This window comes from Salminus brasiliensis, chromosome 13, assembly GCF_030463535.1.
Source record: "Salminus brasiliensis chromosome 13, fSalBra1.hap2, whole genome shotgun sequence".
Classification (NCBI taxonomy): domain Eukaryota; kingdom Metazoa; phylum Chordata; class Actinopteri; order Characiformes; family Bryconidae; genus Salminus; species Salminus brasiliensis.
Genome location: NC_132890.1, coordinates 8,391,668 through 8,654,033, shown reverse-complemented (window position 1 = coordinate 8,654,033; position 262,366 = coordinate 8,391,668). Strand labels below are relative to the sequence as shown.

At 41.5% G+C, this 262,366-nt stretch overlaps 14 protein-coding genes across 23 annotated transcripts; 9 read left to right on the top strand and 5 right to left on the bottom strand.

Annotated features, from left to right (window-relative positions):
• Positions 1-129: 129 nt before the first annotated feature.
• On the bottom strand, positions 130-14,118 carry ube2na (ubiquitin-conjugating enzyme E2Na). Its single transcript, XM_072694590.1, has 4 exons — positions 14,000-14,118; positions 4,765-5,011; positions 2,775-2,915; positions 130-1,352 (listed from the first exon to the last, which is right to left on the bottom strand). The coding sequence occupies exons 1-4, from the start codon at positions 14,027-14,029 to the stop codon at positions 1,306-1,308; spliced, it is 465 nt and encodes a 154-aa protein (XP_072550691.1). The 5' UTR covers positions 14,030-14,118; the 3' UTR covers positions 130-1,305.
• c1qtnf13 (C1q and TNF related 13) lies at positions 12,947-21,669 on the top strand. Its single transcript, XM_072694589.1, has 2 exons — positions 12,947-16,291; positions 19,157-21,669. Exons 1-2 carry the CDS (start codon positions 16,255-16,257, stop codon positions 20,230-20,232), a joined length of 1,113 nt encoding a protein of 370 aa, XP_072550690.1. The 5' UTR covers positions 12,947-16,254; the 3' UTR covers positions 20,233-21,669.
• Positions 21,670-22,233: 564 nt separating this feature from the next.
• Positions 22,234-34,626, bottom strand: LOC140575290 (chitin synthase chs-1-like). Its single transcript, XM_072695548.1, has 18 exons — positions 34,550-34,626; positions 34,244-34,335; positions 32,369-32,504; positions 32,090-32,278; positions 29,968-30,992; positions 29,347-29,436; positions 29,096-29,254; positions 28,825-28,999; positions 28,625-28,726; positions 27,949-28,090; positions 27,491-27,691; positions 26,494-26,778; positions 25,995-26,174; positions 24,878-25,280; positions 24,061-24,095; positions 23,326-23,390; positions 23,131-23,241; positions 22,234-22,455 (listed from the first exon to the last, which is right to left on the bottom strand). Exons 1-18 carry the CDS (start codon positions 34,550-34,552, stop codon positions 22,234-22,236), a joined length of 3,615 nt encoding a protein of 1,204 aa, XP_072551649.1. The 5' UTR covers positions 34,553-34,626.
• Positions 34,627-37,228: 2,602 nt separating this feature from the next.
• nr1h4 (nuclear receptor subfamily 1, group H, member 4) lies at positions 37,229-53,294 on the bottom strand. The gene is made up of 9 exons (XM_072695259.1): positions 53,133-53,294; positions 50,949-51,326; positions 48,872-49,012; positions 46,465-46,607; positions 45,435-45,533; positions 45,053-45,152; positions 44,572-44,718; positions 39,396-39,509; positions 37,229-37,747 (listed from the first exon to the last, which is right to left on the bottom strand). The coding sequence occupies exons 1-9, from the start codon at positions 53,215-53,217 to the stop codon at positions 37,509-37,511; spliced, it is 1,446 nt and encodes a 481-aa protein (XP_072551360.1). The 5' UTR covers positions 53,218-53,294; the 3' UTR covers positions 37,229-37,508.
• Positions 53,295-63,265: 9,971 nt separating this feature from the next.
• slc17a8 (solute carrier family 17 member 8) lies at positions 63,266-75,823 on the bottom strand. The gene is made up of 12 exons (XM_072695077.1): positions 75,723-75,823; positions 71,918-72,173; positions 70,270-70,388; positions 68,390-68,504; positions 68,155-68,242; positions 66,365-66,451; positions 65,102-65,244; positions 64,662-64,811; positions 64,394-64,526; positions 64,180-64,290; positions 63,946-64,073; positions 63,266-63,616 (listed from the first exon to the last, which is right to left on the bottom strand). The coding sequence occupies exons 1-12, from the start codon at positions 75,821-75,823 to the stop codon at positions 63,266-63,268; spliced, it is 1,782 nt and encodes a 593-aa protein (XP_072551178.1).
• A 6,291-nt stretch (positions 75,824-82,114) lies between these two features.
• On the top strand, positions 82,115-107,680 carry bmal2 (basic helix-loop-helix ARNT like 2). The gene is made up of 17 exons (XM_072694720.1): positions 82,115-82,482; positions 95,130-95,259; positions 95,594-95,647; positions 95,734-95,775; positions 97,023-97,180; positions 97,293-97,372; positions 97,674-97,766; positions 98,623-98,740; positions 98,910-99,056; positions 99,688-99,928; positions 100,524-100,630; positions 101,122-101,272; positions 101,439-101,506; positions 101,738-101,852; positions 101,951-102,041; positions 102,141-102,240; positions 102,392-107,680. The coding sequence occupies exons 1-17, from the start codon at positions 82,425-82,427 to the stop codon at positions 102,544-102,546; spliced, it is 1,908 nt and encodes a 635-aa protein (XP_072550821.1). The 5' UTR covers positions 82,115-82,424; the 3' UTR covers positions 102,547-107,680.
• Positions 107,681-110,961: 3,281 nt separating this feature from the next.
• On the top strand, positions 110,962-114,716 carry LOC140575388 (guanylyl cyclase inhibitory protein). The gene is made up of 5 exons (XM_072695688.1): positions 110,962-111,053; positions 112,112-112,244; positions 112,946-113,095; positions 114,235-114,340; positions 114,549-114,716. The coding sequence occupies exons 1-5, from the start codon at positions 110,983-110,985 to the stop codon at positions 114,653-114,655; spliced, it is 567 nt and encodes a 188-aa protein (XP_072551789.1). The 5' UTR covers positions 110,962-110,982; the 3' UTR covers positions 114,656-114,716.
• Positions 114,717-119,483: 4,767 nt separating this feature from the next.
• Positions 119,484-154,452, top strand: ppfibp1b (PPFIA binding protein 1b). Of its 5 annotated transcripts, XM_072695716.1 has the most exons (29): positions 119,484-119,631; positions 128,623-128,707; positions 130,441-130,646; positions 131,318-131,404; positions 132,064-132,177; positions 133,156-133,290; positions 135,953-136,045; positions 136,314-136,406; positions 138,506-138,623; positions 138,922-138,966; positions 140,802-140,863; positions 141,496-141,580; positions 141,871-142,010; positions 143,616-143,716; positions 144,277-144,336; positions 145,319-145,382; positions 146,100-146,126; positions 146,237-146,408; positions 147,363-147,504; positions 148,461-148,592; positions 148,862-149,012; positions 149,233-149,344; positions 149,485-149,573; positions 150,887-151,009; positions 151,112-151,237; positions 151,342-151,530; positions 152,871-153,038; positions 153,207-153,272; positions 153,392-154,452. In XM_072695716.1, the coding sequence occupies exons 2-29, from the start codon at positions 128,644-128,646 to the stop codon at positions 153,476-153,478; spliced, it is 3,051 nt and encodes a 1,016-aa protein (XP_072551817.1). In that variant the 5' UTR covers positions 119,484-119,631; positions 128,623-128,643; the 3' UTR covers positions 153,479-154,452. The 5 variants fall into 5 exon arrangements, with proteins under 5 accessions (XP_072551817.1, XP_072551820.1, XP_072551818.1 ...); XM_072695719.1 differs by lacking the exon at positions 136,314-136,406; XM_072695717.1 differs by lacking the exon at positions 138,922-138,966.
• Positions 154,453-155,774: 1,322 nt separating this feature from the next.
• endouc (endonuclease, polyU-specific C) lies at positions 155,775-160,738 on the top strand. Its single transcript, XM_072695178.1, has 8 exons — positions 155,775-155,858; positions 156,135-156,206; positions 156,313-156,412; positions 157,274-157,385; positions 158,495-158,616; positions 159,009-159,121; positions 159,787-159,937; positions 160,168-160,738. The coding sequence occupies exons 1-8, from the start codon at positions 155,848-155,850 to the stop codon at positions 160,426-160,428; spliced, it is 942 nt and encodes a 313-aa protein (XP_072551279.1). The 5' UTR covers positions 155,775-155,847; the 3' UTR covers positions 160,429-160,738.
• Positions 160,739-163,910: 3,172 nt separating this feature from the next.
• Positions 163,911-189,221, top strand: polr3b (polymerase (RNA) III (DNA directed) polypeptide B). 2 transcript variants are annotated; one of them, XM_072695714.1, is made up of 28 exons: positions 163,911-164,071; positions 164,245-164,277; positions 164,423-164,479; positions 164,590-164,654; positions 165,056-165,131; positions 165,423-165,523; positions 165,725-165,816; positions 165,923-166,040; positions 166,146-166,254; positions 167,748-167,870; positions 170,988-171,104; positions 171,207-171,341; positions 172,928-173,089; positions 173,533-173,733; positions 173,908-174,070; positions 175,131-175,284; positions 175,532-175,606; positions 175,802-175,900; positions 176,038-176,165; positions 178,772-178,981; positions 179,185-179,343; positions 180,050-180,167; positions 180,405-180,547; positions 185,323-185,426; positions 186,279-186,445; positions 187,429-187,542; positions 187,640-187,813; positions 188,631-189,221. In XM_072695714.1, exons 1-28 carry the CDS (start codon positions 164,000-164,002, stop codon positions 188,758-188,760), a joined length of 3,399 nt encoding a protein of 1,132 aa, XP_072551815.1. In that variant the 5' UTR covers positions 163,911-163,999; the 3' UTR covers positions 188,761-189,221. The 2 variants fall into 2 exon arrangements, with proteins under 2 accessions (XP_072551815.1, XP_072551816.1); XM_072695715.1 differs by lacking the exons at positions 186,279-186,445; positions 187,429-187,542; positions 187,640-187,813; positions 188,631-189,221 and having other exon boundaries at positions 183,515-185,394.
• Positions 189,222-191,121: 1,900 nt separating this feature from the next.
• On the top strand, positions 191,122-208,084 carry rfx4 (regulatory factor X, 4). Of its 3 annotated transcripts, none has more exons than XM_072694980.1 (18): positions 191,122-191,372; positions 193,431-193,517; positions 193,756-193,816; positions 194,983-195,106; positions 196,069-196,130; positions 196,384-196,597; positions 197,058-197,135; positions 197,369-197,532; positions 197,941-198,041; positions 198,144-198,202; positions 198,532-198,676; positions 199,672-199,766; positions 200,427-200,544; positions 201,415-201,534; positions 201,653-201,811; positions 203,468-203,633; positions 203,724-203,862; positions 206,759-208,084. In XM_072694980.1, exons 1-18 carry the CDS (start codon positions 191,330-191,332, stop codon positions 207,029-207,031), a joined length of 2,208 nt encoding a protein of 735 aa, XP_072551081.1. In that variant the 5' UTR covers positions 191,122-191,329; the 3' UTR covers positions 207,032-208,084. The 3 variants fall into 3 exon arrangements, with proteins under 3 accessions (XP_072551081.1, XP_072551082.1, XP_072551079.1); XM_072694981.1 differs by having other exon boundaries at positions 191,123-191,372; positions 201,650-201,811; positions 203,507-203,633; XM_072694978.1 differs by having other exon boundaries at positions 191,123-191,372; positions 201,650-201,811.
• A 4,219-nt stretch (positions 208,085-212,303) lies between these two features.
• On the top strand, positions 212,304-226,856 carry ric8b (RIC8 guanine nucleotide exchange factor B). Its single transcript, XM_072695044.1, has 10 exons — positions 212,304-212,609; positions 214,121-214,168; positions 214,353-214,970; positions 216,107-216,201; positions 217,517-217,667; positions 217,794-217,889; positions 218,004-218,148; positions 218,552-218,696; positions 219,022-219,141; positions 224,575-226,856. Exons 1-10 carry the CDS (start codon positions 212,526-212,528, stop codon positions 224,684-224,686), a joined length of 1,614 nt encoding a protein of 537 aa, XP_072551145.1. The 5' UTR covers positions 212,304-212,525; the 3' UTR covers positions 224,687-226,856.
• An 890-nt stretch (positions 226,857-227,746) lies between these two features.
• On the bottom strand, positions 227,747-254,021 carry LOC140574678 (NAD-dependent protein deacetylase sirtuin-3). Of its 3 annotated transcripts, none has more exons than XM_072694566.1 (8): positions 253,953-254,021; positions 232,439-232,637; positions 231,757-231,984; positions 231,272-231,504; positions 230,823-230,923; positions 230,547-230,708; positions 229,993-230,205; positions 227,747-229,904 (listed from the first exon to the last, which is right to left on the bottom strand). In XM_072694566.1, the coding sequence occupies exons 2-8, from the start codon at positions 232,627-232,629 to the stop codon at positions 229,752-229,754; spliced, it is 1,281 nt and encodes a 426-aa protein (XP_072550667.1). In that variant the 5' UTR covers positions 232,630-232,637; positions 253,953-254,021; the 3' UTR covers positions 227,747-229,751. The 3 variants fall into 3 exon arrangements, with proteins under 3 accessions (XP_072550667.1, XP_072550666.1, XP_072550665.1); XM_072694565.1 differs by lacking the exon at positions 253,953-254,021 and adding an exon at positions 240,010-240,293; XM_072694564.1 differs by lacking the exon at positions 253,953-254,021 and adding an exon at positions 239,868-240,003.
• A 334-nt stretch (positions 254,022-254,355) lies between these two features.
• tmem263 (transmembrane protein 263) lies at positions 254,356-258,366 on the top strand. Its single transcript, XM_072694567.1, has 3 exons — positions 254,356-254,590; positions 256,047-256,117; positions 256,865-258,366. Exons 2-3 carry the CDS (start codon positions 256,054-256,056, stop codon positions 257,161-257,163), a joined length of 363 nt encoding a protein of 120 aa, XP_072550668.1. The 5' UTR covers positions 254,356-254,590; positions 256,047-256,053; the 3' UTR covers positions 257,164-258,366.
• The last annotated feature ends 4,000 nt before the right edge of the window (positions 258,367-262,366 follow it).

Below are 262,366 nucleotides of genomic sequence, written 5' to 3'. Positions count from 1 at the left end.
AACCGAAGACCAATCATGGAAATGGAGATAAAGCATTCATTGATCGCAGTCTGCTCCTGCACCATCCACCCTCCCCCCCACCCCGTCCCTTCGGAAAGGGAAAAAAAAAAAAAAAAAAAAAAAAAAAAAAAAAAAAGACCTTACCGTCTGCACACCACCAGTCCCAACTCAACCCACATTCCGCAAAAAAAATAAAGGCTAAAGGGAAGAGACTCGATGAATCTCGATGCACCCGGACTGTGACAGACACAGGAGAAAGCGCACACCAATGATGGAGTTTAGAGAGTGCAATTAGTACAGCAATGGCAAGAGAGATAAAAATAAAATACTAACACCAAATACAAGAACAGAATCCTTAAACTAAAACTTGTGGTACAGTCTCGCCTCTTGTCTGCGGCCAAAATAGGGAGGGGGGGGGGAAGGCAAGACAGAGAGAGAGAGACAGAAAGAGAGAGAGAGAGAGAGAGAGAGAGAGAGAGAGGGTAAAAAGCCTATGTTAGAGTCTACACGATCAGCGGTCACAACAGTTAAAGTGATTGTGGAAGGCTATTCCATGTTAATTTAGTCTAACCATTGCTGAAGTCAACAATTTTTGCGTCGTGTCATTTAAAAAAAAAAAAAAAAAAAAAATGCAAAGCGATGTCTTTTTTTTTTTGTTGTTTTCCATTTTCTTTCTAGACTGTCTAAAAGGGGAGGAGTTTGTCAGAAAGGTGTGTTTCTAAGTAGGGGCTAATGAGCTGCTTCTCATAGACAAACAGCATCATGAGAAACAACAAAACAAACTAAACAAAACAAAAAAAATTATGTTAAAAGAAAAAAAAAAAAAAGATGTAAAAAGTTACCCGCCACCCCCACCCACCCCCAACCTCCGTATGAAGGGACAAGCGAATGACAGCCAGGCTTTTTTTTTTTCTTCCTCTTTTTCTTTTAGACTACACGTTCTTTACAGCAGAGGTCTCCTACAGCCTCCCGGATCAATGGAAAAAGAAAGCCACGTGAGTAGATCTAAATCCTCTGCCCATGCATCGTAACAGTAGTGAATCTGGACAAAGACATTTTTTTTTCTTTATTCTTTTTTTTTTTTCTTCTGCTAATGTGCCTTTAAATCACAAATTGTATGCAATTACCACTCTTTATTGTTCTCATTAATATATTCTTTGACAGTTGTTTATGATAACATTTGTTTCCCTAAGACTGTGTCCTTTAAATGCAAATGAATAGGTCTTGGCAGAACATGAGGAGTTGTGTTCACACGACTTCCACTTTTTTTTCTTTTCTTCTTTTTCTTCTTCCCCACCTCTTTCTCTAGACTTCAATATTGTTCCCAGCGTAAAGCCTGGTCCATGTCCGGGCTGAAACACACAAACGACAGAAGTGTTAAGTTAAGTTAACGCACCTCGCGCTCAAGACACTGGCCTGCATTTTAGTACGTGAAGGGAACAAGACTCTGCTTTCTGCTGTGGGACGTGTCGTTTGAAAAGTGAGCTTAATTAGGGACTCATGCCTCCAAATCATGTCCCAAACCATCTTGCCAAAAACCTCAACCATGAGCTGAGCTACAGCCTTTAAAAGCTCTGGGAATCAGCAAGGCTAAACTAAAAAAGCACAGAACACAACTGGCCACAGAGCAGAGCAGTTGGGGTGTGGGGCTTCTTCCTTCATGAATCAGAATGACTAACTGACCCAGTAGTGTTTCCCAGAAATGACTGTAGGAATTTAGCAGAAATTCCTCTGACTAGTTAATCAAGACGCTTATAAACGTCTATGTACCCTGAATAAGAAGTCCAAAAAACTACAACAAGCAGTGCTGAACTCATTAATGCAACATGATACTGACGCATGGCTCACTGTACTGTAACAGCCTCAAGACGTTATGAAAGTGAGTTCACCGTGTTTCCTGCATTTAAGCATGAAATGTAGAGGCGGTAATTGAAATTAGGGCTGCGACCAATCCTCAAAAGCAATAAAGTGTGAAATTCAGCATTTAATGCCTTGGAAATAGACTCTTTCCTTGTCTAGCGGGGGGAACAGGGCACAACCTAATACAGGGTGAAAATTAACAAGGATGTTTTAACATAATGTGTGCTTTTTACACTATTTAGACAAAGTATTGGGACACCTGCTCATTCAATGCATTTTCCAAAATCAAGAGTGTACATATATATATATATATATATATATATAAGGTTTATCCTGCCTTTGTAGGAATAACTGTCTGTCTGAAGAAGGCTTTCTACTAGATTTTGGAGGAGCATTGCTGTGAGAATTTGAACGTATACAGCAACAAGAGCGTTAATGAGGTCGGGATGTTGGATGATCACCACCCCACCTTATCATCCCCAACTCATCCCAAAAGTATTGGATGGAGCACCAACCATCATTCCAGAAAACACAGTTCTACTGCTCCACAGCAGGATTTGTACCTCTCTAGCCCATGCCTGGCATTAGGCATGGTGCCAAGACGTTCAGATTGTTTATCTGCTCCAGAGAGTCCTATTCTACTGGGTATACGTCTTTCTCTACAGGGTCAAGACAAGAAGTGTGTCCAACATATGATGTAGTCGACCTCGCCAAAACCTTAATAGCAAGCACACTCCACAGTTGCAGCCATAATTCCAATGAAACTACTCCTCAGTCCAATCGGATATAACGGTCTAGTGAGCCATGCATCCCATTTAATACCTTTTCCCTTGATAATAAACATTAAATTGATGCTACTACGACATTTCTGTAGCTCATAAAATACCTCCCAATAAACCTTTCCCACCACCCACCTGTTTCTATGGCTTGAGCTTCGTTGGTCTTCCACTGCTCTGCAACATCGTTTGCTAGAGGATCATCGGGGTTGGGAGCACTTAGTAATGCCTGGATTGATAGCAGGACTGTGCGGATCTGCAAGGCTGGGGACCACTTATCTGTAAAATGTATTATGGCAGAGGGGAGGAGAAGGGAGAGGGGGGGGGGAGATATGATGAAGGGGAAAAGTAGCAACCAGCTGTTCAGAACAGTATAGTAAGGCATGTTTAAAATATATGGGAGAAGGAAAGAGAGAGAAAGTGCTCTTTGTGGAGGTCTATCGCTCTCAGTGAGGTCAAAGGTGTAATCCGAGCGGCTCGTCATCTTTTGAGAGAGATTACGGAGGCAAATCCCTCACTGCATTCTTAGGTCAAGCATGACAGAAAGGGGGGGAAAATAACATCCCAAAATACAAACACAGTGAGCCTCCGACTCACTTTCCCACCCCCGGGCTCTCGGAGAGCCTGCACTGCGTGAGTCACATCAAATGGAAATCCTAAATCACTCATCTGTGTCAGTATTTTTTTCCCTCCTCAGTAGCAAAGGGGCAGCCTGGGACTTGGGTTTACGTTCTAGTCGTGTTCTGGTGTTGCCTCTCCCAGATTGATGGTGTTGACAGGAGAGATCGATATAGGCTAAAATGAATACAATACTATGTAATAACTAAATAATGATACACAGTAATGGCTCAGTGGCTCGAGCACTGGGTTCTTGATCGCAAGGTTGTGTGTTCGATACCCGGGTCCAATAAGCTGCCACTGTTGGGCCTTCACTTAACCTCTAAGTCCCAGGGGTACCGCAGCATGGCTGGCTCTGCTCTCTGACAAAGTGAAGAACATCACTGTACTGAACAAGTTTAGAGGGCAATGGCTTTCCTTAACAAAATAGAGGTTGCCACATGTACCATGGCCTGAAATGTAGGCCGTTCAATCCCACTGTCTAAGAAAATAAACCAGCAAGGAAACACAGACATACGGTATCAAGGCTGCTCTGGGACCGTGTACAAACATTGGCTGCTGAGCATGCAACCACAGTTGCTATCATTTCAGCACAGATAGAAAGCCAGCTCTGCAATTTCTATACTCTTGACCTGGCAGTTCATTTACGCTGCGGTTAAGGCACATCCATCAGAGCTTTCAGGTACGAAAGGTCACAGCAGTTCCCGCTGCAGTGGCTTCACGGCCATAGCAGTCACTAAGTGTCAAAAATTCAGCCCAGAGAATTGGTGGGGGAGGGCAGAGCGGCAATACCCGTTTATTATACCTGTTGTATACGCTACATGGACAAAAGTAATGGGACACCTGTTCAATCGTTGTTTCTGTTGAAATCAAGGGTAAAAAGTTTATCCTGCTTTTAATGGAGAAACTGTCTCTACAGTCAAAATACGAGATCATGGAGGAGCATTGCTACAGGAATTTGATTGCATTCAGCAACAAATGAGTTAGTGATGTCAGGTTATGTTGGCAATCACCACCCCACCTCATCCCCAAATTCTAAAACTACTGGATGGAGCACCATCCATCATTCCAGAGAACCCAGTTCCACTGCTCCACAGCTCAATGCTGTTGGGGCTTTATAGCCCTCCAGCCCGTGTCTGGCATTAGGCAAGGGGCTAACAGGTTTAAGTTTATCTTCTCCAGGGAGTCCTATTCTACTGGCAGTACTTAGTCTACAGAGACTAGACAAGCTGTGTTTGTGTGTGTGTGTGCGCGTGCGTGCATCTGCACATTTGTCTGAGCGATGAGTGCAACTCAAAATAGCTGAATGCATTCATTAGAAGGGGTGTCCACAAACAATCGGACAGAGTGTGCCTGCCTGCATCACCATTCATCCCTTAGATCAAGTTCAAATAAGTAATGCAGGCCAAAAAGAGCTAAACTGGCTTAAGACTAAGCATCGGTTCACTAACAAAGTGATGGGGCTCCTGTGAACATTATGACTGAATGAAGGCACGTTTCACTTCCTTACCTTTCAAAATGTCTAGACATATTCTTCCCAGCTTGTCTACGTTGGGGTGATATATTTTGGTCATGAAGCGTACTTTAGGAGCTGCCATGGGGTATTCTTCAGGAAGAAAGAGTTCAAGTTTAAAAGTTCCTCCCTCAAAGGGGGAGTCCTGAGGTCCAGCGATGACCACGTGAAAGTAGCGGGCGTTCCCCTCATCTGGCTCTGCTTTAATGCCTGGCACGGGCTCTGCCAACAAGCGCTGGGTTTCCTGCACAAAAAAAACAAAACAAAACAAACACACACACACACACACACACACACAAATGGAAGAGAAGAATAAGAACACTGGATAGAGTAGGAGGTAGCTTAAAGATGCCTTACAAGACATGCCGCCTGGATAGACGCTTTATTTAAAGTAATGGTCTAACACAGTGTACCTCAGTGCCCAAGGCTCACCGTGCTGACTCTACAGATGATAACATTTGCCATGGAAAGCTGAAAGCAAGAACTGAACTGTTCATCGATCCAAGAAATCATCTAGGACTGACGATCCTATGAAGGCAGCTGCGACACAACTTCAGTGATTTGTGTAGGTAGGACAGAAAAGGCCAGCAGGTGTGTTATTAACACCTTATGCTCTGTGACTTATTACACCCTAAGGGTTACTAATCAGTAACTACATGGAAAGCAATGCAAACTGGTAACTGGAGTTCTTTCCAAGTTATGAGAGTGGCGGGTAAGCAAATTCACGTTTCAGTGTATGCAGTCGTATGGAGGATAAATGGAACGACTAGTCTATAGGCACGTGCGAAGACAACCAAATTTCACAAGTGCAGAGTTTCACCCAAAATCCCTTTTTTTTCTTTTTTTTTTTCGCCGCACTAGCAGCAGGCGCCATTTGTGCTTGCCTTAGCAGCATGCATGGTCACACGCAAAAAGTGCATTAAGTATTGCAATGAGCAATGGCCGAATGGACGCACGCGTTGCTGCGCAGTGGAAAACTTGACAGTGTGGGCCCTGGTATAAATCCACTCTCTTACCCCCACTAGAATCTTCTCAGGAAAAGTCCTGTTTGCTACAGGGACTGGTTATTTCCCAGTGATACCATTTAAAAGGCAGTGAAGCATCACAGTGATTTTGAAGCTGCTATTTTAAGGTAAAATGTTACATAATGCTGCTTTAATGTTTTCACACAGAACAATTAAGGATTGTTATTATATAATAATTTATTATTGAGTGAAAGAAGAGTACACAGCTCGGCTTTTAAAGATATGCTTAATGCCATGCTAAGCTGACCGGTGTTTAAAATAGAATAAATGAATGAAAAGCAGATTTATTTTTTGTTACCCCTAACCATGGCTTTCTGTATAGATAATGCATTGGGGAAATTAGATCAATGGTACTGAAACACATCTACACCAGACAACTACCAGAGATATAGAAAGGCGAAGCTGGATTGCAGAACAGCGCTGAACTGAGTGACTCTGTATAATGATGATCCACAGCAAACACATTTGTCTTAACTTGTGTGAAGAAAAATTGTCAATTACGCACATTACTCTGGTATTCCAATTATCATTAACTTTGACTGGCGGTTTTGAGCATCTGTAATAGAAGCTTTGTGCTTATGGTCATTTCACTGGTATGCGCATTCCACATCTGAACAAAGCCCGAGGCTCTACACAGTCTCTGTATGGTGGATGCACAGTTTCGAGAGAGAAGAGAGGCCAAATCAGCGCCCTCTATTGTAATTCAACTAACACATACACAACTGCTCGTCACAGGAAGGAATCTGGGGTGTACTGGCCTCAACTAGGTTACAAGACAGGATGTAATCTTCAATAAACAGGAAAAAAAAAAAAACATGTGCTAAGACTCCCATATATGGCAGACCATTTAACTACTGAACGTGACTACCCCACTGCTACTGCCTGTACAAAAGTGATCTGCTTTATATTTTCCTTGGCTTACATTTAAACTATCAGACACAAAAGATGAATGGTCGAAGACCTGTTAAGCCTTAGAGTAAGCAGAGTCTGGTAATATGAGCAGTGTCAATTTAAGGAATTAACATGATTTTTTTTTCTGCAAATATTAATGTGCAATAACACCCTCTTTGGCAGATATCACAGCCAGCTTGGATTCATTCATCGTTCCTAGCAGAACATTATTACATTTTTATGATATTTTGGGGTAATTTTGCTGCCAAGTAACTGTGCATTGCCATTAAGTTTGCTGCAGAGGTTGTGTTGTCTTCTCACTTGAAAATAAAACTTCATAAATATATGGATATATAGGCCAAGAGTGCCCACACTGTGCGTTCAACATTACATAGAGATAAAAAATAAATAATAAAAAAAAAGACCCGTCAGGTGTTTGCAAAGGTTTATTATAAGGTTTGTTTAAGGCCAAAACTGCCACATTTTATTGTGTTTGGTAGCTGCTGTGAGCCATAATAGCAGTATTATTGTTTACTAATGTTATGGCTGATTTGTCTAATCGGTGCATCACGAGTGTATATCGATTTACAGAAAGGCAGGTACAGCAAAATACAGCTAGAGAAATAGAGATGAACTCAAGATGAAGTAAATGATGAGGAGTGATAAGATACATGTTTTTAGGAATCTAATTAATATGAACTTGATCAGTGATTCAGCTTTGGTTGAAGATGTCTTATCGCTGATGCCATACAGAGTTGGCATTTATTGTGTTCTGTTAATAAATGCTTGACTGTAAAGGGGATTTTGGTGAGTTTTGCAGCGTGGGGAACCCTCTCCCCTTAATAGAGAGGAGTGCGTTACTTTGTCTGTCCAATTCGACATTCTAGTGCATGTAAGAAGTAAGTTTAACGTACTAGTAAACTAGTCATCTTGCTTGTGTTAACAGACATGGCCTGCAGAGTCATCTACCATCACTATCAAAAGTCAGAAAAGGAGTTTCAATTGAGGGTTGCAATTTATATAGGCTGGAAAATCACTAGTTGGAGAAATACCTCAATTAAATGTTAAGGCACATCGTAAGTCTGCAGTGGGGGAACTCATCTGATCACATGCAATGACTAACCATGAAACATCACTGCAGCAGTCCTAAGGAGGGCCTGACGAATTACAGACAGGGACAACAATATTTAACAGTGTCAATCATAGCTTTAATCACCGGGTCAAGACATGCAACACACAGTACTAAACGTCACTTCAGCTGTGTGTCTCCCCAGAACTCAGAACTCTGATAGTGGAGCTTTCTCTCAAGCTCAACGTAACTACATTCAATTTAAAATGACTACAGCTCCTGCTTCGCTCCACGCCTTTTTAGGTTCTACTACCTAATTAACTCGTCAGCCATCACCGGGAAAAAAGTAATAAGCCCTGCGTGGTGAAATCCAGCAGGCGAGGAAATAAAAACACTACCTACTGTAAAGTCTAGCGGTTCTGACTTGCAGCGGAGAGTTCTGCACTACTGTCAGACACCTGCAGAATTTCACACATTAGACCATCCTCACACCTTCTGGAAGGCCATGTGCACAACCGAACTCAGCGCAACATTAAAATTATGTTTTGCAGTAAAAATAAACATCACATTTAACATTGAGTGTCAAATCTAATTCAGTATAACCTGATGTTTAGTTATTTTATATAATATATCGTCCAACATAACTGCTGCCTTTAAAAACCCCGGCCTTTAGAGGGGCAATGCAACTGAAGCACTTTCAAATAACCTTTAAAAAAATAACACTGTCGTCTAGACTGGAGAGACAGCTTGGCAATTACTGTAAAAGTAGCACAAAGTAGTTTGCTCCTTGTCACATAACAGTCTAGATCTTCACAAACGTACACGTGATAATTCAGACAGAGTGCTTTCTGTTTTTCTAGTACACATTCGTTCCCCTTTTTCATTTTGCATCTAGCCTACTTTTTAAAACGTATGCACCACTGAACAGTTTGAAGAAGTGCATTGCATACGGTTACACCATGAAGAATGTATAGAAACTATAAAAGCTTAAATCACCACAAGGCTCGAGACTCTTACACCTTGTGCAATAAGCAACCAACCATTCAGAGGAGAGCGCTCAGGGCTGTCTAGGCCCTTAGAGGAAATCTAATGACTTCTGGGAAGTACAGATCTAGTTCTTTAGTTTTATTTCACAGAATAATTAAACATGTTTTTAAACTCTGGAGGTCAGAGTCTGCAGTAACTCCCTTATTTCACAGTTAAGTTTTGGTTGGAAGCAAAAGGGTTAACATTATTACACTCATTAAATCTGGACCCCCCCCCCTCCCTCTATCCTATGGTGCAAAGTAAGCTCAAGAGCAAGACAGGCCTTTAGGAGCTGGACTGAGGACCTTGCATGTCAGATTAATCAGAAAAAGCTGAGTAATTAAATAAAACATATATTGTAACCCAAACTTAAAACTGCTCATCTACGTAATCTTACATGCTGATTATTTTAATAAAAAAATAAAGTGCTTATGCACTGTACCCTTAAAAACACACTACCACATGACTCTCCACATGACCCCGCCCCATTCAGTCTGCAACTGTCTGGAGGAGCACTCGAGCACTGAGCAACTCCAGAAGCTTATAAACTCGTTCACTAATCCTAATCGAGGTAATTAATCGTAATTAATAATTGATCTGAATATTGAATGAAGTCATACCTCCAGCACTCTGACAACAGAGCAGTCAGCCAATCAGGTTGATTTTCTAATGGGCGGGACCCCATGGGTTTGTATGAAACAAAGTCACCCCAGGTCTCCCGGTAGACTGGATTACTAGGGTCGACATGATCTATCTGAGCACCAATAATGATCCAATCTATGATTCCATATATCTTTATCTCTCTCATTTTTATTTATATATATATATATATATATATATATATATATATATATATATATATATATATATATATATATATATATATATACACACATATATACACACACACACACACACACAATTGAAGTATGATGTGCTGCTAATTAATACTAATAAAGGAATTTTTTGTGGCAGTTTTATATACTTTGGCGTTCTGGACTGGTGTTTATTTATGACCATTAAAAACATACAGCATGTTCAATAGTGAGTTATTCAGCTTCCTGTTACTTTAAAATGATGCAGTGAAATCAATTCACATGTGCTGAGAGTGTATAATGATGCACTATGCATTATGAAATGATCAGTTTTTGGGGTGTTTTTTTTTATTATTATTTTTAATTGTGTCGTAAATGCACCATAAATTAATATTCTATAACCTTGTATTATAGAAACCTACTTCTAATCCTCTCCATTTTAAACTTGAGTTTCCGTGCTGGTTTGTGCACACCAAAGAAAGGCATGCAGTACTCTGGCTGCTAAAACAAAGCCTTTCTGCCATAGTTTTATTCCTAACCAGCCATAAGTCAAGACGTGGCAGGCGTGTATTCCCCCCAGGTGGTTTAGGCAGCATGGGCAAAAATGGCACCATGACAAATGTCTGGAGGAACAGTAGCTTAAACACCATCAAAGCACTAGACCCACAGACCAGGAACGATCCTCACAGTGGTGTGTTGTAAATAACGTCTGCCATTTGCACCTGGAGGATGCCAGAGGGCGCACTGCTGGAACACAGTGGTAAAAATAAAGGATCTGTAAGGAATCACGCTGAATCAGTTACCCCAGACCTAAAATGTGAAGAAACATTACTGTAGCTGTGTTTTCTGACCGCTATAACTTAAAGCCATGGTTCAGCATGGTCATACAATCTAGATTTTAAATGCCCATGATGGTAGAGATGGATACAGTAAAATACTTACTTTGGACAGATCTGCTTGAACAACATGCAACCAAATTATTTACTTACTTTATTTAGAAACAACATCTCAATTCATAACAACTGACATCTGGTTGCCATGTAAGATTTTTCTGGTTCTGATCAAATGTTCTCACATGCAGTGATTTTGAAAGTTTCCACTCAAAAGGCAAAAGAAGAAGAAAAATCAGAAGAAAAGACAAGCCGTGCTTCATGAAGGACAGTTTCCACTTATGCCACTTTTACGCAGCAAAAAAGAAAGACTGATGCATCTGCTGCCAACAGCCCACAGGTGCGAGTCAGCCCACACGTCACTACCTGCGATGATTGTGATCCGGAGTACCGCTACACTACGAGAGGCGGTAGCCATTATTAGGAGAGTGAGATGGAGTAACCTTCAGGGCCTTTGGAACCACACACCCACATGAGTAACGAGAGAGAGTATCTGATATCACCTGTGGAATGCAGGAGTCTGGAGACATGACACATCTGAGAGGTGCATGGCTTGATTAGCCGCTCTCCGATGCGCCATTGTGTAACCTGCCCCCGAACAGGCTCGACACCTCGGCATTCCTCTAAATCATCTGCTATAAAATGACCCTCAGTCGAATTAGACCATTTATATAACGTTGGAGTTATTTTGAGACCTCAACAACTGCGTGCTACACCTGATCGGCATTAAACCTTCAGAGATTAAACAACGACTGCACTAAAGCCAAAGAGGCATATTGACATGGAACCGGCAGAAAAACCGGATTCTGGTCCGCACAGGTCAGCTAGTAATCAGATTTCATACCAACTATGTGACGTATGCTTACTGTAGTTCTGCAGCCCACCAATAAACACACTGCTGTCACCTATATTCTTGATGTATTCATGATTATGAGTACACTGCGCACATTATTAATGATCATTTGTCATCATATAGTGGTTTTAATGTTACATTAAATCTGAAGAGTTCATAAGCAGCTTCTCTGTAACCATATAAGTGCAGACAAAAAAAGAAGCAACAAACCTCACAAAAATGCATAAAACTAGGCTTATTTTGTTTTTAATTGTTAATTTATATAGATATAGCTGTAATTTTTGGTGTAGCATCTCCTAAAGCCCCCCTCCCCCGAGGTAGTTAGCATAGCCTGTAGTGTATTAAGCAATAAAATGTAAATAGTGAACAAACACCCACACATACATACATACATACACACACACATATACATATATATATATATATATATATATAAAAAAGATAATGTGAGGACGAAGAGCATCACTTACGCTATAAAACACAAAATAAATCAAATAATAAAAATCTAAACTGTTAATTTGTTTAGGCTACTTAGGCCCAACCCTCCCAAAGAAAAGACCGGTCTTCTAGCCCCTGCGGTTCATTTGCATGCGCCGTAGTCAGGCGCCAATCAGCTCGAGCTCAGCTTAGCATAGCATGGCATGTTGCGAAGAGCCAATGAAGTCTGGGCCTGTGTTACATTACTCATTTTTAGCACACGGTTAACCACATGTTCTCCATATGGCTGCATGCACCGAACTGTAACGTCCATAACGTGAGGGCTTCTGGACACCAGATTCATGAGTAAACATGCACTGAATAACCTGTTTAGTGAGGCAAACTCCAGGTATCTTCATCAACTTTCTTAAAATCCAGCAGAGCTTATAATAGCTGATAATCGACGTAGGCAAAGAATGACATTTACATGTCTTAGCTAATCTGATCACCGTCAAAATCAGATAAGCATATAAGAAGAGTGCATGTAAACATCCTTGACCTGTGTGTGTGTGTGTGTGTGTGTGTGTGTTAATTTCACATTCTCAAACCACGTATTTTGCATAAATTGAAGAATAAAGGCGATGCATAAGAAAGGGCCTATATCACTACCATACCGCCACGGCAGTGACGGATAAACGAACGTGGTGGTTGGCAGGTTCTGGCGCTCCGTTCTTCAAAATATCATTCAGAGAGAAAAATTCCTGAAATAGTTCAGATAGTCCACGGACAAAACCATGCAGAGAAAACACAGACAAGAGGGGGGCTCCCGATCCCAGTCTCACGCTTAAGGTCTCTATGTTCCCAGCCCTCCCACACCCCAACACACCACACTGATGATGCTCAGCGCATACACAATGTCCCATTACTTCTGCAAGTGTAAGAAAGCATGGGTTTGGGCAATTAATGTACAAACAAGTGTAATATGATTAGCAAGTCATGATAAAGCTTTGGGATTTTTTTTTATTATTTTTTTTATTACTACTGATATGGGTGGGAGGTCAGATCAAATCAAATTATTAATTTTCTGTTATTAAATACGATCAGATTGTGTGAATTTTAAAACGAGGTTTATATATAAATAAATCTGACCATGGGATAACCTGTTTCGGAGGGTTTGTGGAAATGAAGGTGCGGCACAGGAGCATCAGGCCTGCTGATCCGGAGCTCATGGGTGTGAGGACCCGTCTAGCTCCAGCATCAGGATACGCCTTTTCATTACAGGCTTGCAGGCTGCATTAAAATGGTCATTTTTGGGACAAAGTTATGATATGATGAGCTCTAGGCAACAGATCTTAGACGAGGCAGATCTGACGGTTTTCTAAACCAGCCATTAGGGCTGTCTGCATAGGCTCGTAGTGCGGTCAACAGCCACGAGCTAGACCTGGCTACTGATTTAATTTCACCTAATTGATGGTGTGGTGTTTGTCGGATGGCTCTTAATGAAACTACCGCGTTTATTTTCGTTTAGATTCGCTTCACATATCCACACACACATGCATTACAACGCAGGGATGACATTCGGCTAGTTTTGCTCTCTGGTAAGGCCTAGCACGGAAAATAGCTGCAGAGCTGCTGAAACTGGCTAAGCTAGCCGAGCGGGCGAGCGAGCGGGCGGGCGGCGCACGAGCGGGGCTTTACCCCGGCTACCCCCGTTTCTCAGGCCGTGGCTGATTTGCTTCAAGCGCTTTTGCGATTCGTTAAGTATTAAAAAAACCTTTGGGGTTAATCTGATAAACTGGGATTGTGATTAATTCAGCATCTCGCCCTGTTAGCCACACAGCTAGGCTTCAATCGATGAATGGCACTAGGCAGTTAGCCAGCTAGCAGCTAGCAGCTAGCGCGGGTCAGTTAGCTAGCTAGCCCGTCTGCTTTAGCTATACTTCTCTTCCAAACCTGGGCCATCTGCCCGGCACCGTCGCCTTTAGCTGATATTTTAAACCCTAATGCACAAGAGTCGGGCCTCCGCCATTTTTTACTGCTCCTAGCCCGACGTGCATGTATTTTTAACCCACCCATATTCGGGTGAAGAAGCGGAGAGCTGAACGGAAGTGTCTGGCTAACAAACACTAGCAGGCGCAAACAACGCCAGCCGCTTTCAGCCGCTCCGGGGACGTGTCGGACTCGCCCGGCTCCCCAATTCGGGACGCAGGGGCGAGCAACGCGAAGAAAATTCGCCTCACAGTTACCTTGATGATCCTGCGGGGCAATCCTGCCATCTTGTCTTGAATGCGGGTTTTTTAGCTTCGTCTCTCGGTGCCTCTTCCTCTCAGAGACGCAGTGAACACGCCCCCCGGCGCTGCGTCACTCCCCAGCACTCCGCCGCGCACTCAGCTCACCCTGGAACATGTAGTTTTACACTCCGGCGAGCGCCATTTGGCTTCTGTCCTGAACTGCACACGTTTCAGCCCTGCACTGACCAGAAGGCGTTTAATAATGTCCTGTCGTCGTTTTTCTTCTCTGATGTTAATCGTTGTAGCATTTACGTCATTATTTGCGCGAGTGCGTAAGGGGAGGTTGTGTGAATGTCTGCAGGAATGGGATGATGACACCCCAGGCCTTCACTCCCTGTGATTTTCAACAGCTGCATTGCAGGCCTGCTACTCCATAATACGACTTTTTAACCTTCAGCTGATATTGAGGCATGCTCCTCTTATTATTACTATTATTATTATTATTATTATTATTATTATTATTATTATTATTAAGCAGTTATTTTACCATTTATTACAGTGACTCTAAATGATCTGCTTGTGTACAGTCATTTAAGTGGAACTTGCATATCCTCTGTCATGCAAAAACCTATTGTCTATTTTTGTCACCTTTTCTGACATATTGTAAATCTGGTAGTTGTTTAATGTGTAAAATATATAAAAATATGATGAATGGACCTATAGAAATGCTCCAAAATGACTTCTTCCATTGACGAGATTTTTCGTGACAATCACAGGACTAACCTCCCCTGCCCCTTGTCTAGCGAGGCACCGCGGCATGGACCGTATTAGGACCTGGAAGGTGTTTATCATAGAGGTTAATTGGTCCACAGTGGTGGGTCGATTGCTCTGTGCCACTCACCTGGGTCGTCGTTCCCCCCGGCATCAATGGCCCGTGGGGCACCACTGTAATGCCATTGGGAGGTTTCCATTCTTGGTAGATCTTCACTATGGTGGCTCTAGAACATCCAATGAAGTTAGTGGTTTTCATACCTTCCCCTACTATCACAGTCATATCAGAACATTGCTGTGCGTATAAATAAGCAATGCAGAGCACACCAGCCAGCTGTAGTAGTGCGCATTCATGATCATCATGGGCGAAGGATGCAGTTTGACTGATGTCCAATAGGGCATGATAATAGGGTACTGGTGCAGGGTGGTAGCAGGGTGTTTGAGGCATGGACTCATCAAGACCTCTGAAGAAGTCTGGTATCTGTCACCATGACAGTAGCAGCTGGTCCTTTAAGTCTTTAAGTCCTGTAAGTTGTGAGGTGGAACCTCCATGGATCACATCAGTAAGCCTTACATGCTCATTAACCTGTCACCGGTTCACTGATTACCTTTCATTGAGTACTTTTGGTGGGTGCTGGTCACTGCATATCAGAAAAAAAGACCACACAACCTGTCCGAAGTGTTGGAGATGCTCTGACCCTCTGTCGTCTAGCCATCCCAATTTGTCTCTTGTGAAAGTGGCTCAGATTCTTATGCTTGTCCATTTTTTCCTGCTTTTAACACCAACATCACCTTCAAGAACTGACTGTTCGCTTGCTGCCTTCTATATCCTCCACTTCACAGATTTCACTGTCGATCTTTAATGACACTGTAGATTATTAGGGTTTTTCACTTCACCTGTTAGTGGGGTTAATGTTATGGCTTATCAGTGTATACTAATATGCACAGGTGTGTACAGGTGATTTCTGGGAGGAGTTGGAATCAGAATTAAATCATATAATAACTTAATTATATAATATTATATAATAATAATATAATATTTTATATATATATTAACATAACTTAACTTAACTTATTAAACGTGACTATATTCTATAGCTGGGGTCTCTGAGACTCCACCTTCAGGATGTGTATAATAATCTATGGAGAACTTATCAGCAACTATCACTGCAGGCGAAGTTGAAGAGGAGCATGAAAGGCCGGTTAGTCCAGCACCTCTGATAATTGTATAAAACTGTGTTCTGGTTGAAATCGAAAGACTGAGGGTGTGTCTTGGAGACCTTCTGTCTCTCAGTTCCTCTTCTTGTTTGTGTGAGAGAGAGAGAGAGAGAGAGAGAGAGAGGGAATCTGTGAGTGAATGAAAGTGAAATCTTTTGCAGGGGTGGGGGCACTGGTTCTTGGGTGAGCAGGAGGTCCTGCACAGGAGGACTGAAACAGTTGGTCACCAGCGCTGTGGCTGAGTGTTGGAGAGGCTTGTGGGGAAAAAAGCAACACCGCTGATGGGAGACATGAACTCTCTACAACGGCCTAAAACAGGTAGGTAAATCAGGTAGCAACTTTTCTGCTGCTGCAGAGGAAGGGAATATTAGGTAGATTTGAATAATTGTGTTAACTTGATTTCTTCGGGGCCTCAGATTCAGGATTGTAGGATGTAGAGTGATCAGTAGTTGTAGATTGAGTGCCATCAGGGCCATGGTGAATTTACATGATGGTTTTGGTTTTGTTGCTGAGAACATTGTCATTTGCTGCAGAGTAGAACTTCTATTAGATCTGACCTGTCAGAACCGAACTGCTCTGAAAATGTTGAAAAGTGTTGAGTGAGAAGACCCGATGCTGACCTTAGAATAGAAATGTCCTCACAGTTTATTTGTATATGCTAATTCATTTACCATATTTAAACATATGGACATTTGATCTTCATTTGAACAATATTGTGTGGTGGAGGTAAAATAACTAAACACAGATAAAATAAAATAAAAATTATTCAAAATATTCTGAATAAAAAGTCAAATGTAATTATTAGAAATACATTTTTTTTGTGAGGACAACATTCAAACACCACCACCTTTATTACTACTTAAAATGTCTACACTCAGATGATTAGAACATGGTTAAAGGGGAATTTGGAGACGGCTGACTTACCATGGTCAGATCCAAAAAGGTCTCTGAGGCCTCTAGAAAGAGGGTTGTAGATGCAGATGAGTCTGGGATGGGATTTGATTTTTGGGTAATTTACCACAGCATGACTAACATAAAACCTGAGACTATGTGAAAACCCCCAGTCTGACTGAATGACTGTTAAAATGATTGCCATGAATTTAATATTTAGTTTTTTATATAATATTTAAAAGATAATAAAAATATTGTTTTTAATGTTTGAAACTATTATTTTAAATATTTTGAATTATTTCTTTAGTGTTAATGCAAATTAGATTTAGATTAAAAGGATGGAATACACAGCTTCTCATTGGATATATTAAAATGAAAGGTATCTATGATTGGCCTTTCAAACTTATCAAAACACACTAGAACTGAACATTAACCAATAAATAGATCATAGGGGTTGTGTCAAATTAGCATCTTGTTTTTTAGCTTTATGACCGTGAAAGGCTCCAGTCTGGCTCCAGCTCCAACAGCCAGTCCTTGTGCATCATAAAAACATCAACATGAGTCCATTAGCCTTCACATGTAAATATCTTCTGTCTTCGGGCCGGCATGTGATTTTACACCACGTAGAGCAGGCGTGCGGGGGCCATTGCTGGGGAGAGGTTACTAGCACATTACCCTGATAGCTTGTTTTCCCATAGTTCATTTATTTGGCAGAACCGATGTCAGTTCTGCCCAAAGCTGCAAAAATGCACCTTGAAAACGGCCTTCAGCAGAAGATCTCAGTCTCCTGAAAACCATACACACCACCCTTCAAACCATCTCTAAGTCATTAAGAAAGTATATAGACTTGTAAAACAGTCAGCAACAAGAGTGTTTAGGGGGGTTGTCTGCAATCAGCCCCTTAATAATGTTCTCACAATTTATTTAATTAATATGTGGCTAATTAAGACCTTTATTTGAACTTCATCAACATCACATGATGACTGCATCAGTAATGCGCTTAGAACTACGTGGTACAGTCATTCTGACCTTACACTCCGGTCAGAATCCATACATTTTAGTGCCCTTTTATCTTCAGTGGACCCTCAGAACATCTTCTTATGGCCTTCCTGTATTACTTTCAGACAGGTTCTTTACTTAACAGCAATGGGAGGGAAACATGCTCTCTGGCCACATGCTCTTTCATGCCACACCTCATCTGCTCCCAAGTATGCCATTGTTCCAGGACACAGGAGCAGATGAACCAGGGCCTAATCTATTGCCTTCTCCCAGTGCACAGAGTGAACAGACAATACCAGCTGAATTAGAGGGGTTACTGCTTTCACTGAGCACTTGATATGAAAGGCAGAATGTATTCTGACAAGGCTAAACCAGACTTCCTAACCCATTCATATGGCATTTCCACCAGTTCATCAGGCTTTGCCTGGATACAGAGGTTAAGGCCACAGAGAGTTTTTTTCCACTGCTTAGTTTACATAAAAGCCATTTTTATACTGTATAGCGGCTTTGAGAAGGACCATAAGACCCTTCTTGTGCTTCTCGTCCAAAATCCAGCTCATTTTGGAGCATCTCTATTGGTCTATTTATGCCAAAAAGTGAAAAGTGGGAGAGTAAATAGAGTGGGAGAGCGACAATATGTAAATAACAACAGTCTGATGACCGTCTGTTCTGATTGGCTACCCTTGTGCCTTGTTCAAAAACCAGACCCTGATGAATTACTGATGAAATCTGTTTAAAATCCTGAAGTAAGACACACTGTAGGCTCTAAATGATCTTTTAATTACGTCCACTTTTGACATTCAACCACATTCGACCACTTTACACTGTGTCACAATTTCATGATTAATGAACCAATAGAAATATTAAAATAATTAAAATTGGTGAGGTTCAATACAGACCATCTCAACATGCTCAACTTAACTGTATTAGACAAGAATATCATAAGACAACCATATTCATCATTTGTTGGACACAGATGGAATTTGGCCTCTTCCTTTAACCCACCCCTGCAGTGAACACACACACATACTAACCAGAGAGCAAACACACACAGTGGACAGCGAGCAGACATGCCTGGAGCGGTGGGAGCAAAGAGAGGGTTAAGGGCGTTTCTTGGTCTAGGAGGAGGGGTTATGATCAGGCTTTGGGTTGAGGTTAAGGTTAGGATTAAGTCTAGGAGGAAGGGTTATGATCAGGTTTTGGGTTGAGGTTAAAGTTAGGATTAGGGCCAGGAGGAGGGGTTAGGATTAAGTTCTGCAAAATTGTCTTCAGCTATTGTGTCCCCATCCTCAGGTGTGGCCTTCTGGAGCTCATCTGGAAGTGTACTCTGTCTCACAGTTCTGTTATCCTGCCTGGTCAGCATCACCCCTTTCCATATCCCTCCCATGATGCCAGGCTCAGGTTCGGCATTCTCTGCCACGCGGAGCAGCAGCGTGTTGGGCGGCTCTCAGCGAGCCATGACCTTTGACCGCCTCCTTGTCAATGTGGGCAGCGACTTCAATCCAGACACAGGCCGCTTCCGCTGCCGAGTCCCGGGCGCATACTACTTCGCCTTCACAGTGGGCAAGTACCCCAAGAAGCTCCTGTCAATCATGCTGGTGAAGAACGGGCTAGAGGTGCAGGCCATGGCTTACAACGAATTCAGGAAACAAGGTCGAAAGATGCAGAGCCAGAGTGCCATGATCAGCCTGAAGCCCATGGACACAGTATGGCTGCTGGTGCAGGAAAGCCCAGATTATGCACTTTACAGCAATGCTGGACCTTACATCACTTTTAGTGGCTATCTGGTGTATCCAGAGTCTAGGTCTTCCATGGGATACCTCAACAACCATTTGACCCCAGCGGAAATCCACCCAGACTGCCCACCCCCTGCAGACCCCAGTTACAGTTGGAGAAGAAGAGAAGCCTTGGAGGAATCCAGGTCTGCATTTTCGGTAGCTAGGACGTTCTCCACCCTGGGAGAAAGTAGGAGGCACCACAAGAGGGAGGCGCTGACGTTCGACGTGGAGTATGTGAACATTGGTGGCCATTTCAACAAGTCATCGGGCTTCTTTACGTGTCAAGTTCCGGGGGTCTACTTCTTTGCTTTTACGGTGGGGAAGCACCCACGGAGGGCCGTGTCGGTCAAGCTGATGACAGGCAGGGGCGAGGTGCAGGCCATGGTGTTTGACGAGGATATGTCACGCAAAAGGGAGATGCAGAGCCAGAGTCTTCTGCTGCCGCTAAAGAGAGGAGATGTGGTGTGGCTGTACAGCCAGCAAGACGAGCGCTACGCCGTCTACAGCAACCAGGGACGCTACACTACCTTCACCGGCTTCCTTGTCTACCCCGAGTCTGATTTCATGAACCTTGACAGAACTTTTCACTGAAGCCTAAATGCCTCTTGTAGGCCTTTCCACATGGGCCTGCTTTTAAACACTAACACAGTTCCGCTGTATATCTGTTTAATAGTACAGACTAACGTCATATATCTTTTTATATACTGAATATCATTGCTGATGCTCTTTATTCATCAGGGGCTGCATTACAGAACCTTCCCGAGTTTAGTCCTTAGTTAAGATCTGACAAGGTACAGTTTTCCTCAAGTGTCTATCACAGAAGCACAACCTGTCTTAACTAAGGAATTAAGTCTTATTTAACAAGATCTGTTCTCAAGTTCAGAAATCCCAAACTACTCAGCAAAGGTATATAATTAACTGTAATTAAGACAGGCACAGCTAAGATATCTCACTTCATGTGACTAGTATAAAGATTGTATCCTGATAACAGTTTAGAGCCATGCATTTACACTTGGTAGTCCAATGTGTCTCTAGTTGTGTGGGATGGAAAATGCAAATGATCACTAGTGTTTAGGTTGTACTAGGAGGGGTTTTCGTTGTTGAATATGTCTTGAAGAGACGGGTGCTCAAATGCGTCTCAGACCACCTGCTGAAGTAGTTTGAGGGATGGGATTTGTATCTGTATTAAAAAATCCTTATCCTGAGCAACTGTCTCTACTGTCCAGGGAAGAAGGCATTCTACTAGATTTTGGAGCATTGCTGTAATGTTCCCCATGTCTCCTCATTCCCAACTCCCCAACTTATCCCAAAAGTATTAGATGAAACACCCCCCTAGCCCACACCTGGCATTAGGCATGGTGCCAGTATGAGTGCCAGTATGCCAGGCATGGTGCCATTGCTGATATACACACTCACACACACACACACACACACACACACACAAACAGATTGTCTAATTCCTGTAGAGAAGTACTGCTAATAGTAGAATACTCTCTAAAATAATGGACTGGAATAAGACTATCTGGATTCTCTGGAATGATGGATGGTGCTCCATCTAATACTTGGGAATGAGGTGGAGGTGGAGTGATCATCCAACATCCTGACCTCACTAACACTTGTGTGACTGAATGCAATCAATCTAGTCGAGTAAATAAATGAGCAGGTGTCCCAATACTTTTGTCCAATGTAGTTTAGCTACTGTCTTAAATCCAGTGTAACTGATGCTGTCATGATCATTAACCAGGCAAGATTGTTTCTGTAATACAGTCCCATGTTCCCACTTTATTGAAAAAAATGTAAATATTGTAAAATGTATTGTATAATTTTCTGTAGGTGTCTTAGATAGGATGTGGCATTTGTGTTGGAGGTAAAAAGTCACTGAGTTAGCCACTGAGTTTTGTACCCTTGCCTTTTATTTGAAATAGTCGTCTCTTTCAGTAGTTTTATGTGAACAGTAGTGCATTTTAACAGACTGAAGGAAGGACTGGACTGAGGATCAGTAAAGCAGTATGTAACTGATTAAATAAATGCTGTACTTTGGAGTATGATTCATTTGACTGATTCCAGCAGTACCTGGATATGTCTAAAGTTGAAAGTGTCTTCTTAAAAAAAAAAGTTCCAGAGAGATCCAGGTCTACTCACTACAGCACTGATGTAGGCATTGTTTTCGGGCCTTATACTGCAGATGAGACCTCTTGTACAGCAGATGGATTCTGTATGCATAAAGATTTGTCAGTCCCTATCCCGTAGTGGGTGTCACCTTCCAAATCTTCAGGAGCCTATTGAGACAAGACCATACAAAATTCAGTCACTTTAATCCTTACATTTGTAATAACAATAAACCTTTTAATCTAAATGAATACCTTGTGGTCACCTTCAAGACCAAGCTCATGTGACTGTTTTCGGACATATTTCGTCTCAGTGTCAACATAGGCCACAAAATGGATTAGCGTGTAGATTCTGGGGGGGGGGGAGGAGGAGTCAAAACAGGTCAATTTGATGAAGTTCAAATTTAATAATGTTTTGTCTAGATATTCATAGATCGCAAGATCCATATGGCATTCTAGAGGGTGCTCTAGACAATACGCTTAGTTACCTGTGGTAAAGCATTGCAAAGAACTGCATGAACAGCAGCAATGCGAAGCTGAGAAGGAACATCAGCGATATTGGGTCAACAGAAAATGATTTATCTTTTGAAACCGTGCCATTCGGATATATTTTTGGAATAGACAGCGTGACTGCACTTCCAATGGCTTGGAGAAACATGGTGGCCACCAACCAAAGAGCATTGCAGATGAAGAAGACAAATGCAACCTGTGTTAAAAAAACAGAACGATTAGATTTCATTGGAACAGCTTGAGTGATTGAAGCGTCACATTTGGAGAAGTTCAAAGATTACAAACTCTTAAAAATAAAGGTGCTTAAAAGGGTTCTTTGAATGATGCTGTAGAAGAACCCATTTTATGGTTCCATGAAGAACCATGTTTGTAATAGAGGTGTTTTTATTATTTTTTTTATCTGATTTTCCTCCATTTGGACATCCAATTACCCAACCCGTACGTAATTGGAGTAATCCATTTTTTTCACACTCACACATATCCATTACAAACATTGGGCCTCGTTCACCAGTATCCTGTTCTTGAGAAAAGCCCTAACAATAAGTCTTCATTAGAGTCATAATAATATATTTTTTTTTACAGCGCAGAATTGATGACGGCTCTGCTCTTATAATTATGGAGCCCATTGTCCTGGCAAATTGAACAAATCCCAAATAAGAAAACACTGGTGAATGTGAGAATCTTTGTGAAAACTGCCTACATGGATTTTACAAAGAGACTTCTTCCTAAGAACGCTTTGTGAATAAGGCCTATTGTTCTTTCTGAAACCCAGAGTGGTTTTTCTATGGCATCGCTCAAAGCCATTTGAAGCACCTTTATTTTTGAGAGTGTATATAGAGATATTTCCTGCTGTTCTTCCATCCAGACTCACTTTGTTTCTGAGTTCTTTGAGGTCTCTGGCAATTTTTTCCTGCTGTTCTTTATTCTCTTTAATGGGCTCTAAATACCTTTTCTGAAGCTCTTTCCAAAACTCAACTTCATCCTGGAAAATGAGGCAAAAGTTAAAATGACAATAAAAAAGCACAAGATTTAAACATCACTTTTAAGACTTTTAAGAACACCCTACCTCTGAAAGTGTGGCTTTGTATAATGGGAAGTCATATGATTTTGTTTGCAGATCTTCAATCCAGCCTTCAGATGAGATTGATAGATATATGAAAAAATATTATCATTATTGCTTTATATACACTCAAGAAAAACAAGTGCCTAAATTTCTGCATTGATTACTAATCAAATGTGACCTGATTATTATCCCAAGTCCCAATCATGGACAAACACAATCTAACTAAACGAATAACACACCCAGTTGTACTGTTCATGTCTTTTATTGATCACATTGAGCCTCATGCGTCTCTATAACGTGTCTTCTGAGGTTTTCCAGAAGTTGTTTGCATTGAGGCATGGTTCACACACAACAGGGTTGTCAGTAACCAGGATTTGTGCGTCTTTAATTAATGGATGAAGCACATGTGAAACCCACTCTTTCAATCTTCTCTTTTTTTTAACTGGAACACCTTCTGCCCATTAGCTCTTGGAGTCATTAACACAGAGGTTCACTTACTTTTTCTAGCCTGCACTGTGGATGTTTACTCACTGTGCTCAGTACAAGACCAGGGCAGTACTGTTTGTGTGTTATTCGTTTAGTTAGATTGTGTTTGTCTGTAATTGTGACTTGAATAATGATCAGACCACAATTTATTAGTAATCAATGCAAAAATTCAGGTACTTCCAAATGGTCAACATACTTTTTCTCGCAATTGTATATACTGATAGAAACCACTAAGTCATGCATAATACCTACTTTTAGGACTTTGCAGTGTGAGACTTTCACGTGACCTAGAAGAGCAAAGAAATGGGGAGATATTGAAGTCAACGCTGATGGGTTAGAAATTTGAGACTCTAGAAAGATTTAGATCACTCATCTTATGGTAGCAATATATCGTTAGTCAGAGACCACTTTTGGTTCCATAAAGAACCATGTTTTTTATAGAGATGTGTGAGTGTGAAAAGTGTGTTTAAAATACCCCAAAACCTTGATCTTGATGTTAAGGTTCTTCATCAATTTAAAGGTCACATCTTTATAACAAAAAAGGGTTTTTTCGGGCCCCCGTGGTCCAGCGGACTAAGGCGCTGTTACTATTATCAGAGGATGGCTATGACAGCAGCAGCCGAGGCCCAGGGAGAGCACCGCTTCGCTGCGGTGCTGGTCGTGGCTGGTGTCTGCGGATTGGTGCGTCAAAGACTTCAGGCACGGTTGTTTTTTTGGGCCTGACTACACCTGCGTCAGAGGTGGTGTGTGTTGGTCCGCCCTAACTACTGTGAATCTCGTGCAACGGTGGGAAAGAGTACGTATGGGTTGGGTAATTGGCGGTCCAAATTGGTGAGAAACAGGGGAAGAATCAGAAAAAAAAAAGGTTCGTCTATGGCATTGCTCAAAGCAACCCTTTTGTAGCACCTTCATTTTTTAAAGTGTAGATGTTAGCATACATTAATACATCAATGACTGTATTAAACAATTAATATCTAAAAGCCACATGAAAAAAAAAAACTTTGCTACTACTATACTACTACCAAAACAAATAAATATTTTTCTTAAAAATAATTTAAGAAAAAAATACCTTCCCGCATCTTCAGAATCCACTTGAATGTTAAGATCTTGCTCCTCAGGCACCTTCGATTCCAGCAGTTCATTCTCACTTGTAGGCCCATGGTCAGGGCTGCTCCAGCATGGGCACTTACAACATGTAACCTGCATGACCTGCCTCTTGATGGCACTCACTGCTGCAGTCTTGGCCTTGCCACCAGTCTCTCGGGTCCCCCATGTCACATTGTTCATATTGACAATGGAGTAAATCGCAAGCATGAGGTAGCCACTGGGAATACAGAGGAAGTACAAGACCCCATAGATGACCAGGGAGAACTCCTGAGGGTGAAGAGCTGCTGTAATGATGTACATCAGGGTCATGCTAATGAGGAACAGGCCACTGGGGGTCATAAATGTCTGCTGCTTCACTATGTCACCTAAGAGAGAAATGTTAAAGACAAGCTTGGGGTCATTTTCAGTTCAGCTGTTTAATTAAACAGGTAAAATCCCTTCTAACAATGAGAATGTGATGTGAAAATGCCATTCATCATTTATAATATTACAATAACTAGATTTGAAAAGCTGTTTGACTCGGCAGCAGTTATTTATTTCTGCAAACCCTGACTTTAGAATGAAGGCATATATATGTATATTAATCCAGTTGGTATTATATAATGTTAGTGTTGTAGTGTTTTTACAGCAATAACACACTTACTCCACAGATAGATTTTAATATTATTTTTTTCTACACATTTTTACCCAGTGTTTCTCCCCAATTTTAGATCCTTCAATTATTTGATGTATATATATATATATATATATATATATATAATTGTTTTTATTGAATTTGGTACTGCCAGTTACAGAGCTCCCCCAAGCACTAGCAATGCCCCCGACACTGGGAGGGCAAGGACTTGACACGTCTCTTCCGATACATGTGAAGTCACTCACCTCCCCTTACAAGAGAACGGCCAATTGTGCTCTCTCAGATTCCGGCCACTGATGGCAAAGCGGAATGGCTTGGGATTCAAACTTGTGACCCCCGGGCAATAGACCCTCGGAGACACTAGGAGCCCTCTAAATTGACCTTTTCAAACACAAACAAAAGTCAGTGTAGTATGTGGATTGTAAATGAATGAGATGAACTGTACCGATGATGGAGAGAATGGTTCCAGTCATGAGGAATGCATATAGAATGCTCATGACTGCGGCTATCTGGATCTGTGTGTCAGACTTCAGCTTGAAGCACAGAATCAGGTAGATGGTGGGTGGTACTGTGGCTAGAACAAGAGCCAAATTCGGATCCATATTCGCAATGAAGGTGAAGCTTCCTGGAAGAGAGTCAAACATTGCAGAGAATTTCACAGAGTTTCCTAGTAAATAAAACAACTTAGTAAATATGCCTTCATATTTCCAAATAATAAGGAAATACATTGATTATCATTGCATACAATAACTTACAATAACAAAAATGATGTCTATTCTACTGGTAAATTTAGGTATGTCTAATTTTAGTTAACTATTTGAAAAAATATAACATGCAAAATATAAAATAACATATTTTTAAATGATAAAATATAATATGTGGAATTATTAGTTAACAAAATAAAGCAAATCAGCATTTTAAAATGCTATTATTGAGATCTTTACCAGCAATCATCAGGCAGATAGTGGCAGGGCCCAAGATGGAGGCCCCCATGCTGATGACCTGGTAGAGAATGTAGGGTTTAGAGATGGAGCTGTTCCTTTCAGAGGTCAAGCCTCCTGAGCTCAGCAGATCAATGGTGTTGGCCATGGTGGACGGCCCCCAGCGCCGCCGTTGGTTGTAGAATTCTTTGAAGTCCTGTGGGGCGTTGGTATAGGCGTCTGACGCGGCGCTGTACTCCACCCTCCAGCCCTGCTGCAGTAGGAGAGTGCAGAGCCAGCGGTCCTCTCCTGCAGTACACAGCATGCCAAGTGCAATATTTCACCAATGTGCGAAGAGCATTTTAAGAATGACACATAGTATGTCCAAAAGTTTGTAGACACCTGTCGAACAGTTCTTCTGAAAACAAGGGTTACGTTTCCATACTCTTAGTGCACAGTTTGCTTAGACTTAGAAGTCTATTTAATTGGATTTTTTTTAATGATGCTTTTCACAAAATGACCCTTGCTATAGATAATGCAAGGCTGATTTATTTATTTATTTATTAAAGGTGATTGAAGTAGTGTTGTTTTTTTGCTGATGTTTGCTTCAATATTAATTCTAATGCAAAAGTGACGAATGATTTAGCAACAGATTGGAACGTGGATTCAATTAAGTTAATGTTGACAGTTTAACACTGATTTAATATCTATTCAATGACTGGTTGCTATCTGGGGCCGTTATAGCTGCAAAGAGAGGACCCACTCCATATTAACGCTTATGGATTTAGAATGGGGTGTCCTGAAGGGTCCTGTAGGTGATATGTGTAGATGTCCCAATACTTTTGTCCATTTATTGTATCATCATTGTATGAGAAAAGGCATAAATGTAACCAGAAGATGTTATTTTAAGTCAGTATTTATTAAAATCATCACATCACCTTCTAGTTAGTGCTTGGGATTCATACAACTTTTCAGAGCTGTGACATTCTTAAGGTTTGAGAAGATGTGCAGCAGTTAATACCTTGATCGTACTGGACATGGTGGCTAGCTTCCGTTGCTCTGGTGGTGTACCTCTTCATGACATTGTCATCCATGAGGGCTTCGGCTCTGAAGAGACTAAAGCAACCCGGGCTGCAGAGCACACAGCCGAACACGTGCTCCGCTGTCTTCTGCAGCCAGTGGCCTACTGCGTACTCAAACTTCTGATACCACACCATGGGTCCTTTATGTACACAGTTGTACCAAGGCAGAAAAAAAGGTCGGTGAGTTTATCAGCTGCTTTTCCCCCACTTATAGTTCTGCTTCTTTCAGGAACAATCACTCACTGATTTCAACCGTAAAACATTTACTCGTCCTTTATTTAGATTGGGGCATATCTGACTTACAGCCGTTTACACAAGACACTGCTATTTAGGTCAGAGATTAAAATGTAGATTCAAATTAGCACCAGAAACAGGCCACGCAAACAGCCCACCCTACCTGTGCCGGTGGGGTGAATCCTGCCGCATGCGGCGCCCACCTCTGGGTAGAGCTTCAGCCTGTCAATCAGTAACATCACAGCAGAAGGCTGGAAGTCTGTGTCTCCGTCCAGGGCCAGGATATACGTGTTCTCCTTCTCTTTCTGCAGGGGGTTTTGCATGCAGTAATCACTATCATTAACAAAATAACACCATATGGACAAATGTATTGGGACACCTGCTCATTCATTGATTTTTCCGAAAAATCAAGGGAAGGCTTTCTACTAGTTTGTGCAGCATTGCTGTGTGGATCTGATTGCAATCAGCAACAAGACTGTTTGTGAGGTCAGGATGTTGGATGATAACCACCCTACCTCATCATCCCCAACTTATCCCAAAAGTATTGGATGGAGCACCAACCATCATTCCAGATAACACAGTTCCACTGCTCCACAGCTCAATGCTGGGGGACCCCTCTAGTCCACGCTTGGCATTAGGTGTGGTGCCAATAGGTTCATGTTTATCTGCTTCAGAGAGTCCTATACTTCTCTACAGGGACTAGACAAGCGCTTTGTTTGCATTTATGCAACTTATAGTAGCTGAATGCATTTATTAGAAGGGGTGTCCACAAACAATTGGACATAGAGTGTAACTGCATGCTGTGCATGATCAAGATTTGTTTGATGTCAGTTCCTCACCTCCAGCTTCACCCTCAGAGTTTCCTGATCCTCACCCTGCTCAAACATCTTGAAGTACTTTCTGTTGAGTTTCCAGCCAAGGAGGTAGTACAAGTACATGATCTGTTGACCACAACATCAATAGATAGTAAGCAAACGCTGCATGTGGGACATCTTTAAGTGGACTGAATTACAGCTAGATTAGCTCTTTGTTAACCTACCTGGGACCATCTCTTTTTGTGGCGAATCAGTTGTTTATCCTTAAGGTGAACCATCATTGTGTTGCCTTTCGGAAGTGTGTACTCCAGACGGCCTCCATAGGGAGTGCTGATGATCTTCTGCCGAGGGAGACGAGGCTTCTTCTTGAAGATACATGGTCTGTCCTCACTGAAAATTCTAATGCAGGACAAACAAAAGCATGTTCTGGCTTCATTTCTCACCCACTGTCTCTGCATATGGCATTAAAAACCGAAGTCATGTAGGAGAACTTACGTGTACACTTCTCTGATGACTTCCACCAGGATCTCGGCATATTCGTTTACATGCCGCACATCCCCGGTGTGCACGTCTTTAAAGGCATCGTCAAAGTAAATATGGAATTCAAACATGGCATCATTTCGCTTGTTTATTTTGGGCCGATAATTGTCGAGCCTGGACAAAAATACACTGCTGTTACCGGATCTAGTTCAGCGAACACAAGGTCATCTTGCATACTCACACATACAGTTGCTACCTGAACCTACCTGAACATTGAGATGATTATTTTCATCATTTCATCATACGTCTCATGCCACATTGTTGCACACAGGTAGACTGTCACGGTTTCTTTTGATCTGAGGAGGAAAAATTACAGGTTACAGTCATAGGCTTATTGCTCTGTTTCTTATGCAATGCTACCAAGGCTTCCACAGGGCCGTTTAGGCCTTCAGGGAAGGCCTCGTGATTTCTGGGGAGTGCATCATGCAGGTCTGTAATTTTAGCTCCTTTGTATTATGCAGACTGCTTGTGCTTAAACTCTGTGAGTATTACAGCACTGTGTTATGTCATTGTCAAGCTCTCTCATCATTGGGTTGTACTTTAGAAACAAAACTGAAGCTTTAAAAAACTACCAAAATAATTAGGATATGCCTTAATTTTAAAAACGTGGGACCCACTTTGTGAGAAAGAAATGTCACTCTAGGCTTTATGCAATTTAATTAAAAGCTTATAATAAAACATGTGCCTTCAAGCTTGTCTACAAGCTTTAAAATGTCTACAATAGTCAAATCTGAGAGCCTAGCTCTACTAGCCACTGTTCATAAGTGCATAGGTTTCTGTATCATACTGTATTCAGTAATATTCAATGATCAGGATCTGATATTTACCGGGCCTCCTTGACCTTCTTCCTGATCTCGAAACGGGTATTGAGCAACATGGACTGTTCCAGAAATGCTCCCTCATACATCCGCTTCAAAAACAGATCCTGAGTCCTCTCGATGCGCTGGATCTTCAGAAACCAGATGTACACTGTGCCCAGAATGAGTCCTAGCCACCAGCTCAGGGCATATGACGCCTGGAACACCAGTCCTGTGACATTCCTTTCTGCCACAATTTGCCGAGCGCACAGGCTACCCTTGACTTCAGCCATAAAAGACGTAAGAGAAATAGGGCTAGAGATTTGGTCTTGAGCAGGCCAGTTCCCACAAAAAGAACTACTTGAATTAGACTGTTGGGGAATAGTGGCAAGTGGAGTCAAGAACACTACCAGAACTGCCACTGAGGCCATGTACATGGGCACAACAAAACAGCGACGCAGTGCGTGCATCTTGCAAGCCACCACTACGAACCAGCGGCACATTGCAGAGGATGCAATCTGGATGGCTACTAAGCTAAAGACCAGGATTCTCACTTCTGCAGGGACTGATTTTAGGGACAACCACTTTGGAAACGGGACTCTAAGTCCAATCGCAGCTGCAGTGATGAGAACTTTCACCAAAGAAGACAGGATACAGACCACGTTCCGGGTTCTGGCTATGTCTTTAGATATCTCTTCCAGAAAGGAGATTTTGAAGAGGGTGCTGTAGTTCTCCCACCAGTTAAGCGAAACACAGATGGTTCCAAAAATGGCCAGGCCAACAGACATCTCTTCACCTGAGGATTTATCTTCTATCAACAAGTAGCTGAATATGAAGAGGATGTGCCCCAGAAGATTGAAGATGATGGAACTGACTGATAACATTATGACCCTCTTCCTCTCCTTTGCCTGACACTCAGCCACTACCTGTAGCACTGCTGACAGGATGCTCACACTGTTCAGGATCATCACGTTAGTGACAATGTCGAAATGTGGCATGGCCAACACCGTTAGAAGCACCTCTCCAAGCGCCACCACCGACTCAACACTCAGCACCTAGAAAACAAATAAATGGATGAGTTCTGGACACCTACATTTTGTCTACCCCTGTTACAGGTAACAGTCACCTGCAAGTTGAGTCTTAAGCTAACGTTTAGTTACCATTGGCCAGATGACACATTTTGTCATTTTAAGTTGAGGAGAAGTAAACACAGCTTCTGTCGCTAAGAGGGTGGAGCACCGTTCCACAAACCAGCGTTTGAGGAATCTTAGCCCATTCCTTATGGGTAGTGGCCTTGAGTTTACTAATATTCATGGGTTTGCTGCAGCAACCTCCTACTTTAATTCCCACCCAAGATTTTCTATAGGGTTCAAGTCAGGCGACTATAATGGCCATTCCAGAATCTTCCAGGACTTCTTCTGACAAAAAAAAACGCTTTGGATAACTGTTCTGTTCAAAGGTGACACCCATTGACGCCTAAGCTTCAGCTCTTCCTCACAGAAGAAAATTTCAGGGAAAATTTGCATTTCAGGGTTTTTGACCATCTGCTGCCTTGGGAATCTGGTGGCTGCCGATGACAGATTCCTTGTTCTGCCACGTCCAGGTAGTGTAGCCAGTGTTCCCTGAACTTGGAACTTTTTGTAATATTTTCTTGTATGTGATCTCTTATCTCTCTAATTTATTAACCATATTTGCTGAATTAGCCATATTTCCTACAAGTAGTCAAAGTCACAGTCAGCAACCCCTGAGCCAGTCCAGGTATTTATTGTATTTTATCTCAAGCACAAATGAAGACCTTGATGTGCCAACTGATTTGCAAATGTGTGCTCTTATGAGAGATTTTATTCAGAGGGTTAATTATTCTGAGACTGCAGTCATCATTAAAAGTGGCCCTTTTGTGTTAAATGTGGAGAAAGCACTTGTTATATGAGTTGTGTTGAGCTATTTAAATGGATCTTGTTTGATTGGTTTATTGCAAACAGCTGAACGTTTGTCCATTTTGCTAAGAAACATAATTTGCAACGGGGGTAAATTAATCATTTCAATTGCAACTGTAGGTATAAGATATTTGGTCAAGGGTGCCCAATCTTTTGCATAAAACTGTAATTACAGCCCAGAGGTGCTTACAAATCACAGAACTACAAGCACTTACCCACAGAACTGTTTTCTTGGATGGCTTTGCTGCACTTTTGAAAATGAACTTCCATACACTCTTCAGAAGCAGGAGGACGTTCGGTCCAACCAGCACACAGCCGATCCCCAGTAGAGCGATTGGTTTGTGTTGTACCGGGATGCTCGTACTGGAGTTGCTTCCAAGTGTTACCAACATCAGAAAGGACGACTGCACAAACAGAAGGAGGCGTTATACCGTTTCAGCTCTAGGATTTCAACTGATGAAGTTACACCTGAAGAGTGATAAAGAACAGTTTACCTTACTGAACAGTGCAAGAACGAACACAAGCACACCCACGATGGTGCAGCTGAACCAGTTCATAAACCGTAGTCGTTTTTTGGGTTTCTGCTCATCTTGAATGACTGGAACTTGTCTGCAAGCATCCCATGACTTCCTGTTGGATAAGAATTAAAACAAGAATAAAAAAAGAATAACTATAAGACAAATCGTAGCTGACAAAATAACAACAACGTAAAATTCTATATTTGACATAATGTGAGGGAGGCAGTTGATCTTTATGTTCATGGAAATGCTCCAATATATATATATATAATAAAAGAATATTACATTGACTTCCATTAAAAATGAATAAAGATGTTTCCTTCTCCTATAAAATGACTTAGATAAGAGATAAGAGGTTTTCTCTGAGAGTAACAGTATATGACCAAAGAGACTGTTTACGGTCAATTACAAATGACAGCAGTTTACAGCCAGATGGTGTCATGCAAATTTAAACATTTTTGTCTAAACAGAAATCACAGTTAGTTTGTCCTCTATACTAATTTAGAGGTTATTCAAGGATCCTTAAACGTCCCTAAAAGTATCTACAATATTTAGTATAACAGAACCATGATCACTTTAAGGACCATTTCAAATACACCTTTTCAGTACATAGAGCTCTGTTTTGCTTGGTGTATTAAATTTAGTGTCACATTGCTCTTAGCAAATACAGCGCAGCCCCAGAACACCGGGGGGAATGTGACAGAGTGGAATATTTCAAGGTCACTGGCTGCCACACTTTGTCTGTTAAATATCATTAAATAAATGATTTTTCCATGAATACTGTAAAAGTTCATTAAAAATAATTATAAAATAATTCTCTCCAGTTTATGTGAATATAGAAGTTGATTGCAAATGATACAATTGTAAAATGTTGTTGAGAACAAATTCTCTACAGGAAACAAACACACATACAAATTTCTGCACATTTCAAAGCACAATCCCCATTTATTCTAAATTATTATTATTATTACTATTACTATTATGATTAGTAGTAGCCATATATAATTATAATTGTTGTTGCTATTGCTGTTATTATTGTGTTTTACTTTGATTTCATATTTTAATCAAAAAATGCAACATTTAACAATGCATCAACATAATTTTTATTTGATTTGAAAGAAACTAAAGAATAATAAATTGTACCTTTTCTTTAGATACTGTTTTGCCTTATAATGTCCAGCTTGTTCTTTGACTCATAACCAGAGTGGAACACTTTTCGGTGTTAAATAGAAATGCATCATTACTCTCAAGCAAAAACACTCTTTTAATAAAGTGAGAATCTGGCAGTTACTCTTTACATGGCTTCAGAATGTCATAAAGAACGGTCCAATAGAAATGATGCCAAAATGAATTAAGATTTTGCATTGGCTTCCATTGTAAGTTAACCCCTTAACACTCCAGGGCTTGTTACACACTAAGGTGTATTACTCAATAACTACAGGGACTTCTGAACAAGCTGGTGGGGCTGTTCTTTGGGAATAGAAGTTTGTAATAACACCAATACCTTCTCCTGAAAAGTTACCAAGATTTTTTATTGTTAAGTCTTTTTTTCATTATTTCTACAATTGCATTTAATAAATAACCCTTAAGAAACTATTTTTAAGCTTCCATGAAAAGCTCCACTGTCATTAATTTTGATTGGCTGTGTTTCTTTAGAACGACACTGAATGGTTATATTTATATTATATTTACATTTATATTATTATATTATATATTATTAATGACCTTCAACTGTAAGCAGTTAGAGAGTAATTAGACTACACCAAATCTTTCAAAAGTCTTTTCAAATGATGTTTGATGTTAAAAGAAAACGACAGTAATTGGTCCCTAGAAAGCGTCATGATCAGATACCTGAATTCTGTCTCCTTCTGCTCCTCTTCCATGGTGACGCTCCGCTGCGCTGTAAGGACTGATTCTCTGATTATCGGAGGCTCCAGCTGGGGCTTTTAAATGAGGGAGGAGGGCTTCAGTAATTGTAGATAAGGTTGTGGCAGTACATATAAGATTAATAGGATTAGCCTATTGCCCCACCCTGGTATTATATTTGCTGTGGTATGGGGGCCAGTTGCAATGGTCAGCTATTGCTACAGATAAAGAAAGATGAGGAAGAAGGAAAAAGAAATTTAATAGGTAAATCCCCACAAAGCTCATACTCACCATAAACCATCAGTGTGGTCAGTTATATGGAACTCTGGTTCCACTGTAGACCTCAGATCAACCGCAGGAGGAATGTAAGACTTATGCAAAAGTTTGGGTACCATTGGCCAAATGACACATGTTGTAGAGGTAGTAAACATCATCAGTCCGTCAGATCCGATCTTCATGTCTGATTGATTAATACAGCCTTTAGATAAGATGAGCTGCTAATTAATACTGAGGCAAAATCCAAGCTTTTTTAGCAGCAGACATTCAGGACTGATTGATTTAGCTTAGTAGAGGCTTTTTGTAAAATGACTGTTTTATAGTGTGTTTAATATCTTATAATCCAGTCTGACTCACCCGCCTGACCAATCAGCTCCCAGCTCCTTTACAACACTGTAGTCAAGACAAGACAAGACAACCATATTCACCATTAGTGCTGGACACAGATGGGATTTAGCTTCCACCTTTAATTCATTTGTGCAGTAAAAACACACACACACACACCCACACTAGTGATCCAACACACACAGTGACTGTGATCACAAGTGCCCGGAGTGGTGGGCAGTCATCACTGCAGCTCCCAGGAAGCATAGTGAGGTGCAACACAACAAGGCACAACAGTGGCAGCTTGCCAAGCCCAGGTATCAAACCCAAAAGAATGTCATCCTGTGGAGTCCCCACACCCCCACTAATCACTTCTTGTGTGTGTGTGTGTGTGTGTGTGTGTGTGTGTATTAGCAGTAGCGTTCTGAATGTAATCTTCAGTGCTGGTCTATAAACAGAGAAAGGCGTGCGGTTCTCCCGCTGGTGAAACAGAGCGTCTCAGTGATAGTTCTGTACAGTTTCTGATATTATGGTCTGTTTTCATGTTCCACTATAAAACAGCTCCACACTGCAGACTGGATGGTCAGTAAAGTCCGTTAATGGCATCTTGAGGCCACTAGATGTTGCGTTGAACACTGTGGTTAAATGCATGTCTTTCCTAACAACATTTTTTTTTTTTTAATAAAATATGATTTTATTATTCTTCCATGTTGATTATGTTTGTGCAAGCAAGACTACATAGCGAAACAGTATACCATCCCTTTGACCTTCTGGCAGTCTAAAGGGTTTACAGTGAATTTCTGGAGAATGTCTGTAATGAATGCTTCGCTGCTCAGAGAGGGAATGGCCGGCCATTGTAATAAAAAAGCAGACCATTATACCAAAAAGGTATTATGTAGCAGACCTGCTTCCTTCTACAAAATATTTGCAGATTATAAACCCATGTTTACAAAAACCCACAAACTCATATTAGATTTCCGAACTGAATAAAACCAAACTTCTAACAAGTTCATTACTACAAGCAATTCGTGGGAGAGCACAATTACCCCAAAGAGGATCTAGCCTACAGTGCTCTAATTAATAGGTAATACTTCTGTCACTCAAGATACTTTCAATGGAAAAAGGTTTCACACAGAACCGGAGGCGAGGCTGAACACATCACCTGGAACGTGTAACTGTAATTCCTAAGTCCGGTAATGCTTTTTTTCATGGCCTTTATGTCGTGGGAACGTTTCCCAAAGAACAGGCCAACAGAAACGGATTAAAAAGGACTGAGGAATAAAATGTTGATGAAAAAATAAACAAATTAAAGCTAAGAACATTTCCCTCTTCCTCTGCTCTGTTTGTGAGATATAAGTTAGGGAAAACTGTTTTGCTAGGTGGCTGCCATGGTGTTTCTAAGTGGATGCTACGTTATCACAGTTAGTTGCTACGGTGTTGTGGGGAAATTTTTCAAGAATTTCAGTATTGTATGTATAGACTATTTTCATGTCATTTGCTGTTATGTCTGGGGAATAGGAGCAGACAAATGGTGACTTTGATATCTTGAAACAATGGGGTCTATCAACTTCACACCACACAAGGCTGACTGATCGAGTTGACTCTTTAAGAGAGAGAGAAGCAAAAACGACTACCACAGTGTTGCTAAGTGATTACTATGGTATCCCAGGTGGTTGCAGTGGGAATAGCTAAGTAGTTGTTAAGGGTTTTTTGCTGTGTTTTTGCTAGTGTGTTTCAGGTGGTTGCTAAAGTGTTGCTAAGTGGGTGCTATGGTGTTACTAGGATGTTTAAAAAAAAGGTTGCTGTGGTACCCCATGTGCCTGTTGGGTGTTTTAGTATCACACTGTGACAAACCTCTGCATCCCATTCATTCCAAGGCCTGATACAACTGTGTAAGTCCGAAACAGACAGTGGACCCCCGATCTGGAGTTGGAATGGAATGGAATCTTTGAAACTTTTTGATCAAAAATCCGGTGGAAGTATAAGAATGTCTAGGCATGACTTTGTTGTTGCTTGGTGGCTGCCATGGTATGTGGTTGCTAAGTGCTTGCTAGACTGTTGCAAGATGCATGCTAGGCAGTTGCGGTGGTATCCCAGATGGTTGCTATGGTGTATCAGGTGGTTGCTCGGGAATTGCCACACGGTTGCTGTGGTATCCAAGTGAGTGTGTGGGTGTTACTAGTGTATGTGGATCATTGTGCCACAAGAAGTATGCACAAATCTTGCACAAATATTTGCACCCCATTCATCAAAATTTGCACCCCATACATTTGTAAAAATTAAACTAAAAAGAAGTCATACGTCCAATCAAAAAGCTGAAAAAAATAATTTGATATTGATATCTGTACACATATCAATTCAATATGTCTGATCTTTAGAGAATTTGATCTAGGAATAATACATATTCTTCAGTGTGTACAAGTCCACACAAGCATGAATAAAGGCATCTATTTTATGATTATCTCCTATAAATCTCATTCTTCCAAATGTTGTTTGACATCCAGGAATGGACATTCAATCTTTATTACAGTCAGTGCTGAACTGTGTTGTTCAGACTCTGTCTCAGAGCCACATATTAAAGCTGGACATCCCTGTAAAAGCCTTCTCTTTAGCAGCGTTAAATAAGTCTTAGGGATTTCTCGCTGTGGTGTCACTGAACGTCCCAGATTTCACAGAGCAGGGGGTTGAACTTGTGGTCGCTCACGCGCCACGACTCCAGCATCTCGGCGTGGTGATGATTGAGGGTCCGCAGCTCTGTCAGGCGGCCCAGCAGACGGGCAAAGTGCTGGGGCTCCTGAGGATGCTGTAGCTTGCAGAATTTCCTTAACACCTCCAGCATGGGCTCCTGCAGACATTCCACCGCCTGCTGGTCCTTCACATATGGCCGGTCTATCAGAAAAAAACCAACAGTGCGTTAGAAGGCCTACCTGACCTTAAGCCCAGAGAAGCACAGAGAAAAATTTTTAGATTTTGTCTTGTACTTGTCTTGTATTTAAAGAACCCTTTAATCAAGAAAATAATTCTAACTGTTCTTTGAGTTGTTATGGTTCTACGCTATATGGACAAAAGTATTGGGACACCTGCTCATTCATTTTTTTAAAATCAAGAATATTACAAAAGAGGTTATCCTGCTTTTGTTGGAGTAACTGTCTCTACTGTCCAGGGATGATGGCTTCTTACTAAATTTTGGAGAAGCTTTGCTGTGAGGATTTCATTGCATTCAGCAACAATAGCGGTAGTGAGGTCAGAATGTTGGATGATCACCATCCCGCCTCATCCACAACTCCCTAATTTATCCCAGCAGTATTGGATGGAGCACCATCCATCATTCCAGAGGACACAGTTCCACTGCTCCAAAGCTCAATGCCCCTTTAGCCCACGCCTGGCATTAGGCACGGTGCCAATAGGTTCATATTAATCTGCTCCAACAGTGTTTCAGCAATGGGTGTGACTTTGCATTTATTAGAAGGGGTGTCCACAATCATTTGGACATATAGTGTCGGAATTACTGCATTCCCTTTTTTGAAGGGTGTAGAGCAGTATAAATTGGGAGTCATTCTAGGACAGTATGGATGGGGGAAACATCCAGGAGCACTCTATGGGAAGAAGAAAATAATTCAGTGCATAAAGAAAAACAATCTAGAACAGAGTAATTGGAGGAGAACGATCTAGAACAGAGTGCATGAGTAAAACAGAGTGCATGAGTAAAAGTAGAACATCATACATTCTAGTTTATTAGCTGATGTTTGCTGGAGAAAAAAACTTAATAAGATGCATTCCATTACACAGGGTCCCTAAGCAGTCCCGTTGTATTCCCTACACACTAATCATGTGATATTGACTATGGGAACTTTAACGTCATCAGTTAAAAGAAAGCTTGTCGTGTTTTAACCTCCAAGACACGCAATGACTAATAAACGGTTACTCATTATTTCCTACACAGCTTGAAGTTCCCTTTAAACTGAAAGCTTTTACTCCCTATGGTTTGGAATTTCACTAAAATCCAAATTTCCTGTTTAGTCCACTTTACAGGGAACTACCAGGGTTCTACTGGAACTACTGGCATGCCCCTCTAGAGTCACATGCAGTCTTAAAGTAATAAAGGTTCCTAAATGACTTTTCTAGAGCATCTTATAGAGTGTCTATTTACTGAATAGAGTGAATGTCTGCAATCAAGGTCAGTGGAGGCCAATTACCCTTACCAAAACAACATTACTCTGAAAATACTACTGATTACTGATGCTAACATTACATAAGACTACATTAGGTTGAACAAAAGGCAATGAGGAAAAGAAAAGTATCTTGTGGGTTGCCATGTTGACCTATTCCTTCATCTACTATTAACTATTAAAAACATAGCTTGATAATATTTAACGTTTGGGTTTCACTTTAGTGTACTGTATTCAGACAATCAGAAGATGTTAATAGACATACAAAGTCAAAAAATGATATGTTAGCCAGTACTGGCTCCTCAGGTCACAATCAACCAGCAGGTGATGTTACAGAGTGACCTCACAGTGTATCATTTTGTGCTCACCTGGGGACAGGATGGTGATGGCCGTGAGGAGCGCATGTTCCTCTTGCATCATCTGCAGCTCCCCAATACTCTTATAGAAGTTAAACATAGGGGTGATGTACTCTTCTGATATCCCTATGGAGGAAGGAGAAAACACAGTGAAGTTCATTCATGAGCAGCTTTACTATAAACAGGCTATTTGCTTTTCTGACAATGCCCACACTCCCACTTCCTGCTGGTCCAGGGGATTGAATTGGTGACTTTTCAGCCCCTAGCCCACCTCTCTAACCTTTAGGCCATGGCTGGTACCTTACAGGTACATCAGCGCCATACTATACAGTATGTACCACATACTATATTGATATGCTAATGCAAGTCTTTACTGCAGCCGCCTTTAGTTACTGTTTGTGGGTCTTTCTGCCTTCAGGTTTGTCCTTTGGGTTGTTTTTGCAATGTGTTTTGAGCCATTTTCTGTACTATGAAGCGCTGCCCTATCAGGTTTGCAGAATTTGACTGAATAGTGTAGCTCTATACACTTCAGAATTCTGGACAAAATTCTGTCAAGCAGTCCAATCGTCAAAAAACACCAGTGACCCAGTTTCATCGACAGGCATTCATGCCAATGCCATAGCAGTACCTCCACCATGTTTGACAGATGATATGCTATCGCTTTGGATCATGAAGCCTGTCTTTCCTTCTCTATATTCTTGCGAGTTAATCTTGCATTTATCTGTTCAAAGAATCTTATTCCACAACTGGTGCAGGCTTTTTAAATGGGTTTTGGTAGTCTACTCTGGCCTATCTGTTTTTGAGTGTTACCAGTGGTTAGATCTTGAAGAAAACCCTATTTACTTTCATGATGGGCATCTCTTTATTGTAGACTTGTCTTGACTAGATGTTGTGAAGGGAGGGTTCTTCACCAAGGAAAGAATTCTCTTGATGTTGAGGTAAGAGGGCAGATAAGGTAGCACCAAATGTATTGATAAGGATCAAGTTCTGTACCTGTTCTACTTTACCGTCACATAGGACACTTAAAGTAATTAAATTCTATTCAAATAATAAATTAAAATTATTGACAATTATGCTGATCCCATATCAATTACGTTCATTTATTATGTATACTATTCATTAATAGCTCAAACACATCATAGGAAGACCAGGTGTGTGTATATTAAGCTTTAGTAGCAGTAGAAGCCCTGGAAAACTGAACCACTGGGAGGCAGTGTGCTCCAACACATTTAAGCTTACAGCACACTGCTGTTTCTGCAGTAGAGTTATCAGTCAGATTATGGCATAGATTTGCATCATAGTGAGCTTTTGTTTAGGAATTAGGACAAGATTGTAATTGTAAATATTATGTAAATGTATTATGACAATTCTATTCAATTTATTATTAAATAAAAAAGTAGTAACATTAACTTTACAGCAGGAATTCTGCAGTACTGCATCTACTTTAGTCAGTAGGTTCAGCAGATCAGATACAGGTCATTCTTGTTGTCAAAAAGGTTAAAATCCTGGACTGTACAGTAATTAACTGTTCTTTGCAAAGCATGTTGCTTTAAGTGACCAGGTTCTTGTGGAGTCTTGTCATGACAGAGAGGGAGCTTTCCAGCATTCTTTGGCATCTTGTTGCCGTTTCTAATAATGATTAGCCTTTACTTCTGCCTTTAGAATTTTCCAGTTAACCTGCTCATCCCATAGTGTTGCATTAAAGCAAAGACTGCCGGATTACTGCCAGCTTTACAGTCTTATGGTACGCTTCCTCTGCACACGGTGCAAAATTCTCTGTATGCTCCCTTTACCAGCGCAAGTCATGGATTTCAAATAAATTTCAAATAAATGATCTTCTTAAGTAGACTATTCTCAGAATTGTGGTTCCTGACTGAAAGTAGTTAAAATATTACTTATTAATTTTTGCTTATTTACAACAGCATCCAGTGTCACACACTCTAAATGAGCTACATCATGCATTGAAGAAAGAAGAGAGTTAGGCAGCTGTTGTGTTCCCATGCTTTCTAAGTTCACGTCCATGTCGTTTAGACGGAACTGTGTAGACACATACTGGTTGTGCACGGACAAAGACTGTTGTATCTGCCTGATTGGCCACCACAGCACCAACCTTTCTCTCTGAAAGTTATGTTTGCACTACCTGCTATCCCACAGTCCCTCATCCCACATTTTTCTGCAACTACCTGTTGAAAATGAATGGAGGCAAAATTTCGGATGGCAAATCTGCATGCAGTGGATATGGCACAGCTTAGTGCTTAACAATACAATGCTATTGCTATAGTAGTTCTAATGATGTAGTAATTAATGGTGTGTTATAATACTTTTGGCTTTAAAAATATACATTACTATACATTCTAATATACATTAGACTACAGACTACTACTTAGATTATCCCTGTGTGCTCTACTTTTAAACTGAAGTATCAGGACTATGCTGCTTCCAGTACCTGCTGTATTTTTACAGGCATATTTTTTACACTGTAAATTTGTTCATGAACAAGCACATTTTTGCCAATGCTACTGCCAATGGAACAGTATACTACAAAGCTTACTGTGCCATAATATATTTGGGAGCTGTAAAACTAGCCTTGCTGTCCACTATTATTGGGCCAGATATAACTGAATCTAGCATTTAGCTGTTTTCACATTCAGTGTGATTCGGAGGAACACCCATGGGTTTGGAGCATGTCTTTGAAGGGTTTGTGTGCTTTGTCCGAGAGCATTATCATTGATATAATTATTATTCTTTGTTATCTATGAGAGCCCAGGGCTCTTTTCTGATGTTGATGTACAGCATTCAGTGTGAAGAGCCACGAGGTGATCTCGCTTGTTGAAATCAGCCAATCAGGAGACACCCTCAATGAAAGGTCACTAGACACAACCCAGTGAAACTCGTCCCAATTACATTCAGCGGTACTCTTTAAAGAGCGCATATGCAGTGTTTTTCTTATGTTCAGTTTCTGTTCCACCACTTTCCAATCTCTATTTATCCCACTGAACTTAACGAGCTGGTTTTGTTGCTGTGCCTTAATGAGTGATACACTTTGTGGACAAAAGTATTGGGACACCTACACATTCATTGCTACTTCCAAAATCAAGAGAGCTAAAATGAGGTGATCCTGCTTTTGTTGGAGTAACTGTCTCTACTGTCCAGGGCAGGCAGTGCTTTTAACTAGATTTTGGAGCATTCAGTGACAAGAGCATAAGTGCGGTCAGGATGTTGGATGATCAACTCCCCAAGTTATCCCAAAAGTACTGGATGGAGCACCATCTATCATTCCAGAGAACACAGGTTCACTGCTCCACAGCTCAATGCTGGGGGGGGGGGGGAGAGAAGATACCCTTCTACAGCCCACAGCTGGCATTAGTAGGCATGGTGCCAATAGGTTCATATTTATCTGTTCCAGTGAGTCCTAATCTATTGGCAATAGAACAGGATAAACTATTTTTGATTTCCTCTAATTCCCAATATTTCTGTCCATTTTTTAGATATGTTTATAACTGGGGTTTCCATGATATGGGCCATTTAATGCACCTTGCAAGAATTAAAATGAAGATGCTAACAAAATGCTTAGCAAACAGGCCACCTGGTGATGCTGGAGTCTGTATGTAGAAGTGAGGGAAGTTGTTTTTTTGTTTTTTTTTAACCTCAGAGAGATGCAATCAGAAGGGAAGGCAGGCGCCTTTCAGATATTCATTCAAATCCCTTCAGATGGCGGGATAACCTTTCCTCCCATCCAAAAAAAAGATTGAGGGAAAAACCTCACATACACAAGCGCATCTCAGAGCCTTCAAAAAACAGAGAAATGTCAGGAGCGTGGAGAGGCTGAGCGCAAAGGACAATAGGCCTCTCGATGTTTAGATAGAGAACAATGGCCTCTTCAGACAGTGGCTCTCCTTCTCTCCCCGACTGGCCTTTTGCTGTGAATATTTGTGAGTGCTCACAGGGGGGAAGAGAGTGACGCGCTCAGACAGGTCTCCGCCACAGAGCTTTCAGAGGCCTGTGTGGGAATATGAATGGCACTGTGCTGAGCTGACAGCGCTCCATCATCTGTCAGAGGGTGGAGAAAACCACCGGGCTCTGAAGTGGCACTTTCAGGTGAGCTTGAAAACAAGCTGTGCTTTCCTACACAGGGTGTTCTGGACTGCTGGGTGGTGTGCTTCCCAAGCATTGTTTAATCAAACCTCCAACAGATGTGTCTGTAGCATGTGGTTCATTACCGAAGATATGCGAGTGCACCACTGCTGTAAATACAAACCTCCCTAAGCGCTCCCCATCATGGGCAGCTGTACATGTGCATTTGCTGACAAGCTGAGAGATACAGAACCAGCGTGTGGAGTGAAAGAAGAATGTGGACTGAGGTGGTAGGGTGTTAGTACAGGATTTAACACAAATAACAGGATTTTAAAGTGACACAGTTCTGGAGAGAGGTCTCGTGCAGCTACACAAAAGTTTTAGAGTGCAGTGGCAGCGTTCTGTCCTGGAGTGGCAATAGCAGAGATACAATTCTTGCCATTACAGTCAGTGGAGCATCAATTTCTCTCTGCCTCTGATTCCAAATCCTTATTCTCACACTATGTAACTAATACATTTATTTCAGATTAATTGCCAAATAATTCATACTGTATCAGTAACTAAATATTTAGCCCTAATATTATTATGTACTTTTATTGTTATGCTTTGTTCCTTGTACAACTCTTTGCATACCCCAGCTCCGTGAAACTGAAACCAGTGGGATGCCACAGCGTCTTTTTACACTAGTAATCTACACCACTGCATAATCAAAGACAAAGCAAATTTCCTAAGGTTCTTAATTAGGCCAGACTGATGCATTATTTATTTTACCTTTCTAGAGAAGACCTCCTGACAAGGTCAAAGTTATACCTGCTCATGAATCTGGTATATCTTGCACATTAAAGTAAGCATTTCTTATCAAATGTACTGATTAATTGCTAATTAGCAGGCTTTGAACTTTAATGGGACCAGTAATATATGCAAAATGTGCTGACCGGGCCTTAAAATTCTGAACTCAAACTGCTCTGGGATGGGTTTTCCAAAAGCACTGAACTGAGCACTGTCTCTGGCAGTTGTAATAATCCTTAGCTTCATATTTATGAAAATTGGCCCTGTTTGGCTAAATCCTATCAATAATGTCCTGCAGTGTTTTTGTAGGGTAAAGGGAGCCTACCACTCTTTCTTATTCGCTCCTCCAGCACCTCTGTGTGTCCTTGGGGCTGTTTCCTGGTGAAGACCTGAGCAGAGCGCAGGAACATGGCCTCCACTGCTGAACCCTTCAGTAGAGCAATCTGATCCTCATGATCCAGAGACTGGAAACCTGCTCACAGATCACCAACAAGTTACTGCCATTATCACATCAAACATTCAGCACATTCAGTTTTCTTACGTTGTTAATAGACTGACAAAGGTGATGCAATAAATTTACAAAATCCGAATGCATGCATCATTTGTATAACATATATTCAAATTGCATGAATAAGTAGATGTTTCTATTAGTAGATGTACAGATGTTTCTAATAAGGTACAGTATCATTGGGCTCAAATCAGGCATCATGTTCTGGCTAAAGCTGATATGGTAATCTATACCTAAAGGAATTTAGTTCCTTATTCATTTTATAGATGTGCATGACTGCATCCTGCAGTATCCTGACCTGGGATGTTTTTAGTGAACTCCACCAGAACCTGGACATGGCTAGTTGCCATCTCTGTCAACAGTAGGAAATTCTCCTCAGCGTTGAACTGCTCCTGGAGCTGCAGAAACACGAGAGAAGACCTGAAACACTTTGTTCTGATGCAAATCACTGCTGTGGTGGTTTTATGGCGTGCTGGTGCTGATAACAGGATTTTATTTACTGAGCTTAGCAGTAGCAGAGGTTAACAACTATGACTCTTCCATGGATTCAGTCATCAGATTTAGCACTTCTAAGTGTACAGTTACTATCAGATCTTGACTATTATTAAAAGATAATGATGATAATGATGAAAAATAGTGACAATATTTCTAACCCAATATCCACATAAAGCAAAACATACCAGTTTCTTGGCCATATCTGGAGGGACACGATGCTTGTTGTATGCGTCAAGAATATAATTTAGTAAAGCCTGTTGGTCTTGACTCAGCACCACTTTTTCCTAAGATTAAAAAAGAGTATTTATCCTCAAGTACATCAGCAGTGTTTTTTGTATCTGTGCAGTAAAAAAAAACAACAGCAACTAGTTCCTGTTAAGCTCAGTGGTCCATTTCCAAGAATGACTACCTGTTTGGTGGTGTGTGATGCTCATTACTGAACAACTAGCAAACTTTTGACCCTTTCATAACCATTTTATTACACAATTTACTTTATAAAACATTCGCACGAGCAGCGGAGAGACATCATCACTACAGGGAAGGCAACCACCCAAACTGAGCTTGAACCTCTTTTATGACACTACCATAAAATGATCCCATATAACTTTAACTGTGGGTAGTGCTGGGGCTAGTGAAGTTACACTGGAACCACCCCAACAGCAGACTATATGGGCAAAGGTATTGGGACGCATACTCATCACACCTACAAGAGCTTTTATGACATCCCAATCTGAATCCATAGGCATTAATCTGGAGATGCCATATTAATGGCAGGTGTGGAGCTCTGCAGTAATTGAGTCAGCAGAGCATTGGAGACTGTTCTGCACTCTGCTCTGAGCTCTGCACTCGGCTTTGACCCCGCTCTGTAGCTTTACGTGGTCTGACACTTATCACTAACACCACTCACAGCTGATGGTGGCATATCTAGGAGGGAAGAAATTTCACCAACTGACTTGTCATCCTCTGTCTTATGCAAACACTCAGATTACCAACCAAGTCAGATGAATGCAGCAAGGTTTGGGCTATTTTATTGGGGCATTATTAATAGCTACTGATATTTATTATTTATTTCACACCATTTCTGTTAGTCTGCTGATCATGAAATGTTCATACAACACAAAGTGTCCTGTCCTGAAGGCCTGAGGCTTAAATATCTTCACATCGATGAATGCAAATGAATATATAACTACATAAATGCTTAAACGTTGCACTCACTTTAAATGTTCTGGTTGTAGATGTGACCTGTTTAGCATCCCCGCTGTCCCCCACCTCTGTATCGTCTCCTGTGCCGTCTTCTAGTGAGGTCTTGGTGTTTTTCCTCAGCCTTTTGGATTTGCACTGAATTTCTGTTAGCAAACCTGCTTAAACAGATCATGCATTATGAAGAAACGGTTGTTAATATAGAAGTACTGTGAACGATGAAGACGACAGAATAATGTTTTAAACATTTTAGCCACATTTCTGCCACCAAAGACATAGTTCCACAATATGTGCTACAATGTGTGATACAATGGTGATCACTCAGTGGTGCACCGAACACTCAACTAGGGGGTGACAATATGACAATAAGTATCATTATTACAATACATTACAGCACATTATGGCACATATGCTTTTCTGACTATATCATAAATCATGAAGCACAGATCGGCTGCCTGTCTCAAGCACAATTAATCTGGTTTTATTGGATTTATTATTGGTATTTTTAAACACATTAAAATGCACAGTATTTATTCCCTTTTTAATGATAAAAATATAAAATGTTGACATACACTTTTATGAATGAATAAGTTATTACTAATAAGAAGTTCATTCATTCATTTTAGCTAGCTAGTAATTAGCTTTGTTTAGAGCATGTAGTGCTAATGTTAGCTACTGTCGCTAGCCAGCTATATAGCTCACCAATACATGTCATATTTTATCATTTAATAATTAATACATCATAGTATAACAGTGCTTGTCTTATAAGTAGTTTTTGCTCATTTATTCTAATTTCAGTTTCAGCCACAGACTAGTGTAACTTCAAGCGTTTTATTAGCATCATGCTAACGTGTTGCATGTGCTCTTTTTCCACACAAGGGCAGAATCTCAAATGGCTCTGTGCTCCCTATGTAGTGCACAACGTATGTCTTATAGTAACTGATTCTGCACCTAAACAGAGCATAATATGAAAAGCAGAGAGTATTTTAAGATTCAGCCACGTTTAAGAAGTTCCTCACTGGACAGTTAGTGCAGTAATGCTGTTTGGATACATTAATTTATTTCTTAACTTACATAGTGCACTATAGCCTACAGGGGGTACAGAGTCAATTTGAGACGCAGCCCTGCTCAGATTGTAAAGATTGCTCAGATTGTTTTTTTTTTTTTATCGATTTTTATCGTTAATTATATACATTAACAGGTGTGGGTATATATATATTGACAATATATATATTTTTTATATTTCTTGTGATGTTATTTTTGCCATATTACTCCATCCCAGAAAAAACACTTTTCAACCAATCAGATTGTGTGGTTGTGTGCAACTAAGCTGTATAATGAAACAATGCCTACGAGGTTTCAGTTTCACTGTTTTATGTACAGTATGAGTGAACTTCAGGGAAATGCCCCCTCGTTGAAAAGGAAAAGACTCCAGGGCAGACCTTGGAAGATGTCCAAGTCAGCTGAAAGAGTGTGTGAGTGGAAGCAGAGTGGGAACAGGCTGAAGACTGAATGCCTGCTGCCTGCAATATTTATATACACGGTAATGCACTATTCATGAGCAACAGGAGCTGAGTATGAGCACGCTCCTAACTCTACCTGACAGCTCCATGTTTCATCACTGGGAAGCCCATATAAAAAATACATTCATCAAAAACTCTACTGCCAACCCTTACACACTTATTCGGTCATTTCACTCCAATGAAACTCAACAATCAGCCCCATTCTCAACAAACTTTGGCCTCTCCAAGCAACTTCCATTTCACACAGCAGAATCACATGCCCAGTCCGTCCTGCGCCGTCTCACCTGCATTTGAAATATTAGCTCCTGAATCTACAATAAACGCTATCGGTTTGATCTCAGCCAGTGTCCGCAGTCAGACTGCTGGAGAGTGATACGATGGTGTAATATTATGTTATTCCAGGTCAGTGTTATGAGGTAGAAGTGAGCTATGAGTTGAGTGCTGGGACTGAAATATTAGTTTCACAGTGGTTACTGAATAATGCATAGCAATAACTGCATAGAATGGGTCTTGAAGGGCTATATATTCCACACATTGTTATTGTATTTTTTATTTTTCAGTTTTTCTGAGGTCAGAATGTAATATTTATAATGTTTATGCAGTTTACCCCCAAAATTAGACAGTATTTCATTTCATGTGACCGTTTTCCAAACTCACAGGCATGACCACATTTACATGTGACCTTGCATTCAGCTTAGCTTGCCAATCACAGCTTTTACACGTATCAGCCTTGACGTTCTTGAAGTTCTGACACACCCAATATACTCAGAACAGTGGACCGTGATGTAATTCATTATATTAACAGTAGCATATTGTCATATTCACGCCCTCTAAATAGAGTCATCAGGGTGTCTAAGGGATAATAATGGTAGAAAGCTGTGTGATGGACTGTTACTCACACTCTGCCAGCATGCCCATCTCTTTACACTTCCGGAGTCGGCACTCTTGGCACTTCCTGCGCATGTACATGTCCATCTCACAGTTCCCCCCACTCTTACACTTATACACAGCGTTCTTGGTTATACTTCTTCTGAAGAACCCTGCAAGAAACATTGTACATTCTATGAGGTTAGCCGCACAACCTGGTGTAGGTCAGGGATGGACAGATGCTATATGAAGACTAAAGCTTAAGTTTTGTTTAAATTAATATTCTGCTCATTCAGAACAGATTGAAGAGGCTCCGCCTCTTTTAGACCTTGAAATAAATGTACTGTGTCCTTAGATCTTAAATGCGGCACGTCATGGGTTACGCATGACAGTGTAATGCAGATCTCTCCGCTCCATCCCCAGTTCCAGCCTGCAGACACCTGGATGCAGATGCTCCTGGGACAGGTAATTACACATTCTAGCATGAGCCCATGAACACAATGACACGCATTAACATTGCATGGCGGCACAAGGCTCCGGTTCCCTGCATCATTATTCAGCAGAAAGCCGAGAGGGAACCAAACCTAGACTGGGCGTGAGGGAGCGTCGAGCCTGGCCAAGCCTCAGGGACTTACAGCACATGGCCCGGTAGCTGCCCTTTGGGCATTGTCCACGCTCAGGTGGAATTACACTTGCAGTCATTCACCCAATGATTTTCCAAAGAGCTAAAATTGGTCCGTGGGCTTATATGTCATATACTACGTTGAAGATGGAGAGACCAGGTTACTGGGTCGAACACATTGTGCTGACATTGCTGTGCTATTGTATTCAATTTGTGGTATAAATTAGGGAGGGTCTTAGTAAATTGGAATCACTCTTTATTTCTGCTTGCGTGTGCAAATTCTGATCAACCTGGCACGGGCTTGGTTTTATAACAGCAAGAAGACAAAGGCCCACAGACAGAACAATAGGTTAACCCTTTAACACTCCTAGGCTTATTACACGCTATGGTGTATTATTCACTAACTACAGGGACTTCTGTAGAAACCGATGGGCCTCAGGCTGTTTTTAAAGGGTTAAACTAACCAGATAAAGTCCTCTGTTTAAAAATCAATTGTTATCTAAATATTTCATATAGAATAATAAAATTTTTATGCATTCTGATTGTATAGGCCGAGCCTCTTGTTGTAAGGAATGCAGGACTTTATTGTAATTAGCTGTTGTATGAGGAGCATACTGGCAAGCTGACTGGAAATCAACCTGACTCACATGTTTTATTAACCTAAAGGCTCTCAAAGAATGTCTTTACATTTTTTTCTTATTATAGAAATAAAAAATTGATTCGTATTTATTATTCTCAATATGGACAAAAGTATTGGGACACTTGTTTATTCATTGTTTACTGTGAAATCAAGGTTCATAAAAAAGAGTTTATCCTGCTTTTGTTGGAGTAATTCTACTGGAGTCCAGGGATGGCTTTCTACTTGATTCTGGAGCATTGCTTTGAGGACTAATTGCATTCAGGAACAAGAGCGTTAGTAAAGGTCACAATGTTTGCGGATCACCACCCCACCTTATCCCCAAACTCCTCAACTCATCCCAAAAGTATAAAACGGAGCACCATCATTTTAGAGATCACAGTTCTTCCACTGCTCCACAACTCAAATGCAGGGGAGGCTTTATACCCCTCTAGTCCACGCCTGGCATCAGGCAGCATGGTGCCAATAGGTTCATGTTGTTTATCTGCTCCAGAGAGTCCTATTCTATTGGCAATACTTCTCTACAGGGGCTAGACAAGTTGTGTGTACATTTGCATATTTCCATGGATATTTGGACACATAGTGTATTAACCATAGTGGTGTTTTGCCCAACAGTAGCAGCTCGCACATAGTGTGGGTTTTAAACCCACAAACTTGTAATTAATAAGCCAGCGCTCCAACCACCAAGCCAACGTTGTCTCTCTAGGATTGAGAACCCTTGTTTTAGGGAACCAAAAAAGGTTATTTCCTGTGCATCGCTTCAAAGAACCACTTCAGGCACCGTCATACTGAGTCCAAAAGCTGTGACATAAGCCCGTCTCAAACTGATGCAGTAACCCGTGGTCCTCACCTTTACACCCTTCACATGTGAGAGCGTTGTAGTGGTAGCCCGAGGCCTTGTCCCCACACACCACGCACAGTTCTTCCCCTTTGACCCTGCCTGGATGGGCAGTATGTCTGGATCTTTTATACACAGTGGGAACAATAGGGGACGGCTCCTCCATCTCTGCGTCGAAGCCCCCCTCCAGCGGGCCTTTTCTCAGCTCCAGCATGGAGGATGGCGAGTACCACTCCTCCGGGCTATACTGGGGGTAGTAGTTTTGGCAAGAGTAGTATGACGGAGACGGCATGGACGGCTCCACTGTGGAGTACTGCATGCTGGGATAGCTGGCGAAGGGCAGGACCTCCTGGTCCTGAAGCAGAGGGCTGCTGTGCTCTGCCAGAATATCTGAAAGCGGAGGAGAGGATGGCAGGAGTGAGACAAGGCTGTCAGTTTACACGTGTCATGGAGTTAGGAAGCTCATGTTAACTCAATGTTGGAGAGACAGGGAGTTGATGGGCTCTATACCAAAGCAGCTATTAGCCAACCCACAACAAACAGTAATACTATTACCTTCCCATCTGTCAGTCGGACCACTAGCTCTAGAACCCTTTAGTGGCCAATAAATGAAGTGGTACTTTAAAGAATCATGTTTGTAAATGTAAAGAACCTTTTTAAAATTCCAACCATTACCTAGAACCATACACTGAAACCAGAAACCTGTCAGAAAATCTTTATTTATAAGAGTTTAGTGCTAAGATATATTATAGTATTAAAGAACGAGGGTGATCATTAGTCATCTGTCACTGATTTATCTGGCTGTTACATTCAACTGCACAGATACCCACCGATCAGCCACAACATTAGAACAACCTATCTGGCTTTGTGTAGGTCACCCTCATGCCACCAAAACAGCTCTGATCTATCAAGGTATGGACTCCACAAGGCCTCTGAAGGCATCCGAGATATCCAGCACCAGGACATTAGCAGCAGATCCTTCAAGTCCTGTAAGTTTGATTTCTTTGACCAGCACATCCCATCCCACTGCTCCCATCCAACCGGGTAGGTATTAATCACTCCACACCAGGAACACCCCACAAGACTTGCCTGATGTTTTGGAGATGCTCTGACCCAGTCATCTAACCATCACAATTTGGCTTTTGTCGAAGTGGCTAGCTGCAGATGTTGGAGTGTTTACAGCTCCGCTGAAGTTTCGATGGTCAACCAGGTCTGGCATGGTTGTTAGTAGTACCATTTTTCAAAGGGTACTTAGTGGGGTTATGACATGGTCACATTTTGGGAGAAGGATCATGCCCCAAACTCCTCCTCCTGGCCCTCAAGCCCCTTATATACCCCAGAACCTCAGTTTGACTCAGAAACATCGTACCCACCTCCACCTCCACCCCTTCACCTCCCTTTCTTCCATCAATCACCACACCAACACGGGAGTCCAGCCTCTCGCACAGACCACAGGAAATCAGTCCAGACTACAGGCCAAAAACATTCTCAGAAGTCTGCCCTGCTGTTCTACCTCAGGGCACCTCCACCCCACTAGCAAATATTACTTTGACTTCACTCTTCCTTACACAGGTGGATTGTCTTGTATTAAATCTCTTCAAAATATAATCAGATATTTAAGGGACACTTAGACAGAAGGGTCTCTGACTGTAAATTGAGTCGCTCTCCAGTTTACTTTCAGATTACACTGAATCTGTACATACTGTATCCAGGCTGATAGCGCCTGGCCTGAAACCGTCTTCCAGTAAGTTACATTGTGATGCACCTGAAACAGGAGTCCACCACACCCTCAAATAAAGTCAGAAATAATTAACCACACACACTTGGAGCTGATACTTTATCCTTCAGCAACGTCTCACTTTGAGTTATAGGTACGTACAGTACATTATACCAGGGAACAAAGAGCAAAGATCACTTTTGCTCACTGTTGTCATCTCAGCCTCAACACCACACTCATTAAATACTGTATGTTCATTTGATCAACAACTTAACACAGGATCACATCAACAGAATATTCCCAGACAGTAAACCACTCTCTCTAAACCGCTAAAACAGATAAATACTCCATATATATATATATATATATATATATATATATATATATATATATACACCATCACTGGCCGCCCACCTCACATCAATCACTCCAGCATGTAATAGAGATCGCTTTCAGCCCTATAGACAGTTCGCACCAACCTGAAGTCTTCTCCTGCCCCATGGACATTTCAACAGAACCCAAAATGGGTACCGCCGATCTGCCGCTGACCCAAACACTGACCATCCGAGATCATTCTGTCAGTTCATCAGAGGAACTCCCTGTTTGTCGCTGCAGAAAAACACCTGTCTTTTGTAAACCCCGGCCGCTCTATGATACCTTAAATCTAAGCCTTAAGTGTGCCAAGGGGAGCAAAGGTTGCTACGGTTGCTGATTAACCTGACAGCCGCATTGCTGTGTCTCTATTACAGGTAGCTGGATCGTTATGAGCAAAGTCACTTTCACGTTGCCTATCCAGACACGGAGCATGCTGCTATCAAAACTGATATCTAAGGTGATGATAAGTCTGTCCGCTGATGGTCCAGTTTGTATTGAAGTTAAAGAGCTGCTCTAGTGTGTAGGCCCACCAGCTCTGAGCTCAGATTCAAATCTTCAGTGTGTAAACGTGATTATTTTATTACCACAGCAAAATTTCAATGAAGCGAAATGTATCATTGGAGCATGCTCACTTGTGTAGCATAGTGGATAACACTGCTGAGCTCCATGCAGAAAAATGGGGTTTGATTTTGCCCACCCAGGAAAGAAACATACGTACGTACACACTACGTAGCGAGCTTTGTCACAATGGTTCAGTTGTAAATCAAACTGTAAGTCTAAAAGGTGAACATAATTGCTTCACATTTAATAAAATACATTTACAGTGTTTATGAAAGTCCTTTGTTGTAATTAAGGCTATATACTTACCAAAGAAATGGGAGCTCTCTGGCATGGAGAATCCATCGTTGGGTGGGATCTGCAACGGTCCCACCACATTGATATCAGGGCCCACCCAGTCATTCATCCAGAAGCTTCTGTATTGACCCCAGGGCCCAGTTTACAAGTTAGAGTGATTCTTCAGGGCAGAAATAATAAGTCAGCCCTGAAAGGCAAAAAAAAAAGAAAGAATATTGTAATTGTAGACCGTTGATGGGTAATAATTTAGGGTTGTTAATTTCTAATTGCTCATTTCTAGATCTGACTTTGGTAAGTGGAAATACAGCATCTTGTCAGAGGTCACTGCAGGGATGTTCCTTTTATGGCATTTTACATAAAAACCAAACAAAAAGAAATAATTTACAAATTTACATTTTTTAAGTGTATGTGGACTCCACACTCTAATCCACACAGTTTTTAAATTGGCAGTGAGAAAAACACTGAGTGGTACAGCAGAGGCATCAATTATTATCATTATTATTATTATTATTGTTGTTGTTGTTGTTGTTGTTGTTGTTAGTATTATTATACTCCCATTATCTCATAAAAAGATGATGATGTGTTGTGGTCAAATGTTGTCACAGACATTCATGACCGGGTACAAGTAAGCATAATTCACTTTGGGCAGAATGGCCCTCCCTCTCCCCCTAGTCACTTACAGTGTGAGCATATATTAGCTTTAAATGGCTTTTTCTTTTCAATTAAAATTATATATATATATATATATATATATATATATATTATACAATAAAATATTTACTTAATTGTATATATTTATAATATATTATAGTATGTAGTATATAATATATTATAATATATATATATATATTTCTGATTAAATGGAATGTGGTGGGATGGTATGAACAATAGGCTGTTTTTTTTATGTTACCACTTTGGAGACACAATTTGTGTGTGCTTACACTTAACTGCACCCATCAGAATTCTGAAACTACCAACATTTGTTGTCAACTCTGAAGATCATAATAGTGTTTCAAATCTCACCCATTTCCTCCTTTACTGTAATTGGGTTACAACACCACGACCAAATAATGCTGAAACTGCTTGTTGTACAGCTTGTGTGCCATTTTCACACAATCCAAGTCAAGGCCACACATCTTTTGACCTGACCTTCCTGGTCCTGTCCCCAGTTTTTGTTCCTTTTGGAATAGTTCCACTGTCATCGGTACATACACAATAAAACTTTTTTTGGCACGTTGCCAACTTTTTTATCCTTTGTTTCCAAGCAGCAATTTATTTAATTGCTTTCTAATAAACAAATAGCTCATGAAAAGGGTTATTTAGAGCAATGATACACATAGTAAGCAAGAAAAGATACTGTACACGTCTACTTTTGTTTTCTGAGGTACTAATAATAATACACATGTACCCTCAGAAGTACAGCAAGGTTCCTGAGGTCCAACTGTGCACCTTATAAATACTCTATAGTTACTGTCCCAGGAGAAATATTCACATCTGCACTTATTCATAAACTAGCCTACATTAAAATAATAATAAAAAAACAAGTACTTAAGACTTACACCACCTCAGTCACAGTTAGGTACAGAGTGTGTGGAAGGACCACTTTTAATGTTAACTTGAAGAACCATGTCTGGAAATAACCCAGCCAGACATGGTTAGTTAGTGGAACGTTACTTGAACATTTTGAATGTTACAATTTATCTATTAAGTTCCTAAAATATTTTTTATACAGGCTTTCTGTATTTGAAAAAGTATTTCAAAAAGTAATGCAAGTTCATCACATAAACATTTTATTATTATTATATATTTAGCAAATATTAGATTCTATGTTTAAATAGCTGCTCCCGATGAGCAGAAGCTATCAAACTTTGGTTAACTATCTAAACTTTCTTCAGATGTTTGTTCTAACTAGGAATGTTGTGTAAGAAACATGCTGGTAACATTGAGACGCAAACCATTATTACATCACACGAGTTCAGAACATTCCTGGAACATTATTTCTGTAACGTTAAAGGCTTCCCTTCCTGGACTTTTAAGAACATTGATGAATGTTCCTATATTGTTCTCTGCTAGCTGGGGAGCTGTTTGAATGTGAAGAACCTTTTTAAAGTACTGCCCATGGCTATTCAGTCTATGATCTGGTCAGGAGCATGTCCGCATCAGCTGATGATCTGACATGGATCACGTATCATTTTAATAAATTTACCCATTGGCAGATACAATGCCACTACGGCAATTTAAAGGGAAGGCATGGAGCTTACTTCATGAAACTGCACACTTGTTTATCATCTAAGCTAAAAAACTTGCAACACTTGCAGGTCTCACTGTGTAACGGTGGAATTGATCTGGGAATTCATGGAATTTGCAACTCGACACACAGCACAACACATACATTTAAGGGGCTGTGTACTAGGAAATCTATTTTTACATCACTGTGGTTCTAACACACTCATTGAGTTTAAGGCAATTCCCTTTTTACAACATACAAACACTACAAAAACAATCATGAAGTTGCATTTTGTGGGTTTTAATTTGATTTTTGTTCTTGTTTTACTTTTTAATTATAATATTTCTTTTAAAAACTACTTTAAAACTTCGAATGAATGAAAAATGCTACTTTTCTAATATTCCAAACCTGTTTGTCATCAAGCGCCACATCGTCAGCTCTGTAAAATACTCGCCTCCAGGCCCCAAACCTCAACAATACTAAATCACAGTCACGTCATGGCAATGTAGGAAAAATTCCATCATAATTCAACAGCACAAACACACCTATCAACCCCATTTAATTTCCCAAAGGTTCAAAACAGTATTCCCAATACAGGCTGCAAAACTGTCACTTCATTTCAGCCTAGAACCCTTTCATTTACTGGCAATCCACTGTGGCTGACTTTGACTGGCGATTAAACATCCAAAACGTATTAATAATATTTCTTACTTACTTTTTGCTCGTCTGGATGATCTCTCCAGTCTGCTTCATACTCTCGAACACCCTTTGGGTAACGGCGTTTAGCTGGTTCTGTTAGGAGTCTATGCAGGGCTGTGAGCGGATGGGGTCATGGGGAAAGGGGACAGTGGTTATTAATTAAACTCTCTCTCCATGAAGGCTAATAGTCCTCCCCCGTAGCCGCTCTCCTAGCGTCTCCCATCAGAACTAAACTTTGGCTGACAGCAGCGGAGATACAGCAGCACCATTACCTCCCTACTAAAGAGATATCAGCCCAGAGAGGCCTACTGCCAAGCACATGCTCTATCTACACAAAAGCACAAAAGCACATATGCTAAATGTTATCACATGCTAAGTGCTACATGCTAGCTTCTCACCCTGTCTGAAGAATGCTCAAACCTTTGATGCAACTGCATATTCTTAACTTGTTCAATCTCTATTGGAATGTACACTATGTCCAAATATTTGTGGACACCCCTTCTAATGAATAGTTTCAGTTACTTTAAGTTGCATTAAGCTGTGAGTAACTGTGTTCTCTGGAATGATGTTAGTGCTCCATCCAGTACTTTGTGGATGAGTTGGGAAGTTTGGGATGTGATGGGTTGGTGATCATCTAACATCCTGACCTCATTAACCATCTTGTAATCATATCCACACAGCAATGCTTCATAAGCAAGTCCAAAGTCTTCTTCCCTAGACAGTCGAGACAGTTACTCCAAGGTTAAGATTACTTTTTTAATACTTTTAAACAATGCATGAGCAGGTGTCCCAGTACTTTTGTCCATATAGTGTATGTAGTGAAGCACCATTGTTTTCCATCTGGCAGTCTGAGGTTTGATACCTCACCTATAGAAACACACAAATAAGAGTCCCTTGAGCAAGAGTCCTAACAATACATTTACCTCCCACAAATGTTTCAACAAAGTTCTCTGTCTAATCTATGCTGTCTCTATGTCCAGGGAAGAAGATTTTATAATGGCTGTGAGGATGTGATTGCATTTAGCAAGAAAAGCGTCAGGGAGGTCAGGACGTTAAATGATCACCACCCCACCTCATCACCCCCAACTCCCCAACTTTTTATCCCAAAAATACTGAATGGAGCACCAACCATCATTCCAGAGAAGACAGTTCCACTGCTCCACAGCTCAGCGCTGGGGGGCTTTCTTCCCCTCTAGCCCACACCTGGCATTAGGAGGCATGGTGCCAATAGGTTCATGTTTATCTGCTCCAGAGAGCCCTATTCTATTGACAGTACTTCTCTACAGGGACCAGATATCATCTGTGTCAGCAATGGGTGCAACTTCAAGTAGCTTAATGCATTCCTTAGAAGGGCTGTCCAAAAACATTTGGACATAAAGTGCATAAAGAATAATGATAAGACGTTTACATTGTAGTGAAGAATCATGCATGCATTTTCTTTGACATGCTAAAAAACCCTCGAGGAACCTCTTTTTAAAGTTCGATTCATCATGAGTGACCCGACAGAGTTCAATTTAACAACACGCCTTCTATGTGCAGAGAGATTCACCCAAACTTTGATGAAGGCCAGCGTTGTTATAATTGCGATCGAATCTAAAAACAAACTTATAATCATTTACTGGCTGTTGCTCCATCCAGAGTGGCTCTTTCTGAGTCAACACAGAGTTTTCCGAAATAAACAAAACCTTTGCCATTGGCTGCCTGCTGTTTCTGGAGCTCAGAGACAGGGGGGAGGAGAGGGGGATGGGTTAGTGGATGGCCTTGTATGAAGGACACATCCATGGCTCTACTAAAGGTAAGTATAATAGTGCTGGAATGGATTTCACTCACTGTAAACGTAAACCCAACAGTAAAGGTAGGCCCTACTGTCTCTCTCACCATAGCGCAAACCAGCCAGCTATTATCAATGGCCTAATGTGGTGCTGACTAATCGAAGCCAAGCTATCAAACGTGCCAGATCACAGACAGAAGCCATTCCTTTAACAATTCGTCCTCATTCTGTTAAACATTGACAGGGTCTTTTGTGGTACATAAAAGGAACGCAGTTTAATCTACCAGTAATATAATATTCTGAAGGTCACAGGGTTTGATGTTTGATCAGACATTAAAAAGCAGCTTACAGTTTTTGAACCACACCAACTCGTAAAAGGCTGATGGTAAGATAAGACAACCAGCTCTTTAAAGTGAAAACAATACTCATCACTGCCCCCAAACATGAGCCATCAAGGCCTGTGACGAAGATTTGCTTGAATCAACCATAACCATAATGAGGTCCAGGACCTTGAACTTCCATAGAGGTTTATCTAGGAGAAGACTTGTTAACACAGTTGGTAGATAATGGAACCAAGCCTGGGAAGCAATACCGCTCGGATTTGAAAGCAGTACATGGATCACAGTGTTGCAAGGCCCTTGCGTATTATTGCCCCCAGCCAAACTGGCAGAAGCAAGTGAACAGTCACTTTAAATTAAAGTAAAATTAGTTACAAAGTAGGAAAAATGGACAATCCTAAGGATCTGAACCACTTTGAAAAGGGCCTGGTTTGCTGGCTGGACGACTCGGTCAGAGCATCTCCGCGACATTAGGCAGGTCTTGTAGAGTTTTTCTGGTATGCAGTGGTCAGGTACCTACCAAAAGTGGTCCAAGGAAGAACAACCAGTGAACCTGTGACAGGGCCATGGGCACCCAAGGCTTGTTGATGTGATCCATGGAGGCCCCACCTCACAACATACAGAACTTAAAGGATCTGCTGCTAATGTCTTGTGCCAGATACCGCAGGACATATTGAGAGGCTTTGTGGAGTCCATGCCTTAATGAGTCAGAGCTGCTTTGATGGCTCAGGGGAAGTCTTTCTACATTTGAAAATGTGCCTTTTGGACCTGTGGATGGTCTTGCACAGAGCCCCTGGTGTTTAGTGGGCAGCATGTGGGTCAGAGGCCTGAGCACTATTATTTTTTACATCTCTCATCATAATGGCCCCTGACGGTCAGTAACTGAGTACTGAGTAACTCACATTTCTTACTTTTGCATCTCAGTTTGGTCAAGTTTAGCCTTGGGGCTGAAATTGCCCAATATGTTTGTAGGATGTTTAGTTTGTGGCTCCTCCCCCTCACTTTATTTACTGTTAATTCCTATCTGCAGACTAGAACCCACCCCAATCACATGCAATATGGGAGGCCTTCCTATTGGCAGACCCCTGACCATGAAAGGCTGTGGTGCTGATGTGATTCATACTTACGATCTTCTGTCTTTTGACAAGCAGGCAGTTAGACAGTCGCACCACTCCACAGCTGTAAAACCACCTACATTTCTGTGTCCAAGAAAGAACAGAAAAGTACATTCACTCCATTTCAGCTGCAGCTCATTTACTAATGTTTTTGAGACTCAGAATGTATTGTTGATCATGAGATGCAGGACTAAAAAGTATGAGGGTTGGCCTGGCTTCACATTTTTTACACTGTAGGACATATTCATAATCTTCCAGAAGAAAGAATCAGGACTCATCCAGACACTAGACTGATTTAGATGTGTGCGAATATAGAGTTTCTTGCTGTGAACATTCGGGGCAGCTTTGAAGAGCGATAAAGTGAAGGATGTTTACATCTACATGACAGAAAGCAGCAGAGATGTGTCAGCTCTTAACAATGACGAAGTGAGCCAATTTAAGCGAGTCAGCATAAACAGGCGCAGACACTCTCAACCAGAACGGCTTGATAACGTGAACAGCTCGAACAGATAGAGGGTTCCAGTTACTCCAGCATCACTCTTTCCACACTGGGCTCATTAATAGTGTACAACATACTAATAACACCAACGGACCTTCTCTAAATGCTGCCATTGTCAATGATAGTCAGATTGTAGAGCTTTAGGAGAACTACACACACATATAAAGGCATGGATTTGAAATGGCATTTGAAAACATCTACTTTATTCTCCTCAAATGACTTTGATACACACAGTAAAAGTTGCAGTTACAGAAATAAATACCTTTATATCCATTGAAGCAATACAATTTCTTTGATAATTGGTCAAAGCTGCGCTCAAAAAAAAAAAAGAAAGAACAAAAAAGACAAAAAAAAAACAAAACAGAGGCACATTGCTGGTTTTGAACATCGAAACAGGTTTAAGCCACATGTTCAGACCATTTCATTTTCCAGATTTCCACACATGTAATCCATGAACTGAGTTTTAATGCCGTATTTATATGGATTTAGTGTTCCTTGTTCCTTTTTTTCTCGTCCAACCAGTGCCATAAATTCCAGAGTACAACAATAAAACCATTACATGAAGTGATGGTTGAGGAAATAATGCAGGGATTTGGTTCCTTTGCCAGATTTGACGGTCAGCTGAGGTTGCCCAACAACATGCATGCTCAACATGACCCTTCTAATTTTTATAACACATTCAGTATTTGCCTTATATTGCATAGCTTACAACAGTGCTTCCCAACCCTGGTCATGAAGTACTCCTGCCCTTTTCCTGCTCCAACACACCCACTTCCACTCAGGAATGGCTTGCTAATAAGTTGTTATGTTGGAACACACTTTACAAAAACCCTGAACTTAAAGGTGCTGGACTATGTAACCTCAGTACTAGGAACACACAAACACTTCGTTACAAACAAACAGGTTTTGCTATTTACATTAAATTTGTTTGTGTTAACTGAACAAAAAACAAGTTAATAGAAGACAAATCTTGCATTTGGACACATATACCTATTAAATGACATTCAATTACCTTTTTTTACTTAATTTTCCACTTTTTTGCCAATTTGCTAGTACCAACTAACCCACCCGTTCATAGAACTAGCAATGCTCCCGACAATAGGAGGGTAAGGACTTAAGACACAACTGCTCCATCACATCGGCTAACAGAGGCCTGTGCCAGCAAACATCGCTTAAGAGTGATAAGGGGAGAGAGAGAGAGCATCATCCACCCACCCGGAGACAGCACAGCCAATTTTTCTCAGACTCTGGCTGTTGATGGTAAAGTATCACAGTAAATTTGCCAGTGTTAAATCAACACTGGAATTGTTCATTTTTAACATTTACAGTGTTGATCTAACACTGGCAAATTCACTGTGCAGCATGGCTCAGGATTTGAACTCACAACCTCTGGGCCAAAGCAATCTATCCGCAAATGTTACTTACTTTTTAAAGTTAAACAAAAAATCTTTGGGTTTGGGTTAAGTAAGTAGAAGATAAGCTGATCTCCAAATGGCATAAATGAAAATGAAACATTTGTTTCAACATTTTAAGATTTTGAGAATTTAAGAGATTGGTGTATTATTAAAGAGAAAAAGTATCAAAAGGTGCTAAGTTTGTGTGCCATTTGAGCTCCTATAAAGTTTTTAAACCAACGTTTTAGACCTTAGTTAGCTTGTTAGGGTCATGGCATGTAGGACAAGTCCTGTGGATAGGTGGCATTAAAATAGCACTTTCCTTCTGTAGTGAACAAAGAGAAGCAGAATGTCATGAAAAGAATACCTCTCCAACTGTTAAGTGTAGGAGTGGGTCAATCGTGCTTTGGTTTGTGTTGCAGCCAGTGGCACAGGGAACATTTATGTGGCAAAGGGAAGAATGGATTCAATAAAATACCAGAAAATTCAAAGCTTAAGATGAAAAGTGGAGCTTCTGCAGCAGGATAATGATCCTTAACACACCTCAAAATCCACAATGGACTACCTCAAGCTCAAGCTTCTTTTTTGATATTTTGAAACTGTAAAAGATGGGAATGCAAAAGTAATATTGCCTAAATAATAAAGAAATGTCTAGTCTTTAACTTTATGCCTTTTGGAAACCAGGTCATCTTTGACTTGCTTAGCTATTCACAGTAAGGTTTTGCCACACTAATAATAGGGTCATTTTTTACAGTGCAGGTGTGCTGTGGGCAGGGCAGGACAGGGTTACTCCAGAGCCAGGATTGCAAATCACAAGCTTACAACAATAGGCATGAAATTATCTAAATGAAAAAAAAATGCATATCAAGTGGACAGACTCCATTAAGCAATTATGTTTAATTGTGACCTGTGAAGTTATTTCAGGTGTCATTTCTCTTAATTGTAATTTTTCTGTTTTTTTTTATCTTTCATTTAAGCCTTTTCAGTTTCTGAGGAAACAGCCAGGGCATTTGCTACAAATGTAAACCCCCATCATCTCAACGTAAAGTCCATCACACAGCAACAGACCTTTGATATCCTACTTTTACTTCATTGATAGGTTTTACGCAAGACCAGAGAGATGGGGATCAGGATCAGGAGGATCAGGAGGCAAAATGTAATGATTTGCCAAAAAAAAAAAAAAAGGATAAAATCTCTTGATAGATTGCAGTCATGTGGGTAATGTCCCATGGATTGATGGAGGAGAGAGCATATTTGAACAGTTACTCAATGATCTTCACCTCACAGTCACACCAGTGAGGTGAGAGCAGTCCTGGGCTCATGACAAACCCATGAAGTGTCATTGATAATGCTCCTGATAGTCCCCGTTTTCATAAGTGTATGATTCCTTCTCATCATCCTCCTGCATGGTCACCCCCCTTTTCTTTTTCCAGCCCTTCTTGCGGCTGGCTGAGTTTTCTGAGGTGGTTCCGTAGGACTTCATCTTGCTGGTGGCGAGGGCACTGTCACAGCTAGGCTCCGTCTCCAGAGCAAGTTCATCCTCTTCAATTATGCCACACTTCTCATCGCTGGTGCTCTCTGGATCCGCCCAATCCTGCTTCTCCCCGGATGCGAAAATGGCATAAAAGATAACCCCACAGTAATGCACCATGGAGGCAATCACAAAGACGTTCTGCCACTCCAGACGGGTCTGTGGAAGATAATGAAACGGAAGTCTTAATTACAGCAGCAAATAGTGTAATGGTGTAAATATGTAAACATTTTTACATATGACCTCCCACTCAGCCTAAATCAGTTCAGTTCCACATTCATATTGACATGAATAAGTGTCCTTTTATCACAGGCAGTTTGTAGAACAGTAATTGGAGTAGACAATAAGGATGTAGTTTGTCCTCTTTGTCCAGCTTCTTTTCATTATCTAGCCAAAACTCGTTAACAAAACCTAGCAATTCTTACTGAAAACCCTTAACCGTTCTTTGCTATACAGATGCACATATCAAGAATCTAAGCAGCCCTTACTTTGTGTTTTGTCAGCGCTCCCACGATGAGAGGGCACACCATACCCGACAGAGTGCCCACACCATTGGAGATGCCCATCAGGATACTGGCATAGCGCGGAGCAATGTCCAGGTGATTGACATTGAAACCTGGGAAAGGTAACACCAATGCATAGCAATGTAGGATAAACATGAAGAAACTAAAAGGCTAAGAGATGCTGAGTATTGTCTGATAATCCAGAGCTGTCACTCAAACCTGATATGGCAAAACCACTGAAGCCCACTGCCAAGACGAGGAATGAGATAGCTACTCCACGTGTGTGTGAAAATCCCACCACCAGCAGCAATGTGGCCTCCATTCCAAAACCTGAGAGCCACAAATGGAGGAAAAGCCCAGCAGCTCATCTTATTGACATTTCTCTGACGGGTTTCTGTTGTTGTGACTTCATCACATAGTGTGCTGAACAAACCTCCACAGTTCATGATCTTGCGCACAGTCGTGGTTGAGAGGATTTTACGGCTCCTCAAGAAGTCAGCCAGCTGACCCCCAATCGGCACGATAATGGTCATCACCATGTGTGGTACAGCCGACAGGATACCCACCTAAGAGAAATCACATGTTAAAGGTCGTTGCTGCAGTTCGTTTGTTGCTTAAATACACGCTAGTGACAATGCATCATGTACGGTCCACAATAAATGGTGAATGATGGGGTTTTACAGGTAAAGCTCAAGACCCACCTTGCTGATAGGGAAGCCAAAGACCTCTTCGAAGTAGGCAGGCTGGCTGATGAGCAGGAGGTAGAAGGTCCAGCTCCGGCAAAAGTTGGCCACAATGATGGCATAGACTGGCATAGAGGTGAAAAACTGTCGCCACGGAGTCTTGAATTTCTGTAAAGAATTGATGTAATTAACCTCTTGAAAACATTCAAATATCTTAGCATCAGAAAATCAAGGTTAGAAGTAGCAAATATGTTACAAAGCAAGATGTACAGAAATCCCGGTCCAGATGCCTATTAGGCAAGTCAAGGTTGACTTGGCAAAAACTCCCTAAATGCCTGAAGACCCAAGTACTTCTAAAGTAATCGTACTCAGCTGGTCAATTCCAGATTTTAGGATTAAGGTAAGGCTGTGTCTTCACTTTCACAGTAGGTGGTGAGTGGGAGTTCCTGGTGCCATACCTCAGTAGCACTCATTAAGTTGGCCCCTTCTCCAATCGTGGTCTCAATGTATGTTTTCTCCACCTCGCTGATAGTAGGGTGCACAGCAGGGCTTTCATAGGCAAGCAAGAGCCAGAAGGTATACCATATAATTCCAAACACTCCTGAGCACAAACATAGCAAACATGAGTGCAGATCCAAATTTTGGTAGATTCAGTAAATATTAGATACATTTTTGTAATAAATTATTTATTATAAAGTGAGAATTTGTAGAAATGGCACAAAAAGATTGTGCAGAATAGTTTTTTTACCTGTAAAGTTTTCATTCATTTATTTTTGTACACACTGACTATGAATGAAGTGTGATGCACAATGTAAGTCAGGCATTACTTCGGCCTTGTTGAGATGACTATTTTGTATGTATTTTAATCTATGTTCAGAACCATGCATATTAATAACGTATTCATGTAATTTTTTCTACACATCTTAAAACTGTTGGGTGGAGACCTACTTGCCCCAGCTGGGGTCAAGCAATCAATAATTGCTTGGTATCTGAAATGTGCTTGTTTAGTTTCAAAAGGGTAATGCTAGGCTAACATTGCTAACGAAGACAGGACTTGGACTGTCACCAGTCTCGCCTCGGCTAGAAATGTCTCCCAACTTTTAAACTGTTTAAAACACATTCAGTTCTTTATTTGTTTTGGTTTAGAACATGATATGACTTACTTATCTATAATTTTAACTTAATAATCTTAACTTATCTATAATTACAAAAATAAGCTTCTCTGCAAAACTGAGTGTTGGCAGTCATTATGAGCTGCCGAAGCCACTTTTGCCTTTGCACAGTATGAGGTATCATGCCACACTGTGGTCCAGTTTGAAAGCAGACTAGGACATAGATGATGTATGTAGATGATAATGTAGTTCCAAGGTCTAAAGATAACAGTTTATTATTTTAAAACTTGTTTCTGATGTTTTTTAACAGATGTTTAAAGCAAATCAATACAAAGTTGAGTATGTATTTACCACGCTGAGATTGGTGACAGTCTAAGTCCATTCTTTGTTAGCCTAGCCTCTCCCGCTTTAAACTAAAGCAGCGAGCTTCAGATCCCCAAAATTGTTTTGGCTGATCGCCTATATCTTGGTTCAGTGAAAAATCATGTTCATTAGGTTTTTTGGCAAAAATGTTTTTAATACAAACTCAATTAAATGTCAGTATACTCCAGCCAAGCTCTGTTTTTGTAATAAATCCACTCCATGTGGGCTTTAGAGATGTGATCTCACCATAGATATAGAAGACAGAAGGCCAGCCCACATACTGCACCAGAATTCCTGCAAGAGGCATGGCAATCACTGCACCTGCGTAGGACCCTGCCAAGCAGAACACACGTGGGAGTAGTTAGGGTTAGTATATCACAGTTAGAGAAGACGGAGATTAATTAATCTAACTTGTAATTACAGCCTGGCTCCCACACACTCATTTCGAGGCCTCCAGCGGTTACAGAGAGGGATGAAAAATTGCCGGTCGTCCCGTATTATGGTTAAGTCATTTTTTATTTTGATGTGATGTGTCAAAAACCCGTTATTTCATCCTGAAGGTGAGAGAAGAAGCTGTTAAGGAAGGTGTTAAATGGACTGTGGCATGCAAAAGTTTAAAAGCACCCCTGAACAACATTTCTTAATCTTAAGAAATGCATAAAAGATGAAAGATAAAACATTATTTGCATTTTAAGCAAGATCGGTGTATTATTTTTGTTTTGTACAATTTTGAGTATTTGATTTAAGCTCTCAGATCACTTTTACAAAGGTCTCAGACTCTAATTAGCTCAAAGAAACATCTAAACAAGCCCAGATGACTTTTGAAAGCATGTCTGGTAAACTGCTAAAGAACGTTTTGGCCGCAAGCAGCAAAGGTATGTCTGGAGAAAAAAGGTGCAAGATTTCATGCAAAGAACACAACTCCAACTGTTAAGCATGATCATGCTTTGGGGTTGTGTTGCAGCCAGTGGCTCAGGGAATATTTCACCTGCAGAGGGAAAAATGGATTAAAAAGCTGTTAAAAAGCTGAAAATGAAAAGTGCATGGCTTGTACAGCAGGATAATGGTCCTAAATACATAAAATCTATGAGGGGCTACCTCAAGAGGCGCGAGCTAAAGGTTTTGCCATGACTCTCAAGGCCCCCTGACCTAAACATCACCACAAATCTGTGGACAAATCTTAAAGGGACATTGGTAGCTGTTAGGTAGCTACAAAAAGCTAACTTTGGCATGGCACTGTATGGCGGTGACAGCACAGTTAATTACCATGGACAGTAATTTATCTTAAAAAATAAAACCCATTGACTATAAATACATGTATTATAGAAGCCAATGGGTAGATGGTAATCAGAAAGGCTAGTATTCTTTTAATATGTATTCTTATAGCTTATTCATAGACTTCATTAACACAGAACCCATTAAGAGCCCATTTCAGTGATGAAGTATCCAATCCGTCTCTGCTGCTGCTCTGCTATATGCTCAGATATATATTTTAATGAAAAGGAGTTTTCAGATGTTTGTTTTTTATCAGATGAGCTCGCAAACACTTGAGTTAAGAGTGGGACAGCATCTGCCGGAGTGCTTTTGGGTTGAGCAGAGTGTGCTACTTTATTTGTGCCAATAGTGGGGAAGCTCCTTAGCATGCAAAAGGTGACGCTACAGGCACACCATCTCCATTCAGAGACGATGTCAAGAGCAGTTTGAAGAATGGGTTGTCATGGCACCATTTTACTGAGAAAGATGGCTATTTTTAATTCATTTATGAGCGTGTGTGTGTGTGTGTGACAGACAGACGGCATCCGACAAAACAACCTCCCCAGGCATTCAACAACAGGCTTTAGTGGTGGACACTGGCACTTTCTATATATTGCTTAAGGACTATATGAGAAACAGTAGTGGACATTGGTTGCACCAACACTCATACATCATATTGCAGTTTAACACACTGAGTAATCGAAGTCTTTAGTACAAGCTGAGCGACTGATTTAGCTAAATTAGTCCACATACTTTGGTTGAATGTTCTCACAGAAACTCACCACAGAAAGAGGTGGTGGCCAGTCGGCTTCTTTCCAGTGGAGGAGCCCATTTGCTCCACATTCCATGGCAGGCCGGATATGTGACGCCCTGATGTAGGCACACACATAGACACACACACATTTTCTCTTAAAACATTTACACTTTATACTACTTTATAAGACTTTATAACGTTTATAAGAGTTTATATTTTTGGAGGTAGAGTTCCTCAAATGACCAGACATTCCATTCACTGACCTCCACCAGACCCTGGAGGATTCGCACAAACATGACACAGCCATAGTGGACCCTTGCAGCTGACGGGATGAACATGTTTAACATGGATGTCAAGAAAATAGCAGCACCAAAAACCCTGGGAAAAATGTGTGAGAAAAATTAAAATTGAATTAATAGACTTTGAAAAGATTTTGGCCTAGCAACAATAATTAGTGACAGTTATACATGTTTAGTTATAAGCATTCACAATATTCTTATATTCACAATATCAAATGGCCTTTGTCTTAGAAATTATTCTGTTGGTCCACCCAAACAATACAACTTGATGGTGAATAAGTGACACCTACAGTTCAGCGCTGATTCTGTCGGCATATAAAAATGAATGTGCCTAAAATTACAGTTGCATGCAAAAGTATGGTCAAATGAGGCCAAATGAAATGCTAGGATGCCATGGATTTGTTCCGTATTTGTCTTTGATATATACATAATAAGGATGTGACTTTGGTTAGGGCAGAAAATGCCCAGATGTGGATTGTACAGGCCAATTTACCTAAAATGAAACCATGCTTTCATGGAGGGCTTGTAAAAAAAAATGATGAGCTCTGCTTTTTTCAGATCACTGGGACGGCCCATATGAGCCATGTACAATAACGTAGCAGAGCACAGTAGGACCATCGCATAGATTTGTTTTTAGCACTAACCTCAATATTGCAATGATTTTTTGTAATTATTATTCATAAGTATTACTTGATAATGTCCTCTTGGTGTGGTGTGCACTTAGCAAGCTGAAGAGCACATGTTAAGCCTTAGCCCAGCACCTTTTTAGCCTAGCACCTGCCTCACTTCTCTGGGTTTTATTTCTTCGCCCAGCACCCGGGGCTTCTGATTTCTCCTTACAATGTGTTTGTGAGCACTAGTCTGAGGATTTTTGTTTTTGAGGGAATAGACGACGATAAAGAGAAGAGATGGTAAAAGCCAATTAGCTAGGGTTATCCGTCCATTTAGTTAACCTTTGACCGGCACAGGAAAAGCCACAGGTACGAGGCCTGGTTCATGTTTTCCAACAACTAGAGTCTGGTGGTCTGGTGGTGATGGGCTGCTTGTCTCAGAACACTGACTAAAAGCCTAGGGCTAGCAGAGCTTTTACTGGTGGGCTTACATTTGGAATTTGGAACTGCCCTGTTTTACGGCCCTTTTTATTAATGAAGAGACCACAGTGTTTGACCACAATTTCTCACTTCCATGTACTGGACCTTATTCAGCTATGTGAAGGTTAAATCCAGTTCCGTTCTATGGCACCTTCATACATGTAGTCTTTATGCACACAACTTTATGTGAAATATATGACAGTAAATGTCTTCATGAAAAGCTTTTAGCACAAAGGTTCCCACTTAGCACTGGATGACCTAGCAATGGAGACATTAAAGAGGGTCTTGCTCAACATGAGTCATACAGCAGGGAGCCATTTTTAAATTCATTCACCTGGGCTTTATCGCCATTTATTTCATCCCTCCGTTCTCTTTTTTTCTTTCCAAAACAGTGTGTAAGTGACACTTGTAATATTCCAGAGGCTGGTGTTTCAGGGAGAGATCTGCGGCAGGATCTTTCATTATTAACTCTGTCAGCCTCATGTCCTCTTTTCCTGTGAGGCTTTTATTACAGGCGCGCTATCGCACCTCTCATCAACACACCGCCCTTCTTTAACCCTTACAGTCCTGACTGAGGAGCTATGCACCCAATAAGCTGCAGCCAAACAGAATGACACTATATAATACCACATAACTTAGGAATATTTTTGCTTTGAGTGCTTTTAGTTGTTTTACTTTACTTGGTGAAGAAGAGCATGTTTCTTATCTAAATGATGGAAAAGAAACAATGTGTCCAGGGTAGTGTTAACTTACCTGTTAGCTGCTAGCTTGTTGGAGATGAAGCCTCCAGGGATTTGAGTGACAATGTAACCCCAGAAAAAGGAGCCATGTATCAAACCTACTGTCTCAGGGTCCCAGTTAAACTGGGCAGGCTGAAGAACCAGACACAACATAAGAGAACATGTCCAGTTAGTGTTAGTGATTAAGAAATAAGTATCCTGTGTCTTATACACAGAGTGATTCATTCATTCTGCCCCTTGCCTCAGACCACAGGAAATTACAGGAAATTGCAGTTGCTAACTACACTGATTTATGCTAAAATCAAAAACCAGATTATCTTTGGTTTGATCCTCTCCGCTGAACTGGTGAACACTCCGAGGCTTATTACACACTAAGGTGTATTATTCAGTGACTACAGGGACTTCTGTACAAACTGGTGGGGCTATTCTGTGGTAACAGACATCACACTTTCGGCCTGCTGGCGGGCCCTAGGCTTTCTAATGGGTTAATAACTGTGTCCTCTTCATGACAAGAGAAGCCCTTATGTTGCTCTTAAGCTGAGGTAAGGGATGAAAATGTTGGATTAGCAATGGTGCAGAAACACCTAGCTAGTGTAAACCCAGCATGTAGACATCACACATATCGTTCACTCCCCACTTCATATGGTCCTTGTATGAAAACTAAACTACAAGCTGTTACAAGAAACAACACATGTACTTTTTTTCCAGTGTTGCAGCTATCTTCAACAGAAAGTAGCTTAAGTCTGTTCGAAAAGTTGCAAAGTGTCGAAAGCATGTTAATTAGCACATTTGTAAAAGCGTAATCGCATTCAGCCTAATGACAGGTGTTGTCAGCCCTTTACATCTGGTTGCTTCTCTCCTAAAGATGTTTTTGTTTACATGTTTTTCAGACAACATGAAAACCCATTAAACAGCAGTTAACCCTGCACTGCTAAAATTCCCATTTTATAACCATCTGACAAAACACATAAATATATAATTATATTTATATATTCATATATATTTTTATGTATATTTATACAAGTTGAATAAGGTTTATTATGTTTTACTAACTAAACCCCTGTATGGTAGTGAGTAATAAGACAGTGATGACATTCAAAATGATCAAACTTGGATACTTATAAAACATAAGAAAAGCAAACAATACAGAATATGGACTGGTGTGGACATATTTGGCTAGTTATTTTGGCACGAGAAAAATTTTTGCTAGGGAGGTCTGAAAAATCACCAAATTTAGTCACAATTTTGCTAAAAATTGCTAAACTGGCAACATTGGCTTTATCTGCTTATTTACCCTACAGCAGATTAGCCCCGCCCATTCTCACTGAGGGAGTGTACTGTTTTTTGAATGAGGCAAAATACAGGACAGCCAATCAGAACAGATTGAGTTGTAAAAATGTTTGTATAAAAATGAATTAGGATTGTTTTTGTTGCATTTACTGAATATTTCAGTATTAATTTTCAGTATTACTTTGAAATATTAACTTTTGATCCTGAACTTCTAAATGTATTGACTACTCTGTTGTGTAACGATCATTTTTTAGTTTACTAAAGTGAAGCAGTCAGTTTAAACTCAATATTTCCACATTTAAGATCATGCTAACACGTTCACATCAGCACTGTTTATAAATGAATCTGTTCCTTCATGCTCTTTTGTTCACCTGCATGACCGCAGTCCCATTGATGTACACTGTGTTGTTGTTGACCATTTCCACGATGGCCACACCTAGGTTGCAGCGGATGCCAAACGAGATGCAAAAGCCCAGGCCGCTGAGAATAGCGATGATGTAGCGCTTGGGCAGGCCAAAGCAGCCGCAGTCCAGCAAGGGTGGGCTGCGCTGGGGGGCCGCCACTGGCCGGCCATCTTCTGTCAGCTCTATCTGATCCTCTTCATCCACATTAGTGCCATCGATTTTCCTGCAGAGAGGTGGAGGGAGTGGACACGCTTTAGGACAGTGACCCCCATCACTCTGACTGGAGATCTACCTTCCTGCAGGTCAAACCTGAATCTAACACACTTCAGTCAGCTAAGTAGGCTCTTCTGAGGACAGTTACTGACTGGAACTCCTGGCTTGGTGGATTAGGCTTGGAGCAAAACTCCAAAGGTCAATAGATCTTCACAGACAGGGTTAGGAAAATCACTACTGGGCATGAGCATGATGTAGATTCTCATGCCACCAAAGAAGATATGTGTGACCAGGGGTGTCCAGCAGAGTTGCTTGACATTTCCTTGCTCAATCACACCTGATTGAACTGAGTGTACATTGGGTGTGTTTAGGGAGAAAAATCGTTAAACTGTGCTTGACATCTGCTCTCTAGGATTCAGTTTGGACATCCATTGTTTTGAGGCCAATGGACCTTGTTCACCAACGGTTCTTAAGAAGAAACATTTACTAAGGTTTTCTTATTTGGGGGTTAATGTCCAAAAGTATATGGGCTTCATCATTACAACATGTCTGGGAATTGCTAGGAATTGACTGGTGATTCTGGGGAATGAGGTCAATTCTTTCCTGAAAAAAAGCAGAATTTACTTCCTTCCTAAGGTGAATTCTTTGAGGTACAGAATTAAGTGAATCAAGTCTACTGGTTGACCAAAGTTTGTCAGAGAACCTCATTCTCACTGTGTGTGACTTACTCTCAATTTATAGAGAGCTCTGTATTGAGCAGATCCAACAGGCACATCCTCACTTCAGTCAGCAAGGACATTGAGAGGGGGCTCCAGAAAGGTCATGGAGCAGAGTGTTTGTAACTCCCTCCCTCCTCCCTTCCGCCTGCACACACACCTGCTCCATTACGGTATCTCCATCCCTCCTCTTATCCTCCACCTAATGGCAACGACTTTCATCTTGTCTGCTCTCAATCGCACACCTGAGTTTCTGCTTCTCAGAGAATGGAGAGAATCCTCGGAGAGTTGAACACAATACTAAGAATGCTGCAGAAAGAGGTTGCTTTTATGGCGCCCCCATGCTCTTGGTCTTCCACTGATGTTTGTTTGTGAAAAGAACGTATAGTTCTTCTTTCAGGTTCATTTGGGTTATTGCAGTGACTGAAGGATTGAATGCTGTCTCAAGGACTGCTCTCATAAGATGCTCTAGAGTCTAGGCCATTCACATAAAACATACACTAAAGCTGAAACTAGACACAGGCTGCTTTCCTTTTTGCTATTTATTAGTATTTTCCTTTTTGGGATGGTTTCTGGAAGATATGATCTGCACTATAAATAAACACAGTGATTTTTTCATCTCTTTCCTGGATGAACTACATTATTGTAATGTTGTCTTACCTAAAGCTTTTATTTGAAATATCTGATAATATTTATAGAACAGTCAACATTTTGGTTGGTTTACATTCATTTCTATGTGAAAATCATATTGCACTTAAAAAAAAAAATCAACTGGCTGGATGTTGGATTTCTTAATTTCTCACAAGCTGATGTTTCTCAACAAGTATATGAAACTGAGTCAGCTGCACTGTTTAAATAATATAGTGGGTGCAACATTGTAAAATTCTATTGCATATTGGAGATGTCCCCGTCTCCCTTCACTCACTGCACTCGTGTAGTCGTTCCTCACAGGTTACATTCTCTGGGGTGTACATTTATATTTAATAGAATGGTTGACTGAATGGCCTCAGTATTGAAAGCTGTAGGAGAATGTTACCATTTTCTGTGCTGCTGAGTGTGACTCTGGCATTACTTACTTCATTCAATCTGCCCCTGAAATTGACCATTCCTCAGCGTTGCTCTCATAAACAATATGAGAGAAATGTATTTGGAAAGGTCTGAATATCAGTGCAAATTGAATTAATGGGCATCAATGATTTGCAGGTTTCAGTGACAGATTTGCCATCAATACTCAAATGACTCCCAAACCCTATATCTACTATAGCCACAGTCAAAGTGACACTTTTATCCTAGCTCCTCACCCAGACATTAAAATATACTCATCCTAGCAACAATAAGGATCATATCACTAATTAAAAGTGCATAGCAGATGCATTATACCTTTCTTTCTCAGTATGTGGTTAAAGAAAAATTTCACATTTTGACACAATATTCCAGCTAACTGCTGGCTGTGAATGTTACATTTCAGTTCTGAACATTAGACTGCTCAGTTCGCCTATATTCATTATCCTCTGTAACACATTATTCTGTGCAAATACAGGTTCCTACTTCTCTATGTTGCAGTATCACCCAGGCACAGGAAATTATTCGCTTTATCTTCTTTATCAAGCTGCCAAATTCTTTGACAGCGATCTTCCATTCGAATAGGATTTCCAGATTTGTTACACACTTGTGAAAATGTATCAGATAAGATATGTGTGGTAATATCTGAAAGCACTACTCTTTTTAGAAGCTTCCATCATACATTCATCAGTTCATAATTCAGATATTAGGCTGTTTTTGTCAAAGAGTGCCATGATGCACCATACTTCGGCAAGCACTTCATATGAGGAATGCAGGCAAATTTCTGATATGAGTGACATCAAAGATCCAAATCAGTAGAATATGAATCACACATGAATCATGTTATGAAAAAGAGTTCATAAGGACTGTGAAGATTCTCAGTCGGACTCTGAAATGTTCCATCATGACTTCATTAAATAACAATTACTGAACAAATTTTCACTCAGCACTCAGCACTGTCTGACCTGCAGAAGACAGCTCTACTCAACAGCCACTTTTGGTTCCATAAGGAACCATTTTTATCATTGAGATGTGTGAGTGTGAAGAACCCTTAAAAGACCCAAAAACTTTCTCTTGATGTAAAGGTTCTTTATTAATTTAAAGGTCACATCTTTATTACAAAGATGGTTCTTCATGGACCCAAAAGTGGTTCTTCTATGACATAGCTCAAAGACCTTCTGTAGCACCTTTATTTTTTAGAGTGTTGTCTAAAAACACCCTACTAAAAAGCTTTAGCTAGTCAGAAACTCTACTTAACAGCCTGAGATACGTTCATTTCAAAGAGGTTCTTTAGGAAAGGCAATGGTTCTATATAATGCCATGAAAAGTCAAAGAATCATCTGGATGTTTTAGTAGGTCTCTGTCTGGCTTAAGTGTTCTTTGGTGCAAATCCTGGTCAATTGTCAGTTTAGCACCACAAATCAAAGAAATCCTTTTCTGTACTATACAGAACCCTTTTCATAGTCCAGAAATCCACACTGGTCATCCATAGCTAGTCAGCAACTCTACTGAACAGCTTCAGCACGTCCAAAAATCCTACCAAAGGACCTCTGTCCCTTACTGGACAGCCCCACCTAGTCAACAGCTTTAGCTTCTCAAAACCTCACTGAATATCCCTGGCTGGTCAACGACCTTATTCAACAGGTTTAGCTAGTGAACATCCACTTCTGCAGAATAGCCTTAACTAGCCTTAAATATCCTACTGAACAACCGCAGCCAATCAAAAGCTTAACTGAGCAGCTTTGGCTTGTCAAAAACCTAGTGCCTTGTTACACACTTACTTTTGCAGGTTCCCCAGAGAGTCGCCCACTGTGTTCTTCACCTCCTCCTTCCCCGGCTTCAGCACCTTCTCCTTCAGCCCTGCAAGTCCTCCAAACGGCATCGCTCTCCCTCCTTCTGGTTGCTCTTCTACAGACCTGGCTCTTGCCTTGCCAAACAGGTGGGATGTCCACTAGGCATTGATGCTCATCCTCTACTCCTGGCTGTGGGCTGACTGAGGTGCGCTGGAAGGGGAGGTGGGATGCTGACACAGGGGAGAGGAGGGACTTGCTGGAGGCACTGGAGATGGAGATGTAACGGGGCGCCCGTCTATTCTCCTTCGTTTGGCATGGGTGTAAAGACGCACGCCCAAAAGGTCTTGATTTGGCAGCAAGTGCACGCAGAGAGAGCAGGAGATGCTTGATGTCTTCGCTCTCACTGAACTCTCATTGCAGAGTGTGTCCAGACTCAACTGAGGTGGAAAGATGCCGGCGTAGCTTTTCCTTCTCACAGCCCCAACAGAAACTGAGGATACCTGCAAACCTGGATGAACCCCACCCTCCAGAGCCTGTTCCATCTAGAGCAGGGCAGTAAGGCAGGCAGGCTCAGGTCATTAAAGATTGAAGGTGAAGTTAGTTCGGGCAGGCTCAGTGTTGGACAATATGAGCAGGTGTAACCAGAGACAGAGCTTTCGACTCCCAGACTCACTCCTGTCCTGTGTTAGTGTAGCGAGGCCACTGCGGGTCAAAAGTATCGCAATCAACAATCAAACACTGAATCGAGGGTTCGAGCTTTGTGCACAAGCTGCACAAAACCAGTTCTCTTTTGTTTGCAATGATGTTAAGGTGCTTGTGCCCCTTTTCTTATTTGACAGTGATTAAAAATGTAGCATGAGTAAAAAAAGTCAGATATTGAGGCTTAAAAGATTCATTAGTTGTGTGTGTGTGGCAGTGTGCTGATCTCCAAGGGTTTCAGTGCAGGGCTGTTCCAAGAACTGCCTTTGGCCTCAGCGGTGCTTCAGTAGTCAGCTAGAAATGAACTACAGTGTTGATCTCCCCACTGGAGATCTCTCATGCAATAAGCAACCTCTTTCGTTCTTAAAATAACTGCTAGGGAGAATAGAATAAGCCAGAAAAGTGCATTTCCTGCACAGAACGGCACAGTTCTTTAGTGGTTCCTACTTCCAGGCAATGGATAGACTATGTGGCTACTAGGGTGAAATAGATTTTTTGCTATGTGGTTGCTAAGGTATTTAACAATGGTTGCTAGGTTGTTGCTATGAAGTTGTTGTGGTATTCCTGGTGGCTGCTAAGTGTTTGCCATGGAATTGCTAGGTGGTTGCTATGATACGTTGCTAAGTGGTTGCAAAATGGTTACTGTAGTATTGTTAGGTGATTGCTGTGCAATTCTAGGTGGTTGCTATGGTGTCACTATAGTGTTCTTAAGTGGTTGCAAAATGGTTACTGTGGTATTGCTAGGTGATTGTTGTGCAATTCTGGATGGTTGCTATGGTGTCACTAAAGTGTTGCATAGTGGTTTCTATGGAGTTTCATAGTCGTTGCTAGGGTGTTGCTAGGCATTTGCTATCCCAGGTGGTTACCATGGTTGCTAGAAGGTTGCATAGTGGTTGCAAGGGTGTTGCTGTGGTGCTGGTTTGTTGCTAGGCAGTTACTATGGATTTGCTTAGTGGTTGCTAAGGTGTTGAGAAGTGACTGCTGTGGTTGATTGGGTGTTGTTGAGTGTATTTGGTATTTTTCACCCCATTCATTCCTCTGGGGGAAAAATAGTAATAGGTAATGTGGACTGTTCGATGAGACCCAAGGACTGCTTGGAAACCACTAGTTTAAAGAACTTTGAAGAAGGTTGAATTCAATGTTCTAGCTTTGCTTTACATTTTGTTTTCAGCACACCAAACTTTAAAAGATACACTGGAGTAATTTACTTATTGCTCCATGTTTCACAATGCATATTGCTTAGCAGGCTGATTTTGGTGAAAGGGCAGTCTGTGTCAGTACACAATGGACTGAATGTTCATATGGTCCAGTCTGACATCTAGTGGCTTTATGAGGCAAATGTTAGTCAGTAATATCTCTCCAACCTTAATGGACACATTCCTTTTTTCTTAATGTTTCATAATATAGAGCATAAAAGAAAAAAAAACAAAAATAACCATGTTATTAGGTTTGACCATGCACTGTTGAGGCATTGTAGAGGTTTAAAGAACTTTCACTTAATGGAAAGAATCTTTGCCAGTTTGAAGGGTTCTTACGCTCTCACATCTTATACAAACATTGTTCTTCAGAGAATCAAAAGTCGGTCTCCTGTGACATCGCTCAAAAAACCTTTTGTAGAACCTACATTTTTAAGAGTGTGCTCTTTGTAAGAGAATCCTTTGATATTCTTTCATTATTTTGAACTTTATGAAGACCTGTGTGGTTGAACACAAAAGGGGTTCTTCAATGCTTCTTCTAAATTATACAGACCAGGCCAGCTCAAAGATGTTTAAATGGTTCTTTGCCTGGACAAAGGATTCTTTACAATGGTGAAAAGTTGTTTGTTGAGGGTTTTTTACCAAAAAGGGCTCTATTATTATTATAAGTCAAAGAACCCTTATCCAGTATACAGTATACTATACAGAAGTGTTTTTGCTCAGATTGTATGATTGGTTGGTTTCAGTGAAAGACGAGGTAGGATTGGCTTGCTTTCATTAGAAAGTGCACTATATAATCCTTCAGACAGTCCACTGTTCTCAAGTTTCTGGGTAACAATGAATGACATGCATTTTGAATGTAAGAAAAGAGGGACAATTGATCAGGCACACAAGCATTGGTGGAGCCAAAACAGCCAAAACAGAATTGTGAAGAACTGTCACAAAAGCACACTAAAAAAGGGTGATAAGCACTTTGTTTTTAAATGTATATATAGTGCAATATAATAACACTGGTGACCCATCAAATCTACTTGTATTATCTATTAGAAAGATAAAATAAATAAAATACAATGTATATTTCAGTGTGTGACATCTGTCTACCCACAAAATAACTGTCCCAGAGTGAGGTCTTTCAACAAGTGCACTGGTTTCGGATATGCTGTGTGGTGTGCCGAATGATCTGACGAATGATGTGCCTCATGCTGTCCAATGTGCTGGTTGGTGTGCTGGATTTTGTGCCGACTGGTTTTAGATGTGCTGTTTGGTGTGCCAGATTTTGTGTCAAATGATTTCGGATGTGCCAGTTGGTGTGCCGAATAGTGTGCCGAATAGTGTGCCGAATGCTGTCCAGTGCTGTTTGATGTGCCAGATCTTGTGCTAGCTGGTTTCAGATGTGCCATTTGGTGTGCTGATTGGTGTGCCGACTGCTGTCCAATGTGCCGGTTGTTATTCCAGATTTTGTGACGAGTGTGCCAAATGTGCCAAATAGTGTGCCGAATGCTTTTCAATGTGCTGTTTAATGTGCCGGATCTTGTGCCAACTGGTTTAGGATGTGCCATTTCGTGTGCCGAATGCTGCCCAATGTGCCGGTGGCGGTCCAGACTTTGTACCGAGTGTGCCAAATGTGCCGAATGGTGTGCCGAATGCTGTCCAATGTGCTGGTTGATGTGCCGGATCTTGTGCCGAGTGTGCCAAATGTACCGCATAATGTGCTGAATGCTGTCCAGTATGCTGGTTGGTCTGCCTGATCTTGTGCCGACTGGTTTTGAAAAAGCTGTTTGGTGTGCCAATTGCTGTCTACTTTGCCAAGTGTGCCAAATGATGACCTGTTTGGTGTGCTGGTTTTTGTGACATTTAGTGTGCCAGATATTGTGCTGACTTGTTTCGGATGTGCTGTTTGGTATGCCAGATTTAGTACCGAATGCTTTCGGATTTGCCATTTGGTGTGCCGAAGCTGTCAAATGTACCACTTGGTGTGCCATTTGGTGTGCCAGTTATTGTGCCGACTGGTTTCTGATGTGCCATTTGGTGTGCCGAATGTTGTGCCAAATGCTGTCCAATGTGCTGATTGATGCTCCAGACTTGTGACAAGTGTGTCAAATATGCCGACTGGTGTGCCAAATGCTGTCCAATGTGCTGTTCGATGTGCCGGATCTTGTGCTGACTGCTTTCAGATGTGCTGTTTAGTGTGCCGGATCTTGTTCCGACTGGTTAAGGATGTGCCATTTGGTGTGCAGATTGGTGTGCCAAATGCCATCCAATGTGCTGGTTGGTATGCTAGATCTTGCCAAATGTGCAGAATGGTGTGCCGAATGCTATCCGATGCCTTCGGATGTGTTACTTTGAGCACCAAATGATGCGCCGAATGCTGCCCTATGTCCTGTTTGATGTGCAGGATATTGTGCCAACTGCTTTTAGATGTGCCGTTTAGTGTTCCAGATTTTGTGCCGAATGTACCGGATATTGCACCGGATGCTTCTGAATGTGTAATTTTGTGTACCGAATGGTGTGCTGAATGCTGTCCAATTTGCTGTTGGATGTGCTAGATATTGTGCTGACTGGTTTCAGATGTGTCGTTTGGTGTGCCAGATTTAGTGCAGAATGCTTTAGGATGTGCCATTTTTTGGGTCAAATGCTTTCAAATGTGCCATTTGATGTGCCGGATCTTGTGCCGAATGCTTGTCCAATGTGCCGGTTGTTGCTCCAGATTTTGTGATGAGTGTGTCAAATGTGCTGATTGGTGTGCCAAATGCTGTCCAATGTGCTGTTTGGTGTGCCGGATCTTGTGCCGACTTGTTTTAGATGTGCCGTTTTGTGTGCCAGATTTTGTGTTGAATGCTTTCGAATGTGCCGTTTGGTGCGCCCAATGTGTGCCTAATGCTGTCCAGTGTGCTGGATGGTGTGTTGGATATTATGCCTAATGGTTTCAGTTGTGTCATTTGTTGTTCCAGTGCTTTCTGGTTTCGGATATGCCATTTGGTTGTCTCAGATTTCGTGCCGAAAGATTGTATGTGCCATTTGGTGTGGCACATATTATGCTGATTAGTTTTGGATGTGTTGTTTAGTGTGCCAGGTTGTGTGCCAAATGGTTTCGCATGTTCCAACTGGTTTCCGATGTGACGTTTGGTGTGCCAAATGCTGTGCCAAATGCTGCCCAATGTGCCGGTTAGTGTGCCAGATATTGTGCCGACTAGTTTGGATGTGCCATTTTGTGTGCCTAATGTTGCGCCGAATGCTTTACAATGTGCCATTTGGTGTGCCGAATGTTCTCCAATGTGCTGGTTGGTGTGTTGAATATTGTGCCTACTGGTTTCAGATGTGACGTTTCGTGCGCTGGATTTTGTGCCAAATGCTTTCAGATGTGTCATTTGGTGTGCCAAATATTAAGCCAAATGGTTTGGGATGCGCCAAACTGATTTCAGGTGTACCGAATGTTGTACCGAATGCAGTCCAATGTGCCGGTTGCTGTGCCAGATATTGTGCCGACTGGTTTCGGGGGTGTCCTGTTTGGTGTGCTGGATTTTGTGCTGAATTTTTCAGATGTTTGGTATTGGTATTGTAATTTGGTATGTCAGATATTGTGCTTCGGATGTGCTGATTGATATACAAAATAATATGTTGTACTAGTGTGCCGTTTGGTGTGTCGGATAATACTCCATGTTTATACTCAGCAAATGTGCCAGGTATTTTACATTAAGGCAAAATGAAAATGTTCAGATTGATGGTTTGATCAAATTAAAGAAAGAAAGATAAAAAATGTTTGATTTAATATAATTAAATGCAATTTAATTTACAGTCTTAAAATAAATAATAAAGAATAGAAATAGACTTAATATAATAAAGCAAACTATAGCCAAACTATATACAAACTAACTAACTATATATATATTACAGTGATAAAATGCTAAAAAAAAAAAAGGTAAATATTAAACGCAAATATTGCTGATTTCACGGCCGCTCTTGTTCCCCGTTCAACACTGTAAGCCTCTCCTGAACATATGGCTGCTGTCCAATACGTGTACTTGTGTCCTAACTAGAATGCTAGATAACATATTTACATGTTTGTCTTCTTTGTCTTTGTCGACCAAATAGACCCCACCGTGCATACTTGTGTCAAAGCTAGAAAGCTAAGCGAGCAGCCTACAGCACAGAACCTGCGCCCTTGTACTCTACATACATCGCTTTTTTGAACACAACCTGCTTTACATTATCCGCCCCAACTACGTGTTCTAGTTAGAACGCGAGCGCGCATCGACCGGCCAATCAGAAGACAGGAATGCGCGCACTAGCTGAGCGTTCTACTTAGCACACAAGCACACATTATTGGACCGCGGCCCAATGACCGCATTTTTCTCTGCTTGCATAACATATCGCGTGACTTGCTGGGTGAGTAACGTGAGGGGAAGCGCAGGGAGGGAGGGAGAGGAGGAGGAGGAGGAGGAGGAGGGATGTAGGAGGGATGTAGGAGGGATGGAGGGGAGGCGGAGTTCATGATAGCTGGTAGGAGGGGACAGGTCGTCGTCGTCTTCCGCGTTTTCCCGGATCTCCACCTCTGTGTGTCCTGATTACACCGCGCTCCGCTCTCGCACGTTTCTGCGCTCAACCCCGTCCCCCTCCTTCTCCCCACCACTGACTTAGTTGAAAGAAAAAAAAAATAATAAAGTCAATTATACAACGTTCCGCTGTCCACCCCCGCCTCCCTCTCTCACCTCTGTCTCCCTCTCCGGCGTTTACTATCCGCCGCCTTTCCTCCACATGCAGTGGAGTGCTGGGCCCCGGCGGACCGGCTCCAGCCATGTCGGCGAGCAATGCAGCGGCCGGCGGCGGTGACAGACCGACGGGGGAAGAGACAGGTAAGGCTTCTTCTGGGCGGCATGTTTGAGTTCTGGATTCGCCGCGGTGTGATTCGCTGCACTGGGATCTAGCGTGAGTGTGTGAGTGTGTGTGGATGTGTGAGTGTGTGTGCGACGGAAGAGAGGCAGAGGGAGCTGCTGGTGCTCCCCGCTCTCGGCTCCGTGGACTCGCGTTCACTGAGAAACTAGGTCAGTAGTTCAGTAGAGCAAACTCTCGCAGTCGACGGTTTCGCGCTGGACGTTACCGGCAGAACCGGCTCCGTTAGCCCGTTTCAGACACCGGGTTGAGGATGACATGCTGTCTTTGTAAACTGACACCCCTCCCGGCCGTGTTTTCGAGTAAACCGGGCTGTTGTGGCTCAATTTCGAGCGGTTTGATCGCGGCGAGGCCCGGCAGTGCAGAGAAACCCACGGAATGACTTGTGGCTAAGCTAGCCAACAGAATATCGCGTTGACGAGGGGGTTAAACGTAAAAACAAACTATTTAGCGACATTTAGATGATTTTTTATAGCTTAAAACAAAGGTTATGAATAAATCACGAGATTAGACATAGACTGGCTAACTTTGCCTGGCCGTGTAGCCAGTCTCTGCGCTGTGACGGTTAGTTAGCTACGCTAGTTAAATAATAACAACACGGCTTAACGGTTTTCTGGTCGAGTGCTGCTCTCCGTAACTGTCCCTTCGCCTCGTTTCTGAGGGAAAGGCGGAGGTCCTGGCTACGTTTAGCCGTTTAATCGATGTTGTTTATTAACCTTTTCATATATTTCCCCATAACCTAGATAGCTATCTACATTGGCTTCATCTTACGAAACGTGCCAGTGATGTTTGACTGGCTTCAGCCCAGAAAACGAAGAAGTCTCTTCGGTTTCCAGTCAGTTTTTAAGCAGCTTGTTGGAGGAGACTTGGCTTCCTACCCGAGCTATTTATCAGTAATAGTAGCATACCAAGTAATTAAATATTAGCTCAAATGGGTCTATTCCCCCTTTATTTCAGCCTCGTTGTTGTGTAGCTGTACAGGGTAGCTGGAGTTAGCTATCTATCTAGCTACTATTAGCAGCCTGTGGGCAGAAATACAGTGCCATTCAGAAGTGGGCTGACTTCCACCACAAACAGCTCGGTTAAAGCGTGTAAAAATGTCAAATACGACCCCCCTTATCTTGGTTTTGTGTCGTATCCCCCCGAAACGATGTCATATGTGGTGTGCTGGTAATGCGTAAACGGGATCCTGCACAGTGCCGGTTGTATAATATCTAGGTCAGACTCGGCACCCTTGTAGGCCATCGCCGTGATGCCCTCTTCATCTTCAGCGTCAGAAACCCTTCAGAGCCTTCGGGTCCGAGCTGGAAACATGGCCACAAACAAAGCGGTTAAACATCTACATGTAGTTTTTCTAGTCATTTGAACAGTGTTGAGTTTAATCTGTCTGGATAAGCCGGGAGAGAAGCTCTGGTATAAACGTGGCTGAGGAGGAAAGGGCTGCTGTCAGCCTTCACTGGGGCACAGCAGATGCCTTACATACATACATACAAACATACATACATGCATGCATAGATGGAGGCATAAATACACTTACTTAGGAAGCCTAAAATGCTCCCCGGTGCACGCTCACATGTCTATAAAAGTCACAGATAGACAGACAGACAGAGCTGCCAGGAGTATAAACATGCGTGCCGAAGGAGCTCCAAAAGCGAACAAAGAGTCTTTGTCATCATTCAGTTCTGTTATGGTGTTATTTTAATGCCTTTCTTTTTGGCCATCCTGAACCAAACCAACATCAGGTTTCAATAATAGCCCGTAAATAAGTAAACGCAAGGAATAAACCTGCTAAATTAAAAAAAGATATGTTTTAATAGTGTGAGAAAATTAACATAGGAAAAAGAGCTCAAACTCAGCTCGTTTAAAGTGCAGAATTATAAAATGTGATCAAATATAACATATAAAAGGTTGTTGCACGTTTACTGAATTGCTGTGGTCCTAAAATAAGTAATGCAGGTTAGGAATATACGGGATCATTGCTGTCCTACATATAGCTTGTCCATTATATAAATGCCAGCTTTACAGGAAAGGGGTGGGGGGGGGGCAGTCGGATGGAGGTCACTGTAAAAGATTTTATTTGTTAAAAAGGTGAAGTTATTTTCTACATGTTTCAGGTAAAAAATATGTTAAAAAGTGAAAAATCGTGGAAATGGACCTTTTTTTTTTTTTTGCGTGACTGAATAGGAAGCTGCCGCTGGAATGTAAACCCCAGTGCAGTTTTCTATAAATATAACCGTGAGCGTTGCAGTACTGTCACACACAGGTCCCAAACAGTCAAGCTGTTCCTCAGTCTGTCCGTCTGTAATATGACAGACCTGAATCGCCTACTGGAAGGCAGCAGATCAAACAGCTGATGCTCAGGATGGCTTTGTGTCTTGCGCTAAGAGCCCTCATTCATCAGTTTGCCGCAATCCCTGGTTTGGTTATCGCCGTTATCGCTGTTTTTATATGACTTTTAAATCATTTGATATCTGAATCGTCCTGCATTAATTCTGTTCTTTTTAATGATTCAATTTTAGGCCACTGAAGAGAGGAGTGAAAACAATGCAGTATAAAAAATGAACTATTTAAGAACAAATCTGACACAAAATAAAATGTGGTAAAATTTGGTGTTTAGTAAAAACATGAAGTGTAAACTTTTACAGCTTTGTTAACAGAAATTTGAGTGTGTTGCTTTAGGGCAAGTTCATATTAAATTCTGGTCAACTTTGTTTACACTTGAGCTGTTTACGATGGGTGCAGTGTGTGCAGGGTGTGGTTGGTGTGGCGCAACAGATAACCCCACTACCTGCCACTGAGCTACCGCACCATGTGGGAGGCTGGGGTTCGAATCCTGGTCTGGGTGGCTATGCTGCGCTACACCAATAAGAGTCCTTGGGCAAGACTCCTAACACTACATTGGCCCACATCTGTAATACGAGTAACCTTGTAAGTCGCTCTGGATCAGAGCGTCAGATAAATGCTGTAAATGTAAATCCACAGTGTGTCATTGTGTATGTATGTGGCTTGTGTGTTAGCTTGTGGCTAACATTAGCTTGTGTTTAGAGGTATTAAAGCTTTTGTATCAAATATTGTAATTGTTTACGGCGTTGGAAGCTTTAATAAACTGTAAACTTATTTATATTCACATTTTATTTATATTCATATTCACATTTTATGTCAAAAAGTGAAAAACAGCGGAAAAAATTAAAGAAAATTAACATTGTGTCTAAATTTAGACCAATGGAAATGCTCCAAAATGACTTCCATTTACATTAATAGTTTATTTTTTCCCTTCCACTGTAAACTTGGAGAGACAAGGTTGACAGTGGTGGTGTATTGCAGCAGTTTCTGAATGCAGTAATACTGTGTGGTTGTGTGTTTTAGTGTGGTTAGTAATTCTAGCGGCTCTAAGTTGAGTAACACTCTTTGGTTCGTGCCGTAGGAGTATTATCCTCTCTCTGTTTTAGCATTAAGTGCACGCTCGTATGCATCTGTGTATTTTTAGCAGCATTCTGTTCCCTCGCCGTCTGCTTCGCTCTACATGAACACATGCTGATAGATGGATTCGAAGGCCAGGTTGGCACAACCTGATCCCGAACAGCATGGAGTCCGCCATCCACCAGTTACTCCTCTAAAGCATCAGAGTTGTTTGTAAAGGTTCGAGTTTCTTCCAGAGCCTGTTTGTTTAAAGTAGCTTTCAGGTGTCAGCTGATCTGCTTTTGTGGGGGAAATGTAGTCATCTGACCTGGTGGTGTTCTGCATCTACACATGCCCCCTCTCTTTCCCTCTTTCCCTATTTATGTGGACGGTCAGTTGGTTCAGTGAGGAGTGCATTTCTGTGAGTTATGGAGGAACATGGTGTCATTGAATTCCCAAGATGGCAGGCACCTCCCTTAGTGGGTCACGCCCCTTCTGTGCTCGTATGTAAAGGAAATTGCATGTAAAAGACACGATTAGAAAGACCTCTTATGATTTGAATGTGGGGGGAACGGTGGAGGGGGTCGTTTAGAATAGATGTGAGAGACATTACCATTTATTTCAGGAATAAGAGGAGTTTTAGGAGCAAAAACACACACCATTAAAACACATGCAGGTAAACATGATATAAACCAACAATAATGTCTCATTTGGATGAAGATAGTTGAGATCTTGTGAGCTAGTCTAGATGTGTTCAATTCCATCACCAGTTCACCTGATTTACCATCTTTAAGGTGTGGGATGAAGACTATAATTAATACTAGACTCCCATTAGGAGAGCTTTGGAGATGTTTTAATGAACACAGTGATGTAAAACCACCGCTTTCTGTATTCATGTTATAAGTATTTATTCCAATATTAGTGTTTTGCTGCTCAGATAAGGAACTTTTTCATTCTCATCAATTTTGTGCCTTTAAAGTGCCTAAAACATTTGCACAATACTGTGCGCACACACACACACTCAACCACACATGCACACACTGCTTTGGTATATTTTCTAGACCTTAAGTGCTTGGGAATCGTATTATGGCTAATGCAGAACAATGAGGTAGGAAATTGAGTTACAGATTACACACTCCATATTTGTCTTGTTGGCTGTGTCCGAAAATGAATGGATGCTGCCTACTCAGGCAGTATTGGAAGGTCAGTCATGTCCAGATCGAATGCTTCTATAAAATGCTGCCTGCTAGGGTACCTTGTTGATTGGTGAAGGCCGCAGCATATCTGGACCATTCGTTGTCTTTCGTATTCCCATGATCTTATGATCCCATGTTTGATTCAGGGTCTGCATCTATATTTGGGCTATATTTGAAGGCTGATCACGTCACAGTAGAGCGTCAAGGCTTTCCCTGTTTCAAAGACTTCTTTGCATGTGGCCGAGAAATGCTTCCTGCTTTTCCATGACGATGAGGAATCCAACAGGTGGATCCTTCGCCCGTCAACATTTTCCGAGATGCACTGCATGCGGCGAGGATGTAGGGTTGCTAGGTGACAGTAGCGGCCTTTCCGGAGCACCGGTAAGGGCAGGAACAGCAGTGCTGTGATGCGAACATGAAATCTGCTGAGCAGCTAGAGCAGATCGTCTCATTTAATATTCTGGTGTGATTTAATATTCTCAAACCGTACGTAAGTAGGCGACCTGCGACATGGGTGCTCTCGCTATTTCGTTCTACAACATGTAGCTTTCAGGAAAACCGGTCATGATGTTGAGAAATCCGCTTGTGAAAACAGTTTTATCCACTTGGAGCTCATTAGGACAGTTAACAGGGCATCGCTTCCTCTCTCACTGCACGTCAAACTTCAGCCTTGTTCATCAAAATTTAATCGAAACCGACGTTCGAAGCTCTAATCAACATAACTTAACTTGTGTCGATTATTTTAATAAATAATGATGTCCTGTTAAAAACATACTACCGCGTGTGTAGTCACATGACTCCACCCTGTCCAATCCGCGACGTGCAAGCAGCATGGAGGAGAACGTTAATCATAATGAAAACAGTTCAATAATCGTGACGTTGATTTGAGGTTGTGTGGTCCAGCATTGCATCAGCCGATCAAGATAAAATTCAGATCGATCCTAAAAGTCAGTCCTCGGGCTTTAAGATAAGATCCTTTATTAGTCCCGCAGTGGGGAAATTCTCAGTGTCACAGCAGAAAGGGACAGCAAGACACTCAGTTACAGAAATGTAGATAAATAATTTACACTATATACACAATATAAATAAGAATTAAAAAAGCAATACCAATATTATTTACAGGTTATTGCAAATGACTCTTAATTGCACATGGAGGGGTGGGGGGGGATATTGCACATAGTATTTTTGCATTGAGGGATCTCTGTTCCCTGAACATGTGTGTGTAGTAAACCAGGACTGACCGCCATGTTGCTTTTTACATTTTTTTTCTCAGGTCTCACTTGAGTCTCGTCTTGAGGGGTAAAAAAAAAAAAAGTAACACTGCGGAAGTGAGCAGCAAATTTTACTAATTTTATTTATTTCCTCTTCTGTCGAGAAATTGTCAGTGTAATAGCTACATTTTGGCTTTTTATGTCTAACAGGTTTAATTTGTTATGCTACCAGCTGACAGTTGTTCTGTATTCTGGCAAGATCATGACACATTGTTGTGTTTGAAATATGATCCAGGTATCTGCCTTCCGTGCCCATGGCTCAGCGGTTAGAGCTCCGGGCTGTCGATAACAGGGTTGTGGGTTCGATTCCCGGGCTCGGCAAGCTGCCACTGTTGGGCCCTTGAGCAAGGCCCTTTACCCTCTCTGCTCCCCGGGCGCTGGAGTTGGCTGCCCACCGCTCTGGGTGTGTGTGTGTACTCACTGCCCCTAACACGTGTGTGTGTGTGTGTGTGTGTGTGTGTGAGTGTGTGTTCACTACCAGATGGGTTAAATGCGGAGGACACATTTCGCTGTACACTGTACAGTGACAAATACGTGCACCTTTACCTTTACCTTTTTACCCTCACTTTATTAACTCATGTTGTTTTTGAGTTGATCGAGATCACATTTGTTTTTTTTCCTCATCCTTCAGTGCCCCACTTCAGTATGTTGTGCATGTAACAGATTAAACAGTGCTGCCGTCATTGTTGTCGTTGTAGTAAAATTATGTTAGTAAATGTTTATTTAAATTAACTTGACATGTTTGGCATGGCCAGCCCCTGTTGCCTCATTTTGCCTGAATTGACCTTCGAATCATGTGTGGTTGGTTTAATGTTCGCTCTCAAAGTGAGGTTGAACGTCAGACTACAAGCCCAGTTCTGTTGTGAGTTGTATGTTGGATCCACATAAATGCAGTAGGGTTAGTTGAGGCTTCTCTCATTAAACTGTGAGTAATATATTAACCGATGACGCGGTACATCCGGTAGACGCTGCGTCAGTGACATGGATAGGAACCATCTCTTTTCATAGAAGAAGTGCCTAAAAAAATTGGAGCAGCCTTGAAAGAGTAGATTGGCTCGGACTTGCATAAAGCAGTGCCAGCATCGAGCTGGGTCATGGAAAAATAGCCTTTGCTCCATACAACTTGAAAGTTATGAAAACAGTCCCACTTTTCTGCATTATCACGGATTCTTTTTAGAGCAATCTCTTCAAAACACCCCCCCCCCTCGCCTCCCTCCTCTTTATTTTGTGGGGAGAGCTTTCTCATGGTGTAGTTTAAGTGCTGTCTGAACTCAAGCCAGGCACGATTCAGAGGTCATTCAGGCTTACCAAGAATGCCAACTTGTTGCCAACTGTTGGCCAGTTTTCAAAATGGCACAATTTGTCAGTGTTTGCCCCATTTTACCTGATTTGATATTGTTCATGGTGTTTGTGAGGATGCCTGTGTTCTGTTTACTGTATCGAAGCTACATTTAAACGCTGAATGCATAATAGAGTGGGTTCCTTCTCAACATTAATGATTCAATTCATTAACTTACTTAATATATAATTGCTTTCACAGCGATATGTGGGAAAGCTCTCAATGCTTGGGTAGCGCAGTCAGTTATTTCATTTATTAAGGTTTGAAGGTTTTCTAGTTTTCATTTGCTCCTGTCATTAGTTTTCATTAAGCAACAATGACTAAATAGACTAAATTTGCAAAATAGTCTCAAACACATAAATACGGTCTCTAATGAACCTATCGTTTCGCTTTTATTAAAGAAAATGAATTTTATTCGTTTGGGGAATGTGGATCATGCTGGGTAATTAGGTATAAAGTCAGATCAATAAGTATTTGGACAGCGACACAATTGTTTCGTAATTGTGTAACCACCACAATTAATTTGAAATTAAGCAGTTGATGTGATGGAAGGTGTAGACTTCAGGTTAAGGTGTTATATTTGTGTTGGTTAGCTTGTTATGCAAACTCATGGTATGCTGTCCAATGATGTGACAATTCAATTAAAGGAGGCCAATATAAAGCTGATATCAAATGAGAGACCGCAGAAATGTTAGGAGTTCAGTTGGTAGATTCTTAAAAAGAAGGAGTGCTCGGCATAGCTTAGCAACACCAAAAGGCCTGGAAAACCTCGGAAAACTTCGTTTTAGTAGATAAGTGCAGGATGTTTTTGTCTGGTGGAAAATATCTATTTGAGTCAGGAGGTAGGAGGAACACTCTCAATGAGGTAGGTGTATCATTGTGAAAGGCTACAATCAAGAGAGGCCTCAAAATAAAAATAAATACAGAGGGTTTCTCAAGATGCAAACCACTGGTAACACTCATGAACAGAAAGGACAGACAAGAACTTTATACCTTTATAATAGAAAACATCTGAAAAACAAACCTCCCCAGTTCTGGAACAATATTCATGAGCCTGTCAAACATGATGGAGGCACTGTTAAGGCATGGGCATGTATGGCTTCCAATGGAAGTGGGTCACTGGTGTTTATTGATGATGTGCCTGCTGATAGAAGAAGCAGGAGGAATTCTAACGTGTAGATCTGTACTTCAGTCAATGCAGCGAGTTCAACCGCCTCAGTTATGACAGAACAACTGTTTACAGTTCATGGATAAAGACCCAAGGCATACAGCAAAAGCAACCCAAGAGCTTCTTAAGTCAAAGAAATGTTGAATGTTCTTACTCATCTGACCTCAACCCAGTTCATCATGCGTTTTTCAGCTAACTGACGATAGCTGCAGTAAATGCCTGGCCAAGCATCTCCGCAGAGGAAAGTGAACATTTGGTGATGTCAGTGGGATCCAGACTTCAGGCAGTCTTTGACTTTGATTCGCATCCAAGTATTAAAAATAATCCTGATATTTATAATAGCTAGTTTGTCCAATCACTTTTAAGCCTGTGCTAGTGGAGACAAAAATGTTGTTAACATGATATACTATATTTGTGTTTACATCTGAATAAAAAATGTAAGTCTGGGCTTTAATCACATCTGCATTGCTTTGAGGTGGTGTGCAGAGGCAAAATGGCAAAAGTGTCACTGTCAAGATACGTATGGGGCTGTAATGACTGTAAATGCACACTGTCAATATCTCTGTTTCTGTCATTGTCATCTTTTATTTTTAAGAATTTTTATTATGAATTGATCAAAACAGAAATGGTCCAAAATGACTTGTATCAAAATCTCTGTACATTAATTTTCATTAAAGATTTAAGATGTTTTGAGTTCCTTCTTCCATAAATAGATGATTTTTAAAGATGAGGTTTTGTTCTTAAAGCTATATAAACTATATAAAACCGTATTCTTGGACTGCTTGATTTCTATGGTGCGTTTATGTATTTAAACATTCATATTTAATATCTGCAGCAGTCAGTTTTTACCGACTGATCTGCAAAGCGGGAGCCTATAAAACGCTCACTGAATAAGAGGTAATAGGTACTGTTTGTTTGATGTATCCTGGAAAATATCTCTGCTCATTGTTCAGTCAGTTATCAGCGCAGCACTGTCATCTCCCTCTCTCCACTGAATGACGTCACTTGGTTATCATCGTGGAGCAGCGTTGAAATGCAGGTCATATGTGTGTAAGTGACTTCGCTAACTGGGCAGAGAGGGAGAGGGAGAGGGAGAGGTAGATCATGGCAAGGTGTGACCACAACATCCCCTTGTAAAGCCCAATAATCCTGCTACACATCTTCACTCCAGAGCCCAGGATTAAAAATCAGGTTGTTGCTGATCTGTTAATGACTATTTAGGTCACTGGGCCTGTGGAACAGTTTTAAATATAGGAGCCAGGGACGTGAGCTGGGTTTGGCCTGGCCCGCTCCATTGTCGCATGAGCTTGGCCGCTCTGCCATGTACACACACACATACACGCAGTACTCTGGAGATGTGTAGGAGTGGTTCAGGGGCAAATCAACATGCTTAGAGGCTTAGAACAACAGGTGTCGCTTGGCCACACACACACAGACAAGGTGAATCGCTTTATTTGTGAATGGGATTGGTGGATAAGAGTGTTTTCCTGAATGGCAGTAACATGAGCCACGTGCGTGGCATGATGTGTGGTGGTTTTAAGAAATGCTTTTATAGGAAATCTCTTGAAAAGGCTTAAACTTGTGAAGAGAGCTTTTCATTTCTTTCAGAGCCACACCGGCATTGCAAGTACAAGTGTCTTTTAGGGTTCTTTTAATTCACGTATATCTGTTTGTTTTTCAGTGATTTCTTTGAAATATTGGCTTTCCTAGGGCAGATCGAGTGACAACATGTATCTTTAATGAAAAAAACAAAGCTGAGTTACCTAAATTTGCAGACTATGAATGGCATAAAGTCCCAACAGCAATGTGAAAGACTAGTGGAGGGCCTGCCAAGACATGAAGGCTGTGATTGGCAGTCAAGGTTATTTCACCATAGCTTTTTAAATGCTATCAAAGTTAAAATATTAGTACTGTGGTGTTTAAATCTGAATAATAACTTATTTTCATTTTAATTATTATAATCATTTATTTGCACTATTTGAGCAGTTGTCATTTTTACAAATAAATGCTTTAAATGGCAATATTTATATTTGGAATTTATGGTTTATGAAATACAACGCAAATGTTAATTTCCCTAAACACACTGCCTATAAATAATAAAACCAGAGAAACTGATAACGTAGGGTGGTCTCTTAATTTTTTTCCAGAGCTGTATGTTTTAACTTTAATTTTAAGATTATGGCCTCTTAACGTCCTGTTAGTGATCATGATGGACTACAGCTCATAGCTTCTCTGTGCCCACATAAAACGGTTTGTTTGACAGCATTCTTTGGATTGACCAAAACACAGCACAATGGGTTGAAGAAGCTCAGTACAGATCTGGTAAGTAAGATCGTAGATTTACGCAAGTCAGCAATGTCCCTTAGAGACATTTCTTAACAACTGATTCAAAGATCGTCAGTTCAAACCACTGTCCGTAAGTCCAGTTTATTAGGATGTGTATCTACTCTGACCCAAACGGTCACCCTCAGAGTGAAATTTAGCTCTGATGGTCAAGAACAACCTAAGACCACCAAGGCACGTGCCTACCATGAACTGCAAGATGCTGGAAAACCAGTGTCACTGTGTGCAAAGAAGCAGGTTTTACATCAGAATGGACTGAGGCAGCTGTCCAAGAAAGAAATTCCAGCTTCAAAATCACACACACACACACACACAGTCAAGCTGACCATATTGACAAAGAAAAAGCCTTCTGGAGGAATGTTTATGGTCAGATGAACAAGAGATTGAGTTTTGACCGCACTTACCAGAGGTATTTTCGGGGGAGTAAAGGTGAGGCACTCAACCACAAGAACGGTGTGCCAGCCGCAGTAATGGAAAAAGGAGGACTACCTCTGAATTCTTCAGCGTATCCTCCAGCTATCAGCTAGATGATAAACCTGGACACAGTTCAATGATCGGTATATTGTGGAATCCACTTAAAATATGGGTCAGGAAACAACAAACCAACAAAGTGGTCAAATATCCAACTTTTAATTCTGTCGAATGCTTCCAAAAACCTCTGGTCAAGGTGCTACTTGATTGGTACAACATTTAACTTAATATTAGCTGTGCTGTCTGTATATTTTTTACCTAGTCGTTATAATTCTGACCCTGTTGATTTTAAAAACACCCCAAAAAATTCAAACTTGTGCAGCAATTTCCTGTTTTTGTTATCAAAGGTAGGGCTGCACAATATTGTTTCAGCATTGTTACCACAACGGGAAATTACGTCCTGTTATTTTTGATTGAATCTGCCCAGTATTGCTCCTTTATTTTACTCCTGTATTAGATAGAGTGCATTACTAATCATGATCAATATCTTGCAGCCCTAATCAAAGGTGCATGTGGTAGTAACTGCCGGTTACTAGTATTAAGCATTTATGACAACCCTACATTTCTTTCATTAAATCTGTGCCTGTTTAAGTCTCACGTGTTATCTGTGCTTTCATTTGACTTAAAAAAGAGACGAGGCAGAAGAGGCTCATCTATTCTTAAATTAGAGCAAGGTGGAAGTCCCGTGCCGGGTGCTAGATTGCCAATTATTTGTGTGCTTATTTGGTTGACCATGGTGTGATTACAGTTCTCTAATTCTGAACGATAACCTAGATGTGACTGTGTGTGTGACTTCTTGTATAAACATTTTTATCTGTTTTCAGGACCCCCCCCCCCCACCCCTTTTAAGGTCCACCTACAAAACTGGGTTTCTGGGTATTCCTAAAGTTTCTGTTGTTGCCTTTCTCGAGTAAGGGTTTATCTTTTATTCAGACCTTACAAGTTACAAGATTGTTTGTGCGCGTACATGCTTTGCAGTCAGTCCGAATCGGTCTGTAATTTGAGATGGTTTTAAAAGAATTTCAGTCATGCCCTGGTTCAAGCAGCAATTTCAGTTTCCTTCACCACGTTCTTTGCAGTTTGACTGGACCAATGTGTAACTTTTTGCACATACCCACCCAAATTCAAACAGCTTGTGCAGCTCAGGGCTGTGCGTTTTAAGGAACTTTGAAGTGTGAGCAGATGGAACGTTACTAAAACCTACTTTAGCATGCACTTTATACAGCACTGCATTAGAGCTTGTTCATCTGAGCTTTGCTGAGTTGGCATTTATGTGCAGTTAAAGCCATTTCATTTGCTCTCTCCTGATTAAACACCAAATAATTTAAACACATATCCAAATCCATTTATTTCCAAAGTCTTTTAAAAAAAGATTTAAATGCTTGCCATTTGTGTGTGTGTGTGTGTGTGTGTGTTTTTTCAGGGGATGCGTTGGAGGAGAGACTCCAGAGCCACTCTGTCTCTATTTCCAGTCTGGTGACCCCCCCTTCAGCCGCTGGCATGGCTTCTGGCATGGAGCTGCCGAGGAAACGCAAGGGCAGCACAGACAACAAGTGAGTGTGTGTGTGTGTGAGAGAATATGTGTGTGTGTGCATATATGCATTTATGTGTCGAGTAATGAGAGAATGAGAGTGTGCTCGGGCTTGTGTGAGATATTGTGAGGGCATGGCCTGAATCAGAATGCAGTGTATTATCATGCATAAGAGTTGCTGTGTTTTCTGTATGACTAAAATCCTCTTCTTTGGCCTTTTCCCTGTCCTGGTTTCCTGAATTGGAGCAGAGTAGAGCCGAATGCTGAGAAATGTGTGTGGCTTGTATAAGTGCTCTACGAATGGAGGCTAGCCGCTTTTTTCAGGTTTGTTAATCACCAAACCACTTTGTTTCCAGGGAAACAAAATCTGCATCGATGCTGGATGAAGATATGGAGGATGAACAAGAAAGGTACTGTGTCTGTGACGACATTCGAAATGTTTCTTATGGAGGATTTTTTTTTTTTTCTTCACACCCTGATGTGTTTTTGCCTTCAGGTCAGAAGGAGAAGACCAACATGTGAAAATTAAGTGTTTCAGGTACTAAGGAAGAATTCCACATTTCCACCACACTGTAGTTTCTAATCTGATGATATAATAACTCAATAAACACTGTCTCTGTGGCTAATCACAGTATTTTCAGCAAATCCTGATGCACATGTTACTTTCATTAAATAAAATCATCGATGTGGCCTGTGCAAAAGTTTGGGCACCTTACAGAATCAGGACTTAGTAACACCATTTTTGGCAGAAATCACAGCTTACAAACACTTTTTTTTTTTTTTTTTTTTGTAGCAGCTTAAAGTCTTGCCGTTTTTGCAGTTGGACTCCTTCCCCCCCACTCTTTGTATTAGGCCTCTAGTCCTGGGTTTTCCTGGGTTATCTATTCACAGTTGTTCTGTGATATTTAGGTCAGGGATTGTAAGGGCCATTCTAAAAGCTTCAGTTTGTGTCTTTTCAGGTAGCCCATGGTGGATTTTGAGGTATATTTTGGATCTGTAGCTTGTCATAGAAGCCATCTTCTATTTATCTTCAGCCTTTTAACAGCTGGTTTGACATTTACCTGCAGGATTTACTGGTATTTTGTGGAATCCATTTGTCTCTTAACCTGTGCAGTATTGCCAATGACACTGGCAGCAACACAACCCCAAAAGCGTGATCAGTCCACCCCCATGCTTCACAGTTTCCAAAGCCTTCTGTGGATGTTCTGTAGGTTGTCACTTTTAAGGTTGACTTGTTATGACAATTCTGCAAAGGTTGTTTGTGCAGGCAGTCCTGCAATGTGAAACGGTGTTCCACTGCTCTTGACTTGACAGGCAGTTCTGTAGGGACCTCCACAGTTCCCCTGAACCACCATTTCTGGAACAAAAGAAATAAAACAGCTGACGACTTCTTATAGCCTGATGACTTTTTATTTAAGTTGCTTAGATGGACCCCTGATTGCTAAGTGTTGGTGCAAAGTCAGAAGATTACAATTGGTGACCAGCCTCAGGTCCTAAGAGCCTGCCAAAAAGCTCAAAGCCTTGCAGTGCGTAGGGTGTCTAAACTTTTGCACAAGCAACATTGAGGATTTTTTTTTTTTTTTTGTTAAGAAAAACATAAGAATAGCTATTTTTTTTTTTTAAGAAGGAAATAATAATCTTTGTCACACATTTACATTTTCAGTCACAATCAGTGTAGTGGTGCTTCAGGCCTGGGCCGAAATATATTTATTTCAGTCCTGTGAAAAGTTTTGTGTAGATCATGTGCAGAAGGTTTTTGATATTAAGCACGCTGTCTACTTGTAGAGAACCTCACAGCCAAATTGAAAAAAGGCGGCGAGACAAGATGAATAACCTGATTGATGAGCTGTCAGCTATGATTCCCACGTGTAACCCCATGTCTCGAAAGCTTGACAAACTCACTGTGCTGCGAATGGCTGTTCAACACCTCAAATCACTCAAAGGCAAGTATTTATTTAATATAAACATGCACACCTTTTTAAAGGTTCTGTTTTAGAAATCATGACCCAATAGCAATGCAGTATTCCCTGACTGCAGATTTTCCTGTTTCACCAGGTGCAACCAGCTCCTTTGCAGAAGCCAATTACAAGCCTTCATTCCTCCCTGACGATGAACTCAAGCACCTTGTCCTCAGGGTAATCCTGCAATATGCACCACAGCTGGTCCAGTATGGCTGTGCAAAGCCTACCTCTCTGAATGAAAGCACGTGCGGCTTTACAGTTACTAAGTGCCAAGATCAGTTTAGACAGATGTCTAGTGTGCATTCAGGGGCAAGTGTAGTGTCTGAAGTGTGTTGAACAGCACTTTCATCAACTTTATAGATTTTTAGCTTTTTTTTAGTGAGCTGTGAATACTGTGTGTTCTCAGTACTGGAGCTGCTCTTTCTTTCTCTGTATGTTTTTCATTCCTTTGACCTCTAGTGATCTTGTTGCCTAGGCTGCGGATGGATTCCTCTTTGTGGTTGGCTGTGACAGAGGGAAAATAGTCTTTGTTTCAGAGTCTGTTTCAAAGATACTGAACTATAGTCGGGTGAGAAATGTTTCTTCCTACGTAAACATTAAATATAGAATTTTAACTCTAACTTAATTCCTGTATGTGGGCCCATACCTTTACTCATTGCCCTCCTTGCCCACATTTTACATATTAGTTTCATAGCACCTTCTAAATACTTTGTAGTAGTTACTGAATAACTACTTACTAAGTAATAATTCTTCACCCAAAAAAAGTTTTAATGTCAACACCTACTATTCAGTACATCGTAATTATTCAGTACTTTCTAATAATTCAATAAGTAGTAATGGTTTAGTACTAAGTAATTATTTAGTACCTACTAATTACTTGGTATTTACTCATTATTTAGTAAGTAATAATTACTCATTACATAGCAATTGTTCAGTACCTGCTAATTATTTAGCATTTATTAATCACTTAATTTAAGTAGTAATATCCAGTACTTACTAATTATGCACTAAGTAGTAATTATTTAGTACCTACTAATTATTTGACATTTACAAATTATTCAATAAGTGGCAATTACTCAGTACCTGCAAATTATTCAGCAGGTAGTAACTATATTCTGTACTTTAATTATTTAGTGCCTGCTAATTATTCAGTAACTGGTAACTATTCAATAAGTACTAACTATTCAATCTACTAAGTAACTTGGAATTGAAGTATGTGCCCAAATATAGGCCTTTTAGGGCTGAACGGATTAGTAGACATTCCCTTGTTCTGTCACTAGTTGTAAGGCCTTCTTTCTATTACATTTATACATCCTATTCACTTTCGTTGTGAGCAGATCTAAGAAGAGTGCCTTTTTTGTTGTTCATGAATTGGTGAACTAAAAAGATTTATTGGATCATTTGAATGTTGTTTTTCTTCCTAGCCAGAGCTGATTGGTCAGAGCTTGTTTGACTTTGTACATCCCAAGGACATAGGAAAAGTAAAGGAGCAGCTCTCGGCCTCTGAACTCTACCCACGGGAACGCCTTATAGACGCCAAAAGTAAACACTTTAAAGCTAGAACTCCTCCTCCTTCTTTCATGACATTTTCATGTCCAGTTTCTTAAAGTCTATTGCGAGTAGGTGTGTTTGTGATGGATGTCTGTCTGATTAACATTCAAGACTACTTCTTGTGTGTCTATAAATCTCTACTGTGTGTCTGTGTGTGTAGCGGGAATGCAGGTGCAGGCAGATTTGCCTGTGGGAGCCGCTCGGCTCTGCTCAGGAGCTCGCCGCTCCTTTTTCTGCCGAATGAAGTACAACAAAGTCACTGTTAAAGAAGAGAAGGACTTCCAGGCTGGCTCCTCCAAAAAGAAAGGTAAGTAGCCCAAACCCATGCCTTAAAGTCCAGGAATAACAATTAAACTATTCAGTTCCTCTAGAGATCTTGGGCTCTTGTGCATTTGCTTTTTCCTGCATTGTATAGTAAAATAATAATCAGTGGGACTCAAGTACTTTAATTTGCCTTGTGTAGATAATGGCTCCTAACAGGAGCTGTTATGGATGTCAGTATTATTTTAAAAGGTACATAGTTCACACATTTGTGATGTTGAGGCCAAATTGATTCATTTTACCTGGGGAAGAGCTATAGTTTATGTAATTACTTGAAGTACTCTGATTTCAGTGCACACTTAAAAATGAAGGTGCATCGGTCACATTTAAAGTAGAACAAATCTGCAGTGTCTATCAGTAACAATTCCAGAGCCAGAGTTACTATCTGTAATTTACCAAACCCAGATTCTCTTGGTAAAAACCTGGTAATAAAACAGCTTCATGACATGAACATCCAACCTATGGCTCTTTAATCCCCAAAAATATGCTTATTTGGGTACATTTTATTGATTCTTTATCCTACAGGAATCGGCCACCCAAGCACTCCCTTGTTAAAACCCATTTAACCTCATTTAACAGTGGCTCCCACTGTGTGCTTTTTCTCTCTCCTGTCTCAGAATCTCAGCGGTATTGCACGGTCCACTGCACCGGCTACATGCGCACCTGGCCCACCAGTCAGCTCGGCACAGAGGGCGAGGGAGAGACCGACAAAGAAAGCTCGCACTTCAGCTGCCTGGTGGCCATCGGCCGCGTGCACCCCCACACCGTCCCCCAGGCCAATGGAGAGGTTAAAGTCAAGCCCACAGAGTTTGTCACTCGCTGTGCCATGGACGGCAAATTCACCTTTGTGGATCAACGGTAAACAGATGAAGAGTCAATGACTTAACTTTGAATTAGCTACCTTTATTATCATTGTAATGCTAGATTCTAGTCCTGCCCTCACTCGCATCCCCAGTCTTATTAGTAAATAATAAATAAAAAATGTAAAAAAGCCAACGCTATCCCGTCTGATGTGTGTTCAGCTCCAGTTTGGGTCAGCTGAGGCTGTCCAGTGTCATTTTAACAAAGCTAAGTGTGGAAAGATGATGAGCTGCTCTCCATTATCAGCATCACCATATAATGCTGATGTAATTTTGAAGTGTAAATAAAACATGTCAAGACTGTTAAGGGTTTTGGAATTTACTTGTTTTCAAGCTCTGTTTTGGTTAGGCCGGATTTTCTTTTAAAGGAGGAGGCAGTAGTGCAGTTTAGCTATGACAGGATCAATACAGTTTGGCATTCTAGGGCAGCTATTAGCTTTTAGTTTGGAAACAGTACTGTGGCTTTTTTTTCACTGTGAAAAACAACAAGGATTCATTTCTTGAGGGTACAGTATGAACATTCTATTAAAATAAATGTTTCATCTCCTCTATTTCAATGTACTGAATGCCCAGTAAATAGTGTCCTTTTACAGAGCCACCACTATCCTTGGCTACCTGCCTCAGGAGCTGCTAGGCACATCTTGCTATGAGTACTTCCATCAAGACGACTTGCCTCATTTGGCAGACAGACACAGAAAAGGTGCGTGTTCAGACTTCAGCACTTTGTTGAATCAGGTGTAATGGAGCAGTTTGACCAGAACACAACTAATAGAAAGTGAAAGCTGTAACAGCCTCTAATTAGCTTGATGACAATGCTCATTAGTGCTGCTGGATTTCATTTAGCCTTGGATATGCTGGCATTTAAATTCGACGTGTCTGGCTGTTCAAAGCTTTTTTGAGCTTTCTTGCTGTTGCAGATTTAATTGGCAAGGCCTACCAGAGTACATCACATCAAGATCAGAGAACGCTTGTTTGTACAGTTGACTCTAATAGAGCTGTAACGCTGTGACTCTTGTTCAGTGCTATTCAGCCACAGATTCAACAGTTTAGGAGTTGCATGGATGAAATTCCAGATCTTAGTATTGTAAACATTGCCATGTTTTCATTGTCCGTGTTGCTGTTTCTGTTGCTGTTACTTGTATGCAGTTGGCTGGTGTCTTCTTGTTCTTCATTGTTCCTCTTTCTTTGCAGTGTTGAGAAGTAAAGAGAAGATCGAGACGAACTGCTACAAGTTTAAAACGAAATATGGCTCTTTTGTCACCTTACAAAGTCAGTGGTTTAGTTTTATAAATCCCTGGACCAAAGAAGTAGAATACATAGTCTCAACAAACACAGTCATATCGTGAGTACAAAGGTCTTACCCTGCTTCTGAACGTCATTTAAACATGATGTTTAGTCTCACAGATGCTGCACTTTTATAATATTATACATGTGCGATCGCTTCAGCAGTGCTCCCTGAATGTTGAGATGGTAACCGTTTGTTGTCTGATGCTTGTGTTGTGACATAGTGGTAAGAGTAATCCAGGTGGATCAGGGGACAAGTCAGAACAGCCTGTTGATTCCAAGACATCTGAAGGTGATCATTTTGTTTAGTTGTGTGTCGCATTTCTACTATGATTCCTGTCTATATGAAGAACTGTTTACATTCCTAGTAATAGCTCAGAGATATGGCCCTGTGTAGTCATGTTCTCTGCAGAGGATGTTGATGTATTGATGTAATTCGGAACTGAAGGTTACATACAGGTGATGTGAACCATTGCAATAAAGGAAGACTATTTCATTGTTTTTGACATTTTTGCTTGTGTAGATGATGGCAAGAAGTCCCTACCCATCATCCCAGGGATCTCCAATGCCTCAGGCACAATGATTTATGCTGGAAGCATTGGGACCCAAATCGCTAATGAGCTGCTGGACTTCAATAGGTAATGTTCATCCTGTATTTATCAGGTGTTTTTAAAATGTTAGAACAGTCAATGAGAATACATGCAAGATGCATGTGACTTTGTTGAACTGTCCGTAGGATGAACTCCTCCCCATCCAGTGGCAATGCCAGCCCTTTCAGCCTGCTTCAGGACAAGTCTCCACTGGCCCTCACACAAGCCAGCAGCAACGTGAGTCAGTCTTGCAACCGGCTATGTGTTCAGGGTTGTGAATGTGTGTGAGGTGGGTTTTTGCGGTGGCCTAATTCTTTGCTTTTTGGTGTTGTCAAGGTGCCAAATGGGGAAGCGACAGATGTGGAGATCCCTGGTAAACCGAGCTCCGAGGATGACGCACAAAGCGGACCCTTTGCAACTGGCGAAAACGTCTTGGGTACCTACTATTACTTTGCATTGGTTTAGAATTCATCTCAAGTTGTATTCGTAAATTATGAAGTTATTGTGACCACTATCCATTAATACTTGGATATCTTTGTCTTTGTCTATCTGATTTTTTTTGTTTGTTTGTTTTGTTTTTTTAACAGCAGAGGGAGGCTCTCAGCTGGATCTGGAGGGTGTTCCAGGGCTGGGAAGCTTGAGCAGCGACGAGGCTGCAATGGCAGTCATAATGAGCCTGCTGGAGACTGACGCCAACCTGGGCGAGGCTGTTGACTTTGACGAGATGCACTGGTCTCTCTAACCTTACAGCTTCGGTGTCTTTCTGTTTGTCTCTTTTTGTTTTTTCTTCCTTCTTCTTTTTTTTTTTGAATAGACCCTTTTATTTCATGATGGTCTTTGTGTTTTCAAAGCAAACCATCCATCGTTGGGCAGATCATCCACATTCTTGGGCTTCTAAAATTTTTTTTTTATTTATTAGGGTTTTTTTTTTTTTAATTGCTCTTGTGAAAGAAACACAGCAAGTCCTCCGATGATTCCTCAGTGGAAGAGAGTGAGATCCACAGTAAAGGACACCTCCAGTCTCTCTCGCATTACCCTCACTTTTTTTTTTAATTCTCTGTCTATCTTCCATCAGAATGAAGAGCAGGGGGAAGCTAAGTACCTTAAGCAACAGGACCAGTTTTTATTGGTCTGCTGGGAATTTCTCTTTTCCATCTTTGAGGACACAGGTTGAGGGACGTTTACCTGGCCCTGTTCTCCTGTGCTGAAAGAAGCATGCCTCAGCCAAGCCATAAAGCAAGCGCCCAAACAGTCCACTGTGCTCCAGTGGATCAAGGGACTTTTTTTTTAATGTTGTTAGATGTTCTACACTTGAACTACGTATGGATGTTTCTAAGGCAAAACCGCACTGAAAATTTGACAGGATTCCTTAAGGATTCAAGGGAAGCCTGGTAGTTATTACACTCTTAAGCAGAAGGAGTTTAGACGTGTTTGTGTTTTATGATGAACCGGAACAACATGGGGATGAAGAGGCAGACGTGTGGTCATTTGAGTTGGTATTGGGTCTTGAAACCGTTCCCCCTTCCCTCTTCTATTGTTTAAAAACCGGTGTGAACGTGTGTTTCATTTGTCCTTGATTCATCCTTCCAAAGCTTGTATTCATAAAGCTTTTTAGAGTAGTTGATCAGATTCCCTTCTCATTTACTGTGACCGTACTAACAGGAACTAGAGGTGTGACGACACACACAGCCCTCAGTATTAGCTGCATGATACTGGCTTCACCAGACCGTATTCTCATTTTATCAATCAAAATGAAGGCATTTTTAAAAACTGCCATATGGTCTTCTAATGAAACTAGAGCTGGAAGGCCGAAGGAGTGAGGTGCGTAGATTTAACATGCCAGATTGTGCTTTTGATTGATGCTTTGCATAATTTGGTTCAAACAATGCAATTGTAGTAGACATCATAATTAAGAGTCCATGTTCTCCACAATAGTCAGAAAGCATGTAAACATTCAGGGTTGTGGTGCATCTAAATGCAGCTGGCCAGATGTGAGCAGCTCATTTCATACCAGTACAAATAAATGTGTACAGGGTTCTTTAAACAATGACCGTGTTTGTACCTGTACAATATTTTTTATATTATTTAATTAGTTTGACAAATTTGTCCTTATCTCCCAATTTGGGTCTGCCAAATAACCCCCTCATTCGTAGTTCCCCCTAGAATTAGCGATGCTTCCAACACCAGGAGGGTAATGAACACGTCTCCTCTAATACATGACAAGCCAGCCATCGCCTCTTTTCGAACTGCTGCTGATTCAGCATTGCCGGGGGTCCGACATGCTAAAGGGCACGTAAGGGTCCCCAGCACCACCACACCAGCTAACAGATGCCTATGCAGACCAACATCACTTAAGAGTGATAAGGGGAGAAAGCACGGCCATTGTGGTCTCTCGGACTCTGGCCGCTGATGGCAAAGCGGCATGGCTCAGGAGTAAGACTTGCAGTAGTGGCAGCGCATTCGACCGCTGAGCCTCTCGGAGACAGATGTCGATGTAAAGGTTGCCAAAAGTGTTTCTTTATGGAACCAAAAATTTTATGACATCTCTCAAAAAAATGCTTTTAAAGCATTAAAGCTTTTAAATTATATAGTATTGTGCAAAAGTTTTATTAAAAAGCATTTTTCTCTGCACTGTTTTTTCCTTGTAAGAGCTCCAGATCACATTAGAACCAATGCCTGTAAACATAGATACAGTACAAAGGAACAAGAATTTCCGATTCTGAAGAAAGTAGTTGAGAGAACAAAGCTATTTGATTGTGTTAAACCAACTTTGATAGTTGTTCCAAATTTAGACCTTTAGAGAGGTTTGGAAGATTGTTTGGTTAAATGTTTATGGACACATTTCAGGCCATTCCTATGGGAGTGTTTTTGTACAGTATTTTTGTTCAGATGCGTACTGTACGAACACTGTTGCACTTAAAAAAGAGCAGTAGTATGTTGCTTTGCACAACACACTAAAACTATTTTTAAAATACCATGCAGAAAACTTTGGAGATGTTTTAATTATCACAGTGATGTATTTTGTGTGTACATAATTAGTATTTATTTTAATATTAGTGTTTTAATGATTACATAAGCACTTGCTGCCCAGATAAGGAGCTTTGGATTAAAAACTTTTGCACAGTACTGTATATTTTGTCAAGATTTTTTAATTTAATTTTTAGACGTACACAGGAAGTGTAGTCATTCTTGCGTAAATAACGCTGTGTTTACATTAGTCGGAAGATCCTACTTATAAAGTGGGAATTGTAAGCACATCAAATCAGGATTTGTTCGCATGGTAAATGCACATGGATTACAGATTAAAATAATGTGCACAAACAGTCATGCAGCATTACTCTTAAATAACCCTCAAGACTGGGACAACCCTATTTTGTGATAGTGCAGGGCTAAGAGTGCTGTTAACAGTGTTATTCACCCATGACTTGTCCTGTGCATTGTTACATCTGTGTAATGCACATTTTTGCATTGTGACACCCCAAGGTCAACACATCCTACTCTGAAGCTTTATGAATACAGGCCCACATCTGTACTGCATTTAATGAAGTTTTCTAAAAGCTCGTGAATGCATCTAAGCTAATTGATTTTGATTGATTGAATGAGGCCCTCCAAACCGCAAAGGTCTTTTTTTCTTCTTCTTCTTCTTCTTCAGGAAAAACTGTCTGATAAACAGTAGGTGAAAAAGCAGTGGAAAAGATCATTCAAAAAAAAAAAAGTCCAGAACTCTCAGGGAGCAACTGAACGGGAAATCCTTTTGTCACCCATCATGTACAAATTCAACTGATAGACACATTCGATTTCTGTCTCCGTTGACCGAGCAAGGTGGCGTGAAGATGGTGTGTGTGTGTGTGTGTGTGTGTGTGTGTGTGTGTGTGTGTGTGTGTGTGTGTGTGTGTTAGTCATGGTATGTTTCGTTTCTGTAAATGTCAAACCTGTGTTTTGATCACTGAAGAAACTACTTCCTTTTCGGCAATTGAAAACAAGGTCATGTTAATGAGGCCCAGGGGACAGTTCCAGCTCGGCTCCTCAGTCCTCAGCGCCTTCAAGCTCCCGCTAGGATGCTTGGCGTTTCTGTGCTGTGAATGTACTGAGAGTCTTTCAGCGAAGAACGCACAATCAGTAACGTGTAAAGTGTTGGGTCTGCCCTCCACAGACTAAGCTGGACCACATGCAATATCTGAGTAGGAAGATAATGTATCTTAATTAGCCAAACCGCGCTACAGATTAATAATGACCTATCTGCAGAAGACCTGCTTTCTAGTCCCTCACAAAGTTTCCAGCAACACACGGTTGCGGTTCGACTAAAAACGAAGGAAGGAACACATTGGCGTCCGATTGCCTTATGCATTGGCACGTGTTTGACTCTTACTGACATACCAAAGTCATTTCATCTGACAAGACGATTCAGGTTCTCGACTGCAGTGCGTTCCTTAATGTACCAGAGCCATCTTCTGTATTCTGTGTGGGTGTGCTTGTTTTTGAGAATTGCGCTCATTCACATTGTTCGCTTCATATGCTACCACGACTACTACTTGAAGGGAGGAAGGTCCCATCCCAAACCGGTTCCCGGTTGATATCCGTCAACGACTCCACTGAGGTCTCCACTGTCCAGGAGCTCCACCTGCCTGTTTCAGACACGTTTGAGCTTGACAAACAGTCCCCACCCCCCCAAATGTCTCGACTTTACCAACCTGAGGACTTAGGGCATTTCCCTCCTTGAAACCTGCTTGGTGTGTTTGATGGGATCAATTGGAAGTGCGTTTGGGACTGTGGCAGACTTGCCAATGGTTCAGCAGCCTGGTGTGCTGGCCAGCGAGGGCTTAGATTGGTCAGCTGGGGCCTTAAGCACAGGAACAGCTGCTCTCTCTCCACCTGTATGAACAACCAGTGAGCTGTGACACATGTGCCATAACTATATGAGGCAAAAAAAAAAGAAAAATAATAAGAATAATCAATTGGTTCTTGTCTTTTTGAGTTGTATTGCATTTTCTTTAGGATCTATGTACTGTGTGCATTCACGCCCCCTTGGCATAGTGTCAGTGTGAATATGTGCTGTTTGTGACCTCTGCTGCAGTGGCACGAAGCAAAAACTGAGTACTGTACGTTAGGTTAGAACCACAGACCTTATCTTCTACTGCTTCAGCCCTGGTTTCCCGTACCTTGGAGTAGCCTGCATAGGAATATGCTAGTTTTTAATTTTTCCTTTTCTGTTTTGTTTCCTTTCTTGGTTTCCTGTTTTTCTCCTAGCGATATCCACGCATGCCGCCTTTTTGTGTACCTGTTCATTTTGCTTTTTGTACTAATTTTTTGTTTTGTTTAGTATTAGATAAAGGTGTCGTTTGCCTTATGAGACAGACTGGGATATTGCCCTTTTTTTATGTTGGGGTAGGCCCCCCCCCTTCCCTCTCATTTCGTCTTGGAGAGCGGTGGTTTAGCACGCTGAAGACTGTTCATCCACTGGGGACTTCGTCTACACTCGCAGATCCCACAGTTTCTCACTTCCATGAACTCCTCGTGAGGAAGGAATGTGGGTTGGACACGAGCAGGCCGCAGTCCTGCATGCATCACTCTGTCCAGGCCTTTGCAAGAGGCTGTCTGGAAAAACAGAGGGACTTCATCAAGGCCAGATCTTCGCAGCCTCCTCTTTTTGTGTTGGTTTTTTTTTTTTTTTTTTTTTCCTCTCTCCGCCTCTACCCTTTTCCTTTCCCTCCCTTCTTTCCCCTCATCCTCCTCCACCCACAATATTATAAAGCACTTAAGTGTATGATACCATCGCTGCTGCTGCTGCTGTCAACAGGTCTGGTTCATGGCAGCGAAGCTGTCTCTCTCCAGGCTGTCCTGTAAAAAGATTCTTAAATAAACATTAGTTTCATTTACATTCTGATTGTGTCGCACAGCTTCAGCCAGCTGGCGGTGGGGGTTCAAGCCTCGCCGCACTCTCTGTCAGGGAGGCGTTTGGTGTGTTCTCTCTGTCGGTGTGAGTTTCTTCTCTGGGTATTCCATTTTTCTCCTAATACATGTGGGCTTAGGTGAATAGGCAATGGTAAGTTGCCCCCTTAGTATGACTGAATAGGTGGTGCTATGTTCAGGATGTATTTCTGATCCGATCCCAGTGATTCTAGGTAGGCACTGGATCCAGTGGAAGTGGAAAGGATGAATGAATAAATTAATTCATTCATTAATTAATGCATGCAGGCATGTGCTGACACACCCACATCCTTTTGCACTTCGCCACACTGAGGAAGAAGGGGTGGCAGAGGAAGGTGTGAAACCAATGCTTTATTCCGTTAAATGTGAGGTTCAGAAAGCATGTACACTAATGTGCAAAAGTCCAAAACTGTCCTTCGTTGATTTTGGTGTAATTAGTGTACAGCAGTGAGGGATATAACTGCCTTCCCTGTGGCAGACTAGGATTCAAGCTCACCATGCTACAACACATACATGTCACATACATACCTGGGTCACATGACCCAAATGTAAGTTACTCAGGATAACCGCACCATCCAAAAACCATAAAGATACATTTATTTCCAGTCAAACCAGTTTAAAGATACAAGTCATTCATTTTTTTCTGTCATAATAACACTGTTGATTAGGTGAGACCTGCTATTTTGCTATTTTTTGCTCCAGGGCTCCACCTTCAGTTAGGAAGTGTGTTTCACTTTTACACCACTGCTGTAAATACAAATCACGCTATGAGCCCCGCCTTGTGGACAGCATGAATATGTGCAGTTGTTGACAAGCTGAGAGAAACAGAAGCGACATCTGGAGTGGAAGAAGCATGTGGACTGAGGCAGTAAGGAGTAATATTTCAGAATTTTTCACAAATATAAAAAGTAAAAGCTTGATCAGCTGCACATTCTTTCAGACCCCCAGCATTGAGTCCTCTTCTCACTGTAGAAGGGTGGACACATCTACTGTGAAGGTTTTTTATATCATTAATGAGAGTGGAGCTTAATTTTCCCCTCACTCTCAAAAAGACGAATACTTTATGTGTCGTTAATTTTATTACCTAAGTTTTTTCAACTTTTGGAAAGTTCTGTTTGTTTTTTTTTGTTGCACTTTCACTTTCCTTAAGCAAATAGATTATTGTAAAGGGCTAAAACTAATGATTTTTCATATATATATATTTCATGATAGTCATAAAATCTATCTATTATTGAAACAAATAATCACTTATTCAGATCATGAATCACTTAATTACCAAATAATAATACCAAATGTAGCTATCAGCTTTTAAATTTAGCTTGAGGATGTGTTTGCCTCTTTTTCCTGTCAAAATTTAAAACCTAGCATGTGTTTTTTACTTACATAAGTTTTCGGATCAGCAAAAAAAAAAAAAAAAAGAAACAAATGTAAGACAGTAATTTTAGCTTCAGTTCGAAAGTATTTTGTGTTTCTGCTACGTTTGTATAAATGACTTTTATTTTGACACCATTTCCTCCACTTGCGGCGGTACCCGCAATCGGATTGGTTGTTTTTGTTGAAGGGCGGGACTTTATCTGTAAACAGACGCCATGTTGAGCATTACGAGAACTCCCAGAGACTGGTCTCCTCTGGGTTGACTTACTTGAAGATTTCTCCTGTTTACACTCAGCCTGTCTCCTCATGAGTGGCTGCAGATTCACCCACTTACCCACCCAACCACACGTGCACATCCTACAGAAAACTTAATCTGACCCCTAAAGGCACCACAAAGCATCATGGGAGTGCTCCCATGCCATAATATGTAGCATGCATGTATTACCTACTATTGTTGGTATATGTGTTTACTACATATCCATACGAACCCAGTCGAAAATGTATGTGGTCCAAATATAATACACATGTCCAGAATGTAATGTACTATGTACTATATATGCTCCTCTAGTGGAGCTCTGCGTCTAGACTGAGGGAACTGTTACTGTAAAAAGTAACAGTGGCAGTAAAACTGTACTCCACACTGTTACGATTAAACTTCGGTGAATAATCTGCAGTTCACATGCGTCCATTCTGAGCCATTCGTATTTAATGCATGGTGACGTCGCCAACTAATCCAATATTAGTTGCCATCTAAGTCAATTAGCTGTTGCATCCTTATTATCTTGATATGGATATGGATATTATTTTTTTTGAATGATCTGAACTGTGGCCTCAAAATATATGTGACGTGTTGGAAGTGAACCTTGATCTTTTGGATTTAAGACATATATTTCAGGCGTACACATATATGTCTCACATTACTTTAGCAATACATGATATGAGCTTCTCTAACCAGAGATAACCCAACCCAAACAAACCAGTCAGCCTCAAGCCTGGCTGGCACCATGTCTGTGACCACTGAAAACCTCCCCCAAAACACCCACTCACCCACCAAACCACACTAGCACATCTTTCAGAAAACTTAATACGACCCCAAAAGGCACCACAAAGCATCATGGTGATATGATGATATTGTTGATATTGTTGGTTTACCTACAAGTCGAACCTGTATGTGGTCCACATATACACGTGTACAGTATGTGATATACTATGTACTATATATGTAGATATATGGCCATATATCAAAATTCTGTATGGGTGAAAGGTGGATGCTAAAAGGCCGTAACCAGATCAGCTTCAGCTTTTTCTCTTTTTTTTTTCTAAACTGATGGTAAACAGTAGTACGTTGTGGTTGGATGGTGAGTCTGAGCACAAAGCTGAGTGATAAAACCACAGACTTGCTTTGCTGGTTAATCAGATCATGTCTAGGCCTATATATCTGCTTGCATCCGTTGCAAACGCTGTCACCTCTCAAACAGCTGCGTGTGTGTGTGAAGTGCTTTTTTCTTAACTGGGTCACAGGGTTACATGAACATTGTAGCATGGCCACGTGGGTTACTCACCGAGGTGCGTTTCTGCAGTGTTCCATTTACAGCTCATAGTATTCATTAATCTCGGTGCAGTGGCGGAATGGGGTACAGTTCCACTGAACGTGCAAAAACAGCTCACAGCACCGCGCCCTTGAGTGGAGCTGTTCTCGATGTAATTACATTTGCATCACCCCAACCTGCCTGTTGCCCCCCTGCTGGGAGATTACTTTTGCCTAATTTCACAGATGCAGTATGGCACTTGTAAGAGTGATTAAGCTGGGGAGAGGTAAGCTGGGCCGTGGTATATATGCGTCACTGGGCTGGTGGCCAGAGGAGCACGGTTGAGGATGGGACAGACCGCAACCTTGCCCAGCAGAAGCGGGGGAACCTATGTCACAGAACTTTACGAGTGGTTTAGGTAAGGTTTCATGGTCATCTAGGTCTGATTCATGGGTGTGTACTTTACGCTTGCATGGACTGACCTTTACACACTGTTTGTGCTTTAAGGTGTACTCATTTACATACTGATGGCAGGTCTGTGCCTTTGTTTATTATTTATGACATTCATAAACCAGGTTCTTAGAAACTGAAGTTTATATATCATGGCGGGTTCCTGATGGCTGTGCTTGGCCTTCTTTTTTTGTTTTTCAGTCATGCTTGCCATTATAACATGATTAGACATTAAGACTGTAACAGTTTCCAAAATAATCTGCAGATGCTGATATGCACTGATCAGTCATAACACTTATATAAAACCACCTGCCTAATATTGTAAATGCTCAGCAACAGCTCCACCTCGCCAAGATATGGACTCCACAAGACCTCTGAACGGTGTCCTGTGGGATCTTGTACCATGATGTTAGCAGCAAATCCTTTAAATCCTGTAAGTTGTGAAGCAGGGCCTCCATGGATTGCATCAATAAGTCTTGGGCACCCATGACCCTGGTTGACCAGTTGTCCAGGAGCCACTGTAGCTGGATATTCAATTCACTTCTGTGGTTTTATTGCAATGGCTGATCAGCAATTAACCATTAATACCAAAATGTGTAAATTGTAAAATGTAGGCCTACATTAGGATTAGCCTTTACAGGGGAAAAAATATAACATTTATTCATATTATTATTTATATTAATGATTTAAATAATATTTCAAATGAATTGAATTATGTCAAATGTAAACTATTTTGTTTAAAGCAATTATTTGCAAATATCATATATATATATATATATATATATATACAAATAGCCAATATACATATACAAGTACAAGATCACAGTACAACCCTAATAATCCCAATATATCATAAACAGTTGCAGTTACCCTGTACAGTTACCCTGATATCAGACCCAGTATTATTGCTTAGGCTTTTAATTATAATATTGTTTCAATGTCTATCTCCCATATATAGACTATTTCATATATAAACATTAGCAATTGGCATGTGTTGCTTGTGCTGATTTCTCTCCGATTTGATAGGAAGTTCCTAAACGAGTGTCCCAGTGGCCTGATCACTCTGCACGAGTTCAGGCGACACTTCTGCAATGGAACTGTGGGAACGGAGTCTGCAGAATACGCTGAGCAGATTTTTCGCACCCTGGACAACAATGAGGCAAGTCTATCACTTCAACCTCACTGGTATTCATTAACTGTATATGGTGGCATGCAAAGAGTTGATAAACTAATCTCCATAAAGCATAAAATTACAGATGAAAGTTTCTTATTAAATATTTTATGCCAGATTAAAAAAGAATTAGACAGAATTTAATGAAAAAAGCACCTCTCCAACTATTAACAATGCACATGCTTTGGGCTTGTGTTGCAGCCAGTGGCACGGGGAACATTTTAATGGTAAAAGGAAGAATATAATTCAACTTAATATTTTAGCAAATCCTGGAAGCAAACATCACACAATCTGTATTAAAAAAAGAAGGTGGCTTTTACAGTAGTGTAGTCATCTAAACACACCTCAAAATCCACAACAGGAGGAACAGGAGTCCCCCCAAATTAACCATCACCAGAAATCTAAGGATAGACCTTAAAAGAGCAGTGCAGCAATATGGCACAGGAATCTCACAGGACTAGAAGACTTTCATAAATAAGAACTGCAGAAGCATTTACAAGCTGTGATATTCACTAAAGGGGATGTTACTAAGTACTGACCAAGGAAGGTGCCCAAACCAATCACCATTTTGAAAATCGAGCTTTTCACAGTGAAGGAAATTTTGACCAGAGGTACCCAAACTTTTCCTTGCAACTGTTTTGTTTGTGCGTCACTGTACACAATGGTAGATGTTATGTACTGTTTAACAGGACGGAGTTGTTGACTTCCGAGAGTATGTAACGGCAATCAGCATGCTGATAGAAGGCTCCTCAGTGGACAAGCTTCGCTGGTCATTCAGGCTCTTTGACAAGGACAGAGATGGAGCCATAACACGATCAGAAATGCTTGAGATCATGCAGGTGGGCCATTGTTTATATTACATGGGTTCAAAATGTAAAAGGTGACTGACGCTCTGTGTCTAAAAGTCTCCAGACAGCCCCTCTGATTAGTGACGCTACTTTACAGAAGACATTCCACCAACTGAATGGCCAACCCAAACTTATTGATTCAGCTAATTTAAGCAGATCATCCAGGCCAGGGTTGGTGTTCACTGCTGTAGAAGGATGACTCTAAAGTTAGGATGATGAGGTACACCCATTACTGGTACTGTACATGCTCTGCTCATGTAATCCTCACTGAACATTATTGCCAATAGAATTGAATGCGGTGGAGCATGGCCCTAAGGTTTCTATGCCCAGTGCCGAGTGTCAGCTAGAGGTGCATGAAGTCCCCAAAATTTTACTGGAAAGCAGAAGAGGGAATATCTTAAGGATATTGTTTGAAGTGGTGTTTGTGATCCAGATTCAGATCCAGATCATCCAACAATAGTACCTGACCACACTAAGGTGCTCATGACTGAATGCAATCAGATCCTTAAAAATGTTCTAACATCTAGTGTAAAGCCTTCCAAGACGAGTAGAGGGTGTTACTGTAGCCAATGCGTTGGATGAGGTGTCTACAAACTTTCATTTTTATTGTCCAGTTTTAGGGCACCTTCCTTATATTGAGTAGTAGTACTGTAATTTGTGAGGTGGGGCCTTCATGGATTGCATCAGAGAGCCTTGGGTGCCCATGACCTTGTCTCCAGTTCACTGTTTATCCTTCCTTGGAGCACTTTAGGTAGATTCTAACCACTGCATGCCAGAAGCACCCCACAAGACCTGCATCAGACCTGCTCTGAACCAGTCGTCTAGCTATCACAATTTGGCCTATGTTATAATATTTTAGATCCTTCAGATTTCAAGTACTGACAGTTCACTAAGTTCACCTAATTTGTAGATCCTATCCCTTGACAGGTGCCGCTGCAACCAGATAAGCAATGGTATTTTGGTGGTACATTGGTGAATACCTAATTCCAAGTTTCCTCATGAGGTTGGAGATGTCATCATGGAGATGTCTCAGTTGTATTATGCACCTATAATGGGGGTTGGCACTACCTCTCTCCTCCGTTAGAGGGCAATAGAGATTCATTTTGCCAGCATGTCCTAACTGTTGGCAGGCCGTGTACAAGATGAGTGTTGCAGCCTCCCTGACCAAACCTAATCCACTGACTGCTGAGGAATGCACCAACAGGATATTCGTACGACTGGACAAAGACAACAATGGTAAGGTGGTAGAGTAGAATTATTGCCCTTCACCTAAATCACTGTGCACATCTCAATGTTAACTCCATTTGTTGAGCTTAAGCTAACATGACCTTTTGCAAACATGGAACTGATCTTCAAGCATACACGGGTCTATTGTGCTGAGTGACTTCTGACCTTCTGTCAATGTGACACTGGAACCAACTTGCCTTTTGCTCTGTCCCTACAGCCATCATCAGTCTGGAGGAGTTCATTGAGGGGGCACTGGATGATGAATGGATAAGAGAGATGCTGGAGTGTGACCCCAAGACGGTGAAGGTGGAAAGGCCTCTTTAGGGCTGGGCCTTGCAGTGATGTAGAGCTTTGGGTACTATCAGCTAGATAGCTAAAATATAGTCAGGTGTTTGTCTATTGCAATATGTGGTTGTACTTTGTGCCATTATGTAAACTCTAAATTTAAAAAAGAGAAAACGCAGGTTATCTGATTGCATATATTAATTTCTAATCCACTATAGATGTTGGTTATTTATGTTCTAATTGTATTAAAATCATTGCCAATGTGATTGTAATGCCATGTAACCGATGTGTTACTTCCTATTAAGCAATAATAAAAGGCTTATTATAGTAAATCCTGCCTGTTGTTTGTCCTTTTACATTTTTTATACGAACTGAATATGTTTTATATGAAATGAAGGCACACAACGTACTATATAGGAGCACTGTATAGTTCTATAATCACAGACTGTAGTCCATCTGATTCTCTGCATATTCTGTTAACTTCCTTGCACCCTGTTCCTCTGACCACCACAGAGCAGGTAGATATTATTATATTATTCTCAGTCTTTCTCAGCACTGCAGTGACACTGACATGGTGGTGGTGTGTTCATAGTGTCTGTTGTGCTGGTTGTAGGAGTGGACCAGACACAGCAGTGCTGCTGGAGTTCTTAAACACTGTCCACTCTACCAGACACTCCTACCTAGTTGGTCCACCAATAGAAGTCAGAAACAGAAGCTCATCTGTTGCTGCACATGTTGTTTTGGTCATCCTCTACTCCTTCATTAGTGCTCACATGATGCAGCCCAGAGGATGCTGTTGGCTGGATATTTCTGGTTGGTGGACTATTCTCAGTCCAGCAGTAACGCTGAGGGGTTTAAAAACTCCAGCAGCACTGCTGTGTCTGATCCACACATACCAGCACAACACACACAAACACTGCACCGGCCAGTGTCACTGCAATGTTGAGAATGACCCACCACCCAAAAAATACCTGCACTGTGGTGGTCCTGACAAACAGGGTGAAAGAAGGCTGACAAAGTATGCAGAGAAACAGATGAACAGAGCTGGAATTACAGACGTACACAGTGCTCCTGTATGTTATATATCAAGAGCTGATATAATGGGCCGAGTTCATTTCAAACTAGGGGTGGTCATAATATTCTGATATGACTGTGAATATGATTCACTTGACCTGAAGTCACTCACAAACCTTAGGCCTGACCGCAGATGACACCTGCCTGCTTTTCCAACCAGCAGTTGGACTGATTGTCTCGCAAATATGTGAAAATACATCCCACAGGAAATTACGTCCAGTTTAGTTTGAAAGTCACACAGTATTAATAAAAACGTACAGCTTGAGAAACCATTAGCCAAACCATTCCTGAACATGCCTGAACATCACATCCACACATGCTTGCTCAACACCTCCTTCCAAAACCAAGGGTGTTAATATGACGATGGTTCCTTTGCTGCTATTACAGCATCTGTTCTTCTGGGAAGGCTTCACACTGGATTCGGGAAAATGGCTGCAGGGACTCACTTTCATTCAGCCGCAGGAACGTTAACAAAGCTGACCACTGATGTTGGACGAGAAAACTCCTAGCTCACAGTTTGCATTTCAGCTCATCCAAAAGGATATGAGATCAGGGCTCAGTGCAGGCCAGCCAGGTTCTTCTACACCAAACCCGGGAATTCTGCAGGAATTCTGCATTGTGCATGGGGGCGTTGACAGGAAAGAGTCCTCCCTATACTGTTACATAACACAGTTCTACACCATGTCATTATGATTTTCCTTCACTGGAAGGGCACCATGAAAAACATGCAACCCATGAAAAATCCATGCGGTGGTCTGCTTTACGCCACTCCAGCTGGTGCTTGGCATTTAGACTTGTGTGCAGCTGCTCAGCCGTGGAAACCCAATCCATGATGTTCCTATTGAACAGTCCTTGTGCTGACGTTGCTCACAGAGGTAGATGTAGCAGATGTAGCAACTCTGCCTTAGCAGTGCTCCAAGGACTGTTCCATTCTATGGGGCCTACTGCATTTAGGCTGAGCTGTCGCTGCCCTGAGACTTTTCCACATTGCAGTAACAGCATGTATCGTTTACTAGGGCAGCTCTAGCAGAGCAGAAATGTGAAGTCTTCCCAAAAGTCTTCCCAACCCATTTTACTGCTAGGGTTGATCTAGAAATCTGGACGACTTGATGTTATGTTCCTGTTAGGAATGTGGCTGAACTTCCACACCAATTAGAAGAGTCTTGCATATACATAAGAAGCCCCACTCATAGCATACCTGCAGACTTCCACACTCAGCTAGTTATCGCGAGTGTTATTGCATATAAATAATGAATGAATTTACTAACGTTGCATTATTATTTATATATATATTTTTTGTATGAAGGCTAAAACTAATTCTGATTTCTAGTCTACATTAATAAACCATTTACAACAGATTATCACAGTAAAAGCACGGTAGAAGTAGAACCAACTAACTGCACCAAAGCTGCCGGTCACCTTGCTTCCTGCCTATCCCTGGGGGCTCATGTTGTTAGCAATGGACAACCTGGTGGTTGGGAACGGGCAGCTGGCTGAAGTTTTTTGAGGTTAATTTTGCCGTTGAATCAGTGTTGAAATTATGCACATGTACATGATCTCAGAGCTGATCAACAGCAATTGTTTATGCTTGGTTTTTTTTTTTTTGTTTTTTTTTTTTGCTCTTTATGGTGGTACTGTAGATATGGGCTGTGTCCCAATTGCCAACTACACACTAATACTTCAAGGTATCGACCACAATAGTGTGGGTTTGGCAGGTTAGTACACAAAATATTAACTTACTAACTAACTCTTCTGCTGCCTTCCTGCTAGACTTGCATTATTATCCCCCTTTTTTCTAATAATTGTTCCAGGCGTGAGTAGCTCCTCCCTTGACTAGTTCAAGTAGAGTAGAGTTTCATTCATCAGTCCACAGGACATGTTTCCAAAATATATCAGGCGTGTTTAGATATTTCCTTGAAAACCTTTCATGCCAAATTTTATGGTGAGGATGAATTTATGGTGACGGTTTTCTTCTGATTACTCTTCCATGAAGTTTCTTTCTGTATACTCCAGAGTCTGAAGATCTTCTGCAGAAAAACGGGGGGTTCTGAGTTTATTGTCAAGCAATTCTACGAGCAGTTCTCTGTTTCTTGGCCTCCACCATTTCTGCTAACTTTATTTTCTTAATTACATTACAAAGTGAGGAAACAGCTATCTTCTCCTGCTTTTTAGAGCATGAGTTCATTTTTAGAGTGCTATAGTCTATAAATGAAGTAAAGCAGAAGTAAAAAGTACTGACAGAAATGTAATTAGTATTTATGTAATTAGTAATTAGTATGCAGCTCCACCACAGTTACACCGTGCAGTAGCAGCGTGCCAGGACGCCACTTTCCCTATTATAAGGTAGTGGAGCGCCAAAATTATTTTAGTGCTACTTTGAGGTGAAATTGCTACAAACTGTCGCTTCAGCCAGACTTTAGTGTCTCTTCTCTGCTTCTGAGGAAGCTATAGTATATTTGTATATAGTACGTCCACAATTGGTTTTAACTACTGTTGCACCGATATGGTATTGGTATCGGTATTGGCAATAATAAAAATCAAATAATAAAAAAAAAATTTTTTTACTCTTTTTTAATTTAATGAAACTTTAACATTCTTTTTGCGTCTATGTGGTGTTTTCTTGGCTCTGAAATTAAAAGCTGAGTTTAAGCAGTTTGTTAAAACGCCACACTCTGAAGTTTAGTAGCTTTTTACACAGAGACGTGTACCTGAATGTGAAAATTGCTGAATAGGTACTTTTTGTTTCTAAACTGTTTTTTTTTATCACTGCTCTGAAATGGGGAAAAAAAAACACCAGTTAAAAGCTGTTTGGTCGAGTATAGGAAGATTATGCTTCCCTACCTGATCAACAGCAATTGTTTACACTTGTTTTTTTACGGCTTTTTATGGTGTTTTTTTATGGTTATATGGGCTGTGTCCCAATTGCATACTACACACTAATACTTCAAGGAATCAACCACAATAGTGTGGGTTTGGCAGGTTAGTACACAAAATATTAACTTACTAACTAACTCTTCTGCTGCCTTCCTGCTAGACTTGCATTATTCCTAATTGTTTTTAACACCAGTTAAAAGCTGTTTGGTCGAGTATAGGAAGATTATGCCTCCCTACCTGATCAACAGCAATTGTTTACACTTGTTTTTTTTTTTTTATGGCTTTTTATGGTGGTACTGTAGATATGGGCTGTGTCCCAATTGCATACTACACACTAATACTTCAAGGAATCAACCACAATACTGTGGGTTTGGCAGGTTAGTACACAAAATATTAACTTACTAACTAACTCTTCTGCTCGACTTGCATCATTATCCTCCCTTTTTTATTTTTATTTTTCTAATAACTGTTTTTAACACCAGTTTAAAGCTGTTTGGTCGAGTATAGGAAGATTATGCCTCCCTACCTGCACTTGTTTCTGCATTGTGGCCATTTTTATTTTCCATAACTCTGAAACCTTTTAAATATGCAGTTCATTAACCAGTACATGCTGTGTAAGCTTTGTTCTTTCAAGCTTATTATATGATATTTGGGATAAGATATAAAAAAGTACAACCTATAAAAAAAAAGTGGAACACTATAAATATTACAGGATTTATAGCCATCTATTCAGCATTTCAGTTGAGAGTTTCCACTGAAGAAAACACCAGTAATTTCTATGTTTCTCAGAGCACCAAAAAGTGCTTCTCGGAGACTCCAGCAGAAATGCCCTCAGCGGTTACTCTCTTGCCAGTCCCCCTGGATTTGGGGCGGGCTTTTCCCAGCCAGTGACGTAGGCACATCCACATCTCTCCGTCGACATGGCGCAGGGAGAGGGGGAGCTGGGAGTGTTGTCGGAAGAACAAACCCTCTGAAAAATCACAAAAAGAGAGAAAAGAGGGCGAGAGAGGCTCTGCACTGACCTCGCGTTTCCACCCTGTATGGTTTAGACTGCAGCTGAACTTCTGGTAAGCCGTGTTGGAGGAGGTTGTCTGGGTTAGTGAATTCTAGCTACTTCCCAAACTTGCTCGTGTACTTGTAGCAGTAGTGAACTTATGGAGGCTCCTCGGGAGACTGGGCGCCTTATGGGTTCGTCTGTCGTCGTTATTCAGACCTGCTGAAAAAGTTGGGAAGGTAGCTGTGCTGTGCTGTGCTGTGCTGTGCTGTGCTGTGCTGTGCTGTGCTGTGCTGTGCTGTGCTGTGCTGTGCTGTGCTGTGCTGTGCTGTTTGCAGAGCCTGGGGGTCTGAAATTCCGGAGAAGCGTTTTTCCCACGTTTCTGTGTAAAAAACTCGCTTATACAGAAAACACAGCCTGAAGCCTCAGTTATCCGCTCTGAGTGTCGAGTTGCTGTTATTAAACGGGGTGTTTGGGGGTCGAGCCGGCTGGGGTCCACGTAATCACGGCGGAAACAGGCGGCTTTTCCCACTAGAAACACTGAGAGTATGGAGAGGAGCCTGAGGCTCAGGTCGCCTGGGGCTCCTTTACCTGCTCCTCTCTGTAATCACAGAAATCAGCCGGACTGTGTTTGGTTTCTGTCTGAGCTTCATTCTTTCCAGATTTCATCTAGTATTTAATATTTAATACTTAAACTATCAGGGATTGAATGATGGGATCAGATTTGTATGAATAATTGCTCAAATGATATGTGATAGATTTAGTGGATATGATATTTAATAGGATTTATTATTCTCTGGAAAATAACAGAACATTTAAGTGATGCTGAGATGCAATATCTGCTGTTTATTAATTGTTTTACTGCATGTATAATTTTCTAAGTGTTACATTTTATTGTGTGTTTTAGAGGGATTGAGATCTGATCTATACGTGATATATCAGATATTAATATTATCATCCCAAAACTCCCATATCCGTGCATCCCGAAAAACTTTGTTGAATTGTGAATACTATTATTAATGTAAAATGTCCTGCTGGAATTTTAGAAGAATTTTACAGTAAATTGGAACAATTGTTGTAATGAAAGTATAATACTGTATTGCTGTAAGAGTATGGTAGAATATTATGGAGTGGAAATATAGATTATTTAGAGGAGTGCTACATGACAGCATTTGATCATATCATAAGACCTAATCACGAGACACGCTTTGCTTTTTCTGCTTAAAGAACTTAAAGAGCAATTGCATGTTTTATTACATAGCGTATTTCTTTTTTGTAAATGTTGAGTAAAATTATGCGTCTGAATACTGCAGTAAATATCGCATATCAGTAAATGTCTTTAAATATCAGAATATAATGTTTACAGTCTCGTCCAGCTGTAGAGAATACTGTAGAAATTAGCAGAATGTCTGCTATAATCATATATAGTAAACATAGTGATGTCCATTCCCCCCATCCTTCAAACCCTGTTCACTGACTGTAGCTGCAAATTCTACAAATAGAAATGACTTGAACTCAGATCTTTTTACATTGCCAATCTTTTACATGTATAGGAGTTCACGTGTGTGAGATCAATGTTTTGGCCTATTTTGAGTAAAGTTGAATCTATGCAGTTAACTTATACTGATTACAGTGAACTGAGTTGTTTCAGTGATGTATGGTGACATTTATAGTCAGTATAGTAATGAGATATATATATATATATATATATATATGTAGGGTAGTAATAGGCTTATATATAATAAGGGTAATAGGAATATTGTATGGGTGATATTTTGGATTGTTATATTAAGTGTTTTACGGTATGCTAGATGTCTTACAGTATGACTACAGTTCTTTTTTCAGGTTCGGTCAGCACAGATGTAATGTGGCATACATGGTCAGGCAAGTAGACAATGTGCTTGTAAATATACAGTCTGAAAGCCCTTCTTCAGAAACTGTAAACTGAACTGTACAGTCCAGGCAATATAAGAGCCGACGTGTAAACACTTCAGTGTTCTTCATAGCATGGTTTCTATGTATCTGAGTGGTTTTATCGGTCATAAATCTTATGAAGGAGTATATTAATGATATTTTGGTGAGATATTTTGGAGTGCATGTTGAGAAAACCTACTTGTCTGCAGCGTTACTCAGTTCAGTCTGCTGGATCTGTTGCACAGTGCAACACCTAAAATGTGTCCTATGACAACAGGAAGCTGTCATTAGTCTGTGCAGATTTGCTGATCTGTTTGTTGGCTGTTTGTGCTTGTGTATAAGCATAAACATGGATTAGCCTTAGGATTTTGTTTTTAGTTAAACTGCATGCTATAGATAGCCCACCAGTCCGTCTCCCTTGCATGCGGTTGTGAGGGGCTGAAATAAGTGATATTCTTCTGTGTCACTCCGGCTTGGAATAGGAGCGGGTTATTTACGGCTTATTTAAAACCGGCATCAGACGGATGTCCGTGAGTATAGGAGCTGACAGTCTCGGTATTTAATGGCGGCCCTTGTGTGTATCTCCACTTCATGACACTAATCAGTAGCCCGCTTAAAGAATACAATCCTTTTTTATAATGCAAGAAAAATTCCATGTTAATGCATGTAAATAAGAGACTGTGTTTTTTGATGTAATGTAGCTGTGATATTAACAGCATTGCCTATTTAACTCTTTCCTATACGATCGTATGTCACCTGTTTTCCGTCACAGAAAGGCTTCCTTGTGCTTAGGGGGAAAAAAACTGGAAATCAGAACAGCTTATGTTTCTCTCCATAAAGTGTGGCGCCAGGCCTAAACCAAAATAACACAGCAGTTTACCCCTGAGTTATAATTAAAAACCTGACATTTGAGAGCACATCACATGGCACATTTTTGAGCATGTTGATAAGTATCACAGTGCTGTTTTCTGCTGGGGTATAGACATGTACATTCTTCATCAAAATCTTACTGGTTTTGGCAGAGAACTAAAAAGAGTTTTAGACTTGACTAGTCATTAGAGTTGGAAAATGTGGGAGAAATCTTAAATCACGAGAACAGTGCACAATATGCATCGTGATATTTTGACAGTTTAATATTTAAAATGCTCCAAAACTTTTTTTACAATGAGACCCTCGGCATGCTCCATATAACAATATAAGTTGTCAATAGAGTCAATAAAGTAAGATCTCGCAAGTTCGAATACCGAGCCATGCCGCTTGGCCACCAGCAGCCGGAGTCTGAGAGAGCACAATTGGCTCTGCTCTCTATGTGGGTAGACTGTGCTCTCTCCCATTACTCTATAAAGAGATGTTGACTGCTACAGGCCACAGTACGTTTCCCATCTTTTCCCTTTGTCCCCATTTCCTTTTTTTCCTGGAAACATTCTAGAAATGTGGATATTTGTTAATAATCTGTACTGTAAATGTTCCTATGCTTAGACGAGGTGTCTGTTAGCTGGTGTGGGGGAGCTTAGGACCCGGCGTTTTCCTTGCTTGTTCTAGGGGGCGCTATGAACGAAAGGGTTAATTGGCATTCTACGGCAGTACCAAATTAGGAACATTATTACTGTGTGTGTCTGTCTGTGTCTGTGTGTGTGTCTGTCTGTCTGTGTGTGTGTATAAAAAGATCAAATTAGTCACATTAGCTGTGTCCCAGTTAATATGACCAATTTCAACACAGCGGATGAATAAATTGCTGTGATTTTGGCGTGCAAAGGTTGATCCTGGAATATTGTTTATGGCTAGGAGTGCAGACAAAGTAACAAAGAAACATTTCTGTTTGTGTGTTCTGTGTATTTTTTCCATTAAATGGAGTGGCTTTATATGAGTCTGAGGTGCCTAGAAATCCCCCGACAAGTGTGTAGAAGAGCTCAAGGGCCCTTTACGATGATATTAATATAAGAAAAGATAATGCTCAAAGCAATGTAAGATGACACCCTCATTGTCTTCTAGAACAGTGTGTAGTTTAGGCTTTCTGCTCTATTGTATTGCATAACCATATAGAAATCACTTCTGTTCCCATGACATGGAGAAGTGTTCAGCACGGGTTCTGAGGCAGAGTGTGTTCTTGCCTGTGCAACTTGTTTCTGCTCTTACATGCATGGCTTCCAGCAAGCCTGCTGACCTAGGACTTGCCTGCCACAAATACTTGTATTTTTTTCCCCCAGACAAAAGACCTGAAGGCTGATATTTTTTTCCCCCAGCATGTGCCAGTGAAGGTTTGTTTCTGTCAGACAGTTCAGGGTTCAGAGTAGGACAGTGGGTAATACAGCAGACCCAGTGGAGTGTAGCCCAGAGGCACCCAGTCTGATGGATCTCAAAGGCCATTAGAGCCTTTCTTTCTTTTTCTGCTTCACGCTTGTTACTTTCTATTGCAGGGAAGCTTGAGTGTTGCTCCAAGGCGTGCCTACTGGGAGAGCAAAACAGAGGGAAATATTTGCATTCCGAGTATTAGGAGTCAACTGCTTCCTTTCAATTAAGGAGCACTGAAATTACCGGTCTAGTGCTGCTAGTTAGGTTCCAAGACTAGCTGCAACATGCAATACCACCGGAAGACACTGATATTGTAGCTCAGGCCTACGTTCAAAGCCCTCTCCACCCTGGAGTTTACAGTAGAAATAAGTGTAGAACCCAAATTTGTTGGTATGCACTTTTTTTTTTTTTTTTTTTGCATTCTTGTGAAATTCCTTGTTTTCCTCCGTTTGGCCTCAGTCTGGTGTGAAATTCCACTGACCACATGTATCTGGAATGCACAATATTCCTGCTTGCTCATAGCATTAATTCCTGAATCTCTTGGAGTTCTATACAGTGATTGTGTTTGTGATGAGCATCACAAAGACCTTGTGTTATCATTGCCTGGGCTGCGAGCCATTGTGTTCCAGCCACGAGAGGAAATTCCAGCACTGCGAGAATCTGCAATGCAAAGCAGTGTGTACTAGTTCCAAAGTGTGTGTGTGTGTGTGTGTGTGTGTGTGTGTGAGAGTGTGTGTGTGTAAGTGTTCAGTTATAAACTCGTAACGAGACGTTACATTTTCTCAGCACTGAGTTATACCGTGAGCGCTATACTGTACTTTGGACAGACAGCTTAATTATTTAGAACTATAAAATAGGTCTGGGTGATACAGTAAAAATATTACACAATATTTAAAGACATTTCCACAGATAACAATATTTTTCACAATATTTTTATGCAGCGATAAAATGCACCAGTAGCGGATATTTATTCAGAATTTGTGCCACTTCATCTTTTTTAATTAAACAGCACTAATTACACTCTCTGTAATGAAACATGCAGCTGGTCTGTGCTCTTTAAGCACTGACGATATCTGATACATATGTGATATGTTGAGAAAAGTATTTTGTGTAACTCGAGAACAAAATGTATCTTCATACAATAAAATATTGGCATATTGCCCATCTCTACTATGAAACAGGTGTTCCATAAAAATTCCTAGTTTATATTGTTCCATCAAAATGCAGAAATATGTAAAAATCTGTACTGTAAAAGTTCTTATGCTTGAACAAGGTGCATTAATCAGTAGAGGAAAAATGTGCACAATGAGGAACGCTGTTCAGCTGTCCAAAGACATTACTTTAACAGTTGAAAAGATGTGCTCGGCCGGCTTCATGTGACCCGGAGAAAGCACATGCTAGCTTTCGCGCTCCCAGTATAGTAGCATTTCATTTCTGAAGACCATATTCCAACCTGTCTTTATTACTGTTACTGAGAACTGCGACGTGAACGGGTGGGACTAAACTGTAGGATTCCTAAATAAGTTGTTCTTTGTGACCCCTGTGATTTTAGAAAAGGGTTTTTGAGGCTTATTTTCTTTAATTGGACATTTTGCAGTATAAACAGGTTCTAGAGTTTAAACTTGAAGAACCAAAACAAGGTTCTTCATGCTGGCCGAGCGCATAAAAATGCAAAAAAAAGCTTTTTCTTTTTCTGAGCAGTTTTTTTTTTTTTTTGGAAAGGGCCCAAAAAGCACCTTACGCATAAAGGCTACACACTATTATTGAGTAACAACAGGGACCTCTGTACAAACGGGTGGGGTTATTCCTTGGTAATAGAAGTTTGTAATAACGCTTTTGGCCCGCCGGCAGGCCATAGGCTGTTTAAGGGGTTAATGCCTTCACTCCAGGTGCATGGTAAGTCCAAGACCATTTTTGGACACTATTATTGAGGAGGTTCAGTTCTAACCATGGTCTTGTTTTTAGACAGAATAAAGAGCGTTTTCATTAGACTGGTGTAGCTTCACCTAAAGCTTTATTCTCAGCAGACTGTTTTGGCTTTAAGTTCTGACCTGTCGAGTCAAAGGGTGTAATGCTTATTTGTCTCCTTCCCATTTTAAACACTGTTTAATCGCTTGGACACCATTTCAGCAGCCATAGTGCAGCACTGTTCTTTCAGTGAAGACCCAGCAATCACTAACAACATGTTTGCCCTGACCTTAAAGATTTCATGGCCTTTGAACACTGTTTAGTCTATCGCAGCTGACTGTGGGCCGAGGAGACAACACAAGCAAATCTTCTAGACCAACTCCACTTTCATGCCAACACACAACAACATTGGTTTTAATTGCAAGTGTCATTTGTTCCTAAGTGGCGTCTGGGTCCGGACGTGTTTTGTAAATGCGGAGAGTGCGACCCTTCCTCTCGAGACAGGCCACCCAGGTGCTTGTTCAGTCTCTTGTCACTTCAAGACTTAATTACTCCAAATCTCTTCTGGCTGGTCTCCGTTTGCAGACCATCAGGCCCCTGCAATTCATCCAGAATGCAGCGACACGGGTCGTCTTCAACTCTCCTCACTGACTTCCTGTAGCTGCTTCCCGCATCAGATTCAAGACCCTGACGCTGGCCTACAAAGCCAAGAGTGGAGCATCCTTTTTCCATACTAGATGGTTAAAAGCCGATCAGTACCAAGAGCCCTTCGAGCTTCAAGTATGATTTGACTTAACCCGCCATCCCTCAAGATCCGACAATCGCCCTGGCCCTTTTTGTCCTGGCACCGAAGTGGTGGAACGAACTTCCCCCTGGGTGTCCGAACAGCAGAGGCGCTCGCTGTCTTCAAACGCAGTATTTGTGCGAAATGTAGAGTATTGTGGTCTTCATACTGACTTTTGTGCTTGGTTGTTTTTAAGCTTAGAGGTGTCTTTGGATCCTAGTTGATACAAACTAGCAGCTTAAATGCCTTAAATGTAAATGTTTCCACTGGGAAGACTGACTCGTGTTTGACACCCCCGCACCTCATTTTAATTCCTGTGTCCAGCGATGCTGTTGCTTGAAAGGCACATGCTGGTCCCCGTGTTCTAGGACATGACGGACTGCCGTACCGATGTGAAACGTTTGCTGTGTTTTGCATCATTTGGTTTCTGACTCCAACTTCAAAACTGCTGAGATGCTTCTGGTTTTGTACTGTTTAGCTTGTAGTGCAGAAAGGCCTTCGAATCCCATTTCATTTGACAGAAGTGTGACTGCTGCAAAACCAGGACGTTTACACGTTCAGAACTTGCTGTGGACTTTGGAATTATGCTATTTGATGAGAAAGGGATTTTATGAAATAAGGCAGTGTTTGAAAGGATTTCTGTCAAACCCACCAGCATAGATACGCCAGTCAGGCCTGACAGAAATGGTCTCTGGACAAATTAATGCTGTTAGGTTTCCTCTCCTTTTTCAGGAATGCTGACTAAATAGTCATTTACTCAAAACAGCATTTGCTGTGTAATTTTGGGATTGCTGGGGGTTCTTTCTGTGGGACATCTCCAGAAGTTCAGAGCTGTTGTAGAAAGCCCTCACGGTACTTCTTCCAGCAGGATCCACCTCCATGCATAAATCATTGACGTACCTAGATGGGTGAGCCCCTGTAATGAGTGATAAAGTAATAGACTTAAGCTGAGTGTTGGTTTACATGTTCTCCAACATGGATTTTCTGTCTTTGATGTGGCATGTGTGTTTGTGGGTGGTTTCTATGAAAGTGAAAACCGCTGTCTGAATGCTGGGTGTCACCAGTGTGTTAGACCAGCTGTTTAAATAAAACTCTCCATTCAGCTTGGTGATTAAACACTTTCTCCAACCTGGAAATTCACAAGCTGCTGTGTTGAGAAGAATAGCGGCTAGCAGTCTAGAAGCTACATTGTGCTTCACGAGAGCTAAATCTATCGCCTGACACAGATTCATTGAATACAGTGCCATAAATCTTTTATATGCTAGTGCAAAGCACAGCGATGGTGGCCTTACCAGTTGTATCCCAACCTGCTTTTTCTTTCTTTCTTTCTTTCTTTCTTTTTTTTTTTTAAACATGGTTCATTTTTGGAAGTTCCACGTTTCCGTAAGCATTGCTGGTTTTAGCTCAGAAAGTGGTCCACGCCTGGTGGAGTGGATATGAGAACATGACAGGGCTGCTCTTCACTTGTTTGTTCTGAGGACTGAGGCAGAGAGAAAGCCGCCGCTGTGTTCTTGGGCAGTGGTCCAAAAGAGCCCCACTGTGTGCCTCCACTGGTCCCTCAACAGAGTGCCCTGTGTCCCGAGTAGCAGCTCGAACACCATGCCAATAATTGAGGTAAATGGCTCAATTATTCTTTCAGATATACGGCCAGTGGTCGTATCCTGACTGGGTAACCCGAGGAACAGTGGAGGAGCTCGGAATCATCCAACCTTTCACCCAAAAGATTTGTTGTGTTGTTGGACATTAGAGCAAGAACACAAGCGGCAGGAACTCCCCAATCCTGTGCGGTTCACTATACAGACCTTGTTGATTGGGCGTTGTTGTTGTTGTTGTTGTTGTTTTGTAATTCACTTTGGAAAGTTACAGCTTTGTAGGCCACTAATCAGATCATGATCTGCCCTCTTAATACATGTACAAACTGCAGCTACTGCTCCTGCTTCCTCTGGAGAAGATAATTACTGGTCATGCTCACCCTGGTATTAAATACTGGTATTAAAATATAGGTTGCGTCTGCTTTTATGGCCCTTCCTTGCGCTCGCTAGCAAGTGATGAGCTTTCTGTATTTGTGAGAGAAAAACGTTTGGTAGCTTGAGTTATTGAGTTATTTGATATCACGCATTTTCTGTTCTGATGTTTTATCTCATTACCTGTCTTTTCTTCTTCCAGGGTTAATTCAGTGGCCTCAAGATGATGTCCGATGCCAGTGATATGTTAGCTGCTGCCTTGGAGCAAATGGATGGCATCATAGCAGGTAAATCTTCTGCTTTGTATTTAAAATAGTTTATAGTTATAGTTTTAGAAATAGTTTATTGTCATGTTGTACATGAAAGTGGACGGAATTGGAAGTGGTACTCTGGTCCCAAGGGCAACAGTCATACTAAAAGCACACAATAGCATTTGAATTACAATAACATGGGAGATCCAAGAGATAAACAAGGTAGCCCTCATTTCAGCAGTGCCCTGAGAGGCAATAACAGGATAACAGCAGCACATGGATACAGCGGTTGTACAGAATACAGTGTAGAATTCAGTCTTTAAGGTGCTGCAGAATGATTTATTGAGTATTACGTTTTTCTTTGATGTATAAATAGTGAGTGTAAATTTTCCTTTTAGGGAGGGCTTGATGGGGGGGGGGAGAACCCTCCAGAAATGGACAAAAGGCTCTGCCTTTATTGGCTAGTTTACAGCTCTGGCCTTGGCTTGCAGAAGTTGCATATTATAGCATAGTCTAAAATACAGAACCTCTACAGAGTGTGTGGTCACATGACTCTGCCCCGTCCAATCTGCAACATGGAAGCAACATGAAGGAGAACTTGAACAATGAGCCAACTGAGTACCTCTAGTGGCTTATATAATCATTCATAAATCGTAATCGAGGTAAAATTATCAATTAACCATGATATTGATTTCATATCACCCAGCACTAGCCAGGTTAGCTTTTAGCCTTGCCCCCATTCGCTTCCCTGCTTTCTTGAGTCTTGGGAAGTAACAGCTGTTCTTTTCTGGGAAGTAGCTGTCCCTCAGCCTGGTAGTCTTGGTTTTAATGCTGTATAGCCTTCTCTCTGAAAGCTTTTTTTGCACCTGCTGTTGCACATGTCACAGCTTGAGGTCTGTCACTTTAATGCAGGTATGTTCAGCGTTTCAGTGGTAGACATTCATCAGCAACAGTACATTTCCACAGTCTATTTAGCTGTTTTTTACGTGACCTTCATTTACAAGTCAGTGTTGTTGTTTTTTTGTTTTGCTTTAATCATTTATTAATTTATTATATCTTATTATTTGTTCTGCTTTTATTGTCCGTGCAGTGTTATTGTATGGTGTCCGTGCTAGAAAATAGGAGCTATTTAAAGGGTATAGTGTTTGGTGGCTTTCATAGCAATAGCCGTAGGTTTGACAATCATTGATGCTTAGTCTCAATGGACTGTCTCATGAAGTAATGCTGTTTTTCAGCACTAGTTAATTATAGGGCTGGCATTTCAAGTAGAAGTAGCCTGTCACATCACATGATGCCTTGAGGTCTGGGTAACTATAGCCTTTATTCTAGTCTATTTCAGCCTCATATTCCCTGGCCTGTAGTCAAAGAGTTGCCCCCAAGGCTCAGCAGAAGGGCACACTGTTTTGGATGCACGTTATTAAGTAATTAAAACCAATGTCTTTCACGATTGTTCCTTGATTCAGGAATCACCGTTCCTTAGTGGGGCACACAGCAATAGGTCTCGTTTTGAAGTTACCTCAGGCTGCTTAAAGCACATTCTTCATTGGAGCTAATTCATAAATGAATGTTGGGAATTGCTGTATTGTTAAAGCACTGTTTAACACTGGTTACCTTTCATCCAGTATCATTTGTTTGCCGATGTTTTCAGGAACAGTCCATTCCTTTATCCAGAGACAAGTCCTCTTTCTTCCATTCATTCTGCTTAAATGTCATCACCACAAAAAACATCTGCATGAGGAACCTTTTGACATGCTTTCAATGTCTCACAGGCTCCAAGGCACTGGACTACACCAATGGAATCTTTGACTGCCAGTCCCCAACCTCGCCGTTCATCGGCAGCCTGCGGGCCCTGCACCTGCTGGAGGATCTGAGGGGGGTTCTGGAGCTCATGGACTCAGAAGAAAGAGAGGGACTACGCTGCCAAATCCCTGACTCTACTGCAGACAGTCTAGTGGAGTGGCTGCAGGGCCACCTGGTACGCATTCTGCCTCTGTAACAGGGTCGTGTTACTGCTGTTTGTTGCTACATATAGGCAGATAGCAACACCACACTATTATTAATCTACTGGAACTGGAATTTCTCTTTGAATATTTGTATCTAGTAAGGCTTTTGTTTGGTGCAGTTACAGTTCTGGCAACATACTCATAGTAGCCAGTAGTGTTGTCTTAGCATAGAATAATTACACTGTGTTTACCAGGTTTTTTAAGGCAGTTGGACAGAAATGATATGTACCATGCCATGGCTGAATAAACTAATACCCTGATGTTGGTTATCTTCATCAAGTATGCTGAGAGAAAGAGAGGGTTGGAGGGCTGCCAAAGGAATGCCAGAGTCAGCATGTAATACCATAACTCAGGGTGTTTACTCAGAGATTTGTGTTGGTCCATTCACCATTTAAGGTGGTGTTAGGAGAACAAAGAGCTCATGGAAAACACTTGGATTAGAGACAGAGCTTGTAAAAAATTGTTAAAAAAAACCTTCTTTGTCATTTTCTGAAATGCTTTTCTTTCTTCAAATTTGTGAAGAAGTGATCTCCCTGTGGCCGATACTAATTAATACTATAATTACTATAATTAGTAAATAGATCTTAGAATTCTAGACCCCAGAATACATTTATATTGTGTTTTTTCTGTTTTTCTGTTACAGTCTAATGGACACATTTCAGTGGCTGGTGACATTTACCAGGACAGACTTAATCGCCTTGAAAGTGACAAGGAATCGCTCGTTCTTCAGGTACCTTTTGAGAATGTCTCCTCTTTTGTAATTTGGATTTGTATGTGTATAAAGTAGGGATGTAACAATCCATCTTTTTCTGTTCCAATACCGATCTGATACCATTGTTGAATTAATAAATCATAAACCTGACCATCTGAGAGAGACTTAAGGCATCAGGATTGACGTAATCATTACTTTACTGACTTTGTAAAACAAACTATAACAAATTAATACAGATATGAATGGATCCAATTTCTGTTTATTGGTCACTAAAATCAATAACTGTGCTGGACCTCGGCACAGTGTTGACTTTTATTCTGAAATTCAAAGTCTGTAAGACTAAAGAGGAGCTGGCAGCTCCTCCCTTCTCGGTTCTCCTTATATGGAAGACAACCTAGAGTACTCGCTGATAGTTGATGGCAGGTCAAGAGGCACTCTGATCCTGGGTTATGAAGCCTAGAATACCAGCAGTGTGAGAATCGGCTTGCATGAATGGATCGGTTCTTTGAATCAGACTCATTATCTGATACCTGATCTAGCTAATTTTGTTAGTATCGGGACTGATATCCAATCCTAGTATCGGATGGGTGCATCCATAGTATAAAGGTCTTCAATCAACAGATCTTCAGCATTATCATACAGCTGCTTAATTTTCAAGTAAAATTAATGCTTTGCAGGTGAGTGTTCTGACAGACCAAGTGGAAGCTCAGGGAGAAAAGATACGAGACCTAGACCTGTGCCTTGAGGAACACCGTGACAAGCTGAATGCCACAGAGGAAATGTTACAGCAGGTAGGTTGCACAACTAGCTGCTTTCATGACCAAATGATAAAGCTGCCACCTAAAACAGAACTAGGCATCAGATTGACACCATAATCTTGTAGAATGTACTTTAAGTAATTAAGTCTGGGTAAACACAGGTTTTACCATGTTGATGTAAATGTGCTACAGTGGTGTACAAGTTGTATTGTCCCAATACCAGAGTTATATTTTGTCATCATGTGGAAAAAGATGGAAAAATATACAGACTAACAATTCAGTGAACACTATATGTCCAAATATTTGCGGACACCTGTTCTAATAAATGCATTCAGCTATTTTAAGTTGCACCTGTTGCTGACACAGATGTGCAAATGCGCGCACACAGTTTCTCTAGTCCCTGTAAAGAAGTACTGCCAATAGAATAGGACTCTCTAGAGCAGATGAACATGAACATATTGGCACTATGCTGCCTAATCCCATGCATGCGTTATAGTGGTATATAAACCATATATGCAAATGTTTGTGGACATTTGGACCCAGCATTGAACTGTGGAGCAGTGGATCTGTGTTATCTGGAATGATGATTGGTGCTTCATGCAATACTTTTGGGATTTTTGGGGAAGGAGTTTTGGGGAGTTGGGAATGGGATGCGGTTTTGATCATCCAACATCCTGACCTCATAGCCGAATGCAATCAAATCCTCACAGCAATGCTCCAAAAAGAAAACCATCACTGGACAGTAGAGACACCAACAAAAGCAGGATAAACTCTCTTTAACACCCTTGTTTTTGGAAGCAACAATGAATGAACAGGTGTCCCAACACTTATGTCTATAGTGTGTACTAATGAATGTAGACTTTGTCACACAAGTGACATTTTGCACTTTGACACATCTCTGTGGCCCATGATCTCAGGACTACCACTGTCTATATATTACACGCTATGGTGCTTTGTCCTTTAAATGAGCTAGCCATGCATTTAACTTCTCTACCCCTCTTTTGCTTCTAGGAGCTCCTCCTCAGGTCAGCCTTGGAGACCCAAAAGCTGGAGCTGATGTCTGAGATTTCCAACCTGAAACTAAAGCTGACTGCCATGGAAAAAGACAGGATAGACTTTGATGATCGGTTCAGAGATGGTAGTGAGGTTAGGAACATCCCTTTTTGTTAAAGGTTTTTTTTAATCCCTCTGCGGGTTGTATTGGGCAAGATGTCTCGACTTGTTTTCCAATATTTCATGCATCAGCAGACAGTGTCTTGTTTTGACAGATGTTTGAAGCAGAAGGCAGAACGAATTGTAACGATTATTTTTAATCTTTATGAAGTCTGGCTTGCACTTGGTTGACATCCAGTCACACACTGTTTTTGTTGTGGTACACAGGTCTCTTCCAGGCCGTTGGAATAGTGGGCTTTTATCCATGCTGTGCTTCATTTGCTATCTGGACAAAAGCTAAGGCCAAAACAGTTTCTGCCAAAAGCCATTTCCTCTCCAGAGTTGTTTTGGGTGGCTTTTCTTCTCCCTGGAAAGTAGTTATTAGTGCGGAAGCTTTGCTCCCTCCGTGAATGTGCGAGTCTGGGAGCAGAATGCTGAGTTTCCTGAGAGTGGGTGTTGAGTGTGGGTCCAAGGGAAGGGTTTGTACCAGTGCTGTGGAAAGACACTATGGATCGCGAGGGACGCAGTGAAAACAGATGGACGCCTCATGTTCTCTGGAAGGTGGCAGGAGTTTGTTTGTGGATACACAGTTTAGCTTTTGGTGAAGCTTGTGTTGGTGCTCTTGTCTCTTTGGCCAGATTGGATTGAGTCTTCCTATAATGCGAAAAACAGATGGACAAATTTTGAGTCTGAACAGATGCTCCTTTTAGAGATGTTCCACTCAGATTAGGGACTAAGAGATGGCCCTTCCCTGCACCTGCATGCAGCCAGCACCTCCCACCAAAAGCTGTTAAACACAGGGGTGATGTTTTCCTTATCCCAACATGCTGACAAATGCAGTACAATTTTTGAGCAAACAACTTTTTGACTACAGGCAACATTTAAGACCCCGGCACAGCAAAGACACAGGTGGTTTTGCAGCTGTTCTGATTCTGTTTGCCATGACCTTATTGAAAAAAAATTGGGCAGAGCTTCAATGGGCAGAGCTAAACTGCTATAGAATTAGCACAGCAGTAATAAAAATAAGAGTATCTGTACTGTAACTGTAAACTCCAGATCCCACTAGAACATTTGCAGGTAAACATAAATACAGTAAAAGGGATCAAGACTTGAGATCTTCTGAGCTAGATTTCTCCTGGATGCCCCCAGCCAGCACAGCATGGATGTGTTTGATTCTTTCAGCAGCTGATTTACCATCATTAAGCACTAATTTACCAAACCAGATGGATGAGAGCTATGCATAATACTAGCTTCCCATGAGGAAAATGAATGTTATCAGTATTTATCCTAATATCTTTGTTTTACTGAGTAAATAGGCCCAGATAAGCTTGTAGATCTAATTTTCACTGGGGCCTAAAACCTTTGCATGCTATGTTAATGTGTTGGTTTGTATATATGGACAAAAACTGGTTGACGCCAAGTTTACATACTACACCAGTGAGGAATTCAATTTTAACTTACAGGAGCTCTTTTAAGATAAGAAATGTCAGGCCTGTTTCCTGTGATTCTTGCCGTCCCATGGTTTAAGGCCACCCCAATGTTGCATGCTGTTTCATTAAAGATTATTTTTAACCTGTAAGAAAATGGATTTATATAACTTGAGTCTCAAAACTGAAGCTTTGCCATGAGTTTGTTAATAAGTGTGATATACACTGCATGTTTAAATATTTGTGGACACCTCTTTTAATAAATGCATTCAACTATTATGGGGTTTCACCCATTGCTGACATAGACAAACAGAGCTTGCCTAGTCCTTATAGAGAAGTATTGTCAATAGAGTAGGAGCAGATATCTGGAGCAGTTAAATATGAACCTATTGGCACCATGCTGCCTAATGCCGGGTGTGGGTATAAAGCCCACCAGAATGGAACTATGGAGCAGTGGAGCTGTGTTCTCTGGAATGATGGTTATGGTGCTCCAGCAAATACGTTTGGGATAAGTTGGGGAGTTGAGGATGAGGTGGGGTGGTGATCATCCAACATCCTGACCTCATTAACGATCTTGTCACATAAATGCAATCAACTCTTCACAGCAATGCTTAAAAATAGTAGAAAGCTTTCCCTCCCCGGGCGCCGGAGTTGGCTGCCCACCGCTCTGGGTGTGTGTGTACTCACTGCCCCTTAGTTCACTAGTGTGTGTGTGAGTGTGTGTTCACTACCACAGATGGGTTAAATGCGGAGGACACATTTCGCTGTACAGTGTACACTGTCTTTGTTCACTTTCTTTACCTTTACCAATACTTTTGTCTGTGTAGTGTTTGTAGAATTTCCCCCAGCTATCCGACAGATCTTTAAAATCAGGTGTCTGGATTTACACTGTTGAAACTTTACTGTGGTATAAAGTATTTATGACTCCAGGCAGTTGAGGCTTGTTTACTGATTCATAAATCTCCAGCTGAAAGCTGGACTCCCTGACAAAGAGCTTATCCCCGAAAGGCCCCAGTGCTGAAATGAAGCTGCTGTCACTGGAGGCTTGTTTTGTCTCCCTTAGAGACTGTCTTACATTTACATTAATCTGACTGGATATCCAGTGTGTAATATAATGTGTTGAAAGCTACATTGTGCTTTACTGAATTAATCATTAGGGTTAAGCGGTGAAACAGCTACTCCTGGATCTTTTTGGGACTGGTGGTAATATGGGTCTTTTCTCTTCTCAGGGTTTGATTCTGGAGATTAATGAACTGAGGTATCGAATTTCTGAGATGGAGAATGAACGGTTGCAGTATGAGAAGAAGCTGAAGTCCACTAAGGTGAGCTTGATGATTACCTTTTACTGTATCTGAAGGCTGTCTGAGTAGTGTTTCAGTCTGTTTCCACTGCTTCACCTTCTTCTCATAAACCTTTTTATTCTTCTGTATACTTCAGTATTTTCTTCAGCTTCTGTGATCTTTCAGAATACTTGACCTAACTTCTCACCCTCTCTTCTTTCTTTCCTTCTTTCTTTCTTCAAGTGTCTTTTTCATCTCTGCTGAATTTCTCTCTCTGTCTCTTCCCTGTGGCTAACCTCTCCACTGCTAGTCGCTAATGGCTAAGCTGTCTAGCCTGAAAATCAAAATGGGCCAGATGCAGTATGAAAAACAGAGGAGGGAACACAAAATCCAGGCACTAAAGGTTGGCGTACCTCAGGATGACGGCTTGATACTGATATTTTATTAGTGCATACATGTGAACACCTGCCTGACAGTTCACTTTGTTGTTGGTATTTTTAGTTTACATGATTTGCCCTTTCACCATCTTCATGTGAAACATTCCACAAAACCACAAACATCTGTGTTCCTCTTACAAATTATTATAAACCATAGCTGCATAGGCATTTTCTCTTCACCAGTAGTTCCATGTAGTAAAATCACCCAAAAAATATTGAAGTTCATAATATTAACCCCTTAGATCCTGAATGTAAGCCCACTCATAAGATTATTGCCATAACTAACATCAGTTTCATAGGCCCTAAAATAGAACCCTGTGGGGCTCCACATAAGATGCTAAACCAAATAATTCACAATAGTTGCTGCATCAATAACAAAATCACAAACCTTCAGTGGTTTCAAGGATTCAAGGGGTTAACAGCATCTTTCTGACACAGTTTCTGATGAATTTTAGTACAGCATTGCAGAGTAAAACACCAATAATCACAATATAAAATCAATAAAATCGGTCAATGCTCTATTAGAACACTCACTCTTTTGTCCATGTAGAATTTAATATAGTCAGTTAAATAAAAAGGCTTTGCCAAATACAAGAAATCCAAATCCCACCTTTTTCCCTTTGCCATCCTTGCCATGATTCTAGGTGATGTCATAGGGCTGTGGTCTCTGAGTATAGAATCCCAAAATAGCACTCCAGTGAACCTCATTATGTTTTATAGCTGTGGTAGCTAGAACTTCAACCAAAACGTCATCCACTGCTTTTTGAGGCATTTGAATAGACCTGAGCAGATGTCAGCTGTCTGGTATCTGAGTTAGCAGCCACATCGCCACTATCAATCATAGTTTCCAGGCAGTTTATCCACTAAACATGCATGCTCACACCCCCATGTTTAACAGTTGAGGTGGTTAGATGAGGTGGAGTGTTAAAGGATCTCTTGTTTTTTCACACCCATTTAAAACAATCTGATAATCTTTTTCATCTGTCCAGAAGACTCTGTCCCAGAGCTCTGCAGGTCTTGTCATGTACCTTTTAGCAAACATGAACCTGGTCATGAGGTTTCTGTTCGTGAGGTTTGCCAAAGGTTTGTGGTAAAGCCTATGAAGTCATGATGGTGTGTTCTTCTCTTCATGGGCATGAAACTGACACATCTATAATCAGGTCTTTTGTTAGCATAATGCTCCAGTACAAATAGCCAAGAATTCGTTAAGCAGCCAACTGTCTAATTATTTATAGAAAATAATAGAAATTAAGAGCCTGTTTACATCTGGTAATTTTATAGTATCAGGATTATGTCTGGATATGGCCCAACTGCATAAAAAGGCTAGTGTAAATGCACCCAATATGTTATAACACTGTAATGGCATTCATCTCTCCAAGACACATTCAACAACCAAAACTCCTCCCAGTACATCCAAATGCCATACCCACACAGCAGTCTGATTTCAGTCTGACTAACCAGAAACCCACTTGACTACTACTAAAATCTTAACAAGATGCAAACCAGATTCTAGTTCCATTAAGTGACCTGGTGTAAACAGGGTCTATGGAAGGAAAGCCGTGGATCAAGTATGGTTCTTCCAGTTTAGAGATTCTGAGTCCAAACAAAAAAAAAATGACACTATGTCACTGGGATTTTTCTTTATTTGTCAATAAAAAAGTTAAATAACAGAAACTAGATCATTAGACCTGTAAATATGCCAAGTGTCCTATAATTTAGAAGCAGACTATTTTGTAAAACAAAAAATGACTGGATTGCCTGTAGCATATATTCAAAATAGTAATGGAAAAATATTATGCAGATTGATTCATACACTATATAAACAAAAGTATTTGGACACCTTCTCATTTGTGTTCTTGTTAAATCAAAAATATAAAAAAATAGTTTGTCCTGCTTTTGTTGAAGAAGCCGTCTCTACTGTCCAGGGAAGAAGGCTTTCTACTAGATTTTAGAGCATTGCTTTGAGGATTTGTATGCATTTATTGACGAGAGTTAGTAAGGTCAGTGATGATCACCACCCCCACCTCATCCCCGACTCCCCAACTTATGCGTGTGTGTTCTGTAGGAGGAGCTGGTTACGTTAAGAAGGCAGCTGGATGGCAGAGATGGAGAACTGAGGAGGCTACAGGATGAAACAGGGTCCAGATCACCCACACCTGCAGGCTTAGAAAGCCCCGAGAGAGGTGGGTCAGGCAAAGCCACTGTTACTCAGAGCCACATCACTTGCCCCAGCATGCTCTGGGAATCTACCCTTGTCCAGGGCCAAGTTTTGACGTGCTAGTGTGGTATTACAGTGCGAACTTTAACTCCTTGGTGAAAAAGACAAGGGGCTGTAATAGAATGCATACTTGCTTTTGGTGTCTTTAATGTGTTATGTGATTGTATACGACTGCTGCATGTCTGTTTCCATAAAACAATGGCCAGTGTTTCGACACACGCAGTAACAAAAGATATTGTATTTCGTTACTCTGTCTTATCCAGTCTACCATACAGAGGAAACTTTTAAAAAGAGGCTCAAAGAGAAACGTAAGGGAGGTTTATTTTTATGTGTTTATTTATTTATGCCTATATATCATTCTCTTGCTCAGTTCTGTTCTTCTTTCACAGTCTGCATGTGTGTACACGTTATGCTTGCTTTTCTGTGAAACAAAGGAGAAGTAATCATCACTGAGCCAGGCAGTACAGTCACAAGTACTGGGAAATAAAGATGAAGATGAGGTGTGGGGGCAGGTAAAGGGCCGATGTCAGGGGAATTCTTTATTTATTTAACTAGTTTGATGTACTATGTAAATGCTATGTAAGTTTTAAAAAGTCCATACGTCTAAATATGGAAACTAAGCTGAATTCAATAGGAGTTTTTTGGGCCCATTGCTGGAGGTAATATAACTAAACACAAAAAATAAAATAAAATCAAAAATCATATGTAAAATGTAATTAATTAGTCATGGAATTTGGTGTGAGGGAAAAGTTAGGACACCCCCACATTTATTACTACCTAAGAGTCAGATTCAGCTCATCAGCTGCAGATGACTAAAACTTGGTCAGGGAGGATCTTTGAGGAGCCTGTCTTATTTAACCCATACGAGCCCAGACCCAGTTTTGAATATTGTGCAAAATAATGAAAACAGTCCAATTAATTAAGCAGCTCATTATTGTGTTTTTGTAATGTGATAGAGGTCACATGACTACCTCAGTAATTATTTTAAGATTCAAATCCAGATATGACATCAACAATTTCGTAACTTGATTTCCATCATCATATTCTAGAAATGGGGTCAGAACTGGTTCTGTGTACTACATGACATTTTATTGAAGTGTATGAATGGTTCAGTGGGTTGGAACCGACCTTCAGAACCAAACAATGCTCACAAAATGAGCTGGTTTTGGCTCAGGTACAACATTATTTTCTTGAAGTCGCATCCACACATTCACAAACGGTCCTGTGACGCGTTCTAGTTGTTGAGTGTATGTCACTTAGGGACTTCATGAGTTAAAGTGAAGGACAAAGTGCTGGAAGGAAGCTTCCACATCTTCTAAAGGGTCTGTGACACATATGTCACTGTGGGCTCTTATGGGTTAAAGATCCAAAGAGCGCTCTGAGGCCTTCACAAGATTTTTTGTAGATGCATATTCCATATGCCACTGTCCACTGTGGAAATTGATTTACAAGTGGAGGACATTTAAAACACTGCCATCATGGCCAGGTCAGGCTGTCCGAGCAGGTTCAGCCCAAGAGCAGACCTCAAGATGAGTAAAGAAGTATCCAACAATCCTAAAATGTCATCACGGGACCTGTCTACCATCTGAAAGAGACTATATAAAGAGATGTACGTGGGGGTCTCCTATAAAAGAAACATATTGCAGATGGGGCTGTTTACGTCCGATTCCACTTCTGAGCTGAGAGGTAGTATTTGGAACTCGTTCAGCATGTTGGATGTGTCCTGTTCACACCTTTGTGTCCAACAAGCTGCCTATGTGTTCTTGCTTGTCTCCTTCAACAGTAACACCTCCTCTACCCTCCAGCTGCTCTCAGCACCTCTCTCCTCTGTCACAACACTCTCTGTCTGTTGTTTTGTCACCTTCCCTCCATCATCAGAGCAGCGCCGTGACCTCTAACCAGAGGTAGCCTCTCAGGCTGGCGGTCAGTGCTGTGCACTCTGGCTGTGTGCGCTCTCACAGTAAACCACCACGTCTCCACTGTATACACTGCACTCAGAGGTCACTGTTGGACCTCAGCCTTCTCTGTAGCTGAGATTCATGGTCTGTTGTGCTCTGTCTTGTGTCAGTGTCCACCAGCATTGTTGTAGATATCAAGGCCAATGCTTTTCCCCACTGGTTTTACTATGTAATGTGCTTTGCAGATATGGAAGTGCAGAGAATGAAGAAAGCGGTCGAATCACTGATGGCAGCCAATGAAGAGAAGGTACCTTAATCTCCTGGTTTCCACTTCATTGCATAATTGTGTGTTTTTGATAGGGGTGTCCTGATCAAGGTTTTTTATCCCTCTGTCCGATCCAATTATTGTTGCTGTGTAGTGTTTACAGCGAGATTCTGAGCCAACGCTAAGCTAAAGTTTTCCACTTCACCCAACTCTTCCTTCCACCTTAAATAATTCAGCATTTACTGCTACTGCTGTTGAAATGTACATACTGTAACCGTGGCACTATTTAAGGTGGAATGGAGGTCGATTTTAGCTTTAGTTTTGGCTGCTACCTGGTAACATTACCATACTTATCAGTTCAGTTAAAGCTCTGTTTTGTTTTACTTAAAATTTACCGAAATAAGATAGATGAACTCTGTCTAGGGTTGTTTTTGAAAAAAATGCGGCAGCTAAGGAACATGTCTATTAATGGTGCCTAGAGCACACCAGATGGTAATCTGCTACAGGAACTCTAAGGATTCTAAGGAATCTGAACCTTAAAAGCTGATAACCAATCCTTGTAAAAATGCCTGGATCAGAATCCGATCCAGAGTCACTGATCAGATCAGGACATCCCTACTTTTTGATGTTTTACTTTTCTCAGTCCATCGCAATCCTTCTTATCTGGTCCATAGGATCGCAAGATTGAGGAGCTTCGGCAGTCACTTCTGCGTTACAAGAAAGTACAAGATATGGTCATGTCAGTGCAAGGAAGAAAAGGTGAAGAGAGTTCATGTATGGACCAAACAATAAGAGACTTCTTGTGGCAAATGAAGTGCGATTTGCCTCGGTTTGGTCCTGTGGACTAATTTTATGCTTCACTTTCTTACCCGTGTTGACACATCATCCAATTTAAGACATAATTAGTTGAATTACAGAAGTTGCTGCTAATAAGCAGTAATCGAAGCTGATGTGTGATGCTAGAGCCTCTAAATTAAATTACCGCATTCTGTGCGCTTGCTCCCAGTTAATGAGCCGGCCTCCCCTCGTCATCTCCTCTTTCTCCTCAGATAAAGTGAAAGAAGGTGAAAGTGACGAGAGCCACAGCGACAGCTCCCTCTCCATGTCAACTGCTATCTCTGTTTCCATGGACACCGAGAAGTCCATGCTGGGTGGTGTTGAGGAAGGGGCTGGGATGAGCCAGGATGAGGTACTGCATCTTTCCTCTGATCAGCTAAATCTTCTGTGAATACAGAACTCCTAATTGTATGAAATGATGTCCTCTGAGATGGATGTTTTGTATATCAAAAGCATTCAGTGTGTGGATGCTGTGAGCTGTGATATGAACTAGACGATATATTGTATTGTATGAGTATTCACACGTTATTGTAAAAAATACGTTCTCTGAGCAATCAGCCACAGTCACTACACTGCACAGTCCCTTAAAAGAGGTTTGAAAGTGTCATAGAAAGCATTGGGTACACCCATGTTTCCTTTTTTTTAACTTGTATTTTAAAAAAAGTAGTATTATTATTTTGTAATATATTTTATATATTTTGTATTTTCACAGAAAGGTTGATTAAATGAGCTTAGTTCTGGAGCCAATAAGCCAAAGGTTTTAAGATTTGATCTAGAAAAAGTAAAAGTAAAAACCTTTTAAGAGGATTAACGGCCAACTGCTTGCTCCTTTATTGAAGTATTTTATGTTGCATAACACACTATTGAAATAGTTGTTTAAAAACACAAGTATGATTTATTCGATTACTCGATTAATCGATGAAAAAATCTACAGAAGATTCCAAAAAATGTTTTTATTACTAAAATTATTTTGCTTCAGAATGAAAGATCCTGAATTTTTCTTTTATGGTGGGCTTGTGGGGAAAGCAGTAAGCTCTGCTCAGATTAGCTGGTCAGCTGGGTCTGATTTACATTGATTTCTAAACAGCTCATAAGAGCCATGTACTATATAGCATGGCTTTGTTTTTTATGCACTGTTGCAAAAACATCTGTTCAACAGATGTGTTTTTTGGCACTGTGTGGTTGGCGTGTGGTTCGCTAGCAGAAGAGATTGTAGCTGGTCGGCTGGGTTAGCTTTTAGCCTAGCACCTGTCTAGCGCCTGCACACTTAAGCGAGCTTGGCTTCCTCTCATTTCTGCTGTCGGGAGAATGAGTCATGTCAATACTGCAAGTTTAAAAGAGTATACACCACTATCAACCATAACATTAACACCACTGACAGATGAAGTGAAAAACATTGATTATCTTCATCGACAGTGACTTCAGAGTGTCAGAGTGGATATATTAGGCAGCAAGTGAACAGTTAGTTCTTAAACTGCACTTGAGATCTGTTGTGATGGCACACGAGAGGCCTACTCAGTATTAGGCAGGAGATTCTAATGTTTCACTGCTGGTGTAAATGGCTCTACATAATTCCTTTGGTTTAATGGAAGGAGACTGCAGTATGTAAAAGTCTGAATTAAACCCATTGTTGCATTTCTGGATAGGCCATCTACAGAGACCCACATTTGATGTATTGCTGATCCCCTACATGTGTTTTATTTTTGAACATCACAAGATTGACACTCTGGCCAAGCCGTTTTGATCCTGGTGCTTGTATCAAGCCCAAGGCTTGAGCAAACCCAAGCAGATGACATTTCCTGTCAATTCTGTGCCACACTTCGCTGCTATAGTTGATCCAGAGTCGGTTTGCAGTCATTATTGTCATGGTGAAAATAACAACCTCCGATTATTCTGTTTATCTGTTATTCTGTTTATTCTGTTTTTTTGGTTTTTTTTTTTATATATGTATATATAGCCGACCTCATTCATCAGTACGCTGCAAGTGCCCTCCCTCACGCCCTCTCCACAAGCCAAACAAGAGACTGCAGAAGACCTGGAGCAAACACCTGCACAAAGGTGAGCTAAAGTAAAGGCCCTTAAGTTTCATTCAACCTTCTAAGTGCGGTTTTCTACAGCTGAATTAGGATCCTGGCAGGATCACCAGCCGTGCAATAGGGTCCTATCAAGCCCTTATCAAGTCAAAAAAGTTACAAATCCAAAGGCCGTGGCTCCAGAAGATGGTCGACACACTTAACCCTTTCTTTCATTTGTTCGCTTCACCAGTAACACTACACATCTGTCACATATGCCATGTCATTATTCTCCTTAACTCCTGTTACTAGAAACGCCATCTTTCACACTGACATTTTAATGCTTGCCTATGATGATTGATCTCTTTCCCTCAGTTCTCACCATCACTGCTCCACTGCTTCTGCACACCTCAGAGATCTGGATCGTTTTTAGATACTTTCTTATCACTGTACATCACTTATCACTTATCTTTCATCACTCTTTTCCACAATAACCATCACAAGCTGAATGGAACTGTTATCATGCATCCTGTCTCCCCATGTTTGCATCCCACTGCTTGTCCATCACTCTTCCTCCATTCCAATGTCTGTGTTTGTCCCCTGTAGTGATGCAGGGCATCAGGAGCCAAGCCAGTCACAGGAGCCTCCAATAGATTCCAGTCTAGAGTGAGTATGTGCGCAGTGTTAGTTGCAAAAAGGGGACTTTTCATAGACATTTAAAAGAAGCATCGGTCAGGGCATTTTATCAATTAGTTGGCTTGATGGCGTTTGGCCGTCCTATTTATATTTGTATATGACTGAAAGAGGAAAAACATAGATGGAAAAGTCAAAAAGCCTGAGAGAGATGCAAGAAACATTAAAGATGCACTGTCTCCAACAGCAGCTCAGCGTTGTAGCATGGTGAGTGACTGAGCTACTAAAAGAGTGCTGAAACTGGTCAGAAGTCAAAAACAGCTTAACATTATCCATTTTCAGTTTGGTGTTTCAGTGTAGAAAATACTTTTAAGCAGCACTGGCTATAAGGATAAACCACACAGATAAATTATCTGTTGTCAGGATGTCTGGTTGGTTGCCATTACTGCACACAAACTTGCGTCAAAACCCAAAGTTTTGGTCCCCAGTCCACATGAACATTTTGAGCTTTAGATCACTGGGAAAACACTGAAAAGGTTTTGTAAAAGCAGCCTACCTCCATAACATTGCAAAGTCTATTGTAGGCATTGCTTTTGTTGGTTAAAATATGGATATGATTATTTGTCTATTGAATTACAATAATAATTCATTATCAAAAAATGATTTTTGCAGCTTTGGTGTCAATAAATGTCCCCTTTTGCAACCTATAAGGGGTATGAGCATACTGATGCACACTTTGAACACTAATGTAGTCTAAAGGTGTCTTTGGGTTTATAATATGGCAGAACAGCTGCATCACAAGAATGTATGTAATGTAATAACCTCGAAAAAGATTCTCTATGTCCTGTTCTGGGACATTTAGAAATGATTAAATGTTTAGATATTTACCTTTTTGGCAGTAAGTGTGTAAATATGAAATGTTATAAGAGTATCTATGATATCTAATGATGATGTAGAACTTTCAGAAGTGAGTGTGAGTGATGATAACTTTTGAGCTTTTTTTTTTTTATTGCAGAGATGTGGAGGTGCCCAAGTCTGAAAGCCCAAGCAGAGACCTGGAGAGCAGCCCAAGTGAAAAGGTAAATATCATCCTGTTCAGAGCTTAAAAATGCTACTGGGGATCTTTGAATAAAGAACCCTGGGCACCAACAGCAGTACCAAAACCTCAACTGTGAAGCATGGTGGAGGAAACATCATGGTTTCCGGATACTTTGCTGCATCAGGGCCTGGATGCCATGAATTCAAAAGGTGTATCAAAACATGTGAGATTACATTTTCTAGGCTGCACTGCGGATATTTCTTCAGTGTGTTTGATAAACGTGTGTTATTAGTTTAGTTAGATTAAGTTAATCTGTAATAATAATAAGATAATGATGAGACTACATTTTATATAGTACTAAAAATATAAAATAATGCTTTACATAATCACACTGTTTCCTATCTAAAATTTGGTATAGCAATAAAAAATCCATCTCTGGTTTCATGCATGGTGCATCTAGTGGATCTCTGGCTATTCTCTGGCGATTTTCTCATACTGAAAAAAATGACATGCAATTTTTGAATTAATTAATCATTCCAAAAAAAACTTTACTAACAAAACTAACACAAAATATTTTGTCTACATTTATGACTTCTTACTCACAAAACATTTTGAGCGTTTGATTTTATTTTCCTAGGATAGCTTATGAAAAAGTCTACCTGGGCAATGTCTGAGCAAATGTCTGTTTTTTTTGTTTGTTTGTTTTTTTGTTTGTTTTTTGTTTTTTTTTACATATCATGTTTTTTCTTTATCTTAGAGACCTTTGGCAGTAGGACCAGCAGAGGTACTTTTTACCCATCTCTTTCTGAACTCCTGATTCTGCTGTGTGAACCTAAATAATGAATGAATACATTATTCAATTTCTCATGTTGTCTCATTATTTTATTGTTTTAGAGTCGAGCGTTTGATGAGTTCAACAAGATTACAACATTACCACCAAAGTCGCCCACTGTTTCTCGTATTTCTGAGGACGATAGTTTTGGCACCAAGAAGGCCCGGTCCTCGTTTGGACGAGGTTTTTTCAAGATTAAAGGAGGCAAGAGAACAGCCAGCACACCAAACCTTGGTAGGATGCCTTCAAGATATCTGCTTTTAATTCTTTGCCATTTAATCAGTTTTCAGGTCCTAGTTAACGTTAATTTTAAAGATGTTTGATAAGCTCCAAATTGTGGTATTGGGGTGGTGGCATGTGTGCATTGTATATGGAATAAAGTCCACAGCCGAAGTGCGAGTGCTCCAGTTAGTACAGCCCCTCTGCAGCAGAGCAGGGCCCGACGCCTCTCTAGAGAAACGAAGCACCAACTGAATGCTCTCCCTCCCTCTGAACTAGCCTTAACACACCCTATTCCCTATAGATGGGCTCCCCCACCTTCCCCACACCAAATATTACCCAGTACTCTTATCATGTAGATTCTAAATTAACTACACTGATTTGAACTGGCTTGGTTTGTGGAGTACTCCAGTAGTACAGTAGAAATGGAGTCCCTGACTGGAAGCTTCACAAATGGTATATGTTGGCATTCCACTCATACCTTATTACCAGAAAGAGCCCACTCAGTTGCAGAATATGGAAATGCAGTGCGCCCTAATCACAGGTTATTCAAGAACCACATCATCCTTCCGCTCATCAGATCTTGTGGCATTCACACAGCTCTGTATATACTGCACACATTTAGACCAGTGCGTTCGTATAGCATAAGTAGAACTGGAGCCACCAGTGTTTGCCTGTCATCTTTTTTAATGTATTTTGGCTCTTATTTACTTGCATGTGCTTGACTTTGGGATCTTTTGTACCTGAAGCAGAATCTGTCCAGTTGTTTTATAGTATTGACCAGATTTCTTCAGCAGTTTACTCTTTTAGAATGTTTTCAAGCAGTTTAAAATATAATCCGTTATTATATATGTCTTTTTATGAGCATAAACTTGTGCAGTTTTAGTCAAATCTGAAGGTTCTGTGCAGTAGGGGTGAGCGGAGTAATATACCTCTGGTATTGATGTGTATGTGTGTGTTTGTGAACAGCTGAGACTGACCGCGAAGGCACAGACCATCTAGACCTTGCAGGGATGCCACAGAGGTCAAGCAACAGTGACAGCACACACACTCTGCCTACCTGCCCAGAGGGCAAGAAGAAGTCCAAGGGAATCAAAGCATTCATAGGAAAGTGAGTAGGCCTGCTTTTATGTGTAGTATTCATAATAGAAGGGCAACTGATATTTCTCTCTTGATCAAATGAGGACACTGAGGCTAATCCCATTGACTGAATGGCTTTGCTGTAACTAGTCTCAAATTTCATCTGGATCATGTCATTCCTGTGATTTATTCCTTTGGAAACGTTTGTTTGAGTAATTTAGGGTTTGGAAAACATATGGTTGGGTGGTCTCTACTCATTTCATACAATCGGACCATGTTCAGATATTTACGCTGCAGAGAAGATATCTAAGCAAGTGAAATTCTTTAAAATGTATTTTTGTTTTAAATCATTTAATCTATTGAAAAAGTCTTGTCCCACTGGCTGATCATTTTTAAATTGATTTCTTAACAAAAGTTAAATTATCTGTTAACTTTTTTAATTAAACAAAATTATCTGCCAACAGAATAAGTAACTATTTTAGTACATACAATTACTTAAAGCATTCATAAAGTTAGAAGAAAAAATTCATAAAGTTAGAAGAAAGCAAATAAATCTTGTAATATTACTACAATATTCTTAAAATAAGCAGTATTAAATATTTTGAATTTAAGAGTATTTCACTTGCTATTACTGGGGACTGTAGTATCAGATTAGCTTGAGTCAGGCTTAAACCAGGCCTTATAGTTGGTAATGTAGCCTGAGCTCTTTCTACTGCCTTTTATTAATGGAAAACATTTGCAAACTAAAATAAAATTAAGGGATCAAACATCTTATTTCTTACAAATTACATATTTTATTTTTTCATAGGTGATTGATAGCTTTTCTTTATTAGATATGCTTTAGTGTATGCAGTTATTATTCATTATTTATTATTATTAATATTAATTAATGAATTAATGATGAATAAGACACTATAAATAGCCAAATGCACCTGTGATTATTTAGTATGGAGATTTACAATTAAAAATGATTATTTTGCACTCAAGGCTCCGAAGAAGTCAGTCAACCACATTCAACTTGGATGACAACCTCTCAGAGAGCGAGTTCAAGCGAGGAGGAGTCCGAGCCACAGCTGGGCCCAGGCTAGGCTGGTCACGTGACCTTCACAACACTAACAGGTCAGTCATTAAAGACAGCAGGAGTGAGCTGGTCTGAGTCATCATGTAAACCCTTCAACTACAAGTTGTGAAGAGAGCTCCCCCTGGTGGTGATTCTTAAAACATCAGTAAGGTTATAGCAGACTGCTTATTCGTGATCTCTGAAAGACACAGTATGATGCACTTTCATTTATGAAGCACAACTGAAGCAATATCTGTGTTGCTGAAGAACAGTCTGTCCTTTTTTTCAGTCTGAAGGTGTGTGTGTGTATGTGTTTTTTGTCTGTCAGTGAGGTGGATGCTCCATTTGCACGCTGGTCCCGTGAGCAGGTATGTGAGTGGATGCAAGAGCAGGGATTGGGGCTGTATGTGAACCTGGCCAGGCAGTGGATCTCCTCAGGACACACTCTCTTGCAGGCCTCTCAGCAGGACTTGGAAAAGGTTAACACTTAGCTACTTCCATACATTCATAAGAGAGATCACTCTCAAACACACACACACACACACACAAAATACCGTGCATATGTCTTGAACTACAAGAGAGGTTTATTCACAACAGTGTTTACAAATGACCATTAAAGTAAATCCACTATACAATAAATGCTGGTTCTGATCTTGGTGTGCTAGTGCTAACAAAGTGCAATGTGGTATATGACTATAGGAACTGGGAATCAAGCACCCTCTCCACAGGAAGAAGCTGCAGCTGGCCCTGCAAGCACTGGGCTCTGAGGAGGATGACAACAAAGGCAAACTGGACTACCACTGGGTGACAAGTGAGTAAGAGCCTTTTCCTGCTCTCCGTCTCATAACTAACTGCAGCTTTCTGGAAGTTGTTATGATGTTCTGCATGCTGATTAAATTTGAGGTTTTTATTCCCCTCCCTCACACATATTTTCCTCATCACTTCACCCAGGGTGGCTAGACGACATAGGCCTTCCCCAGTACAAAACCCAGTTTGATGAGGGGAGAGTTGATGGGCGAATGCTTCACTACATGACTGTGGTGAGTCTTCTTTCTCAATGGACCTCTTTCTTTCTGTCTCTGTTTAAGGCGGGACATGGCAGACAAAAACATAGTTTGGTCATGAGATTAAGGCTATTTCGCCTATTTATTTAGTATTTATAAAAATAGTAAGTTGCGCCCATTGATGACACAGATGTGCAAATGCACACACACCGCTTGTCTAGTCCCTGTATAGATTTCCAATAGAATAGGACTCTCTGAGGCAGATAAACATGAACTTACTGGCACCATGCCTAATGCCAGGCATGGGCCAGAGGGCTATAAAGCCCCCCCAGCACTGAGTTCTGAGTTCTGTATTCTCTGGAACGATTGTGCTCTGTCCAATACTTTTGGGATGAGTTGGGGATGATGGGGGGGTGTGGTGATCATCCAACATCCTGACCTCATTAACTCTCCTGTCGCTGAAAGCAATCAAATCTTCACAGCAATGCTCTAAAATCTGGTGGAAAGCCCTCCCTGGACAGTAGAGACAGTTACTCCAACAAAAGCAGGATCAACTCTTTTATTTTAATACCGTTGAAAACAATGTGTGAACAGATGTCCCAATACTTTTGTCCATATAGTATATCTTTAAAGGCTGCATTAAGTTTTTTTTTTTCTCAGACTCTCAGACTCAGAGAAATCACTCTTGACAGTATTTTCTGACTGTCAGGGCTCCGAGTGGCTCAGCAGTGTAATGAACTGCCACTATGGCCCATGGGTCAAGAGTTTGATTACATGCAGCTTCATGCAGCTTTGAGTCCCAGAGAGTGCAATAGGACGTGCTTTCTTCAGTTAGGCAGACGTTGCTCCCTCATCACTCAGTGATGTTGCCAGGTACGGGCATCTGTTAGCTGGTGCAGCAGAGCTTTCCCTGGAACCCTGGCACGTTCCTCAGAGCGTGTTGGCTGCCTGGCAAAGAGGCAGTGACTGGCTTCACATGTGTCGGAGGGGAGATGTCTTAAGTCCTTACCCTCCTAGTTTTAGAAGCATTGCTAGTGCTAAGGACAGCTACAAACAGTGGGTTAATTAGCAGTAGTTATTGGCAGAAATTCAACAAAAAGAGAAAACCTGTCATAAAAACATATTCACCATGTTTTTAGGCATAAAATGTTACATAACTCAGGCTATCAATGATATATGAACAATTGCCTTCAGTATGTAGATAAACCTGGAAAATTAAGTGTATGTAAGTGCTACTGAAGTGTATCGTGCTCCATTACTGTCTGATGTGTTCCACATCAAAATTTCCATTATGTGTACACAGTGCTGTTAAATATGCCATTAACACGGGCTTCTCTTGTGCTGGTCAGGATGACCTGCTATCCATGAAAGTGGGCAGTGTGCTGCATCACCTCAGCATTAAAAGAGCCATTCAGGTTCTGCGCCTCAGCATCTATGAGCCCAACTGCCTGCGCCGCAGACCCTCAGACGAGGTATCCACTACCACACTGTTCTCCGCTCTGTTGTGCTACGCTGTTCCACTGTAGATCACTGTTACAGTACAGTGCTGATTCCGTTTCTGTGTCTCCTTCCAGAACAACATCAGTCCAGCAGAGGTCTCTCAGTGGACTAACCACCGTGTGATGGAGTGGCTACGTTCTGTAGATCTGGCAGAATACGCTCCCAATCTGAGGGGCAGCGGGGTTCATGGAGGATTGATGGTGAGCAGTGAGAAGAATAGATGTGGTGTCTGAAGTGTTGCTTCTCTGAAGAGAATGAACAGTGTTTAACGTTTAATGTTTAATGTGTGTGCCTCTGTGTTCAGGTGTTGGAGCCCCGCTTTAATGTGGAGACCATGGCTCTGCTGCTGAACATTCCTCCCAGTAAGACCCTGCTTCGAAGGCACCTGGCCACCCACTTCAACCTGTTGATAGGCTCTGAGGCTCAGCAGCTGAAGCAGGATTGGCTGGAGAACCCTGACTACGCTGTGCTTACTGCAACGGCTAAAGTCAAGGTACAACACACCACTCTAAACTAGCGGTTCTGTGAATAAAACATGCAAAAGTTCTGCCTTATACATTATATGTCCAAATGTTTGTGGACACCCCTTCCTGAGGAATGCATTTATCTACTTTCAAGATGCACCTATTGCTAATACAGATGTGCAAATGCACACAAACACACACACAGCTTGTCTAGTCCCTGTAGAGAAGTATTGCCAGTAGAATAGGACTCTCTGGAGCAGATAAACATTAACCTTTTGCCACCATTCCTAATGCCATGCATGGGCTAGAAGGGTTTAAAGCCCACCAGCATTGAGCTGTGGATCAGTGAAGCTGTGTTCTCAGGAATGATTGTTGGCATTCCATCTAATATCTTTAAGATAATTGGGGAGTTTGGGATGATGAGGTGGGGTGGTCATCATCCAACATCCTGACCTCACGAACACTGGTGTTGCTGAATGCAGTTAAATCTAGTAGAACGCCTTCTTCCCTGGACAGTAGAGACAGTTACTCCAACAAAAGCTGAATAAACTCTTTTTTTACTTTTGTCGATATAGTGTAACTTTCACTTAACGGTTGTTGTTGTTTTGTTTTATTTTATAAGATTTTATGCTGCAGGATTTCATTTTCACAATTTCAATGTTGAAGGTTTACAAACCATAACTAGGAGACATAAGCCCTTAGTTAAGACCACAAAAAGATCTCAAAAAGAGTGAAAACCCAGCGATAATGGTACGATATGGTTTTGGTCATACGATAATGGTAATCTGAGCTAGCCCTACTATAGGAATTCCTGTAGCATATTAGCACTAAGCTAACAACAGTGCACTTCAGCACTTTAATTATGCAATTAAATAAATGCAATTAAAAAAGCAGTAATTATTATTAGGTCTTCTCTGAGTTTATTTTAGGCCCTTAATGTTTCTCATTGTATTATTTAAAAAAAAAAAAAAAAATTCTTACTCATCAATTATTGTCAAAAATTAGTTTTTATCTACGCCAGATTCATGGTGTGTTTTAAAAAAAAAGGGCAGAACTGTTCACAGCTATGATCTTATAATGATGGATCTCATTGTCCTCGTACGATGACTTTGCTTCCGTTGCTCAATACCAATTGTTGCAGATAAATGCGGAGGACACGTTTGACTGTACATTGTACAGCGACAAATACTTGCACCTTTTATAAGCTTTCATTACTTGTTGGCCATATTAGCCACATAGATTCGCTGGGGTAAATATATAAACACGCCCATTGAAGAAGCAAACGTTGACACCAAACATCTCTTGCCGGTCTAATACATTTGGTGTGAGCAGTCTTCCTCTTCACTCTTTTCTTATGTGTTGTACTTAGCCTAGGAAGCTGGCGTTCGGAACCTTTGGGAGGAAAAAGAAGCAGGAGGACAATGAAGAGTATGTTTGTCCCATGGACGTGGAGATGCCTAAAGGACGCAGCTTCCAGAAGGGCTACAGAGGCATTGAGCTGCAGATCTATGAGGATGACCTTGACCGACTAGAGCAGGTATGGCTGTATGGACACCCTCCCATGCTTAAGAAGAATACCCAGCAGCCAAGGCTAGTTTAATTAGTACATCACTGAGCGCTATTGCCCTCTGGTGGTGAACAGAATGGGCTTAATGCCTCACTTTCACTTAATCACCTCACCTTTCCATTGACTTTGTGACTGCAGATGGAGGACTCAGAGGGAACAGTGCGACAGATTGGAGCATTCTCAGAGGGCATCAACAACTTAACGGTAAAAAACAAAAGCACATCAGCTTCATCACTCACACGGTTGTTATTAGATGTGTTTCTCTGTGATGTTTGTTGAGAACTATTAATAATTCTGTATAATTTATGTGTGTTGTGGTTCAGATTATGCTGAAAGATGATGAGCTCTTTAAGGAGATGTCGACGTCATCCCCCAACCCCAGTGTTACTGATGATGACTCCAACGTTTGAGGATGATGCTTAGGTTGCCTGTCCATAGTGCTGCTGCTGTGATCGGAACTGACTGTGCCAACCTCTCTGCACATCTCCTTCTCACTCTCTCTCTCTCTCTCTCTCTCTCTTTCTCTTTCTCCCATGCTCTCTCTCCCTCAGTGCCATCCACACATTATAAGTCCACACAGCAAAATGCCAACTCTTCTTAAACAACCATATTTTACAGTATTTGCCATACAGTACAGTTCTCTTAAAACAATAGCATGTGTAGACGTTGTGAATATGTCCCCAGGAGCAGACATAAGAGTTTAGGGGTTGGTCTGCCTCATACTTTGATCTAAGTTATTTGGTGAAAACAGAGCTTTGACAGGTATTTTATGAATTTGTAAAGGGAATAAGTGGCAGTCCTACTGTAGTTTGCCTCCCAGCTGGTCACTGGAGACGTATGCACGCTTTTGTTTTTCTGCAGGCTCTACAGACATCTTACATGTCTGTCTTTTGGTCCTTTTTTATGGTAGCAAACAGAGCACAATGACACTTTTAGCCTCTCTAAATCATAGACCTATTTTAGATTTTAGATTAGATTTTAAGAATTAGATCACCATAAGAAATACCATGTTTCAAAGGAAGGTCTGCATTTGCTGCATTTTTTTCTCTCCTACAAGAAACATATCGATATACATAATTTTTCAGGATTCCTCATGCTCATATGCTCACTGATGCATGTTTTTGCATGCAGTACATTTAATTTTACTATGAAACAACTCAGTAAAATGCATTTGATGGCCTGTTTGTAAAGTCGTGTCATTGCATGTTATTTAAGCCGCTCATATTTTCAAACATACTGTGCATCCGTTAACATATGAAAGAAATATGCTAGCCATCAATGCAGTGATTACTTTTTGTGTGCCTTTTATAATCATTTCAGCTGTCTTATGTTCTGTCAAACTGTGCCCATTTTTAAAAGATCAATAAAATAAGTACAGCACGCAGGCTCGTTTCTTGTTACTGGAAAATTCTGGTGGATTTATACCTGAAATTAACTATTAAAATTGGTCACTGACCCCTCTTTCAGAGCCAGCATGACTTGATGAGATCCAGTCTGTAATTCAAAGATGTTGCTTCCATATTCATGCTGACAAATGCACATGATATGCAGTATGTGCAGGTTCCAGTACAGCAGAGCTTGAAAAATGTCTTGAAAAAATATGGGCAGAAGTGCAAGAAGCTAGATTTCAGTAATGCTGTGTAATAGATTATTACATATTTCTTATGCACATCCCTTAATCCACTAACCCTGCATTACACCTATATACTGTACTGTAGTACAGTAAAATATAGTTTTTGTAGGCAGTTTGCAGTTATGTTTTGCAATAAAGCATAAAAAAATGTATGGAAATTCATTCAGACAGAATTTATGTATAGAGCACTGAATGGCTAAAGTGGAAATCTCCTTTTTTATATATTTTTTTACATTTACACTCAGATTTGGTTTGAAATGAAATGGTTCAAATCCAGAGTGGTTTGATGTGAAATAGTTCTGCAGAGGAACTTCTTTCTTTACAGTGGTGGTAGTGATACGAACCAGGGGTCCCACTGTCTACAGCACCCTGCAAATGTAACCATTTAAGTGACCTTTCAAATTGACCAGTGAACCAACATGTGTCTTCAAACCTTTTCTCCCAGCAAGCCAGCATTCTGAACCCATTCTGAACGTTTGTTAGAGAGATTGCTGACAGTAAATAACACAGTGAACCGAAGCCAGCTCATTACTATAGCTATAACTGGCTGGAATACATTAATAACTGAACACGATGTCGAATAAGAAGATGATAGCTAACTGTTATGATGTTAGATAATAGGATACCAAATACAGATCCTTTTTTTTTATTATTATATACTGTGAGTATTCCCCAAATGTGTGTTTTGTAGGGTCGTGAAAAACATTTGAAATGAATGAATGAATAAATAAATAAATAAATTAATTAATTAATAAAACATTTCGTTCCCATTAACACCGCTGTGAGCAACAGCGCCACCCGCTGTTTGCTGTGGCACTACATCGACTAATTAACACAGTGTACCGAAAGCAGGTCGTTATAACTACGTTATAACTATAGTTGTAATACATTAATAACTGAACATGATGTTGAATAAACAGTGTTAAAGTAAACCCTCAGCCTTTAGCCCGGTTTGAACCACGTTATCTAGCTAGCTCCCATCCTCCACACCTGGAGGCTGCCTGTACTCAGGGTGCAGTATCGGGCCGACGGCCATTAGGGTGTGTGCAGCTGGCTGAAGGAGTTGAGGGGAGGGCTAGCCAACACCCTCCACTCCAGATAACTTCAGCTCTGCCGTACAGAGGAGGTCCGAGGAAACACGCAACCATGGCTGGCGGGTAACGTAGCTAGTGCTATCTATCTAACTACACTGTGTAACATCTACTTCTGTTTTATACAGTTTTATTTACTAATCTGAGCGACTTTAGGCTCGTTAGGTCATCTTCTGATCTGCTCCTCAGGGACCAAAACAACCGCAGCTTGTAAAATGACTAGTCCTGAGAGCTCGGGCGGTCTGCTGCAGCCTTGTTGTCGACGAGGCTTGTGTCTGTCAGCTGAGATCTGTGTCAGCTAGTAAGGTTATGAAGTTTGACTGACTGTGCCTTCACTTCCAGACGGCTGTGTGGTTTTTTTGCCCTGGTGCTCCTGGTGCTCCTGGCTCTCTCTGCTCATGCTGATGCAGCAAGGTAAGGAGTTTCTCCTCGATGCTCTCTTATTGCACATGTAATAACACGTTTATTACTCACCCAGCCCTCAAAAACGTGCTTCCTCTCTTTTTGTAATGATCTTCAGCCCGTCTGTGAACCAGGATCTGTCTGACATATTCAACGAGCTCTGGAAGCTGGACGTGAATCGCTTTAAGGCTGGAGCAGACTACAACATCTCACTGCAGGTAGCTAGCTAGATCCTCCAGGTTTAATAGACTGACCTGACTTCATTTGCATTGATCACACTTTCATTGAGCTTATTTCTAGTTTGTAAACTGGAGAATATTAAAATAAGAAGACTAGAGCCTCAGAAACCAGTTCATATCGCTGCTGTCCAATGAAAAATATGTATCTCCATATATTTCCATAATTTTGTCCAGGGTTTAAACCCTGAAGCTGCTCTGTTCACTGGATGAATGGATGAATGGACCAATAGAAATGCTCAAAATTACTTGGAATAAACTCTTATTTTTGCCTTTTTCTGGAGATACATGTTTTTCCTGGAGAGCGACGATACGCTGATTAATGCTGGATGTGCTAAACTAGCCTTTCGGGATCTACTTGTTCTACTAATCTCTTTTAGATATTTTTACTTAATTATTAAGTTATTGAATTATTTAAATGAAGTCACACTATTGCTCACAGGCAGGGGAGGCGTATGTGGGGGGTAAGGTTCGGACAGTTCTAAGGGCCTTTGACTGACAGGGACCCTAAAAAAGAAACGTATTAAGAAGATTGTCCGAATTGTTGGGAGAGCTGAGAGGCCCAGTGTTGTATCTTTTCATGGGGGGGCAAAATCCCTGGCAGCGCCCCTGCTCACAGGGTTGTGGGTTTCGATACCTGGGTCCCATAAGTTGCCACTGTTGGGCCATTGAGCTCCAGGGGCACTGATTTCATTGTGTTGTACAAGTATATAGGACAATAAACGCGCATTATTTTTTATTTTTTATTTTTTTACATTCAGTATCAGAGTTCAGAGTCTAGGCCACTTCACTTATCACCACTCAGTTGTTCAGAATACACTTACTGTTGAAACCTCTTCACAGGGCAAAGCTGGTTATATACCCAGTGGCAGCACAACAGCAAAAGATCATGCCTCGGCTCCTCTCTTCTCTAATGTGGACGAGACAAAGCTGAGCTCCATCACCACGTACGCCCGTAAGTAAAAATAGTATGTCAGTTGTTTAGTTCTGAAAGCCTCAAGCTTTTCTTACTCATACAAATCTTACCATAAATCCTCAGCGAAGACACACTAGACATAATCCTCTGCCTCAACATGCTCTGACTCTCAAAGCCAAAGCCTTAAAGCCAGGTCTGTGTGGGGTTATGTTTGCCTCACACCGTTTACACAAAAGCTTAGATTTCGCCCAGAGCTGCTCTAGACATGCCTTTCCCTGGGACATGCCAGAATCCTTTATGCAATGTAATTGCGTTCGAGGCAAGACTGGTTCAAATAAAAGGGTGGTTTGTTTTTACTTGGATTGGGCCAGATGCGAGGCTCCAATTTTGCTTGGTTACAAAGAACCCACTTAATTCTCAGTGAAATGTTCTCTTGATATAGGCAAATAGGCAATTCAGTAGTTCTGGTTGCTTCAATCCCCATTGCAGTGTACAGTGGTGGGAATGTATTATGTAAATATACAGCATCAGTATATCTAGCAATCTGAGTACACGTCTGCACACTTTACTAGGGTATAAAATAAAAGCCTTTATTTAACCATTGTAGTAGAACTCCCAACAATGTTTCTCACTGGAATATGGATGAAAATGGCACTTGGATAATTACAATCATAGCTATTTGGGCAAAATCAGCAGTTCTTGTTTAGTATTACAGGTGACATATTACACCTTTTGTACACAAGTTAAAACACTACCTCAAGGGGGCCGGCTATACAGCACCCATTCTCAGCCTGTATAAACAGCCCGGTGTGAGTGAGTGTTTCTTTAAATGATGATGAGCCACTGCCCCTTCTCTTTTTCACAACTCTCCTGGGTTACATGAATTTTTAGACTTCTTTTCTAAGTGTATTCTCATTTGTCCCTGTTTGCACTGGCTAGCTAACATTTACTTCACCTACAGTTCACACCTCAATCTCAATAATATTAATCAGCTTTATCATATTTCACGTCCCCCTCCAACCTCCACACCTGTCTTAAAGTGGAAAATGCTCAGACACTTCCTCTCTGGTTGCGTATCCAAATAACGTCCAGTTGATGTTGAAGCACAGGTCTTTGGTTTGAGCATCTCACTCTCTGACTTCTTCTAGGTTTCATGAAGCTGCTGGACAATTATGAAAGGTCCACTGGCGTGGCTGAGAAAGTGACCTCTGAGGAAGTAACTGAGAATAATGCTTTCCTGGACGCCGTTTTAGAGACTGCAGTCATGAAGGTATATAAACACCACTGTCTATTTGTATATGCAGTCACAGTGACTTCTAGATTACAGTCTAAAGTACGAGACAATGAGCACTGTGTATGAATGTGTAACAAAGTCCTAACATGCTGAAAGCATTACTTTGACATAAATCTTAAAGGTTTCACAGCACATTACTGTGGTTACTCTTCTCGGTAGACGTATGTTTAGTAGATTCCAGTGGGAATTCGGTTTCCTCCTGTCACGTTGTGTTCTTGGAAGCTGCAGGTTTTGGAACATCAGGGAGGGAGGAGAATTCTCTCCGATATGACGTGAAGCTTTGTCTTGGCTACAGTGAATAACACTAACATCTGCTTAATTAGTTTAGGGCCTGACTTTTTTTTCTTCTTCTTCTTCTTCTTTCACAGCGTGCTCACAGGTACTTAGTGAATAAAGGGAAATCTCAGTCTAATCTGAAGCAGTTTAAGAGTCAGCTGTACTACATGTGGTTCCGTCTTTATCATAGAGAAAGAAACGGAGGGTAAGTTTCTCTATTGCTGTGTTGCACACATGCACACTTTATCTGTGGTAAATTACACATAATTCACGATGTAAATAAGTTCATATCCTCGGCAGAGGACACATTTACTGTTTATTATGATCTGAATTTTCCATTAGAAAATGAACAAAACATGTCATTACCTGTGACGTTTTTTCAACAAATGTCTTGAGCAAATAAATGGGACAAAGAGTGGAAAAGTGGATGGAGAAGGAACTGAAGGTTGTGCAGTGAATGGAATTCGTTGCTGTGACGTAGCAACACTCAAGATCGTGTGTTATTGTAAAATAACAGCCTTCAACTCGTGTCTGCTTCATCACAACTGTGCTGTTATTTGGAGCACCTTCCATCACCCCAGTTCCACTGCTCCATAGCTCAATGCTGAGGGGCTTTATACTCCTCTAGCCCATGCCTGCCATTAGGCATGGTGCCAATAGGTTCACGTTTATCTACTCCAGAGAGTCCTAATGTATTGGCAGTACTTTTCTACAGGGACTAGACAAGCTGTGTGTTTATTTGTGTGCTCGTGTATTTTTGGATATAAGGTACAATTATGAACAATGGGTTAGTAATGTAGGTAATATATAACTTATAGAAGTTTTAATAGTTTAACAGGTTATTTTACCTTTTTTTCTCTGCCTGACTAGCGAGGACTCCAGTGGATTCGAGCATGTGTTCGTTGGTGAGACCAAATTTGGAAAAGAAATCATGGGCCTCCACAACTGGGTCCAGTTTTACCTTCAGGAAAAGCAGAATCTTCTTGATTATAAGGGTTACAAATCCAAGAGTTCTGACATGGTAATGGCCCTGACATACCTACACTTTAGACTGAAAACACACTGACAGTTTGTGTAGAACTCTCACTTTCTTCAACTTTTGTACAATTTAGGATGTGTTTGCTGGTTCCTTAAACATTAAATTGATTGCACTCCAGTTTAAATACATATTAAAATATGAAATTATTATTTTTACACTTAGCTCTGACTGACTAGCTCTCCACTAAAAATCTCCTTTCTCTCTCATTTTAGCCGGATGAGGATGACCATGTGTTGAATGTGCAGTTCAGCTGGCATGGTCTGGTCAAGCCTGTGGGCAGTACTTTCATGGGAGTCAGTCCTGAGTTTGAGATGGCTGTATTCACCATCCTTTTCCTCACGTCTACTGAGAGGACCACCATTGCTGTGGTGAACCTGGACGAGTACCAGCTGGAGCTGGTTGTTCACAGACACGGTCGCTCCATCGGGACATCTTATCCCAAACTACTGAGCAGCAACAACAGACACATTTAGAGCAAACTGCAGTTCTGTTTCTCTTCTAGCTTTGACTTCTTTATGCAGCTTATGTTGAGTTTTACATGAGCCACCATCATTAGAAGACATGAAGCCTCTCAGTAATGTGAACAACATGCTTTCTGTAGAAATTAGTGCAGAACTGAACAGCTGAGATGTTTATGCTTAGAGCCAAAAGTTCATTTTCACTTCTGAAGACTTTCTGCTTCTCTTTTAACTTTTTTAAAACACTAGAACGTTCTTATGACCCCAATTTTACTAATGTAGATGTGTAACAGTGAATAAAGCCTTTTAACTTCATGTAATGAAATTGTGTTGCATTTTCTTTGACAGGAAAAATTCAGTAACAGTATAGCATAGGGCAGTGGCGGCTCAGTGGTTAGAGCGCCGGGCTATTGATAACAGGGTTGTGGGTTCGATTCCCGGGCTCGGCAAGCTGCCACTGTTGGGCCCTTGAGCAAGGCCCTTTACCCTCTCTGCTCCCCGGGTGCTGGAGTTGGCTGCCCACTGCTCTGGGTGTGTGTGTACTTACTGCCCCTAGTTCACTAGTGTGTGTGTGTGTGTGTTCAACCCCACAGATGGGTTAAATTTCACTGTACAGTGACAAATGCGTGCACCTTTACCTTTTTTAACATTAAAACCACTGACAGGTTATTTAGTTACTATGATTAAGAGATTAAGAGCTGAAATCTGCACATTAGGCAGCAAGTGAACAGTCAGTCAGTTCTTGAAGGTGCTGTGTTGGAAGCAGAAAAAAATGGTCAAGTGTAATAATAGAGCCACTTTGACAAGAGCCAAATTGATGTCTAGATGACTGGATCAGAGCGGCGACCAGGTCATGGACGCCCAAGGCTCACTGATGCGATCCATGAAGGCCCTACTTCACAACTTACTGTATTTAAAGGATTTCGACAGCAAGAGGGGTTGCATACATAATATCTGGCAGGTGGTTTTAATGTTATGGTGGTTTAGGCTACCCAGTATTTCAAGTTATCTGCCTCAAGAGCTGACCTCCACTTTTAAACAGGAGGTATTTATCATTTTATACGTTTATGTGGAAGTAAGTGGGTTTTCATGTGTTGAAAACACAAGTGTTTTTGGCCTGATTCCACTGACCATAGCCATCCTCCCACACTCATGTGCAAGAGCCATTTTCTGCTATTTGTGTAGGTAGCTTTCCAATTTCAGGTCAACTGCACACTTGCATATAAATAATTAAAGTACATGTCCACAACTTTGCCTTACTGCCTCTTGCATCAGCTCTCCGAGGAGCCTAGAGGAATCCTATATAAAGTTCAGTCTTAAATCTGTGATTTAAGAAACTTGAAATAAAGGTTAGCTTAAACCAGCATAACATTAAAACCACCTGTCATACATGTGTAGGTATCCCTTGTGCTGGCAAAACAGACCTCTGAAGGTGGCAGCAAGTACTGTAAAGAATCGTTTAAGGGCTTTGATGGATTACATCGGTGAGCCTTGGGTGTCAATGACCCTGCTGACTGGTTCACCAGTTGTACTTCCTTGGAGCTCTTTTGATAGTGCATACATACCGGTTATTATCAGACCTGCCGGATGTTTTGGAGATGCTCTGATCCAGTCCTCTAGTCATTAATTTGGCTCTTGTCAAAGTGGCTCAGATGTTTACACTTGGCCATTTTTCCTGCTTCCAACACATCACCTTTAAGAACTGACTGACTGTTCCCTTGCAGCCTAATATGTAGATTCCACCTCTTGAAAGAGATGAGCCCAGAGGAATTGTATATAAAGTTTTTCCTTAAATCTGTGTAATTATTTAACTTGCTTTACGTTTTATGGTTTATATAAATAAGATTTCAATATTATTGCATTGATTTGTTCACACTAACCATGCAGTCCATGTAACATTAAAGAATGTCTGTATTCCTTTAGCATCAAAATGAGGGGGTGCCTGGTCAAATCAATCCCCTTCGACCCCTTTCAATCAAAATCCACACCCTGTCTTCCCCGACACATTTGAGCAACTCAGAAATCAATCAAAATGTGCTGTTTACTCAGTCTCAATGACTAAACCTTGTGGACTTGTATCAGCCAAAATTTTGTTACCTTACTTAAGTAGAAATTTTAAATCTATACCTTACTGGAGTAATTATTTTACAGCCAACTTTTTACTTTTACTCCTCATATTTTCATGCAATTATCTGTACTTTCTACTCCTTACATTTTAAAAATAGCCTCCTTACTCTTTTCATTTTGGTTTGTCTTCATCCCGGCTTGTCATCGTTCAAAAAAGAAAACTATCCAGTGGTGGCTCAGCGGTTAAAGCGCCGGGATATCGATAACAGGGTTGTGGGTTCGATTCCCGGGCTCGGCAAGCTGCCACTGTTGGGCCCTTGAGCAAGGCCCTTTACCCTCTCTGCTCCCTGGCCGCTGGAGTTGGCTACCCACTGCTCTGTGTGTGTGTGTACTCACTGCCCCTAACACGTGTGTGTGTTCACTACCAGATGGGTTAAATGCGGAGGACACATTTCGCTGTACAGTGACAAATATGTGCACCTTTACCACACCAATAAATATAAAGGTTTATAATAAATATAAAGGGTATTGATAACATGCCCCTGAAGTTTGCCTTTTTGCAGCGTTACAGTACGTATAGGCAACTACTCATCATATTTTCCCTCCATTAAACACATGTTAATGCTCAGTAGTGCACACAGATGCTCCTGATATTACTAAAATGTATTCATTTTCAATGGACAGATCTGCAGCTAAAACAGGCATCCTAGTGCAGCCCAAAATTTTCAACATGAACATTTTAACAGAACATTATAGTTATTATGGCTTTTAGAAAAATGTGTTTTTGGGGAGGTGGGGTAGTGCACTATAGGCCCCTGTGGTGCGGCCTAAGCGTTTGGCCTTTGATTTCCTTCCATTACTTTTACTTTTCTCTTTAAGTAGTTTTAAAACCAGTATTTTACACTTTTACTTGAGTAAACGTTAAGCTGACTTCTATAGAAGTCTTTTAAAACCCTAGTATCTCCACTTCTACCTGAGTAATGAACGTGAACACTTTCCACACCTTTGGTATCAGCAGATCCGCAGTGTCCCTGCCAGCTGCAGTTCAGCTAGTTCAAGGGAAAAGTGGACTGGAGAGAAAGTGCCCAGAAAACCCATAAAAGCCATTAGATTAATTAAAGGGAAATAATCATAGAGTTAAAGTGTTTCAAAATGTGCAATAAATATAAATGCTATTTATTTTATAAGGAACCTAAACCCACATCTATGATAAATATATGGGACGTACTAGTAGAGTGTGTTCTTTGAGTAAAGGGCATAATTATATACATTATAATATAAACAGCAGTTTAAACAGTAGTCATCGATCATTTATATGAAGTTACATTGATTTGTTTAAAACCATTACAAATCAAACTTGTGGACGGAACCAATAATCTTGGTCCTGTGTTTTGATTTAGCCCGGTACGCTTTTCCCGTTACACTACACACATGTACATGGGGCTTCAGCTTGAAGTGTTTTGGCTGATGGAGTAACATCATGTCGTAGCGAGTCAATTTGTGAACTCTATTAAAAGTCATGGAAATGCTGAAGGACGACTTTGGGGACCTGTCTCCCCAGCAGCTCGCTGCTCCTGTCAACACAGTGGAGGTAAGCGAGCTTTAAAGACACGCAGCATGCTTCAGCTAGCTGTGCTGTGCTATGCTAAGCTAAGCTATGCTAAGCTGTTCTGCTGGACATGGCCTTCAGAGCAGCTCTTAGGCACTGATTCAGTGATTTGTCAAACCTGGTAATGCGAATGTGCTGTGTTTATGTTTTTAAAGGAAAAATGGAAGCTGCTTCCAGCCTTTTTGAAGGTAAGCTTTCCTGTCATTACAGTTAAAATGCACTTTAATAGCAAGTGAACAGCATTACTGGATTAATAGAGTCAGTAGTGCTTGTGTTGTCTCCTTCTGCTTCTTCAGCATCCCAAAGATTCATTGCCTTTCTTCTCATTTTCAGGTCAAAGGTTTAGTAAAGCAACATATTGACTCTTTCAACTACTTCATCAATGTGGAGGTAAGGTGCTTGAGCTGGTAATGGGATGTCATTTCTTTACATCCATGCATGATGTTGGACGTGAGATGAGCATGGCTTAAGACTTTTGTTCTCTCTTCTAATATGATCAGATAAAGAAGATCATGAAGGCCAATGAGAAGATTACAAGTGATGCTGATCCAATGTGGTACTTAAAGTATGACCCTTTTTTATATACTTATGTTTTTATACAGTTGTTTACATATCTGTCCCATATATGTAAAGTGTCCAAAAATTAGGCCTTGTAAAGAAGTACTGCCAGTATAATGGGACTCTCTGGAACAGATAAAACATATATAGGACCACACCTAATATCATTCATTTTACTGCAATCTTGAATACACCAAGTGCATTATTAATAGCATGCCATGTTGCATCATTGGCTTTTGGTGAAATCTGGTATTTCTACCTGTATTTTATATCACAATATATATTTTGCAGATAAAAATATATATATATATTGAAATGTCAGTTTTTTTTTAAAGTGCAGCCCTACCTTGTACATCCTGAGCTTCTTGCAAGGTTTTTAGTCTTTATTGTGATGCAATGCATTTACAGGTACCTCAATATCTATGTTGGCATGCCTGATGTGGAAGAGAGCTTTAATGTGACCAGACCTGTGTCTCCACATGAGGTAATTCATGAATTAGTATGATGAATCAATCTTTAATTCACTTCTGAACTACTTGTCTATAATTCTGCTGATAGAGCTAAGTTGGTGTAGCGTACAGCGTAACAACCCCACCCACCCAGTGAATGACCGGGATTTGATTTCCTGCCCAGGCATGCAGATCACGCTACATCAATAACAGTCCTTAAGCACTAACTCTGAGCCTCTAGATGCTTACATTTACTACCTCTATAGCATGATTCGAATGTATGATGGAAGTGATGGTAATGTCTCTACTTTATCTTTGCCTCCTAGTGTCGTCTGAGAGATATGACCTACTCGGCTCCTATTACAGTCGACATAGAGTATACCAGAGGCAGTCAGAGGATCATCCGCAATGCACTACCCATTGGAAGGTACCTTATGTTTTTATTACTATTTATTTATTTATGTATTTCTCTCCTCATTTCCCCATCTGAAGACTAAGGCATGTTTTCTATATATTTAAGATAACCCTTAATTCTAACCTTCCTTATTACTTGCCTTAACATCTGTAAGCTGTAACGAAAGGTCAGAGAGAGGTCACTTTAAAATACATGGTGCTGTTTTTCCATCAGGATGCCAATTATGTTGCGGAGCTCCAACTGTGTCCTGACGGGCAAGACACCTATGGAGTTTTCTAAACTTAACGAGTGCCCCCTAGATCCAGGTACATTATCTAACAATGCATGCCTTATCAACTGCATTACACATTGCTTGTGAGTTACTGCTTTTATGAATGACTAATAATTCATATTTAATGTGTCTGTGTTCAGGGGGTTATTTCATTGTGAAGGGCCAGGAGAAGGTCATTCTTATTCAGGAGCAGCTGTCCAAGAACCGCATCATTGTAGAGCAAGACCGCAAGGGTGCAGTGGGAGCCTCGGTCACCAGGTGCTGCTAATCATGTGATCTGCATGGCTTTTAATACAAGTGGTACTTCTTTCCCTCTTACTCAGTGTTCATATCATTCTCCATCTCACTTTGTCTGGTCTGTAGCTCCACTCATGAGAAGAAGAGTAGAACTAACATGATTGTGAAGCAGGGTCGTTTTTACCTGAAGCACAACACACTCTCTGAGGATGCTCCAATAGCCATCATATTTAAGGTGAGAGGTTGGTAGATGAATGTTTTATTGGTAGTTAAGCACTAATAGCTATTGTGACTCGAGGGTGCTGTGCCAAAGGAAGATCTATGGTCATGTTATGGTCTTCTGATGGGCATTCAGTTAAAAGAAGCCACCACAGCTAGCCCACCAATGCTTTGTCCTTATTCCACTGATTAACCAGCAGATGGCACAATATGACAAGGCAAATACAGTGGTAGTATTTGTAGTCAGTAGTGATTGGCTGTGGCTATATTGGCTACTTTTATAGTATAATTTCTTTTATATAATACATTTATTTTAATGAGTCATTGTAGTTGTTTATTTTTTCAAATGTTTAAATTATTTTAAGGAACTTTGTAGTTTCTGAAACTAGCCTCTCTGTTTCACTGCAGCACAGAAGTCTTCTCTTCTTTATCTGAATCAGCTAAAAGTGCCTGAAGTCATTGTGTAAGGTTGCACTGAGCAGGTTATTGGATCAACCTCATAAAATTAGATGCCCTCTAGAGATGGCGTCGCAAATTCCTCTTCCTCTGGCTCTCTTCAAATATACAGATGTAACTTGTTTGGGACGAGGCATTGAGTAAATTGGCTGTGGAGCTTGTTGGTCTTGTGCACGCAGAGTAAATTCCTGCAGACCTTTACTTGCTATCAAGTGGCCTTTGCAAACGGCACCAACCTGTAAGAGCTGGGCCGCCGTCCCATTCCCACAGTTGTCTATTAGCATAAGTAAATGTCAGAGAGGCCTGGGCCTCTCTCCTCACTTATGAAATGACTCTCCTGGGTCAATTCGAGACAAATGTTATTGTGCACATCTGTGAAGTTTATTTCTAGCACATCTCCAGTGTGTTTGAGAAACATTGTCTGTTCATTTACCCAGATTGACGTTGAAGATGCAGACAATGAGGGTCTATGCTGTTTCTTGAGCTGTTTCTTTTATTCAAGTTTTACATTTTTACCATCAAATGATAACAGAACCCCATTTTAATGCACTGCTCTAACGCCCTGACAGAAGAACAGTAAATTCATTAAATTGTATACAATAAAAGAAAAAGGTGAAAAAAAGAGCAAAATCCCTTTAGTATTTATCTAAAAATGTATTCCACATCAAGTGAAAATAACTCAAAGCTTTATTATTACAACCTCTCAATCACTCCATCTGGACTATGTGTCATCTCAGATAACCATCTTGTAAAGCGAGGGTCCGGAAAGAATTTCCAATCAGGGGTAATAATTTTTTTAGCTGCAACCATACAGCTCCTCTAACTGTTGCTGTTAGGTTTAAGACTGGTCTGCTATAGACTCTGAATCCCCAATAATTACAGTAACTGCGGGAGCATGTATGTGTCAAATACATCATAAATAAATGCTAATATTTTACACCAAAAACTATACAAAACCAAAAAAGGGTCTGTTCAGAATTAGCCTGCTCACTTCTTGTGTTTCCTTCCTTTCTTTTTGTTGGTACGTTTATTTATATATTTATTTATTTTTAGGCCATGGGTGTGGAGAGCGATCAGGAGATAGTCCAGATGATTGGTACAGAAGAGCATGTCATGGCCGCTTTTGCCCCCAGCCTTGAAGAGTGCCAGAAGGCTCAGATTTTCACCCAGACCCAGGTATCTCACTATTTCACTTCTCTGAAAAGCAGAGTCTTAGAAAATGTGGAACTCTGCTTAAATGGGCAGTAAGCATTTGTTTATTTGAGAGAACCCTAACATGAGAGTAAAAATGATTGAACAGCACAACATGTGTGAGTGTTGGCTTAACCATCTCCAGATTTCTTCTTGAGGAAGCCATCCAGAACCAAGCTAATAAATCCTTTGTAAAGCAGCTGAGCCGATCATGTAGCTTGACAAATACATACATATAAGAAGTCCTGATGTATTTATTCTAATGTTAGGTAGTCGTTTAAGTAGTAAATGGGCAAAAATGGAGGCCTCTATTTGGTATGAAGTAATACCAAAAATACCCTAATCTTCCTTTTCTCAACTAGCTCATAAACAAATAATCATGTTTATCAGGTCCCATTTTTAACTGACTGATACTTTTTATTTGTTGTTGGTTGGTGTGCTGTGGTGAGTACCAATACTGCCTTTCCGGCAGAGGCTACGGTTTTAGGCAAAAGCACCAAATACATCAAAAAGAGTCCTCAGACAAGGCTCCTAACGCTACATTCCCCTGACTTAGCTGGAACTCACTTTGTATAAGGGCATTAGCCATACAACATAACTGTGAATATTATAAATGTATATTGTACTCTCTCTGGCCTTGCACTGATCTTTCTTTCTTAGTGCACAGCCTGCAAATTACTGAAGAACAGATAGATTAGGAAATGACCTGCACCTAGCATTGTTCACCTTTCATTAGTCATCATCTGCTTTCTTGGCTTTATTTAAAAACACAGAATATGTACACCCTTGGCTTGTACAATGTTGAAACATGGACCCTTCAAAGACCTCACTGGCCCTGTGTGGAACAACACAAAGTGTGTCTGTCTGTGACGTACGTTGCTGAGGCCCAATTTGCTGAGCGCAGACGTCTTATTTTGTAGGAAGCCCCAACAATGGCTTGGTAAGAAGCATATCTGCATCCTAGCAACCTGTATCTGAACATACCCGAGAGCCTGTTTGTGGCCCTGTGGCATTGTTTGTGTGTCACATCAGGGCTCTAATGAGCCTTCTAATGTGGGCTCCAGTTGACCCAGGCAAACTGGAGTTAGATGAGGAGTATTTGAACAGAGTTTGTAACGGAGGAAAAAAGGGAAAGGGCAGAGAACCACTAGAGGCAGCATCCATGAAGACATACAGTTCTTTAGATTTCAAGAAAAACTAGATCAGAAAAAAAATCAGTACATGCAGGTAATCACACTTACTGGTGCAGTGTTCAATGGCTCAGAATCAGAAGCCCGCATCCTCAAGTATAACAGATATAAACATTACAAGCTTGAAATTGGACAAACCTGATATTTTGCCCAAATATAACTCAGATCTGTTTCAGATCTGATCTGTTTCAGGGCTGCGTAGATGCATCTGATCTTTTTATGTCACCATGCTAGAGGGGGTATAAAGTTACCCAGAAGAAACAATGAATCAGCAGCTGTCCCAATACTTTTGTTGATATAGTGTGTCTATGTGTATGAAAGCGGTACCACATACAAATGTGGAAATTGGAATAGAAACTTTTAGTTTTGTATGTTTGGTGTTCACTCTATTGTACAAAAAACAGATTACATATGGAGGAATGTGCTGCTTTCACCTGCAGTATGATTGTACCTGGACTTGAATGAGGCACTTTTACTGTTTTTCTTGCTAGCTCTGTTTTGAATTATTATCAGAATATATAGAAACCATGAATTTCATTCCGAATTGGGAGATGCTCGGCTTGTGGCTTTGAGAGTCCGAGTGGGTGGTCTAGAAGAAAATCCAAATCCCTCTGACCTTTTAACCTTTTCGGTCAAATACTGGTGGCAAGCTCAGGTGTGTGGTGAAAGACCGGGGTTCAATCTCTGATACCTGCTTAGTGAGTCAGTGGAGCTTTCACTACCCTGTTCATTAAACAGGAACCTGCACAGATTGAGAAGATTTAATGTTGTGATCAAAGTTTTATACTTTTGTTGTAATCCCTGAGCATTTCCGCTGAAGAACCTCCATCCACTAAAGTCAGAGGAGGAACATCTGCGGAATTGTAGTTATGCTTGATTGTTGCAAAAATGCCTCTTCCTAGCATTGCATCTGGTTCACATGATGCACATGATTGCACCTTTATACTCAACTGTTACTACTGAGCTCTAGAAATGGAAATTTTGAATAAATAAATATTTTCCACCACCTCTTAAACCCTTGGATGTTGCAACATATGGGAAAATGCAGATGTGGATGTCTGTACAAAGGGAAAAAAAAATTAAAATGAGAGTTTAATGGTATGTTAACTGTCAGAAAATATCTCTGTGCGTGTTCTACAGTATTTCACAAGTTGTCTGTCGGTACTGTGAAGGAATGAAATCAAGTTTTTTTTTCATTGGCCTATTCTTTACTGTAGGTAAAACTAACTAGAAATAGATTTCTTCAATTTTTAATATTGTATAATAATAATAATAATAATAATGTAATAATAAACTAAATGAATTAACAAACATACATAAATAATACCATTACTCAGGAGATGGAGCTATTATGGAACTATTTCATAGCTGGAACTATTTTAATCTATAATTTTCATTATAGATTAATATTCAGATTATTTTCTTCATTAATCAATTTACAAAACCTCTATTGTAAGCAATTGGTGGATTGGTGAATCTGTTTGGTTGCTTTTTCAAATACCGATATTAAGCACACACACAAGTTTTACCTAAAACTGGTTTACCACTTGCAATCCTATATTGGAGGGACCAAACAGCTGTTGGAGCAAAAAAACAGTTGAGTTGAGTGTCTGTGTTTAAAATAAAAATGTATCCAGGCATGATGAGGAAGTTGTATTTTTGACTGAGAGGAGGACTGGTACGAACATGAAATTGGTTGGAAACCAGCGTACCCTATTGGCATTATGTACTTTTTACCAAGTGACACGACAGCTGTTCATGTTCATAACTGCATTCACATCATAGAATCAGAAGGTAACAATCCAGAGTTTCCTGAAGATGCAATAAAGAAGCTTTTCATGATAAAAAAAATGAACACAGCATTCAGTTAATCCATTTCAACCAACTCTACAAACGTTTGTTTCTATCACAGGCGCTCAAGTACATTGGAAATAAAGTACGTCGGCAGCGCATGTGGGGCGGACCAAAGAAAACTAAAATGGAAGAAGCCCGAGAGCTGCTGGCCTCCACCATCCTCACCCATGTCCCGGTAAGCCCATAATTCATTTCCTGCATAGGCTTCTCTATGGAAAACTGCATGGATTCGTGAATGGAACATCTATTAATTGTTAAATTGCTCTGTGTCTCTTAGGTGAAGGAGTTTAACTTCCGGGCCAAGTGCATCTACCTTGCTGTGATGGTGCGCAGAGTGATACTTGCTCAGGGCAACAACAAAGTGGATGATCGCGATTACTATGGAAACAAGCGTCTGGAGTTGGCCGGACAGGTAGAGGCTATTCCCAACGCTGTTTCTCACACAAACACGCACAAGCTGAAGACGCCCAACTGGAGATGGTGATGGTGCTCTTGAAGCTGCTGAGAGGCTTTTCTCTGACACAAAGCCTTACAGGGTCCCAAGCAGCCCCTCCCTGATCTGTCTGCTGCAATGATCCACACCACCTCTAATTCAATTAGGAATGATTGACAGCCTTTTTAATGATTCTGGCTTCAATCAGCAACCTGCTTTTGTTTAGGCATTTATCTAGAGGCTCCCAGACAAATACTGCTGTTAGATTATGTTGGGGTATAAAAATTTAGCACCTATTGTTGATATGATTTATCTTTTCTGCAGGGCCTAACATTTTTTTGATCAGACTCTTCAGACATTTTTTGGATCTCTTGCAATTTTTGTTCTCTTCTGTCCTTCTCCCCTGCACACACCTTTGCTCTCCTATGTGAAATTGAGCTCAAGGCAGTGGAGCAGGCCTGGCTAGACTGCCTCCCAATCCCTCACCTTCCTTTTTGTGTGTGCCCTTCTTGTCTTTTATTAATACCTTCATTATTTGGCTGCCGCTTTGTTTGTGTTTTGCCTCCTCCCTGGACGGCAGCTTCCCCCCTCCATTTCCCTGCGTCCCCACCTCCCCATTCCCAGCTTGTCTTGCCTTTGTTGAGGGCGAGATATGCAACAGCATAGGCAGCACCCAAATCCCAGACCAGCCAAGCTCGCGGCTTTCTCGCCTTTTTATTATTATTTAGCACAGCCACGACAAAAGAATGGCTGCCTTGACTCGAGCGATTGAGCTAATCCACCGGCCCGGCTCTGATAATGTAATTACCGCAGTCTTAAGTCCTTTAATTTCCCCCAACCAGCCTTCTCTGGGGGTGAACTATGTATGTGTATGTGTGTGTGAGAGAGTGAGGGACTACTAAGCAACACAAACCCTTTTCAATAGAGCTTACACACACACACACTCACAGCACCGCCAGTCTCCTCAATTACGAGTCCCTGACATTCAACTAATTGGCCCTGTCGTGCCGCGGAAGCTTAATTTCTTTATTAATTTTGACGCGGCCTGCTTATTTGATGTATGCTAATGTACTCTGGTGGAGGGGCACCGCTATTGGAGGGTTTTGGGGAGGGATGACTGGGCCCTGGGAGAAGCGCCAGGTCAACCTTATCGCAGCACTGGCACACCTGGTTATTACATCTGCCTGCAGCGCCCAGAGGCTTGATGACACAGGAGCGCGATATTGTAGGAGCCAGATGGAGTTAATAAAGTTGGTGGTTGGTTTTTTGGAAGTGGCATTGGGGAATTGGAACAACAAAAGAGATTAAGTTAACTACTCACAGGCTGAAGTGTTGATAGGAGTGTGTGAATAGAAGGCTGTCTGAATGCTGCAGACTCATGGAATAGCTTGATGCGCTAATCAGCAGATTACAGCTTGATGTAGAGTTATTGTGTGATGGGTACCTGTTGTGGATGCTGGCTGTCAGTTTATGAACTTCTGAAGTTTGTGTTGAGTAGAAGTTACTGAGGGTTAACCATCTTGTGATTGTTGTTGTTGTTCTTCCTTTTCTTCTTACTTTCCCAGCTGCTGTCGCTGCTGTTTGAGGATCTCTTTAAGAAGTTCAACTCCGAGCTGAAGAAGATCGCAGATCAGATCATTCCTAAGCAGAGAGCCGCTCAGTTTGACGTGGTGAAGCACATGAGGCAGGACCAGATCACAAACGGCATGGTTAATGCCATCTCTACTGTGAGTCTCTGCTTCCTTACTGAGCTCATGTTTGTCAATTCTGAGCAGAATGGGGGAAAAAATTGCACTATATATCACAGAAAGTATTAAGACACACCATTAACCATTGAATTCAGGTGTTTCATTCAGTTCCATTGCCACAGGTGTATAAAATCAAGCACCTAGCCATGCAGTCAGCCTTTACACACATTAGTGAAAGAATAAGTGCTTCTAAATAGCTCACAGAACTTCAGCGTAAATGGAATAAAAGTTCCTGTATATGTCCCAATACTTTTGTCCATATAGTGTATGTGTATTAGTATGAAGACGACCATAATTGTGTTTTTAAAAAATTACTACTTTTTTTGAAGTTCAGTAGAGATTCCAAAGGTTGGGAAGTAAAAGTGACGTGAATAAAGGACAGTGACAAACACCTTTCTCGCTGTCACCCTTACTGTCCCCAGGGCAACTGGTCTCTGAAGAGGTTTAAGATGGACAGGCAGGGTGTGACACAGGTGCTGTCTCGCCTGTCCTACATCTCTGCGTTAGGCATGATGACCAGGATCTCCTCTCAGTTTGAGAAGACCAGGAAAGTGAGTGGGCCGCGTTCCCTTCAACCCTCACAGTGGGGAATGCTATGCCCCTCTGACACACCTGAAGGAGAGGTCAGTACAGCTCTATTGTCTGAACGGTAACACAATCTTGTAGCTCTTTTATATAGAGCTTTACCTGCTTCACTTTAGCATTGCACTTGAACACATCTTTGACATTGTCCAGTAAATGCAGCACAGTTTCTCATGTCCGTGTATTTATCTTCTTATACTTGTCGTTTGTTTCAGGCATGTGGTCTGGTAAAGAACCTGGCTCTAATGACCCACATCACCACAGACATGGAGGATGGGCCCATCATCAAGCTGGCCTTTAACCTTGGAGTGGAGGACGTCAACCTGTTGTGCGGAGAGGAGCTCTCCTACCCCACTGTTTTCCTGGTTTTTCTGAATGGTAAACCACTTTAACTTACAAACACATTACCTTACTTCCAGGGTTTTCATAGAAGCAGAGTTTGGTTTGTGTGATGAAAATGAAGAATATGTGGATAGTTATAATGCTGGTTTTACAATAAATAGTCGTTTTTTCTGTTTGTTTGACTAGAAATGCTTCATAAAAGTCTAATGAACTCTAATAACCACACTAGAGCTATACACCGCATGCCATAGATTAGCTTTTAATGTCATGTCAGAGAGGACTCACCTAGCTAATTAATTAATGTGTATATGTTTTCCAGAGCACTGATAAGTTTCAAATTATGCAGGCTGCCTCTGAAATTTAATTAATTAGCAAAAACAGCAGGTGTCAAAGCATAATGCAGAGCCGTCTGTAAATCCAGTCGCCACCCCCACAAATACACACACATGCTAATGTCTTTGTGGCTCTGTTTTCGTAGTTGGCTTTGAATCCATCAACTTTAAAGCAGCATTTTGTAGCCATTTCACCTTAAAATAGCAGCTTCAAAATCATTTGATGGTACACTGACTGTTATGGGAAAATGGTGTTTCTGTCATTGTTGCTGGGCCGGAACGCTGCTACTGCACTATGAAGCTTTGGTGGAGCTGCAGTAGACCTCTCGCGAGCATCATGAAAGAATTTGTGTCGTGTGCTCATCCTGCAGTTGTGGAGGATGAGCTTTGTGTCGTGGGCTCATCCTGCACTTTTACTCCAGTGCGATAAATGCAAACTGAGCTTGGAGTGCCCCCTTATGGACAGTTCTAAACATAGACAAAATGAGCGATCCAGAACTGCCGTTTGAATTGGACTGAGTTTTGGTGAGAGGTCTCGTGCAGCTCCGCTAAAGTTTCAGTAGCAGCTTTCCGACTGAGAGTGGAAATGACAGAAGCCCTTCTTCCTATTCCAGTCAGTGGAGCATCAATGTAATTTTTATTGCTGTTCTTTTAAGTGCTGTGTAATGTTGCTTTAATTGCACATACAGCCTTGTTTCGACTGTATAAAAGTGTGATGTAGCATATTGTGTTGTCGACTAATTTATGTGGATGTGGTTCTGCAGGTAACATTCTGGGAGTGATTCGGAACCACAGCAAGCTTGTCAGCACTTTCAGGCTGATGAGAAGAGCAGGCTTCATCAACGAGTTCGTTTCAATCTCCACCAACATAACGGACCGCTGCGTCTACATCTCTTCCGACGGAGGCCGCCTCTGCAGGTAGAAGACCATAGTGTACTTGAGGCAGTAACAACAACAAAGTCAGAATCTTGTCTCAAACGTAGCTCCACTGTTAGACAAGAGACAAGATTAGCGGGCTTTAACCCGCAGTTCCCCAATTGTGCATCGCCAAGATGTGAACTTTGTCTTGGTATAATGTGTGCGCCTGGCTTTATTTAAAGTTTTCTGCATTCTTGAAATGGATATTGGAAGGTTTATTCAGGGCTGCTTGTCTTTCTCCTGCCAGACCCTACATCATTGTGAAGAACGGGCAGCCGGCTGTGAAGAACAAACACATCGAGGAGCTGTCTCAGGGTTACAGGTGCACTTCTGTGGAAGCAGTGGTTGAAATGCTCTCATTGACTTTGAAAAGAGGGTCAAACAAGTCATCCTCAAGCTTATTTGTATTATGCATGCTTTCTTTTTTTGCATAAAAAAACACTGACCGGCATCTCTAAATCAGTTGCTTTCAGAGTTATTTGTGTATTTGTCTGAAATCTCTTTTGTTTTCATGTAGGAACTTTGAGGACTTCCTCCATGAAAGTCTGGTGGAGTATCTTGATGTGAATGAGGAGAATGACTGCAGCATTGCTCTGTATGAGCACATGATCTCCAAGTGAGTTTTCTCCAACTACACATGGCCCATTTCCTTTATCCGCTTTCCATAGAGAACGGTTTAAATGTTTACGTTCATAAAAGTGTAATGACTACCTCTTGGATGACGGTTGAATGTGTTGTTAACATGTGTTTCAGGGAAACTACACATTTGGAAATTGAGCCATTTACCCTACTGGGGGTTTGTGCTGGTTTGATACCTTATCCGCATCACAACCAGTCCCCCAGAAACACCTACCAGTGTGCTATGGGCAAGCAGGCCATGGGTAAGAGTTGTGTGTCCAAATCCTTCACCTTAGTATAAGCTCTGTAACCTTGAGGTGGGCAAATTGACATCATAAAGAATGCTCACTTGGGTGGCAGTATAGTTAGGGATGCACTGATATGGATTTATTTTTAAAGGTATTTTAGTATTGATACTAATACTTAAACAGTTAGGAAGTGACATTTATTACTGTTCATTAAAAATATCTTTCAGCCCACTAGCAACTAATGAATGTCAATGTATTTACTTAAGTGTGGATGGAAAAATGTAATAATGATAAATGGAAATGACACTGTCAGTGACAGATGACAGATCATCAAACACCGTCATGTTCTTCTTCAAAAGCAAAACCTACATGAGTAAAATGGAGCTGTAAAAAGGGTAATTATCCAAACCCCAAAACTGTTATGTAAAAGTCTTGATAGATTTCATGTAAACGATGTAAACATAAATATAAACCTAGCCCACTAGCTGGGCTGCGGCTAAACTCAACAGCTACTAATATAAAAATATGGAGGGATGGCTAAAAGCTAACGCGAGTTGCAAATCATGGAGAAGCCAATGATGCTAGCCAGGAGGAGCCCGCACGTACGCAGAAGCCAAAGCAACTGTTGACAGCTGGAAACAGTAGCTAAAAGGCTAAAAGCTAATGCTAGGGCGACCAGAGATTGGTCTCTCTTTAGCTATTTGAGCTTTGCTTTGTATTTTTATTGTCCATAAAAAGGACATTCAGTGTGTTTTGTTCTGAAGCAAAATAACAGGGTGGTAAAAAAGCTTGTAAAACAGTACCAGATATTTTACATGCCAACCAAAGCCACATACATCAAAGAATAACTTGAATACTTAATAAATGCATTCTTTGGCACTTTTAACTGACAGTAACAGACAGACCTTTTTTTTTTTTTTTCTCCCCCTAATTTTGCCCATCCATACCGTAACTCTTTAAACTCAGACACGACACAACCCCCATCTTCAAACACCCGAGAGAGCTTAAGCATTTACACATCTCTCTCGTACACACTGAAACATATTCACATTCATAATGCCATTCACACCCTCATACACACTAAAATAAGTGTGGGTGTCTGTGTGTACATCAAACATCATCTAATTGTGTAGGCCATTTTTGTGTGTGGCAGGAAAAGGGCCTCTACACACAGTCTCTCTGAGTGTCATTAGCCATTCATTGTGTCTTGAGCTCAGTGTGTGTAGCGGGTTAGTGTGCTCAGCTGCAGAAGAGCGAGAGAGCGGGAACACACAGTGCTCCCCTGGTTACCAGAACTACTCCAGCCACCACCAACACCCCCTCCCACCCCCCTCCTCAGCATCTTTACAAAACCACTGAGACTGCAACTACATTTGGCCCAATATCCTCGCCCTTGTCTCTTGTGGGGTGTGTTTTGTGTGGACGGCCCCATACATGTGCAAATCTCTCTGTGTGGCCCTGGACCTATTATCACACGCTGTGTGCTTGTACCCTGATTGTGAAGTAATAGCATCTGACAAATGTCAAGGCCTCAAGGGACTGCTGCTATTCTTCCATAACCTTCCCTGCTTTGCCGGGGTGGATTAAGGAGGTGGCCCTCTCTCAGCCTGCAGCGTGCTGCAACATTGCAGCTAAAGATACTGTCACTCCGCAAGCACTCACGTCAACCAGTCTGACAAAGTTAGTCGAGCATGAGGTGATCTTTAGGACATGTTTTGTGGATTCAGATTAAGCAGCTAAATCTTTATTCAGAGTTCATAGTTCCGGTCTAGACCCGGGCATGGAAAACCAGCTCAGTAGTTTTGGTTGAGACCTTTTGGCTCAAGGTTTTCCGATATTCTGAACTTTTAAGATGAGGTATTTTACCAGAAGGCATTAGTGCATAATACAGAGCTGTCTGTAAAGCAAGGTATTTCTTCTATATACTTATTTGCTTCATCACTGCAAATAACTCTCTCTGCTGGTCATACCCAAAATGTCCAGAAGTTTGTAGATATCACTTCTAATTAGTTAACATGACTCCTTAAGGTGCACTATCTGCCTAAAATAGCTATAAGAAACTAATGGAACCATGCCCAGTGCCCAGTGCCAACTTGAATGGATTGAAGCCCCCAGCATTGGGCTGTGGAACAGTGTTATCTGCCTTTTGGGACAAGTTGTTTACCATCAATACCTGGCCTCCCTAATGGGTAGTAGGTAGTAGGTAACAACACTGCTTTTCCCCCTGGCAGACTGGGGCGTCCAGTACTCAGCCAGGCAAGCACACCACCCTAGTCCATCAGCAAGACTCGTAATGCTGAATTTGCCTTCAAGAGCTGTGTATTGGCAAGAACCATGATCTGCATCACGATACTGGGGTTACGATTGAGTATATTGTTAGACTGCAAGAGGATACTGTTGATTATGTTGTCTTGAATAATTCAGTATAAATCGTATAAAAAGAATAACGTATAAAAAGACATGATCTGCATAAACTCTGAGTGGGGGGCTTTTGTGCAATCAGAGCAGTAGGCTCTGAAGACGGAGTACAACACTGCTAAGTAGTGGTTTAAACACAACGCTAAATGAACTACTGTCTGCCACCAACCTTGTGCCGCGTATTGTGTACGTTCTGCCCACAGGCACTATTGGCTATAACCAGAGGAACCGGATAGACACACTGATGTACCTGCTCGCCTACCCTCAGAGGCCCATGGTGAAGACCAAGACCATCGAGCTGATTGACTTTGAGAAGCTGCCTGCAGGGCAGAACGCCACGGTAGCTGTGATGAGCTACAGTGGATATGATATTGAGGACGCTCTGGTGCTTAACAAAGCCTCTCTGGATAGAGGTAAGAGTGCTTAAAGCGTAAACCTTCTCACTTCTAGATCTCATGGTCTACCAAAATAGTAATGAGCTGCTGTGCTTCTCTGTTTGCAGCCAGATGCGTTTACTCCTCATTTGCATGTTGCAGAAGAGACAAATAACCAGTGACCGTGTTAATCAGTCACCTTGTTTAGATCCCACCCTCACCTCACTCTTCTTTTGCGCCAGGTTTTGGCAGATGTCTTGTGTACAAGAACGCCAAGTGCACCCTGAGACGTTACACCAACCAGACCTTTGACAAAGTGATGGGTCCCATGCTGGATGCCGAAACGCGCAAACCCATTTGGAGGCATAGCATCTTGGACGCGGATGGCATCTGCTCTCCTGGTGAGTGTCAGTGAGACGCCTCAGCACAGAGACAAGCAGAAGAGGTCTCTGTATTTTGGGGTCATGCTTTGTGTTTTGAGTGAGATCTGTGAACTGTTCTGACTTCGTTTAAGTATACTGTAAGGACAAAAGTTTAGGGACACCTGTTCATTCATTGTTTCTTCTGAAGTCAAGGGTATTGAAAAGAGTTTATCTTGCTTTTGTTGAAGTTACTGTCTCTATTGTCCAGGGATGAAAAAATTCCACTAGATTTTGGAGCAGCATTGCTCTGAGGATTTGATTGCATTTAGGGACAGAAGCATTAGTGAGCTCAGGATGTTGGATGATCGCTACCTGACTTTATCCCAAATTTCCCCAGCTCATCCCAAAAGTATTAAATGGTGCACCATCATTCTGGAAAACAGTTGCAAATGCTTTCTGGAATGATGCTGAAGGGCTTTATACCCCTATAGCCCACACCTGGTGTTGCTCATCTGCTCCAGGGAGTTCTAGTCCATTGGCAACGCTTCTCTAAAGGGACTAGAAAAGCTGAATGTGTGCATTTGCACATCTGTGTCAGCAATGGGTGCAACTTAAAGTAGCTAAATGCATTTATTGAAAGGGGTGTCCACAAACATTTGGACATACAGTGTATATTCATAAACAGCTGTGAGGTCCTATACACAAGTTTAAATGATTGTCCGTGTGTGTATGCTCTGTGTACCAGGTGAGCGGGTAGAGAATAAGCAGGTTCTGGTGAACAAATCTATGCCCACGGTTACCCAGACACCACTGGAGGGCAGTACCCAGCCAGGCCAGCCACAGTACAGAGATGTGCCCATCACGTGAGTTGCCCCTTTTGTGCTCACAATGCGTATGACTGGTCTGCATCCAGTTTGTTTGCGCACACTAATGTTCATTGAAGAAAAAGTAGATGCTGTTGTTCCATCTTTAGTGTTTTTATATATAGGTACAGAAGATTTTTCTAGACATCTGCAATTATATGTTCATATATTTTATATATGTTTACATGGCTATTAAAGGCTAGTGAGATGGTAAGAGATGATGTTCTGTTCACATAGGTATAAGGGCTCAACAGACTCCTACATAGAGAAGGTGATGATCTCATCAAATGCTGAGGATGCCTTCCTGGTGAAGATCCTGCTTCGGCAGACACGTCGGCCCGAGATTGGAGACAAATTCAGCAGCCGGCATGGCCAGAAAGGTACATTAGTACGCCAGTTCCTCTACTGGACTCTTTAAGCGTTTATAGACTGTTTGACTTAAACTAGTAGATCACTACCGGTGCAAGTGAGTGTATTTACATATATGGACATAAAGGAAGTTTATTTATTTCTTATTCTGTTATATTTTTCCCCATTTTCAGCAGATATTGCATCTGGGGAGCCCCTTTCCCTTTATTGAGGGCTGTTTTTCAATTAATTAGCCTTTTGTCCTGAGCCAGACTATGCAAATTTATTACAGCAGCGCAGCTCCTGGGAAAGAAGTGTTTACAGCCCCTATTGTTTCTGCCCACCTCCAGTGAGAGCCCGAGCCACGATGATGGTTTAATCAGAGCACTAACTGGCGCCATGCATAATTCACTCATTTCATTAGCCGAGGTTGTCCACGAGCACTCATCACGGCCCGTGACAGTGAGCAGGGGTCAGGGAAGGGTTAGCCGCAAAACAGCCTGAGATGCTATTTACATGAGTTGCGCTTTTTTTTTTTTTTTTTTTTTTTTTTTTTTTTTTAAAAACAGGCCTCTTGGTATTTAAAGGAGGGGCACAGAGCCACTGATACAAGACAGCTAAATGTTGTTTGTGAGGGACAGTGCAGTTCTTGTGAATGCCTTTTTGTGGTTTTAGAGGCTAGCTTTTGTGGTGCTGTCTGAGTGCAAAAAAGTTGGGTGGTGGTGTGCCCAAATAAGGGTTTAAGTGTGGGGAATGAGTGGCTTTGAGCAGGGATGTAAGCTTCAGTAAAGTAGCTTCTCCTTTAGTCTTCTAACGTCTACAGGGTTCCCACTCTTAGGAAAGCATTTTTCTATGACATTTTCCATAATAAGAAAATATGGATACATTTGAGTTTTGCAGTACTGTATCAATTCTCAAAAAAACACAGTATCAGAATTTTTATGAATGGTTTCCGTGCAAAGGTTCATCACAGTTGTTTATTAGGTCTGTTTTCAGATTCTGCTGGTTGAACAGCAAGTTTTCCTAAAATATGATTGCAAATATGATTGAAAATCACAATATTGTCCTGTTTACAATATCGCAATATATTGAATTGTAACCCTTGTATTGTAATGTGTCGCATCACCAGGTTCACAGCCATACACAGTCATAATTTTTCATTTTGCATTACACCTCTATGGGTGTCTATGGGTTTATCTGTCCACATGACGGTGCATGGTTACAAACCCCAGTTTATCCAATCAATTATAGCATAGTTAGCTAGAAAATGTACTCTCATTGGCCTAATAGCTTGACTGTTCTATATGTCATTTATTTAGCAATTTTGTCATTGTCCAAAAGTAAAATTCCAGGTTTTCCAAATTTACCAGGCCCTATCTCACTGTTTTAAATGATAAATGTAAACATTTATAACCAGAACCATTGTGAGTAAATTAAGTGTCTCATTGAGAACCATTCCATTTAGAGCTCAGACTTGTTCTGTTTAGTGTGCTTTTTATGGCCTAGATACTGTAAGCCACACCAAACTGAAAGCTGAGCTAGAAGATTGTAACTCTTATCTTTTGGTTCCAAGACAGAAATAGATATTCCAAGAAAATTGTATTTCAAAGGGGGCAAATTTGGCAGCTTCAGTGGCACCGTGAGCCAAAGGAGGACATCCCACAGTGTGTTGGTGCCAGTTGTATTAAGCAAGTTTCCCTGAAGTTCTGTTCAATCTTATTTACACCCCTTCCCCCCCTTACCAGCCCCTGACTAGTCTCATAAGCTCTGGTCAACAGAGCAGAATAGGTTAATTATTTACCGGTGACCCAAACCCACAGACATAAACAACACACACACACAGAGCGGTGTTGGTGGGGCCCATTGTGCGAGCTGCCACGGTGAGCCTGTATGGGGTGTGATGGAGGGCTGTGGACTCTTACTGCTGTCCTGCTTTTCTCTGCTGATTTCATGCCTCTTTTATCATGCACTCACACACAAAATAAACAACACAGAGGATGTCTGCGATGGGAAGCTCTCACTCTCTCTCACTCTTGCATGCAATCGCTTTTACTTAAAAAAAAAATAGTAATTATACTTTTTTTCATTTTTACTCAAGACTTCACCTAGCTTAGCTAAGCATAGATATACTGATGTACTTCACTCTTAATAGATCCAATACAGTGCTACAAAACTCCCTGAATGATGAGCATACTTTGTACTGTCAATAGACTAGGGGTGTAACTGTATGTGTGTTCGTACCCAATTGTCACAGTTTGGTGCACTCTAATTTAGTATTAAAATAAATAATAGAAGAGTAGTGAAATGCTTTGACTACTGTCCAGTTGTATGAAAACCAAAAGGAAGGGCAAGATTGATTATCAAAAATATGGTGAGATGTCAATGAAAATATTTATATATCGGATACAAATTACTACAGAATTCATTTCAAAATAAAAAAGAAAGAAGAGGTCCTCAAAAGTGTACAAATGTAATAAACAGTGCAAAAATGTTACTAGTAGTAATACTGTGGGGGGGAGCTAATAGATAGTAATACACAAACACACATACAGTGCGTGATGAAAAATAAAAATAAAGGCAACCGAATTTTATTAGACATTATCCCGACATGTATCATATGTTTTTTATTAAAATACACAGTAAGCTGTGGACGACATTTGACGAACATCCTGCAGAACCACAGTTTACAAACGTGGTCTCCCCCTGAACACTTTAAACTGTAAGTCTGCCACGAGGTCCAGAGTCTAACACTGTTTGCTGATTTCCCTGCTAAAACAGCACCACTAAACCTGGCAGTTAACAGGTGTGCTTGAGTAGGAAATGCACAAAACTGTGCTGGAATCCAGCCCTCCAGGATCGGAGTTACCCGCTCCTGGTGTAAGTTGTTTGCGGTTGTATTGTGGGAATTGTAGTGAATTTACAAGTATTGCTGTAGTAACAGCGGTTATGTTGACACTTGAACTTTCCATGTTTTTCCACCACCATGTATTTCTGATCAGTTCGAATCGCTGACCTCTTGGTGGATCGCACGAGAACGGTACACCTGCATTGTTGGACGGTGGTAGGGTATGTGTGCAAAAATACATCCAACATGCTAATATTTACATTTTACTTCTTAACTAATACATCACAGGCTGTACCAGCTACCTCAGGGGGGTGCTATATGACATTAGGTTGGAAAATAAACTGGCTTGCACTGCTGTCGATTCAAAATGGATTAGAGGGGTGGGTGGGGGTATGGCTGTTGGACTTCAACAGCAAGGTTCAAATCGTGTTAGGAGCCAAACCTTGAGTTTTGTGTACCTTTACACCCCTACATAAGACATGCATTGCCTACATGTTGATGATATAAGCTTCCTTAAATGGTATTCGATATTATTCTTACTCTAAAACTAGTAATGACCACATTAGAGCCTCCAGCCTTACTTTACATATGGATGTATTCTTTCCATACCATTCCACTCACAGGGCTGATCCTGTCTTTGTGTGCACTACGGTAAAGGGAAGCTACAATAGTATAATCCCTCTCACTGTCCGGCTAAGCACCCTCTCCTGACTTCCTGCTCGTACCTCTCTCGCCTTTTATGACTTGCAAATGGCCCAATAATGTGTTTGCTCTGGCAGAGGGAAGAGTGCAGAGCTCCTCTGCAAACATTTGCACTCTCGCTCCGAGCCGCGCACCACTTCTCTGACCCGCCGTGTGAAAGGCTACTGACTCTGCTCTGCCGCTTTGTGGACCTTACTGGCATTCACGCTTACGCATCACACTGTCCCGTGTAGCATGTGTTCAGGACGCTACATTAGTATGCAAGCGATTTTCCGCTGTGGGACAGCTATGCTCTCTATAGGGGCTCTTGGAAATGAGCCAGGTGTGTCTGAGACAGGTACACAGTAGTTGCTACAGTTGAGATTAAGCAGGTCTCTGGGCCCTTTCTGTTTGGATTAAGTCTTTTAGCTGGTTTTGATAGTAGTTGTCGAGTATCTGTAAGAGGTAGCGGCTGGGTATTTGTGCCGCACTCGTACAGGGCAGGCTTTGGCTGATAACAGGTGTTTATACTGGACCTTGTTCACACACATCTTAATAAGAATTGTATTTATTTATTTATTTTTGAAAAAAACCCTAGTAAGTCTGTCAGATTCTTGATATGGGTTTAACCCTTTGAACTGTTCACAGTTCTGTTATACTACACCTATACTGCCCTCGTAAATTGAACAAATCCCAACTAAGACATTGGTGAATGTAAAAAAAAATATATTATATTTTATATTATATATATTGTATATAATATATATATAACACACACACACACACATACACATATATGTGTGTGTATGTATGTATATAGTGTATGTGTGTGCGTGTGCAGTATGGATACCATATAGATAAAGTTTTCCCCAAAGCTTTCCTTTTACCACCCACATTCCCAAAATTACAGTGGTAAAGTACATAGAGTACCTACAGTAGGCATAGACCTACACTGACCTGAGTGGACGGACAGAGCAGACATAGACATATCATTTTCTTCTTGAGGATAGTTTGTAAGTAAGGCAGATTGCTTAACCAGGTCAGTGGTGGACTGGAAAGCTTAATGAGCCAGAGAGATGAGCCACATGGAGACATTGGAACAGATCCAATGAGCAGTCATTGTGTACCATTTAAGTGTGGAATGTCTTACATGTATCTCCTTCGAGACAGGTTTCGCTGTAGCTCACGGAAGAGTTAGTGTTGCAACAACAGAAGCGTCTAGGCAGTGTCTGACTGGGTTTTAACAGGGTAAAGTGATGCATGTGGTCTCTCCTATTACAGGTGTGTGTGGGCTGATTGTTCCTCAGGAGGACATGCCATTCTGCGATTCAGGGATCTGTCCTGACATCATCATGAACCCTCATGGATATCCCTCCAGAATGACTGTAAGTCTGTCTCAGTGGTGGGGGTCAAGTCTCATCCTCATCCTTTCCTTCATATTCATGTTTCAGAAAATGTAAAAGATCAGTTAAGTACAGTGGAAAGTGATGTTCTGTAGAGCATTATAAAAGTCATGATGCCACTTTTTGCATGCACTGCATTTTGGCATTAATTCATTGGTGAGTGATGCAATGAAAATTGCAAGCTGGTATTGAATATTTGTTCTCCCTTTGAGTTCATAGATTGTACTCTTAAATTCAATGTGGAGATTTTTTTATTCTGACACATTGATTAATAATGGCCTACATTTATAAAAGCCTGCTCTATGTTAAATTGTTTAGAAATAGTAAAATTAAATATCTGCCTATTCTGGTTCATGAAAGGGGTCAGGAGTGTTTGTTTAGGCATCAAGCTAAGGTAAAGAGAATCATTTCTAACGTCACTTGAAATGTAGCTTTAAAGCATGTGCATTCTGTGTTTCCACAACTTGCCGTGTTTGTTTGGGTGCACGCAGCAAGCTTTCAGATAGGAAATTGTGTAAATGGAAGAAAAGGATTTACCCTTTCAGCATCGGCAGGTCAAAGGTCTTCCGGTCCTTTCTGTGAGGAGCCTCCGTCAGGCCACTGTGGTGCAGTAGACCATGAGCTCGCTCCCTGATGTCAGATTCTCTTATTTTTCATCCCTTGTGGTATTGACGTCACACAGTCATCACACTTGGCCCAGTGCTTTTGGGTTGTTGTTTTTTTTCGGTCTACCTGTATAACCTGTATATGGGTGTATTTATGTGCTCATATTGATGAGTTTATGAGTGGTTTGGGATGTTGGTGTATTTGTGTTCTGTTGACTGTGTTCACTAGGTCGGGAAGCTGATTGAGCTCTTGGCGGGGAAGGCAGGTGTGCTGGACGGACGCTTTCACTATGGTACAGCTTTCGGAGGCAGTAAGGTGAAGGATGTGTGTGAGGATCTCATTCGCTATGGGTACAACTACCAGGGCAAGGACTTTGTCACCTCAGGCATCACTGGGTAAAAATCACATCATGCTAACATTTCTGTGCATTTCATTTTCACATCAAATTGATGAATTCAGAACTGATACAGAACTGAATTACATTTGTTCCAGCTGGTGATTTTGTTTTGCATATAGTTACTTTGAAATGAACTAAGCCTAGTTCTCAGTGCTTTGTGTTCACAATGTAGGTGAACTCCAAAGGGGACTGAGCCTGATCTCAGACCACTTTTTGTTCAGAGCTCAACTCCTTAAGTGCTCAGACCATACCTAGGTAACACTGAAGTTGAACAACACTACCCAAAATTCAAAGGTCATGATAAAAATACTCCAAAAAACAGGAGAGCTTGCTATGGGAGCTCAGGACATTTGCTCAAGAGTGAAAGCTGTTGTTTTTAAGCCTGGGATCAGTCCACAGATCCGCTCTCTGGTTCTCTGGAAATTGGTGGTCTGGTGTTTGCTTCAGGCAGACTCCAGTGCAGTCTGCTGCATGTGTGGAAGCTATCCGCTCCCAGCGCCACTTGTGGGGTTGCGTGATTGGTTTTGGTTTGTCATGTGATGGCTTTGACTTATTTTGTTTGCTTTGACCACCTTGTTTGCAGGCGTCCCTGCGTGGTGAAATTCCATGACTCCTTTGTCGCTTAAGTGTCTGTATCCAAGAAACATCATGATAAAAATAAAACATTAAAAGGGTCTAGATTCCTACCATTTTGCAACAGTGAGCTCAGAAAAGTGCTGTTGGTATTTACTCTACTGTTTATTATATTGTTTGTTACTAATTTATGAAAGCAATAGACAGTCAAGGTTGTGCAGTAGGGGGGTTAACAGGACTACGGAGCGAACCACAAATGAACCGTGCCAAGACCACATTAGTTTTGTTTGTAGCTCCGTCTAAAAAGGCCTGAGGTTGTTTGACATGTTCACATATGCAAAAGGAACTCAAAAGGCTGAAGCAGTCCAATTGTGAAAACACCCTAATTCTGTGTGTCTTTCTAAACAGGGAGCCCCTGGAAGCCTACATCTACTTTGGTCCAGTGTACTACCAGAAACTAAAGCACATGGTTCTTGATAAGATGCATGCCAGAGCGCGTGGACCAAGAGCTGTGCTCACCAGGTAAAGGGGCAACTTTGATTTGTGTGGGGTTTATTTTTATGTAAGTGAACAGTAGACATCATTACTCATACTTCATCTGTGTATTATTGCTGTACAGACAGCCTACAGAAGGTCGTTCCCGAGATGGTGGTCTGCGTCTTGGAGAGATGGAGAGGGACTGTCTGATAGGATATGGGGCCAGCATGCTGCTGCTGGAGCGTCTCATGATCTCCAGTGACGCTTTCGAAGTGGATGTGTGTGGGCAGTGCGGCCTGCTGGGATATTCTGGCTGGTTAGTCACACATTACTTTAAGTAGACTTGTATGCATGGCATCAGATCCATATCAGTATCAGACAATTGCTTTAATACATGTTGGCAGTAACAAACATGTTTTTTTTTGTTATGTAAATAGATAAAACTGTAGATATACTTGCTCTGGCTTTGGCATGAGCAGATATGCACATTACAAATGTAAGCAAAGCATCACAAACAAAATCTCATATCTAATGCATTGATTTACTTAAATGTGTGGCATTTGGCAGGAGTATGGCTACTTACAGTTTTAACCACATTACAGAGGTGAGCAAATGCAGTGTTGGGCTCTTGCCCAAGAACTTTATTCCTGTCGTATGTTTAATTGTTTAGGTGACGAGTTGAATCCCAGTCTACAATAGGATGAAGGCACTCTCTTTCCCCTGTTATTTCACTGCACTATACAATCCTATACAAACATGTCTCTTTAAATACATGCATATCACCACTTTGGTAGATTTCTCCTTTACATTACATCAAACATTTCTAATGAGTGGACCAATAGAAAAGCTGCAAAAAATCTTTTTACATTGGCGTTCATTGAAAATTAAGATGCTTTTATTTATTTATTTATTTTAATAAAATAAAATTTTATACTCTTCCCCTTTAAAGTTGCCATTTAGAAGATGAGGTTTTTGTGTGACCACAATATACTGTATATAGAAACCATCTGCATCTGTAGATCCAAATTTATTGTTTAAGTATATGTAATAAGCAAAATTAATGTTTAATAGAACTCAATCGCATGATGACTCTCTTCGTTTTGCTAAGTCCTTATGTCCTTTTTGTCCGGCAGGTGCCACTACTGTAAGTCCTCGTGCCACGTGTCATCGCTACGCATTCCGTATGCCTGCAAACTGCTCTTCCAGGAGCTGCAGTCCATGAACATTATACCTCGCCTTAAACTGGCTCGATACAACGAGTGAACCAGTGATGCCTCTGATGCACTAGAGGAGATAAAGTGCTGCTAACACAAGCCACTGTGGAAACCCAGCTCCTGATGCATCTTCATCATGTCTCAGCTTGGATATCTGTGATGCAACATCAGTCAGTGGTTTGTGTTTGTGCATGTCTAATGAAGTTCTTTGTGAACCATCAGTGGTTATGTTTTGAGTTAAAATGAGACATTTGACTTTTCATGAGATGGAAAAACAAATCTCTGGACTAAAGAATGTTTCAGAATTGTAATATATGTAATACACAGCACAGTCTCAAGTGTTTAGAAGTTTGATTTGCATGGGAGAAAAGTGTCTAGTTCAAGAGGATTTTTTTCTTTCAAATAATGAAGAAATTCATTATTTCTCCACTAAGTTTACTCTTGTTTGCTTTGAGTGTGTGTTACATTTCCTTCTGTGTGTATATAAGTAATAAACAGTTCTTTAAATTAGTATCGTTTCTTATCTTTGCGTCTTACATCCAGCATTTTATAAACCGATTATTGTTGGTCAAAAACGCGAGATGCGTTTGTCCTCACCCACGGTAGGACTGGTATTGTAGGTTCTTGATTAAGTGTTAATGTGACAACACTGACAGCAGAAAAGAGCTTGTTGTTGTGTTTATCACCTTCCTTCTCTGATGCTTTTTACACCAATACAACGTCCACCATTCAAAGCATGCCCCCACCCACTAAGCGGCTTGGGAAGCCTTTGATTGAGAGAGTGCAGAAGAAAGAGCGCTGACAGTGACTCGCTGATAAAGCTTGGAGGGTGGGGGGTGGTGTTGGGTCTTCTCTTTTGGGCAACTGCACCTGTCCTAGCTAATGAGGGCCTAATGAGAGACTGAAAGTGGCATGACAGAAAAAGGATGTCCGCTGAGGAGAGGAAGAGGACCCCTCCTTCTGTCTTACCCTCTCTGCCTCAGTCCTTCCATCTTTAAAAGTGGAATTAATGAGCCTGTCGTTAGCCTGTAATGAGTGCTGCTCTTCTGATGAGGCTCCTCAGCACTTTGGTGCATTTGTAGAAGCAGAATTCATATTATCTGTTCGAATTGGCTTAAAGCTTCAAGGTGTTGGCTCTTGGGTTTGGATCTGAGAAGTTCTTTCCAAGTTCTGTGCTGAAGAACGATGATTGCGGAGATGTTTCCCCAAAACTCTGCTTGATGCGTCAGAAACTAGGTCTTGATCCAAAGAAAAGTTTAACAGGACGCCATCCAGACCGTAAAGTGGCCTCTGCTCTCCAGAAGTCCCATGTTCTCTTGCTTTAGAGATGCAACAAGCAGCCACACAGTTCAGAGGCCGTCGCAGTGTTCTCCACTTCTGCGCAGTCTCTGAGTGGAGGAGAGTCTTCCTCTGCCGTCCACCGTGTGGGGAGCAGTTCAGCCATAATCCCCCTTTCTCTTGCTCACTCTCTCTCCTCTCTCTCTCTCCCCCGTGGTTCCATTCATATTCTAATCACAGCTTTCCCCTCTGCAGTTCGCAGGCACTCCATCAGAGCCCTCCCTGCCTCAGGCTCTACACTTTTACTTCCCCCTTTTGTGGTCGACGCTCTCCTCCCAGCACACTGAAATAAGGTTGCTTCAAGGAGAGTGAGGGGAAAGGGAAGGGGGGTGGGGGGTCACACCAATACTGTTTGCGCAACAGCAGATCCCACTGAATTCTTCAAACTTTTTTTTTCTTCAATTATTTTTTTCCGATTTCAAGTTTTGGCCTCTTAAACTAAATTTTGTGACTCGACCACAAAAGTATCAAAAAAATCTGAGAAATGGTGGCAAAAGTAAAGCTTGACCAGACTTTAAAACTCTGAAGTTTACTCTCCCTTTCTTTAAGTCATGCAGAAATAAAAAATGGGTCTCCGTCATCCAGGTTCCCAGGCTTATTGAGGAAGACCCAAACATCAAAAAAGTTCTCTAATAGGCCAAAAAGTGGCCCTTGGATCGGGAACTTTAAAACTGAGGCAGTGGGGGCAGTGTGTATGTGTGTGTAGGGAGGGGGTATGAAAACGTATTAAATGCTATAATGGGAGACGGGGAGGCCACAGTGCTGGGATTGCGTAGATCTAAGCCTCTTTTTTTTCTGGGGAGGGAGCTTTTCTTATTCAAAACAGCCTCACAAAAGACTTCCAGTGAGCCTTGCCACATCCCCATCTGACTCGAAGCCATTCATCAGCCTGCCGAGCCTATCAATGACATGTCCCCCATCAGGGCTCCTATAAAATCAGCCCCTTTCCCATGAAACATCAGCAAACATTTTGACGGCTCTGGCTTTTCCCCCCTCTGGATTTCTGGAGTCTCTGACCCCCCCCCATACCACTCCACCCCACCGCTCCGACCCTTACCCCCACCACCTCTCTACCACCATCACCACCACCACTACCACCTCTCTCTCTCGCTCTCTCTCTCTCTCTCTCTCTCTCTCTCTTTCTCTCTGCAGCCCGGCACATCGTATGCATCTCTGTGGTGGCGGGCAGTGCTCTCAGAGAGACAGAGGGAGCTGAGGCGGGGGAATCCTACGTGAAGCCATTTTCTTGTTGGAGCCCCTGGAACGTGGATGGGAAGAGGATGCATTGTGGTCTGCTGGAAGAGCCTGATATGGAATCCACAGGTTGGTTCTCGCTGCACTGCCCGTGGCTTTTGGGAACACTTTTGGAACTGGGGCGGCTCTGGAACACAAGCTGCCGGGCCCTGGGAATGTGGGACCTCAACCTTGCTCGAAAGAAAGTTTTTCTGTAGTCTGTTTTTTTTTTGTTTTGTTTTGTTTCTTCCATGTCCACTGGCATGCGTTTCTCCTCTTGTTTTTCTTAATTGCTTCAAAGGATGTGTACCTTTTCTTTTTTGATGGACAAAATTGATGTTCATTTTCACAACATAATAACAGTTTTTTAGTGGATTTTACATTTTTATTGCACATTTATTAATGTGGCTCTTATACCACAGATTTTCAACTCGAGCTGCTCAGGGTTAGAGTCTTACTGGCTTTTCTTTGTTTTGTTTTTTTTAAGTATTATTTAAAGGGAAAAGTTGTGGGAAAGTTGTGCTGTTGCTCCAGGCCGGCTGTGGGCTGCACCTGCTAGATCGACTCCAGCCCCAAAACAGCCTCTAATTACAGCAGGAGGTCGAGACATACTCTTCAAAGGGGGGAAAGACCAGTTTAACGTATTTACAGCTGTTAACGTATTTACCACTGCGTTGATTTCGAGGCTAAATGAAAGCTAATCACCTAAATAATAATAAAAATACAAAATTAGAGCTACGTTTACAGTTTTTAGTGATGACCGGAAGCTGATTTCGTCATTTCGCACTTGTTCAACTTCTATACTGAACATATTAATATTATTTATTATTTATTTATGTATTTATTTTAATCTAAAAACTAATTTTAAACGCCATTGTTATTCTACAATTTGTGTGGACTGCAGGGCAGCACAATAAATGATCTCTGATCCGTCTCGCCTTTAGATTGGGTTTAATCCCATTATTTAGACCTGCTTAAGCTGTGCACGCAAATGATTTAATTACCTACACCCACAACAACAGTAAAACCGGTGTTTCGCTATTCAAGTCTTTATTAAATATTTTTATTTTAATAGTTTAAGTACGTTTTTAGAGAAATTACATTTTAATGTATTTTTTAAAGATTGTTTAGCCTGAATTCAGGACTGGCAGTTTTACAGGGCAGTTTTGTTATCAGAATAAGAGCATCTGAATGGCATTACTGAGTATTACTTATTAATGTGACGGAAAAAAATAAAATTAAAAACTAGTTGCTGAATTACAACATTTTTAACGACTTAAATGCGCTTGCACTTTTAAAATAATTAATTTATATATGAATTATAATAATAAATAAATGTATTATTATTAATATTATTATTTTTTTCGCTCTTAACCCACTTATGGACGACACCCCCCCCCCGCCCCCCCCCCCCTCCCTCCCTCACACAGACTAGTTAGTGCTAGCTAAGTAAGCTAGCTAGCTAGCTACCAGTTCGGGGCCACCGGTGGGCTGTAGGTCTTAAAATAAATGGGAGGTACACTGGTCTGCTCAGCCATTCTGATTAGATGTTAAATAGTGTGTTTGTAGGTTTCACCCCACACACAACTTTAACCCCTTCTGATGGGCCGGTTCCCTGCCAACACGCGGCCTTGGCAACCGCTGCTATGGTGATTGGAGACACGGCCGGTTCGGGACACGGAGCTGGACAGCATGGCTGTAGCTTGAAGCGTTTTATTAATGTGTATTATTGTTGTTACCACCGGGGTTGATGTGAATGAAGGGGCTGTTTGTAGCTGAGGGTCGTGCAGACGGCGCTGAAGCCCGCCGGGTCAGCCTCTGAAGCCGCACTAATGCCAAAACAACCGCCTGCCATCAGGCTGGGAGGCCCGTTAACACGAGCGTAACTGCGATAACCACTGAAAACGGATCAGCTTAGAGGACGAACACACGTTTAAACGTTTCCGTGACGTTTTTACATTAATCTGTCGTTTAGCCTCAGTCCGTCGCTTCCTACTTTTCCACCTGTTGCTTTAAATAACTGCGATTTTTTTAATATATATAACTTATTAATAACTATTTACCTTTCCATAATGTGAGCCTCCAACCCGAACACGCTGTCTGTGAAAAGAGCAGAAAGAAAACTTCCCAAATTTGCCCTTTTTTCAGAGAGCTGGATCGAAAGATGTCTCAACGAAAGCGAGAGCAAGCGCTATTCCACCCACACGTCCCTGGGGAACATGTCCAACGACGAAAGTAAGCCCTGTGTCCCTGCTGTGCTTCAGCCTGGGGCACAGAAATGCACCCCATTTACAGCTTCACTGCCTCATTTCCCTTTCTGATCAACTTTCTGATAAAACTGAAATGTTCAAGAGAATGTTCAAATATATTGAATAATTTATTATATACTTATTGTAAATATTTAATCATTTCATAATCTTAAACTTTTCACTTTTTAATCTCTGTATTTTTGTCTGTTTGTGATCTCTGAAAGATGAAGAGAAGGAAAACAACAGAGCATCTAAACCTCATTCAACACCTGCGACTTTAGAGTGGTGAGTCTGCACTCCTTCATCCTTATTCAGCAAGAACTGTGACGCACTGCCCGTTTCTGCTCCGTAATGTCACTCCTGTGCTGCAAATGTACAATTTGGTGATGACATGTCAAGTTTTAATTTTATACCAAAAACAAACGTAATACAAAATTTCATGGTTTATCCAGAGTTTAGATCAAAATCTAGAGAATATGATCTTTACAATTCTGATAACTGATAAGCAGAGCGGCGTGAGGAATATTAGTATGCTAAAAAGTTGTTTTGGCATTTTTTATTAAATCATAATCTGTGACAATGTATTATTTACTATAAAGATGAAGGGAGGACATGCTGCTAACAGACAGAGATATTCGTTAAGACTGAAGATCAAAAGCTAAATGAGATGTGAATTAAAATAAGAATAAGGAGAGACATTTCATGACCTTATTTTATTGTTGCAAAATCCTTAAAAAGGACCAGAAGTAGCTGAATAATGACTAATAATTAATTTACATCACATAAAAAATGAATGTTGTGGTTAATTGGCCTCACAGATTAGATTAGTTATGAAATTTGTTTATATTTGCCTCGTCTCATTTGTTTTTACACGTTATCTGTCTAACTGTTAGAGGCCAGTTCAGGAATGAAAATATTTAATAAGTAAGGATATTGTTTACTATTTATACAATAAAAAAAATCTCATATATTTTGTTATTATTTTTAACATTGATCTCTCTTTTTCATTCTTAGAGTACAACTAAAATTTGATTGAGTGGTTTAATTTGTTTTAATACATAATTTTCTTGTTATTTATATTTATTAGTACTGATAATAAAAAAAAATATATTTTTATTTTTTGTTTTGGGAAGATTTTTCTAGTCTCCTTGAAAAATAAACTCTCAAAAGCAATATATAACCAATAACCATCTATAAATGTTTGTTTTACAAGCAATATGAATAAACATTAGCCATAGGTAACATGCAGCCATTATTATTAATAGTATTTATTCAAAAATAGCAACCAATATTTAGTATTATTAACAACATGATAAAGGAATAGTGTAGAAGCATGTGTTCAACCGTCTAGTTACGCAAGTCTAAACAGTATCTTCAGCTGCTCTGTAGTTTAAATTGCAATGGAGTTAAATGTTTATACACCAGTGTTGATGAGATGTTTTTTTTTTCAGGCTGGAAGAGAACTACGAGATCGCTGAGGGAGTGTGTATCCCTCGCAGTGCACTTTACATGCACTACTTAGACTTCTGCGAAAAGCATGACTCTCAGCCTGTCAATGCTGCCAGCTTTGGGAAGGTAAGTGCTCATGTTCAGATCAGCTGTTCTGAACCGAATCATTTTCATTAGAGAGCTCCTGGACTGGCTTCAGTCTCAGACGTTGGAGCATTTAATAGATAAATCACAGTCATAAACGCACAATTTGTTAAATTGGTGGATGTCTCCTGAACATGGTAGAGCGCCACGGTCAGTAGTGAGTAGTTTTTTTTGTTTGTTTTTTGCAAACTTCTGGACAGACAATCTAAAGCCACAGACATGCTTCCCCTTGTTCCCACAACCCCTCCAACCACCTCCTCACATCGCCACCACCTGACATCCCTGCCCCCCTTCCCCAGCTCCTGTCCGAGGATATTGAAAAAGAGAGGGGGCCTGGATTAATGTGTAATTAAAGGAAATTTGGAAGGGTGAGATGTTGCGGAATGTTAGATCAGTGGCTGGAGCAGCGTGGGGTGTCCTTTAGGAAGGCTTCATTGATTCGGGACAAAAAAGAGAGAGAGAGCTGGGGCTGCCTCCCTGTCTGCTCATTTATCAAGCCGAGCCTGACAGAAACTTCACAGCTTGGCCTCTTTTTTCATCCCACACAATGGAGAGCTCCACTGTTTGCTAAAGTTTCTGCACCGGGAGCTGGACCAAGGAGCCAATCTCATGGACAAAACAGGACAGAGAGAGAGAGAGAGACAGACGCTCAGAGAGAGACATAGGAAAATGAAAAAGATGGAGAGAGGAGCTGTTGGATATGAATTTTGAGAAAGGGACAACTGGCAAGAACTTCAGTGGACAAACAGAGGGCCAAACGTTTGGACTTTCACAGATGACTAGACGCTGCAGCTTCTCCCCATTTTGTGCAGGACAGCGCCAGTAGACAGACTTAAATCAAACTCGTTTTGAAAGACAACCACGATTCAGGCAGTTGCCAAATGTGATGGAAAAGAGAACTGTGACCTACAATAAATTATGTTTTGTCATCTGTTTCTGTACAGATCATAAGACAACAGTTCCCTCAGCTAACCACACGAAGACTAGGAACCAGGGGCCAGTCAAAGTAAGTGGAACGTCCGATGATCTGCTTCTATCCATGTTCTCCCACTTTTGAGTAATATTTACAATGTCAGGTATTTGGCAGGTCTTCAGTTGAATTATACTGTCAGCTATGAGGGATTCCTTATTGATCATTCACTTAATCAGGGTCCTCAAAACCAGCCCCCAAACACTTCTGTACAGAACGTTTATCCAAGTATTAGTAACACCTTGGGTTAGTCATGGCAACTGTGTGTGTCTCTTTCTCCCTTTCTCAGATACCATTACTATGGCATAGCGGTCAAGGAGAGCTCGCAGTACTACGATGTGATGTACTCTAAAAAAGGCGCGGCCTGGGTGAACGAGACAGGCAAGAAAGAGGTCACCAAGCAGACAGTGGCGTATTCACCCCGCTCCAAACTAGGAACTCTGCTGCCAGACTTTCCAAATGTCAAAGACCTAAATCTGCCTGCCAGTCTGCCAGAAGAGAAGGTAAACAGAGCCCTAAAACTTTCACTGACTACTCTCCTTCAGCCAGACCCCCCCTCCCTCCCCACCACCCCCTATTCTCTCAACCGCCCACCCCTCCGGCTCCCCTTTTCATCTGCCCCCTGCACCTTCCCTGGCCTGGATTTAAACAAGGACCCAGAGGATTTATATTCTGGGTCCTAGCGAACTCTTAATCTTTTGAGTAGATAATAAGATCTCACACGCAACAAAGTACAGGCACTATCTGTCCTGCCTTTAAAAATGCTGTTGTAATGTGAAAGGGTTTGTGAGCTCCTGGTCTCCAAAACCACTTATTCTACATTGTATTTGGCTTTAATTTGTGGTCAGAGGTATTGATGAAAGTATTTAGGCTGCTGTTTACTATGTGAGCTCCTTTCAAGGCTGAACATCTTCCAAAAAGGATTCAAAGGTCTCAATAAAATGGTTCTCTTTTCTTTTACAGGTTTCAACATTTATAATGATGTACAGAACTCACTGCCAGAGGATACTGGACACTGTCATACGAGCCAACTTCGATGAGGTTTGTTTCTTTGTGCCCAGCTTCTCCAGCTGCCCTTAAACAATGATGTGCTTTCTTTCTTTTCATCAGTTGGATAACTTGAATATGTTTGTCTTATTAACCAGAAGAAGTAATCGATGCCTTTAATGGTCTGTCATCACTCCCTCCTACAGTCTCTGGTTGTGTTAGGATGTGTTGCGGCAGAATGGATCATGTATTAAAAATCAACCTCCATACTCTGTGTTTGTTTGTAGGTCCAGAGCTTCCTGTTGCACTTTTGGCAAGGCATGCCCCCACACATGCTGCCTGTCTTGGGTTCCTCCACTGTAGTGAATATTGTTGGGGTGTGTGACTCCATCCTCTACAAGGCCATCTCAGGAGTCCTCATGCCCACTGTCCTGCAGGCCCTACCTGATAGGTGAGCACTTGTTGCTTGCTCATCTGGAAATCAGAAATCAGAAGCATTCATGGATGCAGATGTGGAAGTGCTTCTCACTCGTAGTGTGCTTGTATTGTATTGCTTCTAATGGGACGTGTTAACCTCTTAGTTAACTATGACATAATTTCATTGAGTTTAGAGGTTTTATCCCTTTCAGTAACTGATAGTAATTCTGATAGTAAAGCTGCTCATGTACAGCTAATTGTTCTGAGAGGTATTATATTAGACCAGCCCTCAGTTAATATAGATTTTTAGGATGTTTTGGTTTATTCTGCTTTGATCTGCTTGCTTGAATATGAATATATATATATATATATATATATATAAGAAAAATGAATATTTACTCACCTTCTACAATGACTCTCACTTTGCTGCTGGTCCATATAGCCTGACACAGGTCATTAGGAAATTTGCTAAGCAGCTGGACGAGTGGCTGAAGATGGCTCTGCACGATCTGCCTGAGAATCTGCGCAACATCAAATTTGAGTGTAAGTCTTGCCGTAGCTGAATAATAGAGTCTGGATTACTGCAGTAACTGTGTGTGTGGGCTGTGTGAACTAAATGTTCATTTATTTATTTATTTTCATTAGTGTCAAGAAGATTTTCCCAGATCCTGAAACGGCAAACGTCATTAAATCATCTTTGTCAGGTGAGAGGGAATAACTTGTTGAACTCAGATACAAAACTTAACACGAGGTACAAACACTTTACCTCGTGTAAAGTTACACGAGGTAACTTTACACGAGAAGGACAACAAAAACATGAGAAGGAAAAACCCTTTCTTAACTTTCAATGAAAGTTATCCATATAGTATGTATTTTGGAGCATTTCTATTATTCATTATGAAATTTTGATACAATGTAAAGAACAACCAAATTACAATTATGTCAATAGTGAAAAATGGGGATACAAGCAAAATGTAACATAAAAAAAATTTGAACATAGCTAATATATTAATTCACACTTTTGTTTCTGAAGGCGTCACGGACAGTGATCCACAGTGCAGACATCACCTTTCAGATGCTGGAGGACTGGCGAAACGTAGACCTAAATAGTATCACAAAGCAGACACTTTATACGATGGAGGATTCACAGGAGGACCAGCGAAGACTTATCATCCAATGTGAGTAACTATCCAAGCCAGTATGCATCTAGGGGAAGTAATTGTGCTTAAGAGCTTAATTGTATCCAGTCTGATTTTTTGAAAAGGCACCAAACCAACTTAAGTAAAATTAAAATTTGCATGTTTATTTCTACAACGATAAACATTTCCCCAAAAAATGCAACACTTTAACATTAAATCTGAAATACAAGTGAGGGCACACCTTGACAGACTTTAAAGGACTGACATTTACTAACTGGGTAAAAAAATCCTAGCATAGAGGAAAATACCCAGACCGGGGTTATTTTTTATTATTGCAGTGGGAGTGTGTATTGCAGTGGGGTGGTAGTATTGTGTTCCCATGGGATGACCTGCGTATCTTTGACACCAGTCAGATTACACTCAGTAGCTAGCAGTAGTGTCCGGTACTGAACCATTCCCACGGTCAGAAAGATGGCCTTTAATTATAGCCACTGAGAGGTTAACCTAGTTCGCCTTCACACTTTGACACCCAGGGGAGCATTTCAAGCTCATTTTAGTGGCAACTGCTCCAGTGACCAATAAGGTCAAAGTTCAGATATTGGGTCTTGCTATTGCATGAACAGTTTTCAGCCCTTTCTCAGAGTTTCATTTATTGTTATGGAGTGGGAGCCTTATGTATCTATACATTGCAGAAAAATTACATATTTTCATGCCTGCAGAGCTATGATGTAATTAACAAATACTTGTAGATTTTGATGTGTCCAGTTGACTTAAGGTTTGGCCTTTAGTAAGCAATTTAAACAACAGTGATGTAGACTTGCATAAGAAACAGTACCTCTAAGCCTGTTTTGTGTAGTACATTGGTACTATTTTAGTTTCTGCCAGGTTGCTTTCAGTGGAGGACTAGCATCAGCATAGTAAATCCATGACTAAACGTAGGCTGTGTCAGAAAATCCTCACACAGTCAATTCTTTACTTCTCTGTTTGTCTCACTCTGATTTATTGTATCTTTGTGTCTTGTTTTTCCCACTCAGTATATCAGGAGTTTGACCGGCTGCTAGAAGATCAGTCCCCCATTGAAGCATACATTGAGTGGCTGGACTCTATGGTGGACAGATGTGTTGTAAGGGTGAGTTCAGCATTTTTGTTAATTTTCTACTGAAAAATAGAAGCTACTGTAACCTGTTTACCTACAATTACACTGTAGTTTCAGAAAACACACTGTTTTATGCCTCTGGACATGTGCAGTGAGTTAATTAGGAAAAGGAAACTCTACTAAATTCTACTGCAAATGAGCTCTGCAGGTGTTCCGTTTCAAAATGCAGTTATTTCACATGTATCTAAAATTCAATATTCCTATTATTCATCAATTTGACCTGAAGGTCTTTTCAAATTGTTCAAGCTAAATATACCACAGCTTTTCGGCTTAACATCAGCCAGTGTTCACAGTGCTCCTAAAACGTGAAACATTCATTTGGATGCTGTCACCGTCATGACATTCTTGGGTTGGGCCATTCGTGATGCAATTCCCCAACTTAATGATGTCTTCATGGTCCCTATTTGCAGCCATTATACTGCCGATATAGGCTTGTAAAAATTTGGTCGTCATGGGAACGTGCACTGCCCAGCAGACAATAGTTCAATGGGAGGGTGTGTCCCCAGGGGCAAATCAAATAGTTGACTTGTTGACATGTTTTTCATTCCTGGGGGTTAGGCCCCAGCTTGGACCCAAAGGTTAAGGCCTCTATGCCCCTCCCCAAAGCTTTTCTCATGCTAATATTTCTTTTAGGTGGCAGGGAAGAGACCCGGGTGCTTGAAGAAGGTCGCCCAGCAGTTCCTCCTCATGTGGTCTTGTTTTGGGACCAGAGTGATCCGGGACATGACGCTACACAGCGCCCCCAGCTTCGGTGAGTCTGCCAGGTCCACAATGTTCTGTCTTCTAATCAGAGTGAGAATCAGTCTCCGGGTGGTACAAATACTACAACACTGAGAAGAACGTTCAGCTGTAGCATTCAGTGTTAAACCAGTTCTTTGGCCAGCCCAACAGGGTCCATATTTTTGTTTTGTCTTTGTGAGTTTGGACGGAAAAAAGATGTGGACCATATAGGGGGGGTCCATAAGTCCATTCCTTTATATACCTGACCACCACACACCACAATCCACATCCCAAAGCTGAAGATGGCTACCTCGCTAAGTCTTGGTTAACAGTGGCTCGCTGTCTATGGCAGGGTAGCTGAAAGAGGGACCATAAAAAGAGGTGAAGACCCCCCTCCTCTTCAGCTGTGTCTGTGAATATCAAAGACACAGCTGGTTGCAGTGTTTTGATAATGCAGCGCTCTGTACAAAAACAGCTAATTAACAAAGACTAGCCCCCCCCCACAAGCGTTTCCTCCTGCTTCCTATTTTATGAGTGGGTAGTATTGCACCATGTGCTCTGAATAGCCAAAGGGTTTATAATACACAGAATGGTTGGAGTTAGTTGTGCAAAGTAAGGATTGTGTCACGCTCTTTCCAAATTCTTTCCCCCCTTCATTCAGAGCAAGAGCTTAGGCATATGTGCACCACCAACTTTAAAGAGTTTGGGGTCCTAGCTAATATAGTGCAAACATAGATTTGACTAAGTACTTATGTGCTGAGTTTGTTGCAACTCCTAACAAATACAGATCTTTCAAAATGATGTGCAGGTCTACTTTCTCTGAGGTTGGGTACATGAAGCAGATATAGATATAGAAGTAGAGCATGTAACTAAAAATGAGTTTCCTCTCCTGTGTGTGTAGGCTCATTCCACCTGATCCACCTGATGTTTGACGATTATGTGTTGTACCTGCTGGAGTCCTTGCACTGCCAAGAAAGAGCCAATGAGCTGATGAGGGCCATGAAAGGGGAGGGCACCATAGGTGAGAGAATGGGCAGGAGTTCAAAAAGTTGGAGTTGCCAAAAAAAGTGTGGTGGATTAAGGCTACACTGACTACACTGAGTAAGACTAAGATGTCCACCTTTGCTTCCCTACAGCAGAAACTAATGAGAGTATGATGCTGACTGAGACCACCCCCACCTCTATGTCACCAGTGCCCTACTCTCCTGCAAAGTCTGTGCACTCAGTGGGGGTACCAGCCACCAGCTCACCCAGTTCAGCCCAGTCTCCTGAGTACACTGGTGTGTCTGTTACTTCAGGTAAGATTCAGGTTTCATAACATTTATATAAATATGAAAATGTAAATCTTTGTCTTGAATATGGGCCTACACTGTAGATGAGATGCACCACTACACATTTTAGTTATAATATGTTAATAGTAGTTTTCCATTTTTTTCTATTATTTTTATGTATAAAAATGAACGATTCAAACGAACAAAATATATAAGATGCAGTCAAACAGCCAACACCTGGTATCTTGATGTGTGCTTCTTTAGTTAACAACAGTAGATGCTAGGCTGATGTTGCTAAAACACAGAATTTGGACTATCACAAATCTCAGCTCTGTAAGCTATGTAAACAGGATTTAAAAAATAATTTAGTAAAACACTTTTGATGGACCTTTAAGCTAAAATTTAAACAGTTACTCAACGTGTCTGCCCCACTGTTCAGCTACACCGTAGCTGTTTTTCTTTCTAAAGTATGTCATGACTCCAATGCAAAACTAGTCAGGATCTGGATGCATTTTGACTGGCTTAAAAGACACTCTGGGTAGTGCATTCACAGAGATGAGATTTGTGACCATATTAATGAGTCCAGTGTTTGTTCGCAATATTAGCCTAGAATCTTCCATTCTAACCTAAAGAAACCAACTTAAGATACCAAACACATCTTGGCTAATCAACGGCACCTGGAGTAAGTGATAAATCATGTTAATTCGATTTTTCACCAAACTACTCCTTTAAATAGGTTGTGTTTGTTACTGTGCCTTAAAGGCTGCGCAAATGAACATTTGCAGACCTGTATTTAAAAAGCAGTTCAGGCCAAAACACAGTTTCCAACTAAAGTTTGAATAGGCAGGGATAAACGTTGATATTGCTGTAAAATACATTGATATATCTAAACTATTTGTTTCCTATTACTTCACAAAAAGAAATTATACATGAAATGGTAATAAATAATCCATAAAGGGCTTAAGACAGTGATGGCAGTATGATTAAGGGTGTCTGGGCCCCAATTTATCATTTATGCGCTTTTAACAATACAGTCACACTAATGACTAAACCAAAAACACAAATAACAATGTGACATCATTGGAATCCAATTTTTTTACATTGACCAATCAAAATCCCAGTTTAACCCAGTTTTAAGCTAGAAATAGGGCAAAAGCTTTTCCAAAAGCTTTTCCTGGTAATCTCTAAAGCATGTAGGCTGGAAACGTATGAAGATTGCTTATTCAAAGCACAAAATTAACAAACATGCAGTATAACATAACATACATATAATAACTACCAGCAGTTATCCTGAATCTGAAGGCATTAACGGCATATAATAGATAATAAAAAGCCTCTTAAAATTATGTTGGACATTTATTGCTTCCTTGGGCAAAGCAAGAGATATGAGATTTTTGAATGCCCATCCAAAACGGTAGTCTTGAAGCTGCTACGGGTTCAAAGAGTCTGTGTACAGATTTACACTTCTGTTCCTCAGTTTCATATCTACACAACTTAATGTACATTTGAGTTTTAATTCAGTTACTGAATAGGATTAATGGCTGCATTATAGGCCACTAATTCCAGGGCTTGTCATCATGTGACATGGAGGGCTTCTAATGAAATAACTTATTTATCTTAGAGGAAGCTGATATGATGTCCACCGCAAAAACGCGTCTTCTGTATGTGTCTGTGTTGTGCCAGGAGCTGTTCAGTCATATACCTGGTCCCTTACGTACACAGTGACTACGTCAGGAGGTAGCCCCACCGACGGTGGAGCCCAGCTGCCCTGCATGCGTAGCGGCCCTCCGGTGCACCCTACCTCATCTGCCCACAGGATGCAAGTCTACCCGCACAGAGACGAGCACGGGTGAGCAGAGATGAGATATGGCAGACGCTAGTGACGTAATTATTTAGTGGAGTCGCTCTCGTCTGAATGTATGTACTATGCTTTCCTCAGATACACGGGCAGCTACAACTACAGCAGCTACACAAATCAGCACCACCATGCCATCCAGAGCCAGTACCCGAGTCTGCCCCACGAGCCGGGTCTTCACACACCTCTTCACTACTCATCTTACCACCGTTCCTCTGCACAGGTCAGCACTGACCACCATCCTCTGCATTCAGACAGGGTTCACTACTTTACTATTGACCAGCTAGATATTGTCACTGTCACGCAAAAACCTCAGTTGTCCCCATTTTTCACTTTTGACACAGTGTGAATCTGGCAGATGGTCATTACATTGTGTCAAAATGTCTTAACAAATGGACAAATAGAAATGAGAAAGAGGCTGGTCCAATACACGGTTTCATGCAGTCTTAATGACTTTCAGTTCTTCATAATAGATGTAAATGATTGTTTATTCCCGTCCATTGAGATGGAAGTGTATTCCCCTCCTGCCTCTTTAGCAGCATTTTACAAGGGTTGTAACTCAGACAGGAATGCTAATATGAATATCAATGGCGAATGACACATTGCGCATCATTAGCATGTGAAATGCTGAACTATGCGTAATGCTGAGGGTTCCATAGTTAGGGAGCAGTTCCCTGCCTCTGCAACCAATGAGCTTAGTCTGTGGGTGAATCTTAGTCATTTCAGTCAGTGCTTAGTTCTTGTGTGCTCTTTCTTTCCAGGAATGTCTCTCATCAAACAAAAGTAAAGGTTAATTAAGTGGTATTACCAATCAGTATGCACTTTGTGTCTTACACTTTATTAGATCATCCATGTCAAAGTGGATATGACATGCATAAAGTATGAGTGTTCTGTCCCAAACAATGCCTTTATTCAGTATTTTATGCTGTAGTTTGAAGTATGTGGATTTGGTTTGAGTGACAAGTGCTCAGATGTCATTTAACATAAAATATTAACTATTTACAGCCCTGTTATTGTGCCCTTTCCTTTTTTTATGGTGGACTTGTGAAAATGATTAACTCTTCTTTTATTGGCTGTAGCAGTAGCTGCCTGGCACCGCCTGGCACAGCCTGGCACAGCCTGGCACAGCCTGGCACAGCCTAGCTCAACCGAGCTTAGCATAGTTTTATAAACAAAACCAAAATGTAATTGTTCCTGGTTCGTACCGGATAATCTTACTGTGCTCTCTGGGTCCACTCTGCGTCCTCTCTGGGTCCAGTTGGCACAGTGTCTGGCTATAAGACTGTTACCTAACAGTTTTGGGGATTAGGATTTGGCCCGTTTTACTGCCCTGTTTTACTTACCTGGATTTTTCTACTGAAGGAGAAACAACAGTGTTAGAGGTTCACAGTTTGTCACATGCATTAATATGTCTGAACATAGCATAAAGAGAAAGTGTGTAGTGAGATGTTTCTCGGAGTGACCAGGCTAGCAAGTGGCTAGGAATATGGACAAAACAGACCAGTTGTGAAGAGAGGGTTCTTTGAAGTGAGCTTAACAGATGGAATGGAAATGGTTGAATTGAATTGTTCAAGCAAAAGCGAGAGGCTGCTAGGTTGGTGGCGTCATGTATTGAAAGCCAAAGCAGGCGTGGTGGTAATTTCCTGTCAAGAGCTCTCTGGCCTTGCCTGCTTTTGTAACAGGAGATCAGCTGGGTCTCAGTGCTGTTGAAGCGGCCGGTCCTGAATCCCTCTCAACACAGCGGATGCAGGCCCTGAAAGATGGCCTGGCCAGGGCCCAGACAGCCCCCCCCCAACTCAGCACCCTTCTGCAGGGCACTCAATGGCTGCTTCAGACAGCGCAGCCACAGACCAGGAAGCCAGGCAGAGAACGTGTTTATTAAAATATTGTTATTCAATGGTCGCTTTTCTCTGCCTGAACAAGAGGTCACTAAGCCACACGTCTTGGTCTCTGACCCCGGCTGACTTTCTTTTTCCGTGCTGCGGCCCTTCATAATGGTATTGACTGTCTACCGCTTCTATTTACAGCAGACTGATAGATTTTTACATCCACTTGTCCTCCGTGGGCTTAAAATGGGCACAATGTCTGTGCTTTGTATGAGGGGTTCACTCAAAAGGAAGTGACTGAGATGATACAAATGGAACACTATAGCTGGCTTCCTCTTCGAGGACAGTAAGCGTTCTCACTAGTCACGGATGTTTATTATTGAGATGTGTGAATTTTGTTTATGATCAGTTGAGTTACCCATGGCAACATAAAAGAAAAGAGGGTCCAAAAAATTCCCAATATTATATACCAATATTTTAGCAGTACAACAGTACACGGTTGTAAACAAATACTTCAGGTAAAAAGCTGAAGCTACAATTTTGTGAAAATGACTGACTTCGTGACGTAATATGTGACTTTGGTTTGGGTAAAAAATGCTCAGATGGATTTACAACCCTGTTATTTTGCCTGAACGTGCTGCTTCTCATTTTATTATGGGCTCATGAAAATAAGCTCTGCTTGTATTGGCTGCTTCATACCACAGAGAAGGCCCACAGTAGCTGCATAGCTAGGCATAGTCTAGTATAACATAGATTTGTATAGTTTAGAACTCTCAAAGTCTCAAAGTCCAGGCAGCACAGTGTGTGGTCAGCTATTGTAGCTGGTCAGTCTAGTGTTAGTGTTTAGCCACTCTGAGGACTTTAGCACACTGGATAACTGCATCAGTACTTGCTTTGATAGGCTAGCTTTGGCTTCTAGTCTTTTTAGCCTTACTTCCATATTCATTCTTCCTAAAGTAGTTGATGTATTTAGCCTCGATTGGCTTTAGCTGGTTGGTTGCGTGTATGTAAATTGGCAGTTTTGGGGTTTTGAAATTAGTGCGTTTTACTGCTCTGCAATTATTTGAACTCATGTGGTGGTAATGGAAATTTTAACAACTTTGGTACATGGCTGAAATCAAATAGTTCAGGTCAGGTAGCAAGACAAGGCTAACATTTTACAAAAGTGACTGACTGACGTTACTAATCCATGTCTAATCCAGATGAAATTTGACAACTGTCTAAAAAAAATTGCTACAGGATCTTTTCATGCTTCTGTTGCCTGACTGTGTTTTTTTTTCCTTTGGTTTGCAGTACCCACTCAACAGCCAGATGTCACGCATGGAGCCTTGTCTAATGGGTGGGGCTTCTCGGCTGCACTCGACCCCAGTGACCCCCCGCTGGCCGGAAGTCTCTCCAGCGAACAGCTGCTACTCCAGCCCCTCTATGCACTCATCGCGCTACGCCTCCACGGGTGACATGTACTCTCCTTTGGCGCCACGCAGGAACTCAGAATACGAGCATGCACAACACTTTCCCGGCTTCGCCTACATTAACGGAGAGGCTACCACAGGATGGGCCAAATAGCTGCATCATCGTCCATTAAAAATGCCTCCACAATGTAGCGGAGTGCTTCAGCAGAGAGAGAAAGACCTCCATCAAGGCCAGAATCATTCAGCTACCATAAAGCCAACGGATGATGGGTAGTTGTAGGACAGGGTGGGTTTCAGAAAGAAAGAGTGAGTTGGACTGGATGAGAGTCCAGTCAGGAGAATGTGGCGAGAGCTGCCAATCAGTCTCTTCCTCTCAGAAGAAGCAGAATCAGCGCGAGGCGACGAGTGCAGCTGTAACCTAGTTGTGCCTTTTTACTTTTCTCCAAACTCCATGCCCCCTCTGCCTTTTGGACACCTTAGAGCCCATTTCTCACACTTCCACCTCATTCTGCCTGCTGATGTAGTTTCTTCTTGAAAGTACGTAAACCATGTGTCTTTGTTGACCTTGGACGTTCTGTTTGACGTCAATGCAGCCCTTTATTGACACCGCAGATTTTTCCTCTCACTGTTTATCAGCGTTAGCTCTCATGCTTGCTGCTCTGCTGGCACGTGTGGCGTCTGTGCTGTGCAGTAAAAGGACCAGGAAGAACTAAACCGTCGCTCCCCCTAAGAAGGCATCTTGGCCCATTGCCAGGACGTGGACGTCAAAGGAAGGGAGATCGCTACTGAATTAAATCACAACAATTTGTTGGGTCTTGCAGTGACTGAAATGAAACTGAGACCTGGCTGTGTGGCAAAATGTTTCCTGAAGAGTCTTGCCTGCAGTGCGTCAGCAGGTCTGCTTTGTGCTTTGTGTTATAGGAGGCCCCGTTGCCGTAACTGTGGGACAGCTTAACTCTAAACATTTTTCCTGTAGCTTTGTAACATGGTGTCCCTTTTGCTTTCTTGATATATGTTTGTACTGTACATTGCATTTTTGTATGAATAGGGAAAGTGAGCGAGCGAGCAAGCGAGAGAAAGAGAGAGCGTGTGCGTGCCAGAGACAAAGTGTTAACCTAGGTTTGTGTGTTTTTAAATGCACTCGAAGGTACTGTGGACCTATTACCCTATGGGTAGGAATAAAAAAGAAAAGAATATGAAAATGTAACATTTATCTTTACTCATTTTCTCTTGTAAATAAAAGCACTCAGTAACTTCTGTGGTGACAGCTGTTACCGTGTAAATGATATAAGTGGAATTATTTGTTGCCACATAAAGATTTTTTAAAGTCCCAGAACTGAATCTGATTGTTTGTCCATTTAAACCAGAACTGCCCAGTTCTGGTCCTGGTGATCTACCACTCTGCAGAGTTTAGCCCCAACCCTAATCTAACACAGGGAGAACCAGAGGTGTTGGTTTTGAACTTTCTAGAGTGGTTCATCTTCAGAACCAAGACTGAGCACTTTAAAAGAATGACTGTTATTGTACCTGTTATGTTTTTATAATCTTTTCAGATGTCATTTAAATGTGATTTTATTCCCCACAAAACTGGCCAATCCAACCACTCCCACCAGTACACTTCAGTACAAACCTACCCAGCTAGCATATTCATGTTGGGCCTGTATAGGTAGCCCAACTGGGAACCAGAAGGTTATATCCTCGAGTTCCATGTTGGCCCCACATGTGGATGTCCACCAGGGTCAGTGCTGGGATCAGGAGGGGTTAAACACTGCATATTGGGGCCTAGATGGGATCATGCGAGATTAAGCTGGACTGTAACAATGTTGGCCCATTTGGGAAGCCCAACAGGGTTCTGGTGAAAATGCATGTACAAACTCACTGAGAGCCCATGCCCACCTGAAACCCACCTAGTTCACATTCCACCCACGTGAGCCCCACATGAGCATGTTGGCTGAGTAACTACCCATTCAATATTCTTCACCTATGAGTAAAAGAAGCTGAGCTTCCCGCCTTAAGTGAATGTCAAAGGCGACTCTTGGCCTGCCCCAGGTTGTGTTGTCTAAAACAGTGACCAGTCCCTCCTCATTAGAAAGAAAATCAGTGTAAACGATATTGGATGAAGTGGATCTAGTCTGGGGACTTCCTAGAATGTTGCCTGCAATAGATTCTTCAGCATATGTGTCATGGGGCATCACTGTTCAGGACCGTCCCCGCTACCTGTATGGCACATTTAATGTTGAGAAAAGTCCCAAATCTTTTTTAATCCTCTGAATGAACCCCTCTGGTTCCCGTTTTCTGCAATGAGTCCACAAACAGAACCAAGAGAGGGCCCCAGCGTGGAAAGATTTAGTCTTCTAAGGCCATCCCCTCCTGCTGACGAGAGGTTAATGCACCTCCCATAACCTTTAACCTATGGACCTTCACACTTTCACGGCAAGTCCTTCTTGTGTAGCTGTAACTAAACCTACTACAAACATCAGAAGGAAGATCTGCGCAGAAATTCTAGTGGTTTGTAGAAACTGTTAGCAGTATCATCTGATACTCAAACAAGACTAGACTAAGACTAGTACACTACTGTTCAAAAGTTTTAGAACACCCACAATTTTCTAGTTTTTATTGACATTTAAGCTCTTAAGTCCAGCGAGTAAGCTCAAATGGTACAAAGGTATCAGGACAATTTAAATAGCTCAACACAGCTAATATAACTAATATAAGTGCTTTCTCCAAATTCAACACATAACTCATGCTTTAAAGGATGATTGCAGACTGCAGAATTATTCAACCCCTTCATTACAAGCGTATTTAGTACGTAGTAAGAGCACCCTTTAGCTGTTATGACCTGCTGCAGCATGAGGCATAGCCAGATTCCAGCTTCAGGCAGTGATCCTGAGGACCTCAGCCTATTCCTCATGGGCAGTGACCTCCAGTTCACTAATATTCTTGTGTTTGCATGCTGCAACCGCTTTCTTTGGGGTAAAACAGCCCCAGAGCATCACAGAACCACCACCAGGCTTCACTGTAGGCAGGGTATTCTTCCTCCTTCAGCCATACTGCTGATCCACAGGCCCAAATAGTTCCAGTTTTGTTTGTCGCGCCACTGAACAGAATCCCAAACATCTGTGGACTGATGAAACGACACTGGAACTTTTTGGGCGTATGGATTAGTGGTACTGTATGTCTGAAGGAAGAAGAATCAAGCGTAAGCTGAAGAGAGCACCCTGTCTACAGAGAAGCATGGACGCTCAGCGGCTGTTTTGCTTTGTTTGGCACTGGAAATCTGTAGCGAGTAGAGGTCAAGATGGATACAATGAAGTATCAGGAAATCCTAGGAGAAAACAAGACAATGAGCCCAAGTCCACCCGGGCATGGTTTCAAAAGAAGTCCTGGAAGATTCTGGAGTGGCTGTCACAAAATCTTTTAGTGAACTGGAGGCCATTGCCCATGAGGAATGGAAGAAGATTCCTCAGGAACACTGCCAGAACCTTGTGTCTGGCTATTACATTACATTTGAAATAGGATATGACAGTAAAAAGGTGCTCTATTAAAAACTAATTGAACTGAATTTGTAGAAAGCACTTGTCATATTAGTTATTTCATTTATATAAAGAATTTGAATTGTTCTTATTTAATTATTATTAAGTCTTATAAGTATTATTGCAAACAGCTGAACCTTCGCTAATAAACCTAATTTGCAATGGGGGGGTGAATAATTTTGATTGCAGCTGAAACTCTTAAAAGTTCTCTTCCTTAATTTCGAGACATTACAAATAAATTCAGAGTGTGGTGAGTACAGTGTCCTACACCGTCCTACACCATCCTACACCAGGTCTGACAGGCTCAAATCCACAACAGCATCAAGAGGCAACTGGACCAAGTCTCAGTTTTAACTGTAAAGAGTAGACTTGGAGCTGCAGGTTTGACCAGACAGATAAAGTGGCAGTAGGAAAGCCATTAACAAGATGCAAAAAACAAAAACAAAAAAAATAGGGGTGTTTTAAAGCGTATTTTAAATTACTAATAAATGGTTTAAGGTCACCTTAACACCATCTAAATAAGTTGTTATGCATGTGTGATAGAAGCTGATAGAAGTACCGATATGCTGGGCACTAGTCATAGTGAAAATAATGCTGAATCAGTCCCATTATATCTCCAAGTGTTACATCAAGTGGTACATCAGGATTACACAGGCATGTAATTTGTATGGAGTGTAGCAGCTGCCAGAAATGGCCACATGGATTAAGTCAGAGGTTCACAGAAAATTATAGCTAGCAGTTACACCAGTGACTCATCACACCATATATAATAAAGTCCTTATTAAGACTCTTAAGCCTCCTCCTTATCTCCTAAAAGGGTGCACGTATTTGTCACTGTACAGCGAAATGTGTCATCCGCATTTAACCCATCTGTGGTAGTAAACACACACACACACACACACACACACACACTAGTGTGACTAGGGGCAGTGAGTACACACACACCTAGAGCGGTGGGCAGCCAACTCCAGCGCCCGGGGAGCAGAGAGGGTAAAGGGCCTTGCTCAAGGGCCCAACAGTGGCAGCTTGCCGAGCCCGGGAATCGAACCCACAACCCTGTTATCGATAGCCCGGCGCTCCTACCACTGCATGAATAAAGTGTAAGTCACTCTGTCGCTCTGTCTGACAAATAACATACATTTAAAAAGGCTTCTATAATAAAAGCCTATTACATGTGAGATCCATGGTGAGCTATCACCCTGCACACCTGATCCACCAAATAAAGGCATTCAGGGTCATCTAAGTATTGTATCCAGGTACGCAGGAGCTGACCTCTGTAGAGTGGTAGATCTCTGCCCTAAAAAAAACATATAGCTCACATATAGCTTTAAGCTCTAAGCCCAGATACCACTAAACACAAAAGTCAGTATGGAGACCACAATACTCAACACTACACTTCACCCAGGTACTCTTGGAAGAGGAGGCTCTTCAGTCTGCGTTTGAAGACAGCGAGCGACTCTGCTGTTCGGACACCACTTCAGAGCCAGGACAGGTGCTTGTCTTCTGTGGATCTTATGGGATGACGGGTCAAGCCGAGCCATACTTAAAGCTCGAAAAGCTCTTGGTACAGACGGGCTCTTGACCACTGCCATCAAGTACAGAGGGGCTGGCCCCCATTCTTGGCTTTGTAGGCAAGGGTCAGGGTTAGGGTCAGCTGCTGGTAGACAGTGAGGGGAACGCAGCGGAGGAGTTACATGGCTGAATTTAGGGGCATTAAGGACAATTCTGCAGTCTGGACCAATTGCAGGGGTCTGATGGTGCAGCCAGAAGGTTGCTAGCTGTGCAGTAATCAGCAGCAGATGTCTGTTTAGTCTTACTGAGACTCAGGAGCTGAGATGAAAACGCATAAACAGGCAGACATCAGCAGCCTGGATCAGCTCCATGCTTTATAAGTGGGTGGAAATGAGCAAAAAGCAGAGGATGCTCCTGAGCGCTGGCCGGTTCTCCTCGGGGTGTAAAACCAGAGGGCTCTGACGCAGAGCATCTGATCGTGACGTTCCTCGGTTAAAAGTTGAGGCGTATATTAGAGGTTAGGGAGCTCCAGCCTGGATCCTTAGCTAGCTGTCAGCTGTGGGCTGTGGGCTGTGAGCTGTGGTGTGCAGGCAGTGTTCAAACATGGGTCTGAGCGATATTTTAACCCAGATTGAGAGCGGAAACGAGGAGGAAATTAAGAGACGTTTATTTGAATACAACACAGAGGTAGGTTCCTGGATGCTGCTAGCTATCTAGCTAGCTATTAGCAGCTAGCGGGCAGCCTATGAGCGCCTACGAGTGCTGCTAGCTCTCTATAGCCAAACTGACTGATGAGGACAGCCTTTAGCAGCATTAGCTAGCATTAAAGTTAGTTAGCTAGCTACAGGAAATTCACAGCTTAACATTGCATCAGCTAGCTAGTGCTAGCTTTGTCTACGGTTGTCTGAAAGCTAGCTATCTATCTACGCCCTAGCTTTAAGCTTCATCATGTTAGCTAGCATGCTAGCTGGCTAGCTAAGCTAGCTCGCTCGCTCGCTGGCTGGCTTGTGTTTACCTTGTTTGCTAGCTAGCTAGCTGGTACTAGCAGCTTTAATCTAGGGTGTTTGTGTGTTTAGCTTATTATTTTAGCTGTGTAAGGTTTGTAGTAAGCTCACAGACGTGACATAATTGTCATAATTTGACGTTCAGACGGTTCATTATCCCCCTGCAGCTGCAGCACGTCTCCTCCTGTAGCTGCTTCCCAAGCCTGATATGGCTTAATTCGCTGTGCTGCAGTTCTGCCTACAGACAAAACTAGGGAACTAGGGATATTTTCGTGACACTGACCTATGTCTGACATTGTCTGTATTGTTTTTGTTTTGTTGTTGTTGTTGTGGTGGTGGTGGAGGTGGAGGAGGTGGAGGAGGAAACACCCCTTCAGCTTCCTCGAAGTAATCTAACCAGTCCAGATTTTACTGTCTGTTTCAGTGGAATCATGTCTCAACCCCAGCACTCAAGATTTCCACATCCCCCCTACTCCAACACATGTAGTTTCTCATAAACAACAAGTCATTTGCTGATGAGTCGAGGAACAAACATGAAATACATGAAGCTCTAGATTTTTACAATGTTTATTCTCACAAGCTAACATCCTTGTACAGTCTTCTGCAACATCTGTGCACCCCTGGTCAAGTTGCATGTGTTTTATGAGTCAAAAATGATTCCACGTTCACTACAGAGACACACTTTGCATGCACACTTCAGAGCAAGCACTGGACAGACAGTGAGGTGTGTGGACAGAGTAGGGCAGGCAAGCAGCCACGCTGATCTTGATTGGATTAAGAGCTTATCAGCATTATCAGATCACCGCTGATGGATGTTAATGTGAGATGTAAACAGGACTCTTAGAAGAATTCCTTAACATTTTCTTGTACCCTCAGTCTCAAGTGACCAGTTCCAGAGTGCTCTACTGGTGCTTGAGTCAAGATCTAGGTCATCCTTATTATGGTTCTTGCACAGCCGTGCAGCAGAAATGAACCTTTGTGTTTAAGCCGTCCATGGCAGTGAACACACACTCGTGACTGTGAGCAGCCACCTAAGTGCTTGGTTGTTGGGTGCCTTGCTCAAGGGCACCTCAGCTGTGCCGGTCCAGGGGATTGTGCCGCTTCTCTAACTATTAGGTCACAGTGGCATGTGATTTAAAAAGTAGAACGCCTGTGCTTTTCGCGTTATCTAAAACTGTCAACTTTGCCTTCCAGAACAGTAAGACATTTGCCTTCGATTGCAAAGAAGAGGATGCTCGGAGGGTAAGTATTAGATTTATTAGGTCTTCTATTATGCCTTCTCCACCACTATTCCTGGGTAATATCTGTAGCTGTAATTGCACCACATTTAATTGAATGCATTTTTTCTTGACAATCTAAGCTTTGGAAAATTTGGAAAACAGTTTGATGCCTAACTTCTACAATGCTTCTCTGTTCCCTCCTGCAGAAGCTGTGTCAGGGATTGCTCACAGTGCTCAGACAGCCTGTGCAGCCCCAGTGCCAAAGCACCTGCCTGGAGACCATGCGCATCCTGTCTCGTGACAAGCGAGTGTTGGGGCCTGTAGGCACCCGGGAGGGCATCCTCACGCTGTCAGGACTGGCCCGGATCCCGCTGCCGGACGCTGAAGTAGAACCTCTAGAGGAGGTCAAGTCAACAGCAGAGGAGCGTGTGGTGGTGGAAGCGCTGAAGTGCCTATGCAACGTGGTATTCAACAGCGTGGCAGCGCAGCAGGTGGGTGCGGATGTGCGGCTAGCACAAGGGCTTTGTGCCCACCTGCGCTTGTCCAGCTCCATGCACCACGAAGTGGGGCTCTTCTCTCTGAGGCTGCTGTTCCTGCTATCTGCCTTGCGGTCGGACATCCGCGGAGGACTGTGCAAAGAGACGGGCGCTGTAGGGCTGCTCACTGGAGTGCTGGAACGCACCCTGGATGTGCGCTGGGCGGGGCCTTATGAAGTCGCACCTCCTGACCCTCTGGCTCCACCTGTTCCTCACGAGAAGAGCGAGCAGGTGATGGAAACCCTGAAAGCTCTGTTCAACATCACCTTGTCTGATTCCAGTAATGAGGTGAGTGGGACTGAGGCTAAAAAGACTTGATCGGTGTTCTGTTATGGCTGCAAATGGTTTCCATTTGAACTAAGCAGGAGCTTACCTCATAACTAATCAACTGTTTGAGGTCAGAGAGCAAACCCTAACCCAACCAGATTTATGGAGAGGGGTTTTACAAGACCCAATACAACCCAAACATATTTAATGGAGCTCCATCATTCCAGAGAACACAGTTCCACTGCTCCACCGCTCAATGCTGGGTCCAAATGTCCACAAACAATTGCATATATGATGTACTGGCCTGTGACCGATCACACCTTGGTAGAAACCCTGAATGGCTGTATTTTGAAACCCTTAGGATGCATCGATGGATGTAAGATTTGTTGCACAGAGTGTGGAATAAAACACTGGTTACTTGGAATTGCATCAATCAGATGTACTAAAATGGGCAGTGACACACTGGAGAAGGTCATATTGGGCAGGGAACTCCGTCAAAAAGATTTGAGATAGAGAATTATCTGGCTGGTTGCTGTTCTTTTTCATAAAATTGGCTTAAAGATATTTAAGATAATACAGCACACAGACTGATTAATAGTTGGATTTAAGCTGAGAGTTGTGATTTCTCATCCATTTTGCTGAAAAACTGCAGATTGCTAACATCCTAATTCAGCAATGTAAGAATCTTGAAGATGTGTCCCAAACTCAGGAGCACACTAGCAGAAGTTACAAGTTTCTACGCTGAACACTGCTGCATGCCACCGCTGTCATGCTCAAACCCTTGCATCTCCAAAATGTCAACTTTTCAGGAGAAGGAAAAAAAAACCCTTTTAAACTGAAAAGTTGGTGTAAAACAATTTGATTTCAAGCCACTTTAGAGCATTTCTGTTAGTACATTGATCATGACAATTCTCACACAATCTAAAGAACAACTGCTAGAGCAGACTTCAGCAAAAAGTGTTTTTTGTGTCATGTCTGCGATATCTGTGTGTTTACAATTAAATGTCAAAAAGTAAAGCTTTTCAAACAACATATCGTATATCCGATCTCTCTTACCCCTCTACATGAAATACCTTTTACCCTTATGTTACACCCCATATTGACATGAGTCTCTTTAAAATGACTGTACAATCTGTCCATGCTCCTCATTTCAATAGGATAATTATCACCAGCTACGGCGTGTTGCAGCCATAATGAGGCATATATTGATGCTAAGGGTTCAGACAGAGGAGAAAACGGAGGAGGCTCACAGGTAAGTGCCCTGCAGACTCTCATAGTCAATTTATGAACAGCGCTGACTAGAGAGGATACCTCTGGGTGTTCCTGAATAATTAAAGTGGAAAAGTTTCCACATAAATAAAACATTAGGATGTAAACAGTCGTTCAGTGCTGTTTTGTGTGAAATGCTGTTTGCCCAGTGTCGTTTTGTTTAGGTTAATACACTAAATGATTGCGACTGATTTCTCATGCCTGAGACATTATTTTGTGAGCATTTTGAGAAGGTTTTAAGCTTTTTTTTCCAAAATAAAAAATCGGTGGAGTGGCAAACGCAGGACATAAATAAAATAGTTTAAAGAAACGTTTTTCCAACTTTACCAGCTTTCTCCATTTTCGCTCTAACTGGTTGTATTACCTTAAGTTCTCTCTGAAACACTCTCTGACTGTTAAATGTGCATGTTTTACTAGCATGAAGTAACCCCTATTTGTGTATGGAATGACATGATGTGCGTCACCTCTTGACATATATTACAGCTCATGTTTGAATTCCTGTGACATGCTGAAAAGGATTGCCAGAGCACTGAATGTGAGTGAAGGGGTGTCAACTTTAAGTGATTAATGGTGCACCCCTTTGCCCTGTACAGAGAAGCCAGTGCATTTTGGAAGCCCCACTCCCAACTCCGACACCCCGTTTATGTGGGTTTGACTCATTGTGTGCCCCATGGCTCAGCCGCCAGCCCTTTCACACCTCTGGAATGTCTTGCTGTCTTGACACAAACGCACAATGCATTCTACCACTCTCTCCGACCTGCCTGACTATATTCTGCCCCTTAACAAAGCACGCTGAATGTGCTGAAGCAGGCTTAGGCACTAGTAGCTTGGCTTTTGTTATTCAAATTTGCTCAGGAATGGTGTGGGGTTGACAGCACTGTTAGGGTTGCACCTCTGCCTAAAGAGTTGTGCACTGGTGTAGTGAGGTCATGAGAACCGATATTTTGATACCAGGTTGATACCAGAATTCTGTACTGGTGACCCCACGCCCCTTTTCAATAACACGTAATGCTCCCGACACTGGGAGGGTTAGGACTGACATGCTCACCCAGCCACCATCCAGCCGCCAATGTTTATATTAATATTATTGGGATTTTTGGAATTTGGAAGTATGTTAAAAATGTTTTAGGATTTTTGTGAGGATTAGATGTCACAAACTCTAAACAGATTTTTGCTATTCAGAGACAAATAGCATTTACAACCTTTTTATTTGATGTTACAGATAACGCTTTCAATCACTGTTCTCCCTTCCACAGTGCAATGCAACTTTCTAAATGTTCTTCAATAATCTTTCCCAGTCATGCCATAAACCTCCTGAGCAATCTTCCTGTTTGCTGCCTGGATGCCCTGATTGACGTGCCTGTACAGGGAGGCCTTGAGGAATATGGTGGGAAAAACATGGATGCTGTGCAGGTTCTTGTAGACTTCATGGAAACGAGGATAGACAAGGTACTGAACGTGGCTCAGATATAGAATTAGGACTAATTAGCGATCTCTCTGCCTTTAACTCAATCATTTTGCTGTGGATAGAAATGCTGAGCTCATGTGCTTTTCCCTCCCCTTCTGCACTCTCAGGGGGTCAACTACAAAGAGGGCCTGACGCCAGTGCTGAGCCTGATGACGGAGGGTTCCAGATACCACAGGGAGATCCGCAGATACCTTAAAGCAAAGGTGCAGTTGACGCTCTTCTGTGTAACCCCCTTCTAACCACAACTAGGCCTGTTGCCAGACAGTTCTCTTTTGCCTTAGGTTGGCTGAAAGTGTTGTTTGGTGGTTTATGCCCAGGTTTTGCCGCCTCTGAAAGACGTGAAAGAGAGGCCAGAAGTGGGCACCACAGTCCGGAACAAACTGGTGCGTCTCATGACTCACATAGACATGGGAGTAAAACAGGGGTCTGCTGAGTTCCTATTCGTCCTCTGCAAGGAAAGTGGTGGGTGTTTGTTCTAATGTCTCTGATTATGAATGCAGGTGTGGTGAAATGTTCTCATGTGTAGGCCTTTTCTCATTAGGTCTGTTAAAATTAACAACCAAAACACTCTGAGGAAAGTGCTGTGCTATGATTTATCAGAGCAGATTCCAGTGCAGTGCAGGAACTGGAGTAATATGTGATGAAAGTGCCATCTATGCACCCTGGAAAGAGCAAGGGCCAATTATGCTCTCTCAGGGCCTGGGTGCCAATGGCTAGCAGCATTATCGGGATTATAAACAGCGATTCTCTTGTCGTTGTGACCACACCTTATTCCGTTAGACCACTCTGGGCCCATGATTTTATGATATTTTACTTGGTCCTTCTGTAATTGCTGAAGTGCTCCCCCCCCCCCCTTGTTCTGCAGTGGACAACCTGTTGAAGTACACAGGGTATGGCAATGCAGCAGGGCTGCTGGTGGCTCGGGGCCTTCTGGCAGGGGGCAGAGGAGAGACAGAGTATTCCGCTGATGAGGATTCAGACACAGAGGAGTACAAGTCAGCAAAACCATTGTGAGTGGGGGGGGGGGAAGCGGTCCAGATATAGGTGTTAATTGATAATTGGTTGCAAGAATAATGCAGTTTGTGCTGTGTCTGTCTAGAAACTGCTGAACTGCAGTGCACTTCACACATCACAAATTTCACAATTTGCAATTGTGTAAAACAGGCTTTGTTCGTGTAGTATGGTGTTCTTATGTGGACGGTCAGGGAATTGAACCCATTCTGTTATGAGAACTGCAACGTTGTTACCCACTAGACTTTACACTGCTCTATACGCACATATGGTGTATGGTAGTCTCACAGTGCATTTTCTTGGGTGCTTGCTTGTCTCTTTCAGCATTAACCCGATCACAGGCCACATAGAAGAGCCGATGCCGAACCCTATTGAAGACATGACTGAGGAGCAGAAGGAGCATGAAGCCCAGAAGCTCGCAAACATGATTGGCGAGCTGTCACGGTGGGTTAGAGAATTTAAAGCCTTCTAAAGACTGCTGTGCCTCTCCTAATAGAATTCACGCTTACAGCTACACCACCGTTTCAAAATATTTAAGTGGTTTCAAAATACGGTGATTCCCAACCCTGGACCCAGAGGATCACATGCCCTGCACATTTTAGTGTTTACTCTTTCCAACACTGATCTAGCTAATCAGCTAATTGGCAAGCCCTTCCAGAGTTAAAGGTGGTGTGTTAAAGCAGGAAGGACACTTAAATGTGCAGGGGATCCTCCAGGGTTGGAAACTATTGGTTTAATGTACATTTTGCTAGAAATTATGTTTAGTTGTTTTCTCCTTTCTTCTATGTCCAAGTTGACTTCTTTATCAGGGGTAATTATACACAGTGCACACTCAAGGTAATGAAGAAGAGCATTTGCTAGTATTCAAGTAAGTGCGTCTCATTCAGCTTTGCTCCCATCAGGGGCTTCAGTAAGAGGAGGCGAGGCTGCATTCATGTTGCCCTTTCCGTCAACAGCTGACAGCAAGTGTTAGTGAGGTGGCGGCGGTAGCAGCATGAGGAGCCGTGGCGTTGCTCTGAGCACGTTCCTTACCAACCGCTTCATTAAGGCAGGAATCTCCCGCTGCCTGCCTCTGCCTCATTTACAGCTGGCCTTCCTCTGCGCTGCAGCATTCAACAGGAGTCAATGCAGGCTGCCGGCGCACCGGCCGCCACCTCAGCCCTGCTGCATTAATTACCAGCTAATTGGCACACACAGTGGGGTCACAAGCTCACAGTCCTTTGTACTCTGCATTCAGTTTTTTTCTTTTTCTTTTTTAATAGATATACGTGCCTCTTTTATACATGGTTTGCTGTATTCAACAGAGGTGCCAAACATTGTCCCAAGAGAAGAAGTGGAGACTCGGGCTCAATTAATTGGCTTTGATTGTGTGTGAGTGTGAGAGAGAGAGAGCGAGCGAGAGAGAGAGATCTGTAGAGTGTTAAATAAGTTTGCAAACACACGACGACATCATTGTTATTGTCCGTCTATAGAGTGGTTGAGTCATAATGAGCAACGTGTGCCCATGAGAGTCAGATTCCTCCCTTTAGAATGGATCCCTCTTTCTTTTCTTTTCTTTTTTCTTTTCTTCCCTCCCCTCTTCCTGACCGTTTTCTCCATCAGGGTGATGGAGGTGGTGTTGTGAGGGCAGAGGGACAGTCACCAGTGCCCCCAGTATGGCTGCTCAGGAGACCGCTCATAGCGCTGCAAGAATGCCCGACACCCTCTACTGCTTGACTCCCTCCAATTAGCACTGACTCGGACCCAACGCAAACACACACATACACATGCGTGTTCACTAATACTTCTGATCAGTACTTCATCTCTGGTACTAATTCAGTTAGTGGATGTGCTACTGTGTTTTTATTGAAATGGGATATACATTTTGTGCCTCTCAGAAAATAGAATTGTTATGAATTATACACAGTCAGCACTTATGAATTATGATCTGAACGTTCAACCTTTGGATAGCTGTGCCCGTCTGCCAGCATGGAGTAGATATAAAGCAGGGACGTTGTATTATAAATGATGATTTGGCCTAAAATCAGGTGTGCATGCTTTTCCAATTACCTCTAACTGTCGATTAGACATGGCACGTTTGGTGTCTCCAGTTTTCGTAGTAGTGGACACTTATGGCTGTAAGTCTGCGTGTCTAAATGTCACACACTCAGTAAACGTGCTGTTGTCTGGCGCCGTGTGATTGTTTAGAGCTATAAAACTGGACAGAAGCACAGCACTATACCTTTTCACCATTGTCCCTTTTAGCCACCTTTCTGCAAACACTGGTACAGACAAAGCCTGTATCACAAGGTCTACTTACTAGAAGTGTCGTGTACTTTTCCAATAACTAGCAGAATTCTACAGTACTGCTTCACAAGGTTTGACTGCAGTTAGGGTTTTTGCTAGTGGTCTGAAGGTATGTACGTTTAAAAGTGCAAACGTAACGAGTCAGTTAAGGAACTGGCCTGCTTTACAGCTCTTTTAGAGGAGGAAACCATGGTGTTTAAGGTTCATGATATTTCAGTCCCATGTGCCAAACTCTTATTCACATAAGAAATAAGAGTAAGTAAGAATGTCAGCTCAGTATGGGAATCAGTCAGTAATCAAGACTGTTCTCTTTCATAGCGCGTACAATTCTGACATAAATGGGAACCTTTGCCGGGCAGGGTCTTGGGTCTTGTTTCTTGGACAGCAGCCTCTTAGTCCATGGGAAAGTAAAACTCACTTGACTGTAGACAGTGACACTGGTGTTCCAGCAGCTTCCTGTGTCTGGGTGGTTCTTGGGTTGTTTGGGACCAGCCAAACCAACGTCCTTTCAGCATAGGGTGATTGTTGCTCAACTTTACATAAGAAATAAGAGTAATTAAGAATATCAGCTCAGTATGAGAATCAGTCAGTAATCAAGACTGTTCTCTTTCAAAGCGCAAACAATTCTGACATAAATGGGTACCTTTGCTGCTCTTGGATCCCTGCACTGGATTTGACATGAATGTTTGTCACATTGCAAGTGAAGCAAGACACGTTGAAATCTGATTTGAGTGGCAAGAGCATCCGGACCAAAATGTGTCTGTACAATTTGGATGCAATTTGCAAAAATCTGATTTCATGATTTAATTTTGTTTCAGTCAGGATACAATCTAGATATGTCAAAATCAGCTTTAGGCTGGCAGTCTGAACATAGCCTTTCATATTTGGTTTTAGATTATATAGCTGTCCAATTCGAGGGCAATCAGCATGGAAGTAAAAAGTCAGATCAGATCTCTTTGCCTGCACATATTTGCTTAAAGCTGTTTGTGTTGTGCACATCTGTTTCAGGGACAGATGGATACAGGTCACTTACACTTATAAACTGCCAAGATGGCCATATCCAAAACCAAAATTGATTAACAAGGATTGTAATGTGAACATAGAACATAGCTTGGTGTCAGAAAAGGGGTGAAAATGGGTATTGTGGCATCTCTAATACTACTATTCTGAAATAAAAATATTCTCATTTTATTTACCATATCTGTGCCAGCAATTTACCATACTACCTAGATGACCTACAAATACTTACAAATTAAACACCAAGGTAAACTCGCAACAGTTTTTGGTATTTTCACTTTTTACTACCTGCCAGTGCGCTATTACACCCTGTAGGAGACCAGGGTTCGATTCCCAGTTTGGGTGACTGTGCTGTGCTATACCAATAAGAGTCCTTGGGCAAAACTCCTAACATTGCATTGGCCCTCTGTAACCTCTGTAATACTAGTAACCTTGTAAGTTACTCTGGATAAGAGCGTCAGCTAAATGCTGTTAATGTAAATGTATTTAGTGTCATCTTTAAGGAGAATTTGAGAAATGCAGTTGCAATCAGTTCCCAAAACCTCATTTTTATTGCTCTGAATTTGATGCACCTTAGATTTAGAGCCCAGGATTTTGTGAATTGCGCATTAATTGTGAGATCTGCAAATTAATTCTTTTTTTTTTTTCTTTTTTTTTCGCAAGCTTTGATTGGATAATGTTCTGATAAATCATCTTAGGCTTTGCTTTGATTGGATAATGCTCCGATGAATCATCTTAGGGTGCGTTGGTGACACACAGTGCAGATATAATTGGATTAGCATGGAGGAGTAGCCGCGGCTTTGAAGAGATTAGAATGAGTACTGATCCTGTAATTAAACTGCAAAGCGGGGGGAAGGGAGGGCCAGGGCTGGGTTCAGGGTGTGTGTTTGAAGGGCTGTCTTTGGGGCCGTGATTCCAAGGGCTCTTATGTGGCCGGATGTGAAGGGAAAGAAAGATGTCCTACACATCAACAGGCCTCTTTAGAGGAAGGACCTGAATGCCACTACAATGGCTGGCACAATGGGCTTCTTTCAAAGAGCAGGTGGATTGTGGTGACAAATTGGTGGCCCCAAAAACCACATTGATGGGACGTGAGGACAACAAATGCATCAAACGAATGATTACACTAAGCAGCTAGTTGTCGCTGATGTCTCACAGATTGTGTGGTTGCAGATTATTATTGATTGCTTCATTTTACATGGTGGACACATGGGGTCATAACAGAATCAGGGCTCTGGGGGGAAAGAGGGGGGGTAAGGACAAAAAATACTTGCTCCTCTAGTTTTGGGTGATTATATTGTCCAACAGTATTGGTCTTTAGTGGTTTAGTGGTATTGGATGCCAGAAACCTGGTTAAATAGCAAGGTTCAGCTGTGGTCAGAACTTTCCATACAACATCAAGGACCCTTTCGGGTTTTCATTGATTTTTAAAACTTACATATGCCACTCCAGACATTTGGTTAAATGTCTCTTAACAAGTTATACCTTTACCAGATGCTTGTAATAGCCATTAGGCTTCTGGCAATATTCTGGTTTGATATTTGACCACTGAAAGCTTAATGTTAGCCTGCTTTGTCTGTTCCACTGCCACCTTTTTTTCTGTATTTGGGGTCACTGTCCTGTTGGAACACTTAACTGCATCCATATTTTAACCATTTAGCTAAAGTCTTTCTTCATTATTCAATGACTCCATCCAGCTGCAGAGCATGATGCCAACACCATGCTTACCGGTTGGTAGAGTGTTCTTTTGGTTGAAGTCCTTACCTTTTACTCCTACTCTAAACTCTAAGGCTCTGGTCATTTGTTGCCAGTCTACTCAACCTTTTGTTTCCCCTCTCCAATCTGACCATAAAACTGTCCACCAAGGCTTATTTTTGCCCATGTGGGTACCTGCAAACTTTAGTCACACTTGAAGATGTCAGTTTTGCGGCAGGGTCTTGGGTCTTGTTTCTTGGACAGCAGCCTCTTAGTCCATGGAAGTAAAACTGGGAGTAAAACTGGTACAGCTTCCTGGGCCTGGGTGGTTCTTGGCTTGTTAGGGACCAGCCAAACCAACGTCCTTTCAGCAGAGGGTGATGGTTTGAGTTTTTCTTCTTGGCACCCTGACTACACCTCCCAGTGATCTAGTTTGCAATTTGCAGATGTTTGTTCATATAACTTCATATAACCCAGTAACATCTCCAGTCATCCTTTCTAGAGCTGCACAGAGCCCCTTGGGCTTTCCGTTTGTCCTGTGTGTTGGTCAAACCAATCCTTTTTAGGTGGGCACATCAAGCTATCAGATGTAGTGAGTCATTATCACTAAAAGGAATTTTTTTTGATTCCTTGGTCTTGGCAAGTTAAGACATTTTGGAGCCACGTTCAGCACCACTTAATGATCTAAATGATTGCATATTTATTTCTGACCCTATTTCTTTTTAATAAAGATATATGTTGTAAAACTCATAATGCCAGTTCTGCATGACCTGGCCTGTACAGTGCTGTTTGTGTACTCTTACAGGCATTACTTGTCATTTACAGTTGTCTTTGCACATGTGATAGAATGACTGACCACTTTCTCTTCTCTCTCCACAGGCAGCAGCTGATCAGGCCAATGGGTGTAAGGAAAGATGGCTCACTAGCACCCCTAGAGGAGGCTGTCCGAGCTTGCAGGGTTGCAGACAGCAGTGAGTCTGACTCTGATTAACATGAGCCAGTCTTTCTCACTCACACACCACAGGGTCTATGCTGGCCCTCAGGGCGAAGCCCCTGAAAGAGTCTGATGAAGATCCAAATTGTCCCACACAGTGACCGGGGAAGGGGTGGGACAGGGGCAGGTTGCCATACTGCAAAGTTCTTTCGTTTGTGTATGTTGTTGAGATGTGTTGAACACGGTGCACGCTGACCATAGAGGGTCAGTCACTGGCTTTGGAGTTTGGGCTCACCTTTATAATCATTCCTTACCTTCCGTAAAGTTAAATGAAATGTTAGAAGGCAAAGGGGAGTTTAAGAAATTGCAGGAAATTAGACTGTTAAATGATTAAATGCACAGAATACTGTATCTATGTGTCTCTAAGGATGCACTCCTATTTAATAAGCCAACGGAAAAGTGACGGCTCTTAGCACTTTGTGGCTTTGATCCGTTTGAGAGTTGCTTGAGGAACATTGCCCTAGCTGTTATTTCTAAACCTTATTTTAGTCAAATATATTGATAAAAGCTCACACTGGCAATCACAGAATGCCTACGATAAATCCAGTGTGCAGCAATGTAGCTTTAAAGGGAAATTCCACCAACTTATTAAAATCTCATGCACAGTGAAATCAAGAGTGGCTTGATGCTGAAACGTATCGTGCCAGTGTTGTTCACCATGGCGCTGAGGAACCAGACCCCTGGTTTCCATCACCACCACATTCATATTTAGAATGAAGATGTTAGTGTGAGCAACCTTTACATCAAGTGAAGCTTCTTTAGATCTCTAAAAGGTTCTTCACGTTCACACGGTTCTTTTTTCAAACCAAAATGGGCTGTTTTGTGGTCGCTGAAAGAACCACTTCAAGTACTTTTATGTTTAGGAGTGTTCTGATTAAAAAAAACATCTAAAATCAGTGGAATTCCCCTTTAGACACACATTTAAAAGACACTGACCTGGAGTGTAATTTTACTGCAGCACTCCAATATTGCTTGTGAAGAACGGTTAAGCACAGTGAGAGTGGTGTTTTGTGTTAAGGTAAGTTTTATATAATGGGCTAAAAATATTGAATGCCTTACTTTGGCCACACAAACAGTGAAAACTTGTTTAATAGATGCCTGTAGTTTTTTTTTTTTTTTTTTCTTCCAGAGACATTGGGGTGATTTTATTTTATTATTCTTTTTTTAATATATAGAGATAGAGATAGAGAGAGAGATTGGCACTGGGATGTCTAGCTGATCGTTTCTTCTGAGACGTTTATTCTTTAAGAGAAGTGGTCAAACTCTGGGCTTTTTAGTGAAGTTCTTTGTACAGATCTGTTCAAATCTGTTAAACATGTGTTCACACGTCTTTGGCCTTACTGCAGATTCTGATTTTCATATATTTTTTCTTTGGAATCACCTTTGATTCTACCTACACCTAGTGTGGAACGAGGCGTTTCAGATGTTTTTATGGAATATTTTGTACACATTTCCTGTTTGTTGTATTTTTTTTTTTTTTTCCTGCTTTGTGCGTTAATGGCTGTCCATCACAATCGCAATGCTGGAGTGGCCAGTAGCATGCAGAATGTGCTTATTTCCATGCACACATAAATGATCTACATCATCAAACATGTCCTTGTTTATTAAAACAAGATGTGGATGTGTTTACTACTTCAACACTTCACTGAATTCTTTGTACTGTGTACTTTGTTTACTCTGGATCTTCAAATCTGTTCGTATTGTACATACTGTATGTGCCTCTTAGTCATTACAGTCTCAAAACTCTGTTTTAATTTCAAAAGACAAATTTATTAGCTTTCAAAATTAATTTTGCTCATATTGTCTTCTCATAAATCATGAGTTGTTTTAACTGACATGAAAATGTGCTAAATTTGCTCTCCATTTATCTCCATTTGCTCTCTTCCTGCAACACAGGAACCATCTACACAAACCTGCTGTACAGGATAAATAAAATAATTATTAATAATAATAATAATCTAATATCATCTAATGCTGAACAGAACACAAAGTACAGATTTAACCCTGAATGTTTGTGGGCTGGGCTTCATTATCACTGTTATTTATTTGTAAAATCAGCACAATGCAAAACATTGGCAACTGAAGGTGCAGAGCTTCCACCTTTTATTCATGTAAATCCACAAAGTACCTTAATTAAAGGACACTTTGTCTTGCTACACAGTTAAAACTGAATTATGAGTGTTCATTGTCTCAGCCATCAGTATCTGTTTGTGAATGTCTTTCTACAAAAAGTGTAAGTGGTACATTGAAAATACCCCAGATGACTTTATCATTCTCTGAACTACTAGGTGAGCAGTCACATTTCTCTGAGCATTGTCCATTGTCCAAAGCTGTAGCCTTTTCTGGGCATCTGTCTGCAAAAAAGAGACAGCATTCCTTTTAAAGCAGGGATGGGGAACTCCAGTCCCGGAGGTCTGGATTCCTGCAGAGCTTTGTACATTTCTTGCTCAAACACCTGATTCTACTCCACCATTAATTGCAATGTCTATACTCAAGCTAAATGAAAAAATTGGCATAGAATGTCATTATTTTAGGCATTAAAACATTCCTGAAAAAATATTAATTTCTTTTAATGGAAGTGTAGCTAACTGTGCCTTTTAAGATTTATTTATTTAATTTTTTTACACTATTCTATCGGTCCATTCCTCATGAACAGAAAAACTGATTCTGTACGTAATTAATTTATTGGTCCATTTTTGGAACTTTAAAATGAATCTATAGAAAAATATTTTGGTGGCAAGACCTGAAACATTGAGCTGAATTTCAAACTAGAAAGTAATATGAATTTAATTCTTAGTTCTAATAGCATACAGCATTTCTATTAATCCATTCATTATTGAAATGTGACGGTGTACAAAACTGCCAGACTTATATCAAATAGAAAAATGACAAATTGAGATACAAGGTTTTTGCAGGACCGTAACATTATGCATAACAGACCCACTCTTAACTCTTTAATGCTTTGGTTAAACCCTTCCAGTCAAATTTAGAAGCTGTTCTGTGTTCTGCTACTTTTTAGGGAGGGATTTCTGTTTAAAAGGCAGGAGAATTTCAGGCTCAAACTGCAGGTGGTTTTATTTTCATTTGAACAAAGGTGAACAGACAAGAATCAGAAGCTCATTTATTTATTAAATGTTTTAATGGCAACAGTACTTGATATGAAAAAGGTAAAAGGTCACCTACAAAAACAGCAGCATCTGGATAATAAGGATACAAAATACAAGTATAGGAATAAAAAAACAAGCAAAATATACACTAACACTACATTTAACAGTTTAACTGTAAAAGCATACCCACCCACAGGGAAGGCACAAAATGACTTGTACTCCAAAACATGCAAAGCATCCTTTTTAATAACAGTAACTGTTCTGAACAGATGGACTTCAACATGTAAAGACGCTGTCCTACACAAAGAGCCCGAAACATGTCATTTCACACCTTAAAACAAAAGATAAGAGCGGATAAGATCAGGATCACATAATCGTTGCTTAATTGACTGTGCAAAATGTAATAATTGCTTTTCCCCCCAAACACTGGCCAGCAAAATTACCTCTCTCGTACAAGCAGCCTTTTCGTTATTGACATCTGCCTACCCACTCTGACACAAAGACACAAACACACTCACGCAGCAGCAGGATATTGGGGTTCTTTGTTGCCAAGCAGAGACATTTATTAGAGTTTTGGAGGGAGGCCCCAGCTCAGAGGTTGCAGTGCCTGTGAAAACACACACACAGACACAGCAGGGCACTGCACACTCAGGCGGTCATGCCTCCCATGCTAATTTAGCACTGTCCTCTGCACTGGGCCTACTCCAAGTCCCACCAAGTACCCCTTGAACCAACAAACATGCAAGTCTGCGCACACACACCAATCTACATACATTCCCATTGCATTATTTATGCAGTCCTTCTAAACTACTTCTACTTTTCCACTGAAGGCCTAAGAAAGTCCCTCTCTTAATTCATTCATGTGCACCAACTAGAACAAGATCTGGGATCTAAAGATTGTTCTTAGAGGACGCTCTGAAGAACATTTGTAAAGTTTTACCCTGATTGAATCCATCTGAACAATTTTGATTACATAAATTTGTACTTTTCAGTGACCATCAAATTTGATGTTCTAAATAATCTAAAATGAATCAAAAGTCCCATGCAAGCAAAACACAGTATAGCCACTAGCAGTACTGTGCAGATGTTCTAGGCACCTAAATGCATCATTTAAAACCATGTCTCTCAGTAATAAGTGTTTTTGCTTGTAAAATCCCAAGAAATACACTAGAACAGGGGCAGGGAAACAGAAATACAGTAAAAAGTAACCAGAATTGACAGTTGAGATCTTCTGAGCTAGATTGAAGCACAAATCTTGGTTCCAGGTTTCTCCTGGACGTCCCCAGTCCACCCAGCACAGTGTGGATGTGTTCAATTTCATTACCAGCTCATCTGATTTAAAGCCATTAAGCAATATTTTCCCAAACCAGGTGCTGGATGATAACTATAAATAATACTAGACTCCTACGAGGAGAGCTTTGGAGATGTTTTAATGAACACAGTGATGGAAAACCACAACTTTTTGTAGGAATGCTGTTTGTATTAGTGTAATTTTAGTGTTTTACTGAGGAAATTAGTTCACTTACTGCCCAGATAAGAAGCTTTGCAATTCTTTTTTCTTTTACAGATGCCTAAAACATTTGCATAACACTGGAGTTGAATCGCTTTGGAAGAATAATCAGGCTTTAAGAATATATGGATCTTGGGAAGTGTAACAATTTAGATGATTATGACCATCAATGGGTTAATTCAGTTTCTATACCAAATAATCTTGTGAACAGATACAGTGTTAAAAGAATGCGCTCATGCATTTGCTTTCGATCATGAAATATATAATAATTAGTATTTTTAATTAAAATCAAATATATTCCCGAAGGTAAAGAAGTGCTATATATAATTGGTCAGGGAACCACCCACATACAATAATCACCAACCTTTAACAGATGGTTTTAAACAAACAAACAAACAAACAAGCAAAAAAACCTGAAACTGATTCAACAGGTCACGTGCATTCTTCATACAGATTGTAGAGGTCTGTGGTTGCTTAGTATTGAGGACTCCGTGCTCTTGCTGTCTGCCTCAGAGGAGTCACTGTCTTCCCCGCTGCTGCAGGAGGGATCGATAGCTCCACTGCTTGATGGGGAACTGCTTATCAGCATGGGGAGGGTCTGGAAAACCCAAAGTAAAAATCAGTGCTGCGGGAACAACCGGTATGGAACAGGGCTGGAATAATACAAACCAGCCAAGGCGACTCACCCCGTTCTCATGGCTGTTCATCAGGTCTTCAATTTCAGTGTGCCAGCCCAGGATACCTGCAAGCTTTCCGACAGAGTGCAGCAGGTCTCCCAGCTCCACATAGTCTCTTCTCCTCAAAGGTTTCCGTTCGAATGGCCCCACTGCGCGCCGGTTCAGCAGCAGCCGAGGCACTGTGGATTTAACCGTGTTCACCAAGCTGGCAAATGGCTCAATCTGGCAGAGATAAGAGGGGCATCTTTAGACTAGTAATGGGAATCGAATTTTATCTTTGTGGAGTGCAAGCAAATTTAACATGTAATACACTATACAGACCAAACAAGCATGGTAGAGTACTACCAATATAATTATTAAAATACAGATGTAATAAAGATAGAAAAATAAATATGTGCAAGATCCAAGAAGACAATAAGCAGTATATTACAGTATGAAACAATGATGCATTGATACATTACAGAACTATGAAAGTCTGCACTGACTTTTATGAAGAATAAGTTCAACACTAGTCATCCCTTAGGTTATTTAGAGGGCCGATAGATACACAAGGCCATGCTGACCTGTAAAGATGTGCCCATGATCATTAACAGATCTGCTTTTGGGAAATCTTGGGTATGCTGGAAGTATTTTTCAGGTAGATCTTCTCCGAAAAACACAACATTTGGCTTGACGGTGGCTGAACAAAAGGAGCACTTAGGGACGTCATCACTCATGATGGCTTCCTGAAATAATAATAATAAAAAAATTTAAATAAAAAAAAAAAACAGATTGAAAATGGATAATCATAATAGTTTTGGACATAGACATAGTTGTGGTTTGGCAAGATTGCTGTTTACCTTGGCTTCTTCAGCAGGAAATGGTGTATAGCAGAGGTGACAAGAAGCTGTTGCAAAACTTCCATGAGCTTCTACCAGCTTTTCATCTGGAATACCACACACTGACGAGATGGTAAGAGAAATAAATGATTTTCAAATAAAGATAAAATCCTAAATTGGTAGATGAACATTTGAAAGAAGAGTCACTTTTTATAATAAACACCTCAAACTGTAATCACAAAAACCTTCCAGCTCCATTTTAGTCTTTTTCCCTTTCTGACAATTAGAATTTGGTAGTTCTGTCAAAATTTAATTACTGATAAATGCTCCAAAATAACGTCATCAAATCATTTACATTGATTACATTGAAAGTTAATCCATTTTTACCTTCTCCTTTAAAGCTGCCATTTTGGAGATGCAAGGTTTTACCATATACCTGTATTTCTACATCAAACTCCCATTCAACATACTTTTCTCCAGGCCGTCGATGTTCTGAGTGTACATGCGAAGCAGCAGACCTTTCTGGTGCAACATGCGGATAAAATAATGGATGTAATTGGGACGATGTTGGCCAGGATACAGCTCCTTGGCCAATGAGAAGAAAGGACGAGGGTCATCAGAGAAGTAGTCGATGTTAAATACAGCTTCGGGGTAGGGAACGTTGTATTTTTCCAGGTTTGCATACAGGCCTGTCCCTGGTGACCTGTTGTAAAAAGAAATACATCTCATCTGAACAAATGGAAGTACCACAATTCCCAGTTTGGTTTGGGGTGAATAACTGAATTAGCTGCTTTACAATATGGGTCGATAGTTATCAGGAAAGGTAAAACCTTTAACATGTAAAACATTTTTATTTTTTAAGCAGTTGCCACAAATAGATAAGCAAATGACAGAGAACGACACATGAGGAACATTAATTGCCCACACTGTGTGTGGAGCAAAGAATAACACTCACCTAAAGTCTGGGATGCCACTGGCTGTGCTGATTCCAGCCCCAGCCACCACTACCACATTGCGCAAGCGGCCCAGCTTCATCAGCCGACCCACAGTTTCCAGAGCCCCCCGCGGGGCTGAGCGGCCCGAGGCTCGAACTGAAGAACCGGAGGAGGTGGAGAGGCCATGCTTAATGTTGTCTGATGAGCTCTCACTGATATAACTGCCATTCTTTGAGAGCTTTCCTTTCCTGGGTACAGAGTTCAGCAAATGAGGAAACCAAAAGGAAAGCAAGGGTCGAGGTCCAGGATACTTAACAAATACATGAGTTTTTTATGTCGTTGTGATTATGGAATTAGTAAAAGTGCCATGGTTTTTACATTTGGTTTTGGTTCCTCGAAGGGGATTAAGCTAACCTAAACTAGTTCTGAACTACACAACGTTTTAAACTGAAACCTTGCACTGAAAGGAAAATCTAGGCCAGGATTAGGGCTAACTGCATTTTTGTGTGTCATCATGACAAACATTCCCCGCTTGGAATAAAATCTCTTGGCTAAAGTTAGTACTGTTCTTGTCTTTCTTATATAAAAGTTACTATTCTAGACAGACCAGGCTTTGCTATAATCATGACAACTGCAGGGCAATAAAAGTAGCAATAACTGCGTAAAGCATCAGAAATACTGATAGACACTAAAGTATCTCACCGTGCCAGTGAGGCCTGCTGCTCGCTGACCCTCATGAGGCTGAGGTCACTAAGTAGAACAGAGTCTGAGGGTCTTCCTTGCTGAGGTATGATTGAATGTGCAGAGTCCTGTGAGCTGATGGAGCTGCGCGTCACTCTGGTGAAGCTGGGCTGGGCGCTTCGTCTATCCCTGGTCAGCCTCGCCTTGCTCATGCTTGTACCTGCAAAGTTACTACATCATCATCGTCATCTTTATAGTATAGCAATATAATTATAGTGTATTTTAGGATGTTACAATTGGTTATTATTGTTTTTTAATGCATGATACCACAACATGAATACAATATGAATACAGGTATGCATAGGAAGGTCTTAGCCTTTATGGCCTTCTAGACCATAGAGTTTCACATGTTCAAAAGCTTCTCTTTTATAGTAGTGTTTTTGTAATCCCAAATTACATCACGAACCTATAAACCAAGTATTCTAACCCCTTAGACCCTGTATGTAAACTCACTATTACTATTATAATTTACAACACCTTCATAGGTCCCAAAATAGAACCCTGTGGCACTCCACAAAACCAGGTAAACGACTATACAAGAGAGTAACTTAGTATTTTAGAATAGCAATATTCTTATTCATGTTATCAATTATCAAAACAACTAAACTTGCATCGCCTGGCATCGGACACAGGGATCAGCTTCACCTTTTAATACATGACCTAAGAAAAGGCTAAACTTAGATTGTTTACTTGTCAGCCTATTTCCTCCATTTCCAAGTCAGGCAACAGGTTCTTCGCTTTGGCTCCGTACTATCCCAGAGCCACAAGCTTTCCCTGCCATATTTAAACGACAGTTAAAATGAAATCACAGTGCGGCTCTTTTGTCCCTTTCCCCTTTGGTCGGTGAAAAGCTTCAATGTTTTAAAACTGTCACCTCTCAAACAAAAGCTAATGGTTGTAATATATTTAGTGCTCCCCCTCTGTTCGGCAGCTATGCTAATACACCCCACAGCTGTGGCAGCTTTACTGCCCAGAGAAGGGGAAAAGGAGAAGAGGGAGGGTAGGGGGGGCATTTAAAAGAGAGGTGGGGAGTGGGGGTCCAGGATTGACTGTGTGTCAACAAACCCAGCTGGAAGAGAAAGAAGGAAGCCCCTTAAAAAGGCCCCTCAACCAACCCCCCCCCAAAAGGAGGGAAAGTGAACAGAGATAGATGATTCAGAGGTAAATTTCAATAAGGCGAAAACACAGGAGACAGGGGGTGGGGGAGCGCTGCCAAAAGTCTTCTAGACCATTTTCCAGAGCCTCCGATATGCCAATATGGATGAATTACATTCACTGACCAGCGAAGACCAGGAGGAGGGAGAATAAGGCGTGGGTAGAAAAGGAGAAGATAGAGGAGAAGAGACAAAAGAGATACATCCAATAAAACAAAGCCTGCGTCACGGCACACAAACGTGATAAGGCAGGCCTTTCACTGAGGGACCTTATCACCGGCTGGAGAGGCACCATAATCACATTCAGACGGACAATGAGGCCCGTTCCACCAGAAGTGATAAACCCATCTACTATGGGCTGAGAGAAAGCAGCTGAACAAGGCCATGTAAAAATGTGCAAACCTTTAACACAAAAGTGATTCTTATAAAAATCATCTCGAGATCTGCTGATGGACACTGGAACAAAGTAGCTGCTGCAAAGATCAAATCTGAAATTAGAAGGAAGGTCTTTTTAGATGCATCTAGGTGTATTCCCTGCGTAATCTCCATTACTTTAATGCCTGTTTCTGAAGAGCTATTAAAAACTACAGGGGGTGGGAGTTCACTGCTTTTGTCTCCAGTCCACCTATAGACACTCTGCTGAGCAGGGCCAATACATCACAGCAGAGCTTAATAAGAGCCATGCAGATGGCACAGAGGACTCCCTTAAAAGGTGGTGAACACATGAAAACTTGTAAACTGCATTATGGTGCTGGTATGAAGCAAGAGAGGAAAAAAAAAAAAAGCTTTCCTGGTTACTTTCCGGGACAGAGATTAAGCCAGAGGGTTCTTCTTTCTAAGGGAAGTGTAGTCCAAGACTAGGTTTAATCCCCTTTGGGAGGCCGATCCCATAAATCTAACAATAACAGAGTCAGGTGAGACTACCGTTGACATTTTTCGAACTTAACATCGCCTGATATCGATCTGGTAGTTTAAAAGAGAGTTCGACACATTTTAATATTTCTGCATAAACTTTTGCATAAGCTTTTTTTATGTAAACAAAAGCAGTCATGAAACCTGCTGTTTAAGACAAACGTCAGCACTGTTCACAACGATGCCGACAGAAACCAGACAGCACAGTCCAAAGCCAGAAAAGAGCAAGTTTGCACAATCCACTGGCAACAGTAGCAAATAAAACCTCTCTTAGATCGAGAAGAGGAAACCCTGAGAGGGAACCGGGAACCAGGAACCACCTGAACCACCACTATTCAACCAGCTGACACCGGACAGCACAACAGATAACCAAGCGGTAAAGAAAGATATGATTCCAGACATTTTATTTTATTTTTCTTTTATATAGTTTTAGTACTAAAATGTATTTTTAAATACATGAATTGTGGGGAGAATCATGGAGAGAATTACAGGCAAAAACAGTCCATAAAGAAAACTACTACTTTACGTATGAAAACCCCAATAAGACCAGGTTGCAGGTGAATTTGAACAGCGGTTGCCTTCACCAAGGTATACAATTACAAACTTCATAGCCTAACAATTAGATTAAAACTCTCAATTTTTTTTTTTGCCCAAGAAATACAAGGAAAGCTAGAAATGGATCCATTCACCCAATCATACCTAATCTCATAGTCTTAAAAAAATAAAAGGCTTCTAAATGGTTCCTGGCTTTGCCACGTAGTTCTAGAAAAACCTTTTTAACCTTATGTTAAGATTCGTCAAGCTTAAACCCCATCATGCGCAGTGTACCACAGTCCTAATTGTTTCCTGGCTTGAACGTGCAGGTCAGTATATATATATATATATATATATATATATATATATATATATATATATATATATATATATATATATATATATATATATATATATACACACACACACACACACACACACACACACACATACATACACATACACACAGCCATTCCCTTAGTGCTTCAATCTTTAAAGATTTAATAACGTCTACAGAAAAGGTTCTAATGTAACTAGGAACAATTTATCGGCCTGTTTTTGTTGAGTGTGAGATGTTAGGTCTGACAGGGTTAAACATGAAAGCAGTAACGGCTGATTAGTGTCTTCTCAGGGATCCAGCGGTGGAGCCAGCAGTGGAAGGAGTTCAGAGAGACGGAGCTGTCTGCTGCTTAAAAGAGACTTTACTGAGCATGGGCACACGGAGGCTTCTCTCCAAAGAAAGAGAGCACAGCGAAAACCAACAAGGCCAGCAGTGTGACTGAAACCATGGTGAGGAGGTTAGCAACAGGCAGGCAGGGACAGAATGAGCTGCCAGTCACTCAGAGTTAGTAAGACAGCAAAGAGGCAGGACACAGATATTAGCACACTATCTCCCACTACAGGCCTAATGCGTCCACTGCAGTTGGTCAAAATGGGTGCTGACCAGTACAGAAAGAAGCTGTGCACGGATATTCTGCCACAGGCCACACTGACAAGCAAGGTATTAAACATGGTATAATGACCTCACATCTTCGTTAAGTTGTCAACTTATCGTCATAAACGTATGAGTGATCAGACACAGAGCAGTCTACTGACCCAGACGCAGTTTTTAACAGCTTCGTAGTGTTAAGATCATCTTGAAAAGTAATCTCTGAGTGGTTCAGCGGTTTAATGTGCTTCCACTATGGTCTTGGATCTCCAGTTTAAATCCCAAGCCATGCTGCTTTGCCATCAGTGGCCGGAGTCCGAGAGAGCGCAATTGACAGTGTTTGTCGGCTGCTTAGTGGTAAGGGGAGTAACGAATGGGTGGGAACGGTTGGGTTAATTGGCAACAATTAAACATAAATAAATAAATAAATAAATAAAAATAATTCAACCTGGGAGAAAAATGTCTGACTAACAAATTTTCTAACAAAATGTGCTCGCGCTGCCATTTAACAGCTTCAAAGCTTTTGGGAAACCTATAGTGAATAGGGGTGCAGGAAAATATAGAGGTATCAAAAGTAAAAGGTAAAGGTGCCCGTATTTCTCACTGTACAGCGAAATGTGTCCTCAGAATTTAACCCATCTGTGGTAGTGAACACACACACACACACACACACTAGTGAACTAGGGCCAGTGAGTACACACACACTCAGAGCGGTGGGCAGCCAACTCCAGCGCCCGGGGAGCAGGGAGGGTAAAGGACCTTGCTCAAGGGCCCAACAGTGGCAGCTTGCCGAGTCCGGGTATCGAACCCACAACCCTGTTAGATAGCCCGGTGCTCTAACCGCTGAGCCACCACTGCCCCATCAAAGTATAGTGATATGTTTTCCAATAAAGTATCAATTATTAATTAAATCGATTAGTGACCATGGTTCATTTAGTGTGGTGTTTAAACTCCGAACACTATACATCAGTGTTGTACTCACTCACTGTCTTCAGACCCCGCTGTTCTAAATGCATAAAAAGTTTCTGATTCTCAGATTATATACATATGATGATCGTTTCCCCCTACATTGTACCAACCTTGTACCGAACTGCAATGTCTAAACTGAGCCATGGCTTCTGAGTACCATTACACCCCCTGAATCCTGGATACACAAACATTTGTAAGCCTTACTCCCTGGTTTACAAGGTTTACCCTCCCAAAACAGAAGATACAAGGATAGCACAGCTAAAATAATTACTGTGCTTCCACACTGCCCTGCATCGCCTCTGTACTCACATACGCCCCCTCAAAAAGCGCAACTTAAGCCCCCTCTTCAACCAGGATTCACACCACTAATCCAGACTCATCTCACCCAAAACTAAAATAAGAGGTTAGCAAGACAGAGGGCAGGCTTTTGCTCCAAAGGCCTTCGCCTCAAAGGTCCAGTCATGTAAGCAGCGTGTGTTTGACGTCTGCTGCCCCCTGTGCGAGTTCTGGCCCCTGAGCTACGGTCACCATGGCGACCACTTCAGCTCCAAAAGGTCTCCTCTTCTCTTTATCCTCCCATGGACTAATGACATGTCACTTAGTGTTGGCTCTTTGTTGGATTCTCATATGATACAATGGCACTAATTTGGGTTTAATGTATTGTTTGTTCAGGGAGCGTGCAAGTGTGTCTATGAGAGAGCGAGCACCTGACTAACGTCAATACACTGGATTAAAGCAAAGCATTGAGACAAAAGCAATGATCGATTGATGCCGATTTATATACTACACACTATACACAGGCTTTGTAGTTGTACATCTTTGGCGTTGGGGCATCAAAAACAGCCTTGCAGGTGCAGCGGTTCTGAATTGGGCCTCGTAAACATACAGGTGTTTCAAGCTGTTCTTCGACCGATGGCACAGAGAAACCCCTTTTGGTCCAATAAAGTTTGTAATAGACGTGCTGGATTGAAGACCCTTTTAAAAGGTCTAAATATTACTTATGTAAAACATCTCAGCAGTCATCAATTCAACATCTTGAGGACCGTTACCCATCCAGACCTACCCAGGTGGCCTATTTAATCACAGACTTTAGCTACCTTAAGGTGTTCATTTCCCTCCCATCCTCAGCTTGTTTATTCTCTATAGAAAAGCACTGCCAGTGGTACGACTTTCTCCAGAACAGCCGCGGATGTGCCAAGGTAACGGCATGCTCATAAATAATGCCGCTCCATCCAACACAATTGGGATGCTGTTTGTGATGCTACACCTGAATGCAACCAAAATCTCACATCAATGTTCCACCACTTAGTATAAAGCCTCACCAGAAGAGAGGAGACTTTCATGGCAGCAAAAAGCTCCTCACCAGTGCCCTTGATTTCAGAGGAAACGCTGAAGAGTGAACAGGCACCTTCAAAAGGTTTGGACATTTAGGACCCAGATTAGGCCCAAGACTAGTCTCAATAGGTTTCTACAAAGGCTGTGCAGTTTCGTCCAAGGCTAATCCCAGTCAACAAAACTAGCCTAGACTGCCATCTAGTGCCAGAAGTCAATAACAGCAGTAGGCCAGTGCCTAGTGACAGCTACCAGAGTCACTCATTTACCAGCGTTTTAAAAACCGGTAGCTCTTTTACTGACGGGTTTGTGAACTGAAGACCAGTCAGTATTATGAGAGAGGGACAGAGTGGGATGGTAAAGCTAAGGATTTCTCTGTGTGTGTGTGTGTGTGTGTGTGTGATCTGGTGGAGTCCGCTCAGTTTAACAAGCCCAGGTGGCAGCATAAATAGGGTCCGTATACACAGACTGAGCTGCCAGGGACTATTAAAAGGTGATCATGTGTGTTGACACTATTAGAGCCCCACTTGGGCTGTTATGATTTGTCGATGTTTTCGTTTGGGTGTGGCGGAGGGTCAGCGGACTAAAGATAGGTGACTTACTTGAACCCGGTGTCTGTGTTGTCTCTGAGCCTCACGGTGGTCCCGCCCCTTTCCCCAAAACGCAGTATACCAAAGCTTAAGTTGTTCTCTCTTAACCTCCCAACTGCTGGACTGTTGCTACATGGTCACTAGGGTGTCTGTGTTCTTGCTAAGTGGCTTCTGTGGTGTTGCTAGGTGGTTGCTATGGTGGTGTTAAATTCCTGTGAGGGGGAAACACATCGGTAGCAATTTAGCTGCTACATTGAAGATAAGTGTCTGATCAAAGAGCCAATCAGGCCGAACCATCTGGTAAATGTACGTAACGCACTACAGCAAGACATGCACAGCTAACAGTTTTGTTACAGAACTGGATCACCACACGCACTATATGGACAAAAGTATTTGGACACCCGCTCATTCATTGTTCCTTGTGAAATCAAGGGTCTTAAGAAATGATTTATTTACTGTTATAAATAAATAACAGCAGATTTCAAAGCATTGCTGTGCTTTATACCCCTCCTTGCCCACACCTGGTTTTAGGCATGGGGCCAATAGCCTCATGTTTATCTGCTCCAGAGAGTCCTATTGTATTGGCAATATTTCTCTACAGGGCCTAGACAAGCTGTGTGTGTGCATTTGCACATCTGTGTCAGCAACGGGTGCAACTTAAAGCAGCTGAATGGATTTGTTAGAAGGGGTGTCCACAAATATTCGGACAACTAGCAGGCCAAAATACCGGCAGTACTTCTCTACAGGGACCAGGCGAGCTGTGAGAGGTGTGGATTTGCTCATCTCATGTGTGTCAGCGACGGGTGTAACCTAAAGCACTTTTGAGAAGGGGTGTCCACAAATATTTGGACACTGTGTGCCATCTCCCACTGATCCTATGCAGGGCTCCCTCCTTCCGAATCAGAAGATACTGTATATCAGGCATAATAGCGATGGCGTTTGCTAAACTCCTGAAGTTTATGGTTACTCACAAATCTCCTCCAACGCGAAGAGCTCTTCACACAATGTCCAGAAATGGCTTATCATAATTTCATCTTTCAAGCCTTTCAAGCAGGAGGAACCGAGGTTTAAGCACTGAACATATAAAGGCACTCATTCTGATGTCAAACTTGCCTCCAGTGGGTGAGCCGCCAATGTGCAGAGAGAGAGAGAGAGAGAGAGAGAGAGAGAGAGAGAGAGAGAGAGAGAGAGAGAGAGAGAGAGACACCCTCAGACAGCACCACCAGCAGCAGCACCACCAGCAACGACCCTGAGTCCTCTTCTCCAGAAGCACCCCAGCGACACTCCGGCACCCCGCTCACATTACGTAGTGGAGCAGGACACGGACAGGGCTGCAGGGCTGCAGGGCTGCAGGCAGGTAGAGCTGAAACAGCAGCGATGCAGGGACCTCCACCCCTCCGCTCAAAACAACCGAGGAGTGAGACAGGAAACACGTCATACCCTCAATAAGCGCGGGAAACCATGGCGCCCCCTCCGAAACGCCATCGCGCCCCCTCCACAGGCCTGGAAAAGGCCCAGTGGGAAGGTTTCCAGCCCCCGTCCAATGTAAGCCCACCTTTCAAACTGTCCCTTATAAAAAGTGTGGATTAAAATCATGCAAACACAGCAAATAACAGACAGGAAGTGTTTTAGTGGGGTCATTTATCACGTGACAGGCTTTGTTTTGGACTACAAAAGCTAGCTACAGTGTAAGAACTACAACTCGCTACAAAACAGTAAACATCCAGATGTTGTGCAGCCGACCTTTCCTTCCTCATAAGGCTTCAAGAAAGGCCCGCTCGGTTTTCTCGTTTTCTCACCTGCTTGCGAGATGGAAGTACTGTATGCCATGATGCCGGCAACTGTGTTAGCAGCCAAAGCGCCAAAACTGCCAATGAAGGCATTATTAAATATTTATTATTTATTTATTATTTGCAGGTGGTGTGTGGTACCATACTTCCGTGTAGAGACCTGAGGAATGGGTAACACCACCTTAACGGTCAGGAGAAATGCCGGGCCCAGTGTTGATATGAGGAACCAGTGATGAGGTGCAGTCACAGAGGTGTTATCTCTGCTGGTCTACGTTCTTACTGCAGTTTATACTGTAGGTTTTCCTTCATTTCTGATTTACAGCAAATCTGCAGAAAATAATCCAACCAATTAAACACAGTATTCATATTTTAATATGCGTAATTCAACATTACAGACTTGGAAACCCTCTTCTGATCATGCATCTTGAAGACGGGAGGCATTTCAAGCATTTTGGGGTAGATATTACTGCCTGGCTGTTTGAAAAGTGATTATTGATTTTTTCTGTTTTCTGTTAACAGCTAAAGCTGGCAAAGGCGGTAGCATAGGTAGCTTTCACAAGTTTCATCATGTAGATTTTCACCCAAATTTGATGAGGAAAAAGTATGGAATGCCAGACATGTTCATCTAATATTCAGTGGGGCAAAGTACACAACGAACTGAATGGAGTGCACTGTGTGAGTGAAAGCAAACACACCCTGCATTACTTACACTCTTCATACATCTCTGCTTGATTTAATGCACAAACATACTTGCTTTTAAAGATACACTCATTTTTACTGTTAGGCTTCACTTGTAATGTTGCTCAAAAATTGGCTTCAGGATGTGCCAGATATTGTGCCGGTTGCTTTAAGGTGCTGAATGGTGTGCCAGCTTTACGATGCCAGATGGTGTTCTGGCTGCTTTAGGATGTGCCGGGTGGTGTTCCGGCTGTTTTAGGATGTGCTGGGAGGTTTTCTGGCTGCTTTAGGATGTGCCGGATGGTGTTCCGGCTGTTTTAGGATGTGCCGGGTGGTGTTCTGGCTGCTTTAGGATGTGCCGGGTGGTGTTCCGGCTGTTTTAGGATGTGCCGGGAGGTGTTCCGGCTGCTTTAGGATGTGCCGGGAGGTGTTCCGGCTGCTTTAGGATGTGCCGGGTGGTGTTCCGGCTGTTTTAGGATGTGCCGGGTGGTGTTCTGGCTGCTTTAGGATGTGCCGGGAGGTGTTCCGGCTGCTTTAGGATGTGCCGGGTGGTGTTCCGGCTGTTTTAGGATGTGCCGGGAGGTGTTCCGGCTGCTTTAGGATGTGCCGGATGGTGTTCCGGCTGCTTTAGGATGTGCCGGGTGGTATTCCGGCTGCTTTAGGATGTGCCGGGTGGTGTTCTGGCTGCTTTAGGATGTGCCGGTGGTGTTCCGGCTGTTTTAGGATGTGCTGGGAGGTTTTCCGGCTGCTTTAGGATGTGCTGGGTGGTGTTCTGGCTGTTTTAGGATGTGGCGGTTTTTATGTCACATATGCGGGTTGCTGTGCCGACTGCTTAAGTGTGTTCTGGTTGGTGTGCTGCCAAATTTTAGATGTGCCAGTTTGGTGTCTGCTTAACAACACACGCTCAAGCAGGCAGCATACCAACCTGGCACACCAACTGGCACATCCTAAAACAGCCGGCACACATTTAAGCGGCTGGAACACCCTCCAGCACATCCTAAATCAGCCGGCACAGCATCAGACACATACATTCGGAACATCGCAAAGCAGTCGGCATGCCAATCGGCACATCCTATAGCAGCAGGCACACAGTACAGCACATCCGAAAGCTGCCAGCACATCATCCGGCACATCCTACAGCAGCTGGTACACAATCCGTCAAACCCTCCAGTACAACAAATGGCACACTCTAAAACAGGCGGTATATGAATTGACACTTCTGGCACATCATAAAGCAGCTGGGACGCTATTCGGCACATCATAAAGCAGCTGACAAACCAATCAGCGCATCCAGCACACTAACCGGCACATCTTAAAGCATCAGCATACCATTCAGCCCATATAAAAGCAGCTGGCATGCCATCCAGAACACCAACCGGCACATCGAAAAGCAGGCGACACACGCCAAGCGCCACACCCTAACACAGGTGGCATACCAACCGGCACATCCAAAAGCAATCAGCACACCATGCGGCTCGTCCTAAAGCAGTCAGCTCAAAATCGTCTGGCACAGAGTGAAACATATTCTAAAGCTGCAGGTACACTTTCCATCAGATCCTACAAGAGTGAACAGAAGATTTGGCAAATCTTAAAAATCTTAAAGCCACTGGATCAGAATTTGGCACAGAAAAAACAGCCAAAACACTATTTGGCACATTTTAAAGCAACTAACTGCCTATCTGGCACACCAGACGGCACATCAGGTGGTGCACCAAACGGCACACTCTAACGATGGCAGCACAACATCAGGCACATTGTAAAGCAGTCAGTTCATCATATGTCACATCTTAAAGCAGCTGGCTCACAGTGCAGCACATCCCAAATCAGTCAGCCAGCATATTATCACAAAATGTAAAAGAAGCTCAGACAAAAAAAAAGTTAAAAACAAAAGGCGCTCAATATAACAATGTTTTGGCCTTGAGGAATTAGCCGGCCGTGCTGTTTTAGATAGACTGTGCAGGAAACTCTGAGTAAAACTTTCATTTCTCTCATTGGCTCCTGCCACCATCTGTTTGAATACAGGGCGTGTCCTCCAGTCACTGACACTCACCAGCAGTGTGTGTGTGTGTCTCCAGGGCTAACTTCTCTTGAGTGTTCTTAGATGTGATGTTTGTGATTGGCTGCCTGGTCTTTTCGTTGTAGACAATTAAAGCAAGTTACCATTAGCTGTGTGGCTGAGTGTGACTCTGAGTGCTGGCTGTGTGCTGCTGTTCACTGCTTCCACAGAATACTTCTGTAAGTGTTTGGCAGAGAGTTAATTTTGGGGCAGAACGTTTAGAGCTGCCACTTTACTGAAAGTGTTTGATGGTAAATAACAGGATTTGGCTGCAGAACCTTTAGAGATGGCTTAAAAACATAAAGCACAACACAAGAAAACACCGAAAATAGGCAATTATGCACAAGGGGCGTAAATGACTAATTACTTACCAAATGCATTAAACACACCGCTTAATGGCTTAAGAAATGCCTGCCCTGCTAGAGAGTACTTACACTAATATCACAACAGCTGTAGAGAAAAATAAACACCTTACTACATCTCAGGTGTTGAGTAATAACAGTATAATAATCTGATCAATGGATCTGGACCCTGTCACCCTGGACACTTCAGGGTAAAGTGGGGCCTCACTACAGCACAACTAGAGGAAAAGAGGATTTGTGGTCGGATGTATTTCCATTGTTTCTTTGTTTTGTGTACCCAGCATAAAGTATAAGATGGATAAAATGCACAAAGTGGGCAATTATGCCCCAAGAGAGTAAAACGCAAAAAATGAGTAATTTTGCACCAGATGCGTAAAAACGAGCTAAATGCGTAATTACGCACAAAATGCGTAAAAACGCGCGAAATACTTCATTGCGCACCAGATGCGTAAAACTGAGCGAAATACTTAATTGCGCACAGAATGCGTAATTGCGCGCGAAATGCGTGAAAACGAGCGAAATGCGTAAAAAAGCGCGAAATACTTAATTGCGCACCAGATGCGTAAAACCGAGAGAAATGCGTAATTACGCACATTACGCATATTTGTTGGTTGTACTCCCCTGGTGCATAATTGAGTTTTTACCCATCATGTGCAAAACAAGGAAAAAACTGCAGTACACTGAACCACAAATCCTCTTTAGGCGCAGGACACACCTTGTATGCAAACAGATGCTGGCAGGAGCCAATGAGAGAGATGGAAGTGTTACTCAAAGACTCAAACAAACCCTGCAGATCAGATACAGATACAGACCTAAAACAGCACTGTTGACAAAGTCACACTAAATTAAGCATGTTGTGCGTACGCTGTTTTAGACAGGCTGATCTGTAGGGTTTGTTTGTGTCTTTGAGTAAAACTCTGTGGTTGAGTGTACTTAACTAAATTAAGCACCAGGAAAGTACAACCAACACAAATGCGTAATTACGCACTCTGTGCTGGCTGTGTATCTTAATCAATGGGTCTGGACCCTGTCACCCTGGACACTTCAGGGTAGAGTGGGGCCTCACTATTATGTGGTGAAGTATTTATGGATTTATGAACATATTACAGCAGAAATAGAAGAACAGAGGATTTGTGGTTGGATGTACTTCAGTTTTTCCCTTGTATTGCGCACCGAGCGTAACGCACATGATGGGTAAAAACTAAATTAAGCACCAGGGGAGTACAACCAACACAAGTGCGTAATTACAGAACCTGCAGCGACTTCTCTTGATTGACATTTCTTAATTTTGTTATTCTAAAATAATTGGAAAGATTTATCCAGTGATAAATAGGGTACATCTGTAAACTTACGAGATGTAGCAACATAAGTGAGGTAGGGGTAAAAACGAAATGTGTGATTATGCACAAAACGCACAATTATGTCCCCGTGCGAAATGCCTAACCACGCTACACACGCATAGACATGCACAAACCACACAACGTGCGTAATTACGCACCACAACCATTAAAACGCACCAGAGAAGTAAGAATCAGAATCAGAATCGGACTTTATTGGCCAAGTATGCTTACACATACAAGGAATTTGTTTTTGGTTACAGTAGCTCACAGTGCACAATAACTGACATTACAGAAGTAACAAACACACCCAACCTTCACACAAACACACACACACACACACACAGTGACATGCACGCACAGACACACCTGTAAACTTAACATGTGCAGAGTTGTATATTTAAAGTAAAGTGCTGGGTGCAGCAGTAAAGAACAGTGCAGACTGGATTAAATAGATATAAATATGGAGAACAGAGGAGTCACTGGTTGAGATGGTAGTACAGGTTGTTCTGAGACACTATCAGATAAATAAAGTGCAGTACAGAGAAAGGAGAGTGAAAGCAGAGTGAGAGAACATCTGGATAGGATGTATGTATGTAATAGACTGTATACAGAAAGTATTGTTGTAATGTTCAGCTGTTCATGAGTGTGATGGCGTGTGGGAAGAAGAAATACCCGCCGTGCTTAAATAACCCATATTCTGATGATCAAACTCCTGCAGATCACAAGGGGTTCACTACCCTGCTGACACACACTACCCTACCTCATCAGCACACACTTGAGATGGTAACGTTAAGACAACAGTCAAAACTAAATCTGTCAACATGTGAAATAGTGTGTCTCTATAAAGGTCAGTAAACCTCATTATTTAACATTTACTGTAAAAAAACAAACTAAAATATGATCTGTACATTAAAATGCTCCTGTTATTAAATGTTATGCTAATAATGAAGCTTGATAAAATAATGTTTTTTGTTTACAGAAAAATGATATATTATAAATATTATAATAAATATTATTTGTACAGCATTTCCTGCTCCTAAACTACAATCTGTAATTAAACAGAAATATCTGCCAAACAAAAACTGCAAAAATTCAGTCAAATGTTTAAAATTTGGTGGAAAAATAATAAATGTTCATTCCTGTTTCTGCAGAGAAACTTCTTTTACAGATTATTCCTGAATTATTATGATCCAACACTTTCAATAGCGTGACAACACTGGAAGTTCTGCCGCAAACAAATGAAGGAGTTGGAGTTGGAGCGGTTTGCATACAAGCTGTGTCCTGTGTGTAAAGAGGGTCGATGGTTGAGTGTACCTCAGTTTTTCCTTGTTTTGCGCTCGGAGCATAATGCACAAGCTCCGGGATATCGATAACAGGGTTGTGGGTTCGATTCCCGGGCTCGGCAAGCTGCCACTGTTGGGTCCTTGAGCAAGGCCCTTTACCCTCTCTGCTCCCCGGGCGCTGGAGTTGGCTGCCCACCACTCTGTGTGTGTGTGTGTGTGTACTCACTGCCCCTAACACATGTGTGTGTTCACTACCAGATGGGTTAAATGCGGAGGACACATTTCGCTGTACAGTGACAAATACGTGCACCTTTACCTTTATCTTTTACAATGCATAATGTTGGAGTTGAATTTATGTAAGGTTCTAAGCATATATTACAACTCAGCTACATTAGGTTAGAGTAACTCATAAAGCTTTTATACTTTAATAGATGTGTAAAATTGCACAATTGCGCACAAGAAGCATAAAAAGGCTCGAAATGCGTCATTACGCACGAAATGCGTCATTACGCACGAAATGCGTCATTACGCACGAAATGCTAATGTGAAAGTACTTTTTTACTCAGTTTTAAAACCCTGTAAAATTACAGACATTATATGTGCATTAAACATCCACTTGTTGTTTTAAATATGATGCACATAAAGGAAATATATTTATTTAGTGCTATTTTTCACAGAAAAATACTTTATTCCATAATAATCATTTAAGGGTTTTTCTGTTTGCAGTCAGAGCGGTCCGCCAGTCACTGACACAGTCACTGACACTCACTGACAGTCAGGGCGTGTCTCCAGGGCTAGCTTCTCTGGGGTGTTCTCAGGCGTGTTATATTATCAGCTGACTGTCTGGTCTTTATGTCTGGTCTATATGGCTCATAAAATTCCTCTTAGAACTAACTTCTCTCTCTTTACCTTCCCCGAGTAAATGGCCACCCAGCCCGATCTGCAGGAAGATTGCCCGCTGAGGTCCCCTCTACCTGCATCTAACCAGCTGCCACCTACCAGTCCAGCCAGCGGGTCCCCCCCAACCCGCCACCACCCATGGCTCACCCGCCAGCCGCTGCTGCCTGTTTGGTGGCCGTGCTGAAACCTAGATGGACTCGTGCCTGTCTGACACTATTAATATCACAACTATTAACTTTCTGTTGTACCTGGTTTGGTAATTTTTATCATTAATGTTTAAAACAGTCTGGCCAGAGGAGGATGGGTCCCCCTTGTGAGTCTTGGTTCCTCCCAAGGTTTCTTCCTCCAGCTCTGAGGGAGTTTTTCCTTGCCACTGTCACCGTTGGCTTGCTCACGGGGGTCTTTGACGCTTCATGTTATTTCTTCTTTCTTCTCTGTCTCTGTTCTTTATTAAGTACTAATTATGTAAAGCTGCTTTGTGACGACAACAGTTGTAAAAAGCGCTATACAAATAAATCTGACTTGACTTGACTTGACTTTATGTTGCAGGCTGTTAAAGCAGGTTACCATCTTCTGTGTTGCTGAGTGTGACTCTGTGCAGGCTGCTTGCTGCTGTTCACTCTGTGTTCAGTGTTAGCGCTGTCACTTTATTGGACGTTTGATGGTAAATAACAGGATTTCACTGCGGAACATTTTGTGACATCTGCCAAAAATTGAAGTAGTTGAATTCCCCACAGTTAAATTTATGCACCTATGCGCTTCTGAGGAGCTTAGGGTTCTCCACATTAGTAGCCTTGCGAGGATTTATGGTGGCATGTACTTTAGTTATTTCCTTGTTTTGTGTACCCAGTGAAAACCACAAGATTAGTAAAAGCGTTTGCGTAAATGCGTAAAGTGGGACTCGGCACACCTGAGAACAGTTAATCAACACTGCTGGAGGACACGCCCAGTGTGCTTGGTGCCAGGGGCCAATGGGACATGGTGAGTTTTCCTCTTAAACAGAAACCTGATGCCTGAAAAACAAAATGTGCAATTATGCACAAAATGCATTTTTACGCACATGATGCATAAAAACGTTCGAAACGCGCCATTAGGCACAAAATGTGTTTAGTTGTGAAGCGCATATGGACGCGTTATCAACACCTTACAGCACAAAGAGTTAAAAAGAGGATTTATAAAAAGATGGGTAAAAATGTGCAATATGCGTAATTATGCAGATGCTTAAAAAAGAGCGAAACACGCAATTACGCACAAAATGCATATATAAGCAGCTAATGCAAAAATACGCACCAGATGCGCAATTACGCACAAAATGCATATATAAGCAGCTAATGCAAAAACGCACAAAATGCGTAAATACGCACCAGATGCGCAATTATGCACCAGCTGCGCAATTACGCACGAAATGCGTAAATACGCACCAGCTGCGCAATTACGCACGAAATTCGCAATAACGCACAAAATGCGTAAATACTCACAATATGCTTAATTACACACCAGATGCATATAAACGCACCAGAGGCTTAAAAAGGTGGATTTTATGAGCATCAATAAACCTGTAGGTGTCGCCTTAACTGCAGTGTTCGTTATATTTTATGGGAAATTTCCATAAGAAAGCAATAGACCAGATTCACCCAACAGATCAGCTACCAAATATCTAACTGTGTGTATCCAATTCTGAAGAAAGAAAGATTTCTTTCCGCACTATAATGTTTCCTTTATTCCATACACCTCATTTATGCGGAGCAATTATGGTTTAAGTGCCAGGCCAGTGGGCTGTGCTGAAAACATTTTAAGAAGTTTAACAGGCAACTTAAGCACTTAAATAGCACGATAGAAATTGTATACATGGCCAAAGTCTTGTAAAATATTGAATTGAATAAAATACCACACATAATCAATCCTATCTAAAACAATTAAACCATTTAACTGTTTCATCAAGACATGAAGAAACTAAGAGGTCTTTCTTAATATTTTAAATCTCTTCTAAGATAATTATTACAAATCATTACAATTATTTATTTCTACAATTATTACTAATTAATACAAAGCTTTACTTAAGGAAAGAAGTTGAGATTCTCTCTCTCAGAAACACTTCAGAAAACAGTAATGCCGAGATACTTTCCCTTGGCAGATCTATCAGTGAGGGTAAATGACAGATTTAGTTTTGACTGTTGTCTTAACGGTGCCTTCTCAAGGGTGTGCTGATGACGCCGTCTATAAACAGTACACGGCGCGTGTGTCTGTAAGGTGGGGAACCTCATGTGATCTGCAGGAGTTTGATTTTCAGATGTTGGACACTGGGGTGTCATTAGTGCACGTGAAAATGTAGACTAGAACCCGTTTAAACAAAACGAACAGCAGTGTTAAAGGGTCCCGCTTTACCCTGAACTGTCGTGGGTGACATTAATGTTCATTAATAAGAATCATATATTGTAATTAATCCACCGCTGAGGTATAAATTAGTTTTGAATAAGTAAATTAGTTATTATTTGTTTTTTATGGACCAGGTGTGTAAAAATACATAAAATGCGCAATTACGCGCAACATGTAATCAACCTCTTACAGCACAAAAAATTGAGAAAAGGATTTATGGGGGAGTGTACTTCAGTGGTTTCCTTGTTTTGTGTACCCAGCGTAAGGCACAGGATGGGTACAAACGCGCTAGGTGTGTATTTATGCACCAGATGCTTAAAACGAGCAAAACGGGCAATTAAGCACAATATACATATTAACACAGCTAATGCAAAAACGCACAAAATGCGTAAAGACGCGCAAAATACGTAAAGAGTAAAACACAAGATGGGTAAAAACGCGCAATATGCGTAATTATGCAGATGCTTAAAAACGAGCGAAACGCGCAATTACGCACAAATGTGAGCAGCTAATGCAAAAACGCACGAAATGCCTGTTTACGCACCAGATGCGCAATTACGCACGTGAAATGCGTAATTACGCACACAATGCGCCATTACGCACAAAATGCCTGTTTACGCACCAGATGCGCATTTACGCACCAGATGCGCAATTACGCACGTGAAATGCGCAATTACGCACGAAATGCCTGTTTACGCACCAGATGCGCAATTACGCACGAAATGCTTAAATACACACCAGATGCCTTTAAACGCACCAGAGGCTTAAAAAATGCAAGTTGTGCAAAACACCCTGGAGAGTGCTCACACTAAAATCACAACAGCTGTAGAGAAACATAAACACCTTACTACATTTCAGGTGTTGATTATTAACAGTATATTAATCTGTCACTGTCACTCTGGACAGTTCAAAGTACAGTGGGACTGTGTAACGTACTGAAAGTCATTAAACCTCAATGTTTAACATTTACTGTTAAAAATATACAATAAATAAATAAATATTTTCTCAGAAAAAAAACTTTCTTTTTTTCCAGTTTCAAAACCCTGCTGAAGTACAGACATCATCTCTACAGCAGAATCCACCTGTAATTTGAAGAATTATGCTAATAATGAAAGATTGCTTTAACTGCTATATTTTATACAGAACAATACTCTATAATTACACAGTGCTCAATACTCTGCGTGTTGACGGTACAGCATGTATAGGGAGGTTAAGCAACACTTTACAGCACAAAGAGAGAAAACGAGGATTCATGGTTGAGTGTACTCCAGTCGTTTTCTTGTTTTATGTACCCAGTAAAGCACATGATGGGTACAAACGTGCGAAATGCGTAATTACGCACCAGAGGCGTAAAGACGCACCAGAGGCGTAAAGACGCACCAGAGGCTTCAGAAATGTGACATTAATGTTCATTAATAAGAATCATATATTGTAATCAGTCCACGCCTGAGATATAAATTAGCAACGTGTTTATTTTTTTATGGACCAGATGCGTAAAAATACAAAAAATGCGCAATTACGCGCAACATGTAATCAACCCCTCATAGCACAAAACGTTGAAGAAAGGATTTATGGGGGAGTGTACTTCAGTTGTTTTCTTGTTTTGTGTACCCAGCGCAAAGCACACGATTGGTACAAACGCGCTTGGTGTGTATTTATGCACCAAAAACGAGCGAAACGGGCAATTAAGCACAAAATGCATATTAACACAGCTAATGCAAAAACGCACAAAATGCATATTTATGCACCAGATGCGTAAAGACGCATGAAATGCGCAATTACGCACGAAATGCGTAAAGACGCAAGAAATACGCAGATGCGTAATTAGGCACCATATGCATGTAAACGCAACAGAGTCTTAAGAAATACAACAGTTTTGACTGTTGTCTTCAGGTAGTAAAAAGGGCCCTACGTCACCCTAAACTGTCCAGGGTGACATTGATTTTTATTAATCAGAATTATATATTGTAATTAATCCACACCTAATCCACCTTTTAGCTCAATTATGCGTTTTATGCATTTTCACGTGTCTCATGTGTCTCATGTGCAAAAAACCCTAAAGTACACACCACCATAAATGCTCTTTCCTCTATTCGTGCTGTAACCTGTTGGTAAACGTGTCGACAGTGTCGACGGTTCAGTGGGACTGTGTTCTCTGAAATGATGGCGTTCGATCCTATTCTATTGTTCATACTGTGTTCATATTACATACATGTTTGTGTTATGGACATTTAAACATGACATGTTAACTAAACATTGCCACTAACAAATATTTACTTAGCTTTTCCAGCCTCTCCCTATAGCACAGGGCAGTGGTGGCTCGGCAAGCTGCTATTGTTGGGCCCTTGAGCAAGGCCCTTTACCCCCTCTGCTCCCCAGGCGCTGGAGTTGGCTGCCCACCGCTCTGGGTGTGTGTGTGTGTGTTCACTACCAGATGGGTTAAATGCAGAGGACACATTTCGCTGTACAGTGTCAAATATGTGCACCTTTACCTTAGCAGTGAAAGGCTCTTACATTATGTATTACAAGCTCAGCAAGTATCTTTTTGCATTTTTTTATATGCTGAACCTCAAAAAGGTACTATTATATTTATACATATACAAACATCTGTATTGTGTTTAATTAACCTTATCTATCAAGTTGAACAAATTTGTTCAGGCCAATCGAGGAATAGATATAACAGTGCAATTAGTCTTGCATATAGTGCCAGGTCCCAATCAATTTGCTATTGTTCGAAAGGTACAGTATCTGTCTTACATTGTGATGAAGTGGAACTGGACATGTGCAGAAAATACAGCAATTATTACTTGGAACTGAGAATAAGAATCATAAACAGACTCTTCAAAGAGAACGCTCTCATGATATTGTTTGTGCCTGCTGCTGTAGGATGTGCCAGTTGGTGTACTGGCTGCTGTAGCATGTGCTGGTTGACGTGCCAGCTGCTTTAAAATGTACTGGGTGGTGTGCCAGCTGCTTTAAGATGAGCTGGTTGATGTGCCAGCTGCTTTAAAATGTACCGGGTGGTGTGCCGTCTGCTTTAAGATGTGCTGGTTGATGTGCCAGCTGCTTTAAAATGTACCGGGTGGTGTGCCGTCTGCTTTAAGATGTGCTGGTTGATGTGCCAGCTGCTTTAAAATGTACCGGGTGGTGTGCCGTCTGCTTTAAGATGTGCCAGTTGCTGTGCCAGCTGATGTAAGATGTGCTGGTTGACATGCTGGCTGCTTCAAGATGTGCCTGGTGGTGTGTCAACTACTTTAGGATGTGCTGGGTGATGTGCCGGCTGCTTTAGGATGGGCTGGTTGGTGTGGCAGCTGATGTAAGATGTGCTGGGTGATGTGCTGGCTGCTTCAAGATGTGCCAGGTGTTGTGCTGGCTATTTTAAAAAGTGCTGGTTGATGTGTTGGGTGCTTTAATATTTGCCAGTTGGTGTGCCAGCTGCTGTGAGATGTGCCAGTTGGTGTGCCATCTGCTTTAAGACAACAACACAATAACAACAAATAACAGGAGCTGTACGTCATAATGACCGTGTTTGAATGAATACTGCATTTTATTAATCGCAGTATTAATTATTAACCTGTGAAAAACAAAACAGACAAAATGTAAAAGTTGGCATCCATATATGAAGTACCATGGGACACACACACACACACACACACACACACACTAAATGTTATGTTTATGTTAGGACATCCCTGAACATATCCAGCTGTTCACTGCTCAACATCTGGTCTTGCCCCTGTAGAATAGAATAGGACTCTCTGGAGCAGATTAACATGAACCTATTGGCACCATGCTTAATACCAGACATGGGCTGGAGGGGTATAAAGCCCCTCTTTACGGGACTGAGCTGTGGAGCAGTGATACTGTGCTCTCTGGAATGACTGTGCTCTCTGCTCCATCCAATACTTCGGCAGGTGGCAGGTGGCAGCTACCGAGTCCTTTTTTTATGGGGCAGTGGTGGCTATCGAGCACCAGGCTATCGATAACAGGGTTGTGGGTTCGATTCCCGGGCTCGGCAAGCTGCCGCTGTTGGGCCCTTGAGCAAGGCCCTTTACCCTCTCTGCTCCCCGGCCGCTGGAGTTGGCTGCCCACCGCTCTGGGTGTGTGTGTGTGTGTGTGTGTGTGTACTCACTGCCCCTAGTTCACTAGTGTGTGTGTGTGTGTGTGTGTGTGTGTGTGTGTATTCACTACCACAGATGGGTTAAATGCGGAGGACACATTTCACTGTACAGTGACAAATACGTGCACCTTTACCTTTTTTTTTTTTTTACCTTTTTACTTTTGAGGATGAGCTGGGGAGTTGAGGATGAGCTGGGGTGGTGATCGTCCAACATCCTGACCTGAAAACAACGAAATGCAATGAAATAATGCATAATCTCCATAATCTAGTAGAAAGCCCTCTACTTCTACTCCCCTTCTAGGACAGGTACTCCAGCAGAAGCAGGACACACTCTTTTCTGCTCAAACAATGACTGAGCTGGTGGCCCCATAGTTTTGTGCATGCTGTGTCCTTAAAATAAAAAAAAGTGACTTACATGAATACATATCTACACAGGTATAAGTATACTAACATGAATACATGAATAAGGGGCTGGGGAATGTGTGTGTGGCGTGTGGAAGTACACGCTGTAGTTTAGCAAGTATCACACGTCACTTCCTTTCTAATGTATCCACACTGGTACTCGGTCAAAAGAGCAAAGTAGGACGCCACGTACACATCATGCAGATCCTGGACACGCAGTAGATGACTCGTCTGGCAGACCCAGCACACATCAGCGTACCTGCGGTGTGGCTGTTGAACCCTTTTGTGGGACATCAAGCCTGGTTTTGAAGCGGTGCGAGGTGGAAACAGAAGTGCTGCTGCAGAAGTTTAGCGGACGGGAAAGCCAGCTTCTCCCACCCAGCACACGTAAGTGAAGCACCCAGCCAGCTAACGTTAGGCTAGCTAGCGAGCAAGGTCGCCTGTGCTGTGTGCTGGGCCAAGCTGTGAAGTTGATGTGTTATCTAGATAGAGTTATCTAGGACTAGCTAGTTATTTTAAACAGCTGGAGACCTTTCAATACGCTCAACACACTCTCAACACACTCCCACCATATCGATCCTTCGATTTGGACAGCCAAAGTGATCGATTTAGGCTGGATAGAGTCATTGATTTAGTCATTGGCCTGCATTGTAGCGAAGAGCTGAACGATGCCAGGCTTTAAAGAGCTAGCTAACACTACCTGGCTGAGTCTGTTTGTAGTTTGTCTTGCTTGGCCAGCTAAAATGAGGAAAGTTGAAGGTTAGCTATAGACCCAACAAGTGGTCAGATGTCTTCTTCGTGAAGCTTTATGAAGCTTAATAAACTTGGTGTTTACTGTAGTTTATTGTAGTTTACTGTATAATACGCCTTTAAGCTGCCATTAGCTACATTATGTGGTGTAAAATTAGCGTTATTAGGTATTTCTGACTGTAAATTAGCCTGTTAGCTAACTAACTAGCTAACTAGCTAGCTACCCTTTCTTTTAGCTAGCTAGCTAGCTTGAAGCTCGGTGTTTACTGTAGTTAGCTAGCTAGCTTACTGTACAATGAGTCTTTTTTTTTTTTACCTTTTTGTAGCCTGTTGTTATTGTTGTACAATTAGCATTATCTAAGTACATTTGGCTGCACAATTAGTTATTTAGCTAGCTAGCATAGCTAACTAGCTAACTAGTAGCACTAGCTAGCTACCTCTTCTTGTAGCTCGGTGTTTACTGTATCTAGCTGGCTTACTGTACAATAAGCCTGATGTTAGTGCTGTGTATGTATCGTTTCAGGCCTTTCTGTACTAAATCTGTCGTTAATGAAGATTATTTTGCATATTTAAGTCCACTAGCGATCTAACTTATTATCTAAGCTACTGCCATTAGATAATGCCTACGTGTAACTGCTCTCAGCTCTCAGAGCTGTTCAGAAGTGCCTTTGGCCATTGGGTGGCACACCCACTTAGTCCAGCTAGGCACTAGTATGCCTGGGCTAACTAAAATGTCCCAAAAAAAGACCTTAAATACTCAAGCATTGTTTTAGCCCTGTATATCCTCTGTGTTATGGTCTTTTGTGCAGTGCTATCTTCCATCTGTTTACTGTAGTGGAACAAATCTTCGTCTGCAGGTCCCCTTATTTTAGGTTAAACAGTAAAGTAGACTACATGCTGCTTTTGAATCCCCAATGTGGATTGTAACAGTGTACTGACTGGTTGCAAACTGGTCTGCCTTGTTCTGTGTTGATCTGTGCAGCACACCCTAATAGATAATTGCCCTATAGGCGTGTTTACATGCTGTCTCTCACCTGTGTCTCTGTGTACATTTCTTTCTGGTCCCCTCCCCACCCCTCCCTCCCTCCCTCAGAGAAACCATGAGCGAAGTGGACGAGCGACAGAGTGAAGTGCCTTCGTATTTAAAGGATGAACCTCCAGCAGGTAATGCTGTTAAAGTGAAGAGCGGGTTTGTGTGCAGAGGATTATGTCAGTTATACCTGGTGTGTGTGACGGCAGGAACGCTTCACATGGTGGTGCTCTTGTGTCATCCAAGACTGTCAGCCATTTCTGCGAAATCTGAATTGCCCCTGCTGCTCGCCGGTTCTCCTCTGTAATTAGACTTACAGTTGAGTCGCAGACTGTTCTTATGGTAGTTCCTCCTATGTTATTTCTGTAAATTTCATCCCTGCTGAGAAGAGACAAGCTATGGTCTTTTTTTATTCCGTAGGTCTTCTGTTTGGAACCTCTTTAGCTAAGCCGTTCCTGGATCATTTCTTGTGGAAGCTCACAGTTTGTTTTGGTCAAATATCACATGCATTTACCTCTAATGTTCATGTGATTTGTTTCTCTTTAACTGACCAGGAACTGTATTTCCCCAAAAACATTTTTTCGAGCAAGCATTACACTGATCTCTCTCTCTCCCTCCCTCCACACCAGTCAGTTTAGATAATCTTAAAACAAAGAAGTGTTTGTGGAAATTGAGCCTAGTTTTGTGTGTTGGTTTATGACACACGTGTCATACCATGAATATCCTGAACATTTAACTGAATAATATTAATTTCCTTGGCTACACTTCAGCAGTCCACAGTAAAAAGTCACTGAAACATTACATGAAGGTTGTGGTACATGTAAAAGATTTGGGGTTCGTTATCCACTAATGATAAGCTTGTGTTCTCGTCTGTCCTACAGATACCAATAAGGAGCACCCCCAGCCTCAGCCGGGCATGTTTTCCAGAGTAACTGGAGGGCTTTTCAGTGTCACCAAAGGGGCTGTTGGGGCCACTGTTGGAGGGGTGGCTTGGATTGGAGGGAAGAGCCTGGATATCACTAAAACTGCTGTCACCTCTGTCGCTTCTGTTCCTGCCATGGGGGTAGGCTTAGTAAAAGGCAGCGTGTCTGCTGTGGCTGGTGGAGTGACTGCGGTTGGCTCAGCAGTTGCTAGTAAAGTTCCCATTGGAGGAGCCAAGAAAAAGGACAAGTCTGATTGAAGTGGTTGAATTGTTGGGACTTTATTGCGTGACTCCTTAGTGGGTGTGATGGTTGGTTTCTTATTGTGCAACTCGAGTGCTGGGACCAAATCCATCTGCTAGATCTGCTTGGTCTTTAAGATGCTGACTTCAGTATGCTGGGAGCGTCCATCTACTCCTCAGACGAGGACCTCTGTTTTTGTGTGTCATGAGTGATATCTGGTGGAATACGACAAGGAGTGAATATTGCGTTCCAAGTAATGCCAAAAATATTTTCCATTTGCGAAGTATTAGTTCAGCGAGCTTAGAGGTTTGGAAATCTGTGTGAGGGACCACTGTAACACTGATGTCACGTTCCGCCAAGCCACACTGCACCAGGCTTTGTGTCAGTGACAGTAAACTCAAGGAATTCACACCCACTTGTAGCAGAGCCTGGCGGCCAAATTAACACGGGCCAAGTGTTGGATTAAGACAGACATCGGTTGGGTGCCCCTCAAGGTACTGTATGAGAAAATCTGAGACCGTGGGGGGTTGATGGCTCCGTTCCATCTGTTGGATTGATTTTGTTTGCGAGATTGCCGCCCCTGGGGTCCAAGCTGAGCCATGCCGCCCTCTCACACAGCTTTGCTCATCACTCTCTCGCTCTGTCACCTGCAACACAGAAAAAAACCCTGAGCCTACAAACACACATACACATGCACGCACACATACACACACACAGGCTCATGTGAATGTGTCTACTATGCACCTAAACAACAGCTAAAAGGTTCCATTTTCTCTGTGAACATCTGAATGCTGGTAGCAGTCTATGGTAAGAAAAACAATTTCAGATGTCTTTCTTTGGAAGTGAAATCTGTAGAAGGCAGAAGATAATGTCAGAAAAACATTTGTGTGCTCTACCGGAGCAGTGAAGGCTCTCTGTAAGGGCTGATTCACTGTACCAGATTCTGTACCAGTGTTTTCTTCCTTGCAGAAACGTTCCTAGTTGCCTTACGTGTTTTGTCTCACTTATTTCACAATTCAGATGTATTTTCACAAACCAATGCTGGTTTTATATTTTGATAAATTATGAATGAGCAGAGGCAGTATTTTTCTCCAATGTGTGTTCAATATCTTTATTTTGCTACAGCCAAAGAATGCAAATACACAGTGTGAAAAACTTTCTTAAATGCATTATTATTATTATTATTATTGACTCTTTTGTATAATAAACCATATATTCTCTCTTTGTTTTACCAGTATACATTTATTCTTTTTACACACAAATATAAAAGTCTGTTCTTGGAGATGTAATGTGAAATTAATAAATAAATAACATTCCAAAAATGTTGCTCTTGACCTCACTATAAGATGGAGAATCTTATGAGTAGTGCATACCAATCACTGATCTGGGTGTTGTAAAATATCATGTGGAGACATTTATGGTGCATATCAAGAGATCTTGTTTTTCCAAAACAGCAGTGTTGAGTTTTTGAAATACTGTGGAAAAATTAAACGATAAGCAAAGAATTATGTAAAGCTGTAAGCCGCAATGCACGGGGTCCAATCACCTTACGTGCCATTTAGGAGTAATGCACTATAGGTGGAATTACTGTTTGAGTGTCCTTTATTCACGCACATCCTCAAAACCTTGCGTGCTATTTCAGGATTTGGATAAGTAAACCAATTTCTGTGATAATCAGCAAATGTATTCTTGCTGTTGCAGGCTGTGTTGAAAGCTTAGACAAGTTAAACATGGATTATCTGTACAGTTTAGGACTAGTAGTTCTCTGGCCAGAAAGGTTTGTATTTTTAATATTTGGAACAGAACACGTGAATGTGTCTCAGTTGATATATGAATAAGGATTTATATATAAAGATATGTCACTCATTGTTGGTGGACTTTGGCAACTTTTGTGCTTTTATTGAGGCCCAATATGTGCAGAAAGGGCCAAAAACCCAAGTTTTAATGTGCTTAAATGTGTGATTTATGAAATTAAGCCAATTGGGTGTGCTGTCTGTAGAAGTTTCATGTCTCCGTGACCTATGGTTGGTTTTGGCTTGGATCCCTAATAAAATAAGCCCATGACATATTGATGTGGCATCCAATCAGCTACTTGTTCCCATGCGGTTTATGTAGTTTGTAATAAAGTGTTGTATCTTATAAAGAGTCCTTTTAAGAGTTCTTTAGTATGAACAGAGGGCCCATATAGACCCATGACAACTCATCCTTAAATGGTTGTTTGCCAGAGTTTTACGGATTGGTGAAAACCCCTCTTTCTAAGAAGCCAAAGAACTCTTTTAAAAGTCTTTTTCATAATACATGCAATTGTTCGATATCCAAAATGTGCTCAGTGTGTTGTTATTCAATGCATCATGCCGCCCTCTGCTGCCCTAAAGCAGAGTTCTAGCCAATCAACAATTTGCAGTCACTTTTAATGGAGTGTCAGTTCCAAGGTCATGCCAGATGTGAGCAGTGTGGTGCCAGCTGCTATGAGGACATGGCTACAGGGGTCTCCCCTAGACTGTCACTTCCAGAAATGGAGTCATTCCTCACGCTCCTGGTTCCTCTGCTTGGTGAGCACTTTAAAATGCGGTCTGGAAGCGAGGGCACCACCCTTGGGGTGTAGAAGTATTCGCTGCAGATTGCAGTGTTGGGACTGTAGAGTATGGGGTGGGGGGGAAGTCATGGTCATGAGTGAATAATAAGTGAGAAATGTATCGAGGTCAAGTGTTAAGGCATTCTTGAGAAACAGAAATTCTGTATCAAAGGTCAAGTGTTGAGACTTTCTTGTGAAAGACATCTGCAGGTCAGATATGTGAAATGCTGACTGGGTGCGGCTCCCTTTGCTATAAAAAAAGCCTTAATTGTATGTGTCATGGATGACAACATGGATGTTGTCAACATACCTTTGAGATTCTGGTCCATGTTGACCTGATTGTGTCTAAAGAAATGCCATGTCTCAGAAGTGTTGTTTGGTTCAGATCAGGTGACTGGGAAGACCACTGAAGAACCCTAAAGTCATTGTCATGTTCATGAATTAATTAATGAACTAATTAATGAAATAAATACTTCATGAATGAATTAATCAAATAAAATCTACTCTGATAGCCCTGAATAAAACCCATTGTAATCAATTGCCCGTAGAAGTCACTTAATTAGTTAATAGAGTCCAGCTGTGTGTAATTTAGTCCCAGTATAAATACACCTGTTCTGTGAAGGCCTCGGTGGTTTGTTCGAGAACACTACAGCAATCATGAAAACCAAGGAACTCACCAGACAGGTCAGCGATGAAGTTGTGGAGAAGTTAAAAGCAGGGTTAGGTTATAAAAACATATCCCAAGCTTTGAGCATCCCAAGAAGCACTGTTCAATGCATCATCCAAAAAAGGAGAAAGTATTCTACAACAGCAAACCTACCAAGACATGGCTGTCCATCTAAACTGACAGATCGAGCAAGGAGAGCATTGGTCAGAAAAGCAGGCCTATGGTCACTCTGGAGGAGCTGCAGAAATCCAAAGCTCAGGTGGGAGAATCTGTCCACAGGACAACTATAAGTCCTGTACTCCACAAATCTGGCCTTTATGGACGAGTGGCAAGAAGAAAACCATTGTTGAAAGACAGATGTATGAGGTGCTGTTTGCAATTTGCCACAAGCCATGTAGGGGACACAGCAAACGTGGATGAAGGTGCTGTGGTCAGATGGGACCAATATTGAACTTTATAGCCTAAATGCAAAGTGAGATGTATGGTGGAAAAGTAACACTGCTCATCACCCTGAACACACTTCCATCCCCATGGTAGTGGCAGCGTCATGCTGTGGGGAGGCTTTTCTTCAGCAGGGACAGGGAAGCTGGTCAGAATTGATGGGAAGATGGATGGAGCTAAATACAGGGCAATCCTGGAAGAAAACCTGATGGAGGCTGAGAAAGACCTGAGACTGGGACTGAAGGAGATTCACCTTCCACCAAGACAACGACCCTAAACATAAAGCCAAAGCTACAGCAGAATGTATAAGATCAGAGAATGGCCCAGTCAAAGTCCTGACCTAAATCCCATTGAGCATCTGTTTCAAGACATGAAAATTGCAGTTCACAGACACTCTCCATCCAACCTGGCTGAGCTTGAGCTATTTTGCAAAGACGAATGGACAAGAATCTCAGTCAGGAAAGTCAGGATGATTCTAAGGGCCTGTGAAAGCCCAGTGTAATATCTGTTCATTTGCTCAAACTCACTGAGATCACATTTCTTCTCCATTATGATGGTGGATGTGAAGCTGCTGGCCCATTCAGTACCTTGTGCTGGCTTGTGCAGTACGTTTATCTAACTGGCAGAGTGTTCATCTCATTCTTATTATGTTCATTGTAATGAACTGTTCCTAAATGTGTGTTTCATATAGTAAGCGATTCTCTGATCCCCTCAATCATCTTCAGACTTTGCAGGTCTTGGACTCAGACAAGGGGCCTGTTATAAAGAATGGCCCATGTCCGTTTCCAACCAACAGCAACAGCTTGAGTCACCGAGCTTGAATCTGCTCTGACAGTGTCTCTGGCAAAGGGAAAGAATTAAATGCCCCCCCTCTTCGTTCTGTCTCCACCTCCCCATCCACTCACAGGCCCATGATTCAGACAGCTATTCAGTGAATCAATAATGAGGCCAGTATGTAACTCACCATGAGCCCAGGGCTTTACACTTCAAAGACCCAATATAAGTGGCTAGGTTGTTAAAGGGGTGGACGGAGTGTTCTCTTGGGCTGTAAGAAATATAAACCACTTACCTTGACCGTTTTGGTCAGTGTGCTACTGGTGAAAAAAATGCCCTAAATAGCTCTGCTTAGACAGGCGAGGTGTTTACCAGTCCTAAGTTTGCCAGTCTCTGCAGTGATTAAATCTTCTCGTTATTGTCTCCCCTTTTGAACAATTCACAGACTGTAATGCCCCTGTGGAGGCCTGCTGATTGCAGCATTTGTATGACTTTGTAACCCCATTGAACCGAGCCACCTGCTTAGAAAATGAAATTGCATTCCCTTTAATCTTATATCAAGCCCAGGGAAAAGGCAGGTTGTTTCACACAGTGGGATATCTCTTTTTTATGTTTGAAATTAGAAGGGCGAAAGGACAGAACGTCCAACTCGGGATTGAAAAATCACAGATCACAGGTCAGAGGTGTGAGTAACATTTCAAAATCTGAAAATTGCATACAGAAATACAAAGGGAGTGTATAATCCCTCATTTATCCCCCCCCC

Coding starts and splice junctions, on each gene's coding strand:
- ppfibp1b (XM_072695716.1), top strand. CDS start 128,644: ATGATGTCCGATGCCAGTGATATGTTAGCTGCTGCCTTGGAGCAAATG. Junction 149,013..149,232: donor CTCAGCAGGACTTGGAAAAG/GTTAACACTTAG, acceptor ATATGACTATAG/GAACTGGGAATCAAGCACCC. Junction 153,039..153,206: donor ACCTTGACCGACTAGAGCAG/GTATGGCTGTAT, acceptor TTGTGACTGCAG/ATGGAGGACTCAGAGGGAAC.
- rfx4 (XM_072694978.1), top strand. CDS start 191,330: ATGCATTGTGGTCTGCTGGAAGAGCCTGATATGGAATCCACAG. Junction 197,533..197,940: donor CTGCAGGCCCTACCTGATAG/GTGAGCACTTGT, acceptor TGGTCCATATAG/CCTGACACAGGTCATTAGGA. Junction 200,545..201,414: donor ACACAGCGCCCCCAGCTTCG/GTGAGTCTGCCA, acceptor CTGTGTGTGTAG/GCTCATTCCACCTGATCCAC.
- slc17a8 (XM_072695077.1), bottom strand. CDS start 75,823: ATGCCGTTTGGAGGACTTGCAGGGCTGAAGGAGAAGGTGCTGAAGCCG. Junction 70,389..71,917: donor ATGGGACTGCGGTCATGCAG/GTGAACAAAAGA, acceptor CTGGTTCTTCAG/CCTGCCCAGTTTAACTGGGA. Junction 66,452..68,154: donor GGCCACCACCTCTTTCTGTG/GTGAGTTTCTGT, acceptor TCTGCTTGGCAG/GGTCCTACGCAGGTGCAGTG.
- nr1h4 (XM_072695259.1), bottom strand. CDS start 53,217: ATGGTCAGTGTTTGGGTCAGCGGCAGATCGGCGGTACCCATTTTGGGT. Junction 46,608..48,871: donor GATGGGCATGCTGGCAGAGT/GTGAGTAACAGT, acceptor CTGTTTAAGCAG/GTTTGCTAACAGAAATTCAG. Junction 37,748..39,395: donor CATCACCATCCTGTCCCCAG/GTGAGCACAAAA, acceptor TTTTTCTGATAG/ACCGGCCATATGTGAAGGAC.
- polr3b (XM_072695714.1), top strand. CDS start 164,000: ATGGAAATGCTGAAGGACGACTTTGGGGACCTGTCTCCCCAGCAGCTC. Junction 171,342..172,927: donor GTCTGGAGTTGGCCGGACAG/GTAGAGGCTATT, acceptor TTACTTTCCCAG/CTGCTGTCGCTGCTGTTTGA. Junction 180,168..180,404: donor TACAGAGATGTGCCCATCAC/GTGAGTTGCCCC, acceptor CTGTTCACATAG/GTATAAGGGCTCAACAGACT.
- endouc (XM_072695178.1), top strand. Junction 156,207..156,312: donor GCTCATGCTGATGCAGCAAG/GTAAGGAGTTTC, acceptor AATGATCTTCAG/CCCGTCTGTGAACCAGGATC. Junction 159,938..160,167: donor AATCCAAGAGTTCTGACATG/GTAATGGCCCTG, acceptor CTCTCATTTTAG/CCGGATGAGGATGACCATGT.
- ube2na (XM_072694590.1), bottom strand. CDS start 14,029: ATGGCAGGATTGCCCCGCAGGATCATCAAG. Junction 5,012..13,999: donor TGCCCCGCAGGATCATCAAG/GTAACTGTGAGG, acceptor TTTTTTGTGCAG/GAAACCCAGCGCTTGTTGGC. Junction 2,916..4,764: donor ATGTCTAGACATTTTGAAAG/GTAAGGAAGTGA, acceptor TACATTTTACAG/ATAAGTGGTCCCCAGCCTTG.
- LOC140575290 (XM_072695548.1), bottom strand. Junction 28,727..28,824: donor ACAAAAAGAGATGGTCCCAG/GTAGGTTAACAA, acceptor TGTGGTCAACAG/ATCATGTACTTGTACTACCT. Junction 28,091..28,624: donor CTCTGAGGGTGAAGCTGGAG/GTGAGGAACTGA, acceptor AACCCCCTGCAG/AAAGAGAAGGAGAACACGTA.
- LOC140574678 (XM_072694564.1), bottom strand. CDS start 239,922: ATGATAAGCCATTTCTGGACATTGTGTGAAGAGCTCTTCGCGTTGGAG. Junction 231,985..232,438: donor CAGCAGGCCTCACTGGCACG/GTGAGATACTTT, acceptor CTCTGTACCCAG/GAAAGGAAAGCTCTCAAAGA. Junction 230,924..231,271: donor CATCGACGGCCTGGAGAAAA/GTATGTTGAATG, acceptor CCATCTCGTCAG/TGTGTGGTATTCCAGATGAA.
- LOC140575388 (XM_072695688.1), top strand. CDS start 110,983: ATGGGACAGACCGCAACCTTGCCCAGCAGAAGCGGGGGAACCTATGTC. Junction 113,096..114,234: donor AAATGCTTGAGATCATGCAG/GTGGGCCATTGT, acceptor AACTGTTGGCAG/GCCGTGTACAAGATGAGTGT. Junction 114,341..114,548: donor ACTGGACAAAGACAACAATG/GTAAGGTGGTAG, acceptor CTGTCCCTACAG/CCATCATCAGTCTGGAGGAG.
- bmal2 (XM_072694720.1), top strand. CDS start 82,425: ATGTCGGCGAGCAATGCAGCGGCCGGCGGCGGTGACAGACCGACGGGG. Junction 95,648..95,733: donor ATGGAGGATGAACAAGAAAG/GTACTGTGTCTG, acceptor TTTTGCCTTCAG/GTCAGAAGGAGAAGACCAAC. Junction 102,241..102,391: donor AACTGGCGAAAACGTCTTGG/GTACCTACTATT, acceptor TTTTTTTAACAG/CAGAGGGAGGCTCTCAGCTG.
- tmem263 (XM_072694567.1), top strand. CDS start 256,054: ATGAGCGAAGTGGACGAGCGACAGAGTGAAGTGCCTTCGTATTTAAAG. Junction 256,118..256,864: donor AAAGGATGAACCTCCAGCAG/GTAATGCTGTTA, acceptor TCTGTCCTACAG/ATACCAATAAGGAGCACCCC.
- c1qtnf13 (XM_072694589.1), top strand. CDS start 16,255: ATGGGAGACATGAACTCTCTACAACGGCCTAAAACAG. Junction 16,292..19,156: donor TCTACAACGGCCTAAAACAG/GTAGGTAAATCA, acceptor CCCCATCCTCAG/GTGTGGCCTTCTGGAGCTCA.
- ric8b (XM_072695044.1), top strand. CDS start 212,526: ATGGGTCTGAGCGATATTTTAACCCAGATTGAGAGCGGAAACGAGGAG. Junction 217,668..217,793: donor TGGAAACGAGGATAGACAAG/GTACTGAACGTG, acceptor CTGCACTCTCAG/GGGGTCAACTACAAAGAGGG. Junction 217,890..218,003: donor GCAGATACCTTAAAGCAAAG/GTGCAGTTGACG, acceptor GTTTATGCCCAG/GTTTTGCCGCCTCTGAAAGA.